A 288358-nucleotide genomic window follows, 5' to 3' on the forward strand; every position below is an offset into this window, starting at 1 on the left:
TACAACCAAGTCTCAATAATCAAATATATACTGGGTATCTCATGTATGTAAGACACTGAAGGGAAAAGAAGTGGGGGGTGAAGCTCTTGCTGTGGAGGAATTTTCAAGTCAAGTGAGAGAAATGGGGAAGGAAGGGCTGAAAGACAATGTTTTGTGTCAGAGAGAAAATTTGATTTGGCCAGAAAGCTTGAAATGGTTGCTGCAAAAATGACAAATGGCATCACTCTGAGGACACACAATAAATAAAATTGAACCGAAGAATCAATGGCAAAAATGAGATAATGAAGTGAAAAGCAGATTATGGGGGAAACAGATATATGATGCCCAAAACAAGACTAGCAATTTTAATTAGGTGCAACAGAAAGTTGGGAGCCATGACAAGTCTGATGGAATGAGAATGAACTGGCCCAAGCAGGAGGGATACTGCTGCTGTGGTCCCTTTTCCAGAGAAGCTGACAACTACTCAAAACGAGACTTGCTTTCATCTGGCATTTATCCTGCTACCTCTCTGCCTTGTCTCATGCAGTGAATGCCTGCAAAGATAGGCAGCGTTAAAGAGAACACAAAGGATGGATAAGTCCCAGTTGAACCCTAAATAAAGGAGAGCTTACTGCATATTAAAAGGTACAATGTTAGTGTCTAAAAAATTTCACTATATTTTCATAGCTGACTTTTTCTTAATAGAGAATAAGAATTTCAATCTTTTTCAAGTCCATCTGCTTTTTCCCTCCTTTCAATGAAATTGTTTTCTAAAGTAACAAACAATATTCCTAAAATATAAATATTTTCAAAAAAAAGAGCAGCAGGAACCATGCAAGTTGTTTAAAGGAATACAGCTCCTTCTATATAATATAATATTTTGGACAGCAACAAAAATAGGGAAAAATTAGTTTTCTTTTCTTTTTTTCCAAGAAGCGCTGTCTTCATAGTGTGTTCAGTTTTCTGAGAGGCATCACAGGTCATAAATTCTGGGTTGCCCTGGACAAACTACTTGGTCCCAACATGAAATATGACAATCAATTTAATATTAAAAAGGCACATGGGAACATTCAGCGGACTGAGAAATAACTATTCGTAATACGACTACAAATAGGAATGTCTTATTATTACACAAGCAGGAAGAATCACTAGTATTTTCAGAGGGTATTGGTGAGCAGTCAAAAGACTTGGCTACTGACCTAGAAGTTTTAAACATTTTAAGTGATCAAATATTCTCATCAAATACAATCCCACTCAATAAAGACCTTTGTTTTTAAATGTTTTTGCTAAAAGTATGAATTAGCATTTGCTCCCCTGTAGGTACCCCACTGTTGTTTGTACAGAAGAAGCATGTGCCTGTCTTATACACGTGCACATACAAATACACACCCACAAAGGAGGAAAACGAGTGCTAATAACCTAAACATTCTCCAGGTGACCACACTGTCAGAATGTTAATTTTCTTCTAACGGGGGGTTTTGCTTTACTTTTCAATCGTGGAGTCAGGGGGATATGAGGCAGGACACAGGAGGAAGATGATGAGTGTATGTCATGCAACACAGATACAGTAGCTATAGAACCACCCTTTGGAGGGCTGGTCTATTGGCCTGACAGTGACACACACTTTGTTGCAATGCAGGGGACACACAGTTAACACCTCCATCTTGGTTTTTTATGGCATAGATCAGAAGAGAAGTGAAGAAACACCATAGATTGTGCCTTCAAATCCAAGGAAGGGAATACATATGTTACAACCATCGCTATTTTTGCTGAAATGTGTGAACACAGTTCTCTGAGAACAAGTCTGGCTCCTTTCTGCAATGATGCTACCATGTCACTGGACCATGTTCAAAGAAGAGAAAAGGTGCTACATCTTGCACAGCAGAAGCAAATAACAGGAGGAAAAGACAGGGTTGAAAGGTTGTGTGAATAAAAGAAAAAGACATTCATCAATAAAATTACCCTAAATCTGCCCTAGCCTGTTGGCTCAATGGATAGAATGTGGGCTGGCGGACTGAAAGGTCCCAGGTTCCATTCAGGTCCAGGGCTTATGCTCAAGTTGCAGGCTCAATCCCCAGTAGGGGGCATGCAGGAGGCAGCTGATCAATGATTCTCTCATCATTGTTTCTATCTCTTTCTTCCTCTCCTTCCCTCTTTGAAATAAATAAAAATATATTTTTTAAAATTACCCTAAATCTGTTGAAGGAAGAATGTGTGAATGGCAACCCCCAAGAGTGAACACCATGATCTCCAAGAGTATCACGTCGCACAAAAGCAACACACAAATGTTTCCAACTAAATTCCTGTCTTTACTTAATTTGCTGTCCTTAACCTAGAAGTGGCAGACACATTATCCAGCTAACACCATAATTGCCAAAGTGGTTGTGAACCTCAGTTTCCTGAGGTTCGATGGAAGCCACCATTTTTCAGTGACATCTCTGTGTAACCATCAGGTTAGTGCCAGGTAATTTTCATCTTGAACCAATTTACACTGGTGACCTAGAGTCAAAAGGTCCTAGATTCTGAAAGGTGTCATTCTTGGAAGTTGCCCACTCTACTTTTGCCCCTAATTGAAGAAAAATAACAATAAAAAACTGGATTGCAATTGGGCACACAACACAGATCGTTAATACTTTTATTAATTAAATCACAAATGTTTTGAATAGATACTTAACTGTAATAACCATTTAAAAGTCAATGATTTACTTTCTCTTATAGATGAGATTCACTTTTCTTGTTTTCTTCTCTTGAACAGTGAGTGAGTCAAGGTCAGGGTCCTTACACAGCAGTGCGTTCCTTTCACATCTTACTACTCTGCAAGTCAGAGTCCATCACTTCCGTTCTTTTTATCCTGAAAATTTAAGAAATGAACATTTAGTTACTATGTGTCTATTTTCTATGCATTGATAAGTTCATGTAGCTTAAAAATTTGGAATTGTTTCAGATATATAATATCTAAAAATAAAGCATTTAATCTTAGTTTTGCAAAGGCACAGATATAATGCAGGGAGATCATTAGCCATTTTCGTGGCAGGAAGGGAAAGGGCAATGCCAAATGAGAGTAAGGATCAACCAAGTCTGATCACTTTCATTTGCTGGGTTAGCTGAGGACAAACCAAGGGATGCTGATTTTGTAAAGCAAAAGCTACTGCTCATAGAATATAGGATACTATTCCATCACATTCACTTTACATCTGTATCATTCATTTAATGCAAGTGAAACAAACATGTGATTAGGTATAAATCAAAGAGGAAACTTTCCCTAGGAGGGTCCTTTGAACCTCACTCATGGATGAGGCAGGCACACTGTGAGCATCATGCTGTTAGCTGTCAGCTCAACTATCCCACCAGACAGACATTTAAATTTAACCAACAAATTCTGAACAGCTAAATATTAGCAAAATTAAGGACATTTCAAAGGTCATTATAGATTTTATTATAGGCCCTGTGCACAAAATTTGTGCACGGGTGTGGGAGGGGTCCCTCAGCCCAGCCTGCACCCTTTTCAATCCAGGACCCCTCAGGGGATGTCTGAGTGCTGATTTAGGCCTGAGCCCGCAGGATCAGGCCTAAACTTGCAGTTGGACATCCCTCTCGCAATCCGGGACCGCTGGCTCCTAACCACTTGCCTGCATGCCTGCCTGATCGCCCCTAATCCCTCTGCTTGCCTGCATGATTGCCCCTAACCACTCTGCATGCTGCCTGATCACCCCTATCTGCTCCGTTGCTGGCCTGATTGCCCTTAATTGCCTCTTCCTCAGCCTCCACCACGTGGCTTTGTCCAGAAGGATATCTGGAATGACATCCAGGAGGTCATTTGGCTGTAGGGTCTAATTAGCATATTACACTTTTATTAGTATAGACTAGAGGCCCGGTGCACAAAAATTTGTGCAGTGGTGGGGGGGGTGGTACCTCAGCCCCACTTGTGCCCTCTCACAGTCTGGGACCCCTTGGGAGATAACCACCTGCTGGCTTAGGCCCACTCCTGGGGTGGCAGATGGCAGGCCCAATCCCTTGGTGCCTGCCCCGCCTCCCTGGGTCGTGCACACGGCAGGGCTGACCCAGGGGTTGGGGCGCCGCCCCGGGTCGGGTCACACACGGGACACCCTGGCAGGCCGGTGGATTGCTGCTGCCCCACCTGGCTGCCCCGGGTCGGGTAGCACACGGGATGCCCAGATAGAGGCCGGGCAGGTTGGCCAATCGCTGCTGCACTGCCCGGCTGCCCCGGGTTGGGTTGCACAGAGACACCCGCTGCCCCAGGTCGCAGATAGCAGCCCCGGATGGTGGCAGGGCAGGCGGGATGGCACTGTCCCACCCTGCCTGCAGTATTCAAATTAGCCGCCATCTTTGTTGGCAGTTAATTTGCATACAATGCTGATTAGCCAATGGGAGGCGTAGCGAAGGTACAGTCAATTACCATGTTTGTCTATTATTAGATAGGATGTGCTATGAACAAACAGAAACTGCTTTATCTTCCAATACAGTGGTTCAAAAAAGTTCTTCTTAAGGGAAATTAACAAAGGAAGTGGTACTCAAGGTTCTTATAACTGGTTTTCTGACCATGGGAGAAAGTGGTTTCATTACTCTAATCAACTAAAGAAGAATTACTCCACAATAGAAAAGGAAAGAACAAAAAAATTTAAAAAATAAGACACCAGAATGAAAACATGAGCAAACCATGTCACAATTTCATGTCCTTGTTCTTTGTTTAATACCATTTCGTTTATTCCTACTAACTACGATTTTTGGGGGAGGGCTGTAATTAGTATAATAAAACATGCATTTTTTTGTAATAAAGGCTATGACACACAGTTATAAAAGTATGATCATTCTGTGCCTGCTTGTTGAACACAGCCTAAACATTCTTTTAAACTTAATTCACCAACAGACATTCGGTGTGATTTTACTTTTATGCAAACATTAATTGTACTGTGGAATACAGCCTGTTGCGTTAATGCTGCACTTTTGCTAGAAAGGTGAGCAGGTAGGTCACAGACTATAAAACTGGAAAATGGAAAATGAACTATTTGCATGATCAAGTCATGACAGTAAATACTAAGTGAAGGAAGAAGTTTTAACAAGGTAAAAACACATTAAAATGTAAACAGAGCTAAATGAATACTTATAGCATTTGATATCTCTGACCTCTTTAACAAATGTGTGTGCTTGAAATATTTAATAAAATTTTAAAATTGTTAGCTCAGAGTCCCCCCCCCCCCCCCCCCCCCCCCCCCCGCCACACACACACACTCAAAAAAAAAAAAAGCAAAATATTGAGTGGCCAAACATTTTTCTTATTTATTTATTTATTTATTTATTTATGTATTTTTAAGAGAGGGCAGAGAAGAGTTGGTGTTTCGTTTTTAAATATTTTGTTGTTGTTGATTCCTAGAGAGAGAGACAGGGAGTACAGAGAGAGAGAAACATCAATGAATGAAAAACATCCACAGTTGGCTGCCTCCTTCATGCTCCCCACTGGAGATGAGGCCCACAACAGGTCTGTGTCCTGACCAGGAATTGAACCAGTGACCTCTTGGTTCCTGGTTCAAAGCTCAATCACTGAGCAACACAAGCCAGACTCTCTCTTCCTCTACCTAAGTCCTTTCCCTAAAAGTTAGAACCAAGTTCCTTTGTGGAAAAGCAGAGATATTATGCCCCCATGGCTTAAGTGCAACAAAATCACCAACACAAGCACAAAAGGAACTCTGTCAAGATTATAAAGATTTGTTCCAGATTATATGTCATATAAAAACCATTTTACTGTAACTTTCACTACATCAGAAAGGTTTTTTAAAAGACAGTAGCTTCTCTTTGCTGTGAGCAGTATGACCGGAGATCTGATGGATGACAACCTACAGATTTTATATGACTAGTGCTGCAATTTTAACAGAGTAGATTTAAGTTTTATAAATGAACATACGTAAACCTTCATGCTTTGACAGTGTCCCTTTTATTTAAAATGCCGTATTTCCAAGAACAATTTTATTTCTTTTCAATGTCCACATTTTAAGGAATCTATAATTGTATGTGCTTTTTATACTTACCATCATTCATCATTCCTTTCAATTCTTTAAATGTCAAGAATTTAGTTACAAGCCAAGCAAGTAATTAGTAAGGTTCCACAATTAAAAATCACCTATAATAATAAAAGCATAATATGATAATTAGACTGGACAGCCAAACAACCTTCCAGATGAAGCCAGGACTGCCAGGGCTGAGCCCCTTGCACGAATTTTGTGCATTGGGCCTCTAGTTTCTAAATAAACAACTAGGTAGCAATATCATGCCAACTATCCCACAGCTGTAAATACAAATTAATTTTAAGGCATCTGATTACAATGCCTTTCTGTGGATCATACCCACAGCCCCCCACAAAGGAAATAGTCAGTTGAGAATATAGATCTAGATTTAGGGAGAAAGAAAGTGAAATGTTTTGGTCTCACTCCACGATGAGAGACTATATCTTCCTAAAATGTATAAATCAGAAATTGTAATTAATTGAGGTTCTTCTATACTCGGGGCGCTATGGATTTCATCTTGGCCAATATAAGAATGCAGTAGTCCCCTTGCCCATTATCACTTGCTAATGCATGCAACTACTTGGGAGACACAGAGGAGTGCATTTTTCTCAGAGGTGAGAATATTATAGCAAAACTTTTATTTCTTGATTAATATTAAAAATAAAAAGAGAGGTCAAGGTAGAAAAAAAAAAAAGTAGATTTTCCCCAAGGCATAGAGAAAATATTCTAATTGCTTTGGGGACTAGTTGAAATTATGCTCTGTTAATGGATCAAGAAATATATACAAATTTGTCATAATCACATATCATTAAGGGGATCCTCTACAGCAGTGGTTCTCAACCTGTGGGTCGCGACCCTTTTGGGGGTTGAACGACCCTTTCACAGGGGTCGCCTAAGACCATCGGAAAACACATATATAATTACATATTGTTTTCGTGATTAATCACTATGCTTTAACTATATTCAATTTGTAACAATGAAAATACATCCTGCATACTTGATATTTACATTACGATTCATAACAGTAGCAAAATTACAGTTAAGAAGTAGCAACGAAAATAATTTTATGGTTGGTGGTCACCATAACATGAGGAACTGTATTAAAGGGTCGTGGCATTAGGAAGGTTGAGAACCACTGCTCTAGAGCTTTCTAAAAAATATTTCAAATATCCTATATAACAAAGAGCTAATATGCAAATGGTCATTATACACTCCTGCCCTCATGCCCTCGTGCCCTCACACCCTTGCGCCAGGACTGGGAAACCTGAGGCTGGGCTGGGGGGGGTTGAGGCTGCAACCCCGCCCCCCCTCCCGCCCCCCCCCACACACACACACTGGCACTGGGTCCAAGGGGCCAGAGGCCAGGCTGGGAAACCTGAGGCCGCATCACCCCACCCCAGCACTAGGCTGGGGGACCTGAGGCTGTGCCCCGCCGCCTGCGGGGCTTGACCGGGTAAAGCCAGTCATGTCTGGGTCTCGCACAATTTCGAGGCACATGTGGGTGGGTGGGGACTTGACTCTGGGTCCCACGGTGCACCCCAGAATCTGACATGAGGGAGATTTATATATACATCTTACTAATTTTCTTTCATCTCTGACACTTGTATTATAGAGAAAGGGCAAATAGCAATATTAACATATTTCCTCTAATTAATTCCCTTTAATGTGCATAAATTTCAAGCATCAGGCCACTAGTATTTATATAAAAATAGAATCTATTTCATGTCCTTCATACTAAAATTTACATACGCTAACATTTAAACTATGTAGTAAATGGTGAATCCTGTAGTCTAAAACCAAGGCAATAAAGGTTAAAAAGGAAAGCTTGCCAAGTCTCACTAATAGTTTAAGTAGTGTCTTATCCTCAACATTCTTTTTCTGTACAGAATTTGCTACCCCACCTAGTCCCTCTCAGTTCAAGAAAACCTAGCGTCTTGAAAAAATTATTAAAGTCCAAAATAAATAGCAACATAATAAATAATACAGATAAACAAGAGATAAGAGCAAAACAATCACTTGTAAGTCATGCAAATTAGGATTTCATGGCTGGATAAGCTCTGACAGAGGCACAAGAAAAGCTGCTGTGTGTTTGTGACAGTATAGCTATGGCACCAGTCTTAGAATAAACACCCATGGTAGAGCACCCCTACTCCCGCTTACCTTTCAGGCATGTCTGTTGAGGCTCATCAGAATTAGCAGCATATGCAATCCCCACTTCCTGCCACACAGGAGTCTCACCTGTGACATTCCAGGTACAGCTACCATTAAATCCTTTATGGGAAGATGTTATTTGCAAAAAGTAGCTTTTGTGCCTGTCACCATGATGAGTCTCTCTTTATAAAGTTTTTCTTTTAAGCCCCCTAATTTATTTCTCTCATTTTTTCTCCTAAATATGCTCCTTTTATTGGAATTTTCTCAGATAGCTTGATAAGATATCCAAGATATAGTGAAAACAACAGTACAGTTTAGAGGAAGAAAAGTGCTTATAAAATGAGGGAAATGAATCATAACTCAGAACAGATACTTTAATCAATATTTACATTAATTTTATAAATTATTATTTTAAATAAAATCAATTTAATATAAATTTATGCCTCATTTTAAGCCTGAAATACTGTTTTGTACATGCACATCAAATAAATACAACAGGTGAGGCTATATATTAGAATCAGCTTTCCTTCAGCAGAGATAATGACCTTTATTCTTACACATAAACTTCCCAATACGGGATATGAGAAATCTGCAGTATCACAAGGAATCACTTATTCTATCTCATTGCTACTAAATGAACAAACATAGGTTTTAAATTAGAATTGGATTCAATTATTCAAAGGCTATGAAATGACTTCAAAGTTCTCTTAATTTGATATTACACTAAATAGACACCAAACTGTTCAATATTTCAGTTATGATTCCTCAGTTGAAAACATCAAGTTCTCAGACTCAATTCATTTAAGAATTTTTAACTTACCCTAGTAGGCTGTGTAGTCTTCTGCTTAGAACCTGCAAAAATTAGAAAGTAAAAAAATAAATTTAATAAATGAAAGAAATTAAGACTATACTGGTATAGTGTTAAATTTTAAGATAAAATATTGAGAGGTGGTTTCCAAAGTGGTGGTGGTATAAGTGGAAGCTACACTAACACTCTCCAAGGACCAAACTGGAATTACAACTAAAATATAGAAAAACCATCCTGAATAATCAACTGAAGTCTAGCTGGAGAGAACACTGATAGCCAAGAATGGAAAGTGGAGACCACATGGAGACTGGTAGGAAGTACAGAGGAGCTAAAGGGTTGGTCAGGCTGCCAGCAGCTGAAGTTCTGGAGGCATATCTCAGATGTGGGGGGTTCCCACTGAGAACCCTGGGGTCTAAACCCCAAGCTGGGACCCCCAGCCCAGAGCACCAGAACTGAGAAAGGTACCCACATAACATCTGGCTGTGAGAAGCACCAGAGTTTCTGTCTGCCAGTGAGAGATGGCTGGAAATGCAGGCACCCTCTTAAAAGGCTAATGCACAAAATTTTATGTGCAGCCAATCAGCTTGGAATCCAGCAGAGGGAGGGCAGAGTGGACTAGAGCTGTGTGAAGAGAATTCAGGATTGAGTATTCTGGGGTTAGAGTTCAGAAGACAGCAACCACAGTTTCCTGTGATGAGTCATTCCCTCACACTCTAGTGACCATCTTTCTGGAGCAGACCTTTACCATCCAGGCAGTTTTTGTCTGAGGGTGGGAGCAATTGAATTGTTGGAAAACCTCTCATCCCACTTGGTGCTCAATAGCATGAGGCAAATCAAGACTGAATATCAATCACACTGCAGGCAGAGGAAGATCTCTGGAGGCTTTGAGTCTTTTCCTGTTCTCCTCCTGAGTCTGGGACTAGGAAATCAGATCCTGGTGGACATCTTGGTCATTTCCAAAGACATCCAGACCCAGCAGAGGGAGCCACAAGCTGTAGGTTACTCATAGTTTCAAAGAGGATTTTCAGGGCCAGTCACAAACAGCATCTGACATTGTCCTGCAGTAGAGATTGGGACTCATAGAAGACCTCCCTAAATCAAAGACACAAACCCAAACAGGCACCTAAACTGGGGAGACAAAAAACAAGCCCCAACTGAAAGAATAAGAGAATTCTTCAGAAAAAGAGCTAAATAAAATTGAGATAAGAAATTTATCAGATATAGAGTTCAGAATAATGATGGCAAGGATGCTCAACTGTATGAGAAAAGACATAGTAACTATGAAGAAAGACCAGTTGGAAATCAAGAATGAGATGGTGCTAATAAATAATGCAGTGGAAATAACACACAGCAGATAAGGGAAAGCCAAGGATCAGATCAGTGAAGTAGAAAACAGGATGGAAGAATTCACTTAATCAGAGAACAAAAAAGAAAAATCAATTAAAGAACAGGAGGACAGTTTAACAATATTCACATCAGAGGAGTACCAGAAAGTGAAGAAAGTGAGCAAAGGCTAGGGGAAGTGTTTGCATCAATAGTGGCATAAAACTTCCCAAACCTGGAGAAGGAAAAAGTCACACAAGTTGAAGAAGCACAGATCTACCAAGCAAGAAGAACCCAAACAGATCTACTCTCAGGCACATCATAATTAAAATGCCAAAAATTAAAGACAGAGAGACAATCTTAAAAGGCAACAAGAAAAAAAGCAATTTGTTACCTATAAAGGAGCTCCCATTAGGCTGTCAGCTGATATTTCATCAGAAACTCTACAGGACAAAAGGGAATGCCATGAAGTATCCAAGATAAGGAAAAACAAGATTCTGAAATAAAGATTACTATATCCAGCAAGACTAAAATTAAAAATAGATAATGAAATAAAGAGATTCCCCAACAAAAAAGGAATTTATCACCACCAAATCAGCACTGAAAGAAATGATAAATTGAATGCTCTAATGAGAAGAAGAAATAGAAAGAGAGAAACATAGACATAAGGAATTAAAATGGCAATAAATAGGTACCTGTCTATAATAACCTTAAATATAAATGGATTAAATGCTGCAATCAAAAGACATGGGTAGCTGAATAGATACAAAAACATGAAAACATGATCCAATTATATGCTCTCTACAAGAGACCCACCTCAGAACAAAAGACTCACACAGAATGAGAGTGAAGGTACAGAAAAATATTTTTCATTCAAATGGAAATGAGAAAAAGCCAGGGTAGTAATACTCATGTCTGACAACTAGACATCAAAATGAAGGCCATCAAAAGACACAGTAAAGGTCACTACCTAATACTAAAGGGATAAAGCCAATAAGAGGCTATTACCCTGGTAAACATATATCCACCCAATATAGGAGCACCTAAATATATAAAAACAAACTTCTGGAGTACTTTAAAGAAGAGATTGACAGTAATAAAACCATAGTAGGGGATTTTAAGACCCAGCTAACTTGACTAGATAGACCTTTCAGATGAAAAATTAACATGTGAACAGTGACTCTAAATGATACACTGATCACATAGATTTAATTGACATTTATAAAACATTTCCACAAAGCTGCAGAATATACATTCTTCTTAAGTTCTCAGGGTTCATTCTCAAAGTTATACCATATATTAAGACACAAAACAAGTCTCTACAAGTTCAAGAAGACTGAATTCATACCAAGCATCTTCTCAGATCCTTATGGAATGAAATGGCTAAATACAATGTTATTAAACAAATAGAGGCTCCATGCACAAAATTCATGCAAGAGTAGGCCCTCAAGGCCCAGGCTGGTCATTCCAGAAGGTCGTTTCAGGGACCAGTCTAATTAGCATATTAGCTTTTTATTGTATAGGATGAATGGGTTACCAATGAGATCAAGAAAGAAATAAAAAAAATTCCTAGGAACAAATGAAAATGAACTCACAACAACTCCAAATCTCTGGGACACAGCAAAAGCAGTCCTGAGAGGAAAGTTCATAGCACTACAGGCATACCTCAAAAAAACAAGAAAAACTTTTAATAAGTTATCTAACACTACAACTTAAAGAATTAGAAACAGAACAGCAGAATAAGTAGATGGAAGGAAATAATAAAGATTAGAAGAAAAATAAATGACATAGAGGCTAAAAAAAAAAAAAGCTATTCAAATGATCAATGAAACCAAGAGTTTGTTCCTTAAAAAGATACACAGGATTGATGACCCATTAACCAGACTCATTAAAAAACAAAGGGAGAAGACCCAAGTAAATAAAATCAGAAACAAAAGCACAGAAGGAGCAATGGACACCACAGAAATAAAAAGGATTGTAAGAAAATACTATTAACAACTATATGTCAACAAGTTGGACAATGTGGATAAAATGGGCAATTCCCTAGAAAAATACAATCTTCCAAAACTAAATCAGGAAGAATCAGAAAACCTCAATAGGCCACTAATAACTGAGGAAATAGAAGCAGTAATAAAAAAAACTTCCAGCAAACAAAAGGCCTGGTCCAGATGGCTTCACAGTGTAGTTTTACCAAACATTCAAAGAACTTACACCTACCCTCCTTGAACTATTCCAAAAAATCCAGGAGGAAGGAACACTTCCAACCTCTTTTTATGAAGCCAACATTACCCTAATTCCATAACCAGATAAAGACAGTACAAAGAAAGAGAATCACAGGCCAATATCTTTGATAAACATAGATGCTAAAATTCTCAATAAAATATTAGCAAATGGGATCCAGCAATATATTTAAAAAATCATACACCATGCCCAAGTGGGATGCAAAGCTGGTACAATATTCACAAATAAATGTGATATATTACATACAGACAAAAATCACATGATCATATCGAAATATGTAGAAAAAGCATTAGACAAAATCAAACACCCATTTTTTATATATATTTTTAATTTATTTCAGAGAGGAAGGGAGAGGAAGAATGAAACCTAGGTGTGTGTAATGACTGGGAATTGAAATATGACCACCTGGTTCATAGTTTGACGTTCAAACACTGAACCATGCCAAGTGGGTGTAACACTCATTTTTTATAAAAACTTTCAGCAAAGTGGAAATAGAAGGGTCATACCTCAACATAATAAAGGTCATATATGACAAACCTATACCCAACATCATACTCAATGGGCAAAAACTAAAAGCATTACCCCTAAGAACTGGAAGAAAACAGAGACACCTGCTTTCACCACTCTTATTCAACATAGCACTCTAAGCCCTACCCACAGCAATCGGACAAGAGAAAAACACATAAAAGACATCCAAATTGGAAATGAGGAAGTAAAACTGTAATTATTCACAGATGACATGATATTGTACATAGGATACCCTAAAGACTTCACAAGAAAACTACTAGATTTAATAAAGAAATTCAGCAATGTAGCAGGATGCAAAATTAACACCCAGAAATTGATGGCATTTTTATACACCATTTTATGAATCCTCAGAAGGAAAATCTAAACAAACATACCAATGGAACAAAAATGATTAGGATACTTAGAAATAAATTCAACCAAGGAGATAGAAGACTTGAACTTGGAAACTACAGGACATTGAAAAAATGGATAGAAGAAGATATAAACAAGTGGAAGAATATCCATGTATTGGTAGAATTAATATCATTAAAATGTCCATACTACCCAAAGCAATCTATAGATTCAATGCAATGCCTATTAAAATACCAATGGCATATTTCACAGATCTATAACAAATACTCTGAAGATTTATATGGAACCAAAAAAGACTCCAAATAGCTGTAGCAATCTTGAGAAAGAAGAACAAAGTTGGAGGAATCTCAATACCAGATATCATATTATGCTACAAAGCCCCTATAATCAAAACAGCCTTGAACTAGCACAAGAACAGGCATATAGATCAATGGAATAGAACAGAGATCCTAGAAATTGACCCAAGCCATTACACTCAATTAATATTTGACAAAGGAAGCAAGAGCATACAATAGAATCAAGACAGTTTCTTCAGTAAATGCTGTTGGAAAAATTGGACAGATACATGCAAAAAAAAATTACACTAAACCATCAACTTACAAAATACAGAAGAACAAGACTCAAAATGGATAAAATACTTAAATGTAAGTCATGAAATCATAAAAATCCTAGAAGAAACCAAAGGCAGAAAAATCTTAGACATCTCTCATAGCAATATGTTTGCTGATATATCGCCTAGGGCAGTGGTCGGCAAACTGCGGCTCCCAAGCCACATGCGGCTCTTTGGCCCCTTGAGTGTGACTCTTCCACAAAATACCAAGTGCGGGCATGCATGAACAGTGCTATTGAAACTTCGTGGCCCACAAAGGGATGCACCTAGAATTCCCAGCTCAGGTGACTGGGGAGGCTGAGCCATTGGGTCCTATAGAACACCTTCTACACAAGACCACTCTACCTACTCAAGAAGACATAGCAGCTATACCCAATACATAGAAACAAACACAGGGAAGCAGCCAAAATGCAGAGACAGAGACAAAGAAATAGGTCACAAATGAAAGAAATGGAAGAAAGCAAACTACTGGATATACAGTTCAAAGCCATGGCTATAAGGTTACTCAAGAATCTTCTAGAAACCTCCAAGGGACTTAGTGAGGCTTTTGAGGACGTTAGTGAGAATGCAATCTACACTAATAAAAGAGAAACATGGTAATTAGCGTACGACCGCTACCCTTCCCATTGGCTAATCAGCATATCCTTATGCAAATTAACTGTCAGCCAAGATGGCGGCCGGCAGCCATGCACTGAAGCGAACAGGGAGGCTTGCTTACTCCAGTGACTGCGGACTCCAACGTTCCCCGCCTGATTTGCAAGCCTCTCAGCTGCAACTCTAAGCAACTATGTTGCCAATATAGAAGCTAAACAAAACCCCAGAAACCAGCTTTCAGTCAGCCAGCCTTCAGCCAGCCGGACTGCAACATTGTATCAAATACAGAAGGAAAAACAAAGGTCAGAAACCGGCTTTCAGCAGCGAGGCCTCAGAGCTAAAGCTGGCCCAAAATAAAAAAAAAAGAAAAAAGAAAAAAAGGAGCGGTTGGGAGCTTCAGTCACCTGCAAATGGCCCTCAGCCCCTCAGCCAGGCTTGCCAGGCACACCAGTGGGGACCCCCACCCTGAACCAGGACACCCTTCAGGGCAAACCAGCCGGCCCCCACCCATGCACCAGGCCTCTATCCTATATAGTAAAAGGGTAATATGCCTCCCAGCACCGGGATCAGCAGAGCAGCGAGGCTCCCGGCACCGGGATCAGCGTGACAGGGAGCAGCGCCCAAACCCCCTGATCACCCTGCAGCTTTGTGAGTGACAGGGTGCGGGGCCACAACCTCCCTATCCTCCCTGCTCTGTTCATGACAGGGGAAGGCGCCCCAACCCCCTGATCAGCCCTGCTCTGTGCCTGATAGGGGGGAGCTCCCCAATCCCCTGATTGCCCTGTGGCTCTGTGTTTGACAGGGTGCGGCGCCCCAACCCCCCCCCTCCTCCATGGGCCCTGCTCTGTGTGTGACAGGGTAGAGCCATAACCTCCCCATTGGCCCTGCCCTGAGTGTGAGAGGGTGCAGCGCCCCAACCCCCTGATCCACCCTGGTCTGTGTGTGACAGGGGGCGGTGCCCCAACTCCCCTATCGGCCCTACTCTGTGACAGGGGGGAGCTACTCAACCCCCTGATCAGCCCTGCTCTGTGCATGACAGGGGGGAGCTCCCCAACCCCCTGATCGGCCCTGCTCTGTGAGTGACAGGGTACGGAGCCCCAACCCCCCTGATGGGCCCTGCTCTGTGAGTGACAGGGAGCAGCGCCCCAACCCCCTGATCGGCCATACCCTGAGCATGACTGAGGGTGGCATCGCAACCTCCCGATCCGCCCTGCTCTGTGCATGACAGGGGGCGGCGCCCCAGCTCCCCAATCGGCCCTGCTCTGAGCCTGACCAGGGGCTGCACCTAGGGATTGGGCATGCCCTCTGCCACCCGGGAGCAGGCCTAAGCCAGCAGGTCGTTATCTCCCGAGGGGTCCCAGACTGTGAGAGGGCACAGGCCGGGCTGGGGGACACCTCACTCCCCCCCCGAGTGCACAAATTTTTGTGCACTGGGCCTCTAGTACATAAATAAATAAATAAATAAATAAATGGAAAAGGACCAGTCAGAAATTAAGCATACACTGACTGAAATCAAGAATAATATACAGGGATTCAGCAGTAGACTAGAGGATCCTGCAAATCAAATGAATTACTTGAAATATGAGGAAGCAAAAAACTTCCAACCAGAAGAGCAAAAAGAAATAAGAATCCAAAAATATGAAGATAATGTAAGGAGCCTCTGGGACAACTTAAAGCATAACAAGATTCTCATTATGGGGTTGCCAGAAGAAGAGAGAGTGCAAGATATTGAAAGCCTCTTTGGAGAAATAATGACCGAAAACTTCCCCTCCCTGGTGAAATAAATAGACTTACAACTCCAGGAAGCAAAGAACCCCCCAAAAAAGGAACCCAAAGAGGACCACACCAAGACACATTATAATTAAAATGCCAAGGGCTAAAGACAAAGAGGATCTTAAAAGCAGCAAGAGAAAAGCTGTTAGTTACTTACAAGGGAGTACCCATATAACTGTTAGCTGATTTCTCAACGGAAACTATGCAGGCCAGAAGGGAGTGGCAAAAAATATTCAAAGTGATGAATAGCAAGGACCTACAATCAAGATTGCTGTACCCAACAAAGTTATCTATCTATCTATATATAAAACTCTAGCCCTAACCAGTTTTGCTCAGTGGATAGAGTGTCGGCCTGCGGACTGAAAGGTCCCAGGTTCGATTCCAGTCAAGGGCATGTACCTTGGTTGCGGGCACATCCCCAGTAGGGGGTGTGCAGGAGGCAGCTGATCTATATTTCTCTCTCATTGATTTTTCTAACTCTCTATCCCTCTCCCTTCCTCTGTAAAAAATCAATAAAATATATTTAAAAAGTAAAAAACAATAAAACTCTATTATACAAATAGACTGAACAGTGGAACAACAGAACAACCGGTCACTATGATGTGCACTGACCACAAGGGAGCACGTGTGGAACATGGCAGGCATCGGCAGCAGGTGGCAAGGTGTCGAACATGGTGGGTGTCAGCTGCAACGGAAGGTGGAGCACATGAGCAGGGGCGCCAGACCAAGGCAGGCACCAGTTGCTGTTGTTGGGGTGAGCCTCTAATGGTTACTGAAAATTCTTTGCTCCCATGAGCCAAGGTCCACCCAGCACTCACACTGCTGCTGGAGCTGGCCCCGCTAATACCCGCTGCCAGTGCCTGGTGCCAGCCCCAATCGCTCAGCACCGTCAATGGGTGCAAGCAGTGGCTGCCAGCCCCAATTGCCCTTTAGGGCTTCTCTACCTCCCCCTGCTCCTGAGGAGCCATTGGGGCAGCAGCTGCTGCTCACACCTCCTGACAGCGCCGGCCCCACTCGGCCCACACCATCATTGCATGGGAGAGGCAGTGGCAGGAACGGGGTTGCTGGCAGAGATGGGACCAGGGGCCACAGTAGGAGGGACCGGGCAGGGGCATAGAGGATGGGCCTAGACCCGCCACTATGTCCACCGCAGCCTCATGGCCCACAGTTCCTTTCAAGTGCAAGAATTCGTGCACTGGGCCCCTAGTCATTTAGAATTGAAGGTCAGATAAAGAGCTTCACCGACAAGAAAAAGCTAAAGGAATTCATCACCACCACCAGTATTACATGAAATGTTGAAGGGTATTCTTTAAGAATAGGAAGAAGAAAAAGGTTAAAATATGAACAATAAAATGGCAACAAATACATATCTATCAACAATTGAGTCTAAAAATCAAAATAATCGAACAAGAAATCTAACGAACAGAATAAAGTGGTGAATAAAATAGAATCAGAGGCATGAAAATGGAACAGACTGATGATTCCTAAAGGGAAGGGGTGGGTGGGAAGAGATTTAAAAAAGATCTTATATGCATATATGCATTACCTATGGACATAGAAATTAGGGTGGCAAAGGCCAGGGGCGGGATGGGAACCGGGTGGAGGGGGCTATAGGGGTAGGGAAGGGAAAGAAGGACATCTGTAATAATCTCAACAATAAAGGTTAAAAGAGAGAAAGAAAAAAAAATAGAACTGCCAAGTCATTCCTGTTCTATCCTAATCACATATAAAGAACAGTTTCTGAGTTCCAATTCTGAGGCACAAGTAACATCACATTTGCTGAGCCTATTCTGAAAAAAAAAAAAAAAAAAAAAAGGACATGTAAAGAACAGTGATTCAAAGGGACACAGGTCAGCTGTGGTCCCTCTAATATAATAAAACCAAACAGCACAGAAGTTAATTTTGCCTGAGTTAATCCTCTCCAATAAGCATCTGACCTATGTAACAGAAGAATGACTGTAATGTATCTGCTGCCACCACGGGCCTAAGGCAACAACAGCCACATCTACATCATTTTTAAAACCACAAAGCCTTAAGCATTCCCTATGAGCTCACTTGCAATGTTTTGATTTGTTCTTCTCTCCCTGAAACACTTGACACATGACATAAATATAATTCTAGTTTGTGAATTTTCAGAAATACTTTTTCTGTTGATACTAGATTCCCCTCTCTTCAACAATGGACAAGACAATATCACTGAAATTTTTTTTATCTCTAATTCTCATCATTCTAATATATCTGATATGTGGTCAAAATTTTTTTGACTTCTAGTAGGTTGATTTGCATCAAAACATGATTATAGTCTTTATGCATATATGCATTACCTATGGACATAGAAAATAGGGTGGCAATGACTTTAAAAAAATTAACAAGTATGTAAATATCCTATATAAATAATAAGCTTAACTTGATCGAGTTTAGTTTATTGTAATCTTCTGTATGCTCTCATGTTTTTATTGTTCTCAGCCTCTTATTTCATTTTATAAAATTTAAATGCTCCCATTAAAAATATCCAACACAGTTAAGACCAGAAAAAAAAAACAAAAGTTAAAATCTTACTCCATAAAGTAACAAGTAAGGCCACAAATTTAAACTTGGAAATAATGTAAATGATCAAGTTAAACTTCTCAGAGGAACATTAACTTAATCTTAAAAAGATAACTTAAATTTTTTTTAACTATCTGAGGATTTTATTGCATGTAAGTTGAGACACATTCATTAGGCTTTTCCAAAACAGAGCATCTGCAATGAGTAAAAGTTATTCTGGAAAAATTTACAATTTTTACTTCCTGTTTCAAATGCTCAAATTTGCAACCTTAATGTTACACATACTCAGCTTCACAGACTCTATAAGAAACACACATCCATTTTCCTAGTCTACAGCAGCATCTACAGAGCAACGTTCCTGTACCTTTGCTCTTCTTGCCCTTCAACTGAAGGCAGGGGTGCCTCTGAACTCTGGCATCAGGCAGGTTGATGTGAAAAGTTAATTTAGAATATTCTCATCATGTCAATAAAATGGGTTAAATTCTTAATTTACACATGGCATGTTTAAGTATGATAAATAACAAATAACCTAGGGAATTTTCATAATTTCTCTTTATTTTTCATGTGAGAACAGTACATTTGTAATTTTATGATTTCACAGGCTTCTTAGGGATATTGGCAATGGAGAAAGGGGGAGAGCAAGGTCAAGGGGGCTGGCAGCTAGACAATGCCCGTTTCCACTTGAGTCAGCATCTCCAGACCTATTGGCAACTGTACTGCACATCCTTCTTTGTTAGACATGAAAAGCATGGGGGGGTATGGCAATAAAAGGGAGGGCAAACCAGATAATGAAGAGAAAAAATAACAAAGATCTGACCATCAGTGAGTGATACCTAATACTACATAATGCTGTATGGGTACTGTAGCTCACATACTGTTCTCAGGCATTCACAGGGAGCAACATAATCAGAAGTTCCATTTTCCAGAACCAGACAAATGGTGATTAGAAGATCCAACAAAAATAAAATATGTATCAACACTCATAATGTGATGCTCCTGATAGCTACCAAATGAAGGCAATTCTGCTTTATAAGTCTTAGTTGTATTTTAGGAATTTATGAGGCATGAACTGAGAAAATTTTAGTGACAAAACCACCCTGATTTTATAAACACATAAACTAAAGATAGGTAAATTTTAATTAAGGACTGTTTTAATCCTATATAACAAAAGCCTAATATTCTAAGTGTCAGATCATCTGGTCCTCTGTTCAACTAATCAAAGCGCAATATGCTAATAATATACTAATGCTGTAAAACCACTTGCTATAATGTGCACTGACTACCAGGGGGCAGACAGTTGACTGGTCAACCAGTTTCAATGACTGCACTGACCACCAGGGGGCAGATGCTTTGACTGGTAAGTTAGCTTGCTGCTGGGGTCCAGCCAATCCGGACTGAGCAAGATGGGCCAGACACACCCTGGAGCCCTCCTGAGGTTCCTCCCCAGCTGGCCAACCACTGGCATCCCTCCCCAGCCCCGATCGTGCACCAATGGGTTCCCTCAGCCTGGCCTGCACCCTCTTCCAATCCGGGACTCCTCAGGGGATGTCAGAGAGCTGGTTTCAGCCCGATCCCACAGGCCAGGTGGAGGGGCCCCACTGGTACATGAATTCATGCACCAGACCTGTAGTTGTTCAGTAAGCATTAATTAAAGGGATACAAAGCATATTTAACAGAATTGAACTCCATGATCAGTCAGCAAAAGCTGAAGTTCAAATATAAAGATAAAATGTATTTGAATGTACTGTGCAAGTCATATGAAAAATTATTTGATTATTTGAATTTGTTCAATTCAAAAAGTATTAGAATTGAACAATTCAAGGCTTGTATAAATTTTTGGAAAAACAAAGTTCACCTAAAGCAATGCAGAAAGACTGATATTTTATTTGATTAACTTGTAATTTTGGATTATTTTGATGAATATTTAAGAGTTTGCTTTATTTCATAACATAAAAAAGAGTTTTTTAAGGGAGACTAATAAAAACCAGTTTGTAGGTAACATCTTTAGGCACTCACTATTCAAAGCACCTATCTCTATATTTGTATTAAAAATAACTTATACAGTCTGGCTGCTGTGGTTCAGTGGTTGAGCTTCAACCTATGAACCAGGACACAGTTTGATTCCTGGTCAGGGCACATGCCCAGGTTGCAGGCTCAACCCCCAGTGGGGGGCCCAGGAGGTAGCCTATCAATGATTCTTGCTCATCATTGATATCTCCATCTCTCTGAAATAAATAAAAATATAGTTTAAAAAAATAACATACAAAAGCCTGTCAACTTATACTTGGCAGATTAAATACAAAGTTTAGAAACAATAAGTTGATTCCACACTTAGTAACAATTGATTTTAAAAATAACAAAAGCCTAAATTTTAAAACACAGTGTTTTTATTATAGTGTAATGCTTTTCAATAAAAATGTTTCAAAGTCAAGTATCAGAGGACACTGCTCCTTAATTAGCAAAAATGACAGATTTTGAATTTTAATTCCTGTCCACTTCTGGGCATTAAGGCCTATAATCAGTCCAGTCTGCAAGAAGAGCAAGTGAGAAGTAGGTCTCTGTGAAAGACCTCTATCACACAAACAATGGCCAATTAAAAACCCTTTTCTAGACCAGTTCCAAGATGGCAAACAATGGGCGGGCAGGCTGCATGACAGTGAGTGAGACAGCGAAATGAGAGTGTGTGCACATGAGGGGAGTGTCTGTATTTGTGAGTGAGGGACAGCTATATTCCACAGGACAGTCAGGCACTGGTGGACCAGCCTCCAATGGCCAGGTAGCATCTACTACTGTTCTCAGGCATGTTTCAGCATCTACTACTGCTGAAAACTCTCCTGGAGCAACCAGCTCTGCCACAGAGATGGCACCATCTTGAAGGGAAGAGCGGCTGTGATTGGAAGTCCAGCATTACCTTCAACCAGGGAGACCTTGGATACCTTCTGGGACCCTACAACCAGAACAACCAGGAACCACATGCCTCAGCTGAAAACCCACAAACACTGAGACTCCAGGCTCCCTGGCCACAGGCACCTGAAAAGTTTGTCCAGCGGAAGACAAGGTGACGGCTGAATATGAGGTCAGGTCCTGCACCTTCTCACAGAGAAGATAGAAGAAACAACTGAATTGAATAACATCCACCCAGAATTGGAAAATTAAACATAGCTGGTGAGGTAATTGGTGCATGGAAAAGTCAGAGATCACCTGGAGAGAGTCAACGCAGGAGAAAGTGAGATACATAACCAGACACCCTGAGAGGAGTGAACATGGGGAGACAAAGAACAGCCCCCATAGAAGAGAAAAGGAGGAATCACCGAAAAAGGAAGTAAACAAAAATGGAGGCAAGTATTCAGAGAAAGAATTCAGAGAAATAATTCAGAGAAAGAATTCAGAGCAATGGTCAAAAGAATGCTGAAAGCAATGGAAGATAAATTCAATGTCTAAGAACCAAGAAGAAATGAAGAATGACCTCGCTGCAATAAAGAACGCAATAGAAAGCATCAACACTAGACTAGAAGAAGCAGAGGACCGCATCAGTGAGCTAGAAGACAAAGTAGGAAAAAATAACCAAGCAGAGCAGCGACTGGAAAAACAACTTAAAAAACAGGAGGAGAGCCTAAGGGAACTTTGGACAACACAAAACAAAACAATATCTGCATAATAGGGGTACCAGAAGGAGAGAAAACTGAGCAAGCAATAGAAAACCCATTTGAAGAAATAACAGAAAACTTCCCTGATATAGGGAAGAAAAAACTCACACAACTCCAAGAAGCTCAAAGAGTCCCAAAAAAGATGTACCCAATTAGACCAACACCAAGACACATTATAATTAAATTGGCAAACACCAATGACAAAATAAGAATCTTAAAGTCTGCCAGAGAGAGACAGTTACCTACAAAGGATCTCCCATCAGACTGTTAACTGATTTCTCAACAGAAACACATCAAGCCAGAAGGTAATGGAGTGAAATATACAAAGTCATGCAAAGCAAGGATCTAAATCCAAGAATACTGTCCCCAGCAAGGCTATCAATCAAAGTTGAGAGTGAAGTCAGTAGTTTCACAGACAAAAAAGGACTAAGGGAGTTTATTACCATCAAACCAGCAATGCAAGAAATGCTAAAGGGACTACTATAAGAAGAAGAAATAGAAAACGAAGAAAGAACGTGGGTGTAAAGAATAAAAATGGCAACAAACAAGTACCTATCGATAATAACTTTAAATGTAAATGGATTAAATGCCCCAAGCAAAAGACACAGGGTAGCTGAGTGGATAAAAAAAACATGACCCATATATCTGCTGTCTACAGGAGACCCACCTCACAACAAAGGACTCACACAGACTGATGGTGAAGGAATGGAAAAAATTTTTCAGGCTAATGAAAATGAAAAAAAAAAGCTGGCATAGCAATACTTATATTTGAGTAATTAGACCTCAAAGTGAAGGCCGTAACAGGAGATAAAGAAGGCCAATTCATAATACTAAAGGAGCAATTCAACAAGAAGAATAACTCTGGTAAATATATATGCACCCAATACAGGAGCACCCAAATACATAAAATAACTTCTAGAAGATATCAAGGAAGAGATCAACAGCAATATAGCCATAGTCTCCTACTACTAAAACCATTGGATAAATCCTCTAAACAAAAAATCAGCAAAGAAACATGAATCCTAAATGACTCATTAGATCGATGGAATTAATTGACATCTTCAGAACATTTCACCCCAAAGCCACAGAATATAAAGGATGTCCCAAAATTCACGCAAAAAGTAATTTTGATAGAAAACGCAGGTTTATAATTAAAAATTATAAATTTTTATTGATACACAAAGTATATAGTATAGGGTTATGTATGGAATAGCATATCAGGTAAATGGCTTCTCAAAATGTCCAATTCTTGACTACGGTACCCAATTGATGTCCCTTGACTCTTAGCAACACTTTCACGAACTGCTTCGATGTTTTGTGTTGAACGACTTGTTGAAGGACGGCCAGAGTGTTTAAGATCACTAATTGATCCAGTCTCCCTAAATTTTTTAATTAATCTCTGCACAGTTGATGAAGTTAAATCACTATTCCGACATATTTTGCAGGAAAATTGTGAACTGTAGCTGCCAAACCTTCATTATTTTTAAAATACTGCTCAACAATGAAAAGGCATTTTTTTGTGTGTAGCACACCATTTTTAATAACCCTGAACTGTCAGCTGTCACGCTATCTTTTTTTTTTTTTTTTGCTGGCAACACTTTACGGCACAAATGGAGTAAAATTCAAATCTTGCGTGAATTTTGAGATACCCTTTATGTTCTTCTCAAGTGCACATTGGACATTTTCAAAGATAGACCATGTATTGGTTCACAGGCAAAGTCTCTTCAAATTCAAGATGATAGAAATCATATGAAGCATCTTCTCAGATCACAATGGCATAAAATTAGAAATCAACTACAATAAAAACAATGAAAAAAAAACCCAACATTTGGAGGCTAAATAGCATGCTATTAAACAATGATTGGGTTACCAAAGAGATCAAGGAAGTAATAAAAAGCATCATGGCAACAAATGACAATGAAAACACAACAATCCAAAATCTATGGGACACAGTGAAAGCAGTCTTGAGAGGGAAGTTCATAGCTCTATAGGCCTACCTCAAAAAACAAGAAAAAATGGTAATAAATTATCTAACCCTATAACTTAAAGAGATATAAAGAGAGCAACAGGAAAAGCCCAGCCTAAGCAGAAGAAAGGAAATAATAAAGATTAGAGCAGAAATAAAAAAAAAAATGGACACCAAAAAATAAAAATAAAAAACAAACAAAACCAAGAGCTGGTTCTCAGAAAGGATAAACATAGCCAGGCTCACCAAGAAGCAAAGAGAGAGGACCCAAATAAACAAAATCAGAAATGAAAGAGGGGAAGCAACAACAGATCCCACATAAATACAAAGAATTATGAAAAAATACTATGAACAACTCTATTTCAACAAGATGGACAACCTAGATGAAATGAACATATTCTTAGAAAAATACAAGATCTCAAAACTCAATCAGGAAGAATAAAAAAACCTGAATAGGCTGATACCACCAAGGAAATTGAAGCAGTGATCAAAAATCTTCCAGCAAACAAAAGCCCTTGTCTGGATGGCTTTACAGGAGAGTTCTACCAACCATTCGAAGAACTAAAACCTATCCTCCTCAAACTATTCCAAAAAATTGAAGAGGAAGGCACACTTCCAAGTTCTATGAAGCCAGCATTATACTAATTCCAAAACCAGATAAAGACATCACAAAAAAAAGAGAACTACAGGCCAATATCCTTGATGAACATAGATGCTAAAATCCTAAACAAAATTCTAGCGAATCGGATTCAGCATTAAATTAGAAAGATCATACACCATGACCAAGTGCAAATTATTCTGGGGATGCAAGGATGGTACAATATCCACAAATCACTAAATGTGATATATCACATAAAGAAATTGAGAGACAAAAATCACATAATCATATCAATTGATGCAGAAAAAGCATTTGACAAAATCTAACACCCTTTCTTGACAAAATCTCTCAGCCAAAGATGGAATAGAGGGATCATACCTCAACATAATAAAAACCTTATATGACAAACCTACAGCCAACATCATACTCAATGGGCAAAAACTAAAGTCACTTCTCCTAAGAATGGGAAGAAGACAGGGATGCCCACATTCACAAATCCTGTTCAACATAGTACTGGAAGTGCTAGCCATAGCAATCAGACAAGAAGAAGAAATAAAAGGCATCCAAATTGGAAAAGAAGAAGTAAAACTGTCCTTATTCACAGATGACATGATATTATACATAGAAAACCCCAAAGACTCCATCAAAAAACTACTAGACCTATAAATAAATTCAGCTATGTAGCAGGATACAAAATTAATACCCAGAAATCTATGGCCTTTTTATATACCAACTAGAGGCCCGGTTCACAAAATTTGTGCATGGGGGTAGGGGGTTCCTCAGCCCCCGGCCTGCAACCTCTCACAATCTGAAACCTTTTTGGATATGTCTGACTGTCAGTTCAGGCCTAAACTGGCAGTTCAACATACCTCTCACAATCCAGGACCACTGTTGTCTCCTAACTCTCATCTGCCTGCCTGATCGCCCCTAACCACTCTGCCTGCCTACCCGATTGCCCTTAACCTCTCCCTGGGTGCAGGGCCAGCCACAGTGAGGGTCTGTGGTATTCTGGCCTCTGGTCATTCTGGTCGTCCCACCATTTCTGTTGATGGGCTTTTATTATACAGGATAATGAAATCAGAGAAAGAGAAACTAAAAAAAAAAAAAAATCCCACTTACCATTGCACCAAAAAAATTAAGATATCTAGGAATAAACTTAACTAAGGAGATGAAAGACCTGTACTTGGAAAACTATAAGACATTGAAAAAAGATAGAGGAAGACATAAACAAATGGAAGAATATACCATGTTCATGGATTGGTAGAATCAACATCATTAAAATGTCCATACTACCCAAAGCAATCTACAGATTCAATACAATCCCCATTAAAATAATAACAGTATATTTCAAAGATCTAGAACAAACTCTCCAAAAATTCATCTGGAATAAAATAACAAAACAAATAGCCACAGCAATTCTGAGAAAGAAGACCAAAGTTGAAGGGATCACAATACCAGATATCAAGCTACATCACCAAGCCATGGATCTCAAAACTGCCTGGTACTGGCACAAGAACAGACATATAGACCAATGGAACAGAACAAAGAACCCAGAAATTGACCAAAGCCATTATGCTCAATTAATATTTGACAAAGGAGGCAAGAGCATACAATGGAGTCAAGACAGTCTCTTCAATAAATGGTGCTGGGAAATTTGGTCAGATACATGCAAAAAAATGAAACTGGATCACCAACTTACACCATACACAAAACCAAACTCAAAATGGCTAAAGGACCTAAAAGTAAGACAAAATAACCATAGATATCCTACAAGACTCCATAGGCAGCAAAATAGCAGACATACGTCATAGCAATATCTTTACTGACACAGCTCCTAGGGCAATGGACTAAGGAGAAAATAAACAAATGGGACTACATCAAAATAAAAAGCTTCTGCACAGCAAAAGAAACCATCAACAAAACAACAAGAAAGCCCACTGCATGAGAGAACATATTTGCCAATGCTCTTTCAGATGACGGTTAACTCTCCAAAATTTATGGAGAACTCATACAACTTAACAAAAGGAAGATAAACAATCCAATAAAAAAATGGGCAAAGGACTTAAGTAGACACTTTATGAAAGAGGCTGAGAGACATATGAAAAAATACTCAAAATCACTAATCATCCAAGAGATGCAAATCAAAACAACAATGAGGTACCATCTCACACCTGTCAGAATGGCTATCATCATCAAATCAACAAAAGACAAGTGCTGATGAGGATGTGGAGAAAAAGGAACCCTTATGCACTGCTGGTGGGAATGTAGACTGATGCACCCACTTTGGAGAACAGTATGGAGTTTCCTCAAAAATTTAAAAATGGAACTCCCATTTGACCCAGTAATCCTACTTCTAGGACTATATCCCAAGAAACCAGAAACACCAATCAGAAAGGATATATGCTTCCCTATGTTGATAGCAGCACAATTTACAATAGCTAAGATTTGGAAAGAACCTAAGTGCCTATCAGCAGATGAGTTGATTAAAAAATGTGGTACATCTACACTATGGAATACTACACTACTATAAAAGAGAAGGAACTTTTACCATTTGCAACAGCACAGATAGAACTGGAGAGCATTATGCTAAGCAAAATAAGCCAGTTGGAGAAAAATAAATATCACATGTTCTCATTCATATGTGGGATATAATGATCAACATAATTTGATGAACAAAAATAGACCCAGAGACAAATGGCAGGGGAGGTGGCGGGTGGGTTAGAGAGCAACCAAAGGACTTGTATGCATGCATATTAGCATAACCAATGGACAGAGACACTGGGGCTGTGAGGGCTTGCCCAGGATGGGAATGGCTGGGGGGGAGGTCAATTGGGGAAAAAGGAGACATGTAAAACTTAAGATAATTATATTATTATTATCTTAAGTTTATATATATTCATGCTTACCAAGAGGGTAAGCATGAAAAAAACAATTCTTTTCTATTTATTAAAATCAATCCTCAACCAATTCTCCTTTTCCATAGCATAAAAAGGTTTATACATTCTAAAACATACAGCCATTTTCTTTTAAACTAGTCTATTTTCTAAACGTTTCAGTATTTCATTAGTTACAAATACATTTTCTTGATCCTAAGTTGTAAGAACCAACCAAAAGTCTTTCCAAATTATAATATACTAGTGGCCTGGTGCACGAAATTTGTGCACATTAAAAGGAGATTAATTAGAGGAAATATTTTAATATTGCTATTTGCCCTTTCTCTATAATGGAAGTGTCAGAGATGAAAGAAAATTAGTAAAATGTATATGAAAATCTTCCTCCTGTCAGAGTCTGGGGTGCGCCACAGGACCCAGAGTCAAGTCCCCACCCACCCACGTGTGCCTCAAAATGACGTGAGACCAAGACCCAGCCGGCACCCCCCTCATTGGGCTAGATCCAGACCCTGCCGGTCCCACCCTTGTCAAGCACCACCAGGGTGGGGGCGGGGGGCTCAGCTTCAGGTCCCCTGGCCTGGCACCAGGGCAGGGGGCGCAGCCTCAGGTTCCTCAGCTGGGGCGGGGCAGAGGGTATGGCCTGAGGTCCCCCATCAAGTCCTGCCTGGAAGGGGTTGTGGCCTGAGGTCCTCCGGCCCAGCACCAGGGTGGGGGGTGCACCTTGAGATCCCCCGTCAAGTCCCACTGGGTGGGGGGCATGGCCTCAGTTCCCGTGGTCTGATGCCAGGGCGGGGAGCATTGCCTAAAGTCCTCCAGCCTGGCACCAGGGCAGGGGGCGCAGCCTGAGTTTCTCCAGCCTGGTGATGGGGCTGGAGGAGCAGCCTGAGGTCCCCTGGCCCAGCACCGGGGCAGGGGCCACACTTTTAGGTCCCCTGTTAAGCCCCTCCAGGGCAGGGGCATGGCCTCAGTTCCTGCGGCCTGGCGCTGGGCGGGGGGGGTGGGGGGGGCACGGCCTGAGGTCCTCTGGCCTGGTACCAGGGTGGAAGGCGCAGCCTGAGGTTCCCTGTCAAGCCCCAATGTGGGGGGCGGGGGGCACTCGGCCTCAGGTCCCTGCTCATTGCTCCTTAAAGCTCATTATGGGAACTCGGCCTCAGCTGTGGGTGCAGCCATCCTTGTGGTGGGGGGATGGTTAATTTGCAAGTTTCTCTCCTATTATACAGGATTTGGAATTCTTGGCAGAGACTAACAAAAACAAAGTTGACTTACCAACAAATATATAAACTAATCCAAGTAATGCCACTAAGGCGGTAATACCCAAGCCTGAAATCAGAAGAGAACCATGCACTGGGATGCACTCTGAAAAAACATATAAAATTTTATATTAGAAAATCACATGAAATAACTGAACTTCTTAAAAGAATCAATAACGGAAATAACATTAAGTTTTAGGAAGAGTAATTATTTTTCTCATTTTCAAGAAACAAAAATTACTGCCTGGCCTGTGTAGCTCAGTGGTTGAGCATCAACCTATGAGCCAAGAAGTCATAGTTCAATTCCTGATCAGGGCAAAGCCTGGTTTGTGGGCTCGATCCCTAGTAGGCGGCATGCAAGAGGCAGCCAATCAGTGATTGTTTCTCATCATTTATACTTTTTATCTTTTCCCCTTCTCCCCTTTTCTCTGAAATCAATAAGAATATATTTTTAAAAAGAAACAAATATTACCTACATTTGTATACCCATTATTAACTCAGTGCAATGATTCCAAATTCCTTTCCCTGTACGGAAAGAAGAGCCGTTGCTTGCATAGCATGTACCTTATGAAGTCTAGACTAAAGGGAAATAGTCTGTGAAGCCTAAACCTCCACCCAAATGGTTCTTTTAAAAGCTCATCCATGAATACAGGTGTGGCAGTTTGGCCACTAAACAATCAGCCAATGTGGAAAGCACTGACCTCAGTAGGGGAAAAATGAGTGAAAAAAATGAAAAGCTCACAACACTAAATGCTGGAATGAATGTAGAGCAACAGAAATGTTCATTCATTGCTGGTGGGAATGCAAAATGGTGCAGCCACTTTGGAAGACAGTTTGGTAATTTGCTACAAAACTAGATATATTCTTAACATACAATCTAGCATTGCACTCCTTAGTGTTTGCCCAAATGAGGTTGAAAAAGTATGTCCATACAAAAACATGCACTTCTATATTGTGTGTCTAGATCTGTGATTTTATAACAAATCAATACCTTTCCCTGTGGGGAAAGCAACCAAGATGTCCCTCAATAGGTGAATGGATAAACAAAGTATCGTCCATTCACACAACTGAATGTTATTCTGTCCTAAAAAGTAAATAAGTTATCAAGCCACCCAAAGACATGGAGGAACCTTAAATGCACATTACTAAGGGAAAGTAGCCAATTTGAAAAAGCTAGATACTGTATGATTTCAAGTATAAGACACTTTGGAAAATGCAAAACTATTGAGGCAGTGAAATGATCGGTGGTTGCCAGGGTTTCAGAATAGGGAGGATGAATAGGCAGAGCACAGAGGGTTTTGGGGGCAGGTAAACTTTTCTATATGATATTCTATGACTATGGTCCATGTCATTATACAATTATCAAAGTCATAGACCATACAACACCAAGACTGAACCCTTATACAAACAATGGACTTTGGGTGACAATGTTGGGCCAATGTTGGTTCAACAGACTGTAACAAATGTCCTACTTGGTGGGAGATGTTGATAGAGGAGGAGGCTGTGAGTAGATGGGGTAGAGGGGGATTCTGTATTTTCCACTCCATTTTGCTGTGAACCTAAAATGCTCTAACAAATAAAGTCCATGTATTTAAAATAGAATAAGAAAGACAACGAAAAGGAAAAAGAAAAAGAGCTCTAAGAGAAATTACTGGTAGGAAGACTAGTTGGGTCTAGAATAGATTGTGACCCTCACCTGAGACACAGAGGCTTAGTCCGACCACAGAGATCAAAAGGCCCAGCACCTGAACGATCAATAAGATGATATTGATGGGGAGCATCCCAATAGCTGGAGCTGCAAGGAAAAAGCATGTTGTGAGTGTTTAAGAAGCAATCACTTCCACTTGTATATCATACAGTCAAGGTCAGTATCCTAGGACCGAAGACTGACTCTGGAGCTCCGTGTCAGGTGGTGGCTGCTTTCCCAGTGACCTAAGCCATCTCTCTCCACTCCAGGAATCAGCTCCACATTCACATCCTCAGCAGCCTTTCATTTCTGCAGGGAGCTGAGCTGCATTGGCAGTTTTTACCCCAAATCTTAGAACAATGCTGCTTTTACCACACGTGGGTATTTCACCATAGGAGTGGCTATTAGCAGGGCCTCACCATGTGCACACAAAATCACTCTGGTGGAGAACCACTGTGCAAGCATGCCATTGTAGACATCATACCCCCTAATTGTGATTTTAGAACAAATTATACCATCTTAATATATAGCAATCCAGAGATAGGCTCTCATACCAAGAGTTAAATGTGCTAATGGAAAAAATAGATTCTTTAATATTAAAAATAGTTAGTGATTTAACCCAAAAATGGAGTGAAAAATGTTACCAATTATAGGTTGGATGATCATAATGTATAACTTTTAAAACTCAATGTTAATATTTGAAATAACTCTTTATGATTTGCAACCCTATTTTGTATAACTAGTTTTTTAAAGAGAGTTTTCTCAAAAGAATGGGAATGTTTAATATTTACTTATAACTTCAAAATCTGAAATAAGAATATGAAGATCATCATTAAGAAATTATATAGTATGATTTTAAAAATCCATTGGCTGGCATTAAATATGTCTCTGAAAATCACTTTTTATAAAATAACTATGTTAAAAACCTAATATAAAATTAAAATTAATCCATTTTGGGGAAAATTTTCACTAAGAATATCTAGGGAGATAAACAAACCTTTATTGTATTACAAAAAAAAACATGCAAGATTTATTTCAATTAAAAAATGCTGCTTTTTAAATCAAAAAGGGCACAATCATGCTAAAACAATAAATACTTACCTATCATAAACATAGAGATCTGAAGTAATATTAATATTACTGTAGAAACTACAATTAAACCAAGTCCACTGGTCCTCTTTGTTGAATATTCACCTATTGATAAATAAAATTAATATTTAAAATATTTTCCTACATACTTCCTACTCTGTGGAAAGATAAAGTACCTAATTTATTAAATGTATTCATCTCAATACTACTCTTATAAATAGCAAAACGTTTAAAAATAAATGCTTCCTCTAAAACCTCACACAAAATAAGTGACAATATTTTTATTTAAGACCAAACTGAAGACATCTAAATGTCAACATCTAAGTCTCAACAAGTCAAAACCTTCAATTGGCTTTTCCTCCTTCTTAACTACCTTGGAGCCTCTTGCCAATCCCTTCATTTGCTGTGTTCAATCTGTCCTCAAGTCAAAATAGCTATTCTTTGTAGCTGTCTTCTTAATTCATCTCTTTCCTCCCCACACCCTCACTAACTTCAGCTGCAAAGAGAGCTGCCAAATTTCTGTTCCTAAACATTACACCCATATTTCATTCTGTTAATAAAACAAAGGCTTTCTACTGTCTACACTTTGAGTCCCAGCCTATCCCTGCTGTTCTTTCCATGTGCTGCATACCCTTATTCCCCAATCCCATTCCCATCCTCCAAAGGCAAATGCAGTTTCAGATTGATTTGTTTCCCACGTTTATTCCCCCTTCCATGTCTTGCCTGATGAAGTTTGCCTTTGCAGTGGGTTAAATAGTGGCTCCAAACATAAGCCTACCTCCTAATTCCCGGAAGCTGTGAATGTTAATTTATAGAGCCAAAGCGGACCATTACATTATATGAATTAGTTTAGGTTCTTGGAAGAAGGAATTTCTTCTAGATTAATGAGGTGGGGCCTAAATTCAATGGTAAGTGTCTTTGGAAGAGAGATGCACAGGAGTTTTAAGAGTGGAAATTGGAGTTATGCTGCCACAAGCCAAGGAGTTGCAGGTTGCCAGCAAACACGAGAAAACGGAAGAAGCAAGGAATGGATTCTCCCCTAGAGTTCCACCCCCCACAATGTTCTCAACCTTGTCAACCATGACTTCCCTCATAGTAGCTGCACATCTTACCTGGGATGAAGAAAACGGCTCCTACAATGACTAATATACTGAGAACTAGTCCAGCCACAGATATAATGATGATTTTCTCCTTCGTAATATTGGAATTATATTTAAGTACTTGAAAGAAAAAAAACACACAAAGAATTCCATGAACTCAATCTCAAGAAGTGAAGCCATTTCTGTAACTTAAAAAGTGCAGAGACAAACTGATAACTTCCTATAATTGAATAACCTTTGAGGAATAACTCAGTTGTACCATGTGCAGCCACCTCAAATCTTTTTCATAAGTCCGTCAATGACTAAATAGTGTCACGGCCGTATAAATATGGATGCTGAATTTACGGGTGATCCTTTTATTATCTTACAACTTAAAGTTGAAGTCATATACACCATGCTTTCTCAGTTGGGGCATTATTAACATTAGGGCCAGATAAATCTTTATGGTGGAAGGGGGCTGCTCTGCACATTTAGAAGGTTTAGTAGCATCCCTGCCTCCCTCCAAACTGCATGCCAGGAACAGCCCCAGTTGTATCAATTGTGAAATGTCCCCTGAGGAGTAAAACTGCCTCAGCCTTACAGCTGATATAGATAATGCTGATGGGAAATAACTGGCTAATTGGTAATACTGAGAAAAAGAGAACTTTGTTCCACCTTACATAAAATGATAAACATCTGGAAATCTAGATATTTTATTTTGAAAAACTAGAATAAAATTGGACTAATCACACCCTCTTGATATCCTGAAGGGAATGCTTAAATTGTCCAATTAAAATCTCTCTATATAAAACCCTAATATGCAAATAGACCAAATGTCAGAACAACCAAACAACTGAACAACCAAACAACTGGTCACTATGATGTGTGCTGAACACCAGGGGGCATGCGCAGAATGGTGGGGATTGGCAGCAGGTGGCAGAGTGCAGAACATGTGGGGCATTGGCCGTGGCACGATGGTGGAGCAGGTGAGCAGGGATGCCAGACCAAGGTGGGGCACTGGTCGCTGTCATTGGGCAAGCCTCTGATGGTTACTGAGAATTCTTTGCTCCCGCGCACCAAGGTCCCGCCGGGTGCTTGCACCTGCTGTCCACATAGGAGCTGCCATTCATATTCGCTGCCAACACCTGATGCTAACCACAATCACTCAGCTCCATGAGTGGGTGCAAGTGGTGGCTGCAGGCCCCGATCGCTCCTCAGGGCTTCTCTGCCTTCCCCTGCTTTTGAGGGGCGATCGGGACTGGCAGCCACCACTGCATGGACTGCCAGAGCCGGCCCCACTCGCACCTGCAGCCTGCGCCAGAACAGCTACTCACATCCGCTGCCAGGTCCCAGCGCCATTCCTGATTGCTTGGCACTGTCAGCGGGTATGAGTGGTGGCTGCTGCCCCAGTCGCCCGCTGAAGGCTCCTCCACCTCCCTCTGCTCCTGAGGGGTGATCAGGGCAGCAGCCACCGCTTGTACCCACTGACAGTGTGGAGTGATTGGGGCCAGCACTAGCAGTGGATGTGAGCGGGCCGGTGCTGTCAACCTGTGAGAGTGGGGGTGGTGGGAGCGGGGCTACCGGTAGACAAGGGACCAGGAAGGGCAAGGCAGGGGCACAGAAGATGTGCTGAGACTGCCCCTGTGCCCACCACAGCCTAGCAGCCCACAGTTTATTTCAAGGTGCACAAATTTGTGCACTAGGCCCCTAGTAATTTTATAAAAATAAACTACAAATACTCAACAGGACTCATTAGCCCTATTTTCAAGTACCTGGTACCTTATGAAAAGAATAATCTAATGGATATTTCTAAAAATATTATTTCTTTTACTATATCTTCACCTTAGGGGTTTTGTTTTGATTAATTGTAAAATTAACTTTTTACCATAAAAGTTGTTCAAAGTAACCTAAAAACAGACTTAGTAGCAGAGAGAAACAGTGCATGACTGAAATTCTATTTTGTTTTATCCAGGCCACAAATTAGTATCTTGAGAGGGCAATTTAAAAAAATGTTATATTTAGCATTAAATTTGCTTCCAATAAAATGACAAACAGATTAAATACAGTAAGAACAAAAAAATAGTCTCCTAAATGACACTGCTAACATCTATTTTAAGGTTTTATAACCAAGGGTTATATGATAACCTATGGCACCTGAAACACTACATATTCATACTTTAGATTGTAAACCTCCACTTTATTCTCATTAGGGGGGATGGAGAGGTAATCAATCATCAATCCTGAAGCTGAGTAACTGAAATCCACATTAATCAGCAAAGAGTGAAAAACAATATGGCAAGTTCCCCAAGCTTTCATTTGATCAATCCAGGCTTGGAACTTACCCCTCAGTTGCATAAGTTGTGACCATGACTCAGTCATGTCCCTGACTTAGAATAGGGCACAGATTCCCTATTTTCTAGACTCAAACACTAGTGAGGATAAAATTCAGTGTATAGGTTACAAAAGGCATAGACATAGATAGAAAAATAAACTTTCCAGTGGTTCTCAACCTTCCTAATGCCGCGACCCTTTAATACAGTTCCTCATGTTGTAGTGACCCCCAACCATAAAATTATTTTCGTTGCTACTTCATAACTGTAATTTTGCTATTGTTATGAATCGTAATGTAAATATCTGATATGCAGGATGTATTTTCAGGGGTCACGACCCACAGGTTAAGAACAGCTGCCTAGACATATGTCAAGTTTTCCATTCAATTCAATGTATATTGTTATCTAAATAGAGCTTGAAAGTTCTACAAAAGGGTTATGAAACAGAAGCTGTTTCAAATGCTCTTCACAATTAAACATTTAAAAGACACTCTCCCAGGCTTAATTGAATGCATAAAAGAATTACTAAAATCAAGCAGCAAGAATTCACCTTTAGAGTACAGTGGAAGTTCATGCAAAAAGGCTGACTTAATAAGAGTTTGAAAATTCTCTTATTAAGAGAATTCATATAAAATTCATATAAAATTCAACCTCTTCAGGCTTACCAACAGTAACAACAAAAGTAAAACACCATAAAATACTATGATTGACAGTGTTTTACTATAGAACAACCTTTTCAAAGCCTTTGCATATAAATATTGGAGGTAGTTTTCGTTTCTGTTGATGGGTTCAACTACTAAATATTTTCAAGGCTACTTCCAACTCCCATAAGTTAAGCAACTATTTCTAACAAATATATTAGTGAAATATACTTAAATAATCACAGGCAGTGAAAGAGGATATATCTCCCTCCATGTTTTCTTTAGGGAATCATTTAAAATTAGTTTCTTTTGACTCATTTCCTTTGCCACGGTGGCCACATTTTAGCGCATCCCACGGAAAGTGGGGAGAAGGTATTTTGTAGTCCAGTTGATTTTTCTTTCAGTGTAGAGAAAAGGGTTTGCAATCTGATATATATGCCATAGAACTCAGTAATCACAAGGAACCTTTTTTGGTGATCTTTATTTGTCCTTTAATAGGTATATTTATCCTTATTTGTCACATCTATAAAAATTTTAAATATAAACAAAGAAAATAAATTCAAGTAACTCCATAAACACTTGGCATTAAGATAAAGATAATTTAATGTATTCTTTCTTAAAAATATATTTTATTGATTTTCTTACAGAGAGGAAGGGAGAGGGATAGAGAGTTAGAAACATCGATAAGAGAGAAACATCGATCAGCTGCCCCCTGCACACCCGCTCCTGGGGATGTGCCTGCAACCAAGGTACATGTCCTTGACCGGAGTCGAACCTGGGACCCTTGAGTACGCAGGCTGATGCTCTATCCACTGAGCCAAACTGGTTAGGGCTTAATGTGTTCTTAATGGACTCTTATCAAACTTCTTAGTATGATTTTCAGGCTTTTTGGCAAGACTATGTAATTTTAAAAATATGTATGCTTTAAAAGATTCCCCTCAACTAAAAGTATTGAAATCAATACACAAAATAAAATATGAGAAATAGCAGGATTTACACATTTTAAATACTTTTAAAGCACTGTTTTAGATTACAACAAAATTTAGAGGTAGGTAAAGACCACCCCCCTATACTTCCTGCCCCCACACATGCATAACTCCCCCACTGTCAACATCAGCCACCAGAATGATGCAATTTTTACCAAGATGAACCTACACTGACATATCATAATTACCCAAAGCCCGTAGTTTGCCTTAGGGGTTGTACATTCTATGGGCTTGGGCAAATGCAAAATTACATCTATCCATCATCATAGTATCATACAGAGTATTTTCACTGCCGTAAAAATCCTCTGTGCTCTGCCTATGCACTCTGCCTGCACCCACTTCCAGGAATGACTGATCTTTTCATTGTTTCCACCGTTTTGCCTTTTCCAGAATGTCTTGTAGTTGGAAACATACAGAATGCAGCCTTTTCAGATTGGCTTCTTTCACTGAGTAATATGCATTCAAGGTTTCTCCGTGTCCTTTCATAGCTCGATAGCTCATTTCTTTTTGTCTGGGTGTACCACAGTGCATGTTGCCACTCACCCTGAAAACATCTTGGTTGCTTCCAAGTTTTGGCAATAATGTATATGCTGCTATGAATATCCATATGCTTAAGTTTTCAACTCCTTTTGGATAAATACCAATGAGCACAATTGCTGGATCATCATATAAAACATAATTTTGTAAGAAATTGCCAAACTGTCCTCCAGAGTGGTTGTACCATTTTGCTTTCCCACCAGCAATGGAAAAGGTTCCTGTTGCTGCACATGCTCACCAGCATGTGGTGTTGTCAGTGTTTACATTTTTTTAAATATATTTTATTGATTTTTTTACAGAGAGGAAGGAGGGATAGAGAGCCAGAAACTTTGATGAGAGAGAAACATCGATGAGCCGCCTCCTACACACCCTCTACTGGGGATGTGCCCGCAACCAAGGTACATGGCCCTGACCAGAATCGAACCTGGGATCCTTCAGTCTGCAGGCCAACGCTCTATCCACTGAACAAAACAGGTTAGGGTAGTGTTTACATTTTTAAACAAAACTTATAACCTTAGTGCTACCTGACACAGGAAAACCAAAATCATTGGGAGACAATATTAGATTTTTGTGAAAAAAATTAAAAATTCTAAAGTTTTCCTTTTTATACTATCTATAAAATAACTAAATCTAGTAGCTACATCTCAGAATGAGCTAGGTTGCTTCCTTCATTTATTCTACAAATATTTACTGTGTAGTTACAATGTACATGACCTTTTATTAGTCCATCTCAACCAAATCAAGTAGATGACTTTATTCAAGAATTGGTTGAGCACCTACTGTTTGATGATCACTATTCCAAGTGCTGCCTCAAGACCCTTAGTTCTAATGTGTGAGTGAAGTGTGTGTGTTTGGGGCAGGGGAGGAGTGACCAGAAGTGTTACTCCCAGATCTTCCACGGTTAAATAAAAGGTGCGGGGCTGCTCTAGCCTAAGAAAATCCCTTTATGTAATCTTCAAGTTCATATGATTGACGAAATGGCATGTCCCTCTAGTCACCTGAAGAAACAGCTAATGTTAGAAACAGATACTCCAGTAATAATTCTCATTTCCTCGTCACTGATATAAAGCACATAAAAGATAGAATGCAGGTTGTGGTTGATGAAATCTAGTGCAATTAGCAGGTCAATTTGAAGATCAAATGATAACTATCATCTTAGTTTACACGAAACTCTGAAAACAAAATTTGATAAGCCCCTATAAACCGACATATACCACAGTCTAGGAACAAAACCCCAAATTCCAATAATTAAATGCCTGCTCAAAGACATGACCTTTAGATGTTCCCTCACTAAGCGGTTAGTGAATTGATGATGATACAAGAAGGCTAACCAGTGAGCTATGATTCATCTCAGATTAAAAATAAATCATAGCCCTCACTGGTTTGGCTTAGTGGATAGAGCGTCGGCCTATGGACTGAAGGGTCCCGGGTTCAATTTCGGTCAAGGACACATGCCCAGGTTGCAGGCTCGATCCCCAGTATGGTGCATGCAGGGGCAGCCGATCAATGATTCTCTCTCATTATTGATGTTTCTATCTCTCTCTCCTTCTTTCTTCCTCTCTGAAATCAATAAAAATGTATTTTAAAAATAATAAATCATAAAGGGTAAGTATGTTTGATTTTATTATTTAGTGCTATTTTCTGATAACTTTCAGAAAGTTATTTTAAGATTATTTTGGTATTTATTGAGCTGAAAATCAATATTGTCTTCAATGCAGGATAAATCATAGATGATAACTTTTAGAATAAAATTACAATTTCACATTTTAATATTATTTAATTAAATTTAAAATACTATTTTTAAAATACTTAGAACACTCATAAAAAAACACAGAAGCATTTGTGAAAATGGTGCTGGAGAAAAAGGAATATTAATGCCAATGATAACCTGGTTACTTGCTAGAAGACAAGTAAAATAATATAATAAACTCCATACACTGTCCAACTTGCTTTGATGACACAATTTTGTCAAAATAAATCATAACTAGAAATTATATTCTCAGTCTACAAGACCTAGAAACAAAAGAGCCCAGGCTTTGTGCAGCAAGCACCTTGAATATAAAAGATTAAAGAGAAGGCTGTCCAATACACATTTCTTGGTTACAAATGTTCCCTGGTCTTGTGGATGATACCATAACTTCAGAGTATATGCAGCAAGTTGGGGTGTTTGAGTTTGGAAAGGAATAGCCACTAATGTCTATAAAAGAGTATATTGCTGAGCTATGGTTTCCTTCAGTTCCTTCTAAAATAAAATCAGTGTTATTTAATAGGAGAGTGTGATAATTATGTGGATGGGACCAAGAAAAAGCACTGAGAGTTCAATATTATTTAATAAAATTCAGAGTAAATTTAATAACAAAGTTCTATTAATAGGTGCCATCAACCAGAATGATTCTTTGTCATAATATTTATGATGAGGATATTTTAGCTTCTTGCCGTGAGCCGGTCCATCCTTGCTGCTTGACACAGTCGCTGCAGAGAAGAAATGTCTGCACAGCATATGTTTCAAGGGATCTGGCGTATATGGCATACTGTTCTTAATATGTTTGCTCCCTTTAGCACTATGTGTTTTAACCAAGGTCACCTCTCCGAGAAAGGTTTTCCCAGGTAGGGATTTTTCCCTGAAGTTAAGGAGGGGATAAAACCTCTTAACTAAGTGCCAGGCGGGTAGTTAATCACTTTAACTACAAACGATCACGCTTAAGCTACATAATCTTTACTCCCTGGAATGGAGATAAGAAACGCCCCAACCTTTGTAATAGAAATTGACAGGATTAAAATCGGCTGGTATAAATACGGATGTAACAAGACAATAAACATCAGATCCTCATCAGATCCTCATCAGTTCCTAACCAGTTCCTAACCAGTTCCTAACCAGAACTCCAACCAGAACTTTGGCTGGAGATCCTGGCTAGAGGTCCTGACTAGGCTGCTGATCAACTGAAGGCTGTCTTCGTGTCATTCCTTCTTCGCTGACTCCGTCCACACCTTTGGGGACCCCTCTACCCGCTGGGATTGGACTCCAGCAGCTTCTTAGATAGAAATTTCCCAGTGCCCATTAGTATATGTCCTCATCTCTTCGAAATAAGTTTTCTAACCTACAAAGACATTCCCTGTTCCACTACTTCTTTAAAATGCGCGTACATGGACCAATTATGTTCAATAGTAAGCTAGTCCTCAAGTTTGATCTCAAGGAGTTAGCAGGATCTCAAGGCTGTTGTGATAGAGAATGTTTTCCTGGAACTTCCAACAGTGATTTGTTCAGGACAGCTACCCAAACACCTCTGAGTAGTATCTAAAATCCCTGTGAAATAATTTTGTGCAAGAACTACACAATTAGGAAATGAAATGAAAGATGCCTAGATTGTACAAGTTTGAAATAAATTACAGCAGTCCTGGCTTTGCACAGCTCTGATATGCATGAATTTGAGATACCACCATTTATTTAGTTAAATAATACAAGTCCCCTAAAATCACAACTCAAATTTCAGTACCACAATATATTCATTGAGTCATTGCATAAAGTGCAAACTTTACTGCCATCTGTTTAGTTGTCCACAAATCATTACCTAAACAACAGATGTGCATCATGATCAGTAACCAATCCTGTCACTTCTTTTAAAGACTGTTGAGGATGGTCATTGCACATCTGCTATTCCCCTCATGCACAGGCAGCAAAGCATATGCTGTGCTACCTCCTGTTTCCCAGTGATAAACCACTGTGACATTTCACAACAGATCATCAAAAGAGGAAACTGGGCAATAAAAGTGAAAGTGCAAAAAAATGAAAAACAATAATGCTGAAAGTGAAATTCTAATAGAACATAAATGACATCACAGAAGAAAGAGCTAACTTGGGAATGTCAATGCTACTGCTATGCAAGAGACTCTAGACATGCAGCCAAGGAAACAGTAAATGTGAACTTATTGGCATAAATTAGGACACAGAGGAGGTTGTGACACAAAGAATAAGGATGTCCCATAAGAAGTGACTCTGGCCCTGGCCAGTGTGACTCAGTTGGTTGAGCATCATACTGTGCACTGAAAGGTCATTGGTTTGATTCTTGGTCAGGGCACATACCTGGGTTGTGAGCTCCATACCCAGTTGGGGTGTATGGGGTATATGTGGAAGGCAGCCAATCAACGCTTCTCTCTCTCTCTCTCTCTCTCTCTCTCTCTCTCTCTCTTTTAAATGGACAGAGAAAATGGGGAGGTGGAGGCTTGCCCAGGGTGGGAATGGCTGGGGGAGGGGGTCTATGGAGAAAAAGGAGACATATGTAAATCTTTAGACAATAAATAATTTTAAAAAGTGACCGGAAAAAAAAAACTTTCCATGAAAAGAAAGCTTAGAGATAGCTTATGACACCAAAAATGCAAAAACTAAAATGCCAGAAGCAGATCTGAACTTAGAAGAAGTACGACAATTCACCAAGCATAGAAAGGATGCTTGCTTTGTATTCAGAGTTATATGACAAGAAGGCAAGCATTGTTTAAATCACTCTTGATAAAACACTTTCAATGTTTGTAATGTTTTAATTTACCATGCACTACATATTCGTTTTATTATTGATTCATTTCCTAATAGAGTTATTACTGAGAGTTAAAAATTATTTTTTCAGAAAATAAAAGGAAGCATCCCATGGACCTCTTTTTGTTGTATGACTTCACAATGTAGAAAAAATGGGCTGAGAGAACCAAGATGGCGGCATAGGTAAACACCGGAGTTTGCTGCCTCGAACAACCACTTCAAAAATACAACTAAAAGACGGAAAGGGCATTATCCAGAACCACAGGAAGGCTGGCTGAGTGGAAATTCTACAACTAGAAGGAAAGAGAAAAGCATATCGAGACTCAGAGGAGGCGCAGTGTGGAAGTAAAATACTAAGGTGCAGAGTGCATGTGGAACGGGCTGGCGGCTGAGGGCACGGTTGTCGTTTTCATTCGGGAGGGAGTCTCAGGCTCTGAGCTCCAGTTCCGGGCGAGTCTCTAGGGACCCAGACTCATACAGGAGAAGCGGGACTGTCTGGCATCGGTCAGAACCCGAGGGCAGCTTTCTCTCTGAGGGGCTTGCAGCGATTCCCACAACACTGAGAAGCAGAGCCCCTGAAGGCAAGACTGAGAGCAACCATAACTGCTAGCCCTGCCTTGTTGATCCCATGCGACCTGCCCTGCCCAAGCCCTGCAGGGAGGCTTTTGCTGGATAGCCGCAGGCAAAGGCTAGATTAGCACCTCCCTAGAGATCCAGGAGCCAGGAAGCCCAGAGGTCAGAGTGGGACCATCCAGTTTGCAGCTCCGTGGAACCATAAAAGACACACTCAGGGGGCAGACTCAGTGAGCAACAAAGCCCCATTGAAGCAAGTCTTGCCCCAGAGGGGTGTCTCTAGCACAGAAGTTCTCCCACTGCAGACACAGCTGATTCTCACAGCCAATTGGCCTGGATGTCAATTCCTCCCAGTGATAACCACAACAATCAAGGCTTAATTACAACAAGACTGTGCACAAAGCCCACAAGGGGGTGCACCAAGAGTGTCTACCTCAGGTAATTGGGACACTTAGCACAGAAAGGCACTCTATCAACACAGCGAAGCATAAAAAATGCCAAGACAAAGAAACAGGACATAAATGACAGAAACGGAGGAAAGCAAACTGCTGGATATAGAGTTAAAAACCACACTTTTAAGGTCTTTAAAGAACTGTCTAGAAGCTACCGATAAATTTAGTAAGGCCCTCGAAAAGACTGGTGAGACCGCCGATAAATGTAGTGAGATCTTCAAGAAATCTAGTGAGACCCTCGATGTTGTGATAAAGAACCAACTAGAAATTAAGCATACACTGACTGAAATAAAGAATATTATACAGACTCCCAACAGCAGACCAGAGGATCGCAAGAATCAAGTCAAAGATTTGAAATACGAAGAAGCAAAAATACCCAACCGGAAAAGCAAAATGAAAAAAGAATCCAAAAATATGAAGATAGTGTAAGGAGCCTCTGGGACAGCTTCAAGCGTACCAACATCCGAATTATAGGGGTGCCAGAAGAAGAGAGAGAGCAAGATATTGAAAACCTATTTGAAGAAATAATGACAGAAAACTTCCCCTACCTGGTGAAAGAAATAGACTTCCAAGTCCAGGAAGCGCATATGAAAACCAACCAGGAACTTAACTGCCAGTGGAATGGGAAACTGAGTCAGAATAAAACAAAGTACCTGAAATGAAGCACTGTCAGAGATTTGTTACTTTGGTTAAAGCTCAGTGTTTTATTCCAGTCATCTGTGAGCTGCTTGCTAAGTATAAGACTCAACTTACAAATTGGTCAGTTAAAACTAAAGGCAAAGGTATGTAGGGACATTCCCTGTAGGATGCCTTTGTTCTTGAAAGGTGGTCTAGTACTTACCATATATGGCTTGGCTTCAGGAGTTCAGAAGTTTTCTCAGGCTTTGTCCTCAGGAGGATCAAAGGCCCCTGAGATCAGTTCAAGATACTGTTCTGGTATAAGGAAACTCTATCTCCTCCAAGTGAAAGCATAAGCTGCTGTCTTTACTAGAAATCTAGTAGTATAACATGAAAGTCATGAGGCAGAATTACTATTTATACTTTAGAGGCCATAACATACCACATTCTAAAAAGTAGATTACCTGAGTTCCAGTCAAGATGGTATATAGGTAAACACAGTACTCGCATCCTCCCACAATCACACCAAAACTACAACTAACTTTCAGAACAACCATTATTGAGAACTGCCTGAAATCTAGCTGAACAGAAGTCCTACAACTAAGGACATAAAAGTAAGAGACATATGGAGATGTTAGAAGGGTAGAGAGGAGGAATGGGCCAGTATCACACCCACACATAATCGATAAAAATCAGGAGGGATGTCTCTACTGTGCAGGTTCTTCCTGAGGTGGGGGGTGGCCTAGTCCCACCAGGTCCCCCAGTCCAGGATTCTAGCACCAGGGGAAAAGTCTCCAAAACTTCTGGCTGTGGAAACCATGAAGATTGTGGCTGAGGGAGACAAAGGGCTCCTGGAGTCCCAGGCAGTTCCTATGAAAGGGCCCATGTAATGACTTCTTGGCTCTAAACTCTAGCTCTGGGGATGAAGCTTTAAAGATATGTCAGATACATACTGGGAGAAGCTGAAGTGTCTGCCTTTAGGGGCAGGGCTGAAGAGTCAGCTTTTCCCCAGACCTAAGTGCTGGCAGCAGCCCTTGTTCCTTTGCTGAGACTTCACCCACAAAGAACCAATAGGTGAGCCCCATAAATGTGTCTCCATCAACCTAGCTCACACTGTTAGCCCCATGCTGGTGATTCTCTGAGACTCAGTGCCATCAAACTTGCAGGCTCACCCAAGCCCTTTCCAGTGGCTTTTCCATGCAAACAGCTTCTCTGGGCTCATGTGTCAAATTTTCCTAAAATCTCTCAAATGTTCACAAACCCAAAACAAGCAGCATCTGGCCTCAGTGTGCCTTGTGCCTCTTACTAAGTGGCCCCAGATGCAGCACTAGTGGTTGGCAGCCTTGACACCTCCAAGCTCAACACAAGTAACAGCAGTCTGCACATTGCTTCGTACTTCATGCCGGTTGGCCCTGGACAAGGCACAGGCAAAAGGGCCTGCACCTACTAGACCTAGCGTATTAGGTGGCCAGCTTCAGAAGCACCACCCAACAACTTCCACCAGAGACACACTCAAGGGGCAGACTCATCAGGCACCAGAGCTCTGATGAAGTGTGTCTTGCTCTGTGGAGTTGGGCCCTGCACAGCAGATCCTGTGCTGTGGTTGCTGTCAGTCCTCACAGCTGACTGTCCTGCAGTTAAATCCCTCCCAATGACATGCCAATAACAATCAAGGCTCAACTATAACAGAAGGGTGCACACAGCCCACAAGGAGACACTCCTGGAGAGCCTAGCTTGGGTGACATGGGATGCTGCGCCACTGAGCACAACAGGACACCTATTACAGAGGGCTACTTTACCAAGACTGGTAGACATAGCATGCCGGAAGCCAGTCCATCCTTGCTGCTTGACACAGTCACTGCAGGAAAGAAACATCTGCACAGCATATGTTTCAAGGGACCTGGCATATATAGCATATTGTTCTTAATATGTTTGCTCTCCTTAGCGCCATGTGTTTTAACCAAGGTCACCTCTCCGAGAAAGGTTGTTTCCCCAGGTGGGGATTTTTCCCTGAGGTTAGGGAGGGGATACAACCCCTTAACTAAGTGCCAGGCGGGTAGTTAATCACTTTAACTACAAACAATCACGCTTAAGCTACATAATCTTTACTCCCTGGAATGGAGATAAGAAACACCCTAATCTTTGGAATAGAAATTGATAGGATTAAAATCAACTGGTATAAATACAGATGTAACAAGACAACAGAAGACAGAACCTAGACACAGAACCTAGACACAGAACCTAGCAAGAGAACATGGCAAAAGATCCTGGCTAGAACTTGGACAGAACCTGGCTGGAGAACCTGGTGAGAGAACATGGCAAGAGAACCTGGCTACAGAACTTGGTTGGAGATCCTGACCAGAACTTCACTGGAGATCCTGACCAGAACCTGGCTGGAGATCCCGACCAGAACTTTGGCTAGAGATCCTGGCTAGAGATCCTGGCTAGGCTGTTGGTCAACTGAAGGCTGCCTCCGTGTCATTCCTTCTTTGCCGACTCCGTCCACACCTTTGGGGACCCCTGGACCCACTGGGGCTGGACCCCAGCAATAGCAGCTCTACCTAATACATAGAAACAAATATAGGGAGGCTACCAAAATGAGGAGAGAAGGAAACATGTCCCAAACTAAAGAATAGAACAAAACTCCAGAAAAGCACTAAACAAAACAGACAAGCAATCTATCAGCTGCAGAGTTCAAAACACTGGTTATGAGGATGCTCAAATATTTCAGTGAGAACTTCAACAAAGAGATAGGAAACATAATGGAGATAGAGAACATAAAGAACCAGTCAGAAATGAAGATTGCAATAACTGAAAGGAAGCATACGTTACAGGGAATTAACAGTAGAGTAGATGAAGCAGAGAATCAAATCAGGGATTTGAAAGATAAGGAAGCAAAAACATCCAATCAGAACAGCAAGAAGAAAAATGAATTGGAAGAAAGAAAGAAAGAAAGAAAGAAAGAAAGAAAGAAAGAAAGAAAGAAAGAAAGAAAGAAAGAGAAAGAAAGAAAGAAAGAAGAAAGGAAGAAAGGAAGAAAAGAAAGAAAAAAAGAAAAGAAAAGAAAGAGAAGAAAAGAAAAGAAAAGAAAAAAAAGAAAAGAAAAGAAAGAGAAGAAAAGAAAAGAAAAGAAGAGAAAAGAAAAGAAAGGAAAAGAGAAGAAAAGTGAGGACAGTGTAAGGAGCCTCTGAGACAACTTCAGCTTATCAATATTCCCAACATGAGGGTGCTGGAAGGAGAAGAGAGGGAGCAAGAAATGGAAAACCTATTTGAAAGAATAGTAATGAAAAACTTCCCTGACCTGGTGAAGGAAATAGCCATACAAGGCCAAGGTGGATAGTACAATGTGCCCATCACACAGCACAAGGACTCCGCAAATGTTTGGGGGGCACTTTTATAAACATCTTCAAATCTGAGCCCAGGCTGAGTGAATCAAATAAATATGTGCCTTTCACACTCACCAAAGTTATTTGTTTTAAGATGAGCCTAAATAAAATATTGTCACCAAAATAGTTATGTTCATAAGTATATTCCCTAAAACATGACCAATAGAATAAATATAAAAAAGAACATTCGCCTCACTAACACAGAAATGAAAATTAAAACAGGATGTTTTTCATCCATCAAATTAGCAAAGATTTCAGAATTATGAAGATGTCAGGACTGGGTGGAGAAAGATATTTTCATTTGCAGTAGTAATTGATGCAATGTTTCTAGAAAACACTCGGGAGTATGTATCAAAAGCCTTAAAATATCTCTGCCATTTACAGTATTACATATCTTTAGCAGCCTTACTTTCCTAAATCAAAAAAGACTGGAAACATCCTTTAATAGCCATCAAGATGAGAGTTTAGTAAATTACAGTATATCCATGAAAAGTAGAACATAGAGGCAGCTATAAGAATATTTCTGAAAACATTGGCAGTGAAGAATGAGGATATACAAGTATATAAGCTATATGAGTGCATTTATCATTTTTCATTTTTAAAGAAAAGTAACAAAAATACATAGAAAAAAAGACAGAAAAAAGGCACAAAATTTACTACACTAGATCAATAGTTTATTTCTAGGTTGTAGGATTCCAGATTATTTTTGTTTTTTTCCTCTATAAATTCTTACATTGTATAAGGTTTTCTAAAGTGATACATAATACTTTTTTAAGTCAGAAAAAAATTGTAAATCTTATTTTGTCAAAACATAGTTAACAGGAACAGACTCATTCCTGGTTAAATCCACTGAAAATAATGTTATTAATGAGAATGCCACGATCAGCAAGCTGCAGTCAATCCAACTGCAACAAATCACACTCTGAAATGATTTTATAATCTTAAAAAGGCAAGTCTCTATCCAAAAATATATGACAGAGGTCTTATTGCCTGGCTTTGCCACTAGGGTTCAAGGCTTTCCCTAAATCAGGGAAGACTGATGAGGTTTTGATACTATATCAGCCTTTTCTTTGACATAAAAGGCCTTTCAAAATTGTAAAAAAAAATTTCCACAGGAAATTTAGACACCATTTTGAAAGTGAGAGTTGTGACATGTCTTGCCAGTTATCACTGTTAGCTAAAAGCTTTCCCTTTTTTGCTTTTGAAATCACAAATTATTTGCAGAGTGCCATCTATTGAGGAGGGCCCTTAAATATATACCCTGTCATGCCCCTCTCCATTTTTATATAATCACTAGTGGCCAAGTGCATGGATTTGTGCACTGGTTGGGTCCCTCAGCCTGGGCTGTTCCCTCTCACAATTCAGAACCCCTCAGGAGATGTTGGAATCCTGGTGCACAGATTTGGCCGGATCCCTGCAGGCCAGGCTGAGGGACCACACCGGTGCACAAATCTATATAACGGGCCTCTAGTATGCATATAAGATCTTTGGTTAATCTCTTCCTGCCCTCCCTCTTCCCTTTGCCCTCTGAGATTCATCAGTCTGTCCCATTCTTTCATGCCTGTGCATTGAATGTCTCACCCTTGGTGGTCAGTGCACGTCACAGCTACTAGTCAAATGGTTGAATGGTCACTTAGGCTTTAATATATATATATATATATATATATATATATATATTTTAGATATACATGCCTTAAACTTCTGAGTAAAAGTAAAAATCATGAAATTTACAACAGGCCAATCTGCTATAATATTTTACTACTTTTCACTGGTTTTAAAGGTTGCGGAATGAAATAAATAAACAAAATCAGCATTTTTTACTCCTTGCCTTTTGAAAATGTTTAGTGGCCTTCAATGATTGACTATTTCAGTGCACTATTGGGAGACAGGGAATAAATCTTACAGGTTAAGAGTTTAAAAGTTTTAGAATGTCACCTCAAAACTTCACTAATTTAGCAAATTTCCTTTACTAAACTGATGTGGAAATACAGTTGACCCTTGAATAACACAGGGGTTAGAAGATCTGACAACCCCACCTTGTGCAGTAAAAAATCCACATATGACTTTAAGCTCCCCCAAAATTAACAACTAATACCTTATTGTTGACCAGAATCTTTATGGATAAAATTAACAGTTGATTATCACATATTTTGTATGATATATGTATTTTATACTATATTTTTACAGTAAAGAAAGCTAGAGAACAGAAAATGTCATTAAGAAAATCATAAGGAAGAGAAAATACATTTACAGTATTTCCTGAAAAAAAATCCAAATATAAGTAGACCCACATAATCTAACCCCATGTTGTTTGAGGGTCAATTGTACCTGGTTGAGCATAATCATCAACCAGGATGCCACCTTTCTACTTAGCAGTGACAATTCTACATTGTTCATGCTACATTTGATGCCGCACCAAGATATGCCCTGAGGAGTTTAGACACATGGCTATTCCAGCAAAACATGATCAAAGAACACACCCTCCTGGGGCTACTTCCTTAGGGGCTGCAGAATTGTACAGTAAGGATGACAACATGGTTCAAACTGGGCTTTTCCAAAGATGCACACATGTATACAGAGAAGTTCAAACTGGGAAAATGAAGAGAGGGAAGTCTTAATGCTCAGAAGTGCAAAATCCTATCTTAACATTGTAATGTAAGCTGTAACCATCTCCTCACCAATAATGGGTGTGTAAATGCTCTGTATACATTAAAATCAGCATGAGTTTTAGGTATGTTATTATTATTAGGATCCCCACTATTCATTCTTTAAAAATAACTTCTTAGGATCTGCAGCAAATTATGAGGGACAAAATATACTTCAAGGAGAATCTTAATATTAAAACTGTATATTCTTTTTAAAAAATCTTTATTGTGGAAGTATTACATATGTCCCCTTTTTCCCCATCAACCCCCTCCAGCTCACCACCACCCCCCACCCCAGGCCCTCACCATCCCACTGTCTGAGTCCATGGGTTATGCATATATTCATACAAGATCCTTGGTTGGTAACCTCCCACCCACCCCAACTCTCCTCCGACTCTCCAAGATTCTGCATTATGTTCAATGTTTCCATGTCTCTGGATCCACTCCATTCATCAGTTTATTTTGTTAATTAGATTCCACATATGAGTGTGATCATGTGATACTTGTCTTTCTCTGATGACTTATTTCACTTAGCATGGTATGCTCCAGGTCCCTCCATGCTGTCTTAAAGGTTAAGAGATTCTTCTTTTTTACAGTTGCATAGAATTTCATGGTATAAATGTACCACAGCTATATATATATATATATATATATATATATATATATATATATATATATATATTATTGATTTTTTACAGAGAGGAAGGGAGAGAGATAGAGAGTTAGAAACATCGATGAGAGAGAAACATCGATCAGCTGCCTCCTACACATCTCCTCCTGAGGATGTGCCGGCAACCCAGGTACATGCCCTTGACCAGAATCAAACCTGGGACCTTTCAGTCCGCAGGCCGATGCTCTATCCATTGAGCCAAACTGGTTTCAGCATACCACAGCTTTTTTATCCACTCATCTACTGATGGGCACTTGGGTTGTTTCCAGATCTTAGCTATTGTGAATAGTGCTGCTATGAATATAGAGGTACATACATTCTTTCTGATTGATGTTTTGGGTTTCTTAAGGTACATTCCTAGAAGTGGGATCACTGGGTCAAAGGGTGAAATGACCAGAACGTGCCAGAAGACATGGCAAAGTAATTTTGCTTCATAATACCATAGACTCCAAAACCAGTTCAAGACACATTAAAAGGTCTTCCCTGGGAAGTATTAACCCACCCGCTGTATTCACAGACCTTACTCCTTCAGATTACCACTTGTTCCCATTGATGGCACACGCACTTTCTGAGCAGCACTTCAAAACGTATGAAGAAGTGAAAAATTTGAGGAATGGTTTGCCTCAAAACAAGAAAAGTTCTATTGGGACAGTATCCACAAATTACCTGAAGGATGGGGAAAATGTGTAGCTAGCGACGGACATTATTTTGAATAAGGCACTTTTGATGTTTCTCTTGAAATTATCGTGTTTTCTTTGATTATAAAATTCGCATTATTAACCAGTAATGGCTTGGGTCAAATTTTGGGATCTCTGTTCTGTTCCATTGATCTCTATGCCTGTTCTTATGCCGATTCCAGACTTTTTTTTTATTACAGTAGCTTTGTAGTATAAATTGATAAGTGGTATTTTGATTCCTCCAACTTTGTTCTTCTTTCTCAAGATTGCTGCAGCTATTTGGCGTCTTTTTTGGTTCTATATAAATTTTTGGAGTGTTTGCTCTAAATATGTAAAATATGCTGTTGGTATTTCAATAGGGATTGCATTTAATCTGTAGATTTCCTTGGGTAGTATGGACATCTTAATGATGTTAATTCTACCAATACATGAACACAGAATATTCTTCCACTTTTTTATATCTTCTTTATCTCTTTTTTCAATGGCCTGTATTTTCTTAAGTACAAGTGCTTTACCTCATTGGTTAACTGTATTCCTAAGTATCTAAATTTTTTTGTTGCACTGGTAAATGGGATTTTTTTTTAGTTCCTCTTTCTGAGAATTCTTTGATGTTGTATAAAAAAGCCATCAATTTTTGGCTGTTGTTTTTGTATCCTGCCAAATTCATTTATTAAATCTAGTAGTTTTTTGATGGAGTCATTAGGGTTTTCTATGTACAATATCATGTCATCTGAAAATAATAAGAGTTTTACTTCCTCCTTTCCAATTTGGATGCCTTTTATTTCTTGTTCTCATCTGATCGCTGTGGCTAGGACTTTCAGTACTATGATGAATAAGAGTGGTAAAAGCAGACATCCCTGTCCTGTTTTTGTTCGTAGGGGAAATGGTTTTAGTTTTTGCACATTGAATATGATGTTTGCAGTAGGTTTGTCATGTATGGCCTTTAACATACAGAGATATGTTCCCTCTATTTCTACTTTGCTGAGAGTTTTTATCAAAAATAGGTGTTGGGCCCTAGCTGGTTTGGCTCAGTATACAGAGTATTGGCCTAAGGAATAAAGGGTACCAGGTTCAATTCTGGTCAAGGGCATGCATGTACCTTAGTTGCAGGCTGCTCCCTGGCCCTGGCCCTGGCCCTGGTTGTGGCATGTGTGGAAGGCAGCTAATTGATGTGTTTCTCTCACATCGATGTTTCGCTCTGTCTTTCATTCTCTCTTCCACTCTCTAAAAATCAAAGAATATATATCCTCAGGTGAGGATTAAAAAATCCTGTATATTAAAAGAGTAATATGCAAATTGACCCTAACAGCCTAAAGACCCAGAAACGACAGATCACTATGAAGCATAATGACCACCAGGGGGCAGATGCTCAATGCAGGAGCTGCCCCCTGGTGGTCAGTGCGCTCCCACAGAGGGAGCTCTGCTCAGCCAGAGCCTGGCTGACGACTATGAGCACAGCAGTGGTAGCAGGAGCCTCTTCCGCCTCCTCAGCAGCAATAAGGATGTCCAACTGCGTCTTAGGTCTGCTCCCCGCATTGAGCAGACCGAAGTCGCAGTCAGACATCCCCCAAGGGCTCCAAGGCTGCCAGAGGGATGTCGGAGTGCTAGCTTAGGCCCAATTCCCCATGGAGTGGGCCTAAGCCAGCAGGTAGACATCTGCTGAGGAGTCCAGGACTGTGAAAGGGCACCCTCCCCCGCCAAGTGCATGAGTTTTCGTGCACTGGGCCTTTAGTAATAATAATAAAATAAAATTTTAAAAAATGTGTGTTGAATTTTGTTGAATACTTTTTCTGCATTTATTGATACGATTATGTGATCTTTATCTTTTAATTTGCTGATGTGATGTATCACTTTTATTGATTTGTGAATTTTGTACCAGCCTTGCAACCTGAGAATAAATCCCACTTGATCATGGTATATGATCTTTTTAATATATTGCTGGATGCAATTTGCTAATATTTTGTTGAGGATTTTAGCCTCTATGTTCATCAGGGATATTGTCCTATAATTCTCTTTCTTTGTAATGTCTTTCTCTGGTTTTGGAATTAGGATAATGCTGGCCTCATAAAAAGAGCATGGAAGTGTTTCTTCCTTTTGGATTTTTTTTTATCATTTGAGGAGGATAGGTGTTTATTCTTCTTTGAATGTTTGGTAAAACACCCCTGTGAAGCCATCTGATCTGGACTTTAGTTTGCTGGAATTTTTTTATTAGTGCTTTTATTTCATCAATTATTATTGGCCTATTCTGATTTTCTGATTCTTCCTGATTCAGTTTTGGAAGATTATATTTTTTTTGGAATTTATCCATTTCATCCACATTGTCCAACTTGTTGGTATATAATTGTTCATAATATTTTCTTACACTTCTTTGTATTTCTGTGGTGTCAGTGATTACATCAACACTTTCATCTCTGATTTTATTTATTTGCATTCTCTCTTTGTTTCTTGATGAGTCTGGCTAATGGTTCCTCAATGTTGTTTATTCTTTCAAAGAACCAGCTCTTGGTTTCATTGATTTTTTTTTTTTTTTTTTTAGTCTCTGTGTCATTTATTTCTGCTCTAATCTTTATTTCCTTATGTCTACTTACTAGGGATTTTCTTGTTTTCTTTCTAATTCTTTAAATTGTAGGGTTGGATAACTTATTAAAAGTTTTTCTTATTTTCTGAGGTAGGCCTGTAGTGCTATGAACTTCCCTCTCAGTACTGCTTTTACTGTGTCTCAGAGATTTGGGGTTGTTGTGAGTTCATTTTTACTTGTTTTCAGTATGTTTTTTATTTCTTTCCTGATCTCATTGGTAACCTATTCATTGTTTAATAACATGCTACTTAGCCTCCATGTGTTCGAATTTTTTGGGTTGTTTTTACTATAGTTGATTTCTAATTTCATTCCACTGTGATCTGAGAAGATGCTTGATATGATTTCATCTTCATTAATTTGTACTAGTGGAGACTTGTTTCATGTCCTAACATGTAGTCTATCTTTGTGAATGATAATTGTGTACTTGAGAAGAATGTATATTCTGCAGCTTTGCAGTGAAATCCTATATAGTAAAGAGGTGATATAAAAATTGACCATCACGGCCTCACACAAGATGGCCACTCCCATGTGGTCACAAGATGGCCGCCATAAGAGGGCTGGCAGGGGAGGGCAGTTGGGAAAACCAGGGCTGCAGGGGAGGGCAGTTGGGTGCGACTGGGCAAGCAGGAAAGGGCAGTTGGGGGGGGGGACAAGGCCTGCAGGAGAGGGTAGTTGGTGTTGACCAGGCCAGCAGGGGAGCAGTTAGGCATTGATCAGGCTGGCAGGGGAGTGGTTAGGGAGTGATCAGGCTGGTAGGCAGAAGCAGTTAATGGGCAATCAGGCAGTCAGGCAGGCAAGAGGTTGAAGCCAGCAGTCCCAGATTGTGAGAGGGATGTCCAACTGCTGGATCAGGCCTAAACTGGCAGTCAGACATCCCCTGAGGGGTCTCAGATTAAAGAGTGTGAAGGCTGGGCTGAGGGACATCCCCCCCCCCCCTCCAGTGCACGAATTTCGTGCACCGGGCCTCTTGTGTTCTATAAATGTCAATTAAATCCATCTGATCCAATGTGTCCTTTAGAGTCACTTATTTCTTGTTAATTTTTGTCTGGGAGATCTATCCAGTAAGTCAGCAGGGTGTTAATCTCCCCTACTATGACTATGTTGTTGTCAATCTCTCTCTTAAAGTCCTCTAGAAGTATTTTTTATATATTTAGGTATTCCTATATTAGGTGCATATATGTTTACGAGAATTATATTCTCTTGTTGGATCAATGCCTTTAGTATTATATAGTAACCTTTGTTGTCTCTTGTGATGGCCTTCTTTTGATGTCTATTTTGTCAGACATTAGTATTGCTACCCAAGCTTTTTTTTTTTCTTTTCCATTTACATGGAAATTTTTTTCATAACTTCACTCTCATCCTGTGTGACTATTTTGTTCTGAGGTTGGTCTCTTGTAGATAGCACATAGTTGGGTCATATTTTTGTATCCATTCAGCTACCCTATGTCTTTTGATTGGAGCATTTAATTGACTTACATTAAGGTTATTATTGGTAGTGACTTTTTTATTGCCATTTTAATTCTTTGTCTATTTCTTCTTCTTGTTACAACAGTCCATTGAGCATTTCTTGTAATGCTGGGTTGGTGGTGATATACTGCCTTAGCTATTTTTTTTCTTTAATGGGAATCTCTTTATTTCACCATCTATTTTGAATGATAGCCTTGCTGGATATACTAATCTTGGTTTCAGATCCTTGCTTTTCATTACTTCACACCATTCCTTTCACACCATTCCCTTCTGACATGTGAAGTTTCTTATGTGAAATAAGATGTCAGCCTTATGGGAACACCTTTGTAGGTAACAGTTTGCTTTTCTCTTGCTGACTTTAAGATTCTCTCTTTGCCTTTAATTTTTGGCATTTCAATTATGATTTTTCTGGGCATAGGCCTGTTTGCATTCTTCTTGCTTGGGGTTCTCTGTACCTGCTGTACTTGTGTAACATTTCCCTTTACCAGGTTAGGAAATTTTTTGGCCATTATTTCTTCAAACAAGTTCTCTATCCCTTTCTCCATTTTTGCCTCTTCTGGAACACCTGCTATTTTAATATTGTTTTGTTTCACATTGTCCCACAGCTCTCTTAAGCTGTCCTCCTGTTTTTTAATTTTTTTTTTTTCTTTCTGGTCCTCTGATTGAGTGATTTTTTTTCAATCCTGTCTTCTAATTCACTGATTTGGTTGTCAGCTTCCCCTAATTTGCTGTTTATTCCTTCCAATGTGTTCTTTATTTGTGCTGTGTCATTCTTTATTTCTGTTTTCATAGTTACCATGCTGTTGAGCATCTTTACCTTCATTATTCTGAACTCTATATCAGATAAATTTTTATCTCCATTTCATTTATCTCTTCTGGAGAATTTTGTTGTTCCGTTGAAGGTCGTTTCTTTTTCTCCTCATATTGGCTTCCTATTTGGGTTTGTGAGTATGTATTAGGTAGATCTTCTATACCATTCAATCTCTATTGCAGGTGTCTCAAACACTGTTTCTGACTATTAGATCAGGAAAAGACTCAAGGGCTCCAGAGACTGCCTCTGGCTACAGACTGATAGGATTGCCTCTTGAATAGCCCTCAGGCAATCATCCATGGGTCTGGTGAGGTTTTTTTTCAACAGGGTGGGGCAATTGCTTCTACCAGAAGGATAATTATGATTCTCTTAAATGGCCTCAGAAACTCTGCACCATGGGGCAAGGTGTTTTCAAATAGGGTGGGTCACCTATCTTCCCCACAGCTGCCTGTATAGAAAATGTCTGCATGAGAAATATGACTTCTGCAACATGAGGGAATGACTCAGCTCCAGAAACTGAGGGGGTCTGCCTCCTGAGTTCTAACTCCAGAGCTCCTGATCCTCACTTTTGCTTACACAGCTCCCATCCACTCTGTCCTCCCTCTGCCGGACCACAAGGTAAGTTGCTACACAGAGAATTTTGTGCATTGGCCCTTAAGTAGGGTACCTGCATTTCCAGCCATTTCTCCCTGGCAGACAGCAACCCTGCTGCTTTTCGCAGCCTTCTGTTATGTGGATAGCCTTCTCAGTTCTGGTGCTCTCTCCTGGAGTGCCGAGCTTGGGGATTAGACCCCAGAGTTCTCAGTTGCAAACTCCACAGTTGAGATATCTCTCCATAACTTCAGTTGCTGTGTGTGGGAGCCCAGCCAGTCCTTTCATGACTCCGCCCCTCCTACCAGTCTCTATGCGGTCTCCACTTTCCATCCTCATTTATCTGGATTCTCTCCAGTGAGTCTTCTGCTGATTATTCAGGAAGTTATTCTGTATTTTATTTGTAGTTCCAGTTTAGTCCTGGGAGTTTGCCCCTGCAGCATCCAATTACTACACTGCCATTTTTTCTGTATATTCTGATTTATAACCTTAACACATTTCTTTATACAACTTAAATAGAATATTTCACCAATATTGCCTCCATAAAATGACAATTTCATCAGTAAAACATAAATGAAAATAGAAACAAGTACTTACTCACAGTAATATCACTTCCCCAGAACAGAAGCACAGCCAACATTGAGAAAATAATAATAAGGGTATGGTCATTTGCAGAAAACCATAAATCTGGGAAGAAAAAAAACACAAAAATCATGACTAATATTTATTATCATAAATTTATGTCCAGCCAATTAATGATCAACAGTGTGTTTTTTTAAATATATATTTTATTGATTTTTTTTTTACAGAGAGGAAGGGAGAGGGATAGAGAGTTAGAAACATCAATGAGAGAGAAACATTGATCAGCTGCCTCCTGCACACTCCCTACTGGGGATGTGCCCGCAACCAAGGTACATGCCCTTGACTGGAATCAAACCTGGGACCTTTCAGTCCACAGGCTGACACTATCCATTGAGCCAAACCAGTTAGAACTCAACAGTGTTTTTTTATTATGGAGATGGAAAATTAAAATAATAAGTTAAAACTGTGGTCTTATATAGATACATAAATAATTACAGATATATTTAATTAAATACCAAATATTAATGAAACAAAAAAATAGTTATTTAAGTACTTTCCACCACACTTTCCCTAAGCTGTGATTCATGGAAAGATGTAGTATACCCCAGGAGCTGAGAAAAGGGCTCTAGAGCCACAGTGCCTGAGTTTGAAACACAATTGTAACTTACAATCTGTGTGATCTTGGACAGCCTAACGCCTTTCTGTTTTTCAGTTGCTACATGGGTACAATAAGTAATGGCACCTTGAAGGACTGTAGTTAACTGTTAACAAAATTAAGATATGAAAAGGGCTAAAAACAAAGCTTGACCCCTCAAAGTGCTCAGTGAACATTAACTACAGTTATTATTATGGGCAACTGTAGTGATTGCCTGTATGTGTAATGTGCCAAGAATTTACCTTAAAGCAAGAGTTATCTTCCTGTAAAGACTGACTCAGGGGACAGGAGTGAGGGAGTAGTACAACTGGGTACCCTACCCTTGGTATTACTGTGACCTAAGAGTAAGACAGATGTGAGCCTGAGCTTTTCTGAAACTTACTCTGGAACAGAGGATGAATTCATAGTGTTAGGTAATTCATTTGTTTATTTTCTCTTTAGTTTCCATTGCCCTAGGAGCATTATCAGAGAAGAAATTCCTTCGGCCTATGTTTCCGATTTCGCTGCCTGTGGATTCCTCTAGTATTTTTATGGTTTCCCGTCTTACATTTAAGTCTTTTATCCATTTTGAGTTTATTTTTGTGTATGGTGTGAGTTGGTGGTCTAGTTTCATCTTTTTGCATGTATCTGTCCAATTTTCCCAACACCATTTATTGAAGAGACTGTCTTGACTCCATTGTATGCTCTTGCCTCCTTTGTCGAATATTAATTGGGCATAGTGGTTTGGGTCGATTTCTGGTTTCTCTATTCTATTCCATTGATCTATATGTCTGTTCTTGTGCCAGTAGCAAGCTGTTTTAAAAACAGTGGCTTTGTAATACAGTTTGATATCTGGTATTGAGATCCCACCAACTTTGTTCTTCTTTCTCAGGATTACTGCAGCTATTCAAGGTCTTTTTTTATTCCAGATGAATTTTTGGAATGTTCGTTCTAGATCTGTGAAATATGCTGTTGGTAATTTAATGGGGATTGCATTGAATCTATAGATTGCTTTGGATAGTATGGACATTTTGATGATGTTGATTCTACCAATGCATGAACACGGTATGTTCTTCCATCTGTTTATGTCTTCCTCTATCTCTTTTTTCAGTGTCCTGTAGTTTTTCACATATAAGTCTTTTATCTCCTTAGTTAAGTTTATTCCTAGGTATCTTAATTTTTTGGTGCGATGGTAAATGGGATTGCTTTTTTAGTCTCACTTTCTGTAAGTTCACTATTGATGTAAAGAAATGCCATGGATTTCTTGGCATTAATTTTGTATCCTGCTACATTGCCGAATTCATTTATTAAGACTAATAATTTTTTGATGGAGTCTTTAGGGTTCTCTATGTACAGTATCATGTCTTCTCAAATAAGGACAGTTTTACTTATTCTTTTCCAATTTGGATGCCTTTTATTTCTTCTTCTTGTCTGATCGCAATGGCTAGTACTTCCAGTGCTATGTTGAACAGGAGTGGTGAGAGGGGGCATCCCTGTCTTGTTCCTTTTTTTAGGGGGAATGGTTTTAGTTTTTGCCCAATGATTATGATGTTGGCTGTGGGTTTGTCATATATGGTTTTTATTATGTTGAGGTATGATCCCTCTATTCCTACCTTGCTGAGAGTTTTTATCAAGAAAGGGTGTTGAATTTTGTCAAAAGCTTTTTCTGCATCAATTGATATGATTATGTGGTTTTTTCTCTAAATTTGTTTATGTGATGTATTACGTTTATTGATTTGAGGATAACCATCCTTGCATCCCTGGAATAAATCCTACTTGGTCATGGTGTATGATCTTTCTGATGTACTGCTGGATCTGATTTGCTAGGATTTTGTTGAGGATTTTGGCATCTATGTTCAGGAGGGATATTGGCCTGTAATTCTCTTTCATTATGTTGTCTTTATCTGGTTTTGGTATTAGGGTGATGCTGGCTTCATAGAATGAGCTTGGAAGTGTTCCTTCTTCTGGAAATTTTTGGAATAGTCTGAGGAGGATAGGTTTTTGTTCTTCCTTGAATGTTTGGTAAAACTCCCCTGTGAAGCCGTCTGGTCCCAGGCTTTTGTTTGCTGGAAGCTTTTTGATGACTGCTTCAATTTCCTCCATAGTTATTGGCCTATTGAGATTTTTAGCTTCTTCCTGATTAAGTTTTGGAAGGTTGTATTTTTCTAGGAATATGTCCATTTCCTCCAGGTTGTCTAGTTTGTTGGAGTAGAGTTGTTCATAGTATTTTCTAACAATCCTTTGTATTTCTGTGGTGTCTGTTGTTATTTCTCCTCTTTCATTTCTGATTTTGTTTATTTGGGTCCTCTCTCTTTGTTTCTTGGTGAGCCTGGCTAGAGGTTCATCAATCTTTTTATCTTTTTAAAGAACCAGCTCTTGGTTTTGTTGATCTTTTGTATTGGTTTTTTTTTTTTTTTTTTTTTTGGTCTCTTTGTTGTTTATCTCCACTCTGATCTTTATTATTTCCTTCCTTCTGCTTACTCTGGGCTTTTCTTGTTGCTCTCTTTCTAACTCTTTGAGTTGTAGTGTTAGGTAATTTTTTCTCATTGTTTCTTGTTTTTTGCAGTAGGCTTGTAGAACTATGAACTCCCCTCTCAAGACTGCTTTCACTGTGTCCCATAGGTTTTGGATTGTTGGGTTTTCATTGTTGTTTGTTGCCATGTTGTTTTTTATTTCTTCTTTGATCTCTCTGGTAACCCAGTCATTGTTTAATAGCGTGCTATTTAGTCCCCATGTGTTTTATTTTTTTGGATTGTTTTTATTGTAGTTGATTTCCAGTTTTATGCCATTGTGGTCTGAGAAGATGCTTGATATGATTTCAATCTTCTTGAATTTGAAGAGACTTTGCCTGTGACCCAATATATGGTCTATCTTTGAAAATGATCCATGTGCACTTGAGAAGAATGTATATTCTGTGGCTTTGGGGTGAAATGTTCTGAAGCTGTCAATTAATTCCATCTGATCTAGTGTGTCATTTAGGATTGATGTTTCTTTGCTGATTTTTTGTTTAGAGGATTTATCCAATGGTTATAATGGGGTGTTAAAGTCCCCTACTATGATTGTGTTGCTGTCAATCTCTCCCTTGATTTCCTCCAGAAGATTTCTTATGTATTTGGGTGCTCCTATATTGGGTGCATATATGTTTACCAGAGTTATTTCTTCTTGTTGGATTGCTCCCTTTAGTATTATGAAGTGGCCTTCCTTATCTCTTTTTATGTCCTTCACTTTGAGATCTAATTTGTCAGATATAAGAATTGCTACCCCGGCTTTTTTTCCGCTTCCATTTGCCTGAAAAACCTTTCTCCATCCCTTCACCATCAGACTGTGTGCATCTTTTTTTCTGAGGTGGGTTTCCTGTAGACAGCAGATATATGTGTTATGTTTTCTTATCCACTCAGTTACCCTATGTCTTTTGATTGAGGCATTTAATCCATTTATATTTAAAGTTATTATTGATAGATACTTGTTTGTTGCCATTTTTATTCTTTACCCCTGTGTTCCTTCTTCGTTTCTTATTTTTTCTTTTTACAGCAGACCCTTTAGCATTTCTTGCATTGCTGGTTTGGTGGTAATAAACTCCCGTAGTCCTTTTTTGTCTGTGAAGCTCCTGATTTGACCCTCAATTTTGATTGATAGCCTTGCTGGGTACAGTATTCTTGGATTCAGACCCTTCATTTGCATGACTTTGTATATTTTATTCCATTCCTTTCTTGCCTGATGTGTTTCTATCGAGAAATCTGTTTCTAGTCTGATGGGGGATCCTTTGTAGGTAAGTTTCTGTCTCTCTCTGGCTGCTTTTAAGATTCTTGCTTTGTCATTGGTGTTTGCCAATTTAATTATAATGTGCCTTGGCGTCGGTCTTTTGGGGTTCATTTTCTTTGGGACTCTGTGAGCTTCTTGGATTTGTGTGAGTTTTTTCTTCCCTATATCAGGGAAGTTTTCTGTTATTATTTTTTCAAACAGGTTTTCTAATCCTTGCTCAGTTTCCTCTCCCTCTGGTACCCCTATTATGTGGATGTTGTTTCGTTTAGTGTTGTCGCAGAGTTCTCTTAGGCTCTCTTCCTGCTTTTTAATTTTTTTTTTAGAAGCTGCTCTGCTTGGGTATTTTTTTCTACCTTGTCTTCTAGCTCACTGGTGCGGTCCTCTGCTTCTTCTAGTCTACTGTTGATGCTTTCTATTGAGTTCTTTATAGCAGTGATGTCATTTGTCATTTCTTCTTGGTTTTTATTCATTTCTTCTTGGTTCTTACACATATTGTTGAATTTGTCTTCCATTCTTTTCATCCACCTTATGGCCATTTTTCTGAATTCTTTCTCTGACAGGTTGCTTGCCTCCATTGCCTCCATTTTGTTTACTTCCTTTTATGGAGATGCCTGTTTTTCTTTCATATGTGGGCTGGTTCTTTGTATTACCATGATCTCTCTTCTCCAGATGTTTGGTTATGTAGTTCTCTCTCTGCTGTGTTGATTTAAAGGCACAAAATATAACACAACAAGGCACAACGTACAAGGCACTGAACACAAATGTATTCATGATATTAATAACCCCAAATAAAGGTAACCACCCGAGCAAAGAGAATTAGGGGATAAGGAAGAAAGAAGAGAAAAAGAGAAAAGAGAAAAGGGTAAAAAAAGGAGTGCAAAAATGAAATTGGAAAAAGGGAGAAAAAAAGTAAGAGAGAAAAGAGAGAGAATGAAATAGAAGAGGGTATGAGAATATTTATATGGGGAGGAAACTCCAATAGAACCACCACTAATCCCAACCAATTCCAGCAACAGATCCCTGGAGATGAATGCAAACTAAAAACAACCACTAATATCAAGCGAGGCGAGGGAAAACAGAAGCACAAAAATAACCGGAGGGAAAAACAACCAACAGGAAAATAAAAAGAAAAAGCAAAACAATCTCACAAACAAGCATAAAAAAACCCCAATATACTCAACAATCAAGCAAACATAACAAAACTACAGAGAGAAGAAAAAAATTTGGATAGTGAAGAATGATAAGAGAAAAGTGTATATGGATTTAGAGCAGGGGATTGGAAATTAGATATATAAGTAGGGTGAAGTTTAGACAGGGGGTAAAAAGAAGGAATAGGGAAAATCTAAAGCAGGAATAGGGTAAGAGAAACAGGACAACAAAAGGGGAAAAGTGAGGAAAAGTGTTTTGGCATAAAGGTAAAGTTGAGGTAGAGAAAAATGATGCTAAAGGAACGGTGAAAATAGAATGTAGAACACTAATCCCAAAATAAAATAAAGAGAAAATAAAATGACACTTTAAAAAATGGTAAAATGGTAGTAGTAGTAATAATAATGGTTAAAAATAAAAATGTAGTAATTAAAAAGGTAAAATCAGGTGATGAAAAAAGAAAAAAAATGGTTTCTTAATCAAAAGGTGAAAAAAGAATTAAAAATAAAAATGTACAGTAGTGAAGGTGCTTCTGGTCCTCTACTCTTCTTTCTGGGACGCCTTAGTCCTGCCAGGTATTCAGGAGAGTGTTGAATTTCCCTGAGATACACTGTTCCTCCATGTTGTAAACCACAATCCTGATTTTAAGGCCGTATTTGTTTCCCAGACTGCTTTTATTTGTGTTTACAGAAGAGTCAGTTCATGGATCAGCCCCTGGGTGGCAGTGTTTCTGGATTGACCTCCAAGGCTATAAGTCCTCTCTATCCAGCAGTTAGGGTTTATTTTCCCTATCGCACTTAAAACTGGTTTGGGAGAGTCGACTGTCCTAGAACCTGTTCTTTAATTGTTACTCCCTCTCTGTCTCCCAGGTTCCACAAAAACAACTTTTGCCTGCAGTCTCTGCGAGTGACCCCAACTGGGCAATCCCATGTACTGGGTTTAATAATCAAACACAAAGATTTAAGGGGAAGAGAGAGAACAAGAGCCTGAGAAATTGCGTGAATTCACAACCCCCCACCTTTCAGCTCTGTGCGCAGTCCCTTCCATGCAACCTCTCTTCCCCAGTGCTAAGCAGCCGGCACACTGGCAAAATCCAAGGCTGCTTTTTTGCACCCAGTCCAAGTATGGGCTTATTTTTAGCGTTCCCTTCTGCCAGCAGCCCTGTGGGAGCCCTCCCACACTCGAGGATCATGCTGTCCCCAATGGCCACGGACTTTGTGGGGCTCAGATTTCCCCCGTGCACGTGCGCGCACGTTCCTCTCTCCAATCTGAATTGCAAACCACACCTTTAGGGGAAATCTGACCTTTCCGTGGGGAGAAGCAGGGTTCCTCTAAGTTCATGTAGTTGCGCTGCTTGGGGTCCATTGTTTCCGGGTTAGTAGCCGATCTCTGGATGCCGTGGATGCCAGGTCTTTGGATGTATATGCTTCCCTTCCAATAACCGCCACTCAAGATGGCACGTTCTCCGAGGCTGAGCTGGCGCTCTGGGAGAGATTTCAGCTGCAGTCTCCAACCGTCCCCTTTCTCTGGGAGTCCTCTGTCTTTCCTGGCTGCAAACTGTCTCCCAGCTGAATATCTTCTGCTTATTAGGGCTGTATGTTACCCGTTTCAGCTGCTCACCATCATCTGCTCCAAGACAAGGCACGGGACATGTCCGTCTATACCTCTGCCATTTTCTTCTCTCCCAACATGATCTTTTTTAAAATAAAACTTTATTGTTCAGATTATTACAGTTGTTCCTCTTTTTCCCCCCATAGCTCCCCTCCACCCGGTTCCCTCCCCCCCTTACCCCCCCACCACTATCCTCTTCCATAGGTATACAATTTTTGTCCAGTCTCTTCCCGCACCCCCCACACCCCCTTTCCCCTGAGAATTGTCAGTCCACTCCTTTTCTATGCCCCTGATTCTATTTTATTCACCAGTTTATTCTGTTCATCAGATTTTTTTATTCACTTGATTTTTAGATTCACTTGTTGATAGATATGTATTTGTTGTCACTTTGTTGATCATAATTTTTATCTTTACTTTTTCTTCTTCTTCCTCTTCTTAAAGAATACCCTTCAGAAGCATTTCTTATAATACTGGTTTGGCAGTGATGAACTCCTTTAACTTTTTCTTATCTGTGAAGCTCTTTATCTGACCTTCAATTCTAAATGATAGCTTTGCTGGGTAAAGTAATCTTGGTTGTAGGTTCTTGCTATTCATCACTTTGAATATTTCTTGCCACTCCCTTCTGGCCTGCATAGTTTCTGTTGAGAAATTAGCTGACAGTCATATGGGCACTCCTTTGTAGGTAACTGTTTTTCTCTTGCTGCTTTTAATATTCTCTCTTTGTCTTTTGCCCTTGGCATTTTAATTATGATGTGTCTTGGTGTGGTCCTCTTTGGACTCCTTTTGTTTGGGGTTCTCTGCATTTCCTGAACTTGTAAGTCTATTTCTTTCACCAGGTAGGGGAAGTTTTCTGTCATTATTTCTTCAAATAGATTTTCAATATCTTGCTCTCTCTCTTCTGGTATGCTTGAAGTTGTCACAGGGGCTCCTTGCACTATCTTCATATTTTTGTATTCTTTTTTCCTTTTGCTTTTCTGGTTGGGTATTTTTTGCTTCTTTGTATTTCAAATCTTTGACTTGATTCTTGTGATCCTCTAGTCTGCTGTTGGATCTCTGTATATTATTCTTTATTTCAGTCAGTGTGTGCTTAATTTCTAATTGGTCCTTTTTCATATCCTTGAGGGTCTCACTATATTTCTCAGAGGTTTCTAGAAGATTCTTGAGTAGCCTTATAACCATGGTTGTGAATTCTATATCCAGTAGTTTGCTTTCCTCTATTTCTTTCATTTGTGAACTGTTTCTTTGTCTCTAAATTTTGGCTGCTTGATAGAGTGGCTTTGTGTGCTAGGTGTCCTATAGGGTCCAGTGGCTCAGCCTCCCTAATTACCTGAGGTAGACACTCTTGGTGCACCCCTTTGTGGGCTGTGTGCACAGTCTTATTGTAGTTAAGCCTTGATTGCTGTTGGTATCACTGGGAGGAATTGACCACCAGGCCAATTGGCCGTGAGGACCAGGTGTGTCTACAATGGGAGAATTTCTGTACTGGAGACACCCTTATGGGGCACGACTTGCTTCAGTGGGGTTTTGGCGCTCACTGAGTCTGCCCCCTGAGTGTGTCCCTTATGGATGTGAAGAGTTGTAATCTGCGTGGTCTCACTCTGACCACTGGGTAGATGGGCTCTTGGATTTCCAAGGGGGTGAAAAGTCTGCCACTGCCTGAGGCCACCCAGCAGGAGCTAGAGAGAAATCTGCAGATTTCTCCTCTTTGTTTGGGGTTTGGGGGTGCCCAGATGTGGCAGAGTTATGAAGCAATGCAGGCTGCTAATGAGCCTAAGGCCTTCTTTTGGAAGCTCTGGGGTTCTCTGACCCAGCTGAAGTTTGACAGATTTATAGGTGGAGAAACACCAGGCCATTCATATGCAAAAGCCTCTGCATACAGCTTGGGTGGCATTGTAAATTGGGTGGGGTGGGGTCTCAGGGAATCACCAGGGCAGAGCAAACAGCAATGGCTGCCAGTCAGCCCTGCCCCAAAGAGGCCCCTGGGTCTCTGTGTCCCGTGGCCCCATGCAGAAACAATGACCGCTGCAAGCACCTCAGAGAAAGCCACCCTTGTGTTCCGGCCCAATACCAGACAGTCCAGTTTCTTTAGGTATGAGTCTGGGTCACCAGATTCTCACATGAACTGGAGTACAGAGCAGTCGGGAGCTTGTATCTGCTTTCTGATTAAAAAAGACAACAGCATACCCAACTGCCAGCCCCTTTCACATGAGCCTCCATATCTCCATACTTCCACAACTCCACACCTCCTACCAGACTCAATGAGCTTTTCTCTTTCCTTCTATTGTAGAATTTCCACTCAGCCAGCCTTCCTGTGGATCTGGATGATACTCATTTTGTCTTTTAGTTGTAGTTTTAATGTGGTTGGGGGCAGCAGCAAGTTCAGGTGTTTACCTATGCCGCCATCTTGGTTGTCCTCAAATAAAATCTTGATATCCCTCCCACCACACCCCAAATGGGAACAAAGTGGGCCACCATTAATACACATTTTACTAGGTAGAATTCTCTAGTAAACAGTTTCTAGTTCTCATTATGTCTATATTTGAAAAAAAAAAAAAAAAAGCACAACATAGTAAAAATAGATTCCACTGCCTAAATCCCCAGGATTCACATGATGAGTAAATTCATCAAAATGAATTTGGAAGAACACTACTTCAATTAACCGTTTTGGGTGGAGGAGTTTCCTTATTTTCTCTTAAAAAATGGTGCAAAACAATGACACCACCAGATGCTGGCAAGGATGTGGGGGAACTACATCACACATATGTTGCTGATGGGAATGTACAATGGAACAATCACTCTGGAATACAGTTTGGCAGTTTCTTCAAAAACTAAGCTTATACATACATATAATCCAGTAGTTGTACTATGCATTTTTCCAGAGAAATTAAGACTATGTCCACAAAAAAACTGTACATGGCCCTAACTGGTTTGGCTCAATGGATAGAGAGTCAGCATGTGGACTGAAGGGTACCAGGTTCGATTCTAGTCAAGGGCATGTACCTTGGTTGCAGGCACATCCCCAGTAGGAGGTGTACAGAAGGCAGCTGATCAATGTTTCTCTCTCATTGATGTTTCTAACTCTCTATTCCTCTCCCTTTCTCTCTCTGTAAAAAATCAATAAAATATATTTTAAAAACTGTACATGATTGTTTATAGAAATGTCATGAGCTGAAAACAACCAAGATGTGCTATAGTAGGTAGATGGTTCAACAAGGTGTGATATAGCAATAACATGGAATATGAGAGAGAAAGAGAAAGAGAGAGAGATTGCTACATGATACTGTTGCATGAATAGATCTCAAGGGCATTGTGCTGATGGGAAAAAAAAGCCAGTCTCAAAAGATTACATACTTTTATACAACATTTTGTAAATGAGCAAAGTATTGATATAGAGAAAAAAATATGCTTAACAGGTTAGGGATAGTAAGGGAGCAGGTGACTATAAAGGACATGCATGAGGCAGATATACATATATTAATGGGATAGTTCTACATTCTGATTGTGGTGGTCATTTCAGAAATGTACACATGTGATAAAAAGAAAAAGAAATATATACACATTGTACCATTGTGAACTGGGTGATTTTGACATTTAACTACTGTTACATAAAATATAACCACTGGGTGAAGCTGTATAAGAGTACACAGCACCTCTCTGTTCAATCTTTGAAACTTCATGTGATTCTATAATGATTTCAAAAAATAAAAATGGGTACAAGCCAAATGTCTGAGACCTCAGGTAGAATCTTCTACATTCTCTACAACAAAACACCACTTTCACATTTTAACGGCCCCAACAGTAAGCAGAGTTCATATTTTATCCAGGGACTCTGAAAACAAAGATGAAACAATCACACGGAAAATTACTCTTTGTCTTTATCCAAGAGATAGGCATTCCTTTCCCATCCACCTTCATCCCATCTCGTGGCCTTTAAGTTTTGACTTTACAATTCTCCTCTCAGTGACCTACACTCTGATCCAAAATCACCCTCCCCCACTGTGAGTTAATGAGATTTTCGATGGAAGGGAGATTTTTGAGCAGAAAAGCCTTCCAAATTCTGCTCTTAGCCATCTCCTGCCCATGCTGCACCACACAGACACCCCTCTCATGACACCCCAGCTTCAACACCTCAGTACCTCACTTCATAAAAAAAATGTCCCAGGAAGACAGCTAACATTTGCAAAGTACTTTGGTTTACAAAGGACTGGTCCACAAGGGATTTCATGATGCTTGTTAGACTGGAGAATACATAAAGTAGGAATCTCTTTTCATCCCCATTGTAGAGATGAGGTAACTTGGACCCAGTGAAGTAACTTCTCAAGTTCAATAGAGGCAAATGGTTAAGTTGAAGAATCAGATGGAATGTCAAAATATTCCATCAGAATTAAAACCCCATTCCCAATCTGGTAATAGACATTTGATAACAGGAAACGCTGACAGTGGTCGGAAAACTGCGGCTTGAGAGCCACATGCGGCTCTTCGGCCCCTTGAGTGTGGCTCTTCCACAAAATACCACATGTGGGCACGAATGTACAGTGCGATTGAAACTTTGTGGCCCATGAGCAGAATTTGGTATTTTGTGGAAGAGCCATACTCAAAGGGCCAAAAGCCGCATGTGGCTCACGAGCCGCAGTTTGCTGACCACTGCATAGAAGGCAAATAGTTGATTCAACTGAATGGTCTGATCCCATCTAAAGCAGAGGTTCTCAAAGGCTTGTCTAATCCTGAGAGCAGTAATATGACTAGTGGTTCTAAATAGAGCTTTCAAAGTAGAAAGTCAGTATGCACCTGTATGTGGTTAAAGTAATCAGCTGGCATGGCATGGCAAGGACTAGAAAGAAAGCAGATTGTTTACTTCAGCTAGCTTTACTGCTTTATGCAACTCACCAGCCCAAGTCTGTGAAGAAGGGCACAATCATGGTGCTATAACCAAGGCTGAATTCAAATTAATTCTATTGGATCCCTAACCCTCCCACATCTTGGCCAAGAAAAAGATCATCATAGCAGGAAACATCATTATGACCTGATTTTTAATTTTGTGATCCTAACCCTTTCCAGCTGGAGCACGGCTGGGATTTGTCAGCCCTTGACCAAAGTACCGGTAATAATAATTTTAAAAAAGCTACATAATTGGAAAAATCATGGAAAATTAGTCACATGAAAGATACTACTTTTGATAGCAGCCAACAGAAATTCAGATCAAATGACTCCAGGATCCTTACACCAGCAGAATAGTTCTCAGAACAAAAGTTTGAGAACCTGACAATACACAAATAACACAGCAAAGTACTTTTATTATGAAAAGTAGAAGAGCAAGTAAAACTCATGATCTTAAAGCTGCTAAACATTACATAAACATTTGTTAGTCATAATCTACTTTTTCATTCAAAGGAGTTCCTCCCCCCATTGTGCCCCATTTCTCATAGGATTAGGCTACTGCAGGAAAAATAAAAGGGTAGATTATGAAATTCTTACCAGCAATATATCTTAGTTCTACAGTGGTTTTGCCTTCTCCAGTTAATTCTGTTACTTCACAAGTGTAGTTTCCTGGGACAGCATCGCTCTTGTCCATCATCAAAGAAGCATTGCCTGTTAGCAGTGCGTCTGGTACGATGTATGCACTCGAAAATTCCCTCTCCGGTCTGGATTTATTTTTATCTCCATCATAGAAGAAAATGTGTTTATTTCTGAATTTCCACTCTACAAACATTTCTTTAAGGCTCTTTGCCCCCACATTGGTGACTAAGCATGGGATGATGAGAAGAGTTTCATTGCAAATGGTGTATTCTACAGATTCAATTGTAGTAAATAGTAGCTGTGTTTTAACTGGAAAAGAAAAAGAAAATAGTTTCAATTCATTATAGGTTTCTATAGGGTAAGGTCTTAGGATGTTACAAATCCTTAAGATAATAGAGCAATGCTTTAATTGTCCCCGTAAGTAAGCAGTGCAGCTACAGAGAGAAGGCAGGCCAGGTGAAAAAGTGAAACAAGTTATTAACATGCACATGAAGCATAGTATGTTCCATCTTGTATAAAAACTGCTGTTTGAAATTCTCTGCTATTGTTAGGTAGTTCCTTGTGCTGCAAACTCTGTCATTTTTAGACAGTCTCATATTCTGTAGAATAACTGTTTTAGTTTGAATAATAGAAAAAGATAAAAACTTAACTGTCTGACCTTGCAAGCTAGACCTCTAATGTAATGGACTAATACTGATAATAATGCCCATATTCTTATGCCAAATGTTTGTTATTTATGTATCCAAGATTACAAACTGTCTGTAACAATAACTCACACAGAGCCCTTTGTAAAATCTTCAAAGAGCCCAAAAGGTATATATACAGGAAACTTCCTCTGTGTCTTTGCTCAGAGATTTGGAAGAAACACCTCCCTCTGGGCCGAGCTCAATAAACAACTCCCAATTATTTGGCTCATTAAGGCATCTTGTATCTCACTCGCTGATTTATGACACAACACACAGATGGCAGACACCATTGTAACTATTCCTTATTCATTCTCAGTTAATACAAAGTATACATTACAAAGAGTATTGGGACTAAATTCAGCAACGTGTATTGGAACATGCAGTTGTATATTTGGCTTCAGAAGCTTTGAAGTAATCATTGTTGCTCACTGAGGTATGTAGAAAAATATTGTCCTTACCATGGAAAATTTTTGAACAGAAAATCGAACCAAATATTGTATTCAGTCTCAACTTCTATGTACTGCCTCCAAACAGAACTTGCTAAACCCATATGAAGTTTATCTCTATATTTATGTTGCATTTCCAAGCAATGTGGTGAGCTATCCTGTACTTTAATATAAAAAGGAAATCGGATGAATCACATTGTATCTTTCCTCTAAGATGGGAAGCCTTGGGATGCTAAGGAGAAAAAAAATTCTCTGGCTATATCCCAGAGCAAAATACAGACAGCAATGGACATTTGATATGCAAATACTTATAAAGAGTTATATATAATTGAAGGGCTTTTTCTAACTTCCACAATTCATTGAAACTACAGAACAACAATTACCAAATGCATATTACAGGTATTCCTTCCTCCTAAAACCATAAACCACTCAACATAAAGCTAAGAAACAGTTGAAATCAAGAACAGATATTGCTAATAAGTAGGTATATTCTACTAAACACTTCTCAATATGATAAACTACCAGTTGTCTTATGAAACAGGGGTTGGGAAGGTAACTGCAATCACTCATCCTTCACCTAAAATGTGCAAGATTATGGAAAAATTGCATTTCTCTTCCATATATTCCAGCCATTTATGTAACTCTTCTAAGTAGTTAATTAAATTTTCCCTGAAAAAACACAGCACTAACAAATATCAATATCAGCTTTATTAGTTCATCCTTACAATTCTTTCCTTCTATACAAATTGGGAATAAAACCCAGGGTTATAACATGTTATTATTCTAGGAACACAGTATGTGGTAAATGCCCATTGATTTGAATGCTAGGATACATAGTGAAATGTATCTGGACAATGTTCAGAAAGACTGAGTATAAATTCTACCTGTCACTTGTCAGTATGTAACTGTAAGCAATTCTCATAACTTTTCTAGGCCTTGGTTTACTCTTTGCAAGTTAGAGGATCATGAATGAACACCAGACTGCTTCAGAGAATTGTGGCGAGTATCAAAGGAGCAAATACATGGACAAGTGCCCTCTCACAAATGCTGTGCTGTGCATATGCAGGTAATACTCTAAAAACAGGACATAACAGCATTTTTATTTATTTTTAAATTCTTTATTGTTTAAAGTATTTCATGAGTCTCCTTTTTCCCCTCATTGACGTCTTCCCCACCACCCGCTTCTCCAAGCACAAGCCCTCCTCCTCCCGCCCCCCTTTCTCTCCCCACCTACTGTCTTTGGCCATTGGCTTTGCTCATAAAACAACATTTTTATACAATGATCTAAACCTTCTCTGACTGGGAGGTGTAAATTGTTATGTTTCTGGGAATTTGCAGTATGAACCAAGCTTGTGGTTCACAAGCTCACTTCTGCCCAGTTCTCTACACTTCTAGCCATCCCTGTACTAGGAAGCCTCAGGCAAAACCTGGACTTTTAATTGTGTTTTTCAAAATCATGGGGTTCTAAATTATTTCCCCTGAGATAGAAGCATTGAGGGGGAAGCTACAGTGCACAACAGGGAGAGAAGAAAGTGGTTGTGATGTTGGAATTAGAAAAGAAGGAAAGTGTCAGAAAAATGGTACACAATTTCGAAATAGACAAAAGGGTTAGTGGGGATCTGGGCATCGACTGACAGATCCTTTGGGAATATCTGATTTTGTAGGGGCCTGTGCCTTTCACTATTTTGATTTTAAGTTGTAGAACTCTGATAATAATGCAAATTACTCCTGTCCATAGAGGGAGAAATAAACTTTGTTCTGATTTCCACCTGGTGGAAGAGACGGTTGAAAAATTACATTTTATTTCACTAAGGAAGTTGACCAATTGCATATATTCATTAATTCATTTCAGCATTACTGATTGCCTATATGTGTCTCTTTTCTCCCCATGTTCTTTAAAAGCAAACATGGCCTTACCATGTTGCTATCTTGCTTATTCAACAATTTCATAACTTATGCTTAGAGAATGAATTTCCTGCAGAATACAGGAAGTGCTAATTGCACTGCATTATTTGTTGTAATATACACAAATTTAAAGCTGAAGCCATTTAAATAGAATTAGTGCTCTTAATAAATTCACCTCCATAAGCCATAACTTGAATAACCCTTGGACTATCTACACTAATAAAAGAGAAACATGCAAATTAACCATCACTCCTCCACTCAGCTACACCCACAAGCCATGCCGACCAGCCAATCAGGAGCGAGTATACAAATTAACCCAACTAAGATGGTGGTGGCCACGGAGCTGGTGCCAGCAGGAGGCTTGGGTTGTCCTTGGCAATGGAGGAAGCCAAGTTTCCCACCTGCCCTGGCTGGCCCTGGGCTCTGCTCAAGGCTACAATGTTTCAATTATAGAAGAAAAATAAATCCCAGAAACCTGCTTCTAGCCCGCTCTGGCCTCCACTCAAGGAGGCACTGAAAAAAAAAGAAAAAGAAAAAAAAGAGAGGCTGGGAGCTTGGGTCACTGGGGTGCATGGCCAGCCTGAAAAAGGCCCTCAGCCCCTCACCCAGGCTGGCCATACCCCAATGGGGTGAGGGTTCCCACTGGGGGGCTTGGCCATCCTGAAAATAGCCATCAGCCCCTCACCCAGGCTGGCCAGGACCCCAGTGGGGAGCCCCACCCTGATCCGGGACATCTTTCAGGGCAAAGCAGCCAGACCTCACTCGTGCACCAGGCCTCTATCCTATATAATAAAAGGGTAATATGCAAATTGACCCTAATAGCAGAACGACTGGGAATCACTGATCACTATGACACTGACCACCAGGGGACAGACGCTCAATGTAGGAGCTGCCCCCTAGTGGTCAGTGTGCTCCCACAGGGGGACCTCTGCTCAGCCACAAGCCAGGCTGACAGTTGCCAGCACAGTGGTGGTGGCGGAAGCCTCTCCCGCCTCCTCAGCAGAGTTAAGGATGTCCGACTGCAGCTTAGGCCTGCTCCCTGCTGGCAAGTGAACATCCCCTGAGTGCTCCCAGGCTGCCAGAGGTATGTCTGACTGCAAGCTTAGGCCCACTCCCCTGGGCCTAAGCCAGCTGGCAGACATTCCCCAAGGGGTCCCAGACTGCGAGAGGGCACAAGACGGGCTGAAGGATTCCCCCCATCACGATTGCACAAATTTTTGTGCACCAGGCCTCTAGTAATAAATAAAAAAGTGTAGTCCAAAAATGTACTGTACCAGCTGCTGACCACATCTTCATTTTTAAAAACACTTATTTAAACATTACAATTATAAAATATCTGATTTGTGTTTTCTCTCTTTTGCCTACTGCCTTCTGATGGAACAACAAAGTGCAGAAAAATTTGAAAAGAGAACAAATAAAGGAACACAAATAATTAACATGAGTAAGAAAATTCTGAAAAATGATGTGCTTACAGCCCTCTAACTCAGATAGAACGGTATTAATACAACCATCAGTGATGCCATCCTTACAAATAAATTAAAAGTAAAATGTAATATTATTTTATATTAAATGCCAAAAATATTGGATTCTACAATCTCTGTGAATACCAATCACCAACCTAACCATCTCCTTCCACAGTCTTGAAGACGGCCAGCATGTGGGTGCAGAGAAGGCTCAATATATGGCACTGAATTATTGAAAATTGCAGCAAATATTTATTGAAAATTATCTGATCTGCAACATTGTGATAGGATGTGTGGATACAATGACGGGGGGGATTATTTTCAAACTTCCAATTCTCATTTGGGGGATTGATACTTTTTATAACACAGGATTACATAAGTGCCTTCCTTCCTGTATGAGCAAAGTGCTCTGGAAGGGCAGGAGGGGACAGGAATCAGCCTTACAGTTTTCTAAGAAAATGTGTGTTGCTACCTGGGGAACAACAGAAAAGTCTCATAATCCCAGCCACTTGGGTGGTCTTCAGTCTTTTAACACATGTTCCTTGTAAAGTTTCTCTCCCCTGTAACAGCTCTTAAATCAGCATCCTTCTGCAGGAGCTTATTTCATAATCTCCGAAGCAGCCCTCTCTTCATATTTCTTAATTCATATTGAGTCCATCAGTGATGCCAGATGAGAAGCCAGAAGCTTCTAATAATCCCCACCTTAAAATTGACCTGCAACCCCAGCAATCCACACTTCCCTCTCCTCTCACCCCCATTTCTCCTCTTCAGAAATGAATCCCTTTATCTTGGAGGTAGTTTCTATTTTTGCCTCCCCACCCATCAATCTCCTCAAGGACTTTCCTAGTTGATTATCAGGCTCCCACATGCCCCTATTCCATTTACATAGGTTTTGCTTTTTTTTGTTTTAAACACTTAAAAACATGTCAAATATTCACGAACTTTAGGAAAATCCTCATAGCTCTCTATCTTGTCCCTAGCAACATCTTGTCTAATAATAGACAAACATGGTAATTGATGTACCTTTGCTATGCCTCCCATTGGCTAATCAGCATGATATGCAAATTGACTGCCAACAAAGATGGTGGCTAATTTTCATACTGCAGGCAGGGAGGGACAGCACGAGCCACCAGCGCACCACCATCCAGGGCAGGCCCGGCACCACCTTGCCACTGGGGACCCGATCAGCGGGTCCTGGGCGACTAGGCAGCCCCGCCCAGAAGCCCCAGGACCTGGCCCCGCCTTGCTGCCCAAGATCCAATCAGGTCCCCAGTGGCAAGGCAGGTGGGACACAGAAGCCCCAGAAGCCAAGACAGATTATGAGAGTGAATCAAAAACAAAACCCACTTTAAATATAAAGACACATATAGATTAAAAGTAAATGATTTAAGCTGAAGCCTGTTTTGCTCAGTGGATAGAGCATTAGCCTGTGGACTGAAGGGCCCCAGGTTTGATTCCAGTCAAGGGCATGTACCTCAGTTGCTGGCTTGATCCCTAGTCCCTATCAAAGCATGTGCAGGAGGCAACCAATCAATGTGTCTCGCCCTTTCCTTCACTCTCTCTAAAATTCAATGGAAAAATATCCTTGGGTGAAGATTAACAAAAACAAAATAAATGGATTAAATAACATTAAAGAGATTATAAGAAAAATATATTCCAAATATTCATAGTTGTATAATGATTATGTTTAAATTATTAACATCTAAGAAATTGGGTGAAGGGTACATATAATATGCTGTAGTATTTTATAGTTTTTTTTTTTACAGGTATGAGATTATTTCAAATTAAAATATTGACACATTGTTTTTGGGTAGTTTTATCGCGTGCCATTTGTGTCCCACACTCTACTACTTACAGCCAATGTAAAATGTATAAATACATTTCCCGCATACAATGTGTTAAAAAATTAAAAATTAAAAAAATATTAATTGAAATGTATCTGCAGTACATGAAAAATCTCCTAACTGCTTCTAGCATAATTTATTAAATTGTGCTAAAATTTACAAGGGTTCAATTAAAAAATATCTTTATTCTAAATGATATAATAGAAAATATATAATAGTGCAGTTATAAGCACTTATCTGAAAATAAAAATTTAAAGAAGTGAATTTAAAGAAGGGATTAGCCAAAGAAAATATATGCACAACCCATGGACACAGACAATAGTATGGTGATGGCCAGAGAGAAGTGGGGGGCAAGAGCTGGGTAGAGGGGGCAAAAAGGGGGGAAATAGGGACATCCTATATAATAATAATAATAATAAAAGGCTAATATGCACATTGACTGAACGCAGAATGACCGGTTGCTATGATGCGCACTGGCCACCAGGGGGCAGATGCTCAATGCAGGATCTGCTCCCTGGTGGTCAGTGCACTTCCATATGGGGAGTGCCACTCAGCCAGAAGCTGGCTCATGGCTGGCCAGCACAGTGATGGTGGCAGGAGCTTCTCCCACCTCCGTGGCAGCACTAAGAATGTCCAACTAACGGTTTAGACCAGATCCCTTGGGGGCCTAAGCCTTTAGTCATACATCCCCCGAGGGCTCCCTGGCTGCCAGAAGGATGTCTGACTGCAAGCTTAGGCCTGATACCCCAGGGAGTGGGCCTAAGTCGACAGGTGGACATCCCCCAAGGGGTCCTGGACTGTGAATGGGTGCAGGCCGGGCTGAGGGACCCCCCCACCCCAATGCACAAATTTTTGTGCATCAGGTCTCTAGTAAAATAATAAAGTATTTCTTTACTTTGTTTCATTTGTTACGTCTCTGCCACCTGGCTGCCATCTCTCCATTCAGCTTTACTACAACAGCTCTTTCAAAGCCACCAACAATCCCTTGTGAAAACTCGCATCTGTATGGTTCACTTTCTATCTCAACTTCTCTACAGTTCTTGAGCCAGTGGGCAGCTCCTTCCTTGTGCCTGTCCCTTGGCCTCTAAATCTCTGGATTCTGAATTTCCTTCTACTGTTTGTTCACCCATCCCAGCTTCCTTTCCTTATTGAAACCTATTCCGGAATTCATAATAAATATTAGTGTTCCTAAAGGCTTCATAGTCAGCACTGCCTCCCCCTCCCCAGTATTTACACATATTCATGGTTCTAACTACCTACACACTTTTATTTATCCAGGTCCCACCTTTCTCCTCAAGACCTGGGAAAGCCAATTGTGTGCTGAGCATTTCTATTTGGACCTACAGCATGGTTACAGCAAAGTTAACATGTCCATTTTCCCTCTTCCTACCCTTCCCACAAATCCTTACTTACCTAAAGTATTTTCTCTTATCTACCAGTCAATCAGACTGGGCATAAGAATCATGCTGGATTCTTCCCTCATTTTATCCATAGAGAATTTTTGTAGACTCAGCCTATTTAATAGTTCCTAAATGCAATGTCTGTTGTATGAATGAATTAGACATTACTCATTTCTCTCTTGAACCACTGCTATTTAACTAGCTCTCTGACTCCAGCCTCCACATTTCCCCATCCCAGCCCCAGTGTACTTTACACATTTCCAGAAATAATTGTTCTAAATGCAAATGTGCACTCTTTTGCTCACTATACTTTAACAGCCCCCCTCCCTCTCTTCAGGCTAAATTGTAAGTGTATTAGCATGGAATGCAAACTAGCTCCTTCAAGGCTCTTTCCAACCCCAAATCCTGTCCTTCCTCATTTCCAAACTAAGGTCCAATTATAATGACCTTCTTGAAATCCCATGAATATGCATATATACTCTCCTGTCCATGCCTTTGCATTTGTTCCCTCAGCCTAGAGGCCCTGACACTTCTCTGGGTGTATAGGTCAGAACACATATTTTGGAGTCAGACTTTGGCTCAAGCCTTAGCACCTTCTAGAGATATAACTTTAGGCAAATTATTTAACCTCTATACCGCAGCTTCCTCATCTGTATAATTATATACCTCCTGGAGATTTTGTTAAGATTTAATAAGATAAGGAGCACAAAGTTCTTATCTCAATGTCTTTCACATACTTAGCAAATTTTCATTAAGTGGCAGCCAGAGGTGACTAACTTTGGCTCTTCCTGCTAAAGCACAGTGCAGATGTTTAATCCTGTTCCCTTTCCCTACACTACTCAACCATAATCATCTTCTCCTTATTGCTCCCATGGCTCTCTCTCAAGTGCTACTACTACACTGAATACTGACTCCTGTAATTAATACTTGATTTAACTGGTCTCCCCATTAGGCTCAAAGGTAGAAACACAAGGACAATGTCTTCATTTGGTAGCCTATGGGGTAAACCCAGGGTAAAGCATGTATGCCTCATTACATTACTTATGAGTGTAAAAAAGTTAAAGTATGAATCCCAAGAAATGAATACCCAGAAATTCGTATCAGAGAGGATTCATGCTTCTTCCATATTTCAAGAGATCCCTCCACTTCTTATTTCTATAGACCTGATTATGGAATCATGAAGCTACATATTTCAGTGGAAAATTTCAACTAAGTCAGTTGCAGGTGAGATGGAAGAGTTTCTTAAGTTTTGCAGGAAAAGCCAAAGTTAGTCAATTGTAGCTGCCATTTATTGAGAATTTGCTAAGTATGTGAAAACTACAAAGATCAAGAATACAGCTGATAATTGAAATCATGAGCATAAACCAGATTTCCCAGAGAGTCCTTTCAAAGCAACAGAGTACGCATTAATGAATTAAATGTTGGAGAATACGAATGATTATAGAGCAAATAGTCAAAAAAGGACAAACTAAGAAAGTGAGAAGTAGTGTGAGAAGTAGCTGAGTCAGCACCTCCACTATAGATATCAAGAAAGTTTCTTGATATGAACAACATAGATGTTAAGTGAGATAAGTACAAATAAGCCCCTAGATTAAAACTGACATCACTGGGTACTTTATCTGGAAAATGTCAACAGACGAGTGGGATGAGAAGTCATACTGCATTGGGAATAAATGGGAGGGAAGAAAGGAGAGGCAATTATTATTTCATTAAATTTGACAGTCAAAGAGAACAGAGAGAGAAGGTGATACTGGAAGGACTGTGGAGACAGGAAGAGGGCAAGATTTTTTGGTTCTTCTTGTTTGTTTGTATTTATTTATTTATTTGTTTATTTATTTATCATACTGGAGGCCCCGTGCACAAAAATTTGTGCACTTGGGGGTGGGGGGTGCCTCAGCCCGGCCTGAGCCCTCTCTTAGTCTGGGATGCCTGGAGGGATGACCTCCTGCTGGCTTAGGCCTGCTCCCCAGGGGATTGGGCCTAAGATGGCAATCAGACATCCCTCTGGCAGCTCGGCAGCCCTCAGGGGATGTCCACTTGCCAGCGGGGGGCAGACCTAAGCTGCAATTGGACATCCTTAGCGCTGCTGAGGAGGCAGGAGAGGCTCCCACCACCACAGCTGTACTGGCAGCCATCAGCCTTGCTTGTGGCTGAGCAGAGCTCCCCCATGTGGTAACGCACTGACCACCAGAGGCAGCTCCTGCATTGAGTGTCTGCCTCCTGGTGGTCAGTGTGTGTCATAGTGACCAGTCATTCCCAGTCTTTCTGCTATTAGGGTCAGTTTGCATATTACCTTTTTACTATATAGGATAGAGGCCTGGTGCATGGGTGGGGGCCGGCTGGTTTGCCCTGAAGTGTGTCCTGGATCAGGGTGGAGGTCCCACTTGGATGCCTGGCCAGCCTGGGTGAGGGGCTGATGGCTGTTTGCAGCTGGTCACACCCCCTTCAAGGTGGGGGGTCTCCACTGGGAGTGCCTGGCCAGTCTGGGTGATGGGCTGAGGGCCGTTTTCAGGCTGGCCGGCGACTGAAGCTCCCAGCCTCTCCTTTTTTTCTTAATTCTGGGATTTATTTACCTTCTATAATTGAAACTTTGTTGCTGTCACTGGAGCTAAGAGCCGCTCCTCTCACTCCAGCTCTGTGGCCATGGCCTGCTGAAAGCAGGTATCGGGGGTTTGTTTAGCTTCTATAATTGAAACTTTGTTGCTTTCAGAGCTCAGAGCCGGGCCACGGCAGTTGGGGAACCTTGGCTTCCTCCATCACTGGAGCAAGTTAGCCTCCTGCTCGCTTCAGCTGCATGGCTGCTGGCCGCCATCTTAGTTGGCAGTTAATTTGCATATTGCCCTGATTAGCCAATGGGAAACGTAGTGAAGGTATGGTCAATTACCCTTTTTGTCTTTTATTAGATAGGATTGTTTTTAATTTGGTTAAAACTTAAGCATGTCTGCAAGCTATGGTGAAAGAACCAACGGAGAAGGAAAGATCTAAGATACAAGACTGAAAATTAAATTGATTAGGTAGGTCTCCAATGTGGTCGAAATGAAAGAGGTGTAGACAGGTGATCTTTTGCTTATCTACAGGTGTAGATAGGTAAACTTCTGAAACTGGGAGAGAAGGGAGAAAGTGATGAAGGTGACCTAAGCTATTATAGGTAAGTTTAGAAATGGTAGGAGGGTAGTTGGAAGAGTCTACACCAGTGATTGGCAAACTGTGGCTCTCGAGCCACATGCGGCTCTTTGGCCCCTTGAGTGTGGCTCTTCCACAAAATACCACATGCGGGCATGTACTTACTGTGTTATTGAAACTTCATGGCCCATGCGCAGAAGTCGGTCTTTTGTGGAAGAGCCACACTCAAGGGGCCAAAGAGTCGCATGTAGCTCCTGAACAGCAGTTTGCCAACCACTGGACACCATACATCAATACTATTTTTTTGTAGCAGAGTAGGATGTTAATTACCTGTTTGGAATGGCTGTTTAGGAATGGGGTAAGAAGTCACAGCAGTCATGAAGGTAAATGAAGCAAAGCTCATGAGTAAAGATACCTGCTAGAAATGAATCCTTTTTGCCAGAGACCTTGACCCTGGAATGAAAAACTGGAGCTTCAAAGAGAATGGGGTTAGAATTAGGGTCAAAAAAGAGGATTTAGTCAGATCCCTCCTCAATAGAGTTCAAACAAGGACTGGGGTAAAGTGTGGGTGTCCACAATGCATTTAGTTCTGACTCAAAGTAATTGCCTCTAGATTGTAAAGTAGCCTTACAAGAACTAAAGTGGTTGGGCTAGAATTACAGGGGGAAGAGCAGCAACATGCAGAATTAAGGCCTTCTCAAGCATCTAATACATATTCAGTACCACTGAAGGATAAAAACAACAAAATCCCTGCTACCAGGTAACCACACTTTATGTTAAGAGGCCTAGTGTCTGAAATTTGTCTCTATGTCCAGGAAGGCCTGGCTAAGTGCTTGGAGTATAGCCATGGGGCTCATATGTGGCTTGAAACAGAAAAAAACATTTTGATAGACCTTGCACTTGCCCAATTCCCTGCCTTGTCTTTTAGCCCATCAGTGTGACACATATTGAAATATGCATAAATATTCTCAGTCCCTGGGTTGACCAGCTATGGAGTCATATACAATTGCTCCATGGGTATGGAAAGTAGTAGAGGAGGGTGTAGCTTCTAATTCCTGTTTCACCTCCACATAACCACACAGAGGGGAAATCCAGGTTCTATTGATTCAGTCTAGGTCTGTCAGAATCAAAATTCCTGGGTGCTCTGTATATTTCAGTTTAGTATTACAATGAGTTCAGCAAAATTGACTCTGCACTATTATTCTTTTTCTTTTATCACAGAAAATATATCTGTACAAGTGAAAGTAGCTTCATGACCACCTGAGTGCATTGTATTAGGCACAAGATATAAAAATATGGAATTTTTAAATCTTGAATAAAAATTTATGAATGCAAACCTAAAAGTTATGTAAATGGCTTTATAAAAATTGTGTCACAAAAATAACATTAATATATGAAAAGCAATGCCTATACTAGCCATAGTTGAATCGACATTAAGGAATACCAACAGTTTTAATAATATAAGTGATAATTTTGGATTCAGAATGTTTATCAATTAAAAAACACGTATTTTTCATCTTTAGAAAGTAGCCTTTCAAATCTCCATTAACATCTAAGTGGCAAAGATAAAACATCAGCCAAAGTACAGATGACAGCATGAGCAAATGTCCTAATAGTAGGCATCCCAAGGATAATATGCAAATTGTCCCCTCCACCAGGAGTTCTACCCTAGTTTGACCAGGGGGCATGGGGCCTGCTAACAGCCCATGGCTCCTCCCTCTGGCCAGCTCCAGTCCCGATTGGGCCCCCCACACCCAGATCACAAGCAAGGGCGCGGACCCCACCCATGCACAAATTATTGCACTGACCATCTAGTTTATTATAATGCTTTAACACACTGCCTCTAACACACTGCTGGGGAAGCTCCATAAATAAGGTCTTTTAAATAGGCAATTACTTCCTTAAATAGAATCATGTGTTTAAAAGTAATATATTTTTAGGAGAAAAGAAAACATCTTATTTAAAGCAAGCCAGATTAGTACTATAATTTGACAATAAACTTGTTTTTTAATCATGTGTACTCTTGGTTTTAAAAACTCACTTTGAACAATCATTCAACTACTGACAGTTCATATACTTACTCATTATTTGAGTAAGGTTTTATTTACCAGTTTTTGAATTCCACTGAAAATGTTGATGTGCTTTTAATCAAAGTATAAGTTGACATATGGGACATGGAGGAGGGAAGGAGCATAATAATTCATCCTGCATCTTGTAAACCAATACAGGGGGTTAGAGTTTGCCTGTAATTAGATGGAATGGGCATTCTAGATAACTTGCATCCAGGGGAGAAATGGGCAGCTGCAGCTCATCCTGGGCTCACCCCCAGAACCTGTCTCCAAGGCCCCTTTCCTCTGACTTCCCATGAGCTACAGCAGTCCTGCCATTGGCTGCTCTCACCATTTTGTCTCCCACATTCTGTTGACTGACTGGCGCCTCATGTGGAATGTATTTTCAATAAACCCTATTTTGCTTTACTTTTATTTTCCGTTGACCTTAAACTCTTTTCTGCATCGGCGAAAAGAACCAAGGTCCCAGGCAGTAACCCCCACTGGTAACAAAAACAAAATCAAAGTCTGTGTACAAATGATCATACAAGACCATGGACTGTTTTCCTCCTTCTATAGTCTAAACTCAGTCTCTCAAAATACCTTGCTTTACAACTTCTTGTGCTCTAAGGCTGTTAGCATCTCTTCACAGGTGCCATTTTATAACTAAATATTAAACACACACAGAAATCCATTGGTTTTTATACAACAATTAACACAGTTCTAGTGCATAAGGCCTGTATTCTGTTTTTCTTTTTTAGGTTATTAGCTAAGTACACTAAAACACCATAAATTCTGAATTCTGACTCTGTTGGGACTTGATCACATTAATATTATATGTAAATGAGTGCTAATAACACAGGATCCTAACTATTACTAACAGAATTCCTATCCCCAATAGTACCATTCTAGCAATTCTTTCTAATCTACTTGAAAACAGTACATGATTTATCATTTTTTTCTTCAGAATAGCTTTTGAAGCCTACAGTCTGATTTAGTGTTATTACATCATAATTTATAATCTGATTCAATATGATTTCTGATCCGAAAACGGGTTTCTGAAGGCAGTATTGTTTTGGTTATTTTGATAGTAACAGCCATGAGCCATTAATGATAATGACAGGAAACACTACTTTATCCAACATCAACCCTTCAGTTAACAGACATAGTGATTATAAACAGCTCCAATGTCCCAGGATTTTCGAAGAATGGGGAAAGTGGTAACAGGGTCTTAACAGCATCTTGAAAATAGCCGGAGTCACAGGCTTTATGAACGGCACAGGGAGGCTAATAATCAGTTTAAATGTAATTAAGTCTAAATTCTAAAATTAAATATAACAATTGCTTGTTACTATTACTCAAACTCAATTTGAATCTTAGAAAAAGTTAACAAAGTGGTCTTTGCATGTGATATGTGACAGGCATAACGTATAGAGACACACACACACACAAAAATCACATGCTTTCCTCAGTTTTTATGGAGCACACGTTTCTAAAAATTAATAGTTTCCAAAGGCTTGGGACCTAAATGCCTTTGGTGTAGAAAAACACCAAATTCCACTTGACTGCAAATTGTCTTCCTATTTCTAGCGACATCCATTGTAGCTAAACTGGTCCCCAAATACAGGGGGAAACTTGAATGTGCTCTTTGGACTGTTTTAAAGTGGTTGGTGGGGCGGGAGGTTGAGAGAGTTTCCAGGAAGTCTATTTCTAGGGTTTAATAAACTAAATAAGGGGGGCGGGGAGACAAATTCTTCTGATTAAATGGTGTGTTGGAAATAAAACTTAACTGTATCAGGTATGTCTCCTTTACTTCCTATCTTGATGTGGGAGGGCAAACAGGGAAAAACAAACAAACAAAACACAAAAACAAAACATCTTTCAGACTTTGCCAAAATGCACACTTCCATCTCAAGAAGCCAGGGTCTCCCACTGTCCCCCCTTCATTCCCAGTGCATTTAAGCCCCTAGGAGGTAAGAGGGGTGCGAAAGAGGGGGCCCCTAACAGCTGCCACCCACTGGCCTTTGATCACGCCCTTTCTCTCAAGTTAATTACCATGCCAGGTGCTCGGTGTGGAGTCTTCCAGGTGTAACTGAAGGGGAGAGTGCAGGACAGAGATGAGCCCTCTGTCACCCTGGGAAGATGAAGAGGAGGGAGAGGGCGAGGGAAGGGAGAAGGGAAGGGAAAGAAGCCCCTGAGTACCAGTGGGCTCCAACTTTCGCGCCCAGGCATGCAGGGCCCAGGCGTCCTGCACCAGCCACCCTCCAGGGAGCTGCAGGGCCAGCATGGCACAAGGCAAACCCCCTGGTGGCAGGGAGGAGGCGGAGACTCCATCCACAGAGCCACTCACCTAGGCTCGCCCAGTCCAGCAGCAGCAGCACCAACAGGGACCACATTGCGCTCCCTAAAGGGCAGCCACTGACGCGCCCTCACCGCCAGGGCAGCATCTGGAACAGCCACCAGCCTCACAGTCAGAACCCTGCCTTGCTGCCTGTCACAAGCAGGACCCAGGGCCCAGGCTGCTGGCCGAGTTCTGGAGCTCTGGACACTGATACCTGCTCCCAGTCCCCCCAATGTTGCTGCCAGATTCAGGGACTCCTCCTCATTCCCAGAGGCTCCTGGGAGACCCACCACCACCATCCTCACACTAGGGTTGGCCCACCTCTCCATGAGAGGCTTGGAGTGTGTTCCTTCTCTCACTGAGTCTTCACTGTCCCCGCCCCTCTCCAAGGTTCCTGTCCTCCTTCTTGCTTCATCCTGGGCCCCAGGATCCTCCCTCCACTGTCCTCTCCTGTTTGAAAAAAAATGGATTCAAATGTGGCTACAAGCCACAGTATAAAGAAGGCCGTATTTAAATAAAAAGAAAGAAATGGAATTTATTGGAGTAAAATTGGTTCCCAAAACTATACAGATTTCAAGTGTACAACTCAATGAAATATCATCTACACTCTGCATCCTTCTGTCCCCATTCCCTAGTCCCTCTGACAACCTCCACCTCCACTCTACCCACGCCCCTTTAGCTCTGGCTATCACCACACAGTGGTCTGTGTTATGCTTATAGAGCTTTTGATTAATCCTTTCACTTCCTCACTGAATGACACAGGCACAACATTCAAACTGAAGCAAAAGACCTTGTAAAACTGCCAGTAACATTTATCCTAAGTGATGAACTCTCTTGTCAAAGTCAGTCTCTGGTGGCTACTCTAATAGGCTGCATAGCCTGTCTGCTCCTTTGGTTGTTTTTCTCTTACCTGCCGGAGAAGAAAGCAATTTCCCACCACAATACCCCACTTCTCCAAATCCTCTACCCATGGCATCTCCTCCATCGACTCCATCCTCATAGCAATAAAACCCAGGAAATAACATTTCCACTCTCAGTGCATTATATACTATGTAACTTTTCATGGTTTCCTTGTGTAAACCTCTTTCCCTCAACATTATCATTTCTTTGAAATCAGAGTATTTTAAGTATTCCCTCCTCTAAGATTTCTCATTCAACAAGGTAAAGAGAAGGGGTTTAATAAATGTGTTGATGTGACTAGAGGCAAGCATTGCTCCAGTGAAATTTGAATTTTATTTTTTAATGATTAACAAAAGAAAGGAAAAGAGATATCTCACTAACACAATGGTTCATAATTATGGTGGTCATGATGTGAATGGCCACTTAAGACACCCTGAGGCTACCAAAGGGACTGTTGGATTCTCCTCCAACTGCTGCTTATGTGGATACTAGTAGCCCGGTGCATGAAATTCGTGCACATTATAGGGAATTAATTGCCCTAACCAGTTTGGCTCAGTGGATAGAGCATCGGCCTGCAGACTCAAGGGTCCTGGGTTTGATTCTAGTCAAGGGCATGTACCTTGGTTGCGGGCACATCCCCAGTGGGGAGTGTGCAGGAGGCAGCTGATCGATGTTTCTCTCTCATCGATGTTTTTAACTCTCTATTCTGTCACCAACAATGGCTTCTTTTGGCTTCAGAGGTACTTTGTCCCAATAGTTGGTCTTTAAACATATTCTCTCCTTCCTGCTGTCAGGGGCAAGGGTGCAGGTGAATAGGATTGCTAGCTGGCAGGCCCCGGACAGCAAACTGGTCACCTGTCGATTCCATGAGGAAAGGGGCTCCCTCCTCCCTCCTGTTAGGGTGCGGGGTGCAGGAGAATGGGGCTCCTGGCTGACAGGCCACAGACAGCAAGCTATCCAACAGCAGATTCTGTGAGGAATGGGGCTCTCTCCTTTCTACTGTCAGGGTATGGTTTGACGGTCGACCATGCCCCCTGTTGGGCCAGACCCAGAGTTCTACCATGCTGTGGCCTCCACCTCAGCAACCCAGGACTGACTGCTGCTGGGCACTCCTGGTGCTCTGAGGGTGGGTTCTTCCCTCAGGCGACATAGGAAACAGCTGGGGAGGGTGCAGCTCTTGGCAAAGCGACCCAGGATTCAATGGGTCCACTCTCCAAGGGCGGGTTCTTGCCTCAAACCCCGCCCTACCGGAAAAACTCCAGGAAACAGCTCGGGGGAGGGCGCAGCCGTTGCCAAGACAACCCCGGCAGGACTGACTTCCTTCTGCTTGGTCCTGGAGGTTCAGCTCATGATGAACACCACCCATGGTTTTTATATAAGTAGAGGAAAGAATCACCCACCAGACTTACATCACTGGGGACATTGTATACCACAGGGCAGCTGGTTGGCTAAATAAGGCTGTCAGCTGTCCCTGAGACCAAAGGAACCCCCTAGAGTTGAAGAGTAACCAGGAAGGACTGTCCACAACCTTCACACTTAGAGTTGGAATGATGCTCTGTTTTATACTGGGAGCTGCTAAGGCTGAGTACCTAATGTAGTTTTGTGCAGAAAATGGAGTAATCTTGGGAGAACCAAGATGGCGGTGTAGGGAGCGGACCTGTGTGTGCTGCTCTCTCACAGCATCATTGAAACTATCAACTATGAAGTAAACAACCGCCACTCAGAACCATGGGGAAGTTGGCCCAGTGGGAGCTCTACAACTGGAGGAGAAGAAAGAAGCGCAGTGAGACTGAGTGGGAGCTACGGAGGCACCAAAACCAGAGGTACGCAGTCACACGCCACGCGGGCTGCAAATGGATTCTCGGTTTTTTACGAACCCTCGAATCCTCTGGGCTTGCTCGGGGCGGGTCTCTGAGGCCCCAGATCCCACAGGGAGAGGCGGCCACGGCCTTGCAGTGGTCGGAGAGCAAGGGAAGCTCTGACATGCGGCTGCTCCCCGGCACCGAGGGACAAGAAGTCCTGGTGTCCCGGGGAGGCGAGGGGCGAGGAGACGCCGCCATCGCTATTTCCTCCACGCTGGCGACTCCCTGTGACCCCGCCCTACCCTCAGGGCTGTGCCAGAGGCACAAGAGGGAATGACTGTGCTTTTACAAACTCTCAAATCCACTGAGCTGGTTCGGGCGGGTCTCTGAGGCCCCAGGCCCCAAGGCAAGAGACGGCATGGCCTTCCAGCGGTCAGAAAGCGAGGGAGGCTCTGGCGCTCGGCTGCTCGCCGGCACTGGGGGACACAAAGTCCTGGAGTCCTGGATAGGCAAGGGGCCGCTGAGTCTCCGCCCCGGCGACTCCCTGTGACCCCGCCCTACGCAATTTACATTCCCATCTGGGCTGTGCCAGACTCACAAGTAGAAACGCCTTTGCTTCTGCAAACTTTCAAATCCACTGAGCTGGTTCAGGCGGGATCATGAGGCACCAGACCCTACGGGGAGAGGCAGCACGGCCTTGCAGCCATCAGAAAGCGAGGGAGACTCTGTTGCACAGCTGCTCGCCGGCACTGGGGGACACAAAACCCTGGCAGAGAGTCAAGGGGCCTCGGAGACTCAGCCAGTGCTATTTGCTCCGCCATGGCGACTCCCTGAGTCTCAGCCCTAATCAATTTACATCCCCATCCAAGCTGTGCCAGGTGCACAAAAAGACCCACCTGCGCTTTTGCAGCCTATCCCAACAAATTGCAGACTTCAACTGCTCGCAGCCATGAGAGACACACTCAAGAAGCAGACCCAGGAGAACCAGGATGGCGGCATAAGGAAGAGACCTGTGCGTGCTACCTCACACAACAACATCGAAACTACCAAATATCAGACAAACACCTATCATACAGAACCATGGGAAAGTTGGCCCAGTGGAAGCTCTACAACTGGAAGGAGAGAAAGAACATTGAGACTGAGTAGGATGTGACACCAAGTACAGAGCCCAACCCAACAAACTGCAGATTTCAACTCCTCGCATAGAAAGAAGCGCATTGAGACTGAGTAGGATGTGCAGAGGCACCAAGTACAGAGCCCATCCCAGCAGGCTGCAGATTTCAGCTCCTTGCATCTGGGAGGGACGCAATCGGGGGGCAGAGTTGGGTCCGGGGCCGGCCAGGGCTGGGCCTGACTCGGCCGGCACTGTGGAACTGCTGCACCAGCAAGCGCACAAACATGCCCACTGGTCCCAGTCTCTTGTGGGGCGCTGGGGGACAGCAGACAGGCAGTCTGTGCACTTGGTGGAGGGCAGGAGTTCTGGATGTTCAACCACCAGGAACGCCTGGAGATTTTGTCTAGTGGGGAGCCGCCGGCAGGGGACAGAGGGCCAAACTTCCTGTTTCCCCGGTAAGGCTGGGATGGCCCCGGTGAGGTCGGGATGGCCCCGGTGAGGTTGAAACGGTCCCGGTGTGGTAGGGACGACCCCGGTCAGGTCGAAACGGCCCCGGTGTGGTAGGGACGACCCCAGTGAGGTTGAAACAGCCCCCGTGAGGTAGGGACGACCCCGGTGAGGTTGAAACGGCCCCTGTGAGGTAGGGACGACCCCAGTCAGGTCGAAACGGCCCCGGTGTGGTAGGGACAACCCCGGTCAGGTTGAAACAGCCCCGGTGTGGTAGGGACAACCCCGGTGAGGTTGAAACGGCCCCCGTGAGGTAGGGACGACCCCAGTCAGGTCGAAACGGCCCCGGTGTGGTAGGGACGACCCCGGTGAGGTTGAAACAGCCCCCGTGAGGTAGGGACGACCCTGGTCAGGTCGAAACAGCCCCGGTGTGGTAGGGACGACCCCGGTGAGGTTGAAACAGCCCCCGTGAGGTAGGGACGACCCCAGTCAGGTCGAAACGGCCCCGGTGTGGTAGGGACAACCCCGGTCAGGTTGAAACAGCCCCGGTGTGGTAGGGACAACCCCGGTGAGGTTGAAACGGCCCCCGTGAGGTAGGGACGACCCCCGTGAGGTTGAAACGGCCCCCGTGAGGTAGGGACGACCCTGGTCAGGTCGAAACGGCCCCGGTGTGGTAGGGACGACCCCGGTCAGGTTGAAACGGCCCCGGTGTGGTAGGGACGACCCCGGTGAGGTTGAAACGGCCCCCGTGAGGTAGGGACGACCCCGGTGAGGTTGAAACGGCCCCCGTGAGGTAGGGACGGCCCCGGTGAGGTTGAAACGGCCCTGGTGAGGCTCAGACGGCCCTGGTGAGGTTGAGACTACTCCAGTGAGTTTGGGACAAATAAAGGGGACCAGTATGGACTGATGAACAGGGGTAGATACAGAAGCAGAGCAACATTGAACAGAATGTTAAACTACAGTGGGAAGCCTGGGGAGGGTTGGGGGGGGGGGATTAAGAGACCAACTGAAGGACTTATATGCATGCATATAAGATTAACCAATGGACACAAGACACCAGGCCGGGGGGGCGGGGGGTAGGGGCCGGGGGAATGTCAAGGGGGGGAAAAAAGGAGACATATGTAATACTCTTTGTAATACTTTAAGAAATAAAAATTATTAAAAAAAAAAAAAAAAAGAAAAGAAAATGGAGTAATCTTGCTTTGACAGGAGTCTCCAAATGGTTAGAGCATCTGTTTGAGCAGGGAAGGGTCCTTGGTTTGATTCCCAAAGACATGTACCTGGATTGCAGGTTTGATCCCCGCCCCTTCAGGGCAAGTGCTAGCTGTGTCTCTGTCACATGCCAGCACATTCTCTCTCTTTCTCTCTCTCTCCTCTCTCTCTCCCTCCCTTTATCCCTCACTCCCTTCCACCTTTACACATTCCATTCTCTTAAAAAAAAAAAAAGCAATGAACTGGAGTGGCCTGATAGACTTTTAGGAAGTAACAGTCTCATCATGCCAAGCATGTAGGTAAAAAGTTTGAATAACCAATAACCTGGGGTGTGATAAAAGCAATTCCTGAATTAGATGGGAAAATAACCTAGATGACTCTAAGCCTCTGTGCAGAAATAAGTGTGAGAGATATTTCAATGACAGAAAAAGGTGGGATTACAGAACACAAAATATGGTCTAAGTCAGCGGTTCTCAACCCTTTGGGAGTCGACCGAGCCTTTCACAGGGGTTGCCTAAGACCATCGGAAAACACATATATAATTACATATTGTTTTTGTGATTAACCACTATGCTTTAATTAAGTTCAATTTGTAACAATGAAAATATATCCTGCATATCAGATATTTACATTACGATTCATAACAGCAGCAAAATTACAGTTATGAAGTAACAACAAAAATAATTTTATGGTTGGGGGTCACCACAACATGAGGAACTGTATTAAAGGGTCGGTCGCGGCATTAGGAAAATTGAGAACCACTGGTCTAAGTGATTCTTAAATGAAGCCTATCAGAATCACCAGAGGTTTATTCAAACTTCACACACTCCTCAGTCTCAGATTCCACCCCAAGATTTTAATACAGTGGGGCCTTGACTTATGAGTATCCCGACTAACGAGTTTTTTGAGATAGCAGCTGTCTCTCGGCTGATTTTTTGCTTTGAGTTGACAGAGTAATTTGAGTTAACGAGCTCGATCTCGGAACGAATTAAACTCATAAGTCAAGGCCCCACTGTATATTCCCCTTGGTAAGTGTATGTGTATGTTTCTGTGTTTGGGGTGATAGGGGAGCAGGTGGGCGGTGTTGCCCATGATGCTCTCAGTTTAAAATCACTGCTACAAATCTCTGCTGTAATTTACATGAATGTGTTAGTGTCTCTAATTTGTTAAGGTGAGAAGAGTTGGAGGATTACTGACTCTGAGGTTCAAAAAACTAATGAGATTACACAAGAAACACAAGATTTATCTACGGGGGAAGAAACACAAGATTTATTTTTGAAACCACTTATATTCACATTAAACTATTGAGTTGGTGTGGTAGTACTGTCAGATGGCTTTTACTTTTGTTCCCCAATGGGAGAAGGAGGCAAGATAGTTCTCTAAGGTCTCCTTGAGCTCTAAATTTAAATGGCAATAAATAAATAAATAAATAAATAAATAAATAAAGCCTAAAAAGGACAAACAACAATATCAGATAGTATTCCACCTCAGGATTAAGAAAAATAGACCAAGGGTATCCATGCTGTCATTCCACTCACTCTATCACTAACTCTATAGCTGTGCCCATTACTCTCTCCCAATTCGTGGTCATGTAGAGTGGCTCCCAGGAAGACGAACTTCGTTATTTTTTATTATATTTTATTTTCAAAAAGGCATCATTCATTCCACTTTATCAAACAGATTACATAATTATGACATTTTTTAAAAAAAATGTTAATGAAGAAATCTCACTTTAATCAGCAAGTCAGACCATGCAGACAAGGTTACAGGAATATAAATGTTATTAAGTCTACCAGATCTTGAAAATTATTCACCAGCACAGGTACACACACAAAAAAAATGGCAAAACTTTGTCCTCCTGAAAAGGGGTCTCTCTCTTTAGGAAACTGATAGAGCTTCTCAAAGTCTTGACATTTGTGAGGATGCTAACAGCCTTTACAAATGAACATTACATGATCTGTGCCAGGTCAGCTAGGATTCAACAGGCTTGATGTCAGCAGATAGAACATCCCCGTGGACCTGTTGCTATGATGACATCTTCCCACTGCATTCTTACAATACACATATACATAAAGGTATTCCCACTGATAGTACTCAAAATAAGCACACGATACTGTAAATCACTTGTAGCAAAGAATGTTCAAATATTTAGTCTTGAACTGAGTGACAAAGCGAAAATATGTCATCACTCTAATGAAAAGGGGAGGGGAATTGTTTTAACACACCATTAATTGACGTGTTTAAGTTGTTTTTAGGGAAAGACAGCAAAGCCCATACAAAATTTAGGAAAAGAAGAAAATTCAGATTCAGCCACTGGTACCTCTCTAAAGGCAGACCTGGTGCCGCTATGCCCTGCCACCTGGAAAGCTTACCTCCTACTCTGCCAGACACCTTCGAGTTGAGAATATAACACTCATTCCAATCACTCTGCATTTAGAATCTCATTGCCCCCAACAGCCCACATCTGGAACACTCATCATGCCTACATGGCAACACAGGGGCCATAAAAGGAGGGGATGAAAGCATCCCCTGTGAGAGAGATTGGAGAAAAGAACCCCTCTGCTCCAACCCCCGCCCCGCCCCCCAGCCCCTGCCCAAAAGCACTGATCATACTGGTAACTACATCCAAGGAATAAGCAAGGAAATAACTGACAATTGCAGAGAATCTAGTCAAGCTATTACTGCAGCCAGCAGAGGAAGCAGCATGGAACTAACCGAGCTAACATGGCACGTGCTTCACTCCTAAGCTTCTTCCCTCAGAGGGGCCTTCTCTGCAAGTAGGACTGGTTTTCCAGTTCTCTCTCTCTCATCCAAGCTAGTTTTGTTCTTTCCCAACAGGATTCAGTAAGAAAATAGAAAGCTTTTGTGGCAAAGGAAATAAGGACTACACAGGAGCAGGGAGTTAGGAGAATCTCTCCTGGTATTGATTTAGATAAGAAGTCTCCAGAATGCTGTGAGCAGCGGAGTCACCAGCAGACCGATGGTCCCTGTTATGCTCATCCCACTGTTTCTCTTTCTGTTACACAGGTCCTTCTGGCAGCATTCGTACTCTATAGTCTTCTCTCCTATGTTATTTGAGAGGTAGTTGTAGTTGCAGTTTTCAAACATCCAACACTGGTAGTGTGTTCGTTTTTCGGCTTTGACGTAGAGACATGCATCAGAATCAACTGTGCAGTTGTTGATGACAGTGCACGAACCAACTGGGTCGACACAGGTGTAGCACTGCAGGCTATGACCTGAATCACAGAGGACAGAAAGGATGATCAGGACCCCGAGCAGGGTGAACGCTCCTTTGCTTCCCATTGTCTACAGAATCTTATCGCGCACCCAGGGTCCCGCTTCCAGCGCCACCAAGATAACATTCTTCAGTGAAAAGGCAAGGAAATGTTATTAAGAGATTGTTTAAATTTTGTTGCCAAGCTGAAGTATTATAAGAAACCCAACACTTCATTTCTCTTATCACTGTGTACAAAATGGGATAACCAAAAAAAAAAAAAATGAATAAATCACTCCAATCAATTTAGTGGGCTTCTTCAAATATATACAGGCATACCTCATTTTATTGTGCTTTGCTTATTGTGCTTCATTGATGTTGCCTTTTTACTAATTGAAGGACAAACCCTCCACCAGCAAAAAGATTGCAGCTTGCTCTATCGCATTACTCATTTTATTGTTGTGGTCTAGAACTGAACCTGCAGCATATCTGAGGTATGCCTGTGCATGGTAAACCTTCACAAACACAGAAGAACATCAGTTTCCACAAAAGAAGGTCACATTAAAAGTTAAACTAAAATTCAAGCCAAATTATAACTTGACATTTTAGGATTGTGACGGCTTTTCTGAGGCACTGAATTGGCGATAGCCTCAGTTATTTCATCAAACCCAGAATCCCTGCAATCAGCCTTTTATAATTTCTTTCTCTTCAGTACAGGTGGGACTGTGAATAGGATGGATTTCATCCCCAGGATTGTTGTGTCACATGACCAAAGGGATTTTGCTTGGTGTGATTAATGTCCTCAGTCAGTTGACTTTAAGAAAAATAGATTGTCCTTGGAGAGGGCTGACCTACTCAAGTGAGCCCTAAAGAGGATCTGTGCTCTTCCTGGCATAAGAAATACAACAGGTCAGAAGGGTTCAATGAGAGGATGGTGTTCCTTTGCTGGCTTGAAATGTGGAAAAGGCTGTATGACAAGGAATGGGACAACCTCTAGGATCTGAGAAAAGCCCACAGCGGACATCCAGCATAGAAACAGGGACCTCAGTCCTGCAACCACCAGGAACTGAATTCTGCCACAATCATGTGAGCTTGGAACAGGACCCATATGAGAATACAGCCTGGACAACGCCTTTCTTTTAGACCCCAGCCACACCGTGACCAGAACTGTGACCTACAAATCTGTGAGCTAATAAATGGGAGCTGTTTTAAGCTGCTACATTGTGGTTATTTGTTATACATCACTAGAAAACTAATATAAGGATCTTGCAGTGCCTTCATGTCTACATTGTGAACATAATGTATATCATGTTGACAATGATTGAAGCGGAATCTCTGCTGAACTTGAACTGGCCTTAAACATAAACATTAGTAGCTTACTTGGAAAAATGCAAAATCTTAAGCTTCCAAGTTATTGTATTATGATAATATAAATATAGACATTAATGACAGATTTTATAACTATTATTTACATTTAGTATTTGATTGTGTACAAGGTGTTTTAACAGGAACTGAACTGGCTTAAATGACATTTCCTCACAGTTCTGGAGATTGGGAGTCCCAGATCAAGGTGCCAGCAGATTCGATTCTTGGTGAAGGCCCTTTTCCTGGCTTGCAGGTGGCAGACTTCTCATTGTGTCCTCGCATGGTGCAGAGAGGAAGCTGGAATGTCTCTTCCTCTTCTTCGAAGGGCATTAATCCCATCAGGGTGACCCCACCCTCTGGACTTCATAGAAATCTATCACCTCCCAAAGCCCCAGCTCCACATGGGTTTCAATGAATGAGTCTTAAAGGACACAAACATTCGGTACATAACAGCATCAGACCCAAAGTTTTTTAATTAGGTCCTATACTATACGCAGAGATTCCCATTTGTATCTAATCTAATTTTTAATATTTTATAGTTGTTTGATATTTAAGAAGATGCTTTCAATTTCCTTATTAAAAAAAAATTACAAACTTTTTCTTTATCCCAAACATTGGTATTCCTTTCCCGTCCATCTTCATCCTATCTTCTGGCCTTTAAATCTTGAGTTTCCAATTTTCCTCTCAGTGACCTACACTCTAATCCAAAATCACTTTCCCCCATTGTGAGTTAATGAAATTTCCAATGGAGGAGAGATTTTTGAGCAGAAAAGCCTTCCAAATTCTGCTCTTAGCCATCTCCTGTCCATGCTGCACCACACAGACACCCCTCTCATGACACCCCAGCTTCAACACCTCAGTACCTCACTTCCTAAAATAAATGTCCCAGGAAGACGACTAATATTTGAAAAGTACTTTGGTTTACAAAGGACTGGTCAACAAGGGATCTCATGATGCTTGTTCGACTGGAGAATACATGAAAGCAGGAATCTCTTTTCATCCCCATTGTAGGGATGAGGTAACTTAAATCCAGTGAAATAACTCCTCAAGTTCAATAGAGGCAAATAGTTAAGTTGCAGAATCAGATGTCCTGATTCCTAATCCTTAGCAATGTCAAAATATTCCATGGGAATAAACACCCTATTCCCAACCTGGTAATAGAAATTTCATAACAGGAAACACTAGAAGAATAGAAGGTAAATAGTTGATTGAGCTGAATGGTCTGATCCTATCTAAAGCTGAGGTTCTCAAAGCCTTGTCTAATCTGAGAGCTATCAAAATAGAAAGTCAGTATGCACCTGTATGTGGTTAAAGTAATCAGTTGGCATGGCAAGGACTAGAAAAGAAAGCACAGTGTTTACTTCAGCTAGCTTTACTGCTTTATGCAACTCACCAGCCCAAGTCTGTGTAGAAAGACACAATCATGGTGCTATAACCAAGGCTGAATTCAAATTAATTCTGTTATCCCTAGCTCTCCCACATCTTTACCAAGGAAAAAAAAACAAACACCATAGCAGGAAACCTCAAGGAAACATTATTATGATCTGAGTTTTGATTTCACGATTCTCCTTCTAATCTATTCTTTCCAGCTGGAGCATGGCTGGGATTTGTCAGCCCTTGACCAACGTATGGGTAATAAAAAAGGTACATAATTGGAAATATCATGGAAAGTTAATCACATGAAAGATAGCACTTTTGAGAGCAGCAAACAGAAATGCAGTTTAAATGACACCACGACTCCTACACTAGCAGAATAGTTCTCAGAACAAAAGTTTGAGAACCTGACAATACACAAATAACAAACAGCAAAGGAGTTTTATTATGAAAAGTAGAAGATGAAGTAAAACTCATGATCTTAAAGCTACTAAACATAATCATTTGTTAGTCATAAAGTACTTTTTGATTAAAAAGAGGTCCTAGCCCTATTGTGCTCCATTTCTAATAGGATTAGGCTACTGCGGGACAAATAAAAGGGAAGGTTATAAAATTCTTACCTAACTATATTTTAGTTCTATGGTGGTTTTGCCTTCTCTACTTAATTCTTTTACTTCACAAGTATACTAGTATTTTTCTGGGACGGCATGGCTTTTGTCCATCAAAGATTCATTGCCTGTTAGTAGTGTGTCTGGTACGATGTATGCACTCGAAAAGTCACTGTTGGGATGGGAGTCATTTTTCTCTCCATCATAGAAGAAAATGTATTTATCTCTGAATTTCCACTTTACAAACATTTCTCTAAGGCTCTTTGCCCGCCCCCCCATTAGTGACTAAGCATGGGATGAGAGAAGTTTTCTTGTCATTGGTGTATTCTACAGATTCAATTGTATTAAATAATAGCTGAGTTTTAACTGAAAAAGAAAAAGAAAATAATTTCGTTTTACTATAGAATTCAATAGGGTAAGGTCTAAGGGATGTTACAAATCTTTAAGATAATGGAGCAATGCTTCCATTGTTCCTTAAGTAAGCAGTGCAGCTACAGAGAGAAGGTAGACCAGGTGAAGAAGAGAAACCAGTCATTTTAATATTAACATGCACAGATGGTAGACATCATTGTAACTTTTCCTTATTCATTCTCAGAAATACCCCGTATTCATCACCAAGAGTATTGGGAATAAATTCAACAGCCTGTATTGGAACACGCAGGTGTGGTATTTGGCTTCAGAAGCTTTGATGTAGTCATTGTTGCTCTGATGTATGTAGAAAATATTGTCCTTACCATGGAAAAATTTTGAACAGAAAATCAAACCAAATATTATATTCAGTCTAAACTTCTATGTACTGCCTCCAAACAGAACTTGCTAAACCAATATGAAGTTTATCGATATCTTTAGGTGGCATTTTGAAGCAAGCTATACTGTACATTAATATAAAAAGTAAATCTGATGAATCACATCTTTACTCTAAGATGGAAAATCTTAGAATGCTAAGGAGAAAAAATATTCTCTGGCTATTTCCCATTGCAAAATACAGACAGCAATGGACATTTAGTATGCAAATACTATAAAGAACTATAGACAATTGCAAGGCATTTTCTCACTCCCATATTTCATTGAAAGTATAGAACAACAATTTTTAAATATATATTATAGGTATTCCTTTCTCCTAAAAACCATAAACCACTCAAATTAAAGCTAAGAAACAGTTGAAATTAAGAAATGATATTGCTACTAAGTAGGTATATTCTATTAAACACTTCTAATAGGATAAACTACCAGTTATCTTACAAAAAAGGGATTGAGAATGTAATTTCAATCACTCATGTTTCACCTAAAATGTGCAAGATTGTGGAGAAATTGTAGTTCTCTTTATATTTTTCAGCATGTATTAACTCTTCTAAGTTGTAAGTTGGATTTTCCCTGGAAAAATAAAGCACTAACATATATATAGTTTATCCTTAATAGTTCATCCTTACAATTTCTTCCTTCTATACAAATTGGGAATAAAACTTACAGCCATAGCACACTATTACTCTAGGAACATATCCTATATAATAAAAGGCTAATATGCAAATAGTCCCCTCAGGAGTTTGACCAACTGGGAGTTCAACTGCTTGCTATGACTTGTGCCACCAACCAGGGGCAGAGTGGAATGAAGGAAGGTCCCAGCAAGTAGCCAGCAGTGGGAGGAAGAAAGGCCCCAGCTGGCAGCCAGGAGCAGAGGGAGGGAAGGCCCTGGATGGTAGCCAGAAGGCCCCAATTGGCCCAGACCAATGGCTAGGCCTGGGGACCCTACCTGTGCACAAATTTTGTGCCCTGGGCCACGAGTTATTTGATAAATGCCCATTGAATTAAATTCTAGGATGCATAGTGAAATATGAACTGGACAATGTTCAGAAAGTCTGGGTATAGATTCTACCTGTCACTTGTCAGTATGTGACCTTAAGCAAATCACTTAACTTTTCTAGGCCTTGGTTTACTCCCTGCAAGTAAGAGGATCAGAAATGAACACCGGGCAGCTTCACAGAATTGTGGGAAGTATCAAAGGAGCAAATATATGGACAAGTGCCCTCTCAACAATGCTGTGCTGTACATATGCAGGTAATACTCTAAAAACATTTTTATTTTTTATTTTGTTTATTTATTTATTTATTTTTATTTTATTTATTAATTTATAAATTCTTTATTGTTTAAAGTATTTCATGAGTCTCCTTTTTTCCCTCATTGACATCTTCCCCACCACCCCTTTCCCCAAGCACAAGCCCTCCTCCTCCCGCCCCCCTTTCTCTCCCCACCAACTGTCTGTGGCCATTGGTTTTGCTCATAAAACAGCATTTTTATACAATGATCTAAACCTTCTCTGACTGGGAGGTGCAAATTGTTATGTTTCTGGGAATTTGCAGTCTGAACCAAGCTTGTGATTCACAAGCTCACTTCTGCCCAGTTTTCTACACTTCTAGCCATCCCTGTATTAGGATCCCCAGGCAAAACCTGGGTTTCCAATTGTGTTTTTCAAAATCATGGGGTTCTGAATTATTTCCCCTGAGATAGAAGCATTGAGGGGGAGGCTACAGCGCACAACAAAGAGAGAAGAAAGTGGCTGTGATGTTGGAATTAGAAAAGAAGGTAAGTGTCAGAAAATATGGTGCACAATTTTGAAATGGACAAAAAGATTAGATAGTGTTCTTTTAGTGGGGATCTGGGCATTGACTGACAGATCCCTTGGGAATACCTGATTTTGTAGGGGCCTGTGCCTTTCACTGTGTTTTTAACTTGTAGAACTCAGACAGTAATGCAAATTACTCCAGTTCATAAAGACATAAATAACATTTTTTTCTGCAATGGATTTCTGCCTGGTGGAAGAGAGTTTTGAAGAATTACATTTTATTTCCTTAAGGATGTTGACGGATTGCATATATTCAGTAATTCATTTCAGTATTTCTGATTGCCTATATGTATGTCTTTTCTCCCAATGTTCTTTAAAAGCCAAGATGGCTTTACCATGTCGCTAGCTTCCTTATTCAACAATTTCATAACTTATGCTTAGAGAATGGATTTCCTACAAATTATAGGAAGTACTAATTGAACTACATTCTTTGTTGTAATATACACAAATTTAAAGCTGAAGCCATTTATATAGAATTAGTGCTGTTAATAAAATTCACTTGGATAATCCATAACTTGAATAATCCTTGCACTATAATTAAGCAACTCAGAAAAAAGGAAGATAAACAATCCAATCAAATAATGGGCAACAGACCTAAATAGATACTATTTGAAAGAGGACATAAGGAAGGCCAAGAGACATATGAAAACTTGCTCAAAGTCCCTAATCCGAGAGATACAAAGCAAAACGACAATGAAGTACCATCTCACACCTGTCAGAATGGCTATCATCAACAAATCAACAAACGACAAGTGCTGGAGAGGATTCGGAGAAAAAGAAAACCTGGTGCACTGCTGGTGGGAATGCAGACTGGTGCAGCCACTGTGCAGAACAGTATGGAGTTTCCTCAAAAAATTAAAATGGAACAACCATTTGACCCAGTGATCCCACTTCTAGGAATATATCCCAAGAAACTAGAAACACAAATCGGAAAGGATATATCCACCCCTATGTTCATAGCAGCACAATTTACCATAGCTAAGATTTGGAAACAGCCTAAATGCCCTTTAATGATAGTGAACTAAAAAACTGTGGTATATCTACACTATGGAATATTACACTGTTATAAAAACTAAGAAATTCTTGCCATTTGCTACAGCATGGATAAAACTGGAGAGCATTTTGCTAAGCGAAATAAGCCAGTCAGAGAAAAATAAATACCGCATGATCTCAATCATTTGTTAAATATAACGAACAACATAAAGTGATGAGCAAAAAACAGATACAGAGGCAGAGAAGCATTGATCAGACTGTCAAACCTCAGAGGGAAGGCAGGGGAGGGTGGGATTAAGAGGAAGAGATCAACCAAAGGAATTGTATGCATGCGTATAAGACTAACAAATGGACACAGACACAAGGGGGGTGAGGGCATGAATGGGGGGATGGGAGGTAATGGGGGGATAAGGACACATGTGCAATACCTTAATTAATCAATCAATCAATCAATCAATCAATAAGGGTAGTCCAAAAGTGTCACTCTACCAACTGTTGATCACAACTTCATCTTCTATAAACACTTATTTAAACACTATAAGTAATGTCTTTACAGTTATCTAATTTGGGTTTTCTCTCTTTTGCCTACTGCCATCGGATGGAACAGCAAAGTGAAGAAATGGTTTGAAACAGAAAAAATAAAGAAACAAAAATAACTAACGTGAGTAAGAAAATTCTGAAAAATCAAGATATGCTTACAGCAGTCTAAATCAGATAGAAAGGTATTAATACAACCATCAGTTGGTATTAATACAACCATCTCTGTGAATACCAATCACCAACATAACCTTCTCCGTCTGCAGTCCTGAAGATAGCCAACATGTGGATGCAGAGAAGACACAATATATAGCTCAGAATTTTTTTAAAAAGCAGCAAACATTTACTGAGAATAACCTGATCTGAAACATTGTGATAGGATGTATGGATACAATGATGGGGGGGGGGCGGGGGTATGGATTATCTTTTCAAAGCCTACAATTCTCACTTGGCAGAATTATATGCACTTTTTTTTTTAAACACAGAATTACTTAAGTGTGATCCTTCCTGTGTGAGCAAAGTGCTCTGGAAGGGCAGGAGGGGACAGGAATCAGCCTTACAGGTTTCTAAGAAAATGTGTGTTGCTACCTGGGGAACAACAGAAAAGTGTCATAGTCTCCGCCCACTTGAGTGGCCTTCAATCTTTTTATACATGTTCCATTTAAAGTTTCTCTCCTCTGGATCAGCTCTTAAATCACCCTCCTTCTGCAGGAGCTTACTGCATACTCTCCAAAGCAGCCCTCTCTTCTTATTTCTTAATTCAGATTGAGTCCATCAGTGATGCCAGATGAGAAGCCAGAGCTTCTAATAATCCTCACCTTAAAATTGACCTGCAGCCCCAGCAATCCACACTTCTCTCCTCTCTCACCCCCATTTCTCCTCTTCAGAAATGTACCCCCTTCTCTGGGAGGTAGTTTCTATTTTTGCCTCCCCACCCATCAATCTCCTCAAGGACTTTCCTAGTTGATTATCAGCCTCCCACATGCCCCTATTTAATCTACATAGGTTTTGCTTTTGTTTGTTCTTAAACATTTAAAAAACACATAAAATATTCACAAACTTTAGGAAATCCCTCATCTCTGTCTCTCTTTTGCCTAGTAACATAAAAAAAAATAACGTAGAAGCGTTTCTTCACATCGTTTCATTTCTTAAATCTCTGCCTCCTAGCTGCCATCTCTGCACTTCAGCTTCACTACCACAGCTCTTGACAAAACCAACAACAATCCCTTGTGAAAACTCGCATCTGTATGGTTCACTTTCTATCTCAGCTTCTCTAGAGCACTTGAGCCAGTGGGCAGCTCCTTCCTTGTGCCTGTCCCTTGGCCGCTATATCTCTGGATTCTAAATTTCCTTCTACTGCTCTGTTCATCCATCCCAGCTTCCTTTCCTTATTGAAACTTATTCCGTGATTCATAATAAATATTAGTGTTCCTAAAGGCTTCATAGTCAGTACTGCCTCCCCCTCCCCAGTATTTACACATATTCATGGTTCTAACTACCTACACACTTTTATTTATCCAGGTCCCACCTTTCTCCTCAAGACCTGGGAAAGCCAACTGTGTGCTGAGCATTTCTACTTGGACCTACAGCATGGTTACAGCAAAGTCAACATGTCCATTTTCCCTCTTCCTACCCTTCCAGCAAATCCTTACCTACCTAAAGTATTTTCTCTTATCTACCAGTCAACCAGATTAGGCCTAAGAATCATAGTGGATTCTTCCCTCTTTTTAGCCATAGAGAATTTTTGTAGACTCAGCCTATTTAATAGTTCCTAAATGCAATGTCTGTTGTATGAATGAATTAGACATTCATCATTTCTCCCTTGAACCACTGCTATTTAAGTAGCTCTCTGACTCCAGCCTCCACATTTCCCCATCCTAGCCCCAGTGTATTTTACACATTTCCAGAAATAATTGTTCTAAGTGCAAATGTGCACTTTTGCTCACTATAATTTAACAGCCCCCCTCCCTCTCTTCAGGCTAAATTGTAAGTGTATTAGCATGGAATGCAAACTAGGTCCTTCAAGGCTCTTTCCAACCCCAACTCCTGTCCTTCCTCATTTCCAAACTAAGGTCCAATTATAATGACCTTCTTGAAATCCCATGAATATGCATATATACTCTCCTGTCCATGCCTTTGCATTTGTTCCCTCAGCCTAGAGGCCCTGACACTTCTCTGGGTGTATAGGTCAGAACACATATTTTGGAGTCAGACATTGGCTCAAGCCTTAGCCCCTTCTAGAGATATAACCTTAGGCAAATTATTTAACCTCTGTACCTCAACTTCCTCATCTATATAAAGTATAGTAATAGTTTATACCTCCTAGAGATTTTGTTAAGATTTAATGAGATAAGGAACACAAAGTTCTTATCTCAACATCTTTCATATACTTAGCAAATGTTCAATAAATAGCAGCTAGAGGTGACTAACTGTGGCTCTTCCTACTAAAGCACAGTGCAGATGTTTAATCTTGTTCCCTTTCCCTACACTACTCAACTGTATTCATCCTCTTCTTATTGCTCCCATCACTCCCTCTCAAGTGCTGTCACTACCCTCAATACTGAATCTTGTAATTAAAATACTTGATTTAACTGGTCTCCCCATTAGTCTCAAAAGGTAGAAAAGCAAGGACAATGTCTTCATTTGGTATCCTATGGGTTAAACCCAGGGTAAAGCAAGTAGGTCTCATTACATTCCTTATCAATGTGAAAAATTTGAAGTATAAATTCCAAGAAAGGAATAGCCAAAAATTTGTATCAAAGAGGATTCATGATTCTTCCATATTTCAAGAGAATCCTCCACTTCTTATTTCTATAGACCTGATTATGGAATCATGAAGCTACATGTTTCAGTGCAAAATTTCAACTAAGTTGCAGGTGAGATGGAGGAGTTTCTTAATTTTGCAGGAAGAGCCAAAGTTAGTCAACTGTAGCTGCCATTTATTGAGCATTTGCTAAGTATGTGAAAACTACAAAGACCAAGATAACTGAAATTGTGAGCATAAATATGATTTCCCAGAGAGTCCTTTCTAAGCAACAGAGCAGTTATCAGAGAATTAAATTTTCGAGAATACCAATGATTATGGAGCAAATAGTTAAAAGGGAACAAACTAAGAAAGTGAGAAGTAGTGTGAGAAGTACTGTGGGGCCTTGACTTACGAGTTTAATTCGTTCCATGACAGAGCTCCTAACTCAAATTACTCATATGTCAAATCACTGTGATGTTCGCCGCACCAACTAGCAGTGGGGTATCTGAAGCTGGCTCGTAACCCGAATTTTAGCTCACAACTCAACTCAAAGCAAAAAATCGGCCGATAGACGGCTCATGTTTTGAAAAACTCGTTAGTCGGGACACTCATAAGTCAAGGTCCCACTGTAGGTGATTCAGAAAAACCTCCGCTATAGAAAGTTTCCATGAACAACATAGGTGTCAAGTGCAATAAGTACAAAGAGCCCTTAGGTTAAAAATTACATCACTGGGTAGTTTATGTGGAAAATTGCAACAGACAAGTGGGATTAGAAGTCATACTGCATTGGGAATAAATGGGAGGGGAGAAAGAAGAGGCAATTATTGTTTCATTAAATTTGACAGTAGAAGAAAACAGAGAGAGAAGGGGATACTGGAAGGACTGTGAAGACAGGAACAGGGCAAGATTTTTTATTTATTTATTTAATTGTTTTTAATATAGGGTAAAAGTTAAGCATGCCTGCAAGGTATGGTGGAAGAACCAAAAGAGGAGGAAAGATCTAAGATATAAGATTGAAAATTAAACTGATTAGGTAGGTCTCCAAGGTGGTGGAAGTGAAAGAGCTGTTGACAGGTGATCTTTTCCTTTAAAAGGTGAATAGGTAGTGTTCTCTCTCCCAGGAGCACCCCTTTGCCTTTCCCTTGCCTTTTCCCCTCCCTGCCCCTCCCCCCCTCCCCCACAAAAAAAAAGGTGAATAGGTATACTTCTGAAACTGGGTGAGAAGGGAGAAAGTGAAGAAGGTTACCTGATATTATAGGTAAGTTTAGAAGTGGTAGGATTGAAGTTGAGAGAGTCTACAGTGTAGACTCTACACCATACATCAATCCTTTTTTTGCAACTGAGTAGTATATTAATTATCTGCCTGGAATGGCTGTTTAGGAATGGGGTAAGAAGTCCCAGCAGTCACTAAGGTAAATGACGCAAAACGATACCTGCCAGAAATGAATCCATTTTGCCAGAGACCTTGACCCTGGAAAGAAAAACTGGAGCTTCAAGCAGAATGGGGTTAGAATTAGGGTCATAAAAGAGGATTTAGTCAGATCCCTCCTCAATAGAGTTCAAACAAGGACTGGGGTAAAGTGTGGGTGTCCACAATGCATTTAGTTCTGGCTCACAGTAATTGCCTTTAGATTGTAAAGTGGCCTTACAAGAACTAAAGTGGTTGGGCTAGAATTATAGGGGGAAGGGCAACAACATTCAGAATTAAAAGATTATCAAGCATCTAAAACATTTTCAGTACCAATTAAGGATAAAAACAATAAAATCCCTGCTACCATTTAACCGCACTTTATGTTATTAAGAGGCCTAGAGTCTGAAATTTGTCTCTGTGTCCAGGAAGGCCTTGCAAAATACTTGGAGCTTAGCGAGGGGGCACATAGTTGGCTTGAAACAGAAAAAAAAAAAATGATAGACCTTGCACTTGCCCTATTTCCTGCCTTGTCTTTTAACCCATAAATGTGATATACATTGAAACATGCATAAATATTCTCAATCCCTGGGTTGACGAGATGTGGAGTCATATACAACTGCTCCAAGGGTATGGAAGGAAGTAGAGGAGAGTGTCGTTTCTAACTCCTATCTCACCTCCACATAACCACACAGAGAGGAAATCCAGGTTCTATTGATTCAGTCTAGGTCTGTCAGAATCAAATTTCCTTGGTGCTCTGTATTTTTTAGTTTAGTATTACAATGACTTCGGCAAAATGACTCTATACAATTATTCTTGTTTTTTTATCATAGAAAAAATATCTATGCAAGTGAAAGTAGCTTCATGACAGCCTGAGTGTATTGTATTAGACATAAGATATAAAAATATAGAATTTTTAAATCTTGTATAAAAAGTTATGAATGCAAAACCTAAAACCTGGGTAAATGGCTTTATAAAAATCATGGTACAAAAATAACATTAATATATTAAAGGCAATGCCTATACTAGCCACAGTTGAATCGACATTAAGGAATACCAACAGTTTTAATAGTGTGAGTGAAATTTTGGATTCAAAATATTTATTAATTTTGGGAAAAACACCTATATTTCATCTTTAGAACCTAGCCTTTCAAATCTCACTTAATAACTCAGTGGCAAAGATTAAACATCTCCCAAAATACAGATGACAGCATGAGCAAATGTCTTAATAGTATGCACCTATCTATATTATAAAAAACTAGTGGCCATAATGCCAGAACGACCAAACGACTTGGCACCAGGAAGTGCATTGATGGGACCCATGGCGGCAGAGGCCGGGACTCTGGGTTTCATGCAATTTCGAGTGCTGGTCCTCTAGTCTACACTAATAAAAGACAAAGATGCTAATTGACTGTACCTTCGCTATGCCCTAAGCCATGCCCACCAGCCAATCAGAGCAACTATATGCAAATTAACCCAACCAAGATGGTGGCCGGCAGCCACGAAGCTGGAGCAAGCAGGAGGCTTGGTTGCCCGGGTGATGGAGGAAGCCAAGCTTCCGGCCTGCCTGAGCTCGCTGTGGCTTCCGCTCATGGCAACAAAGTTTCAATTATAGAAGACAAATAAATCCTAGATACCTGCTTCCAGCCAGCCTCCACTGGGAGCTTGGGAGGCTGGGGGCCGTGGCCAGCCTGAAAACAGCCATCAGCCCCTCACCCAGGCTGGCCACATCCTTATGGGGTGAGGGTCCCCACTGGGGACTTAGCCAGCCTGAAAACAGTCCTCATCCCCTTACCCAGACTGGCCAGGCACCCCAGCAGGACACCCCAACCCCGAAGGGACTGTGGCCATCCTGCAAACAGCCATCAGCCACTCACCCAGGCTGGCCAGGCACCCCAGGGGGGACCCCCACCCTGAAGGGGGTGTGGCCAGCCTGCAAACAGCCATCAGCCCCTCACCCAGGTTGGCCAGACACTCCTATATAATAAAAGGGTAATATGCAAATTGACCCTAACAGCAGAATGACTGAGAATGACTGGTCACTATGACACACACTGACCACCAGGGGGCAGATGCTCAATGCAGGAGCTGCCCCCTGGTGGTCAGTGCGCTCCCACGGGGAAGCTCTGCTCAGCCACAAGCCAGGCTGACAGCTGCCAGTACAGGGGTGGATGTGGGAGCCTCTCCCACCTCCTTAGCAGCACTAAGGATGTCTGACTGCAGCTTAGGCCTGCTCCCCACTGGCAAGTGACCATCCCCCCAATGTTCCTAGGCTGCCAGAGGGATGTCTGACTGCCAGCTTAGGCCCAATCCCCAAGGGGGCGGGCCTAAGCCAGCTGGAGGTCATCCCCCAAGGGTTCCCAGACTGCAAGAGGGCCCAGGCCGGGCTGAGGGACGCCCCCCTCCCCTGAGTGCACAAATTTTTGTGCACCAGGCCTCTAGTATATATATAAAACCATAATATGAAAATAGACCGAACAGAGGAACAACCAATCAACCAGTCACTATGACATGTGCTGACCACTAGAGAGTACATGCAGAACATGGTGGGCATCAACTGTGGCATGTGGTGGAGCAGGTGAGCGTGAGTGTCAGACCAATGAAGGGTGCTGGTCGGTGTCATTGGGGAAAGCCTCTGGTGTTTACTGAAAATTATTTTCTCCCACATACTGTGGTCCTGGTAGGAGCTCACACATGCTGGCATCACTGGCCCTGCTCACAGCCTCAGTTGGATCTGGAGCTGCTGCTCGCACCTATTGCGGGTGCTTGGTGCCAGACCCAATCGCTTGGCACTTTCAGCAGGTACAAGCAGCGTTTGCCAGCCCTGATCACCCCTGAGGGCTTTTCCATCTCCCCTGCTTTGGAGGGACGATGGGGGTAGCAGCCGCTGCTCGCACCCACTGACGGTGCCAGCCCCAGCCCTGCTCCCACCTGCTGCTGGCTCTGGCCCCAGTCCTGCTGCACTGTCAGTGGGTGCTAGCGGGGCCAGCACCTTCAGCACATGGGAGAAACAGCAGCAGGAGCTAAGCTGCCAGCAGAGTGGGGATCAGGGCCTGCAGTGGGAGAGGCCAGGCCAGGGCGTGGAGGATGGCCTGAGACCCACCCCTGTGCCAACTGAAGCCTCGCCGCCCACAGTTCCTTTCAAGGTGTAGAAATTCGTGCACTGGGCCCCTAGTTAGTAGAATGCTTTAACACACTGCCTCTAAACTGCTGGGGTGGAGCCATAAATAAAGACTTTTATATAGGCAGTTAATTCCCTAAAATAGGAACTTGTGTTAAAAAGTAATATGTTTTTAGGAGAAAAGAAAACATCTTGTTTAAAGCAAGCCAAATTAGTACTATGCATAGACAATAACCTTGTTTTTTAACCATATGTACCCTTGATTTTAAAAACTCACTTTGAAAAATCATTCAACTTCTGGCAGTTTATATACTTACTCATTGAGTAAGGTTTTATTTACCGGTTGTTGAATTCCACTGAAAATGTTGATGTGCTTTTAAACAAAGTATAACTTGACATATGGGGCATGGTGGAGGGAAGGAGCATAATAATTCATTCTGCATCTTGTAAACCAATACAGGGGGTTAGAGTTTGGCTGTAATTAGATGGAATGGACATTCTAGATAACTTATTTTACTGCAAAGGTCAACTGAAACTGTAGTTGCTACCAGTACATGGCATTTGATTACCAGTCATTTGTAAATGAATCTGAAAGTGTTGTGTAGGAAATTAAATGAGAGGCTGGGGCGGGGCCTGCCCTGGGGTCCTGGGTTAGACCAAATTTCTCTTCAGACCTCCTCTCTAAGGGCAGCACAGACTGACAGTTGGCAGGTTTGGACCTGCCTGTATTGGGCCCAAGCTCAGAGGAAAAGGACATGACCTCAATGCCAATGTGACCTTCCTGGAACTCTGGACGAATTATAATATTTGCATTTTAGTTGTGACCCCACCCCCTGTGGGTTTTCTGTATACATATGGGTAAGGGCATGCCCAGAAGAAAGATAGTTTCAGTCAATCATCCCTGAATGCAAATGAAAGGCTCCATACATACAATCCCTCTTTAGAACCCAGGAGTTGTGGGCCATGCTCTCTCTAGCATACACTCCACCTCCAGGGAGCAAAACCCTGCCATTCCCTTCCCCTTGCTTTCCCCACAGGCACATATCCCCTAACCTCTAAAGGACCCCATGACACTTGCATCCAGGGGAGAAATGGGCAGCTGCAGCTCATCCTGGGCTCACCCCCAGAACCTGTCTCCAAGGCCCCTTTCCTCTGACTTCCCTGTGAGCTACAGCAGCCCTGCCATTGGCTGCTCTCACCATTTTGTCTCCCACACTCTGTTGACTGACTGGCACCTCATGTGGAATGTATTTTCAATAAACCCTATTTTGCTTTACTTTTATTTTCTGTTGACCTTAAACTCTTTTCTGCATTGATGAAAAGAACCAAGTTCCCAGGCAGTAACCCAACTGGCAACAAAATCAAAATCAAAGTCTGAGTACAAATGAACGTAAAGACCATGGACTGTCTTCCTCCTTCTATAGTCTAAATTCAGGCTTTCAAATACCTTGATTTATAACTACTTGTGCTCTAAGGCTGTTAGCATCTCTTCATATGTGACATTTTATAACTAAACTAGAGGCCCAGTCAATGAAATTCAACCACAGGGGGTTGGGGGTCCTTCAGCTCGGCCTGCACCCTCTAACAATCAGGGACCCCTAGGGGGATGCCCAATGCCAGTTTAGACCTGATCCCACAGGGATCTTTGAGGATCGGGCCTAAACTGGCAGTCAGACATCCCTCTCGCAGTCCGGGACCACTGAATCCTAACTGCTCACCTGCCTGTCTGGGCACCCCAAACCACTCCGCCTGCCTGCCTAATCACCCCTAACCACCTCTGCTTACCCACCTGTTTACCCCTAACCACTCGCCTGCCTGCCTGATCACCCCTAAACACCTCTGCCTGCCTGCTTGATTGCCCCTAACCACTCACTGGAGACTAGCTGGCTGGCGTAAGGACCGTGGTCATTCTGGTCTCTGGTCATTCTGCCATTTTGGTAGCTGGGCTTTTATTATGTGACATACTAAACACACAGAAATCCTTTGGTTTTTATTCAACAATTAACTCAGCTCAAGTGCATAAGTCCTCTATTCTGTTTTTCTTTTTTAGGTTATTAACTTAATACACTAAAACACCATAAATTCTGAATTCCATGACTTTATAGGGACTTGAGCACATTAATATTATATCTAAATGAGTGCTTATTGTACATGATCTTAACTACTACTAACAGAAATCCTATCCCCAAAAGTAACATTTTAGTAGTTCTATCTAATCTACTTGAAGACAAGACCTTTGTTTTTAAAACAATATATGATTTCTCATTTTAATTCTTTTGTTTTTTACTGTTTAAAGTTTTACATATGTCACCTTTTCTATGATTGACCACCCCCCTGCCATTTCCACTCTGGAGGGCAATCTCCCACAGCCCCAGTGTCTATGTGTCCATTGGTTATGCTAATATGCAAGCATACATGTCCTTTGGTTGCTCTTTAACACACCCCCCGCCCCTCTCCCCACCCCGCCCCCCCCACCCCCCGCCCTGCTTTCATGCCATTTGTCTCTGGATCTATTCTTGCTCATCAAATTATGTTGATCATTATATCTCACACATGAGTGAGATCATGTGAAATTTATCATTATCCGACTGGCTTATTTCACTTAGCATAATGCTCTCCAGTTCCATCCATGCTGTTGCTAATGGTAAAAGTCCTTCTTTTTTATAGTGGCATAGTATTCCACTGTGTAGATGTACCACAGTTTTTTAATCCACTCATCTGCTTATGGGCACTTAGGTTGTTTCCAAATATTAGCTATTGTAAATTCTGCTGCTATCAACATAGGGGTGCATATATCCTTTCTGACTGGTGTTTCTACTTTCTTGGTATATATTCCTAGAAGTGGGATTACTGAGTCAAATGGGAGTTCCATTTTTAACTTTTTGAGGAAACTCCATACTGACTTCCATAGAGGCTGCACCAGTCTGCATTCCCACCAGCAGTGCATGAGAGTTCCTTTTTCTCTACATCCTCATCAGCACTTGTTTTTTGTTGATTTATTATGATAGCCATTCTGACAGGTGTGAGATGGTAGCGCATTGTTGTTTTGATTTGCATCTCTTGGATGACTAGTGACTTTGAGCATGTTTTCATATGTCTCTCAGCCTTTTGTATGTCCTCTTTTGAAAAGTGTCTATTTAGGTCCTTTGTCCATTTTTTGATTGGATTGTTTATCTTCCTTTTGTTAAGTTGTATGAGTTCTCTGTAAATTTTGGAGAGTAAACCCTTATCTGAAATAGCATTGGCAAATATGTTCTCCCATGCAGTGGGCTTTCTTGTTGTTTTTGTTAATGCTTTCTTTTGCTGTGCAGAAAATTTTTATTTTGATATAGTCCCATTTGTTTATTTTTCTCCTTAGTCTCTATTACCCTAGGAGGTGTATTGGTAAAGATATTGCTACGACATATGTCTGCTATTTTGCTGCCTATGGAAACTTGTAGAATTTTTATGGTTTCCCATCTTATATTTAAGTTCTTTTGCCATTTTGAGTTTGTTTTTGTGTGTGATATAAGTTGGTGATCTAGTTTCTTTTTTTTTGGCTGGGGCGGGGGGGGGGGGGGGTGTGCATCTGACCAAATTTCCCAGCAGCATTTATTGAAGAGACTGTCTTGACTCCATTGTATGCTCTTGCTTCCTTTGTCAGATATTAATTGAGCATAATGGCTTGGGTCAATTTCTAGGTGTTCTCTTCTGTTCCATTTGTCTATATATCTGTTCTTCAGCCAGTACCAGGGAGTTTTGAGAATCGTGGCTTGGTATTTTGATCCCTCTGACTTTGTTCTTTTTTTTTCCAGGATTGCTGTAGCTGTTCGGGGTCTTATTTTATTCCAGATGAATTTTTGGAGAGTATGTTCTAGGTCCTTGAAATATGCCATCGGTATTTTAATGGGGATTGCATTGAATCTGTAGATTGCTTTGGGTAGTGTGGACATTTTAATGATGTTGATTCTACAAATCCATGAACATGGTATATTCTTCCATTTATTTGTCTTCCTCTATCTCTTTTTTTAATGCCCTGTAGTTTTCTGAGTACAGATCTTTTACCTCCTTAGTTAAGTTTATTCATAGGTATCTTAATGTTTTTTGTGCAAGGGTAAATAGGATTTTTTTTTAGTTTATTCTACTATGAGTTCATTATTGGTGTATAAAAAGACCATAGATTTCTAGTGTTAATTTTGTATCCTGCTACATTGATGAATTCATTTATGAAGTCTAGTGTTTTTTATGGATTATTTGGGACTTCCTATGTACAGTATCATGTCATCTGTGAATAAGGACAGTTTTACTTCTTATTTTCCTATTTGGATGCCTTTCATTTCTTCTTGTCTGATTGCTATGGCTAGCACTTCCAGTATTTTATTGAACAGGAGTGCTGAATGTGGGCATCCCTATCTTGTTCCTGTTCTTAGGCAAAATGTTTTTAGTTTTTGCCCATTGAGTATGATGCTGGCTTTAGATTTGTCATATAAGGCTTTTATTATGTTGAGGTATGATCCCTCTATTCCATCTTTGGCTGAGAGTTTTTATCAAGAAAAGGTGTTGGATTTTGTCAAATGCTCTTTCTGCATGGATTGATGTGATTATGTGATTTTTGTGTCTCAATTTGTTTATGTGATGTATAACATTTATTGATTTGCAGATATTTTACCATCCTTGCATCCCTGAAATAAATCCTACTTGGTCACAGTAAATGATCTTTTTAATGTAATGCTGAATCCAATTTAATAGAATTTTGTTGAGGATTTTAGCATCTATGTTCATCAAAGATATTGGCTTGCAGCTCTCTTTTTTGTGGTGTGTTTTTCTGGTTTTGGAATTAAGGTAATGCTGGCTTCATAAAAAGAGCTTGGATCTATGCCTTCTTCTTGAATTTTTTGGAATAGTCTGAGAAGGATAGGTTTTAGGTCTTCTTTGAATGCTTGGTGGAACTCCCCTGTAAAGCCTTCCTGACCAGGGCTTTTGTTTGCAGGAAGATTTTTTATCACTGCTTCAATTTCTTAGGTTATTATCAGCCTATTCAGGTTTTTTTCATTCTTCCTGATTGAGTTTTGGGAGCTTGTGTTTTTCTAAGAATATATCCATTTCGCCTAGGTTGTCCACTTTGTTGGAATAGAGTTGCTCAAAGTATTTTTTTCATAATCCCTTCTATTTCTGTGGGTTCAGTTGTTACTTCACCTCTTTCATTTATGATTTTGTTTATTGGGGTCCTCTCTCTTTGCTTCTTGGTGAGCCTGGTTAGAGCTTCATCAATCTTGTTTATCCTTTCAAAGAACCAGCTCTTGGTTTTGTTGATCTTTTGTATTTTTTTTTTGTCTCTATGATGTTTATCTCCACTCTGATCTTTATTATTTCCTTCTCCTTACACTGGCTTTTCATGTTGCTCTCTTTCTAACTCTTTGAGTTGTAGGGTTAGATAATTTATTACCATTTTTCTTGTGTTTTTGAGGTAGACCTGTAGAGCTATGAACTTCCCTCTCAAGACTGCTTTCATTGCATTTCATAAATTTTTGATTTTTGTGTATTCATTGTCACTTTTTACCAGGATGCTTTTTAGTTTTTCCTTGATCTCTTTGGTAACCCAATCATTGTTTAATAGCATGCTATTTAGCCTCCAAGTATATGATTTTTTTTCATTGTTTTTATTGTAATTGATTTCTAATTTTACACCATTGTGATCTGAGAAGATGCTTGATGTGATTTTCATCTTCTTGAATTTGAAGAGACTTTGCCTATGTCCCAATATGTGGTTTATCTTTTAAAATGATCCATGTGCACTTGAAAAGGATGTATATTCTGTGGCTTTGAGGTGAAATGTTCTGAAGATGTCAATTAACTCCATCTGTTCTAGTGAGTCATTTAGGATTGATATTTCTTTGCTGATTTTTTGTTTGCAGGATTTGTCTAGTGGTGTTAGTGGGGTATTAAAGTTTCCTACTATGACTATTGCTGTCAATCTCTCCTTTGATATCCTCCAGAAGGTTTTTTTTATGTATTTGGGTTCTTCTTATTGGGTGCATATATGTTTACAGAGTTATATCTTCTTGTTGAATTGCTCCCTTTAGTATTATGTAGTGGCCTTCCTATGTCTTGTTATGGCCTTCACTTTGAAGTTAATTTGTCAGATATAAGTATTGGTGCCCCAGCTTTTTTTTCATTTCAACTTGCCTGAAAAATCTTTTTCCATCCCTTCACCATCAGTCTGTGTGAGTCCTTTGTTCTGAGGTGGATCTCCTGTAGACAGCAGATATATGGATCATGTTTTCTTATCCATTCAGCTACCCTATGTCTTTTGATTGGAGCATTTTATTCATTTACATTTAAAGTTATTATTGATAGGTACTTGTTTATCACCATTTTTATTCTTTATGCCTGTGTTCCTTCTTCTCTTCTTTTTTTTTAAAAATATATTTTATTGATTTTTTACAGAGAAGAAGGGAGAGAGATAGAGAGTTAGAAACATCGATGAGAGAGAAACATCGACCAGCTGCCTCCTGCACATCTCCTAATGGGGATGTGCCCGCAACCCAGATACATGCCCTTGACCGGAATCGAACCTGGGACCTTTCAGTCCCCAGGCCAACGCTCTATCCACTGAGCCAAACTGGTTTCGGCTCTTTCTTCCCTTCTTATTATTCTTTTTACAACAGTCCCTTTAGCATTTCTGCGTTGCTGGTTTGGTGGTAATAAACTCCCTTAGTCCTTTTTTTGTCTGTGAAGCTCCTGATTTCACCTTCAATTTTGAATGATAGCCTTGCTAGTTATAGTATTCTTGGATTCAGAACTTTGTTTTGCATGACTTTGTATATTTCATTCCATTCCCATTTTGCCTGATGTGTTTCTGTTGAGAAATCAGTTGACATTCTGATGGGAGATCCCTTATAGGTAACTTTCTGTCTCTCTCTGGCAGCCTTTAAGATTCTTACTTTGTCATTGGTATTTGCCTATTTAATTATATTGTGTCTTGGTGTTGGTCTTTTTGGCTTCATCTTGTTTGGGACTCTTTGAGCTTCCTTGAGTTGTGTGATTTTTTTTCTTCCCAACATCAGGGAAGATTTCTGTCATTATTTCTTCAAACAGGTTTTCTATTCCTTGCTCAGTTTCCTCTCCTTCTGGTACCCCTATTATGTGGATATTGTTTTTTTGTGTGTGTTGTCCCAGAGCTCACTTAGGCTCTCCTCTTGTTTTTAAAGGGCTGTTGTTTTTTTTCCAAGACCTTGTAAAACTGCCAGTAACATTTATCCTAAATGATGAACTCTCTTGTCACAAAGTCAGTCTCTGGTGGCTATTCTAATGGGCTGCATAGCCTGTCTGCTCCTCTGGTGGTTTTTCTCTTACCTGCTGGAGAAGAAAGCAATTTCCCACCACAATACCCCACTTCTCCAAATCCTCTACCCATGGCATCTCCTCCATCAACCCCATGCTCATAGTAATAAAACCCAGGAAATAAAATTTCCACTTTCAGTGCATTATATACTATGTAACCTTTCATGGTTTCCTTGTGTAAAGCTCTTTCCCTCATCATTATCATTGCATTAAAATCAGAGAGTTTTTTAAGTATCCCCTCCTCTAAGACTTCCCATTCAACCCTGCAAACAGAAGGAGTTTAATAAATGTGTTGATGTGACTGGAGACAAACTTTCCAGTCCTAAGAAATTTGATAGTCTTATTTTTTTAAAAAAGATTTTAAAAAGAAAGGAAAAGAGACACCTCACTAACACCATGGTTCATAATTATGGTGGTCATGATGTAAATGGCTGCTTAGACACCCTGAGGCTACCAAAGGGACTGTTGGATTCTCCTCCAACTGCTGCTTATGTGGATATGAAAGAATCACCCACCAGACTTAGAGCATTGGGGACACTGTGTACCACAGGGCAGCTGGTTGTCTCAATAAGGCTGTCAGCTGTCCCTGAGACCAAAGGACCCCCTAAAGCTGAAGAGTGACCAGGAAGAACTGTCCACAACCTTCACACTTAGACTTGGAATGATGCTCTGTTTTATACTGAGGGCTGCTGAGGCTGAGTACCTAATGTAGTTTTGTGCAGAAAATGGAGTAATCTTGCCCTGGCAGGAGTCGCTAAGTGGTTAGGGCATCTGTTTGAGCAGGGAAGGGTCCTTGGTTTGATTCCCAGACAAAGACATGAACCCAGATTGCAGGTTTGATCCCTGCCCCCTTCAGGGCTTGTGCTGGATGTGTGTCTATGCACCAGCACATTCTATCTCTTTCTCTCCCTCCCTCTCTCTTTCTCTCCCTTTATCCCTCTCTCCCTTCTGCCTTTCCACCTTCCAGTCTCAAAACAAACAAACAAACAAAACAATGGGAAAAATATAATCTAGTGAGGATTAACAAAAATAGAAAATGCAGTACTCTTAAATCACGTGAATAAGAGGCCACCTGGGTGACAACCTCAGCTCTTGGGAAACTAGCTGGGATGGTTTTTGATGGTGCGGGAGGGGTGTTTTTTCTTAGAGAAGAATAAACTTTGGAGAGAAACACTATAGCCCTCCTAGTAAGTGGGAACTTGCAGGATTGCAAACTTTAGCTTGACGTACAGAACTGGAACAGCCTGATAAGAGACTTTTAGGAAGTAACAGTCTCATCATGTGAAGCATGTAAGTAAAAGGTTTGAATGACCAATAACCTGGGGTGTGATAGAAGCAATTCCTGAATTAGATGGCAAAATAGCCTAGATGACTCTAAGCCTCTGTGCAGAAATAAGTGTGAGAGATATTTCAATGACAGAAGAGGGTGGGATTACAGAACACAAAATATGGTCTAAGTGATTCTTAAATGCAGCCAGCAGAATCGCCATGGGTTTATTCAAACTTCAGACACTCCTTCAGTCTCGAATCCCACCCCAAGATTTTAATATATTCCCCATGGTAAGTATATGTGTGTATTTGCGTGTTTGAGGAGAATGGGGGGAGTGGTGGGCGGTGTTGCCCATGATGATCTCAGTTTAAAGTGACTGCTACAAATCTTTGCTGTAATTTACATGAATGTGTTACTGTCTCTAATTTGTTAAGGTGAGGAGAGTTGGAAGATTGTTGGCTCTGATGTTCAAGAACCAAATGAGATTATGGGGAGAAACCCAACCTTTTTCTATGAAGCCACTTATATTCCCATTAAGCTATTGAATTGGTGTGGTATTACTATCAGATGACTTTTACTCTTATTCCCTAAAGGGAGAAGATGACAAGATAGTTCTTTCTCTAAGGTCCCCTTGAGCTATCTAAATTTCAATGGCACTAAAACAATAAATAAATAAAGCTTTAAAAAGGTGTAAGAACAATATCAGATAGTATTCCACCTCGGGATTAAGTAAAATAAACCAAGGGATTCCATGCTACTATTCTACTCACTGTATGGCTCACAACTGTGCCCATTACTCTCTCCCAATTCCTGGTCAGGTAAACTGGATCACAGGAAGATAAACCCTTCAGTGAAAAGGCAAGGAAATGTTATTAAGAGATTGTTTAAATTTTGTTGCCAAGCTGAAATATTATAAAAACCCACCACTTCATTTCTCTTATCACTGTATACAAAATGGGATAACCAAAAAAAGTAAATAGATCACTCCAATCAATATAGTGGGCTTCTTTAAATATCTACAGGCATACCGCATTTTATTGTGCTTTGCTTATTGTGCTTCATTTATGTTGCCTTTTTTACTAATTGAAGGACAAACCCTCCACCAGCAAAAAGATTGCAGCTTGCTTTATTGCATTACTCATTTTATTGTTGTGGTCTAGAACCGAACCTGCAGCATATCTGAGGTATGCCTGTTCATGGTAAACCTTCACAAACACAGAGAACATCAGTTTCCACAAAAGAAGGTCACAATAAAAGTTACACTAAAATTCAAGCCAAATTTTAACTTGACGTTTTAGGATTGTGATGGCTTTTCTGAGGCACTGAATTGGCTATAGCCTCAGTTATTTCGTCAAACCCAGAATCCCTGCAATCAGCCTTTTAGAATTTCTTTCCCTTGGAGATAAGGAGGGACTGTGAATAGGATGGATTTCATTCCCAGGATTGTTGTGTCACATGACCAAAGGGATTTTGCTTGGTGTGATTAAGGTCCTCAGTCAGTTGACTTTAAGAAAAATAGATTGTCCTTGGAGAGGGCTGACCTACTCAAGTGAGCCCTAAAGAGGATCTGTGCTCTTCCTGGCATAAGAAATACAACAGGTCAGAAGGGTTCAATGAGAGGATGGTGTTCCTTTGCTGGCTTGAAGTGTGGAAGAGGCTGTATGACAAGGAATGAGAAACCTCTAGGATCTGAGAAAAGCCCACAGCAGACATCCAGCATAGAAACAGGGACCTCAGTCCTGCAATCACCAGGAACTAAATTTTGACACAATCATGTGAGCTTGGAACAGGACCCATATTAGAATACAACCTGGACAACGCCTTTCTTTTAGAACCCAGCCACACCGTGACCAGAACTGTGACCTGAAAATCTGTGAGAAAATAAACAGAGCTGTTTTAAGCTAGTGTATTTGTGGTTATTTGTTATACAGCACTAGAAAACTAATATAAGGATCTTGCAGTGCCTTCATGTCTCTATTATGAACATAATGTATATCATGTTGACAATGAAGGAAACAGAAACTCTGCTGAACTTGAACAGGCCTTAAACATAAACACTAGTAGCTTACTTGGAAAAACGCAAAATCTTAAGCTTCCAAGTTATTGTATTACTGATAATACAAATATAGACATTAATGACAGATTTTATAATTATTATTTACATTTAGTATTTGATTGTGTACACGGTGTTTTAACAGAAAGTATCCATCATAGGATATAAAGCAATACTGGGTTTTGAAGACAGATCTAGGTTAATATTCTAGTTATGTCTCTGATTTTGAACAAGTACCCTAAATCTCTCTGCTGTTGAATGGTAAGACCTATATCAATCTTCCAGAGTTCCTGGGGTCATGGAACCTAATATAAAATATCTGGCATGTGCTCAAATGAATGTTCTGTCATTGTACTCCTCTTATTTTTACTGTTATCACTTCATTGAAATCAGGGATCCTGTCTTAATCATCATTAAATCCAAAAGGACTAGTACAGCGGTTTTCAACCTGTGGGTCGCCAACCTGTAGGTCGAGACCCCTTTGCGGGCTGAACGACCCTTTCACAGGTGTCGCCTAGACCATCGGAAACCACATATATAATTACATATTGTTGTGATTAATCACTATGCTTTAATTATGTTCAATTTGTAACAATGAAAACACATCCTGCATATCATTTACATTACGATTCATAACAGTAGCAAAATTACAGTTATAAAGTAGCAACGAAAATAATTTTATCATTGGGGGGCACCACAACATGAGGAACTATATTAAAGGGTGGCAGCATTAGGAAGGTTGAGAACCACTGGTCTAGTACAATGCCTGTCACATAGTAAGCACTCAATAAATAATTTTAAAGTAAGAGGGAGATAAACATATTTACATCTCAAAGAGTCTTGTGATGAAGATAGTATCCTCATTTTACAGATAAAAACTAAGGGCCAGAAAGGTTCTTACCTAAGTTTTCTTAAATTAAAAAATGTTGAAGTACAGAAAAAAGCTTTCTAAATTTAAGTTCTATGCTTCTTCCATTGTACTATAGACTACACAGGTACCAGAGTGATATAAAACTATATCTCAATGAGAATATTTTCACATAATTAGTCCTTGTGCTCCCCCAAAAGGGACAAAGATTGGCCACCACTAATCCACATTCCACTAGGTAGAATTCTCTATTAAGCAATTTCTAGTTTTCATTTATATCTATATTTGCAAAATAAAGCACAACATAGTAAAAATGTATTCCACTGCCTAAATCCCTAGGATTCACATGATGAGTAAATTCATCAAAATAACTGTGCAGGAACCTGCTTCAATTAACCATTTTGGGCAGAGGAGGTTCTTTTTTTTCCCTTAAAAAATGGTGCAAATCTATGACAACACCAAATGCTGACAAGGATGTGGGGTAACTAGATAACTCATATGATGGGAATGAACAATGGAACAACCACTCTGAAATACAGTTTGGCAGTTTCTTCAAAAGCTAAGCCTATACTTACATATGACCAGTAGTTGTAGTTCTATGCATTTATCCAGAGAAATGAAGACTATGTCCACATAAAAGGCTGTACATGATGGTTCATAGAAATGTTATGAGAAATAGCCCAAAGCAACTGAAAACATCCAAGACGTGCTATAGTAGGTACATGGTTCGAAAAGGTGTGATATACCCATAGCATGGAATATTACTGAGGGGGAAGGGGTGGTGGTGTATGGCTACATGATGTTATTTCATGAATAGATCTCAAGGGCATTGTGCTTCATTAAAAAAAAAAGCCAGTCTCAAAATATTACATTCTTTTATATAACACTAGAGGCCCAGTGCACAAATTCATGCAGGGTGGGGTCCAGCAGGCCCTCCTTGATGGAGGCCAATAGGACAGGGCCAGTGGGAGGTGGAGCCACAGGCAGTTGGCAGGAAACCCCATCCCCTATCAAGATGTTGGGGATGATTGGGGCCTGGCCAGCTGGGGGAGGAGGGGAGGAGGGCTGATTGGGGCCCAGATTGGTTTGGTTAGCCTCCCAGGGCATGTCATAGCCACCAGTCATTCTGGTAATTCCAGTAGTTCCACCAGTCTGGTCGCTGGGCTTTTATATCTACACTAATAAAAGAGAAACATGCAAATTGGTGTTACTCCTCTACGCTCACCAGCCAATCAGATGAGTATGCAAATTAACCCAACAAAGAAGGCGATTAATTTGCATATGCAGGCATGGAGTGAAGACTGAAGACAACGTAGAAGGAAGCCAAGCGCTGTAGAAGGGAGCGAAGCCGTGGAGAAGCAAGTGGGGCTGTGGAGGTGGGAGTGAAGCCCGCCCTGACAGGATTCACTCCCTTCTCTGCTTTGCTCCAGCTGCAGGAAGCCCTATTCTTGCAGGAATCTTCCTGCAATGGGCCTCTAGCTTGTATAGATTTATGAAATGACTAAAGTATTGATATGGAGAATAAATGGTGCTTGCCAGGTTAGGGATAGTAAGGGAGCAGGTGACTGTAAAAGGGTTGCACAAGGCAGATATTTGTATTAATGTGATAGTTCTATATATTGATTTTGGTCGTCATTACAGAAATGTACATCTGTGATAAAAAGAAAAAGAAATACATACACATTGTACCATTGTGAACTAGGTGGTTCTGACATTTAACTACTGTTACATAAAATATAACCACTGGGGGAAGCTAGATAAGACTACACAGCACCTCTCTGTTCAATCTTTGAAACTTCATGTGATCCTATAAATATTTCAAAAATAAAGATGGGTGCGCAGCCAAATGTCTGAGACCTCTGGTAGAATCTTCTACATTCTCTAGAACACCACTTTCACATTTTAATGGCCCCAACAGTAAGCATAGTTCATATTTTTCCAGGGGACTTTGAAAACAAAAATGAAACAATCACACAGAAAATTACAAACTTTGTCTTTATTCCAGAGATTGGCATCCCTTTCCCATCCACCTTCATCCGATCTCATGGCCTTTAAGTCTCGAGTTTACAATCCTCCTCTCAGTGACCTACACTCTACTCCATAATCACCCTCCCCACTGTGAGTTAATGACATTTCCAATGGAGGAGAGATTTTTGAGCAGAAAAGCCTTCCAAATTCTGCTCAAAGCCATCTCCTGCCCATGTTGCACCACACAGACACCCCTCTCATGACACCCCAGCTTCAACACCTCAGTACCTCACTTCATAAAATAAATGTCCCAGGAAGTCAACTAACATTTGAAAAGTACTTTGGTTTACAAAGGACTGGTCAACAAGGGATCTCATGATGCTTGTTCGACTGGCAAATATATAAAAGCAGGAATCTCTTTTCATCCCCATTGTAGAGATGAGGTAACTTGGACCCAGTGAAGTAACTCCTCAAGTTCAATAGAGGCAAAAGGTTAAGTTGAAGAATCAGATGTCCTGATTCCTAATCCTAAGCAATCTCAAAATATTCCGTCGGAATAAACACCCCATTCCCAACCTGGTAATAGAAATTTCAAAACAGGAAACACTAGAAGAATAGAAGGCAAATAGTTGATTCAACTGAATGGTCTGATCCCATCTAAAGCAGAGGTTCTCAAAGGCTTGTCTAATCATGAGAGCAGTAATATGACTAGTAGTTCTAAACAGAGCTTTCAAAATAGAAAGTTGGTATGCACCTGTATGTAGTTAAAGTAATCAGCTGGCATGGCAAGTACTAGAAAGAAAGCAGATTTTTTACTTCAGCTAGCTTTACTGCTTTATGCAACTCACCTGCCCATGTCTATGAAGAAAGGGCACAATTGTGGAGCTAAAGGGTGTCCCAAAATTCACGCAAGAAATAATTTTGATAGAAAACACAGGTTTATAATTAAAAATCATACATTTTTATTGATTCCTAAAGTATACAGTATAGGGTTATGTATGGAATAGCACATGGGGTAAATGGCCTCCACGGTTTTGCTGGCACATACACACTCTTTTGTTGAAATTTTCCATGACCGTTTTGCATAAATGTGGCTAAATTTCGTTGATACAGTGTTCAATTTCCTCCTTCAAGGCATGGTTGATCATGGGCTTGTTGGCATAAACCTTAGACTTCAAAAAACTCCAAAGAAAAAAGTACAGCAGCGTTAAATAGCATGATCTGGGCGGCCAATTCTGATCACCAAAACAGGAAATTACAGGACCAGGAAATGACTCATGCAGTAATTGAATTGTTTCTCAGGCTGTATGGCATGTGGCACCATCTTGTTGAAACCACATGTCGTCCACATCCATATCTTGCAATTTAGGCACAAAAAACTGAATTATCATGTCGAGATAGCAAGCACCATTATCTGTTATTGCCTGAGCAGATGCATTTTCAAAGAAGAATGTTCCGATGATGCCTCCAGCCCAAATCCATACCAAACAGTGACACGTTGTGGATGCATTTGTTTCTCAACAATCACTCATGGATTTTCTTAACCACAAATGCGACAATTTTGTCGATTAACCAAGCCATAAAGATGAAAATGAACCTCATCACGAAGATGATTTTGTTGGAAAAATCAGCATCCACTTGTTGTTGTTCCATAATCCATTTGTGTATGTGCCAGCAAAGCTGTGGAGGCCATTTACCCAATATCCTATTCCATATATAACCCTATACTGTATACTTTATGAATCAATAAAAAATTTACAATTCTTAATTATAAACCTGTGTTTTCTATCAACATTACTTCTTGCGTGAATTTTGGGACACCCTTTATAACCAAGGCTGAATTCAAATTAATTCTATTGGATCCCTAGCTCTCCCTCATCTTGACCAAGAAAAAGAACAAACACCATAGCAGGAAACCTCAAGGAAACATCATTATGACCTGATTTTGATTTTGTGATTCTCCTAATCTACTCTTTCCAGCTGTAGTATGGCTGGGATTTGTCAGTCCTTGACCAAAGTGCAGGTGATAAAAAAAAAAAGCTACATATTTAGAAAGATCATGGAAAATTAATCACATGAAAGATAGTACTTTTGATAGCAGCAAACAGAAATACAGATTAAATGATGCCAGGACCCCCACACCAGTAGAACAGTTAGAACAAACGTTGAGAACCAGAAAATACACAAATTAGAAACAGCTAAGGAGTTTTATTATGAAAAGTAGAAGAGAAAGTAAAACTCATGATCTTAAAGCTGCTAAATATTATGTAACTATTTATTAGTCATAAACTACTTTTTGATTCAAAGGAGTTCCTAGCCCCATTGTGCCCCATTTCTAATAGGATTAGGCTACTGCAGGACAAATAAAAGGGAAGGTAATAAAATTCTTACCAACATATTTTAGTTCTACGATGGTTTCGCCTTCTCTAGTTAATTCTGTTACTTCGCAAGTGTAGTTTCCTGGGACAGCATCCCTCTTGTCCATCATCAAAGAGGCATTGCCTATTAGTAGTGCATCTGGTATGATGTATGCACTCGGAAAGTTACTGTTGGGGCTGGATTCATTTTTATCTCCATCATAGAAGAAAATGTATTTGTTTCCGAATTTCCACTTTACAAACAATTCTCTAAGGCTCTGTGCCCCCCCATTAGTGACTAAGCATGGGATGAGAATAGTTTTATTGTCTTTGGTGTATTCTACAGATTTGATTGTGGTAAATAATAGCTGAGCTGAACCTGGAAAAAAAAGAAAATAGTTTCATTTCACTATGGAATCCTATAGGGTAAGGTCTTAGGTATGTTTCAAATCCTTAAGATAAAAAGAGCAACACTTCCATTGTCCCCTTAAGTAAGCAGTACAGCTACAGAGAAAAGGCAGGCCAGGTGAAAAAGTGAAACAACTTATTTTAATATTAACCTGCACAGATGGTAGACACCATTGTAACTTTTCCTTGTTCATTCTCAGTAATACACAGTGTACATTACCAAGAGTATTGGGAATAAATTCAGCAACCTGTGTTGGAACATGCAGGTGTAGTATTTGGCTTCAGAAAGTTTGAAGTAATCATTGTTGCTCACTGATGTATGTAGAAAATATTGTTCTTACCATGGAAAATTTGTGAACAGAATATCAAACCAAATATTATATTATGTCTCAACTTCTAAGTTCTGCCTCCAAACAGAACTTGGTAAACCCATATGAAATTTATCTATATATTTATGTTGCATTTCAAAGGAATGTGTTGAGCTATACTGTACATTAATATAAAAAGTAAATCAATGGATCACATTGTATCTTTTCTCTAAGATGGAAAGTCTTAGAATGCTAAGGAACATATTCTCTGGCTATATCGCATTGCAAAACACAGACAGCAATGGACATTTGGTATGCAAATACTATAAATAGATACATACAATTGAAAGGGACTTTCTCACTCCGACATTTCATTGAAACTATAGAACAACAATTTCCATGTGTATATTACAGGTATTCCTTCATCCTAAAAACCATAAACCACTCAAAATAAATCAAGGAAACAGTCAAAATCAAGAACAAATATTGCTAATAAGTAGTAATAGTCTATTAAACACTTCTCAATAGGATAAACTACCAGTTGTCTTACAAAATAGGGATTGGGAAGGTAATTGCATCTTTGACCTAAAATGTGCAAGATTGTGGAAAAATTGTTCTCTTCCATATTTTCAGTCATTTATTAACTCTTCTAAGTAGTTAGTTGAATTTTCCCTGAAAAAAACAAAAACAAAGCACTAACAAATATAAATATCAGCTTTAATAGTTCATCCTAATAATTTTGTCCTTCTATATAAATTGGGAATAAAACTCAGGTTCATAACACATTTTTGTTCTAGGAACATAGTATTCGATAAATGCCCATTGAATTACATGCTAGGATGCATTTGAAATATGAACTGAACAAGGTTCAGAAAGCCTGAGTACAAATTCTACCTGTCGCTTGTCGGTATGTGACCTTAAGCAATTCACGTAACTTTTCTAGGCCTTGGTTTACTCCCTGCAAGTAAGAGGATCAGAAATGAACACCGGGCAGCTTCACAGAATTGTGGGAAGTATCAAAGGAGCAAATATATGGACAAGTGCCCTCTCAACAATGCTGTGCTGTACATATGCAGGTAATACTCTAAAAACTGGCAAAACAGCATTTTTATTTTTTATTTTATTTATTTATTTATTTATTAATTTTTATTTTATTTATTTATTTATAAATTCTTTATTGTTTAAAGTATTTCATGAGTCTCCTTTTTCCCCTCATTGACGTCTTCCCCACCACCCCCTTCCCCAAGCACAAGCCCTCCTCCTCCCGCCCCCCTTTCTCTCCCCACCAACTGTCTGTGGCCATTGGTTTTGCTCATAAAACAGCATTTTTGTATAATGATCTAAACCTTCTCTGACTGGGAGGTGCAAATTGTTATGTTTCTGGGAATTTGCAGTCTGAACCAAGCTTGTGGTTCACAAGCTGACTTCTTCCCAGTTTTCTACACTTCTAGCCATCCCTGTACTAGGAAGCCCCAGGCAAAACCTGGACTTTTAATTGTGTTTTTCAAAATCATGGGGTTTTGAGTTATTTCCCCTGACAATGAAGCATTGAGGGAGCGGCTATAGTGTACAACAAGGAGAGGAGAAAGTGGTTTTGGTGTTGGAATTAGAAAAGAAGGAAAATGTCAGAAAATATGGTGCACAATTTTGAAATGGACAAAAGGACTAGATAGTGTTTTTTTCCTGGGGATCTGGGAATTGTCTGACAGATCCCTTGGGAATATTTGATTTTGTAGAGGCCTGTGCCTTTCACTGTGTTTTGTAAGTTGTAGAACTCAGACAGTAATGCAAATTACTCCTGTCCATAGAGAGAGAAATAAACTTTGTTCTGCAACTGATTTCCGCCGGGTAGAAAGGAGGGTTGAAAAATTACATTTTATTTCCCTAAGGATGTTGACCAATTGCATATATTCACTAATTCATTTCAGCATTACTGATTACCTATATATGTGTCTTTTCTCTCAATGTTCTTTAAAAGCCAAGATGGTCTGACCATCTTGCTAGCTTGCTATTCAACAATTTCATAACTTATGCTTAAGGAATGGATTTCCTGCAGAATACAGGAAGTGCTAATTGCACTACATTATTTCTTTTATAATATACAAAAATCTAAAAGCTGAAGCCATCTAAATAGACTTAGTGCTCTTAGTAAAATTCAAATAAAATTCACCTCCATAAGCCATAACTTGAATAACCATTGCACTATAATTAATAAATAAGAGTAGCCCAAAAATATCACTCTACCAGCTATTAACCACAAATTCATCTTCTATAAAGACTTATATAAATATTATAAGTAATAAAATTATCTGATTTGGGTTTTCTCTCTTTTGCCTACTGCCTTCTGATGAAACAGCAACGTGAAGAAAACATTTAAAACAGAACAAATAAAGAAACACAAATAACTAACATGAGTAAGAAAATTCTGAAAAATCAAGATGTGCTTATAGCAGTCTAAATCAGATATAAAGGTATTAATACAACCATCAGTGATGCCAGAGTTACAAATAAATTAAAAATAAAATTGAAAATTATTTTAAATTAAAAGCCAAATATATTAGAATCTACAATCTCTTTGAATACCAACAACCAACCTTACCATCTCCTTCCGCAGTCCTGAAAACGACCAACATGTGCTTGCAGAGAAGGCTCAATATATGGCTCATAATTTTTAAAAATGTAGCAAACATTTATTGAGAATTACCTGATCTGAAACATAGTGATAGGGTATGTGGATTCAGTGTTTGGAGAGGAAGGAGGTGTGTGAATTATTTTTCAAAGCTTCCAATTCTGACTTGGGGGGATGATATGCACTTTTTATAGCACAGGATTATGTAAGTGTGATCCTTCCTTTGTGAGCAACGTGCTCTGGAAGGGAAGGAGAGGACGTGAATCAGTCTTACAGGTTTCTAAGAAAATGTGTGTTGTGTTGCTATCTGGGAAAAGTGTCATAGTCCCTGCTCACATGGGTGGTCTTCAATCTTTTTAAACATGTTCCATGTAAAGTTTCTCTCCTCTGTAACAGCTCTTAAATCACCCTCTTTCTGCAGCAGCTTACTCCTTACTCTCCAAAGCTGCTCTCTCTTCTTATTTCTTAATTCAGATTGAGTCCATCAGTGATGCCACATGAGAAGCCAGAGCTTCTAATAATCCTCACCTTAAAATTGACCTGCAGCCCCAACAATCCACACTTCTCTCCCCTCACCCCCATTTCTCCTCTTCAGAAATGAATCCCTTTACCTGGGAGGTAGTTTCTATTTTTGCCTCCCCACCCATCAATCTCCTCAAAGACTGTCCTACTTGAATATTAACCTCCCACATACCCCTATTCCATTTACATAGGTTTTTCTTTTCTTTGTTTTTAAACATTTAAAAACATGTCAAATATTCACCAGCTTGAGGAAATCCCTCATCTTTGTCTCTCTTGTCCCTAGCAACATAAAATAATAACTTAGAAGCATTTCTTCACTTTGTTTCATTTCTTAAGTCTCTGCCATCTGGCTGCCATCTCTGCACTTCAGCTTCACTACAACAGCTCTTTCCAAAGCCACCAACAATCCCTTGTGAAAAATCACATCTGTATGGTTCACTTTCTATCTCAGCTTCTCTACAGTTCTTGAGCCAGTGGGCAGCTCCTTCCTTGTGCCTGTCCCTTGGCTTCCAGATCTCTGGATTCTGAATTTCCTTCTACTATTTGTTCACCCGTCCCAGCTTCCTTTCCTTATTGAAACCTATTCTGTGATTGACAATAAATATTAGTGTTCCTAAAGGCTTCATAGTCAGAACTACCTCCTCCTCCTCAATATTTACCCATATTCATGGTTCTAACTACTTACACACTTTTATTTATCCAGGTCCCACCTTTCTCCTCAAGACCTGGGAAAGCCTACTGTGTGCTGAGCTTTCTACTTGGACCTAGTACTGTTACATCAAAGTCAACATGTCAATTTTCCCTCTTCCTATCCTCTCCACAAATCCTCACCTCCTTAAGGTATTTTCTATTATCTATCAGTCAACCAGACCTGGGACTAAGAATCATGCTGGATTCTTCCCTCTTTTTAGCCGTGGATATTTCTGGTGGACTCAGCCTATATAATAGTTACTAAATGCAAAGCAAGTTGTATGAATGAGACATTCCTTTTTTTTCTCCCTTGAACTACTGCCAGTGAATTAGCTCTCTGACTCCAGCCTCAACACTTCCCAATCCCAGCCCCAGTGTATTTTACACAGTTCTGGAAACAAATGTTCTAAATGCAAATGGGCACTCTTTTGATCACTACACTTTAACAACCCCCTTCCCTCTTGTCAGGCTAAATTGTTAAGTGTATTAGCCTAGAATACAAACTAGGTCCTTCAAGGCCCTGTACAGCCCCACCTCCTGTCCTTCCTCATTTCCAAACTAAGGTCCAATTATAATGACCTTCTTGAAATCCCATGAATATGCATATGTAGAGGCCATGATCCTTCTCTTGGTGAATATGTCAGAACACATATTTTAGAGTCAGACATTGGCTCAAGCCTTAGCCCCTTCTAGAGATATAAGCTTAGGCATATTATTTAACCTCTGCCACCTCAGCTTCCTCATCTATATAATGTGAAGTGATAGTATATACCTCCTGGGGAGTTTCTTAAGATTTAATGAAATAAGGAACACAAAGTTGTTATCTCAATGTCTTTCACATATTTAGCAAATGATCAATAAATGGCAGCTAGAAATGACTAACTTTGGCTCTTCCAGCTAATGCACAGTTCACATGATAATCCTATTCCCCTTCCTTACACTACTCAATAATATTTATCTTGTCCTTATTGCTCCCATCACTCCCTCTTAAGTTCTGTCACTACCCTTATTACTGAATCTCATAATTAATACTTGATTTAATTGGTCTCCCCATTAGGAGAAAGGATATAAAAGCTAGGACAATGTCTTCATTTGGTAGCCAGTAGATTAAACCCAGGGTCCAGCAAGTATGCCTCATTACATGCCTTATGAATGTAAAAAAGTTAAAGTCTGAATCCCAAGAAATGAGTACCCAAAAAACTTGTATCAGAGAAGATTCATTCTTTTCCATATTTCAAGAGATCCCTTCACTTCTTACTTCTATAGACCTGATTATGGAATCATGATACTACATATTTCGGTGCAAAATTTCAACTAAGTCAGTTGCAGGTGAGATGGAAGAGTTCCTTACATTTGGCAGGAAGAGCCAAAGTTAGTCAACTCTAGATGCCATTTATTGAGCATTTGCTAAGTATGTGAAAGCTTCAGAGACCAAGAATATAGCTGATAATTGAAATCGTGAGCATAAATATGATTGTCCAGAGAGACCTTTCAAAGCTACAGAGCAGGTATCAGAGAATTGAATTTTGGAGAATGCCAGTGATTATGGGGCAAATAGTTAAAAAGGAACAAACTAAGAAAGTGAGAAGTAGTGTGAGAAGTAAGTGACTCCACAAAGACCTCCACTATAGACATCAAGAAAATTTCTTGACATGAACAACATGGATGTCAAGTGCAATAAGTACAAAGAGCCCCTAGATTAAAAATCACATTACTGGTTACTTGATCTGTAAATTTGCACAGACTAGTGGGATGAGAAGTCATACTGCATTGGGAAAAAATGGAAGGGAGAAAGGAGAGGCAATTATTGTTTCATTAAATTTGATAGTCAAAGAGAACAGAGAGAGAAGGGGATACTGGAAGGACTGTGGAGACAGGAACTGGGTAAGATTTTTTTGGTTCTTCTTGTATTTATTTATTTATTTATTTATTTATTTATTTATTTATTTAATTGTTTTTAATTTGGGGTAAAACAAGCATGCCTGCAAGCTATTGTGAAAGCACCAATGGAGAAGGAAAGATCTAAGATGCAAGGCTGAAGAATTAAATTGATTAGGTAGGTCTCCAAGGTGGTGGAAGTGAAAGAGCTGCAGACAGGTGATCTTTTCCTTAAAAGGGTGAATAGGTATATTTCTGAAACTGGGTGAGAAAGGAGAAAGTGATGAAGGTTACCTAAGCTATTATCGGTAAGTTTAGAAATTGTAGAAAAGATGTTAAGAGAGTCTACACCACACCTCACTACTTTTTTTGCAGCTGAGTAGGATGTTGACTATCTGTGTGGAATGGCTGTTTAGGAATTGGGTAAGAAGTCCCAGCAGTCACTAAGGTACATGAAGCAAAAAGATACCTGCTAGAAATGAATCTGTGTTGCCATAGACATTGACCATGGAATGAAAAACTGAAGCTTCAAACTTAATTGGGTTAGAATTAGGGTCAGAAAGGAGGGTTTAGTTAGATCTCTCCTCAATAAAGATCAAACAAGGTTTGGGGTAAAGTGGGGTATCTCCAGAGTGTCTAGTATTGACTCAAATTAATAGCCTCTAAATTGTAAAGTGGCCTTGGAAGTAGTGCAGTGGTTGAGCTAGAATTATAGGGGAAAGGGCAGTTTAAATTGAGTAACATCCAGCATTAAGGCCTTCTTAAGCTACCTAATAACTGCATTTTATGTTATTAAGGGGCATAGAGTGTGAAATTTGTCTCTAGGTCCAGCAAGGCCTTGCAAAGTGCTTGGAGCATAGCAAGCAGGCTCATATTTGGCTTGAAAACAGGTAAAAACATTTTGATAGACCTTGCGCTTGCCCAATTCCCTGCCTTGTCTTTTAGCCCATCAGTGTGACACGTATTGAAATATGCATAAATATGCTCAATCCCTGGGTTGACCAGATATGGAGTCATATACAACTGTTCCAGGGGTATGGAAGGAAGTAGAGGAGAGTGTCGCCTCTAATTCCTGTCTCACCTCCACATAACCACACAGAGGGGAAATGCAGGTTCTAATGTGTTAGTCTAGGTCTGTCAGAATCAAAATTCCTGGGTGCTTTGTATTTTTTACTGTAGTATTACAAGTTCAGCAAAATGGATCCTACACTATTCTTCTTCTTCTTTTATCATAGAAAATATATCTGTACAAGTGAAAGTAGCTTCATGACAACCAGAGTGCACTGTATTGGGCACTAGATATAAAAATATAGAATTTTAAAATCTTGTATAAAAATATATGAATGAAAAACCTAAAAGTTGGTTAAATGGATTTATAAAAATTGTGTCACAAAAATATTATAATGTACTAAAGGCAATGCCTATACTAGCCATAATTGAATCAACATTAAGGAATGCACACAGTTTTAATAATATGAGTGATAATTTTGGATTCAAAGTATTTATCAATTTTGGGAAAAAACAGCTACTTTTCATCTTTAGAACCTAGCCTTTCAAATCTCCATTGACATTTCAGTGGCAAAGATAAAACATCTGCCAAAATACAGACGACGGCATGAGCAAATGTCCTAATAGTAGACATTTCATTTAATGCTTTAACACACTGCCTTTAAACCGCTGGGGTGGCCCCATAAATAAGGACTTTTAAATAGGCAGTTACTTCCTCAAAATAGAAACATGTGTTTTAAAGTAATATATTTTTAGGAGAAAAGAAAACATCATATTGAAAGCAACCCAAATTATTACTGTGCATAGACAATAAACTTGTTTTTTAACCATGTATACCCTTGATTTTAAAAACTCACTTTGAAAAATCATTCAACTACTGACCATTCATATACATACTCATTATTTGAGTAAGGTTTTATTTACTACTTTCTGCATACTACTGAAAATGTTGATGTGCTTTTAATCAAAGTATAATTGGATATATGGGGTATAGTGGAGGGAAGGAACATAATAATTCATTCTGCATCTTGTAAACCAATACAGGGGTTAGAGTTTGCCTGTAATTAGATGGAATGGACATTCTAGATAACTTATTTTACTGCAAAGGTCAACTAAAACTGTAGTGGCTACCAGTAAATGGCATTTGACTACCAGTCATTTGTAAATGATTCTGAAAGTGTTGTGTAGGAAATTAGATGAGTGGCTGGGGCAGGGCCTGCCCTGGGGTCGTGAACAAGTGTTGGACCAACTTTCCCTTCAGACCTCCTCTCTAAGGGCAGCACAGACTGACAGTTGGCAGGTTTGGACCTGCCTGTATTGGGCCCAAGCTCAGAGGAAAAGGACATGACCTCAATGCCAATGTGACCTTCCTGGAACTCTGGACGAATTATAATAATATTTGCATTTTAGTTGTGACCCCACCCCCTGTGGGTTTTCTCTATACATTATGGGTACGGGCATGCCCAGAAGAAAGATAGTTTCAGTCAATCATCCCTGAATGCAAATGAAAGGCTCCACACATACAATCCCTCTTTAGAACCCAGGAGTTGTGGGCCATGCTCTCTCTAGCATACACTCCACCTCAAGGGAGCAATCCCCTGCCATTCCCTTCCCCTGCTTTCCCCACAGGCACATAGCCCCTAACCTCTAAAGGACCCCATGACACTTGCATCCAGGGGAGAAATGGGCAGCTGCAGCTCATCCTGGTCTCACCCCCAGAACCTGTCTCCAAGGCCCCTTTTCTCTGACTTCCCTGTGAGCTACAGCAGTCCTGCCATTGGCTGCTCTCACCATTTTGTCTCCCATACTCTGTTGACTGACTGGTGCCTCATGTGGAATGTATTTTCAATAAACCCCACTTTGCTTTACTTTTATTTTTTTTTACCTTAAACTCTTTTCTGCATCGACAAATAGAACCAAAGTCCTAGGCAATAACCCCAACTGGTAACAAAATCAAAATCAAAGTCTGAGTACAAATGAAAGAAAAATACCATGGACTGTCTTCCTCTTTCTATAATCTAAACTTAGTCTCTCAAATACCTTGCTTTATAACTTCTTGTGCTCTAAGGCTGTTAGCATCTCTTCACAGGTGCCCTTTTATAACTAAATATTAAATACACAGAAATTCATTGGTTTTTATACAACAACTAGAGGCCTGGTGCATGAATTCATGCACCAGTGGGGTCCCTCCCCTGGCCTTTGGGATTAGGCCTTACCAGATCTCTGACATTCCCTGAGGGGTCCTAGAATTCGAGAGTGCGCAGGCCTGGTTGAGGGTCCCCACCAATGCAAGATCAGGGCCCAGGGAGGAACATGGGAGGTTGGCCAGATGGAGAGGGACAATGGGAAGACTCTAGGGCAGCCGTGGGCAAACTACGGCCTGCGGGCCGGATCCAGCCCATTTGAAATGAATAAAACAAACAACAAAAAAAAAGACCGTACCCTTTTATGTAATGACTAGAGGCCCGGTGCACAAAAATTTGTGCACTTAGGACGGGGGGGGGGGGGGGGGGTCCCTCAGCCCGGCCTGTGCCCTCTCGCAGTCTGGGACCCCTCGGGATATAACGACCTGCTGGCTTAGGCCTGCTCCTGGGTGGCAGAGGGCAGGCCCAATCCCTAGGTGCAGCCCCTGGTTGGGCTCAGAGCAGGGCTGATTGGGGAGTTGGGGCGCCGCCCCCTGTCATGCACAGAGCAGGGCGGATCGGGAGGTTGTGATGCCACCCTCAGTCACGCTCAGGGTAGGGCTGATTGGGGGGTTGGGGCACCGCCCCCTATCATACTCAAGGCAGGGTCAATGGGAAGGTTGCGGCACCACCCCCTGTCACGCATAGAGCAGGGCCAATCAGGGGGTTGGGGCACTGCCCCTCTCATGCACAGAGCAGGGCCCATTCAGGGGGTTGGGGAGCTCCCCAGTCACGCACAGAGTAGGGCCGATAGGGGAGTTAGGGCACCACCCCCTGTCACATACAGAGCAGGGCGGATCAGGGGGTTGGGACACCGCCACTGTCACACTCAGAGCAGGGCCGATGGGGAGGTTATGGCTCTACCCCGTCACAGACAGAGCAGGGCCCGTGGGGGGGGGGGAGGTTGGGGCGCCACCCCCTGTCACACACAGAGCCGCAGGGCAATCAGGGGGTTTGGGCGCTGCACCCTGTCACGCTGATCCAGTGCCAGGAGACCTCTCGGCTCCACTGATCCCGGTGCTGGGAGGCATATTACCCTTTTACTATATAGGATAGAGGCCTGGGGGCCGGCTGGTTTGCCCTGAAGGGTGTCCTGTATCAGGGTGGGGGTCCCCACTGGGGTGCCTGGCCAGCCTGGATGAGGGGATGATGGCTGTTTGCAGCTGGTCACACACCCTTCAGGGTGGGGGTCCCCACTGGGGTGCCTGGCCAGTCTGGGTGAGGGGCTGAGGGCTGCTTTCAGGCTGGCGGTTTTGACTGAGGCTCCCAACCACTCTTTTTTTTCCTTTTTTTTTTTTCTTCTGGGCCAGCTTTAGCTCTGGCTCTAGCTCTGAGGCTTCCGCTGCTGGTTTATTTGCCGTTCTATAATCGAAACAATGTATAACTTCAGCTCTGAGATCCCAGCGGGCTATATTTGTTACAAAGTTTCAAACTGCCAGCTCAGAGGCCTGCAGCGCAGGCGGGGAACGTTGCAGTCTGCAGTCCCTGGAGCAAGCAAGCCTCATGTTCGCTTCCAGCTGCCTGGCTGCCGGCCGCCATCTTGGCTGACAGTTAATTTGCATAAGGATACGCTGATTAGCCAATGAAAAGGGTAGCGGTCGTACGCTAATTACCATGTTTCTCTTTTATTAGTGTAGATGTTTACTTTGAATTTATATTAGTTCACACAAACACTCCATCCATGCTTTTGTTCCAGCCCTCTGGTCCAGTTTAAGAACCCATTGTGGCCCTCCAGTCAAAAAGTTTGCCCACCCCTGCTCTAGGGTGTGTCTGGCCTGTCTCATACAGTCTAGATCTGCTGGACCTACTGGTCAGAGCACACGGTCCCCTGTTAGTCAGTGCATATCAAGTGACTAATCAACCCATTGACTGTCAGCCCCCTGACCCACTGGTGGTCAGTGCATTTCATAGTGAGCAGTTGGGCGGCCTTAGCATATCATTAGCATATTATGCTTTGATTGGTTGAATGGACAACCAGACGACAAGACACTTAGCATATTACACTTTTGTTACATACTAGAGGCCCAGTGCATGAAATTCATTCACTGTGTGGGGGGCTTGGTGGGGGGCGTGGATCAAGCCTAAAGCAGCAGTCGGCCATCCCTCTCACAATCTGGGTCTTCTGGCTGCCAACCTCTCACCTGCCTGCCTGCCTAATTGCCCCTAACTGCTTCTGCCTATCAGCCTGATTGTCCCCTAACCACTCCTCTGCCAGCTTGATTGATGCCTAACTGCTCCCCTGCCAGCCTGATTGCCCCCAACTGCCCTCCCCTGCTAGCCTAGTCATCCCCAACTGCCCTCCCCTGCAGGCCTGGTCTCCCCCCAACTTCCCTCCTTCCCCTGCAGACCCAGTTGCCCCCAGCTGCCCTCCCCGGCTGGCCTGATCACCCCCAACTGCCCTCCCCTGCCGGCCATCTTGTGGCTTTCAGTGCCGCCATCTTTGTGGGCATGACAGTCAATTAGCATATCCTCTCCTTATTGACTGTGGGTGCCTCCACCTTTGTGATAGTGTGAGGGTCAATTAGCATATTCTCTCTTTATTAGATAGGACTAGAGGCCTGGTGCATGACATTCGAGCACAGTGGCGGGGGCGAGGGGGATTGTTTCCCTCAGCCTGGCCTGCACCATCTCCAATCTGGGACCCCTTGGGGGATGTCCAACTTCCAGTTTAGGCCCAATCCCTGCTGGCTCCTAACTGCCTCTGCCTGCCTGCCTGATTGTCCCTAACCACTCCTGCCTGCTTGCCTGATTGTCCCTGTCTGCTGGCCCATCGCCACCTAACTGCTCCCCTGTCTGCCTGATTGCCACTAACTGCTTGCTCCCCTGCTGACCTGATCGACCCTAACCACTTCTGCTTTGGCCCCAGCAACCGTGGCTTTGTTCAGAAGAAAGTTGGACATCTGGAATAAGTCCGGTCAACCTGGTCTAATTAGCATATTACTCTTTTTTTAGTATAGACAGAGGCTCAATGCACAAAATCCATGCAAGGGCTAGGCCCTCATAGCTACAGCTTCATCCGGAAGGTTGTCTGGTCTAATTAGCATATTATAATTTTATTATTAGAGAATTAAGACAGCTCAAGTGTGTAAGGCCTCTATTTTGTTTTTCTTTTTTAGGTTATTAACTTAGTACACTAAAACACCATAAATTCTGATTTCTATGACTCTATAGTGACTTGAGCACATTGATATTATATGTAAACTAAAGGCCCAATGCACAAGTAGGCCTTTCTTTCCCTGGCTGCTGGCACTGGCTTCCTCTGGCACCCGGGACCTGGGCTTTCCTCGGGCACCCGGGACTTAGGCTTCTCTCGCAGCCTCAACTTATCTAGAAGGTCTTCTGGAAGGAAGTCTGGAAGGATGTTCGCTCTAATTAGCATATTATGCTTTTATTACACTTTTATTATTATAGATGAGTGCTTATTATACATGATTTTAACTATTACTAACAGAAATGCTATACCCAAAATAAACACTCAAACAGTTCTTTCTAATCTACATGAAAACATGACCCTTGTTTTTAAAACAATGTATGATTTATCATTTTTATTCTTCAGAATAGCTTTTGATGCCTACAGTCTGATTTAGTAATATCACCAATTTATAATCTGGTTCAATATGCATTCTGATCAGAAAAACGGGTTTCTGAAAGCAGTATTGTTTTAGTTATTTTGATAGTAATAGCAACAAGTCATTAATGATAATGACAGGGAACACTACTTTATCTAATATCAACCCTTCAGATAACAGACATAGTGATTATAAACAGCTCCAACGTCCCAGGATTTTCGGAGAATGGGGAGAGTGGTAATAGGGTCTTAAGAGCATCTTGAAAATAGCCGAAGTCACAGGCTTTATGAACGGCACAGGGAGGCTAATAAAGAGTTTAAATGTAATTAAGTCCACATTCTAGAATTAAATATAACAGCTGTTTGTTACTGTTACTCAAACTGAATTTGCATCTTAGAAAAAGTTTAACAAAGTGGTCTTTGCATGTGAAATGTGACAGGTATAGCCTATAGACACACACACACACACACACACACACATCACATCACATACTTTCTTCAGTTTTTATGGAGCACACGTTTTTAAAAATAATAGCCTCCAAAAGCTTGTGGTCAAAATGCCTTTGGCTTACAAAAGCACCAAATTCCACTTGACTGCAAATTGTCTTCCTATTTCAAGCGAAATCCATTGCAGTTAAACTGTTCCCCAAATACAGGGGGAAACTTGAATGTGCTCTTTGGACTGTTTTAAAACACATTGTATTCGGGAAACGTATTTATACCTTTTACTTATTTATACGTTCTACCAGTGTAGTAGAGCGCGGGACACGTATTAATACGTTTGTTATAGACTAGCGGTAGAATGTGGGTAACGTATAAATACGTAAACTAAAGTTATCGTAATTTTACTGAAAGTTGCCATTTGCGCAAAAAATTAGCAAAAATGTTGAGAGAGTTTCCAGGAAGTCTATTTCTGGGGTTTAATAAATTTTAAAAGGGGCGGGGGGGGGGGGAGAGATTCTTCTGATTAAATGGTGTGTTGGAAATAAAACTTAACTGTATCAGGTATGTCTCCCTTACCTGCTATGTTCATGTGAGAGGGCAAACACGGAAAATAAAACCATCTTGCAGACTTCGCCAAAATGCGCACTTCAATCCCTAGAAGACCAGGCTCTCCCACTGTCCCGCCTGCATCCCCAGTGCATTTAAGCGCCTAGGAGGGAAGAGGGGTGCCAAAGACGGAGACCCTAACAGCTACCACTACGCGCCAAGGAAGGCGCCCTTTCTCTCTAGTTATTTTCCTCGCGAGGTGAGCGGTGTTGAGTCTTCCTCCGTGTGTGTGTCTGGAGGTGGAGAGCAGGGGAAGGAGATGAGCCCGCTGTCACCCGGGGAAGATGAGGAGGAGGGAGAGGAAACAAGGAAGGAAGGGGGCGCCTGAGTACCCGCGGGGCCTCCCACTTTCGCGCCAGGCATGCAGTGAACAGCGTGTCCCGCGATGGCTACCCTCTCCAGGGAGCTGCGAGGCCAGCCCGGCACAGGGCACAGCCCGCGGGGCGCAGCGGAGGCGGGAGACGCGATCTGCAGAGCTAAGATCAGGGCCACTCACCGCAGCTTGCCAAGCCCAGCAGCAGCAGCACCAACAGGGGCCACATCTCGCCAGCGAAGGGGGAAGGGGCAGAGGCTGCTGCCATCACCACCAAGGCAGCATCTAGCAACCACTGACGTCACAGTCAGAACCCTCCCTTGCTGTGCATCACAAACAGGAACCAATGCCCAGGCTGCTGGCATCGCTGGCTGGGGCGCTCTGGCCATTGCATATCTGCTCCTTGCCCAGCCAAAGTTGCTGCTGACTGCAGTCCCTCGGATTCCTGGACTCCTTCATATTCCCTGACCCCCCGCGGAGACTCTGAGCCCCCTCCAGGGAGGTGGCCAATGCTGGGCTTCAAGGGCAAAACTTTCCTTGCCAACCACCCACCATCCCTGCCCAGGGTCCTGCCAACCACCATCCAAGCCCAGAGAGGCTTGGAGTGTGTGCCCTGGCTCACTGGGTCTTCACTGTCCCCGCCCCTTTCCAAGGTTCCTGTCCTCCTTGCACCATCCTGGGCCCCAGGATCCTCCCTCCACTGTCCACTCTTGTTTGAAAAAAAAAAAAAAAAAAAGGATTAAAAATGTTGCTACAAGCCACAGTATAAACAAGGCCTTCCTTTAAAAAAAAAAAAAAATTATCACAGTGACATTGGTTCGCAAAAACATACAGGTTTCAAGTGTACAACTCAATGAAATATCATCTACACTCTGCATCCTTCTGTTCCTATTCCCTCTTCCCTCTGACAACCTCCACCTACACTCCACTCCCCCTTTACCTCAGGCTATCACCACAGTGGTCTGTGTTATGCATATAGAGCTCCTGTGTCTCACTGAATGACACAGGCACAACATTCAAACTGAAGCAAAAGACCTTGTAAAAATGCCAGTAACATTTATCCTAAGTGATGAACTCTCTTGTCACAAAGTCAGTCTCTGGTGGCTACTCTAATGGGCTGCATAGCCTGTCTGCTCCTTTGGCTGTTTTTCTCTTACCTGCTGGAAAAGAAAGCAATTTCCCACCACAATACCCCACTTCTCCAAATCCTCTACCCATGGCATCTCCTCCATGGACTCCATCCTCATAGCAATAAAACCCAGCAAATAAGATTCCCACTCTCAGAGCATTATATACTACGTAACTTTTCATGGTTTCCTTGTGTAAACCTCTTTCCCTCAACATTATCATTTCTTTAAAATCGGAGAGTTTTTTAAGTATTCCCTCCTCTAAGACTCCCCATCCAACCCGGCAGACAGAATGAGTTTAATAAATGTGTTGCTGTGACTGGAGGCAAGCATTGCTCCAGTGAAATTTGATAGTCATATTGTTTTAATGATTAAAAAAAGAAAGGAAAAGAGACATCTCACTAACACAATGGTTGATAATTATGGGGTCATGATGTGAATGGCCGCTTAGACACCCTGAGGCTACCAAAGGGACTGTTGGATTCTCCTCCAACTGCTGCTTATGTGGATATGAAAGAATCACCCACCAGACTTAGAGCATTGGGGACACTGTGTACCACAGGGCAGCTGGTTGGCTCAATAAGGCTGTCAGCTGTCCCTGAGACCAAAGGACCCCCTAAAGCTGAAGAGTGACCAGGAAGGACTGTCCACAACCTTCACACTTAGAGTTGGAATGATGCTCTGTTTTATACTGGGAGCTGCTGAGGCTAAGTACCTAATGTAGTTTTGTGCAGAAAATGGAGCAATCTTGCCCTGGCAGGAGTCGCTAAGAGGTTAGAGTATCAGTTTGAGCAGGGAAAGGTCCTTGGTTTGATTTCCAGACAAAGACATGAACCTGGATTGCAGGTTTGATGCTCCGCCCCCATCAGGGCAAGTGTTGGATGTGTCTCTGTCACATGGATGATTCTCCCTCTTTCTCCCTCCCTCTATCTTTATCTCTCTCTCCCTTCCACTGTTTCACCTTCCATTCTCTAAAAAAAAAGAAAAAAAGCAGTGAAAAAATATAATCTGTGAGGATTAACAAAAAAGAGAAAATGGAGTAAATCAGGTGAATATGAGGCCTTCTGGGTGACCACCTCAGCTCTTGGGAATCAGCTGGGAGGTGTTTTGATGGTGGGGCAAGAGGAGGCCTATTCTAGGAGACAGAATCCAAAGCAAGTTTCCTAGGTTTGATTAGCTTCTCCCTGAGATAACTTTCTCCATTATCTAACTACCTTATATTTCTGTTTCCCTGTTAACGTTTCCAAGCATTTTTATTTAGATTTTGAGCTCTTATCTTTACTTAAAGGTTCTTTTTTGGGGGGTGAGGGGGTTGGAAATTGAGAGTAATGTATAGTAGAATATTTTGAACAGAGGTAATTCACATTCCATTTATTACCAAAATTAGTCTTCATAACAGCCATGGAGCGGGTATTATGATCTCCATTTTAGTGATGAGGACACAAAGGCAATGGGGAATAATGGGCACTTGGCCCATGACTGTATGTGATACTTTTCTCTCTCTGTCTCTCTTGTTGATGTCTATCTTCCTAAGTTTTTTCTCCCACTTTTTCTTTTCACCCTATAACATCTAATTGCCTCTTCCATTGCACTTTGGTTATGCTGCTAATAGAATGCATCTATATATTAATTTGGACATATCTGTCTCCTATTCTACCATGTTTGCTTGGAGAAAATGAAATTTTTTCCAGGGTATATTTGTATTTCCAGGTTCTGTCACAGTGCTTGGTCAAGACATAAAAGCTCTGTGTGTGTTGAATCAAGCAAGAAAATCCATGTGATGTGTAGTATTACAGAAACACTTTAGCCCAGGTTTGAGTTTATATCTCCAGCCACGCACTATGGTTAACCTTGGACAAGTTACTTAACACGTCTGAGCCTCCTTTCCTCATTTGTGAAGGTATGTGATGAAAATAATAGAAATTATTCCTTAAATTGACTTGAGAATTTACTGTTAGCACTTTTACAGCTACATAGAGCAGTGCCTGGTGCACAATATGCACACAATCAATATTACTTCCTATTATTAGAGTCTCCTTATAGTGAGATGAGTCTCTGAGAAGGACAGGGAAAATTATTGTCTAAAAGATCACCAATTGCTGGTCTGAAACCCTGAAGAGGCACTGGGATTGGGCCAAGTGTACAGTTTTGATTCAAGCCAGGGGCACAAGTCTGTGCACAGCGGATAGCCCTTAGTCCACGTGTTCTCCTATACACTTTGTTGTTGATGATTCAACGCTGAGGGACCCACATCCTTGATACCTGGCACAAGGCCCAGTGTCCTAGGGTGTTATTTAAACTTGACCCACTCAGAAAAGTGCAGTTGCCCCAGTCATCAAATAACGCAGTGTAGCAAAAGAGTGTCTGTGCTCAATAGGCCAGGACTGGGTTTAGATGGTTAGGCAGCTGGAAGATATTGACATGTGGTTAGAGATGGATTTGGCTTAGGGAAACAGAAGGAAGGCTCCAGTAGCAGGAAATGATCTTCCTGGCCTGTGCTTCCATGAGGGAAAAATATTAGAAACAGAAACCCCAAATAGTAGGAGGCAGGACTGAGGGTTTGGGGTAAGGGATATTCTACCGGAGGGATGACGGTGCCTTTCCATGGGGAAGTCCTTGTGCCCAGGCTTGATGTGCCCAAGTCAGGCACAAGCACAGCTCTTCCCAGTTCCCCTGCTGCTGTAGCTGGAGGCTGCTCAGGTAGGGGGCCCACACTCACCACAGCTGGAAAGCACTAGAGAGAGCCAGCTTCTCGGTTAGTTGTAAAACCTCAGCACCTGCATTTCTGTGAGAGCACATCATCATTGGGGTCCTGGGAAGGCCTCTCTGTACCTTGCCTAACTGTCCCCTTTGGAGACACATAACATGCATGTAGAGGGTGCTTACTATGCACCAGGACCTCATCATGCTGTAGTATTTACTGTCTGTTGCTGCCAGAAGGAATTGCTACAAATTTGGGGGCTTAATATGATACCCATTCGTTATGTGACAGTTGTGCAGGTCAGAAGGGCAATGGTTTCTCTGCTTCTGGTCTCCCATGGCCAAAATCAAGGTGTTGCCTGGGCTGCGGTCCCTTCAGAAGGCTCGAGGGGAGAATCCATCTTCAGGTTCATTCAGGTGTTTGGCAGAATTCAGAGTCTGGCTGCCATCTTGGAGGGGGTCAGCATCGACAGGCTGGCTTTGAGTAACTGTGTGTAGCGCCAATGATGCATTAAAGCCTTCTCCGGTTGTCCTGCCTCCTCCTCTGCCACATTTCAATGACTGACTCTTCTTCCTCCCCGTCGACCTTACATACTCAAGTGATTAGATTGGGTGCCTCCGGGCATCCAGCATAACCTCCCCATGTTTAGGTTTCTAACCTTAATCACATCCACAAGCCTCTGGTGCTACATAAAGCAACATATTTCAAGATCCCCAGGGATTAGGGCTTGGAAATATGTGGGAGGAATTACTCTACCTACCACAGTTTTGTCCTAGGGCCTTAAACAGCCCAATAAGGAAAGCATTGTTATAGCCATTATGCATGTGAAGAAACTGAGAGTTCATATCTCAGGTAATAGATGGTGGAGCTGAAGTATGTCTTGCTTCTGAGCTCAGGCTCCTTCCTCTGCCTGAATGAAGGAATGGCGGAAGCAAAGCAATTGTGTGGTGGTCGGTCCCTCTCCATGAAGTTCCCTCTGTGCTTCATTAGTGCCGCTTCTCAACTCAGTGAGGTGGTCCCCACTGTGGCCACCAAGTTTCCAGCTCTCCTCCTAATAGCACGATACGTGTATCCATTGATTCTCAGCAGAAAATAGATGGCATGCCCAAATGAAGATGCTGAGAGGAGCTTAATAAAGGAACTGTTTACGAGGGTGTGGGCAGGGTTAAGGGAAAGTGACAAGAAAAGGAGAAGTGTTAGCTAACAGCAGTTGCTGTCCCCTCATCTCTAGTTCTGGAGGTGCAAGGAGAGGAGTGGTTAGGAGAACCCTGAGAGAAGGGAGAATCTAAGGAGGGCTGCGTGGATGGAGCTGGGGCCTTCCGTAGAGGAACAGCCACTAGCAGCCTGGCAGAGGAAGGTGGCCAAGGATATACCATGACTCCATTCGCCTTTCACCTTCCAAACTCCTGCTCTGGGCAAATCTCAACCAGAAGCTAGATGGAAAGAAGTCTGTTTATGCAGTTCTTGAAGTTTGGCTTTGCGGGGCCAGATTATGGAAGGGGAGAGCATGCATCTGAGGGAGACTACAGCATAATGGGACTGTCTCTCGCACCCTCTTGGAATTGTGTGGGATAATATGACTTGCTTTGCCAAATTGTGTTAGTTTCATAGGGCTCTGAGAAATTACCATAAACAAGGAGGCTTAAAATAAGAGAAATTTATTTGCTCATAGTTCTGGAAGCCTGACGTCTGACATTAACATATCAACAGAGCCATATTCCAGCTTCTGAAAGATCTTGGCAATCCTTGTGAGGCAGGACACTAAGAAGCTAGGGAAAGTCCTTGGCAAGTGGAATAAGGGAAACAGACAAAATCATTAAACAAGGCCAAATAATCTGAGCAATTTACAGCCTCCTAATGAATAACCAGGTTTTATCTTCTCTAACTAATTAGACTTAAGAGCAAATGTTTACACCGTCCTGGGCAGAAGGGCCTCAGTCCAAGTCTTGGAGATTAAAGCAAGCCAGAAAATAACTCGATCCCTCTCTATGTACATTCTGATAAATCAACATATTGACTGACACACCTGGAAAGCTATGAATATTACCTTAAGCCCCTGCCCTGAGACCTCCCCTGATTCCCACCAGCTAAAGAAAGATAAGGAGCCTCAAGACAAAGGAACCACCAAGCACTCTCCCTAGAGCATGCCCATGCTTTGTCTCTACTTTCTCCTAAACTCTAAGGGTCCCCACAAGATTTGCAAATAGGGGAGCAGTGGGCAACAGGAGATCATCCTGGGCTTACCCTCTGAACCTGTCTCTAAGGCCCCCTTTTTCTCTGACTTTCCACTAAGCTAACAGCAACCCCACCTTGGCTCACTGCTATTGCTGTGACTTTTACTTTGCAGTGAGTTCATGCAGCTCAGCATGGCCCACACATTCCCTGTAACATTTCTCAAAAGCCAAAGGAGCCCTGCCTAGACTCTCTCTTATTGCTTCTTCTATCCTAAGTTCTTTCTTTGTTTCAATATCCCAAGTTTTAAGAAATATAAGCTCAAAAATCACCTACATTTGTGTTACAAAATCTTTCCTGCAGGAAGTCAAGAACCCACACACTACCAACTGGCTGAGGCAGACCTGCTCTGGGCCTAGTCCCTGTCCTGTATCACTTGAGTTTCTCAGCTTAAGCTGCAACACTCCGAAGTTTGTCTCCATCTTCACATGGCTGCTTTCTCTATTTCTATGTCCTCTCTTTTTCTTATGAGGTCACAAGTCATTGGATGCAGGGTCCACCCTAAATCCAGTATAATATTATTTCCAGATCCTTAGCTAAATCGATATGCAAAGTTCCTATTTCCAAATAAGGTCACATTTTGAGATTCTGGGAGTAGATATTAATTTTGGGAGGATACCATTCAACCCACTATAGCCAGTAAATGTGTTATTTCTGGGCAAAAGCATCAAGACCAAGCATGCAATTTGCCACTCCCTCCCTCTCCCCACCCCCCTTGGAAATCTGCAATGCTCCAGACAGTGGGTACTACCTCAGCCTCAGTCCTGGGGTGAGGATGTGGCAAAGCAGGACCCAAACTGACCTACAAAAGAAACAAAACAAGTATAGAAATTCATGTGTTACCTCTCTGACAAACATCATTGACAGTATTCAATAACCACAGTCCAGCCCTTCAGAGCTTATCCCAGCAGCTAAGGCAGCTCCCCACTCCCTTACATATGAAAACACCCTTGAATACTGCACTAGCCAAAACCAGTTTGCAGGCTCCCCATTCCTTTTAGTCCCAATTCCATTGGCAATATTTCATTGCATTATATTCCCTCTTTGTGGGCTAAGTATAGACAGAAATTGATGTTAAAGACAGTCTTTTGTATCCTTAGAGGGGCAAGTTTTCTAGGAAAAAATAATAACTGCCAGAACACATGGGTGTTCTTTGAAATTAACTACAGAGTAGCTGCGTTTCTGGCTGACAGTCTCATCTCTGGTTCCCGAAGAGTTCCCCGCCTGCAGCAGCCAGGAATGTCTGCTGAAAAACCTTCCTTCTCTGGCCTGAACCCGGGCTCTCTAGGTGTGTTCCCCCTGCCCTGCCATGGCCACCTGTGCCGAAGTTCTGGAGATGGCGCGCCCCATGAAGCTTGTTTATTAATGCTACAATGAGTCCTCTGGGCACATCTGCAGATCTACTTGTCTCCAATACTGGTCCAATTGCAATGGGTGTGGGCCAGCGCACTCCAGCTATCATCAGATGGTCTTCAACAGTGAAGTGAATAAAGAGGATCAAACCGCCAGACCAGATTGACGTGCATCTTTGGAATCATGAAAAGGGTTCCTGAGTCCATGTCCCTTTAACTTCACTTGCCTGTCTTGAAGGGAAGCCTGGATTGAGGGCCCCTACATGCCCTCAATGTGGGGCTGCTGCAACCCCTACGGCTTAATTACCCAAACAGAGTCCCTGAACCACGACAGTGGGAAGGAAGAAAAAAGGTAGAGAGACACTGTGCTTACAGGGCTGGTTCTCAAAGTGTGGTACCTGGACATGCGGCACCTGCAGCACATGGGAACTTATTAGAAATGCACATTCCTGGCCCTACCTCACACCTCTTAAACCAGACACTCTGGAGTGGCGCCTGGTCATCTGTGGGTGGGGAGTCTTCCAGGTGACTCTGGTGCACACTGGACTTTGAGAGCCATCCGTGTAAGGCCAGGTGGCCTGTGAGGAGGTGATCCATCTTGGTAAAAATATTATCAGCAACCCTGTCGCTTTGATCTGGTGGGAAAGGCCCACCTGAGTACACGGAGGGTCCCTGGGAAGCCTGGCTGTCTCCTGGACCACTGGGCAGTTTGTATAGACCATGGTCATCACAGCTCCTTGGGTGGGGGAGGAGGGGTGTACAGTGAGGGCAGCACCCATGACAGAGTCCTGTGGCTCCATGTTAAGGCTCTCACATGGAGCAGGGATTCTGTACCATTTCAAGTGAAGGGGCACATATCTTACCTCTGTCCTGATAGAAACCAATGTGTCCTTCTGATTGGCTTGAGGATCTCTTTAGTTTGATGTGTAGTGGTTTTAGAAGTGGTTTAAGGACCTGGTTGCCCTGTAGTTTACAAACTATGTTTCTGTATGTCCATCAAGGTACTTAGTATCTGCGATCTCTGCTAATCTCTTGTGAGTTTCCACTTACAAGAGGCCATTTTAATAAAATGTATAAATCTTTCATATTTCTAAATGACTGTGTCTCTTTGTCTAGGGAATGAAGTAAAGAAAGTGGAATCTTTCCTGCAGGAATGAGAGATCAATACACATTTTACCAGATGACGAATTCAGAGGCACCTCTGTTGGCAGTACGTGAAGTAGGGGAGAATCGACTTATCCTCTATCATAATTCAAAATAAAATGATTCATTCCTTTAAGACAGCCATATGGACTAGTCTGCCTGGAGCTGGTTCTGGTAAATTCAGGGAAAGGCCTCATCTTAATCTGCTCTGTCCTGGAACGAGGCATCCTTGTCCATGGGAAGAGTATGAGTGCTTTTTCAAAGATGTAAGAACAGCTCCTGATACAGAAATCAGTCAGATGGGCTGATGGATATATTCCTCTTCTGCAGCAGTTCAGGTGATTCTCTTAATTTTGTCTAGCATTACTGGATTGCCTGAGACAGTCTACTGCATTCCTTGCACAGCACAGAATCTTATAAACCAGGATTTTTTTTTCAGGGTGGGGTGTTCTTTTTTGGAGGAAAGGTTGCACTTCTTAATCTTTTCTTCCTCAGAGGGGGAATAACCAAGATGGCGGCATAGGTAAACACCGGAGACTGCTGCCGCAAACAACCACTTCAAAAATACAACTAAAAGACGAACAGACATCACCCAGAACCACAGGAAAGCTGGCTGAGGAGAGACTCTTCAACTAGAAGGAAAGAGAATAGCATACTGAGGCCCAGAGGAGGCGCAGTGGGGCAAATATAAAGGTACTGAGGTGCGCGCGCAAAGTGGGCTGGTGGCTGAGGGCGCGGTTGTCATTTTCAATCAGGAGGGAGTCTCAGACTCTGGGCTCCAGATCCGGGCGAGTCTCTAGGGACTCAGACTCAGACGGGAGAAGTGGGATTGTCTGGCATCAGTTGGAATCTGAGGGCAGCCTTCTCTCCGAGGTTTGCAGTGGCGGCCGGGGTTCTGAGAAGCAGAGCCTCTAGAACCGAGACTGAGAGCAGCCATAACTGCTCCCTCCACCCTCCCTGTTGATCCCGCCCCGCCCAAGCCCTGCACAGAGCCATTTGCTGGATAGCCTCAGGCAAAGGCTAGATTAGCACCTCCCCTGAGGACAGAAGTTTTCCACACAGCTAATTCTCACAGCCAGTCAGCCTGGTGGTCAAATCCCTCTAGTATTAACTACAACAATCAAGGCTCAACTAGAACAAGACTGCGCACAAAGACCACAAGGGGGTGCACCAAGAAAGCATAAAAAATGCGGAGACAAAGAAACAGGACAAAACTATCAAGGGAGGATATTGAGTTCAGAACCACACTTTTGAGGTCTCTCAAGAGGCTTCTAGAGTCTGTCGATAAACTTGATGAGATGTACAGGAAATCTAATGAGACCCTCGATGGTGTGATAAAGGACCATCTAGAAAGTAAGCATACACTGACTGAAATAAAGAATATTATACAGACTCCCAACAGCAGACCAGAGGAGGGCAAGAATCAAGTCAAAGATTTGAAATGCGAAGAAGCGAGAAACACCCAACCAGAAAAGCAAAATGAAAAAAGAATCCAAAAATACGAAGATAGTGTAAGGAGCCTCTGGGACAGCTTCAAACGTACCAACATCAGAATTATAGGGGTACCAGAAGATGAGAGAGAGCAAGATATTGAAAACCTATTTGAAGAAATAATGACAGAAAACTTCCCCCACCTGGTGAAAGAAATAGACTTACAGGTCCAGGAAGCGCAGAGAACCCCAAACAAAAGGAATCCAAAGAGGACCACACCAAGACACATCATCATTAAAATGCCAAGAGCAAAAGACAAAGAGAGAATCTTAAAAGCAGCAAGAGAAAGAAACTCAGTTACCTACAAGGGAATACCCATACAACTGTCAGCTGATTTCTCAACAGAAACTTTGCAGGCCAGAAGGAAGTGGCAAGAAATATTCAAAGTGATGAATAGCAAGAACCTACAACCAAGATTACTTTATCCAGCAAAGCTATCATTCAGAATTGAAGGTCAGATAAAGAGCTTCACAGATAAGGAAAAGCTAAAGGAGTTCATCACCACTAAACCAGTATTATATGAAATGCTGAAAGGTATCCTTTAAGAAGAGAAATAGAAAAAGGTAAAGATACAAATAGTGAACAACAAACATGCATCTATCAACAAGTGAATCTAAGAATCAAGTGAATAAATAATCTGATGTACAGAATGAACTGGTGATTATAATGAATCAGGGACATAGAAAGGGAATGGACATACTATTCTTGGGGGGGAAAGGGGAATGGGAGATGCAGGAAGAGACTGGACAAAAATCGTGCACCTATGGATGAGGACATTGGGTGGGGAGTGAGGGTGGAAGGTGGGGCGGGAACTAGGAGGAGGGGAGTTATGGGGGGGAAAAAGAGGAATAAATGTAATCTGAACAATAAAGATTTAAAAAATAAATAAATAAATAAATAAATAAATTGTAAAAAAAAAAAATCTTTTCTTCCTCAGAATCCTCCCTGCATTTGGAGCGTGGGAAGTGTGGCCCCAGAGGCCAATGGAACATGCTTGTGCCTTTATTTGCTCCCATAGTCACCCCCCTCCCCCGTTTCCCTTTGTTGCCTCCTTGGAGGCTGAGTTCTATTCCTATCCAGCTGCCTTTTCCTTCCCAAGAAGTAGCTTTGTGCTAGTGGACCTGTAAGCCACATGAAAAGCTATCAAAGCATGAAGGGAAGGAATCAATAATAATACATATAAACGTGTACATGTATCATAAGTGACAGGCTCATTTCCATGCCAGTTAAGATGTTCCCAGTGCCTCAAATTGACACTGTGCACGTCTGTGTGCTCCAACACTGAATGAAATATTCATGGCTGGACCCGCCCTGTAGAGGCACAGTGGGCCACTGCCAATGGGCTGAGGTTTGATTTTGTTGCCGGGACCTCTCCATGGCTACTCCAGCTGGCCCAGGCCTTTTTCCCTCTGGGAATTCCCACATCCCTAGCCTCTTTGGATTCAGGCACTGAAAGTTGTTTAAATGCAAATTATTTTCTAGGAGGTGGAGTCATTATTATTCATTAGTATTTGGACTTTAATGGGTCTATTAGCTTAGAAGGGAATGGGCCAGAGTCTTTTGGTAATAGAAGCCGGGGAGATATCCTATATAATAAAGAAGTCATATGCAAATTGACCATCATGCCCTCCCACAAGATGGCTGCCCTCATGTGGTCACAAGATGGCCACCACAAGATGGCCAAGAAGGGAGGGCATTTGTGGGTGATCAGGCCCACAGTGGAGGGCAATTAGGGGTGACCAGGCTGGCAGGGGAGGGCAGTTAGAGGTGATCATGCCAGCAGGGGAGGGCAATTAGGGGTGACTGGGCCTGCAGGGAAGGGCAGTTTTTGGGGACCAGGCCTGCAGGAGAGGGCATTTGGGGGTGACAAGGCCTGCAGGGGAGGGCAGTTAGGGTCGACCAGGCCTTCAGGGGAGGGCAGTTAGGGGCAACCAAGTTTACGGGGGAGGAAATTTGGGGAGCAGTTAGGTGTTGATCAGGCTGATAGTGGAGTGGTTAGGGGGTAATCAGTCTGGCAGGCAGAAGTGGTTAGGGGCAATCAGGCAGACAGGCCAGCGAGAGGTTGGGAGCCAGCAGTCCCGTATTGTGAGAGAGATGTCCGATGCCATTTTAGGCCCACAGGGATCAGGCCTAAACTGGCAGTTGGCCATCCCTTGAGGAGTCTCAGATTGGAAAGTGTGCAGGCTGGGCTGAGGGACAACCCCCCCCCCCCCCCCCCCCAGTGCACAAATTTCATGCACCAGGGCTCTAGGCACAAAATTTAATAATGTTGGGTGGAAAAGGAGGAGTGAGATCTGAAATGCTACAAAAACTATAGCCACAAACTCAAAGAATAGCACAAGGACACTAGTTATATGGTAAGAAATAAGATGGAAAAAGGGAAAATGGGAAATAAAGTGCCTCCCCAAATCCACAGGTCATTTGTGCCTGGAGCTCCTGGTGATTCTTCCCTAAGCAGATGTGTTTGTAGAATTTGTTGCTGAGTGACTGATACATTGTACACTACTTTCAAAAACTTATTTATTTATTGAAAAAGTTATTGATCCTACTGGGGATCCAGCCCACAACCCAGACATGTGCCCTGACTGGGAATCTAACCTGACTTCCTGCTTCATAGGTACATGCTCAACCATTGAGCCACGTTGGCCTGGCAAGAATGCTAGCCTATATAATAAAAGCCTAATATACTAAGTGTCCGGTCATCTGGTGACCGGTCGACTGTTCAACCAATCAAAGCATAATATGCTAATGATATGCTAAGGCTGCTCAACTGCTCACTATGACATGCACTGACTGACCACCAGGGGGCATACAGTCAACCGGTCAACCAGTCACTATGATGTGCACTGACCATCCGAGGGCAGATGCTCTGACCACTAGGTTAGCTTGCTGCTGGGGTCCAGCTGATCGGGACTGAGCAAGATGGGCCAGACACTCCCTGGAGCCCTTCTGCATCCCTCCCCAGCCAGCCGGCCCCAATCGGGACTGGGCGAGATGGGGCAGGACTGGCCTGTAGCCCTTCCATGGTCCCTCGTGGCCCTGATCATGCACCGGTGGGGTCTTTCAGCCTGGCCTTGCCTTCTTGCAATCCAGGATCCCTCAGGGGATGTTGGAAAGCCAGTTTGGGCCAGATCCCTCAGGACACCCCCCTCAAAAGGGCGCCAGATGCAGAGCTCATGGCTGGTGGTATGAGCCTCACCAGATCAGAACTGATTGGGCGTGAGCCCGCAGCAGGTGCAGTGGGGCTGGGATGAGCAGGAGTGGCAGGTAGGAGCTGTAGGCGTCATTGGACTCTGGGTTTCAGCCCAATCCCTGCAGACCACCCCGAGGGACCCCACCCATGCACAAATTCATGCACTGGGCCTCTAGTTTATAATAATAAAAGCATACTATGCAAATCAACTGAATGACTGAACAGCAGAATGACCATCCGGATGATCTTCTGGACAACCACGCTATGACACACACTGGAGACAGGTGAGTCAAGGCCGGTGCAATGCGATTGTCGGGGGCCCCTCCATCATCCCACAATCACCCCACAGAGGGAGGCCCATGCCACTGGACAGCGGGGTGATCAATGGAGGTGGAGGAGACTTCGCGATTGCCTCAAAGAGGGAGGCCCAGGGCCCAGGGCACCCTCTCAATCAATTGTGGAATCCCGGCCAGGTGGGCTGGGCCTCCCTCTGCTGAGCTATCCATCATTGAGCCCCATGATCGATGGCCCCGCAGAGGGAGGCCCAGGTGAGCCAAGTAATCACACCCCAGGTCTGTCACCCACAGATGGAGGTGACTGGTGGTGGTGAAGGGGGGCAGTGGTGTACAGATGAGAAGTAGTAGCAGTGGTGGGGGCAGGGCCAACTGCTGGCAGCTGGGGGGTAGGAAAGCCCTGATAGGCCCTGATCACTGGCCAGGCCTAGGGACTCTACCTGAGGGGTCCCAGATTGCTAAAGAGCACAGGCCAGGCTGAGGGACATCCCCCGCCCCCATGCATGGTTTTTGTGCACTGGGCCCCTAGTTTAAATAAGGGGCTTAGAAAAGCATCACTAGATAGTGACATTTCAGTAAAAAGTGAATGGAGACTAAGCAATCTGGGCAGATGTCAATGTGGAGATCGTCTGCATCAGAGGGGACAGTAAACACAGGGTCCTGTATCAGGAGCATGTCTGGCTTGTCTGAGGAAGAGCAGGGATGGGTGGAGGTAGAGGGACCTGGGAGGTGGGGTAGAGAGTGAGGACTGATGAGCATGAGCAGGCAGGAGAACAGTAGGGAATCAGGTCAGAAGATCATGGGGTGGTCCAGTTCACACAGAACCTTAAAGAATTTAGCTTAGACTCTTAGTAGAGGGTTTTGAGGAGGGAAGTGATATTATTCAACTTGCAATTTAATAGTCTATTGAAGAGGTTGGTAAGAGACGGTAAATCTTTTTTGAAGGCCATGAGGTCTCTGTTGTAACTCCTTGATGCTGCTGTTGTAGTATAAGGTGAACTCATGAGTACGGCTGTGTTCCAATAAAGCTAGATTAACAAAAGCAGGTGGCGGGCCAGATTTGGCCCATGCTGATCCTTGGGCTGTTATAATCCAGAGGAGAGATGAGGGTGGCTAGGCTGAGGGTGCTAGCTATGGAGGTGGCCAGAAGGGTAAGATACTGGCTATATTTTGAAGATAGAGCCTGCGGGATTAATGGTCGGAGAAGATGTGGGCTGTGAGAGAAACCAAGGATGACTCCAAGGTTTTTATCCCGAGCAACTGGAGAAATGGAGTGACTGGAGTGAAGTGGCAAAAAAATGAGAGACAAGGTTTGATGGGGAAGTAGGAGAAGGGGTATCAGGAGTCAGTTGGAGACATGCAAATTTAAGATGTCTTTAGGGTAAAGGAATTGGATTAGATGTTCCCTAACTCCCCTTCTGGCTTTCATATTCTATGTCTCCATGACTCTGAGAAAATAAACATGTACCCTGCTGGCTTCTGCTGTGATCATGATCTTCAGGGAGACCTTGCACTCCGTATTCCTTCATCTTTCCTTAATGCAATTGGAGCTTGTGCTGGCTAGAGACCAGTTGCTGGAAGGAAGAAACACTGGAAGGAAGGCAACTGCCAGCTGAAACTAGCAGGGGGACTTGGAAGAGCTGCTTAAACGGTGCATGTGCCCGAGGAGGCTTTGTGGGCTGGAGGCCATTCCCGGGAAACTTTGTTACCTGGAGGTTAGTCATAACAGAGGGCTGTCAACCAACCAGGCCAACAACATCCAACATTCCATTCATTTTCTGAGAAAAAGCAGAGCAACTTCTTCCACTTCACCTCCACTCTGCTCTTAGAGTAGCCACACTGCAGACCCGCCAGCCCGGCCCTCTGTGTTGATAGCCCAGAGCCCTGAGTTCATCCTGATGGCCCCTGGAGACCCCCAGGGTGTTTGGCATCAGCTTCTCTGGGCTAGTTCCTCCCTCTCCTCTCTCATCTCTCCTCGCTGGGAGATATGTCTTCTCTCTGCCCAAATTCTTTCCACCCAAGAAGGGGCTCTGTGCCAGTGGGGCTGTTTGCTGTGTGGAGAGCTGGCAAGCCCCTTTGGGAGTGAGCTGATAGGAATATATTTAAAATGTGAGCATTTATCAGAAGCAGCAGATGGAGGCAGCAGAGTGGAGCTCCCAGCACCGAGGGCAGGGAGTATTTCATTCAAGTGTGAAGCGGGCACCATCTATACCCAGCTGACACCAGCTCCTGAAGCCAGTGAAGAGGAGGAGGAAAACAAAAGGGGCCACCTTTGTGCCAGGTTTGGGAGGTCACAGTTTTCCTGGACTGAGAGTCTTCAATGCCTCAAAGACCGCATTCACTCTCAGGTGGAAGGAAACACGTCCATAGTCCCTTTCTTGAACATTTTTCACTTCTTTAAAGCTTAGTAAGTTTAATAAAATTCTGAAGTTCAGAACAAATGGAAATATAGGCCATTTCATGGATGTTAGGCATGCATTAATTCATGTGACAAATAGTTGTGTGCCTCAGACATGCCAGGAATAATATAATACTCTGGTCAGAGGAGAACCAGGCAAAATATATATATATTTTTATATATATATTATATATATAAATATATATATATATATATATATATATATATATATATGCCTAAGCGACAGCATAATCACCTGGTAGCTATGATGTGCAATGACCACTAGGGTGCAGTCGCTCCAACCAGTAGAGGAGGGAGCTCAATTCCTTGTGGAATAGCGGGGGTTAGGTTGCTGCTGTGGCATTGTTGCCCCGAATCTGCTTCACTTACACCCCGGACCCAGAGAGGAGGGAGCCCAATTCCATGGTGCATCACCCAAGAACTGCCCTCTTGCAATCCGGGACCCCTTGGGTGAAGTCGAAGAGCCAGTTTTGGCCCAATCCCCGCAGGCCAGGTGGAGGGACCCCACCAGTGCATGAATCCATGCACCGGGCCTCTAGTATATATTATAATTCTTAAATGTTAGTTAGAGCTGTCAAAGTATTTTTTGGTTTAGGTGTTTTACCTCCATCCCCACAACTCACCCCAAGTAGTAAATTCAAGACCTAGTGTATTTACTATTTGTACTAAAGAAGTATATTTATTAGTGGTAAATTTCCTCAGAGCAAAAGCACCAAACTCAATATATCAGTGCGGAAAAACCACTGACATTAATTTCACGTTGCCTATTTGACAAGAAGACTATGATTATGTGATCCCATTGAGAAGGACAGTTTTAACAGTTGCCCTAAGACCTGTAGAAGAACCCCAAGTCATGTAGCAAAGGGGAAATAATTTACCCACCCATACCAAAAACCTTAGGGGAAATGCTCGCCTTCTGTTTTTTTGTTTTGTTATATTTTTTAATATATTTTTACTGATTTCAAAGAAAAAGGGAGAAGGAGAGAGATAGAAACATCAATGATGAAAGAGAATCATTGATTGGCTGCCTCCTGCATGACCCCTACTGGGGATTGAGCCAGAAACCCAGACCTGTAATTGAACCCTAACCTCATTCCTGGTTAAGAAGTTGCCACTCAACCACTGAGCTACACCAGCCGGGCCTTTAAAAATTTTTCCTTTTGTTGATTTCAAAGAGGAAGGAAGGGGGAGAGAGATAGAAACATAGATGATGAGAGAGAATCATTGATAGTTCTTTTTTTTTAAGAGAGATTTTTGAAAGTGCTTTCAATAAATAAATCACATATTTCTTCATACTGACTTTATATGAGAGTCCCAATATGTCATTCTTTGCTCTATTTTATGTAGAAGATGTCATTTCAAATCCCCTGGTCAGAACTAATCACTCCTTCCCTTGGTGTCAGGAGGGAGACTTAACATCAGATTTAAATATACCAAGTTATGCACTTTGCTCTTTGTCCTGGCGCACTGTGAATTCTTCAAATGCCTGGTGCACAAAAATATTGGCACTGAATGCACCAAATGAAAGAATAAGGACTATGCAGAAATGCTTGCTGTCATAACGAAGAAAAAAGAAAGATTTCCAAATGTGGTTCATATTTATCATGTTATCTTCCTATGCAAAGTAGATATATTACAAAACATTCAGTTATTATGGATAACAATATCACTAATCTACAAGCTCTCCAAATTGTTTTATTTTTAAATTATTATTATTTTAAGTCATTTGTGCAACAACCTTTGTTGAAAATGTACTCAGTTTCAGTGCATACCCTGATACCCTGCAAAGTAGGAAGGTAATTAAGAGACAGTCCTTCCCTACAAACCTGCCCTCCTGCAGTACAAGGGACAGGGCCAGAACTAGGTTCAGGGGAAGTAAGAGGGCACCGTGGAAGGAAAATCCAGGGAAGCACTGGGGTAGAGAGGGGAGCTGTGTAAATTGCGGCATGAAGGAAGACTTAAGTGGGTCAGGCAGGCCAGCAGGAAAGGTATTGCCCCTTCTGGGAGTTTGGAAATCCTAGGGGGCATTCCTGGTGGTGGATGGGAGGACAGCTCTGGCATTTACTGGATGGAGGCCCAAAGTGCTAGAAGTCCTGCTATGCATGGCTTAGCCTATACACCAAAGAGCCTCCTGCATCCAACCTGACATCTGGGTGTCCCTCCAGACATGTATGAAGGTGAAAACCTGGGTATTAGAATAATCTCAGCCCCATCCCAACTGCTGTCACATATAAACACAACGCATGCTTTGCAGAGTGTTAATAAATTCTGCATTTTGCAGGAATATGACTCCCTATGAGCCAAAGGAAGACTGTGTTTTTCTCTCTCTGGAACTTTGCCGAGAGTCATTCACCATCTTGAAAAGTGTTATCACTGGCTGTGTCATTGCTTAAGATATTTTTGTCACCAACACAATACCCCTGAACTGATCTTCATTTATATCTGTCAGTGCCCAGTGATTCTAGGTAAACATTTCATTACTTTATGATGTCTTTGAAACCAGTTGTCTCTAAGCACTTCATACAACTATACAGTACATATTTTAGTCATATTACTTGCCTTTTTATTATTACTGTTAGAATATTATATTGGACTAGAGGCCCAGTGCACGAAATTCGTGCACGGGGTGGGGTGTCCCTCAGCCAAGTCTGCACCCACTCCAATCTGAGACCCCTCGGGGGATGACCAACTGCTGGTTTATGCCTGATCTCTCTGGGATCGCCTGCCTGCCTGATTGCCCCTAACCCTTTCTGCCTGCCAGCCTGATCATTGCCTAACCACTCCCTTGCCAGCCTGATTGCCCCCAACTGACCTCCCCTGCTGGCCCTGTTGCTTCCAACTGCCCTCCCATGCTGGCCTGGTCACCCCCAACTGCCCTCCCCTGCAGGCCTGGTTACCTCTAACTGCCCCACCCCTGCTGGCCCAGTCACCCTAACTGCCCTCCCTTGTAGGCCATCTTGTGACCACATGGAGGTGGCCATCATTGACCACATGGGGGCGGCCTTCTTGTGCAAGGGTGTGACAGTCAATTTGCATACTGCCTCTTTATTATACAGGATTTTTAAAGTTATGAGTGTAGATATGTTATCTTTGACATTTATTTCAACATAGTAAAGGACAGGTTACATTTTGAAAATATATATGAAGGGAGCCTTGAGTCTCTAAGGCTGGACCGAGTGATGTAGGCAAAGTAGGTGGAAAGAGCATGTAGGTCCTCGAATTACAGGGTTTCATGATAACATCAATGAGATGCAGTACAGACTTGGCTCTCATATCAATTAGCCTATGGTAACATTGGTTCTGCTATACGTGAGTTTGCTTAAAGTCTCAGAACCTATGAATGACGTTAAGTGAGGATTTACTGTACTCTAACATTTTAATGTGTGCAGGAGTCACCAGAGGGTTTTGTTAAAATGTGGATTTTGACTTATTAGGCCTGGGGTGAGGCCTGAGAGCCTACATTTCTAACGAGCTGCCAGGTGAGCTGATGTTGCTGGTCCATGCACAGACCACACTTTGAGTAGTGAAGTCCTCACAAAGGGAATTACCTGGGTGAAGGTACAGAGGCCTGAAGACTTTTTCTGGGAAATAACTAGTGGTATAATCAGAGTATAACATGCAAGGTATTGTGTGGTGAGAGATGAGGTTAGAGCAGGGGGCAGGATCAGAGCAGGCCAGACCTAGTTCACCCTGTTTGAACTTCATTTTGTAGAGAAAAGAGAGCTTTGAAAGGATTTAAAGTAGAGTGTGAGGTATTAGGTCTCTGTCACCATGTGGGACAGCTCTGCCGGGCACAGGGAACAGGAGTTCCTTGAGAAGACTTTTCCAATTATGTTGCTTAAACATAGAAATAATGAAGAGGAACTGAGGAAGCCACAATAGAGTCAAGGGAAGAAGACAGTCTTGGTGTTTTGGAGATAGATTTCCTGGGACTTGGTAATTGATTGAGTGTGAGTGGTGAAGGCAAGGGAGGATCAGGGATGACTTGTAAGTTTCTGGGAAGAGTGCTGTTGAATAGTGATGCCATTGGCCAGCATAGGGAGCAGAGAAGGAGATGCAAGCTGGAAAATTGGATTTTAGGTAAATGAACTCAAGGAACCTCTTCTATCAAAACACAGAAAGTCATCCAATTGGACTTCGGTGTGAGGACTTTTATTAACAGTGCACTGTGTTGTGGAGAAAAGGGAATCCTGTACACTGTTGGGAGGAATATAAATTTGTGTAGCCATTATGGAAAACAGCTTGGAAGTTCCTCAAAATGTTAAAAATAGAATGCCATATGGTCCAGCAGATCCACTTCTGGGTATATGCTCAAAGGAATAAAGATCAGAATCTCAAAGTGATATCTGTACTCCCAAATTCATTTCAGCATTATTCCCAGAAGCAACTCATATGTTTAGGGACAGGTGAATGAATAAAGAATATGTGGTATATACATACAAAATATTTTTTCAACCTTAAAGAGAAGGAAATCCTGCCATTTTCAACAACATGGGTGAACCTGGAGGACATTATCTATATATCTATATCTATATCTATCTATCTATCTATCTCTATCTTATCTATCTATCTATCTATCTAACTATCTATCTATATATATATCTATATATATATGTATCTATAGATAGATAGATTAGATAGATAGATAGATAGATAGATAGATAATGCCGGAGGCCATTGCAACCAAATGGACAACTGAATGGACGACCAAACAGGCTGAGTGGGGCAGCCAGGCTGGCAGAAGGGTTAGTAAGGGACAACCAAATGCCTGAGCAGGAGACTGCATGGGGTGACCAGGCCAGCAGGGGAGGGGGGAGGTTAGTGAGGGATGACCAAACAACTGAACAAGCAGGCTGTATGAGGCGACCAGGCTGGCAGGGAGGTTAGTGAGGGCTGACCAAATGACTGAGCAGCAGGTTGCATGGGGTGACCAGGCCAGCAGAGAGGAGAATTGAGGGACGACCAAATGACTGAACAGCAGGCTATGTGGGGTGACCAGGCCAGCAGAGGGGGACAGTAAGGGGTAACCAGGCTTGCAGAGGTGGGCATTTGGGGGTGACCAGGCCAGCAGAGGGGGCCTTGAGGGGAGACCAAGCCAGCAGGGGGGGGGGGGTAGTTGAGGGCAGCCAGGATGGCAGAGGGGGGCAGCGGGGCAACCAGGCCGGCAGATGGGGGCAGTGAGTGGTGACCAGGCTGGCAAGGTGGCAGTTGGCGGTGACTAGGTTGGCGGCGGGGGCGGGGGGGGGGGACAGTTGGGGGCAACTAGGCCTGCAGGGAAGGCAGTAAGGGGTGACCAGGCTGGTGGGGAGCAGTTAGGGGTGACCATGCCAGCAGAGGGGGGCTGTTGGGGGCAACCAGGCCAGCAGGGGAGCTGTTAGGGGCAACCAGTCTGGCAGAGGGGTGGGCAGTTGAGGGTGACCAGGCCGGTGGGGGGGCAGTAAGGGGCGACCAGGCTGGTGGGGGGGCAGTAAGGGGCAACCAGGCAGGCATTGGGGGGCAGTTAGGGGCAATTAGGCCAGCAGGCAGAGGCAGTTAGGGGTAATCAGGCAGGCAGGCAGGTGAACAGTTAGGAGCCAGCGGTCCAGATCGTGAGAGGGATGTCCAACTGCCAGTTTGAGCTTAAACCGTCAGTCAGACATCCCCCAAGGGGCCCAAAATTGGAGAGGGTGCAGGCTGGACTGAGGGGGACCCTTCCCTCTCCTGTGCACGAATTTTGTGCACCGGGCCTCTAGTACCTCAATAAAGTGGTTTTAAAAAACATGTATTGGCCCGGCTGGTGTGGTTCAGTGGTTGAGTGGTCAACCTATGAACCAGGAGGTCACAGTTGGATTCTAGGTCAGGTTGGATTCTGGGTTGTGGGCTTGATTCCCAGTAGGGGGCATGCAGGAGACATCTGATCAATGATTCCCATCATTGATGTTTCTATCTCTCCCTCTCCCTTCCTCTCTGAAAACAATAAAAAAAATTTAAAAACCAAAAATGTGTATTGTAACAGGAATCAATCGATACAGGGGTGTCCACTTGCCATACTCCAGTGGATTTCTGAGGGTGTGGAGGAGGAATAAGCTCTATAGTTATCCAGGCTGGGTGATGTCCTAACATACTTATTTTATTATTGAAAGGGGATTAAATATTATAATCAAAGACATAGGTGGGATGAATTTCCTACCTTCTAGGTCCTGCTCCTTTTCTTTCTCACACACATACACCACACACATTTATATCTCCCTGAAACCACTGTATTTGCTGAAATCTATAGGAAACAGTCACTCAGCTAACCTCAAGTAATGTAAGTTTATCGTAAGACCATGTTTCTCAAATGTAGGCCATATCTCAGAGAATTACATCAGTCAGGAGTTATGAGAAACAACTGGGGGGAAATGTGGCATAGCTTCCTCAGTTGTTCACTTTAATCAAAGGATTAAACATTAATTTTATACAAAAAATTAGTACAGATCTCTTAATGAGGACAGTGCAATTTTCTCATGCAATTTAAAAGATAAAACTGACATGAGACTGTAAAGAAATGCTGAACTTGTGATAAGCTGCTGGGCCAAGTCCAAGACTGCTAGTGGTACACAACCATTTCTTTTCTTTGGTTAAGAGGAAAAGTCAGAGTACTGTATAGGACTCACTTAGAAACCAAGACAGTAAGTAGCAAGAGCCCCACAACAGTTACTGTTAAAGATTGGAGTATTGTTCCAGAGAACAGTTAGCTAAAGCGCCCAAGATGGCTCTGGCAAATGAATGATCTTGCCATGACCTCAGCAGCTGTTTCATCCTCTGCCATTAAGGTAACTCTGGCAAGGGTGCATGTGCTTCAACATGCTTACTCCCACCTGCCAACCACCCTACCACTGCTCTATAGCTGTTGTTTTCCACTTTGATATAGCGTTTGCTACTAATAATCTCAGGACACCCAGTGGTCTTCTGTAGCCTCTACAGCCTACTTTCTTTCTGGGTATCTTTTGCTTCTGCTCCCTTTTTCAAAAGCCCAAACCAATTCGTGTATTAAATGCAAAACTTTCACATCATCCAAATCTATGTCATACCCCACACAATGTTTCTAATAAACATGCCTGAGATATTATTATGGATTTAAAACAAATAAGTAGAAACATAAATAAATACGTAGAGAGCTTCCCTGGAAGACATACAGGGTGATTTGAACAAATACACTTAAACTTGGCAAACAATCCATTTGTTGGGAAGGCTACCAGCTTACATGTTGTCAGTTTAACATTGAGGAATTTCACAGGCAACTCACAGAAAATTAGAAAGCGAATTGGTAGTTGTCTTTTTTTGGGGGGGGATTCAGGTTGTCTTTTTATGATGAAACAGGATTATTTTCAGAAGAGGATCCAGAGCTAGTGCCTGGGATGGTGCTGCAAGATCTGTAGAGAACAGCAGCCAGTCTGTCTGCACATCGCCAACCAGCCTCGGGACTGCACCAGACTGCAGTGTGCACACGGGCCAATCATTTCTCTCCCAGTTGGACTCCTTACCAAGCATTTTTATTATACAAATTGGGAAAAGACACCCGTTCTTCCCCAACTGCCTATTTTCAGAGCTGAGAAGCTGCTGCCTCCTAGTCCAATGGCAAATAAACAAGAGACTTTAAGTAGAGTTCTGATGATTAGATCCACTGACTCCTATGCAGTCTGCAGTGCTGTCTTCAACATTATCCTCGCCCGATTATCCGTAACTCAGGGTTAAAAACTTCATTTCCCTCTGATGTGATGGATGAGTGCTTGAGCATGAAGCGAACATGTGCAAAATAAACACGGGGAGGAGTTCCGGCACAGCCTCCTCCTCACACCAAATGCTGCCAGTCCTGCTTCACTCTCTGAGCTCCTGGAAATCATGTCTCACATGGGTGGTGTTACCCTAATCCATTATTTTCAGAAGGTGTCAAGCTGGAGGCCTTCAGCTGGAAGGTGCCGCACAGAAATGAAATCCATTGCACCTGGATGCCTGCACCCCTGGGAGCTCTCAGCAGGCAGAGGAAGGTCCTTGCTACCCAGAACAGCTTTCCGTGCAGGAGGTGGGCCATTAAGTGCTTTCTGAGCTCCATTAGTTACTCCTGCTGAGGCTGAAAAAGGCCTCATAAATGCGCAAAAATTAAATCGCCTACGAAGTAAGGAATGAGATAGTCCTTTGCTGCTAAATATTATTTTCTGTTCAAATGCTCTAGAACCACACATGTGACACAGAATCACAGTCCACACCTGCAAGGAATGCAGCACTAAGAAAGCCTTTATGAATTGATAAAAGAGCTAAATCACTATTTATTTTTCAAATAAATACATAAATAGTCCAGCCAGCATGGAGTTCTATGCCCCACAAAATCCAATAACAGCTCATTATCTGGTAAAGATCCTCTGATCTGCCTTCAAGTTAACTTCACCTCACCGCCAGCACCACTCCAGGCGGAACCCTCACTTCCATTCCAGAGATCCTCAGGCCTCGGGTGGGCTCAATCAGAGCATCAGATGCCTGGGTTCCCTGACTTAGTGAGAGCCGCACAGGACCCAGGCAGAGCACGAGGTGCCATCTGGGGCGGATGGGACTCCTGGGAAAGGGAGATTCACTCCATTGGCTCCCCTCTCCTCTCCCTGAACTTAGGAGAAGGTGGGTCTGAGACTGCAGTCAGCCCTCTGCCCTCTTAGGCAACCTGGGCAGGAAAGCAACCGGGAGGAAAGGAAAGCTGAAAGCTGGCGAGACATTGGATCCTCCTGATACTATTTTGGGCCCAGAATCCAGTTGTACATTGAATTTTCAATCATGCTAGCCAATAAGCCCCCTTTTTCTTAGATTTAGGATTCCTTTCACGTCCAATCAAAATAATCCTAATTGATAACCAACCAAATGGAGGTTTGAATTTACCATTCAATTTTGGAAGAGGATTATCTCATTCTACACAGGAGGGGGGGCACTGAGGTGCAGGGAGGCAGCTCCTCTTACCTACCAAGCTCCTCTGATGGTTAGCAGCACAGCCAGGACTAGAGTCTCTAGCTTCTCATGTGCTGTTGTCACTGTACTGTGGGAGAAATCAACATGTAGGATTTGTTTAAAACTATCTTTTCATTTTGTCAATCCTCATTGGAGGATATTATTTCCATTAATTTTTTGAGGAGAGTGGAAGGGACGGAGGGAGGGGGAGAGAGAAAATGGACATAAAAGAGACACCTTGGTTGGTTGCCTCCCACATGGGCCCAAAATGAGAGGGGAGTGACCTGCAACACAGGTATTTGCTCTTGGTCAGTAACGCCCCCCACCACGGAGCCACACTGATCTAGGCTGATCAAAACTTTTGCTCCAACTAAAAGTTTCCTTAATGTATATCATACTTTAAAAATGAATGTATAAATTAACATTTTAAGTGATCCTTTTCATTGTTGACTTGAAAAAAACATTCATAAACAAAATTTCTCAGAAATGTGCTATGGTCTGCTGTAGTAACAATAGAAATAGCCCAACAAAATAGCTTAAAATGTTTTATTAAGTATATGTAATATTACAGGGTAATATTTACAAAGTTATGTTTTTTTAAATAAAAAAGTACCTTGGCAAAGATTGCAGATATTCAAAGCTTCAACAGTGATAATTGATTTAATACATATAAAAAAAAAAACCTTTAAGGTAACACAGCTGTAAAACAACTTTGGTCTTTAAATCACTTCGGAAAATGGCTACTGACAAAGAGCACACCTTTAATTGCTATGGAAAAAGCCCCCAAGAGAGTATCTTGCTCATAGCAACACTGGAGTTTTCTTTATTTAGATTGTTGATGGACATTCATCTGGTGTGGGATTTAATTCTCAGCGATGGCTTCTGTAAATAATGCTCCATTTAATAAAAACAGAAATGTCTTCCTTTCTCACCAACCCTAAAAACAACACATCTAAGATTCCACTGACGTTGCCTTACAGAGAAGCTTATTACAAATGCTTTCTTTTTTTTCTAAAAGCTAAATTTATGGGAAAGCTGGACTTAAATGATAAGTAAGAGCTGTCAAATACCAAAGGCAGGAGACTGCCCATTCACTGCTCATCTCTTGAAAGGTACCTGGATTATCCCTTTTAGCCATGGAAACTCACAAAGGACCCCAGTGGGAGATGGCAGTTAGTGATATTGAAAATACAACATGTAAAACTTTCTGATCATACTCACCATCAAACAAAATATCATAAAAAGATAAAGGGTTGCCCAACAATCATTTCTCTAATTTCCAAGGACAGGTAGATAAAGGTGATGTATTTCCATACATAACATGACAGATGTCCATTTTTGAATACTCACTTTGGGACAAGAGAAATCTAGAAGTGGAATAGAGCTTAATTCTTATTGAGATGAAGGAGTAAACTCATCAGTTTTGAGCTTTATTCACTCAAACCACAATTTGTTTGGTCACTTACTATAGTGACTACAGCATCCTGGAAAGATCAATACTTCTGATTATGGGCTAGCCTCATTATTTTATTCTGACATTCTCAGAAATTTTAAACAGAATGAACCTGGAGTTTCCAGGTGAAAAATTACCACCTCTGAAGGTTTCCAGATTATGTGAAATTTGTCCTAAAAAGAAAACTCTTGCTCACTCTATTAAAAATAGTGGGACATCTACATACAACCAAGTCTCAACCATCAAATATATACTGGGTATCTCATGTATGTAAGACACTGAAGGGGAAAAAAAGGGGGGGGTGAAGCTCTGGCTATGCAGGAATTTTCAAATCAAGTGAGAGAAATGGGGAAGGAAGGGCGGAAAGACAATGTTTTGGGGCAGAGGGAAAATTTGATTTGGCCAGAAAGGTTGAAATGGTTGCTGCAAAAATGACAAATGGCATCACTCTGAGGACACACAATAAATAAAATTGGACAGAAGAATCAATGAAAAAAATGAGATCATGAAGTAAAAAGCAGATTATGGGGGAAACAGATATATGATGCCCAAAACATTGCTGGCAATTTTAATTAGGTGCAACAGGAAGTTGGGAGCCATGACAAGTCTGATGGAATGAGAATGAACTGGCCCAATGATGCCCAAGCAAGAGGGATGCCACTGCTGTGGTCCCTTTTCCAGAGAAGCTGACAATGACTCAAAACGAGACTTGCTTTCATCTGGCATTTATCCTGCTACCTCTCTGCCTTGTCTCATGCAGTGAATGCCTCCAAAGATAGGCAGCGTTAAAAACCACAAAGAATGGATAAGTCCCAGTTGAACCCTAAATAAAGGAGAGCTGACTGCATACTAAAAGGTACAATGTTAGTGTATTAAAAATTTCACTATAAAGATTTTCATAGCTGACTTTTTCTTAATAGAGAATAAGAATTTCAATCTTTTTCAAGTCCATCTGCTTTTTCCCTCCTTTCAATGAAATTGTTTTCTAAAGTAACAAACAATATTCCTAAAATATAAATATTTTCAGAAAAAAATGAGCAGCAGGAGCCATGCAAGTTGTATAAAGGAATACAGCTCCCTCTACATAATATAATATTTTGGACAGCAACACAAATAGGGAAAAATTAGTTTTCTTTTCTTTTTTTTCCAAGAAGCGCTGTCTTCATAGTGTGAGTGGTTTTCTGAGAGGCATCACAGGTCATAAATTCTGGGTTGCCCTGGGCAAACCACTTGGTCCCAACATGAAATATGACAATCAATTTGACATTAAAGAGGCACATGGGAACATTCAGTGGACTGAGAAATAACTATTCGTAATACGACTACAAATAGGAATGTCTTATTATTACACAAGCAGGAAGAATCACTAGTATTTTTAGAGGGTATTGGTGAGCAGTCAAAAGACTTGGCAATTGACCTAGAAGTTTTAAAAGTTTTAAGTGATCAAATATTCTCATCAAATACAATCATACTCAATAAAGATCTTTGTTTTTAAATGTTTTTGCTAAAAGCATGAATTAGCATTTGCTCTCCTGTAGGTACCCCACTGTTGTTTGTACAGAAGAAGCATGTGCCTGTCTTATACACGTGCACATACAAATACACACCCACAAAGGAGGAAAACGAGTGCTAATAACCTAAACATTCTCCAGGTGACCACACTGTCAGGACGTTAATTTTCTTCTAACGGAGTAGAAAACGGGGGGTTTTGCTTTACTTTTCAATCGTGGAGTCAGGGAGATATGAGGCAGGACACAGAAGGAAGATGATGAGTGTATATCATGCAACACAGATACAGTAGCTATAGAACCACCCTTTGGAGGGCTGGTCTATTGGCCTGACAGTGACACACACTTTGTTGCCATGCAGGGGACACATAGTTCAAACCTCAATCTTGGTTTTTCATGCCCCAGATCAGAAGAGAAGTGAAAAAACACCATAGATTGTGCCTTCAAATCCAAGAAGGGAATACATATGTTACAACCATCATTATTTTTGCTGAAATGTGTGAACACAGTTCTCTGAGAACAAGTCTGGCTCCTTTCTGCAATGATGCTACCATGTCACTGGACCATGTTCAAAGAGGAGAAAAGGTGCTACATCTTGCACAGCAGAAGCAAACAACAGGAGGACAAGACAGGGTTGAAAGGTTGTGTGAATAAAAGAAAAAGACAATCATCAGTAAAATTACCCTAAATCTATCGAAGGAAGAATGTGTGAATGGCAACCCCCAAGAGTGAACACCATGATCTCCAAGAGTATCACGTCGCACAAAAGCAACACACAAATGTTTCCAACTAAATTCCTGTCTGTACGTAATTTGCTATGCCCTTGACCTAGAAGTGGCAGACCCATATCCGGCTAACACCATAACTGCCAAAGTGGCTGTGAACCTCAGTTTCCTGAGCTTCGAAGGAAACCACCATTTTTCAGTGACATCTCTGGGTAACAACCAGTTTAGTCCCAGGTAATTCTCACGTTGAACCAATTTACACTGGTGACCGAAAGTCAAGAGGTCCTAGGATCTGACAGGCATCATTCTTGGAAGTTGCCCACTTTACTTTTGCCCCTAATCGAAGAAAATTAACAATAAAAAACTGGATTGCAATTGGGCACACAACACAGATTATAATTCTTTTATTAACTAAATCACAAATGCTTTGAATAAAAACTTAACTGTAATAACCATTTAAAAGTCAATGATTTACTTTCTCTTATAGATGAGAGTCACTTTTCTTGTTTTCTTCTCTTGAACAGTGAGTGAGTCAAGGTCAGGGTCCTTAAACAGAAGTGCATTCCTTTCACATCTTACTACTCTGCAAGTCAGAGTCCATCACTTCAATTCAGTTACTCTGAAAAATTGAGAAATGAACATTTAATGTGTCTATTTTCTATGCATTAACAAGTTGATTTATCTTAAAAATTTGGAATTTTTTCAAGTATACAATATCTGAAAATAAAGTATTCAATCTTAAGTTCGCAAAGGTCACAGATATAAGGCAGGCAGATCATTAATCATTTTCGTGGCAGGAAGGGAAAGGGCAATGCCAAATGAGAGTAAAGATCAACCAAGTCTGATCACTTTCATTTGCTGGGTTAGCTGAGGACAAACCAAGGGATGCTGATTTTGTAAAGCAAAAGATACTGCTCATAGAATACTATTCCATCACATTCACTTTACATCTGTATCATTTAATTTAATGCAAGTGAAACAAAGATGTGATTAGGTATAAATCAAAGAGGAAATCTTCCCTAGGAGGGTCCTTTGAACCTCACTCATGGATGAGGCAGACACACTGTGAGCATCATGCTGTTAGCTGTCAGCTCAACGATCCCACCAGACAGACATTTAAAATTAACCGACAAATTCTGAACAGCTAAATATTAGCAAATTAAGGACATTTCAAAGGTCATTATTGATTTTATGTGTTATTAACAAATAAAAACTGCTATATCTCCCCATACAGTGGTTCAAAAAAAGTCACATCTTAAAGGAAATTAACAATGGAAATGGTACTCAAGGTTTTATACTGGCTTTCTGACCATGGGGAAAGGGGTTTCATTACTCTAATCAACTAAAGAAGAATTACTCCACAATAGAAAAGGAAAGAACAAAAAATTTTAAAAAAATAGGACACCAGAATGAAAACATAAGCAAACCATGCCACAATTCCACGCACCAGTTCTTTGTTTAATACCATTTCGTTTATTCCTACTAACTATGATTTTTTTTGGATGGCCTTAGTTAGTATAATAAAACATGCATTTTTGTAATAAAGGCTGTGACACACAGCTACAAAAGTGGGATCATTCTGTGCCTCCTTGTTAAACACAGCCTAAACATTGTTTTAAACTTAATCCACCAACACACAATTGTGTGATTTTACTCTTAGGCAAACATTAATTGTATTCGAGAATATAGACTCTTGAGATAAATGCTGCACTTTTGCAAGAGAGGTGAGCAGGTAGGTCACAGACTTTAAAACAGTGAAATGGAAAGTGAGCTATTTCAAATGATCAAGACATGACAGCAAATACTAAACATATGAAGAAGTTTTTGACAAGGTAAAAACACATTAAAATGCAAACAGAACTAAATGAATACTTATAGCATTCAATATCTCTGACTCCTTTACAAATGTGTTTGAAATATTTAATAAAAATTTTAAATTGTTAGACCAGAGTCCGCCCCACCCCCCCAAAAAAGAAAAAACTGGAGTGACCAAAATTTTTCTCTCTCTCTTTTTATTTATTTCTAGAGGCCTGGTGCACAAATTTGTACACAGGTGTGTCCCTTGGCCTGACTGGCGATTGGGGCCCCCTCATCCAGTCCCAATCAGGGCTGATTGGGCTGGCAGGCCAGGGGGAGGGACCACGGTTGGTTGGCTGTGGGAGCACACTGACCACCCAGCCGGCTGCGGGGAGGGACCTCAGGAGGTTGGCTGGCCGTGGGAGGTTGGCTGTGGAGTGCACTGACCACCAGGTGGCAGCTCCTGCATTAAGCGCCTGCCCCCTGGTGGTCAGTGCACGTGATAGGGACTGGTCGACCGGTTGTTCGGTCAACTGGTGGTAACAGTCGCTTAGGCATATATATATGGAGAGAGAGAGAAAGAGAGAGATTTTTAAGGGAGGGCAGGGAAGAGTTGGTATTTGTTTGTTTTTTAACTTTTTTTTGTTGATCCCTAGAGAGAGAGAGAGGGAGAGAGATAGAGAGATGAAACATCAATGAAAGAGAAACATCATGGATCAGCTGCCTCCTGCACTGGGGATCAAGCCTACAACTTGAGCATATGTGGAACCAATGATCTCTTGGTTCCTAGGTGGATACTCAACTGCTGAGCCACACCCACTGTGCTCTCTCTCTCCTTTTAAATCCTCTCCCTAAAGGTTAGAAGCAAGTTCCTTTATGAAAAAGCAGAGATATTAAGCCCCCATGGGTTAAATGCAACAAAATCACCAACACAAGCACAAAAGGAACTCTGTCAAGATTATAAAGATTTGTGCCAGATTATCTACATGTCATATAAAAACCATTTACAGTAACTGTCACTGCATCTGAAAGGTGTTTTTTTAAAAAGCAGTAGTTTCTCTTTGCTGTGAGCAGTACAACTGGAGATCTGATGAGTGACACCCTACAGCTTTTATATGACTAGTGGTGCAATTTTAATATAGTAGATTTAAGTTTTGTAAATCAAGACATGTAAACCTTTATGCTTTGACAGTGTCCCTTTTATTTAAAATGCCATATTTCTAAGAAGCAATTTTATTTCTTTTCAATGTCCGTATTTTAACCAATCTATAATTGTATGTGCTTTTTATACTTACCATCATTCATCATTCCTTTCGATTCTTTAAATGCTAAGAATTAGTAACAAGCCAAGCAAGCGATTAGTAAGGTTCCACAATTAAAAATCATTTCTAAATAAACAACTAGGTAGTAATATCATGCCAACCATTCCACAGCTGTCAATACAAATTAATTTTAAGGCATCTGATTACAATGCCTTTCTGTGGATCATACCCACAGCCCCCCACAAATAAAATAATCAGTTGAGAATATAGATCTAGATTTAGGGAGAAAGAAAGTGAAATGTTTTGGTCTCACTCCATGGTGAGAGACTATATCTTCCTAAAATTTATAAATCAGAAATTATAATTGAGATTCTTCTATACTGGGGGTGCTGCTACAGACTTCATCTTGGCCAGTATAAGAAAGCAGTAGTCCCCTTGCCCAATATCACTTGCTAATGCATGCAACTACTTGGGAGACACAGAGCAGTGCATTTTTCTCAGAGGTGAGAACATTACAAAACAATACTCTTAATTCTTGATTAATAATCAAAAAAAAGAGGTCAAGGAAGAAAAAAAAAACAACACTGGATTTTTCCCAAGGCATAGACAAAACTGCTTGGGGGCCAGTTAAAATTATGATCTGGTAATAGATCAAGAAAAATATACAAGTTTGTAATAATCACATACCATTAAGGGGTTCCTCTACAGCTTTCTGAAAAATATGTAAAACACATTTATATAAAAATAGAATCTATTTCATGTCCTTCATATTGAAATTTGTATATGCTAACATTTAAACTATGTAGTAGACAGTGAATCCTATGGTCTAAAGGAAGGCAATAAAGGTTAAAAAGCAAAGCTTGCCAAGTCTCACTAATACAGCAGTTCTCAACCTGTGGGTCGCGACCCCTTTGGGGGTCAAACGACCCTTTCACAGGGGTTGCCTAAGACCATTGGAAAACTCATATATAATTACATATTGTTTTTGTGATTAATCACTATGCTTTAATTATATTCAATTTGTAACAATGAAATTGGGGGTCACCACAACATGAGGAACTGTATTAAAGGGTCGTGACATTAGGAAGGTTGAGAACCACTGCACTGATAGTTTAAGAAGTGTCTTATTTTCAACATTCTTTTTCTGTGCAGAATTTCCCACCCCACCTAGTCTCTGTCTATTCAAGAAATCCTAACTTTTTGAAAAAATTATTGAAGTCCAAAATACATAGCAACATAATAAATAGGACAGTTAAACAAGAGATAAGAGCAAAACAATCATTTGTAAGTCATGCAAAAAAAATGTGTTAGGATTTAATGGCTGGATAATCTCTAACAGAGGCACAAGAAAAGCTGCTGTGTGTTTGTGACAGTGTAGCTATGGCACCAGTCTTAGAATAAACACCCATGGTAGAGCACCACTACTCCCGCTTGCCTTTCAGGCATGTCTGTTGAGGCTCATCAGAATTAGCAGCATATGCAATCCCCACTTCCTGCCACACAGGAGTCTCACCTGTGGCATTCCAGGTACAGCTACCATTAAATCCTTTATGGGAAGATGAGTACAATATAGTCCTTTCCAATGTTATTTGCAAAATGTAGCTTTTGTGCAAATAAGCTACTTTGTGCAAATGACGAATCTCTATTTATAAAGGTTTTCTTTTAACCCATCTCATTTATTTCTCTCAGTTTATCTCCTAAATTTACTCCTTTTCTTGGAATTTACTCAGAAAGCTTAATAAGATATCCAAAGATATAGTGAAAATGACAATACAGTGTGGAGGAAGGAAAATGCTTATAAAATGAGGGAAATGAATCATAATTCGAAACAGATACTTTAAAGCAACATTTACATTTATTTTAATTATAGATTATTATTTTAAGTAAAATAATGTAATTTAATATAAATTTATCCCTCATTTTAAGCCTGAAATACTGTTTTGTATATGCACATCAAATAAATATAACAGGTAAGGCGATGTATTGGAGTCAGCTTTCCTCAGCAGAGACAATGACCATTATTCTTACACATAAACTGTTCAGTACTGGGTATAAGAAGTCTGCATTATCATAAGAAATCATTTATATGTCATTGCTGCTAAATGACCAAACATAGGTTTTAAAATAGAATTGGATCTATTCATGCAAAGGTTATGAAATGACTTCATTGTTCTCTTAATTTGATGTTACACTAAACAGATAGCAAAAGAGTTCAATATCTCAGTTACCATTCCTCAGTCGAAACTACCAAGTGATCAGACCCAATTCATTTAAGAAATTTTAACTTACCCTAGGAGGCTGTATAGCCCTCTGATTGGAAGCTGATAAAATTAAAACACAAGAAAATGATTAATAAATAAAGAAATTAAGCCAGTCCACTGTTTAGTTTTAAAATAAAATGTTTAGGGCTAAAATTAGAGGTGCCAAAAAGTCCCATCGAGTTTCAGTTTTGATAGTCTATTTAGAAATTACAGAATCTTCACCTAGCTGGTGTGGCTCAGTGGTTGAGCATCGACCCATAAATCAGGAGGTCATGGTTCCATTCCTGGTAAGGACGCACGCCAGGGTTTCAAGCTCAATCCCATGTCGGGGGCTTGCAGGAGGCAGCCGATAGAGGATTCTCTCTCATCATTGATGTTTCTCTCTCTCTCTCCTTCTTCCTTCGTGTCTAATATCAATACAAATATATTTTAAAAAATAAAGAACGCTCTGAATTATATGAATTGATAGATTAAAATGGTGCAAATAATCCATCTGCATCAAATAATAAACATACCCATCTGCTCACTTGCATATACCATATCTCCCCCACTTTGTGGTGGAAAAACTCTGTCATCCGCCCATCCCACAGTGGACTCAACATCCTCCCTACTAAGTGGGCAGAATGTGACAGTGACCAATCTCTGCCTTTGCTCCATTGCCCACGCTTAGCTCACTGCTCTTGTTCCTTGTAGCCTAGTTTTTTTCTTTTCTTTCATCTTTCCAGTTTTCAAACCTCCAAGTAGGTAACAAATGAAAGAAAATATTCAGATCCCTTTGAGTTTAAAGAATTACTATAGTTAGTTTCAGCTACAGCCAAGTCCTTCTCTATGTGTTCCTTCTTAGCTTACCCTTCACTGCTTCTGAATGGATTGGTTAATGAAGATGAAGGAATATAGGGCATGAAGAATGTGACAAAGGAAAAAGAACTGCTCTAGGTGCATAAAGAAGAAGAGAGAACTTCCTTACAAAATCCAAGCGAGGAGTACCCAGAGCAGCTAAAACCAGTCCCAAATACAGAATCAGGGTCCTGCAGATAGAAAAGCCTCAACCAACAACATCCTGTGAATGACTCTGGAGGAGGAGGATGCTACCAGTTACAGTAGTCAACCACACTGCTCTGAACTGGATGACAGCACTGGGTTTGCTTATTAGTAGGTTGACACAGGCCTCAGAACTGCTCTAGTTTTCTATGCTATTTATTTACCACCTTTTCTCCAGACCCACTTTATGAAGCTCCCAAAGCTGATGGGAAATGTGGGTAAGTGAGACCCGACTCAAGGGCAGCCACTCTCTAGGTGGGCCAGAAGCTGATAAGGCTCTGGAACAGGGAAAATGACTGCTGACTGGCCTGGAAAGTTTCTTCTCCCCCTGACATCTGAAGGGAGAGTATCAGATGAAGACTAGAAGTTGGCGATGGTAAAGGAAGATGACAAGGAAAGTAAGCAAGAAGCTCAAAGCTTACAGCTCTAGGTAAGAAAAGCTATCAGTGAGAAGACATAACTAAGATGAAGAATAAGAACGTAAAAAGGAGAGGATGAGCTAGTTGGCTATCAGGGAAAGAACCACCGAGAGAGGAACCAAGTAACCATACCTGGCAGAAGGGCTAACTGACTCTTGTTCCTGAGAGGGCAGCATGATGACTCAGTCCTTGGAAACATACTGGATCCTTCCACTTCCTAAACTACCTACTGTTCCACTCTCTGTGAGGCCCACTTACGTACCAGCTCTCATGAGATTCCCTTCACTTTACTGTCGTTTTAAATAAAGCTCCCTCACTGGAGGTACACAGAAAGTGGTTTGGTCCTTGCAACCAAACAAGAAGAACACCCATTTTTATAGTACTATGGAGAGAAATGGGTTTGGCAATATCAGTGGATTCACATTTAGCAGTTTTCCAAATGAACCAGGCAGAATTACAGAACTTTATTAGGCCCATCATGACTGTCACATGTATATAACTCACTTCAACTAAGCCATGCCCTCTATCTATGTTCCATCCAAGAAAAGCGAACTAACCAGCTATGAAAATTACTGAGTGCTAAAGTGAAGGGTCGGAGGTCAGATTTTAGAGTTATATTTTTGAGCTCAGAAATTTATTCATCAGAATTAGTAATAAGAACTGCCAAGTTGCTCCTTTTCTATCCTAATCACATATAAAGAATAGTTTATGAGCTCCAATTCTCAGGCACAAGGAACATCAGATTTGCTGAGCCTATTCTGAAAAAAAAAAAAAAAAAAAAAAGGATCTACAAAGAACAGTGATTCAAAGGGACACAGGTCAGCTGTGGTCCCTCTAATATAATAAAACCAAACAGCGCAGAAGTTAATTTTGCCTGAGTTAATCCTCTCCAATGGGCATCTGACCTATGTAACAGAAGAATGACTGTAATGTATCTGCTGCCACCACGGGCCTAAGGCAACAACAGCCACATCTACATCATTTTTAAAACCACAAAGCCTTAAGCATTCCCTATGAGCTCACTTGCAATGTTTTGACTTACTCTTTTCTCCCTGAAACACTTGCCACATGTCATAAATATAATTCTAGTTTGTGCATTTTCAGAAATACTTTTTTTATTGATACCAGAATTCACCTTACCTCCACATTGGACAAGACAATATCACTGAAATTTTTATATATCTCTCTCTATTCCATGTCATTCTAATATATCTGAGGTGTGGTCAATATGGTTTCTGACTACTACAAGGTTGATTTGTATCAAAACATGATTATAGTCCTTATACTAGTAATAGCTCTAAAAAATTAACAAGTATATAAACACCCTATATAAATAACAAGCCTAACTTGACCGAGATACTTTTAATCTCCTATACATTCTCATATTATCATTGTTTCCAGTGCCTAGTTTCATTTTATAAAATTTAAATCCTTCTATGAAAAAGAATCCAACACAGTTAAAGAAGAAGACCAGAGAAAATGAAAGTTAAAATCTTACTCCTTAAAGTAACAGGTAAGGGTACAAATTTAAACTCGGAAATAATACAAATGATCAAAGTTAAACATCTCATAGGAACATTAACTTAATCTTAAAAAGATAGCTTGGATTTTTTTTTTTCTTTTTTGTAACTATATGAGGATTTTATTGCATTTAAGTTGAGACACATTCAATTAGGCATTTCCAAAACAGAGCATCTGCAATGAGTAAAAGTTATTTTGGAAACATTTACAATTTTTACTTCCTGTTTCAAATGCTCAAATTTGCAACCTTAATGTTACACATACTCAGCTTCACAGACTCTATAAGAAACACACATCCATTTTCCTAGTCTACAGCAGCATCTACAGAGCAACGTTCCTGTACCTTTGCTCTTCTTGCCCTTCAACTGAAGGCAGGGGTGCCTCTGAACTCTGGCATCAGGCAGGTTGATGTGAAAAGTTAATTTAGAATATTATCACCATGTCAATAAAATGGGTTAAAGTCTTAATTTACACATGGCATATTTAAGTATAAGAAAGAAAAAAATAACCTGGTAAATTTTCATAATTTCCCTTTGCTTTTAATGTGAGAATAGTACGTTTGTAATGTTATGGCTTCTTAGGGATGTTGGCAATGGAGAAGAGGGGAGAGCAAGGTCAAGGGGGTGGCAGCTAGACAATGCCTGTTTCCATTTGAGTCAGCATCTCCAGACCTATTGGCAACTGTACTGCACATCCTTCTTTGTTAGACATGAAAGGCATGGGGGGTATGGCAATAAAAGGGAGGGCAAACCAGATAATGAAGGAAAAAATAACAAAGATCTGACCATCAGTGAGTGACACCTAATACTACATAATGCTGTATGGGTACTGTAGCTCACATACTGTTCTCAGGCATTCACAGGGAGTAACATAATCAGCAGTGTCATCTTCCAGAACCAGACCAATGGTGATTAGAAGGAAGATTCAACAAAAATAGAATATGTATCAAAATTCATAATGTGATGCTCCTGATAGCTACCAAATGAAGGCAATTCTGCTTTATAAGTCTTAATTGTATTTTAAGAATTTATGAGGCATGAACTGAAAAAATTTCAGTGACAAAATCACCCTAACTTTATGAACACATAAACTAAAGATAGGTAAATTTTATTTAATTGTACTGTGTTTTAATTATTTAATAAACATTAATTAAAGGGAGACAAAGAATATATAACAGAATTGAACTCCATGCATGACCAGTCAGCAAAAGCTGAAGTTCAAAAATAAAGATAAAATTTCTTTGAAAGTACTGTGCAAGTCATATGGAAAATTATTTGACTATTTGAATTTGTTAAATTAAAAAATTATTTGAATTGAATAATTCAAGGTTTATATGAATTTTTTAAAATATATTTTATTGATTTTTTTACAGAGAGGAAGGGAGAGAGATAGAGAGTTAGAAACATCGATCAGCTGCCTCCTGCACACTCCCCACTGGGGATGTGCCCGCAACCAAGGTACATGCCCTTGACCAGAATCGAAACTGGGACCCTTGAGTCCGCAGGCTGATGCTCTATCTACCCGCTGAGCCAAACCGGTCAGGGCTATATGAATTTTTATAAACACATAAGTAATGCCAAAAGCACAAACACTGATTTTTTTACTTCATTAGTTTGTAACTTTTGATTATTCTGATAAATGTTTAAGAGTTGACTTTACTTCATAAATTTAGAGTGATTTAAGGAACACTAAGAAAAAACAGATTGTAGAGAACATCTTTAGGCACTCACTATTAAAAGCACCTATCTCATTATTTATGTATTAAAAATAACTTATACAGTCCAGCTGGTGTGGCTCAGTGGTTGAGCTTCAACCTATGAACTAGGAGGTCATGGTTCGATTCTGGGTCAGAGCACATGCCTGGGTTGCTGGCTTAACTCCCAATGGGGGGCGTGCAGGACTTAGCCAATCAATGATTCTGTCTCATCATTGATGTCTCTGTCTCTCTCTCCCTGTCCCTTCCTCTCTGAAATCAATAAAAATATACTTTAAAAAATAACATATACAAAAATCTGTAAACTAAAAATTGGCAGATTGAGTACAAAGTTTAGACACAATAAGTTGATTCCACACTTAATAACAATTGATTTTAAAAATAACAAAAGCCTAAATTTTAAAACACAATGTTTTTATTATAGTGTAATGCTTTTCACTAAAAATATTTCAAAGTCAATTATCAGAGGACACTGCTCTTAATTAGCAAAAATGACAGATTTTGAATTTCAATTCCTGTCCACTTCTGGGCGTCAAGGCCTATAAACAGTCCAGTCTGCAAGAAGAGCAAGTGAGAAGTAGGTCTCTGTGAAAGACCTCTATCACACAAACAATGGCCAATTAAAAACCCTTTTCTATTTATTAAAATCAATCCTCAACCAGTTCTCCTTTTCCATAGCATTAAAAGGTTTATGCATTCGAAAACATACAGCCATTTTCTTTTAAACGAGGCTATAATCTAAACTTTTCAATATCTCATGATTTCTACTTTTTTCATTAGTTTCCAATACATTTCTTTGATCCTAAGCCGTACGAACCAACCAAAAGCATTTTCCAAATCACAGTATATTTGAAATTCTTGGCATAGACTAACAAAAATGAAAGTTGACTTACCAACAAATTTCATATAAACTAATCCAAGTAATTCCGCTAAAGCTATAATACCCAATCCTGAAATCAGAAGAGGACCATGCATTGGGGTGCACTCTGCAAAAACAAATAAAATTTTTATATTAGAAATTCACATTAAATAACTGAAGTTCTTAAAAGCAACAATAACAGTAATAAAATTAAGTTTTAGGGAGAGTAATTATTTTTCTCATTATCAAGAAACAAAAATTACCTACATATGTACCTGCATTATTAACTCAGTCAATGAAATGACTCCAAATTATTAAAATAGAAAAGCTTTGTTGGCATAGCATGTACCTTATCACATCAAGACTAATTGGAAATAGTTTGTGAAGCCTAAGCCTCCACCCAATGTTTACTTTAAAAGCTCGTTCACAAATACAGGCAGCCCATAAGCTATATTCAGCCAATAGGAAAGCACTAATCTCAGGGGGGACAAAATGATAGTGAAAAATGAAAGAACCTCATAACACTGAATGCTGGCAAGAATGTAGAGCAACAGAAATGTGCATTCATTGCTGGTGGGAACACAAAATGGTAATTTACTACAAAACTAAATATATTCTTAACATGCAATCTAAGCAATTGCACTCCTTAGTATTTTCCCAAATGAAGTTGAAAAGACATGTCGACACAAAAACATGCACTTCTATATTGTGTGTCTAGTTCTGTGATTTTATAACAAATCATTACCTTTCCCAGGTACTGAAAGCAACCAAGATGTCCCTCAATAGGTGAATGGATAAACAGACTATCATCCATTCAAACAATGGAATATTATTCAGTGATAAAAAGGAATGACTTATCAAACCAAACAAAGTCATGGAGGAAACTTAAATGCCAATTTGAGAAAGCTAGATAGTATATGATTCCAAGCTTAAGACATTTTGGAAAATGCAAAACTATGGAGGCAGTAAAAAGATTGGTGGTTGCCAGGGGTTTCTGAATAGGGAAGATGAATGGGAAGAGCACAGAGGATTTTCAGGGCAAGTAAACTTTTCTATATGATATTCTATGACTATGATCCATGTCATTATCTCTATATATATAAAAGCCTAAGCAACCCTTCCAACTGAACAACAGGAATGATGAACATTGACCCAGACCTTGCTGCAGGGCCCCTGACAACCACTATCTGGTTCACCCACACCCCAACCCCAGTCAGGAGGGATGAGGGAGCCCAATTCCTCATGGAATCAGCCAGGCCTTAGCTTGCAGGTGGGGCCCTGATAGCCCCAAATCTGGTTCAACTGCACCCAGGACCCAGACAGGAAGGAGGAGGGAGCCCAATTCCTTGGGGAATCAACTGTTGGTTAGCTTGCTGCTGGGGCCAACCTCCTGCAGTCCCTTCCCCCAGCCAGCTGGCTCCCCCTATCGGCTCCGATCACTACCAGGCCAAGGGACCCCACTCATGCACAAATTCGTGCATCGGGCGTCTATTACATTTATAAAAATCATAGAATGTACAACACCAAGATAAACCCTAATATGAACTATACGCTTTTAGGCGATAATGCTGTGTCAATGTTAGTTCAACAGACTGTAACAAATGTACTACTTGGTGGGAGATGTTGATAGTGGAGGAAGCTGTGAGCAGATGGAGAGTAGAGGGGAACTCTATTTTCCACTCAGTTTTTCTGTGAACCTACAATTCTCTAAAAAATAAAGTCTATATATTTAAAACAGAATAATAAAGACAAAAAAAGGAAAGAAAAAAAGAGCTCTAAGAACAATTACTGGTAAGAAGAGAAATTGTTTAGAGAAGATTGTGACCCTTACCTGAGACACAGAGGCTTAGTCCGACCACAGAGAGAACAAAGCCCAGCACCTGAAGGATCAATATGGTGATGCTGAAGGAGGACATCCCAATAGCTGGAGCTGCAAGGAAAAAGCATGTTGCAAGTGTTTAAGAAGCAATCACTTCCACTTGCATTTCATACAGTCAAGGTCAGTATCCTAGGACCGAAGACTGACTCTGGAGCTCCGTGTCAGGTGGTGGCTGCTTTCCCAGTGACCTAAGCCATCTCTCTCCACTCCAGCAGTCAGCTCCACATTCACATCCTTTCATTTCTGCAGGGAGCTGAGCTGCATTGGCAGTTTTTACCCCAAATCTTAGAACAATGCTGCTTTTACCACACGTGGCTATTTCACCACAGGAGTGGCTATTAGCAGGGCCTCACCACGTGCACACCACGTGCACTCTGGTGGAGAACCACTGTGCAAGCATGCCACTGTAGACATCATAACCTCTAATTGTGATTTTAGAACAAATTATACCATCTTAATATATAACAACCCAGAGACAGGCTCTCATACCAAGTGTTAAATGTGCAAATGGAAAAAAATAGATTCTTTAATAATAATAAAAATATTTAGTGATTTAACCCAAAAATGGAGTGAAAAATGTTACCAATTATAGGTTAGATAGCTCTATCATCTTTTAAAACTACAATGTTAAGATTTGCAATAACTCTTTATGATTTATAACCGTATTTTGTATAACTAGTTCTTTAAAGAGAGTTTTAGCAAAAGAAGAGAATGAGAATGTTAATATCTACTTATAACTTCAAAAACTGAAATAAGAATATGAAGATAATCATTAAGAAATTATGTAGCATAATTTTAAAAATCCACTATTGGCATTAAATATATCTCTGAAAATCACTTTTTTTATAAAATTAATACCTTGATAACCTAATATAACATTAAAATTAATCCATATAGGGAAAATTTCACTAAGAATAGCTTTTATCTTATCTAATAAAAGAATAATATGCAAATTGACCATCACTCCAACACACAAGATGGCTGCCCCATGTGGACACAAGATGGCCAGCAGGGGAGGGCAGTTGGGAGGGACCAGGCCTGACAGGAAGGGCAGTTGGGGACGACCAGGCCTGCAGGGGCGGGCAGTTAGGGGTGACCACACCTGCATGGGAAGGCAGTTGGGGGCGATCGGGCCGGCAGGGGAGCAGTTAGGCGTTAATCAGGCTGGCAGGGGAGTGGTTAGGAGCAATCAAGCAGGCCGGCAGGCGAGCGGTTAGGAAATAGCAGTCCTGGATTGTGAGAGGGACGTCTGACAGCCCGTTTAGGCCCGATCCCACCTGGCCTAAATGGGCAGTTGGACATCCCTCGAGGGGTCCCAGATTGGAGAAGGTGCAGGGTGGGCTGAGGGACACATACACTCCCTCCCTGCACAAATTTCATGCACCGGGCCTCTATTTGTATTGTAAAAACCTAACTCTTATTATATTATATAAAACCATACAAAAATATTTTAATCAAAAATGCTGCTTTTTAAATGAAAAAGGGCACAATCATGCTAAAACAACAAATACTTACCTATCATAAAAACAGAGTACTGAAGTAATATTAATATCACTGTAGGTACTACAATTAAACCAAGTCCACTGGCTCTCTTTGTTGAATATTCACCTGTTGATAAATAAAATTAACATTTAAAATATTTTCCTACTTACTTCCTACTCTATTGAAAGTTAAAGTACTCAATTTATTAAATGTATTCATCTCAATACTACTCTTATCAATTGCAAAACATTTAAAAATAAACTCTTCCCCAAAACCTCACACAAAATAAGTGACTTTTTAAAAAAAATATATATTTTATTTATTTTTTACAGAGAGAAAGGGAGAGAGATAGAGAGTTAGAAACATCGATGAGAGAGAAACATCGTATCAGGTGCCTCCTCCACACCCCTACTGGGAATATGCCCGCAACCAAGGTACATGCCCTTGACCGGAATTGAACCTGGGACCCTTGAGTCCGCAGGCCAATGCTCTATCCACTGAGCCAAACCGGTTAGGGAAAGTGACTTTTTTTTAAAGACCAAACTGAAGACATCTAAACGTAAACATCTAAATCTCAACATGTGGAAACATTCAATTGGCTTTTCCTCCTTCTTAACTACCCTGGAGCCTCTTACCAATCCCTTCATTTGCTATATTCAATCTGTCCTAAACTCAAAATAGCTATTCTTTGTAGCTGTCTTCTTAATTCATCCTTTTCTCCCCACACCCTCACTAACTCCAGCTGCAAAGAGAGCTGCCAAATTTCTGTTCCTAAACATTACACCCATATTTTATTCTGTTAATAAAACGAAGGCTTTCTACTGTCTACACTTTGAGTCCCAGCCTATCCCTGCCGTTCTTTCCATGTGCTGCATACCCTTATTCCCCAATTCCATTCTCATCCTCCAAAGGCAAATGTAGTTTCAGATTGATTTGCTTCCCATGTTCATTCCCACTTCCATGTCTTGCCTAATGAAGTTTGCCTTTGCAGTGGGTTGAATGGTGGCCCCAAACATCTGCCTACCTCATAATTCCTGGAATCTGTGAATTAGGGTGAGCATTACATTATATGGCAAAACATATGAAAAAAATCTAGGATCTTGAAAGAAGGAAATTATCCTAGATTAACGAAGTGGGGCCTAAATTCAATAATAAGTGTCTTTGGAAGAGAGAGGCAGAAGGAGTTTTGACACAGTGGAAATTGGAGTTACGCTGCCAGAAGCCAAGGAATTGAAACGATTGCTAGCAAACACCAGAAAATAGAAGAGGCAAGGAATGGATTCTCCCCAAGAGTCTTGGGAGGGAGTATAGTCATGATGACATCTTTACTCCAGACATAAGGTTTTCAGAACTGATAGAATTGCTATTGTTTTGTAACACCCAGTTTGTGGTAACTGGTTCCAGCAGCTCCACCCCCAATAATGTTCTCAACCTTATCAGCCCTGATTTCCTTTATAGTAACTGCAGATCTTACCTGGGACGAAGAGAATGGCTCCAACAATGACAAATGTAGTGAGCACTAGTCCAGCCACAAATAAAAGAATGGTTTTCTCCTTCGTAACACTGGCATTATATTTAAGTGCTTGAAAGAAAAAACAAAAAAAAAATTCCATGAACTCAGTTTCAAGAAGTGAAGCCATTTCTGTAACTTAAAAAGTGCAGAAACAAACTGATAACTTCCTATAATCTAATAACCTTTGAGGAATAACTCCATTATATCATGTCAAGCTACCTGAAATATTTTTCATAAGTCAGTCAATGACTAAACAGTGTCATAGCAGTATAAATATGGATGCTGAATTTATGGGTGATACTTTTATTCCCCTATACTTTAAAGATGAAGTCGTATACACCATGCTTTCTCAATTGGGGCATTATTAACATTTAGGGCCAGGTAAGTCTTTGTGGTGGAAGGGGGCTGATCTGTACATTTAGAAGGTTTAGTAGCATCCCTGCCTCCCTCCAAACTGCATGCCAGTAACAGCCCCAGTTGTATCAATCAATGTCTCTAGACATTGGGAAATGTCCCAAGGAGTAAAACTGCCTCAGACTTACAACTGATATTGATAATACTGATGGGAAATAATTGGTAATGCTGAGAAAAAGAGAACTTTGTTCCACCTTATATAAAATTAGTAAAGCATCTGGAAATCTAGATATTTTGTTTTGAAAAAGTAGAATAAAATTGGACAAATCACACCCTCTTGATATCAGGAGGGAAGGGAATGCTTAAATTATTCAAGTAAAATCTATATATACTAGAGGTCTGGTGCACGAAATTCATGCACAGGTAGGGTCCCTAGGCCTAGCTGGTGATCAGAGCCGATCTGCGGGGTGACTGGTCAGGTGATTGGAGGGTCCCTGCTGGCACCCGCCTTTGTTGGCCTGGAGCTGCCCACTAACTGGCCCCACCTCCCACTGCTGCCAGTCTGGGCCTGAGGGCTGGGGGCAGCTCCTGTGTTGAGCATCTGCCCCCTGGTAGTCAGTGTGCATCATAGCGACTGATAATTCCGCCTTTCTGTTGATTTGCATATTAGGCTTTTATTATCTATACTAATAAAAGGGTAATATGCTAATTAAACCAGGTCGACCGGACATTTTCCGGAAGTCTGACTTCCTTTCAGACAGGTAGGGGGTGACCAGGCTGGCAGGGGGGCAGTTAGGGGACGACCAGGCTGGCAGGGGACCAGGTAGGGGGCAATTATGCTGGCAGAGGCAGTTAGGGGCAATCAGGCAGGCAGATGGGTGGTTAGGGGTGATGAGAAAGGCAGGCGAGCAGTTAGGAGCCAGTGGTCCTGGATTGCATCCCACAGGGCCTAAAGTGGCAGTCAGACATCCCCTGAGGGATCCCGGATTGGAGAGGGTGCAGGCCGGGCTGAGGGACCACCCCCCTGTGCACGAATTTTGTGCGCCAGGCCTCTATTATAAAAAACCCTTGGCCGTGACGCTGTCATGCTGGAACAACCAAAGACTGGTCACCAGGAGGCTGCGTGTGCAGCGAGGTGCGTGCACGTGGGCGGGGACTTGACTCTGGGTCTCGCAGTGTGGTAGGAGTTAGTCTGGGTCCCACGTCCCGCCCAGCGCGGCGGGAGTCAGTCTGGATCCCGCCCGTGCGGCAGGTCTGGGTCTCACATGATATCACGCACTGGGCCTCTAGTCTATATTAATAATAGAGTAATATGCAAATTGGTCAGGACGCCATCACAGTAATGACCAATCAGCAGGCTGCATGCGCATCAGGCATGGGTGAGCAGGAACTTGCAGCGTCAGGGACGGGGGCAGGGCCACGGAGGAGAGGCCCCTCCACCGTGGGCCCGGCTGGGGGTCTGCAGGCCTCCCCTGGCTCCAGCCTACCTCTTTGGGGCAATCCATCGAGGAGCCCCAGATAGGTGGGTGAGGCCTACCTCTTTGGGGCGATGGACTGTGGGGCTCCCTCACTGTAACAGGGCACAGGCCAGGCTGGGGAACCCCCCTAACCTCCCCCCGTCCCAAGTGCACGAATTTCGTGCACCGGGCCACTAGTATAGGATAAAAGGCTAAGCGACCATCCCACCATCCAGTAGCTATGACGCGCACTGACCACCAGGGGGCAGATGCTCAACGTAGGAGCTGCTGAGCTGTGGTCACTTGGCAGCAGTGGTTCTCAGGTGACACACCCCAGAACCAGAGAGGAGGGAGCCTGATTCCTCACAATTCCTCTCGCACTCCAGGACACCTTGGGGGATGTCGGAGAACCGGGTTTGGCCCAATCCCCACAGGCCAGGCTGAGGGACCTCACCTGCCGGAGGGACCCTGCTCACTCCGCAGATGCCCTTCAAGCCGCAGTGCTGGCCCAGGTGTGGCCAGCGGGGAGGGACTGTGGAAGGTTGGCTCCAGGGCATGTCCGACCCATCTTGCCCAGTCCCACCCCGCCACCCACCACCTGGGACTGCCTGCATTAGGCCTTGCACCGAAGGGACTAATTAATTTCCTTTCAATGTGAATGAATCCATGCACTGGGACACTAGTAATTTCATAAAAATAAACTACAAATATTCAACAGGACTCATAAGCTCTACTGTCAAGTACCTGGTAGGAAGGAATAATGTAATGGATAAGCCTAAAAATATTATTTCTTTTACTATATCTTCACCTTAGGGGTTTGTTTTGGTTAATATTAAAATTAACTTAGTACCAAAAAAGTTGTTACAAGTAATCTAAAAGCAGACTGAGTAGCAGAGAGAAACAGTGCATGACTGAAATTCTGTTGTTTCATCTAGGCCATTAATCAATGTCCTGAGGGGGTAATTTTAAAAAATGTTATATTTAGCATTAAATTTACTTCCACTAAAATGAAAAACAGATTAAATACAGAAAGAACAACAAGAACCCCTAAATGACCATGCTAAAATCTATTTTTAAGGTATTATAATATAGGGTTATATGATAAGCTTTGGTTAACGTATTTCAGGTATAACAGAAGACTTAAAAATCACTACCTACTCATACCATAGATTGTAAACCTCAACCTTATTCTCAGTAGCGGGGGGGGGGGAAGGGAGTAATCAATCATGACTCCTGAAGCTGAGTAACTGAAATCCACATTAATCAGCAAAGAGTGAAAAACAATATGGCAAGTTCCCAAAGCTTTCATTTGATCCATCCAGGCTTGGAACTTACTCCTCAGTTACCTAAGTCTTGACTCAGCATGGCCCTGCCTTCATATAGGGCATAGATTCTCAGATTCCCTATTTTCTAGAAGCAAGCACTGGTGAGTCTAAAATCCAGTGTATAGCTTATATAAGGCACAGATACAGATAGAAAAACAAACTTCCCCTAGACATATGTCAAGTTTTCCATTTAATTCAATGCATATTGTTATCTAAATAAAGCTTGAAAGTTCTACAAAAGGGTTATGAAACAGAAGCTGTTTCAAATACACTTCACGATTAATCAAACATTCAAAAGACACTCTTCCAGGCTTAACTGAATTCATAAAAGAACTACTAAGATCAAGCAGCAAGAATTCACCTTTAGAGTACAGAAGTTCATGCAAAAAGGCTGACTTAATAAGAGTTTGATTCTCATATAAAATTCAACCTCTTTAAGCTTTGAAGAGTTTTAGGAGAAAAATAATACCAACAATAGCAACAAAAATAAAACACCATAAAATACTATGATTGACAGTATTTTACTATAGAACAACCTTTTCAAGACCTTTGCATATAAATATTGGAGGTAGCTTTATTTTCTGTTGATTAGTTTAACTACTATTTATTACCTCCAATCCTCCCTTAAATTAAGCAACTACTTTTTGTTTTGTTGCTAATCCTCACCCAAGGATATTTCCCCATTGATTTTTAGAGCATGTGGAAGGGAGGGTAACAGACACAGAGAGAGAAACAGGGAATAAGACACATGGATTGGCTGCCTCCCGCATGTACCCCACCACAGCCAGGGATAAAGCCTGCAACCAAGGTATGTGCCCTTGACCAGCATAGAACCCAATACCCTTCAGTCTGTGGGCTGATGCTCTATCCACTGAGCCAAACTGGTTATGGCTAAGCAACTATTTCTAACAAATATGTTAGTGAAGTCTACTTAAGTAATCACAGGTAATGAAAGGGATCTATCTTCCATGTTTTGTTCATGGAAACTTTTAAAAAGAGTTTCTTTTGACTCATTTTCTTTGCCACAGTGGTCACATTTTAGCACATCCCACAGAAAGTGGAAAGAAGGTATTTCGTAGTCGAGTTGTCAATTTTTTCAGTGTAGCCAAAGAGTTTGTAATCTGATATAGATGCTATAGAACTCAGTAATCACAAGTATCCTTTTTTGGTGATCTTTATTTGTTCTTTAATAGGTAAATTTATTTTTATCAAATCAATAAAAAATTTTAAATGCAAACAAAGAAATTAAATTCAAATAACTCCACAAACACTTAGCACTAAGATAAAGCTAATTGAATGTGTCCTTACTGGGCTCTTATCAAACTTCCCGGTATGACTTTCAGGCTTTTTGGCAAGACAATCTATGTAATTTTAAAAATGTGTATGCTTTAAAAGATTCCCCTCAACTAAAATCACTGAAATCAATATACAAAATAAAATGAGAAATAACAGTATTTATGCTTTTTAAATACTTTTCAAGCACTGTCTTCGATTTACAATAAAATTTAGAGGGAGGTATAGGGTACCCCCCTAAACTCCCTGCCCCACACATGCACATCTCCCCCATTATCAATATCACCCACCAGAATGATGCAATTTTTATCAACGAGAACCTCCATTGACACATCATAATTACCCAAAGTCCATAGGTTGCCTTAGGGGTTGTACATTCTATGGGCTTGAACAAATGCAAATTGACATCATTTTAGTATCATACAGAGTATTTTCACTGCAGTAAATGTCCTCTGGCTCTGCCTATTCATCTCTGCCTGCACCCACTTCTAGGAATGACTGATTTTTTTCAATGTTTCCACAGTTTTGCCTTTTCCAGAATGTCTTGTAGTTGGAGACATACAGTGTATAGCCTTTTCAGATTGGCTTCTTTCACTGAGTAATAGCTCATTTCTTTTTATCTGGATGTAATCACAGTGCATGTTGCCACTCACCTACTGAAAATCATCTCAGTTGCTTCTAGGTTGTGCAATCATGTATAAGCTGCTATAACTATCCATGTGCAGGTTTCTATGCAGACATAAGTTTTCAACTCCTTTAGGGTAAATACCAATGAGCACAATTGCTGGAACATCATGTAAAAGATAATTTTTAAGAAATTGCCAAACTGTCTTCCAGAGTGGTTTTATCATATTGCATTCCCACCAGCAATGTAAAAGGTTTCTGTTGCTCCACATGTTGTCAGTGTTTACATTTTTTTAAACAAAACTTATAACCTTAGTGCTACCTGACACAGGAAAACCAAAATCATTGGGAGACAAAATTAGATTTTTGTGAAAAAAATAAGAATTCTAAAGTTTTCCCTCTTATACTATCTATAAAATAACTAAATCTAGCCAGCTACATCTCAGAATGAGCTAGGTTGCTTCCTTCATTTATTCTACAAATACTTACTGTGTAGTTACAATGTACCATGACCTTTCATTAGTCCATCTCAACCAAATCAAGATACAAGTAGATTACTTTATTCAAGAATTGATTTAACACCTATGTGACGATCACTATTCCAAGTGCAGCCTCAAGACCCTTAGTTCTAATGTGAGATTAAGTGTGTGTGTTTGGGGCAGGGGAGGAGTGAGTAACCGAAAGTGTTACTCCTAGATCTTCCACAGTTAAATAAAAGGTATGCAGCTGCTCTAGCCTAAGAAAGTCCCGTTATATAATCTTTCAAATTCATATGATTGAAGAAGTGGCATGTCCCTCTAGTCACCTGAAGAAACAGCTAATGTTAGAAACAGATACTCCAGTAATAATTCTAGTTTCCTTGTCACTGATATAAAGCACATAAAAGATAGAGTGCAGGTTGTGGTTGATGAAATCTAGTGCAATTAGCAGGTCAATTTGAAGATCAAATGATAACTATGATCTTAATTTTCATAAAACTCTTAATTTTCATAAAATAGTGTTTCATAAAACACTGTTTTAAAAGTACTTAGAACAGTCATACAAACATACACAAAAAAACAGAAGGCAAGTGTAATAATATCATAAATGCCATACACTGTCCAACTTGCTTTGATGACACAATTTTGTCAAAATAAATCATAACTAGAAATTATATTCTCAGTCTACAAGACCCAGAAACAAAAGAGCCCAGGCTTTGTGCAGCAAGCACCTTGAATATAAAAGGTTAAAGAGGAGGCTGTCCAACACACTAACTTCCTTTTCTTGGTTCCAAACCTTCCCTGGTCTTATGATGATACTATAACTTTAGAGTATATGCAGCAAGGTAGGGCGTTTGAGTTTGGAAAGGGTCAAAGGAATAGCAACTAATATCTATAAAAGAGTATACTGCTGAGCTATAGTTTTGCTCAGTTCCTCCTACAATAAAGTCAGTGCATGAAACATTATTTAACAGCAGAATGTGATAATTATGTGGAAGGGACCAAGGAAAAGCACTGGGAGTTCAATATTATTTAATAGAATTCAGAGTTAACTTAATAACATAATTCTATTAATAGGGGCATCAACTAGTTCACAGAATGATTCTTTGTCATAGTATTTATGATGATGATATTTTACCTTCTTGGATAGAAATTTCCCAGTGCACATTAGTATATGTCCTCATTTCTTCAAAATAAATTTTCTAATCTACAAAGACATTCCCTGTTCCACTACTTCTTTAAAATGTGTTTTCATGGCCCAATTACTTTCAATAGTAAGCTAGTCCTCAAGAGTGAACTCAAGAACTTAACAGGATCTCAAGGCTGTTGTGATAGAGAATGTTTCTCTTGAACTCCCAACAATGATTTCTTCAGGGACAGCTACCCAAATACCTCTGAATAGTAATCCAAAATCCTTGTGAAATAATTTTGTGCAAGAACTACAAACTTAGGAAATGAAATGAAAGATGCCTAGATTGTAAAAGTTTGAAATAAATGACAGCAGTCCTGGCTTTGCACAATTCTTATATTCATGAACTTGAGATACCATGATTTATTTAGTTAAATAATACAAGTCCCCTAAAATGACAGTTCAAATTTCATTACCACAATATATTCATTGAGTGATTGCATAAAGTGTAAACTTCACTGCCATCTGTTCAGTTGTCCACAAATCACTATCTAAATAACAGATGTGCATCATGATTAGTGACCAATCCTGTCACTTCTTTCAAAGACTGTTGGGAATGGTCACTGCACATCTGCTATTCCCCTCACGCACAGACAGCAAAGCATATGCTGTGCTACCTCCTGTTTCCCAGTGATAAACCACTGTGACATTTTACAATGGATAATCAAAAGAAGAAACTGGGCAATAAAAGTGAAAGTGCAAAGAAATGAAAAGTGATAATGCTGAAAGTGAAATTCGAATAGAACATACATGACATCATAGAAGGAAGAGCTAACTTGGGAATGTCAACACTAGTGCTATTCAAGAGACTAAATATGCAGCCAGGGAAACTTGGAAATGTGAACTTATTGGCATAAATTAGGACACAGAGGAGGTGTGACACAAAGAATAAAGATGTCCCATAAAATGTGACTCTGGTGCTGGGCGATGTGGCTCAGTTAGGTGAGGATCATCCCATGCACTGACAGGTCACTGGTTGATTCTTTGTCAGAGCACATACCCAGGTTGTGCTCAAGATAAGTAGTCAGGTGCGTGTGGGAGGCAGCCAATCAATGTTTCTCTTTTTCTCTCTCTCCCTCTTCCGTCCTCTCTCTCCAAAATCAATTTTCTTAAAAAAATGAAGTGACTCTGGCAAAAACAAACAAACAAACAAAAAAAACCCCATAAAACAAAAACCTTCACATGAAAGGAACTCTTAGAGATCATTCATGACACTGAAAATGCAAAGGGTAAAATACTGGAAGCTGATCTGAACTTAGAAGAAGTATGACAATTCACCAAGCATAAAGATGATGCTTGCTCTGTATTCAAAGTTATATGACAAGCATTGTTTAAACCAATCTTGATAAAATGCTTTCATTTTCAATGTTCATAATGTTTTAATTTACCATGTACTAAATATTGGTTTTAGAATTGTTTCATTTCCTAATACAGTCATTACTGAGAGTTTAAAAAAGTTTTTTTCAGCTACATTTGGCATACGCTATTATTTTAGCTTTAGGTGTACATTTAGAGAGTTTTTAATGTTTTAACAAAAAATTTAGGGATCATGGAGCAATAGTAATTTCTCATGCTCATTATTAAATTGCTTTACAGAGTTTTGCCTTACGTGGTCATGCTTATAGTCTCCCAGGTCTGTGTAAAGCAAAGACTCCTTGTAAACAACAAAAATTCAGTGAAGGGAAAGGTAAGCCTAGATACACCTATCTCAAAGAATTTCAAAATGTTAGCCAGTTCTTGAGGTGGAGTTGAACCTTAATCTTGCAGGAACAAGAGGTCTTGATAAGCAGTGCTTGAAATCATTTATTAAACATCTCAGTGATGGAAAGTACCTGTTATATTATCAAAGAATGAGGAAGAAGAACCATGAAAACCAACCAGAAACTAACTGCCAGTGGAATGGAAACTGTGAGTCAGAACAAAACAAAGTACCTGAAATGCAGCACTGCCAGAGATTTGTTACTTTGGTTAAAGCTCAGTGTTAGATTCCAGTCATCTATGAGCTGCTTGCTAAGTATAAGACTCAACTTACAAATTGGTAAGTTAAAACTAAAGGCAAAGGTATTTAGGGACACTTCCCTGTAGGATACCTTTATCTCTGAAAGATGGTCTAGGTCTCACTGTATGTGAGAGCTCTTGGCTTGGCTTCAGGAGTTCAGAAGTCTTCTCAGGCTTTGTCTCGGGAGGATCAATGGCCTCTTGAGATCAATTCAAGATAATGCTCTGGGATAAGGAAACTCTGTCTCCTCAAAGTGAAAAAACAAGCTGCTGCCTTTATGAATGTTTGACCTATAGAAGTTTCAGGTTTTGTCTTAAACCACCAAAAGACCGACATGCAAGCTAGAAAAACCACTGAGAGAAATCCCCTGTGGTCAAATACAGACCTTACAGGGTCATCGAAGAAGTTAAGGAGTTACTATTTATAGTTTAAGAGTTATAAGATACCACACTCTAAAAAGTATATAACCCAAGTTTAGGTCAATATGGCAGATAGGTAAACACAGTACTTGCATCCTCCCACAACTACATAAAAACCACAACTAACCTACAGAACAATCGTGATTGAGAACTGCCTGAAATCTAGCTGAATGGAAGTCCTACAACTAAGGATATGAAAGAAAAAGCCACATGGAGACTGGCATAAGGGGTAGAGAGGAAAAACAGGCTGATCCACAACACATGGTGGATAAAAACTGGAAGGGATATCTCCACTGTGGAGGTCCTTCCTGAGGAGGGAGGTGGCCCAGCCCCACCAGGTCCCCCAGTCCAGGATTCCAGCACCAGGAAAAAAGTCCCCAAAACTTCTGACTATAAAAAACAGTGGGAATTGTGGCTGAGGGAGACAAAGAGCTCCTGAAGTCCCTCCCAGGCAATTCCTTGGAAAAGGCCCAAACAAGGACTTCTTGGACTCATTGGCTCTGAACTCTAGCCTCAGGGCTGAAACTTCAAAGATGTGTCAGGGACATACCTGGAGAAGCTGAATTGTCTGGCTTTAGGGGCAGGGCTGGAGAGTCAGCTTTTTCCCAAACCTAAGTGCTGGCAGCAGCCCTTGTTCCTTTGCTGAGACTTCTCCCCAAAAAGCCAGCAGGTGAGCCCTCATATCTGTGTCTCCATCAACCTAGCTCACACTGTTAGCCCCTCCCTAGTGATTCCCTGAGACTCAGTCCCATCCAACTTGCAGGCTCATCCAAGTCCTTTCCAGTGGCTTTTCCATACAAACAGCCTGTCTAGACTCATGCTCCAAATTTTCCTAAAATCTCTCAAATGTTCACAAGCCCAAAACAAGCAGCATCTGACCTCAGTGTGCCTTGTGCCTCTTACTAAGTGGCCCCAGGTGCAGCACTAGTGGTAGCCAGCCTTGACACCTCCAAGCCCAGCACAAGTAACAGCCATCTGCAGATTGCTTTGTACCTCATGCCAGATGGCGTTGGGCAAGGTACAGGCAAAAGGTGATCTTGGGCCTGCACCTACTAGACCTAGCATAATTGGTGGCTAGCTTCAGAAGCATCACCCAACCACTTATACCAGAGAGACACACATCAGGCACCAGAGCTCTGATGAAGTGAGTCTTGCTCTGTGGAGTTGGGCCCTGAACAGCAGATCCTGTGCTGTGGTTGCTGCCAGTCCTTACAGCTGATTGTCCTGGGAGTAAAACCCTCCCAATGACATGACAACAATAATCAAGGCTCAACTATAACAGAAGGGTGCACACAGCCCACAAGGGGGCACACCTGGAGAGCCTAGCTTGGGTGACAGGGGATGCTGCACCACTATGCCCTACAGGACACCTACTATAGAGGGCTACTCTACCAAGACTGGTAAACATACCAGCTCTACCTAATACATAGAAACAAATATAGGGAGGCTACCAAAATGAGGAGAGAAGGAAACATATCCCAAACTAAAGAATAGAACAAAACTCCAGAAAAGCACTAAATAAAACAGACAAGCAATCTACCAGCTGCAGAGTTCAAAACACTGGTTATGAGGATACTCAAATATTTCAGTGAGAACTTCAACAAAGAGATAGGAAACATAATGGAGATAGACAACACAAAGAACCAGTCAGAAATGAAGAATGCAATAACTGAAAGGAAGAATACATTACAGAGAATTAACAGTAGAGTAGATGAAGCAGAGAATCAAATCAGGGATTTGAAAGATAAGGAAGCAAAAAACATCCAATCAGAATAGCAAAGAGAAAAATGAATCCTACCCCTCCTCCCCTCCACCCCCCCCCCCCCCAAAAAAAAAGTCAGGACAGTGTAAGGATCCTCTGGGACAACTTCAGCTTAAATTCCTTGATTCAGCTTATCAATATTCCCAACATGAGGGTACAGAAGGAGAAGAGAGAAAGCAAGAAATTGAAAACATATTTGAAAAAATAATGATGAAAACTTCCTTGACCTGGTAAAGGAAATAGACATACAAGTCCAAGGTGGACAGTGCTTTACAATGAGCCCATCTCACAGCACAAGGACTCCAGAAATGTTTAGGGGATATTTTTATACACACCTTCAAATCTGAGTCCAGGCTGAGTGAATCAAATATATTATGTGCCTTACACACACACACACACACACACACACACACTCACACCACAGTTATTTGTTCTAAGATGAGCCTAAATAAAATATTGTCACCAAAATATTTAGGTTCATAAGTATATTCCTTAAAACATGACCAGTAGAATAAATATAAAAAAGAATATTCACCTCACTAAAATGAAAATTAAAACAGGATGTTTTTTTCATCCATCAAATCAGCAAAGATTTTAGAATTATAAAAATGTCAGGTCTGGGTGGAGAAAGTCAGGTATTCTCATCTGTAGTAGTAACTGATGCAATGTTTCTAGAAAACACTTGGGAGTACGTATCAAAAGCCTTAAAATATCTCTGCCATTTACAGTTTTACATATCCTTAGCAGCCCTCCTTCCCTAGTATAAAAAAAAAAAGAAAAACTGGAAACATCCTTAATATTAATCAAGATGAGAATTGAATAAATTACATGCATCTGTGAAAATAGAGCAGCGGCAGCTATAACAAGATTTCTGAAAACATAGGTGGGGGAATCATTATGTACAAGTATATAAGCTATACGACCCCATTTTGGTTTTTCTTTTTTTAAGAAAGGTAACAAAAATATATAGAAAAAAGACAGAAAAGAAAGCAGAAAATTCGCTACACTAGACCAAGAGTTTATTTCTAGGTTGTGGGATTCTAGATTATTTTTGTTTATTCTCTATAACTTCATATATATATATATATATATATATATATATATATATGCCTAAGCGACCGGCTGACCAGCCGACCATTTGACCAGACAGTAGCTATGACGCACACTGACAACCAGGGGGCACGCTAAATGCAGAAGCAGAAACCACAGGCATGGAAACATGGAACAAACTGATGAATCTCAGAGGGAAGGGAGGAGGGAGGGAGGGCAGGAAAAAATTAACCAAAGATCTTATATGCACACTAGAGGCCTGGTGCACGGATTTGTGCACTGGTGGGGTCCCTCTGCCTGGCCTGTGGGAATTGAGCTGAAACAGACTCTCTGACATCCCCCAAAGGGTCCCAGATTGCAAGAGGCTGCAGGCCAGGCCAAGGCTCCCCACCGGTGCACAAATCTGTGCACTGGGCCTCTAGTATTGTATAAGGTATTCTAAAGTGATATGTATTACATTTTTAGTCAGAAAACAAATTTATAAATCTTATTTTGTCAAAACATTGCTGACAGCAACACTCATTCCTGGTTCAGTCCTCTGAAAATAATGTTACTAATGAGAATGCCATGACCAACGAACTGAAGTCAATCCAAATGCAACAAATCACACCCTGAAATGACATTATGTTCTTAAAGAAAGACAAGTCCCTACCTTAATTATATGACAAAGGTCTTAATGCTGGGGTTTGCCACCAGGGTTCAAGGCCTTCCCTAATATCAGGGACAACTGATGAGGTCTTGATGCCATACAAGTCTTTTGCTTGATATAAAACACCTTTTGAAATTGTATGAAAATTTCCACAGGAATTCTAGACACCGTTTTGAAAGTGAGAGTTGTGACATGTCTTGACAGTTGTCACTGTTAGCCTTTTACTTCCCCTTTTTTTGCCTTTGAAATCACAAACCATTTGCAGAGTGCCATTCATTGAGGAGGGCCCTTAAAATATACTCAGTCAACCCCCTCTCCATTTTTATATAATCATTTTAGATATACATTCCTTAAACTTCCAAGTAAAAGTAAAATTCATGAAATTTACAATAGGTCAATCCACTACAATATTTTACTAGTTTACACTGTTTTAAAGTTTGCAGAATGAAATAAATACAAATAATCAGCATTATTCCTTGCCTTGCATAAATGTTCACTGGCCTTCAATGACTGACTATTTCAGTGGACTATTGGAAGACAAGGAATATTATCTTACAGATTTAAAGTTTAAAAGTTTAGAATGTCACCTCAAAACTTCACTAATTTAGTAAATTTCCTTTACCAAACTTGTGTGGAAATCAAACTGGTGTGGAAATATAGTTGACCCTGAATAACACAGGGATTAGGAGAGCTGACGCCCGCACATCGTGCAGTCAAAAATTCACATATGGTCCAGCTGGCATGGTTCAGTGGTTGACCATGAACCTATAAACCAGCAGATCATGGTTCAATTCCCAGTTAGGGCACATAGCCAGGTTGTGGGCTGTGGGCTTGATCCCCAGTGTGGGGTGTGCAGGAGGAAGCCAATCAATGACTCTCTCTCATCACTGATGTTTCTGTCTCTCTCTCTCCTTCTCCCTTCCTCTCTGAAATCAATAAAAATATATATATTTTTAAAATCCACATATGACTTTAAACTCCCCAAAAATTTAACTACTAATACCCTACTGTTGACCAGAAGAATCCTTACAGATAAAATTAACAGTTGATTAACACATATTTTGTATGTTATATGTATCAAATACTGTATTCTTATAATGAAGTAACTTAGAAAATAGAAAATGTTATTAAGAAAATCATAAGGAAGAGAAAATACATACACAGTATTTCCTTAAAAAAATCCAAATATAAGTAGACCCACATAATCTAACCCCATGTTGTTTGAGGGCCAACTGTACCTGGTTGAGCATAATCATCAACCAGAATGGCACCTTTCTACTTAGCAGTGACAATTCTACATTGTTCATGCTACATCTGATGCAGCACCAAGATCTGCCCTGAGGAGTTTAGACACATGGCTATTCCAGCAAAACATGATCAAAGAACACACCCTCCTGGGGCTACTTCCTTAGGGGCTGCAGAATTGTACAGTAAGGATGACAACATGGTTCAAACTGGGCTTTTCCAAAGATGCACACATGTATACAGAGAAGTTCAAACTACATTTTGCATTAAGAGGGAAGTCTTAATGCAAAATCCTATCTTAACCCTACCAGACCGCTGTACCGATTTTTCGGTAATTTCCACACAAAGGTAGAATATTGGCCCTAGATGAAAGGTAGATGAAAGGTAGACCTATTTTCTACAATGTCTCCAAGTTCCATCTTATTCTAACCACTTGTTTGCATGTAACTAACATTTTTCTATATCATGTTGGTTTTTTCTCTTTAATGCTCAGGAGTCCAGGTATAGGGGACAGTTAGGTTCAGGGCCTCAGGTCTGGTAGGATTAACACTGTAATGTAAGCTGTGACCATCTCCTCACCAATAATGTGTGTGTAAATGCTCTGTAAACATTAAAACCAGCATCAGTTTTAGGTATGTTATTATTAGGATTCCCACTATTTATTCTTTAAGAAAAAAAAAAAAACTTCTTAGAAACTGCAGCAAATTATGAGGGACAATATATACTTCAAGGAGAATATTAAGACTGTATATTCTTATTTATAACATTATCACACTTCCTAAGATAATTTAAATATAATATTTCACCAATATTGCCTCCTAGAAGTGACAATTTCATCACTAAAACATAAATGAAAATAGAAACAAGTACTTACTCACAATACCAAACTGTCCCCAGAATAGAAGTACAGCCAACATTGGAAAAATAACAATAAGGATATTTTCATTTGGAGAAAACCATGAAACTGGGGAAAAAGAAAACAGAAATCATGATTAATATTTACTATCACAACTTTAAGTCAAGCTAATAGATAGTCAAAAAACTAATTGCTTAAGTGTTTTCCACCACATTTCCCCTAAGCTGTGATTTATGGAAGGAGGTAGTATACCCCAACTGAGAACAGGGCTCCACAGCCCCACTGCCTGAGTGTGAAACCCAATTCTAACTTACAATCTGTGTGACCTTAGACAGTCTAACAACTCTCTGTTCCTCAGTTGCTACACCAGTACAACAATTAATGACACCCTGAACAACTATTGTTTATTATTAACAAAGTTAAGATATGAAAAGAGCTAAAAACAAAGCTTGACCCCTCAAAGGGCTCAGTGAACATTAACTACAGTTATTATGTCCTTCTACAGTGATTGCCTGTATGTGTAATGTGCCAAGAATTTACCTTAAAGCAAGAGTTGTCTTCCTGTAAAGACTGACTCAGGGGACAGAAGTGAGGAAGTAGTACAACTGAGTACCCTACCGTTGGCCTTACTGTGACCTAAGAGTAAGACAGATGTGAGCCTAAGCTCTTCTGAAACTTACTCTGGAACAGAGGATGAATTCGTAAATAATTAGTCTTAAAATGACTGCTGACAAAAAGTAACATGAGGAGCTTTAGGTAGTAAGGAAGCTTCTATCAAGTGAAACATGTGTTATCCAAACAGTGAAAATGCAGCTACCCATCCTATAGAAAGGATATTGTGATATTAAGACTTCTAATGAAATTTGCTGAGAACTTTTAAAAATTACATTTAATTGCATCTGATCAATGCTTAAGGCTATATTTTTATTGATGAAATTTCTCTTGTAACACTAAAGCCAGATATGTGCACTGAAAGCATTTCAGAGTTGGCCTAGACTGGAGGACTTGCTGGGTGAGGAAAACTTCTGAATAGTGCACAAGGCAAGCACTGGCGTTGCTCTGAAATGATCCTTTTCAAATCCTCCACTGCATTCCTGTGTGAGGAACCTTATGGGCTTTCACACCACAATGCTACTCACACATTTCTTGTGTTAAGCTTATAATGCTAAACTCTGGTAAAGGTTCATAATCATCCCCAGAATATAACAACACTATCAATTCTTATCTTCGAGATAGTAGCTTTCCAGATTCCAACATTTTGCCTGTACATGGCAGAGACTCAGTAGGTTTACTATTGATGGTTGAAATAGTCATAGGACAGTTTAGTGAGTGAATAGAAGACAGGCTTTTGTGATGCTCCCATGGTTGCAGATCCACCAAGAGACTGATGTTTTCAGGTACCCTGAATCAATGCCACTTTAATTTCCAACTGAATTACTGAATCTCTTTCTATACCAAAGAAAGCCCATTTCCATTCAGCCTAAAATCCTACAGGAAAAACCTTTCTGAGTTATGCTTAGGTTTCCACATGCCTGAAGGATCTGGTAAAAACTCCATGATTTAATGACTATTAGTCAACTTCTTTTCCTCTACCACTTTATTATTTTGTTTTGAGTTAGAAACATTAACTTATCAAATCCTTACAATTATTATGTGATGAATTATGAACCCCTCCTTACCACTGAGAAAACTGAGGTTGAATTAAGGATTTTAAGTGTGCATATCCCAAACTGACTCTTGATACCCCTCTACCTACCCCCACCATACCTCCCCCTGTTGGTTTATGCCATCTCAGTAGTGGTAACTCCATTTCTCCAGTTGTTCAGGCCAAATATCATGGAGTCATCCTTGACTACTTGGTTTCTCTCACACCCAACATCTGGTTCCACAGTCAATTCTCTGGGCTCTACCTTCAAATACAGTCAGTATCTGCTCTATTGTTCAAGATCAGCTGACAATGAAATGTTCTTTCACTGGCCTCTCTTCCTCTACAAGGAAACAATCTTCAACCACCTCAGGATCTATTATTGAAAATAAGAGAACTATTTGACCCTGGTCTGGCCACTCATTTTGCACTTATTACACAAACATTTATTGAAAGCCCACCATGGCTAGGATACTCTTCTGGGTATTTGAGGTCCAGCAGTGAACAAGGCAGATAGGCCGATGAGCTTGAGGAATGGGAATGGGTGATGAACAGACCCTTGTGTGTAGTAAGGAAAGGCCTCTGGGGAGAGGAACTGGATCCAAGCCTTGGATGAGAAGGAGCCTGGTATGAGAAGACAGAGAAGAAGAGACTCCAAAGGAAGAGCAATCAATTGTGGCTAAATTTAGTGATACAAAATGAGTGATGAGAGATGGGAAGAGTTTGCTGGGGCAAGCTCATGTTAGGTCTTAAGAGCATGTTAAGAGAGTTTGTATTTTACTCTAAGAGCAATGACAAGTGATTGGAAAGGCTCAAGAAGGGAAAAAAAAATGACCTGATTTATTAAAGATCTTCTTTGGCAGCCATGTGGACATTGAATCCAAGAGAAGCGGGACCTATCAGAAAGTTACTGTAGCCATTGCGTAGAGGCAGGAGCTAGGACATGGCCCACAAATGCAGTTCTGATTCAGTCTTACTCATCACATTTTTTTTCTTTATTGATTAAGGTATTACATATGTGTCCTTATCTCCCCATTAACCCTCCACCCCCACCCCACTCATGCCCTCACGCCCCTGGTTGATAAACAGGGAATTATTCCAAAGGAAGATGACTGGAATGGGGAATTCTGAAAACAAGAGCAAGAGTTGAAAGAACTGGGTATTCTTACCTTAGAGAAGAATAAACTTGGGAGAGAAACACTATAGCCCTCCTATTAAGTGAGAACTTGCAGGGTTGAAAACTTTAGCTTGACGTACAGAACTGGAACAGCCTGATAAGAGACTTTTAGGAAGTAATAGTCTCATCATGCCAAGCATGTAGGTAAAAGGTTTGAATGACCAATTACCTGGGGTGTGATTGAAGCAATTCCTGAATTAGATGGCAAAATAGCCTAGATGACTCCAAGCCTCTGTGCAGAAGTAAGTGTGAGAGATATTTCACACTTACTTCACAGAAGGGGGTGGGATTACAGAACACAAAAAAATATGGTCTAAGTCATTCTTAAATGAAGCCTATCAGAATCACCAAGGGTTTATTACTCTCAAGTCTCAGATTCCACCCCAAGATTTTAATATATTCCCCATGGTAAGTGTATGTGTATGCTTGTGTGTTTGGGGGGAGGGGGAGTGGGTGGGCGGTGTTGCCTATGATTCTCTCAGTTTAAAATCACTGCTACAAATCTCTGCTGTAATTCACATGAATGTGTTACTGTCTCTAATTTGTTAGGGTTAGAAGAGTTGGAGGATCATTCAATCGGATGTTCAAAAACCAAATGAGGTTGAGAAAACCAACGTTTTCTATAAAACCACTTATATTCCCATAAAGCTATTGAGTTGGTGTGGTAATACTGTCAGATGACAATTACTCTTGTTCCCCAATGGGAGAAGAAGGCAAGATAGTTCTGTAAGGTTCCCTTGAGCTTTAAATTTCAATGGCACTAAAAAGAATAAATAAAGCTTAAAAAGGACTAAGAACAATATCAGATAGTATTCCACCTCAGGATTAAGAAAAATAAACCAAGGGCATCTACGCTGCCATTCCACTCACTGTATGGCTGACAACTGTGCCCATTACCCTCTCCCAGTTCCTGGTGAGGTAGAGTGGCTCCCTGGAATATAAACTCCTTTAGTGAAAAGGCAAAGAAATGTTATTAAGAGATCGATTAAATTTTGTTGCCAAGCTGAAGTATTATAAAAAACCCACCACTTCATTTCTCTTACCACTCTGTGCAAAATGGGATAACCAAAAAAAGTAAATAGATCAATCCAATAAATTTAGTGGGCCTCTCTTTCAAATATATACAGGCATACCTTACTTTATTGTGCTTTGCTTATTATGCTTCATTGATGTTTACTAATTGAAGGCCAAACCTTCCATCAGCAAAAAGATTACAGCTTGTGCCCTGACCAGTTTGGCTCAGTGGCTAGAGCGTCGGCCTGTGGACTGAAGAGTCCCAGGTTCGATTCCGGTCAAGGGCATGTACGTTGTTTGTGGGCACATCCCCAGTAGGGGGTGTGCAGGAGGCAGCTGATGGATGTTTCTCTCTCATGGATGTTTCTAACTCTCTATCCCTCTCCCTTCCTCTCTGTAAAAAATCAATAAAATATATTTTTTTAAAAAAAAGATTACAGCTTGCTCTATCGAATTACTCATTTTGTTGTGGTCTAGAAGTGAACTTGCAGCATATCTGAGGTACGTCTTTACATGGTAAACCTTCACAAACACAGAGAGCATCAGTTTCAACAAAATGTCACATTAAAAGTTACACTAAAATTCAAGCCAAATTTTAACTTGACGTTTTAGGATTGTGATGGCTTTTCTGAGGCACTGAATTGGCTATAGCCTCAGTTATTTCATCAAACCCAGAATCCCTGCAATCAGCCTTTTATAATTTCTTTCCCTTGGAGATAAGGAGGGACTATGAATAGGATGGATTTCATTCCCAGGATTGTTGTGTCACATGACCAAAGGGATTTTGCTTGGTGTGATTAAGGTCCTCCATCAGTTGACTTTAAGAAAAAGAGATTGTCGCCAAAACCGGTTTGGCTCAGTGGATAGAGCATCGGCCTGCGGACTGAAAGGTCCCAGGTTCGATTCCGGTCAAGGGCATGTACCTTGGTTGCGGGCACATCCCCGGTGGGGAGTGTGCAGGAGGCAGCTGATCAATGTTTCTCTCTCATTGATGTTTCTAACTCTCTGTCTCTCTCCCTTCCTCTCTGTGAAAAATCAATAAATTATATTAAAAAAAAAAAGAAAAAGAGATTGTCCTTGGAGAGGGCTGACCTAGTCAAGTGACCCCTGAAGAGAATCTGTGCTCGTCCTGGCATAAGAAATACAACATGTCACAAGGCTTCAATGAGAGGATGGTGTTCCTTTGCTGGCTTGAAGTGTGGAAGAGGCTGTATGACAAGGAATGGGACAACCTCTAGGATCTGAGAAAAGCCCACAGCAAACATCCAGCATAGAAACGGGGACCTCACCAGGGGATTGTCAAGGGCGGGGGGGAAAAAAGGAGAAATATGTAATACTCTTTGTAATAATTTAATCAATAAAAAAAATATACTAAAAAAAAAAAAAAAAGAAACAGGGACCTCAGTCCTACAACCACCAGGAACTAAATTCTGCTACAATCATGTGAGCTTGGAACACGACCCATATGAGAATACAGCCTGGACAACGCCTTTCTTTTAGACCCCAGCCACACCATGACCAGAACCGTGACCTACAAATCTGTGAGCTAATAAATGGGAGCTGTTTTAAGCTGGTGCATTTGTGGTTATTTGTTATATAGCACTAGAAAACTAATATAAGGATCTTGCAGTGCCTTCATGTCAACATCATGAACATAATGTATATCATGTTGACAATGATGGAAGCAGAAACTCTGCCTTAAAGACAAAACAAAACACTGAAGCTTATTTGTAAATATGTAAAATTTTAAGCTTCCAAGTTTTTGTATCATTAATAGTATAAATATAAACACTATTAACAGATTTTATAACTATTATTTACATTCAGTATTTGGTTGTGTACAAGGTGTTTTAACAGAAACTATACACCATGGGGATAAAAAGCAATACTGGGTTTTGAAGACAGATCTAGGTTAATATTCTAGCTATGACTCTGACTTTAAACAAGTACCCTAAATCTCTCTGCTGTTAAACGGTAAGTCCTATATCCATCTTTCAGAGTTCTTGGGATCATAGGACACAATATAAAACATCTGGTATGTGCTCAAATAAATGTTATGTCACTGTACTGTTCTTTTTTTAAAATATACATTTATTGATTTTTTTACAGAGAGGAAGGGAGAGGGATAGAGAGTTAGAAACATTGATGGGGATGTGCCCACAACGAAGGTACATGCCCTTGACCGGAATCGAACCTGGGAGCCTTCAGTCCACAGGCCAACGCTCTATCCACTGAGCCAAATTGGTTAGGGCTGTACTGTTCTTATTTGTGCTGTAATTGCATCACTGAAATCAGGGATCATGTCTTAGTCACCACTAAATTCAAAGGGCCTAGTACAGTGCTTGTCACAAAATAGGCATGCAATAAATCTTTTTTAAGAGAGAGAATAACATATCTCAAAACAATCCTGTGATTAAGATAGTATTCCCACTTTACAGATAAAAACTGAGGGTCAGATAGTCTGAATTTCTTACCTAAGTTTTCTCAAAATAGAAAAAGGTACAACATGATCTCACTCACAGGTAGAATGTAATGAACAAAATGAACTGGTGAACAAAATAGATCCAGACACAGAAGAATGGAACAGACTGTCCAATCTCAGATGGAAGGCAGGGGTGGGTGGTAAGAGATCAACCAAAGAAATTGTATGGATATATGCATGACCCATGGGCACAGGCAATAGTGTGGTGAAGGACTATCACAAAGGGCCAGGGTGGGGTAGAAGGAGTCAATGAGGAAAAAAGAGGACATATGTAATACTTTCAAGAGTAAAGATTTCTTTTTTTTTAACACATTTTTATTGATTTTTTACAGAGAGGAAGGGAGAGAGACAGAGAGCCAGAAACATCGATGAGAGAGAAACACCAATCAGCTGCCTCCTGCACATCTCCCACTGGGGATGTGCCCCGCAACCAAGGTACATGTCCTTGACCGGAATAGAACCTGGGACCCTCCAGTCCGCAGGCCGATGCACCATCCACTGAGCCAAACCGGCTTCGGCGAGTAAAGATTTTTTTTTTTTGAAATATATTTTATTGATTTTTTACAGAGAGGAAGGGAGAGAGACAGAGAGCCAGAAACATCCATGAGAGAGAAACATCGATCAGCTGCCTCCTGCACATCTCCCACTGGGGATGTGCCCGCAACCCAGGGACATGCCCTTGACCGGAATCGAACCTGGAACCCTCCAGTCCGCAGGCCGACGCACCATCCACTGAGCCAAACCGGCTTCGGCGAGTAAAGATTTCTTCTTTTTTTTTTTTTTTAGTATATTTTATTGATTTTTTACAGAGAGGAAGGGAGAGAGATAGAGAGTTAGAAACATCTATGAGAGAGAAACATCGATCAGCTGCCTCCTGCACATCTCCCACTGGGGATGTGCCCGCAACCCAGGTACATGCCCTTGACCGGAATCGAACCTGGGACCTTTCAGTCCGCAAGCCGACACTCTATCCACTGAGCCAAACCGGTTTCGGCGAGTAAAGATTTCTTTAAAAAAATAAAATAAAATAAGAAAATGGTGAAGTACAGAAAAAAGCTTTCTAAATTCAAAGTTCTGTGCCCTCTCCATGGGACTATAGTCTACACAGGCAAAACTATATTTCAATTATATTTTCACATATTTACTCCTTGTGCTCCCCAAAAGGGAACAAAGACTGGCCACCATTAATCCACATTCTACTAAGTGGAATTCTCTATTAAGCAATTTCAATTCTCCTTTATGCCTATATTAAAAAAAAAAAAAAAAAAAAAAAGCACAACAGTAAAAATGGCTTCCACTGCCTAAATCCCCAGGGTTCACAAGATGGGTAAGTAAATTTATCACAATAAATTTGCAAGAACCTGTTTCAATTAACCTTTTTGGGAGAAGAGTTTCTTTTTTTTTCTTTTTCCTTAAAAAAAAAATGGTATAAACAGTGACACCAGATGCTGACAATGATGTGGGGGAACTAGATAACTCATAGGTTGCTGGGAATGTACAATGGAACAACCACTCTGTAATACAGTTTGGCAGTTTTTTCAAAAACTAAGCCTATACGTACATATGACCCAGTAGTTGTACTTCTATGCATTTATCCAGAGAAATGCAGATTATGTGCACATAAAAACCTGTACATGATTGTTTAAAGCAATAGCCAAAAACAACTGAAAACAACCAAGATATCCTATAGTAGGCAGATGGTTAAACAAGGTGTGATATACCCATAGCATTATGCCTGAGAGAGAGAGGTATTGCTATATGATGCTATGCATTAATAGATCTCAAAGGCATTGTGCTGAGTGAAGAAAAAAAGAAAGCCATTCTGAAAAGGTTACATACTTTCATATAACATTTTTGAAATGACAAAGGCATTGATATGGAGCACAAATTGTGCTTGCCAGGTTAGGGATAGTAACAGGCTGGTGACTATAAAGGAGCTGCATGACGGAGATATTCATGTTAATGAAATATTGTATATTCTGATTGTGGTGGTCATTACAGAAATGTACACATGTGATAAAAAGAAAAAAATATATATACACATTGTACCATTGTGAACTGGATGGTTTTGGCATTTAACTTCTGTTACATAAAATGTAACCACTGGGGGAAGCTGGGTAAGAGTACACAGCACCTCTCTGATCTATCTTTGAAACTTCATGTGATTCCGTAACTATTTCAAAAAAACAAAAATGGGTGCAAGCCAAACGTCTGAGACCTCAGGTAGAATCTTCTACATTCTCTACAACAAAACACCACTTTCACATTTTAACGGCCCCAACAGTAACCATAGTTCTTATTTTTTTAGGGGACTTGGAATACAAAGATGAAACAATCACACAGAAAATTACAAACTTTGTCTTTATCCCAGAGATTGGTATCCCTTTCCCATCCACCTTCATCCCATCTCATGGCCTTTAAGTCTCGAGTTTACAATCCTCCTCTCAGTGACCTACACTCTAATCCAAAATCACCCTCCCCACTGTGAGTTAATGAGATTTTCAATATGGAGAGATTTTTGAGCAGAAAAGCCGTCCAAATTCTGCTCTTAGCCATCTCCTGCCCATGCTGCACCACACAGACACCCCTCTCATGACACCCCAGGTTCTACACCTCAGAACCTCACTTCATAAAATAAACATCCTAGGAACACAACTAACATTTGCAAAGTACTTTGGTTTACAAAGGACTGGTACACAAGGGATCTCATGATGCTTGTTAGACTGTAGAATGCATAAAGCAGGAATCTCTTCTCATCCCCATTTTTTTATTTTTATCATTTAGTATATTTTTACTGATTTCAGAGAGGAAGGGAGAGGAAGAGAGAGATAGAAACATCAATGATGAAAGAGTATCATTGATCTCATTGATCGGCTGCCTCCTGCACGCCTCCTACTGGGGGTCGAGCCTGCAACCTGAGCATGTGCCCTTGACAGGAATCGAACCTGGGACCTTCCAGTCCATAGTCCAATGGTCTATCCACTGAGCAAAACCAGCTAGGGCTTCACCCTCATTTTAGAGATGAGGTAACTTGGACCCAGTGAAGTAACTCCTCAATTTCAATAGAGACCAATAGTTACGTCGCAGAATAGGGTATGTAATCAAATCTCCTGATTCTTAATCCTAAGCAATGTCAAAATATTCCATCAGAATAAACATCCCATTTCCAATCTGGTAATAGACATTTCATATCAGGAAATTCTAGAAAAATAAAAGGCAAATAGTTGGTTCAACTGAATGATCTTATCCCATCTAAAGCAGAGGTTCTCAAAGGCTTGTCTAATCCTGAGAGCAGTAATATGACTAGTGGTTCTAAATAGAGCTTTCAAAATAGAAAGTCAGTATGCACCTGTATGTGGTTAAAGTAATCAGCTGGCATGGCAAGGACTAGAAAGAAAGCAGATTGTTTACTTCAGCTAGCTTTACTGCTTTATGCAACTCACCAGCCCAAGTCTGTGAAGAAAGGGCACAATCATGGTGCTATAACCAAGGCTGAATTCAAATTAATTCTATTGGATCCCTAGCCCTCCCACATCTTGGCTAAGAAAAAGAACACCATAGCAAGGCTGAGCAGAGGAAAGCTCAAGAAAACATCATTGTAACCTCATTTTTAATCTCTCAATTCTCCTTCTAATCTATTCTTTCCAGCTGGAGCATGGCTGGGACTTTTCAGTCCTTGACCAAAGTTCAGGCAATAAGAAATAAAGGTACATAATTGGAAAGATCATGGAAAATTAATCACATGAAAGACAGTACTTTTGAGAGCAGCAAACAAAAAATGCATATTAAATGATGCTAGGACCCCTCACCCCAACAGAATAGTTTTCAGGCCAAAAGTTTGAGAACCTGACAATAAACAAACAACAAACAGCAAAGGAGTTTTATTATGAAAAGTAGAAGAACAAGTAAAACTCATGATCTTAAAGCTGCTGAACATTACGTAATCATTTATTAGTCATAACCTACTTTTTGATTCAAAGGAGTTCCTCTCCCCATTGTGCCCCATTTCTAATAGGATCAGGTTACTGCAGGACAAATAAAAGGAAAGATTATAAAATTCTTACCAACACGATATTTTAGTTCTATGGTGGTTTCGCCTTCTCTAGTTAATTCTGTCACTTCGCAAGTGTAGTTTCCTGGGACAGCATCACTCTTGGCCATCTTCAAAGAGGCAATGCCACTTAGTAGTGCTTCTGGAACGATGAATGCACTCGAAAAGTTACTGTTGGGGCTGGATTCATTTTTATCTCCATCATAGAAGAAAATGTATTTATCTCTGAATTTCCACTTTACAAACATTTCTTTAAGGCTTTGTGCCCCCACATTATTAACGAGGCATGGAATTACAACAGTTTTATTGCAAGTGGTGTATTCTGCAAATTTGGTTATATTAAATATTAGCTGAGCTGAACCTGGAAAAGAAAAAGAAAAGAGTTTCATATCATTATAGAATTCTATAGCATAAGATCTTAGGTATGTTACAAATCCTTAAGATAAAAAAGCAATGCTTCAATTGTCCCCTTAAGTATGCAGTGCAGCTACAGAGAGAAGGCAGGCCCGGTGAAGAAGAGAAACCAGTTATTTTAATATTAACGTGCACAGATGGTAGACACCATTGTAACTTTTCCTTGTTCATTCTCAGTAATACACAGCATACATTACCAAGAGTATTGGTAATAAATTCAGCAACCTGTGTTGGAACATGCAGGTGTATATTTGGCTTCAGAAGCTTTGAAGTAATCATTGTTACTCACTGATGTAGGTAGAAAAATACTGTCCTTACCATGGGAAAATTTTGAACAGAAAATCAAACCAAATATTATATTTAGTCTCAACTTCTATATACTGCCTCCAAACATAACTTTCAAAACCCATACGAAGTTCATCTCTATCTTTAGGTTGCATTTCCAAGCAAGGTGGTGAGCTATACTGGACTTTAATATAAAAAGTAAATCAGATGAACCACATCACATCTTTCCTCTAAGATGGGAAATCTTAGAATGCTAAGGAACAAACATATTCTCTGGCTATATCGCATTGCAAAATACTGACAGCAATGGACATTTGGTATGCAAATACTATAAAGAGATATATACAATTGAAAGGGACTTTCTCACTCCCACAATTCATTGAAACTAGAGAACAACAATTTCCAAATGCATATTACAGGTATTCCTTCCTCCTAAAAACCATAAACCACTCAAAATAAAGCTAAGAAACAAGTTGAAGACAATAGATACTGCTAATAAATACAATATATTCTATTAAACACTTATCAATAGGATAAACTACCAGTTGTCATACAAAATAGGGATTGGGAAGGAAAATGCAATCACTCATCTTTCATCTAATATGTTTAAGATTGTGGAGAAATTATAGTTCTTCCCATATTTTTTAGCCATTTATCAACTATTTTATCTAGGTAGTTAGTTGGACTTTCCCAAAAAACAAAACAAAACAAAAAAACACCACAAAGCACTAACAAATATAAATATCAGCTTTAATAGTTCATCCTTATAGTTCTTCCTTGTAAATAAATTGGGAATAAAACTCAGGGGCTTAAGATGTTATTATTCTAGAACCATAGTATTCGATAAATGCCCACTGAGTTGAATGCTAGGATGCATAGTGAAATATGAACTGAACAAGGTTCAGAAAGCCTGAGTACAAATTCTACCTGTCACTTATCGGTATGTGACCTTAAGCGATTCACATAACTTTTCTAGGCCTTGGTTTACTCCCTGCAAGTAAGAGGATCAGAAATGAACACCGGACTGCTTCACAGAATTGTGGCGAGTATCAAAGGAGCATATACATGGACAAGTGCCCTCTCAACAATGCTGTGCTGTACATATGCAGGTAATACTCTAAAAACTGGGCAAAACAGCATTCTTATGCAATGATCTAGACCCAACATGTCAAACTCATGGCCCACAATGAATATTTTTGAAGCCCAGCCAATATAACAGTATATAAGAAATGTTTTAATAAAAATTCCATAACTTAGTTTTTACAATATTGTTTTATACATAATCCTATATAATAAAGATGTAATATACAAATGGTCGTTACACCATGAAGTGTAACAACTGACTGCGTAAAGACCGGATCACGGATCAGCAGGAGCTACTGCTGGGGCAATGAGCTACAAGCCGGCAGCGGAGAGCTAAGGAGGGGGAAGGGCAGCAAGCTAGGAGGGGGGGAGTGTGGGGAGAGGGGGGAGGGGGAAGCTACAGGAGGGCAAGGCAGTGGGCAGAAATCTACTGGAGGGGGGCAGCGAGCTACTGGCAAGCTACTGGTGCATGGATTCGTGTGCAGGGCTACTAGTTCTTAATAACGAACTGCAATGTTCGCTAATGACTGGTTACTATAATGGTGTTGCATTCATTTCCCTTAAGCGCCTTATGCGCAGGTGCACCATTTCTTTCCACTAATACTAGCAGTGAATATTTTAGCAGCCAGTTGCCACATCATTAGTCTAGTACTGACTTGTTTGGTGTGCAGAACAGGAAATATTTCACTTTCAAAGAACAAGAAAAATAGGTTTATTTGCAGTACGCTTATTAATTTGTTCGGTTATTCAATATCTGGTTAAGTTAATGATCAAGAAAAAATATTAATTTTTATTAAAATGCTCTATTATTTTGTCAACAATTACTCATTTATTTCAGCCCTTTGTATTCAGCATGTCTCTATCGAAATAAGTAAACCTAAATTTCTATGAAAATTGCAGCTTTTGTTATTTTGCAGCCCACATAAACTTAAACCTTGTTTATTTGGCCCATGTTAGCTTTTGAGTTTAACTTGCTTGATCTAGACCTTCTCTGACTGGGAGGTACAAATTGTTATGTTTCTGGCAATTTGCAGTCTGAACCAAGCTTGTGGTTCACCAGCTCACTTCTGCCCAGTTCTCTACACTTCTAGCCATCCCTGTATTAGGAAGCCCCAGGCAAAACCTGGACTTCCAATTGCTTTTTTCAAAACCTTGGGGTTCTGAATTATTTCCCCTGAGATAGAAGCTTTGGTGGGGAGGCTATAGTGCACAACAAGGAGAGAAGAAACTGGTTGTGATGTTGGAATTAGAAAAGAAGGAAAGTGTCAGAAAATATGGTGCACAATTTTGAAATGGACAAAAGGATTAGATAGTGTCCTTTCAGTGGGGATCTGGGCATTGTCTGAGAGATCCCTTGGGAATATCTGAATCTATAAGGACTGTGCCTTTCACTGTGTTTGACGGAGCTATTTTACAATTTTATAAGTTGTAGAAAACTGAGAGTAATGCAAATGATTCATGTCCATAGAGAGAGAAATAAGCGTTGTTGCATAATTAATATCCACCTGATAAAAGAGAGGATTTTAAGGGTTTTTTTAAATTTGTTTTCTTTTTTAATTTGCATACTTTATTTTTTTTAAATCTTTATTGTTGAAAGTATTACATAAGGCCCCCTTTCTCCACCATTGACCCATTCTAGCCAACTCCCGCCCAAGCCTTCACCACCCTGTTATCTGTGTCCAGAGGTTATGGATATATGCATAGGAGTACCTTGGTTGATCTGGAAGAGAGGATTTTTTAAAATTACATTTTATTGTCCTAAGGATGTTGACCAATTGTATATATTCACTAATTCATTACAGCTTTCCTGGTTGCCTATACATGTATCTTTTCTTCCAACTTTACTTAAAAGCCAAGATGGTTTTACCATCCTGCTAATTTGCTTATTAATGCGTGAATTAAATCTTTGACACATGGTCGTTTTATATTTGTTTGAGTCAAGATATTACTTTCTAAAAATTATCCTTCAATAAAAGATACAAGTAAACGCATTTAGAATGCTCTCTGTAAGTAAAAAGTTGTTGGCAAACACTCGACAATTTTATAACTTATGCTTAGAGAATGGATTTCCAACAGAATACAGGAAGTACTAATTGCATTGCATTATTTGTTGTAATATGCAAGATCTTATAGCTGAAGGCATTTAAATACTAGTAGAATTAGTGCTGGTAATAAAATTAAACTAAAATTGACCTGGATAAACCATAATTTGAATAACCCTTGCACTATCTATATATATAAAAGGCTAATATGCAAAGTGTCCCATTGTGAGTTCCACCAGGAGACTGGGAGTTCGATTGCTTGCTACAATGTGTGCTGACAACCAGGGGACTGTGTGGAACAAAGAAAGGCCTTGGCCGGGAGCTGGAAGGCCCCAATCGGCCCTGATGGCTGGCCCTGATGGTAGGGACCCTACCCGTGCATGAATTTCGTGCAGCAGGCCTCTAGTAATTAATAAATAAGGGTAGTCCAAAAATGTCACTCTACCAACTGTTAACCACAACTACATCTTCTATAAATACTTATTTAAACACTAAAAGTAATAAAAGTATCTGATTTGGGTTTTCTCTCTTTTGCCTACTGCCTTCTGATGGAAAAGCAAAGTGAAGAAAAGATTTGAAACAGAAAAAATAAAGAAACACAAATAACTAACATGAGTAAGAAAATTCTGAATAATTAAGATATGCCGATAGCAGTCTGAATCAGATAGAAAGGTATTAATATAACCATCGGTGATGTCAGGGTTTACAATAAATCAAAAATGAAATGGAAAATTATTTTATGTTGAGTGGCAAAAATACTGAACTCTACAATCTCTGTGAATACCAATCACCAACCTAACCAACTCCTTTTGCAGTCCTGAAGACGGCCAACACGTGGTTGCAGAGAAGGTTCAATATATGGCTCAGAATTTTAAAAAATGAAGCAAACATTTATTGAGAATTACTTGATATGAAACATTGTGATAGGATGTGTGAATACAATGATGGGGGGGTGGGGAGAGTATGAATTATCTTTTCAAAGCTTCCAATTCTCACTTGGGGGAATGATATGCACTTTTTATAACACAGGATTATGTAAGTGTGATCCTTCCTGTATGAGCAAAGTGCGCTGGAAGGGCAGTACAGGGCAGGAATCAGTCTTACAGGTTTCTAAGAAAATGTGTGTTGCTATCAGGGAAACACCAGAAAAGTGTCATAGTCCCTGCCCATTTGGGTGGTCTTCAATCTTTTTAAACAAGTTTCTCTCCTTTGGATCAGCTCTTAATTCACTCTCCTACAAGAGCTTATTCCATACTCTCCAAAGCAGCCCTCTCTTCTTATTTATTTCTTAACTAGAGGCCCGGTGCACGAAATTCATGCATGGGTACGGTCCCTAGGCCTGGCCAACAATCAAAGCACAAGTGTCTGGCATGGAAGGGCAGGTCCCAGCTGACCTCCAGGCCCTGGGCAACACCTGGGCCCCCAGGTTCCTGCACATCCCCTTCTGCCTGAATCATGGCTCCCAAGTCCCCACAGGGAGATGCAGTGAGTGCGGCCAGATGCTGCTGGCCTGGGTTCATTGTGGACCCCTAGGCCACCTAGCGGCACTGCATGGTAGCCAGGTGGGCAGCGCACTCTCTCCCAGCTGGCCTTGCAGACTGGCTCCTGCACGAACCCACAAAGAGCCTGACTGGCTCCTGCAGTCCTGGCAGCTGTGGCCTAGCTCACCCAGAAGAGGCTGCATGGGTGCAGGGAGAGAGCCTTACGGGCGCCCAGCACCTCAGCTCGGGGGCTTCACTGGCACACAAACCCTGACATCCTAGGGGAGGTTAGCAGAGGGAATGAGAGTGAGTTCAGGGAACACCCAGCATTCTCACCGCACCTCCATCCCTGTCACCCCTGCCCCTAGGTAGCTGGCGAGAGGTCTCAGCACTTCGCAGACACCCACCATGTTTCATGCTGCCCCCTGGTGGTAGCTCACATCATAGTGAGCAGTCAAACTTCCAATCTCCTGGACAAACTCCAGGTCAAACTCCCAGTCGAGGGGACAATTTGGATATTAGGCTTTTATTATATAGGATTCAAGTTGAGTCCATTAGCAATGCCAGATGAGAAGCCAGAAGCTTCAAATACTCTCCACCTATAAATTTACCTGTAAATCCAACAATCCACATTTCTCTCCCACATATCCCCACTGTTCATCTTTAGAAATGAACCTCTTTACTTGAAACCTAATTTCCATTTTGCCTCCCCACCCATGAATATCTTCAAGGACTTTCCTAGTTGATTATCAGCCTCCCACATGCCCCTATTCCACTTACATAGGTTTTGGTTTTGTTTGTTTTAAACATTTAAAAACATACTCAAATATTCACCAACTTTAGATAATCCCTCATATTTGTCTCTCTCTTCCCAATCATCTATATATATCCTATCTAATAAAGAGGGGATATGCTAATTGACCCTCACACTATCACAAAGATGGCAGCACCCACAGCCACAAGATGGCAGTGCCCAGTCCCCTCAGCCCTGCCGTGCCTGCCTCTGGAGTCTCCCAGTTCCCTCAGCCCCCCAGCCGCCCAGGGCCAGCCCGAGGCACAGGCAAGCCTCGGAGGGCGGCTTCCCAACCGCCCAAGGCCGCCTGAGGCTCAGATAACCAGGGCCGGCCAAGGCTTGTGCTGTCGGCAGTGGCAGTAGCAGAGGTGTGATGGGGCATCACTTTCCCCAGATCACCGGGTTGCCTCCCACCCCTAAGGGTTCCCGGATTGTGAGAGGGGGCAGGCCGGGCTGAGGGACCCCCCCTCCAGTGCATGAATTTTCATGCATCGGGCCTCTAGTATATATATATATATATATATATATATATATATATATATATATATATATATATATAAAAAGAGCCAGGGTCTGTAACGTCCAAAACAACAGAAGGGACTACCGAAGGCCAGGCTGCACACGCAGCAGGCTGGGGTGAGCAGGTACTGGCCAGCAGGCTGAATTGCTGACCTCTCTCTCTCTCCAGGCCTCGCCAGCAGCCGATCCTCTCTCTCTCCCCGAGAGGTCAACAGTTCAGCCCGCTCGCTCGCCAGCAGCCTGGGGCAGCTGCTGATCAGCCCTGCCTCTCTGATCAGGCCCAGAGATAGGCCCAGAGATGCTGACTGGCATAGAAACTGACCAATCAAAAGCAAATCTGGGTGAACTACAAGGAGCCAATGGCATCCTAGGAGGTGGAGCTTTTGACGCTGACTGGCATAGAAACCGGCCAATCAGAATCAAATGGGGGTGAAGTGCGAGGAGCCAATGGCTGCCTAGGAGGTGGGGCTTTTGATGCTGACTGGCATAGAAACCAAGCAATCAGAACTTAATCTGGGTGAACTGCGAAGACAGAACCTAAGGTGGGCGCTGAGGACGGGTTTTAAAGGCAACAGTGGTTTGGTGTAAGATATAAGAAAGTAGTTCAATTTTTTAATGACCAGTTTGGCAGTATAGTGCATATAGGTGGCTATCAGTCCAGATACAGGGATTATGTATTTTTGTCTGCCAAGAGCATTTCCTCCTCCTGAAAAAGGCTCTCCCCCCCTCCATTTAAGTAATCCTATCCTATATAATCTATCTATACTAATAAAAGGGTAATATGCTAATTAGACCAGGTTAACCGGCCATCTTCCGGGCATCCAACTTCCTTCCAAAGCCATGGTGGTGGGGGCCGAGGTAGAGGCAGTTAGGGGTGATCAGGCTGGCAGGGGAGGGCAGTTGGGGGCAAGATCAAGCCAGCAGGGGGTTAGGGGCAATCAGGTTGGCAGGGGAGAGGGCAACTGGGAATGCAATCAGGCCAGCAGGAGAGGGCAGTTAGGGGCAATCAGTCAGGTAGAGGCAGTTAGGGGTGATCAGGCCGGCAGGGAAGATCAGTTAGGGGCGAGATCAGGCCAACAGTGGAGGGCAGTTGGGGGCAAGATCAGGCCTGCAGGGGAGGGCAGTTAGGGGCAATCAGGCAAGCAGGTAGAGGATTAGGGGCGATCAGGCAGGCAGGCAGAGGCAGTTAGGGGCTATAGGGCAGGCAGGCAGGTGAGTGGTTGGGAGCCAGTGGTCCCAGCTTGTGAAAGGGATGTCTGACTACCAGTTTAGGCCCGATCCCACAGGGGTCCCCGACTGCAGAGGGTGCAGGCTAGACTGAGGGAACCCCAGCCCCCCATGCATGAATTTCATGCACAGGGCCACTAGTCCTAAAATAATAACTTAAAAGCATTTCTTCACTTCCATTTCATTTCCTAAATCTCTGCCACCTGGCTGCCATCTCTCCACCTCAGCTTCACTACAACAGCTCTTGCCAAAGTCACCAACAATTCCTTGTGAAAAATCACATCTGTATGGTTCACTTTCTATCTCAACTTCTCTACAGTTCTTGAGCCAGTGGGCAGCTCCTTCCTTGTGCCTGTCCCTTGGCCTCTATATCTACTAATTCTGAATTTCCTTCTACTGCTTTGTTCAGCCATCCAAGCTTCCTTTCCTTATTGAAACCTATTCCGTGATTCATAATAAATATTAGTGTTCCTAAAGGCTTCATAGTCAGCACTGCCTACCCCTCCGCAGAATTTACCCATATTCATGGTTCTAACTACCTACACACTTTTATTTATCCAGGAAACACCTTTCTCCTTTAGACCTGGGAAAGCCAACTGTGTGCTGAGCATTTCTACTTGGACCTAGTACTGTTACATCAAAGTCAACATGTCAATTTTCCCTCTTCCTATCCTCTCCACAAATCCTCACCTCCCTAAGGTATTTTCTATTATCTACCAGTCAACCAGACCTGGGCCTAAGAATCATGCTGGATTCTTCCCTCTTTTTAGCCATGGGTATTTCTGGTGGACTCAGCCTATTTAATAGTTCCTAAATGCAATGCCAGTTGTATGAATGAATTAGACATTCCTCATTTCTCCCTTGAACTACTGCCATTTAAGTAGCTCCATGACTCCAGCCTCCACATTTCCCCTTCCCAGCCCCAGTGTACTTTCCACAGTTCCAGAAACAAATGTTCTAAATGCAAATGTGCACTCTCTTGCTCACTATACTTTAACAGCACCCTTCTCGCTTTTCAGACTAAATTGTAAGTGTATTAACATGGGATACAAACTAGATCCTTCAAGCCCTGTACAGCCCCACCTCCTGTCCTTCCTCTTTTCCAAACTAAGGTTCAATTTTAATGACCTTCTTGATATCCCATGAATATGCATATGTACTCTCATGTCCATGCCTTTGCACATGTTCCCCAGCCTAGAGGCCCATACCCGTCACTCTGAAAGAGTCAGAGAACACATATTTTGGAGTCAGACATTGACTGGAGACTTAGCCCCCTTCTAGAGATATAACCTTAGGCAAAGTATTTAACCTCTGCATCTCAGCTTCCTCATCTATATGGTGGGAAGCTATAGTATATACCTCCTGGAGATTTTGTTAAAATTTAATGAGATAAGGAACACAAAGTTCTTATCTCAATGTCTTTCATATTCTTAGCAAATGCTCAATAAATGGCAGCTAGAGATAACTATTTTTGGCTCTTCCTGCTAAAGCACAGTTGGGATGTTTAATCCTGTTCCCCTTCCCTACCATTACTCAACAGTATTCATCCTCTCTGTATTGCTCCCATCATTCCCTCTCAAGTGCTGTCACTACCCTTATTACTGAATCTTGTAATTAATACTTGATTTAACTGGTCTCCCCATTAGGAGAAAAGGTAGTAAAGCAAGGATAATGTATTCATTTGGTAGCCTATGGATTCAACCCAGGGTCCAGCAAGTATGACTCACTACATTCCTTATGAATGTAAAAAATTTAAAGTATGAATTCCAAGAATATCCAAAAATGGTATCAGAGAAGATTCATTCTTCTTCCATATTTGAAGAGAACCCTCTACTTCTTACTTCTATAGACTTGATTATGGAATTATGAAGCTATATATTTCAATGAGAAATCTCAATTAAATGAGTTGAAGGTGAGATGGAAGAATTCCTTAAAAATTACATGAATGTACCTAACAATGACCTTCCTAGAGGGTAATGTATAAACTGGATCTTGAAGGAAGTGTAGGAATGTTATGGAAAAGTAAGCACTATCCAGGCAGAGTAGTAACATGTATAGAGGAATGAATAAAATTAATAACTGGAAGCAAGAAATTATTCAGGTGATATCTAGAAAATGGAACTTGAAAAAATGGTTAAGAAATATGGAAATGCTTCCTTAAATATAATTCTGAGGAGTTTGGATTGGATAAAATAAGCAATAGCAGACCACTCAGATTTACCTGCATTAAAAAAAATAATAAAGCAATATGAAGGGTGAATTGAGGGGAGGGAGAGAGACAAGAATCGGAGGCCCATTAAGAGATCACTACAATAGTCCAGGTAAATGACAACAGGAGAGAAGGCCAAAAATTAAAGTAAAAAACAAAGAAGTAAAATCAACATAAGTCAGATGTGGGAAGTGTGAGGAAAGAAGAGGGAAGAATGAAAGTTGTTAACCAAAATAGCATGCATAACTAGTTAGATCATGGATTAATTATTGAGTACACAGATTTAGGAGACTTAAAGGGAATATCCTTTTAACAGGCTGGGTATTAAAATACCTGTGGTACAATGAAATGAAGATGTCCAGCAGATCCAAGGATATATGGACCCAGATTTTAAAAAGGTTGAAGCTACAAAGACTTGGGAATCACCAAGAATTTAGCTGATAACTGAAATCATGAGCATAAACAAGATTGCCCAGAGAGTCCTTGCAAAGCAACAGAGCATGTATCAGGGAATTAAATGTTGTGGAATACTAATGTTTATGGAGCAAATAGCTAAAAAGGAACTAATTAAGAAAGTGAGAAGTAGGTGAGGCAGCAAAGAACTCCTGTAGACACAAAGAAAGCGTCTTGATAGGGACAGAATAGATGTTGAGTGGGATAAGTACAAATAGCCTCTAGATTAAAAATTAGACCACTAACTTCTCTATCTGCAGCATTGCCAACAGACTAGTGGAATGAGGAGTCATATTGCATTTTGGAGATAAATGGGAGGAGAGAAAGGAGAGGCAATTATTCTTTCAATAAATTTGGCAGTCTAAAAGAGCAGAGAGAGAAGGTGATAACGAAAGGAGTATGAAGACAGGAACAGGGCAAGATTTTTTGGTTCTTCTTGTTTGTTTGTTTTAATTTTATTTACTGTTTGACTGTTTTTAATATGGGGTAAAACTTAAGCATGTCTGCAAGCTATGGTGAAAGAACCAATGGGGAAGGAAAGATCTAAAATACATGACTGAAGAATTAAATTGATGAGGTAGGTCTCCATGGTGATGGAAGTGAAAGAGCTGTAGACAGGTGATCTTTTCCTCAAAAGGGTGAACAAGTAAACTTCTGAAACTGGGTGAGAAGGGAGAAAGTGGTGAAGGTGACCTAAGATATTATCGGTAAGTTTAGAAATGGCAGGAGGGAAGTTGGGAGAGTCTACACCTTACATCAATACTATTATTTTTGCAGCAGAGTAGGCTTAATTGTCTGCTTGGAATGGATGTTCAGAATGGGGTAAGAAATCCCAGGAATCACTAAGGTAAATGAAGCAAAAAGATACCTGGTAGAAATGAATCCTTTTTGCCATAGACCTTGACCCTGGAATGAAAAACTGGAGCCTCAAACTGAATTGGGTTAGAATTAGGGTCAAAAAGGAGGATGTAGTCAGATCCCTCCTCAATAGAGAACAGACAATGACTGGGGTAAAATGGGGGTGTCCACAGTGTATTTTGTTCTGACTCAAAGTAATTGCCTCTAGATTGTAAAGTGGCCTTACAAGAACTGAAGTGGTTGAGCTAGAATTACAGGGGGAAGGGCAGCAACATGCAGAAGTAAGGCCTTATCAAGCATCTAAAATATATTAAGTACCACTGAAGGATAAAAACAACAAAATCCCTATTTCCAAGTAACTGCATTTTATGTTATTAAGAGGCATGGAGTCTGAAATGTGTCTCTATGTCCAGCACTATTTTCTCCATACAAAGTGCTTGGAGCATAGCAAGGGGGCTCATACATGGCTTGAAACAGAAAAAAAAACAAAGAAACATTTTGACAGACCTTACACTTGCCAAATTCCCTGCCTTGTCTTTTAGCCCATCAGTGTGACACGTATTGAAACATGCATAAATATTCTCAATCCCTGGGCTGACCAGATGTGGAGTCATATACAACTGCTCCATGGGTATGGAAGGAAGTAGAGGAGGGTGTGGCTTCTAATTCCTGTCTCACCTCCACATAACCACAAGAGGGGAAATCCAGGTTCTATTGATTCAGTCTAGGTCTGTCAGAATCAAATTTCCTGGGTGCTCTGTATTTTTCAGTTTAGTATTACAATGAGTTCAGCAAAATTAATTCTACTCTATTCTTCTTCTTTTATCACAGAAAATATATCTGTACAAGTGAAAGTAGCTTCATGACAGCCCAAGTGCACTGTATTAGGCACAAGATATAAAAATATAGAATTTTAAAATCTTGTATAAAAATGTATGAATGCAAACCCTAAAAGTTGGGTAAATGGCTTTATAAAAACTGTGTCACAAAAATAACATTAATGTATTAAAAGCAAGGCCTATAATAGCCATAGATGAATCAACATTAAGGAATACACACAGTTTTAATAATATGGGTGATAATTTTGGATTCAGAATATTTATCAATTTTTGGAAAAACACCTATTTTTCATCTTTAGAACCTAGCCTTTCAAATCTCCATTAACAACTCAGTGGCAAAGATAAAACATCTGCCAAAATACAGACGACAGCATGAGCAAAAGTCCTAATAGTAGACATTTCGTTTAATGCTTTAACACACTGCCTCTAAACTGCCGAGGCGGGGCCATAAATAAGGACTTTTACATAGGCAGTTACTTCCTCAAAATGGCAACTTGTGTTTTAAAGTAATATATATTTTTAGGAGAAAACAAAACATTTTCTTTAAAGCAAGCCAAATTACTATAATACTTGAGACAATAAACATGTTTTTTAATAATGTGTATCCTTGATTTTAAAAACTCTGAAAAATCATTCAACTACTGACAGTTCATATACTGTCATTATTTGAGTAAGGTTTTATTTACCAGTTTTTGAATTCCACTGAAAATGGTGATGTGCTTTTAATCAAAATATAAGTTGACATATGGGGCATGGGGGAAGGTAGGAGCATAATAATTCATTCTGCATCTTGTAAACCAATACAGGGGGTTACAGTTTGCCTGTAATTAGATGGAAGGGGTATTTTAGATAACTTCTTTTACTACAAAGGTCAACTGAAACTGTAGTGGCTACCAGTAAATGGGATTTGATTACCAGTCATTTGTAAATAAATCTGAAAGCAAAATGAAAGTCTGAGTAAACAATGAGCATAAAAGTCCATGGACTTCCTTCATTCTAGGTTCTAAATTCTGTCTCTTAAATACCCTGGTTTATAACTACTTGTGTTCTAAGGCTGTTAGCATCTCTTCACACATGCCCTTTAAAAACTAAATATTAAACACAAATAAAAATCCATTGCTTTATATTCAACACTTAACACAACTCAAATGCATAATGCCTCTATTCTGTTTATCTTTTTTAGGTTATTAGCTTAAGTACACTAAAACACCATAAATTCTGAATTCTATGACTCTATAGGGACTTGATCACATTAATATTATATGTAAATTAGTACTTAGTATATATGATCTTCACTATTACTAACAGAATTCCTACTCCCAAAAGTAACATTATAGCAGTTCTTTCTAATCTACTTGAAAACAGGACCCATGTTTGTAAAAGAATACATAATTTATAGTTTTTATTCTTCAGAATAACTTTTGATGCCTACAGTCTGAATTAGTGACATTTTACCACAAATTTATAATCTGGTTCAACATGCATTCTGATCAGAAAACAGGTTTCTGAAAGCAGTATTATTTTAGTTATTTTGATATAACAGCAATGAGCCATTAATGATAATGACAGGGAACACTACTTTATCTAATATCAACCCTTCAGATAACAGACATAGTGATTATAAACAGCTCCAAGGTGCCAGGATTTTTGGAGAATGGGGAAAGTGGTAACAGGTCTTAAGAGCATCTTGAAAATAGCCGAAGTCACAAGGCTTTATGAACGGCACAGAGAGGATAATAATCAGTTAAATGTAATTAAGTTCACATTCTAGAATTAAATATAACAATTGCATGTTTACTGTTACTCAAATTCAATTTGAATCTTAGAAAAAATTCACAAAAAGGCTTTATACATGTGAATTGTGACAGGCACAGCCCATATAGCCACACAGAAAAAAAATTACATTCTTCCCCCAGTTTTTATAAAGCACACATTTTTAAAAAATAGTTTTCAAAAGCTTGGGACCAAAACGCCTTTAACGTGGAAAAACACCAAATTCCAGTTGGCTGCAAATATGTTTTGACACTAGGGGTTACTGTCTTCTTATTTCAAGCGAAATCTATTGCTGTTAAAAGGTTCCCCCAATACAGGGGGAAACTTGAATATGCTCTTTGGACTGTATTAAAGTGGTTGGTGGGGTGGGGAGGTTGAGAGGGTTTCCAGGAAGTCTATTTTTAAGGTTTAATAAATTTAAAAAAAAAGGAGAGAGGGGAGACGAAAGATGCTTCTGATTAAATGGTGTGTTGGAAATAAAACTTAATCGTATCAAGTATGCCCCCCTTACCTCCTATGTTCATGTGGGAGGGCAAACACGAAAAATAAATAAATAAATAAGCATCTTGCAGACTTCACCAAAATGCGCACTTCATCGCAAGATGCCTGGCTCTCCCACTCTCCCCCCTTCACCCCCAGTGCATTTAAGCGCCTCGGAGGGAAGAGGGGTGCCAGAGAGGGGGACCCTAACAGCTGCCACCCACTCGCCAAGGAAGGCACCCTTTCTAGTTATTTTCCGCGCGAGGTGCGCGGTGTGGAGTCTTCCTCCGTGTGTGCGTCTGGAGGCGGAGAGCGGGGGAAGGAGATGAGCCCGCTGTCACCCGGGGAAGATGAAGAGGAGGGAGAGGAAGCAAGGAAGGAAGGAAGGGGGCGCCTGAGTCCCCGCAGGGCCTCCCACGTTCGCGCCCAGGCGTCCAGGGCCCGCGCGTCCCGCACTGGCCACCCTCTCCAGGGAGCTGCGGGGCCAGCGGGGCGCAGCGCACAGCCCGCGGGGCGCCGCGGAGGCGGGAGACGCGATCCGCAGAGCCAGGTTCGGGGCCACTCACCGCGGCTCGCTGAGCCCAGCAGCAGCAGCACCAACAGGGGCCACATCGCGCCCGCGAAGGGGCCGCCTCCGCTGCCGCCGCCCGCCTCTGGAGCAGCCACCGCGGCTACAGTCCGGACCCCGCGCCGCCGCCCGTCACGAACAGAACCCCCCGCCCAGACCGCCGGCCTCGCGCCCGCGAGTCCCAGCCGCTGCACAGCCGCTCGCAGCCGCCGGAGCCGCGCACGCGCGCTCGGCCCCGCCCCGCCCCGCCGCGGAGGCTGCTGACGCGGGTGCGCCTGATTCGTGGACTAGTCAACGTTCCCCGAGGCTCCGCCAAGACCCCCGAGCCGCTCCCGGGAGGTGGCGGAGGCTGCGCTTTGGGGGCAAGCCTCGCCGCGCCCCCTCCATCCCCGCGCCGGGGTCCGGATCCCCTCGCCAAGAGGCTGGGCATGTGTTCCTTCGCTCACTGCGTCTTCACTGTCCCCGCCTCTCTCCTCCTTCCTTTCTGCTTCTCGCACCGCCCTGGGCCCAGGGATCCTGCCCCCACTCTGCTCTCCTGCTTGAAATGTATTCAAAATGTGGCTCCAAGCCACAGTATAAAGAAGGCGTTTTTTTAAAAAAAAAAAAAAATTGAATTTATCGGGGGTAACATAGGTTCGCCAAACCGTGCAGTTTTCAAGTGCACAACTCAATAAAAATCATCTACACACTGCATCCTGTGCCCATTGGTCCAAGCAATGCCTCTTTCTGTCCCCACTGGCCCCCACCCTTTGACCATCACCACCTACCTGCCACCCCTCCTTTAGCTCTGGCTATCACCACACAGTGGTCTGTGCTATGCATATATGGTTTTTGATTAATCCCTTCACTTCTTTCAATATCTCACTGAATTACACAGGCCACATCATTCAAAATGAAGCAAAAGACCTTTTAAAACTGCCAGTAACATTTATCCTAAGTGATGAACTCTCTTGTCACAAAGTCAGTCTCTGGTGGCTACTCTAATGGGCTGCATAGCCTGTCTGCTCCTTTGGTGGTTTTTCTCTTACCTGCCGGAGAAGAAAGCAATTTCCCACCACAATACCCCACTTCTCCAAATCCTCTACCCATGGCATCTCCTCCATTGACTCCATCCTCATAGCAATAAAACCCAGGAAATAACATTTCCACTCTCAGTGCATTATATACTATGTAACTTTTCATGGTTTCCTTGTGTAAACCTCTTTCCCTCAACATTATCATTTCTTTAAAATCGGAGAGTTTTTTAAGTATTCCCTCCTCTAAGACTTCCCATTCAACAGGGCAAACAGAAGGAGTTTAATAAATGTGTTGATGTGACTGGAGGCAAACATTGTTCCAGTGAAATTTGATAGTTTTATTTTTTTAACCATTAAAAAAAGAAAGGAAAAGACAAGCTTCACTAACACCATGGTTCATAATTATGGTGGTCATGATGTGAATGGCCGCTTAGACACCCTGAGGCTACCAAACGGACTGTTGGATTCTCCTCCAACTGCTGCTTATGTGGATATGAAAGAATCACCCACCAGACTTAGAGCATTGGGGACACTGTGTACCACAGGGCAGCTGGTTGGCTCAATAAGGCTGTCAGCTGTCCCTGAGACCAAAGGACCCCCTAAAGCTGAAGAGTGACCAGGAAGGACTGTCCACAACCTTCACACTTAGAGTTGGAATGATGCTCTGTTTTATACTGGGAGCTGCTGAGGCTAAGTACCTAATGTAGTTTTGTGCAGAAAATGGAGCAATCTTGCCCTAGCGGATGTGCTCAGTGGTTAGATTGTTGGCCTGAGCACAGAAGGGTTGTGGGTTCAATCCCCGGTCAAGGGCGCCTACCTGGGTTACAGCTTCATTCCCCAATCCTGGCTCAGCCCCATAGGAGAAGGTGCCTCTCTCACATGGATATTCCTCTCTGTCTTCCTTTTCCTCCCTCTTCCCCTCCCTCCCTCCTTTCCATTCTCTCTTTGAAAAAAAAAAAATCAATGGAAAAATATCCTCTGCTGACAATTAACAAAAAAGAGAAAATTGATTTCTCTTGTCAGGTGAATAATAGGCCACCTGGGTGACCACCTCAGCTCTTGGGAATCAGCTGGGAGGTGTTTTGATGGTGGGGCAAGTGGAGGCCTATTCTAGAAGACAGAATCCAAAGGAAGCTTCCTAGGTTTGATTAGCTTCTCCCTGAGATAACTTTTTCCAGTATCTAACTACCTTGTATTTTTGTTTCCCTTTTAACATTTCCAAGCATTTTTATTTGGATTTTGAGCTCTTCTTATCTTTACATAAGGGGTTTCTTGGGTGGAAGGTGAGAGAATAATGTATATTAGAATATTTGAACAAAGGTAATTCACATTCAGTTTATTACTAAAATTAATCTTCATAACAGCCTTGGAGTGCGTATTATGATCTCCATTTTAGTGATGAGGAAACAAAGGGAAAGAGGAATAATGAGCATTTTGCCCATGATTATATGTGATAATTTCCTCTCTCTGTCTCTCTTGTTTATATCTATCTTCCTGAGCTCTTTTTCCAATTTTTTTCTTTTCACCCTAAAACATCTAATTATCTCTTCCATTGCACTTAGTTTATGCTGCTAATGAAATGCATTAATATATTTCTTTGTACACATCTGTCTACCTTTCTATCATGTTAGCTAGGAGAAAATGAAATGTTTCCAGGATATATTTGTGTTTCCAGGGTCTGTCACAGTGCTTGGTCAAGACATAAAAGCTCTGTGTGTGTTGAATGAAGCAAGAAAATCCATGTGATGTGTAGTATTACAGAAACACTTTAGCCCAGGTTTGAGTTTACATCTCCAGCCACGCACTACGGTTAACCTTGGACAAGTTACTTAACACGTCTGAGCCTCCTTTCCTCATTTGTGAAGGTATGTGATGAAAATAATAGAAATTATTCCTTAAATTGCCTTGAGAATTTACTGTTAACACTTTTATAGCTACATAGAGCAGTGCTTGTTGTACAGTAAGCACACAATCAATATTACTTCCTATTATTAGAGTCTCCTTATAGTGAAATGAGTCTCTGAGAAGGACAGGGAAAATTATTGTCTAAAGGATCACCAATTGCTGGTCTGAAACCCTGAAGAGGCACTGGGATTGGGCCAAGTGTGTACAATTTTGATTCAAGCCAGAGGCACAAGTCTGTGCACAGCGGATAGCCCTTAGTCCACGTGTTCTCCTATACACTTTGTTGGTGATTCAACGCTGAGGGACCCACATCCTTGATACCTGGCTCAGGGCCCAGTGTCCTAGGGTGTTATTTAAACTTGACCCACTCAGAAAAGCACAGTTGCCCCAGTCATCAAATAACGCAGTGTAGCAAAGCGTGTCTGTGCTCAATATGCCAGGACTGGGTTTAGGTGATTAGGCAGCTGGAAGATATTGACATGTGGTTAGAGAGATGGATTTGGCTTAGGGAAACAGAAGGAAGGCTCCAGTAGCAGGAAATGATCTTCCTGGCCTGTGCTTCCATGAGGGAAAAATATTAGAAACAGAAACCCCAAATAGTAGGAGGCAGGACTGAGGGTTTGGGGTAAGGGATATTCTACCGGAGGGATAAGGGTGCATTTCCATGGGGAAGTCCTTGTGCCCAGGCTTGATGTGCCCAAGTCAGGCATAAGCACAGCTCTTCCCACTCCCCCTGCTGCTGTAGCTGGAGGCTGCTCAGGTAGGGGGCCCACACTCACCACAGCTGGAAAGCACTAGAGAGAGCCAGCTTCTCGGTTAGTTGTAAAACCTCAGCACCTGCATTTCTGTGAGAGCACATCATCTTTGGGGTCCTGGGAAGGCCTCTCTGTACCTTGCCTAACTGTCCCCTTTGGAGACACATAACATGCATGTAGAGGGTGCTTACTATGCACCGGGACCTCATCATGCTGTAGTATTTACTGTCTGTTGCTGCCAGAAGGAATTGCTACAAATTTGGGGGCTTAAAATGATACCCATTCATTATGCGACAGTTGTGCAGGTCAAAGGGCAATGGTTTCTCTGTTTCTGGTCTCCCATGGCCAAAATCAAGGTGTTGCCTGGGCTGCGGTCCCTTCAGAAGGCTCTAGGGGCAAATCCATCTTCAGGTTCATTCAGGCGTTAGGCAGAATTCAGAGTCTGGCTGCCATCTTGGAGTGGGTCAGCATCGACAGGCTGGCTTTGGGTAACTGTGTGTAGCGCCAATGATGCATTAAAGCCTTCTCCGGTTGTCCTGCCTCCTCTTTAGCCACATTTTGATGACTGACTCTTCTTCCTCCCCGTCTACCTTAAATACTCAAGTGATTAGATTGGGTGCCTCTGGGAATCCAGGATAATCTTCCCATGTTTAGGTCTCTAACCTTAATCACATCCACAAGTGTATTTTGCTATATAAAGTAACACATTTGAAGATCCCCAGGGATTAGAGCTTGGAAATTTTGGGAGGCATTATTCTGCCTACCACACTTAGGTCCTTTTTATATTTGTCTCCCTGGATCCTTAAATGACCCATAAGGAAAGTGTTGTTATATTCAAAGCACTGTTTTTTTTTTTGTTGTTGTTGTTTTTTTAATTTTAATTAAAATTTTATTGTTCAGATTACATTTGTTCCTCTTCCCCGCCCCCCATAACTCCCCTCCTTCCAGTTCCCCGCCCCACCCTCCGCCCTCACTCCCCACCCACTGTCCTCATCCATAGGTGCACGATTTTTGTCCAGTCTCTTCCCGAATCTCCCATTCCCCTTTCCCCCCCAAGAATAGTCAGTCCATTCCCTTTCTATGTCCCTGATTCATTATAATCACCAGTTCATTCTGTACATCAGATTATTTATTCACTTGATTCTTAGATTCACTTGTTGATAGATGCATGTTTGTTGTTCACAGTTTGTATCTTTACCTTTTTCTTCTTCCTCTTCTTAAAGGATACCTTTCAGTATTTCGTGTAATACTGGTTTAGTGGTGATGAACTCCTTTAGCTTTTCCTTATCTGTGAAACTCTTTATCTGACCTTCAATTCTGAATGATAGCTTTGCTGGATAAAGTAATCTTGGTTGTAGGTTCTTGGTATTCAGCACTTTGAATATTTCTTGCCATTCCCTTCTGGCCTGCAAAGTTTCTGTTGAGAAATCAGCTGACAGTCGTATGGGTATTCCCTTGTAGGTAATTGAGTCTCTTTCTCTTGCTGCTTTTAAGATTCTCTCTTTGTCTTTTGCTCTTGGCATTTTAATTAGGATGTGTCTTGGTGTGGTCCTCTTTGGATTCCTTTTGTTTGGGGTTCTCTGCGCTTCTTGGACCTGTAAGTCCATTTCTTTCACCAGGTGGGGGAAGTTTTCTGCCATTATTTCTTCAAATAGGTTTTCAATATCTTGCTGTCTCTCATCTTCTGGCACTCCTATAATTCTGATATTAGTCCGCTTGAAGCTGTCCCAGAGGCTCCTTACACTATCTTCACACTTTCGGATTCTTTTTTCATTTTGCTTTTCCAGTTGGGTGTTTTTTGCTTCTTCGAATTTCAAATCTTTGGTTTGATTCTTGTGCTCCTCTGGTCTGCTATTGGGTATAATATTCTTTATTTCAGTCCGTGTATGCTTACTTTCTAATTTCTTTATCGTAGCATCGAGGGTCTCATTAGTTTTCGTGAGGCTCTGCTCAAGTTTATTGCAAGCCCTCAAAATTGCGATTTTTAGCTCCATATCCTCCATTTCTGTCATGTTTTTTTGTCTCCGCATCTTTTATGCTTTCTTGGTGCACCCCCTTGTGGTCTTTGTGCGCAGTCTTGTTCTAGTTAAGCTTTAATTGTTGTAGTTAATACTAGAGGGATTTGACCACCAGGCCGACTGGCTGTGGGAATCAGCTATGTGGAAAACTTCAGTCCTCTGGGGAGGTGCTAATCTAGCCTTTGCCTGAGGCAATGGGCAAATGGCTCTGCGCAGGGCTTGGGCGGGGCGGGATCAACAGGGCGGGGGGAGGGAGCAGCTATGGCTGCTCTCAGTCCGTCCCCAGGGGCTCTGCCTCTCTGTCCCAGCAACCGCTGCAAACCTCGGAGGGACCGTAGCCAGACAGTCCCGCTTCTCCCGTTTGAGACTCGCCCGGATCTGTAGCCCAGAGTCTGAGACTCCCTCCTGATTGAAAACGACAACTGCACCCTCAGCCACCAGCCTGCTTTGCGCGCGCACCACCACACCACCGTACCTTTAAATTTTCCACACTGCGCCTCCTCTGAGCCTCGTAATGCTGTTGTTTTTCCTTCTAGTTGAAGAGTCTCTCCTCAGCCAGCCTTCCTGTGGTTCTGGTTGATGTCCGTTCCGTCTTTTAGTTGTATTTTTGAAGTGGTTGTTTGCGGCCACAGTCTCTGGTGTTTACCTATGCCGCCATCTTCGATTCTCTCAAAGCACTGTTATACCCAACGTGCATATGAAGAAACTGAGATCCAGAGAGGTTCATATCTCAGGTAATAAATAGTGGAGCTGAATTACGTCTTGCTTTTGAGTTCAGGCTCCTTCCTCTGCCTGAATGAAGGAATGGCAGAAGCAAAGCAATTGTGTGGTGGTCGGTCCCTCTCCTTGAAGTTCCCTCTGTTGCTTCATTAGTGCCGCTTCTCAACTCAGTGAGGTGGTCCCCACTGTGGCCACCAAGTTTGCAGCTCTCCTCCTAATAGCACGATATGTGTATCCACTGATTCTCAGCAGAAAACAGATGGCATGCCCAAATGAAGATGCTGAGAGGAGATTAATAAAGGCACTGTTTACGAGGGTGTGGGCAGGGTTAAGGGAAAGTGACAAAGAAAGGAGAAGTGTTAGCTGACAGCAGCTGTTGTCCCCTCATCTCTAGTTCTGGAGGTACAAGGAGAGGGGTGGTTAGGAGAACCCTGAGAGAAGGGAGAATCTAAGGAGGACTGTGGGGCAGGAGCTGGGGCCTTTGGTAGAGGAACAGCCACTAACAGCCTGGCAGAGAGGAAGGTAGCCAAAGAGCCAAGGAAATACCATGACTCAACTCACCACCCACCTTTCAAACTTCTGCTCTGGACAAATCTCAAGCAGAAGTTAGGTGGAAAGAAATATGTTTATGTAGTTCTTAGAGTTTGGCTTTGCGGGGTCAGAGTATGGAAAGGATATTTTCTGTGATAATGTGACTTGCTTTGCCCAGTGTGCTAGTTTCATAGAAATTTATTTTCTCACTAGAGGCCCAATGCATGAAATTTGTGCAAGCGTCTCCGCCCTGGCAGCCCTGGCTTCGTCTGGAAGGACAACCAAAAGGTCATGTGGCTGTTCGGTCTAATTAGTATATTATGCTTTTATTATTATAGACTAGAGGCCAGGTGCACGAATTCATGCACCAGTGGGGTCCCTCGGCCTCTCCTGCAGGATGGGGTGGAAACTGGCTCTCTGACATCCCCTGAGGGGTCCCTGATTGCAAGAGGGCATGGTCAGGCCAAGGGGAGATGTGGGAGGTTGGCCAGCCAGGGAGGGATGGCAGGAGGGCTCCAGGGCATGTCCGACCTGTCTCATCTAGTCCCAATGGCTGGACCACAGCAGTAAGCTAACCTAACAGTTGGAGCATCTGCCTGCTGCTGGTTAGTGCACATCATAGCAATTGGTCAACTGATCACCTGTCTGTTCCCTGGTGGTCTGTGCACATCATAGCAAGTGGTTTAGCGACCTTAGCATATCATTGCCATATTATGCTTTGATTGGTTGAACGGTCTACCTGTCGACCATACACTTTTATTATATAGGATAGTTCTGGAAGCTAGATGTCTGAGGTTAAGATGTCAACAGAGCCATATTCTGGTTTCTGGAAGATCTTGGCAATACTTGTGAGGAAGGACACTAAGAAGCTGGGAAAAGTCCTTGACAAGTGGAATAAGGGAAATGAAACAAAATAATTAAACAAGGCCTGCCGAGTCCATTCATTGTCTTCACTAGCTGAGTTTAGACAGAGACCCCCTAAAGCTAGTAACCTTTGAAGTCCTAGCAAAGGTCAGTACTGCACCACCCAGTTAATCTAGGAACCACCCAGTTAATTTAGGTAATAATAGCTGAAGCATCCCCACCTTAGTTCCCTTAATTCCTTAGATACTTATGTAGATCCTTGTTGATTATTGTTAATCAGATACTCCCAGAAATCTATTGATGGCCGAGGGTCAGGACCAGGAGTACCGCTGCGTCCAGCCCTCCGTATAGGTCCTTCCGTGGGACGTCCCAATTCCTGTTTAATGACTGGTCCCTTACCTCTTTCGAGAGTCCAGGTGGCTCGGTTTCCGAATTGAAAGTGTTGGGTGGACTGGAGGCCTCCTTGGTAGTCGTTCTCCACAGGTGTGGGGTATCTCGCTGAGTGCCCAGCGACATGTGGGGGAGAGCCTCCTGCCCTAAATAAGGGGTCCCTCTCCTCCCTGCCGGGTATCTCGCTGCGGGCCTCCAAATGTTATGGGTTAGCTCAACGAGATAGACTACCGATTCAGAATTTAAATTTAATAGCCTTTATTAAGCTGGCCAGCTGACCACAGCCTGTACCTTCCCCCTCTGGGAAGCCTCGCGGCATGTGGCCAAGAGCAAGTGTGCATTATGATTTTTATAGCAAAACAGTGTTACCTTAGAAGTTCACAGAAAGTTCATAAGCACAAAAGGGGGGGTAAACAGAGTCACACCTGACTGGTCTAAGACAATCTAGCAATTTTTCTTCCATGGTTCCTAACCCTAATACAATCCTTCTCCATATCCTGACACAATCCCTCTCCATATCTCAGTCCCCCCTCCCAGCACATTCAATTTCTCATGTCTCATTTCCTCCCCTTAGCACATTCTGTAACATTCTGTAACCCTTCCATGGCGCAGTCCCTCACCCTAGCACACTTTGTTTAATATTTCTTAAAATACAGCAGTGAAATTTTAAGGTGTAATTTGAAATAACAAAGGCTCCTCACTACTGCATTTTAAATTAGGCTGGAAGTGGTGCAGCATTTACCCCTAGTAAATCAAAAGTTTACTAAATACTAAATTTACTTGCTTCGCTTTGCCTTTTAAAAAAATACTTAAATTACTAATCTTTGTAAGCAATTGAATCCTAGTAAATTCTTCTATAAAGGTTACTGAAGGCTTCCCATGATTCCTCTATATATGCAAATAAGCCAAAGGGTATACTCTTTAAAAATATAATTGCTAACATTTACAGATTGTTGTTAAAATACTAAATCTGACAATGATTAGTCACCATAAATGAAAAATCACTTGAAATATATGGCTTTGCGGCAGTATTTGTTAAAATCTCAAAAGGCAACCATGTTTCTTACATTTGTTGCTTGTGTGAGAAAGAAGTGTCTGGAAGGAAATAAAAAGAGGTTTCCTTCAGATGTCTAACTAAAATTAAAAATCAATATATTGGGCCTCAAAAGCTAAATTAAATAATTTGTGTTTTGCCTCCTTAAACAAAGTTTATGTAAATTTACCCGAAGACTAATACCAGAAATTTAATTAATGTCATTTACTGTCCATAACTTAGGACAAGTAAAAGTTAAAAGAATAAATGTTATTTCAAACTGATTTAAATTGGCAAATTGGGTTAAGTGGATATTCAGGGGAACTTAGCTGTCACTTATTAAAAGATAAACTTTTACAATTTTTATATAAGACCTCCATCATTATACCAAAAAATACTACGCAGGAACCAATTCCTGGAGCTTTAATTGTTTTTACTGATGGGTCATCAAATGGGAAAGCTGCCTATCATACTATAAATTCTGACCGAGTCATATTGACCAGTCATACTTCTGTGCAAAGAATTGAATTAAAAGCTATTAAGGCTGCGTTGCAAGATTTCCAACAGCCTATTAATATAATTTCTGATTCCTCTTATGCTTTGGGCCTAGTAAGTAGAATTGAAACTGCCCGGCTGAAATGGTTTAGTGACCAAAGTTTATTCTTACTATTTAAGCAGGTTCAGCTGATTGTGCAGCAGAGAAAATACCCTTTTTATATCACTCACACCAGGGCTCACAGCGTATTACCTGGCCCATTAACTAAGGGAAATGCACATGCTGATCAATTGGTTGCTTTATTAAAAGAGGCTTCAGAGTCTCATCAGCTTTTACATCAGCCTGCTAAAATGTTGTCCAAACAATTCTCAATCTCTCGACAGAAAGCAAAACAGATTATCAAGGAATGTCCCAGTTGCATGTTACATCTACCTCAAGGACCTAACACAGGAGTCAACCCTAGAGGTTTACTAAGGGACCATATCTGGCAAATGGATGTAACACATTATACTCCTTTTGGACGTCTTGGGACATTACATGTCTCTGTAGATACTTTTTCAAAGGTCCTATGGGCCACTGTATCTGCAGGAGAGATGGCAAAACAGGTTATTAATCATTGCCTAGCTGCTTTTGCCGTCATGGGAATTCCAAAGATTATTAAAACTGATAATGGACCTGCTTATACAAGCTGTCAATTCCAGGGATTTTGTAAAAAGTGGAAAATTCAGCACATTACGGGAATACCATATAATTCCCAAGGACAGGCCATTATTGAACGTCAACACCAAAGACTGAAATCTCAATTAGAAAAACAAAAAGGGGGGATGATGGAGAAATCACCTTCGGGTAGGCTGCATCAAGCCTTAATTACTCTAAATTTTTTCACTTGTGATGCTGATGGAAAGACACCTATGAAGCTACATTGGTGTTAGAATAAAACAAAAGAAAATGGTCTAGTTAAATGGAAGGATCCTGAATTTGGTTTATGGAAGGGACCTGACCCATTATTAACTTTTGGCAGAGAGTACGCTTGTATATTCCCAGAGAATTTTTCCAAACCTGTATGGATTCCTGCTAGAAATATTAAACTGCACCAGGAATCTAGCCAGACTGAAGATCTTGCGCCTGGAGCCATAACATGTAGCTGTAAACAATCAACTACCTCAGCCACAGAGAGCAGCGACTCCAAGCAGTCCACTGAAGATGAGGAGCAGAAGGAAGACAAACCAGACAACCAACAGCCCAGAGACCACCTGGCGCACGATAAAGTGAAGTATGGTAACAATTATTTCAGGTTAAAACTGTAAGTTTCATTATGGTCTTAGAAGGCACATTTTTCCTTTACCTGGGAAGGACAGCACAGCTGTCCCAAGGTGTTCTGGAGACCCAGAACTGTAATTTAGATAACATGCCTAAGTTTAACCAGGTCACCCAAGAGTTCTAGACCCAACACTGTAATTTAGATAACATGCCTATGTTTAACCTAGGTCACCAAGAACTCTAGATAATGTGTTCATCCAAACTGTAATTTAGATAGCATACTGTCTTTGCTTCTGTAAATTTCTCCCTTTTTTTTTGAAAACTAGGTTCCTCATTCCAAACCTTGCATTTAAAATTAAGTTGTCATGACCTAGAGCAAAGAATATTCTTACATGGTATTATTCTACAAGTTTCATTAATAATTTTTGATGCTTTACAACAGTATATTGTGCATTTATCCCAAACAAATTTACAAATGAATTTGAATGTTTTAAGAAAGGATTTATTCCCTCCTGGGAAGGCACTTGAGCATTCTGTATTGACCTCTCTTGACCTTTTTTTTTTTGCCAAAAGGATTCTGCTGGGAGCCGGTCCATCCTTGCTGCTTGACACAGTCGCTGCAGAGAAGAAACGTCTGCACAGCATATGTTTCAAGGGACCTGGCGTATATAGCATACTGTTCTTAATATGTTTTCTCCCCTTAGTGCTATGTGTTTTAACCAAGGTCACCTCTCCGAGAAAGGTTGTTTTCCCAGGTAGGGATTTTCCCCTGAAGTTAGGGAGGAGATAAAACCCCTTAACTAAGTGCCAGGTGGGTAGTTAATCACTTTAACTACAAACAATCACGCTTAAGCTACATAATCTTTACTCCCTGGAATGGAGATAAGAAACACCCTAACCTTTGGAATAGAAGTTGATAGGATTAAAATCAACTGGTATAAATACAGATGTAACAAGACAACAGGAGACAGAACCTAGAGACAGGACTTGGCTGGAGATCCTAGACAGAACCTAGAGACAGGACTTGGCTGGAGATCCTAGACAGAACCAAGAGACAGGACTTGGCTGGAGATCCTAGACAGAACCTAGAGACAGAACCTAGAGACAGAACCTAGGGAGAGAACCTGGCTGAAGAACCTAGACACAGAACCCAGACACAGAACCTAGAGACAGAACCTAGGGAGAGAACATGGCAAAAGATCCTGGACAGAACTTTGCAACAGAACTTGGCTGGAGAACCTAGACAGAACCAGGCTGGAGAACCTGGCTAGAGAACCTGGCGACCGAACCTGGCTGGAGATCCTAGACAGAACTTGGCTGGAGATCCTGGCTAGGCTGCTGATCAACTGAACGCTGACTCTGTGTCATTTCTTCTTCGCCGACTCCGTCCACACCTTTGGGGACCCCTGGACCTGCTGGGGTTGGACCCCAGCAGGATTCCAATTGTCTACAGCTGTTATCTGAGCTCTCCGTTCAAGCTGAGATCATGAAAAGCTGGTACCATGGATCTGTCTCTGGCCCAATGGCGTAAGCTGGGCCCTCTCTGGAGAAGAAACCTGGGTTCCCTATGATCAATGCCGGGGCCCCGCCAGCAGGCGAGAGGATCCAAAGGCAGTTGCTGGGCATGGAGGCCAGAGGGACATAGGCTACCAAGGAGACAGAACTGAACCTCACATCACCCTACTTGGCCCAGAGATGGCTGGTAGTCAACGATGGGTAAGACCCCACAGGGTGGGGTGACCTAAGGCAGGCACAGTCGAGGGCCAGTAGGAGAAAACTTGGGGTGCAACAAAGGTGGGGCACAGATCCTCACCCCCCCCAATGGTGCAGGGGCTTGAACACTTGCCCCTTCCGAGGAAGGTCTCCTGTCCCCATGGCTGCTTCTTGCTTCCCATGCCCAGCCCAAATCAGGAACCATAAGAAAGAAGAGACTTTGTCCAGCTGAAATCAGAATGCAGATAAACGGAGGCTTGGCTAACAGACCCTATGTCTAAATCTAGCCTAACAATAGGAATGCTCAGAGCCTTCACAAGGATGTAAAGTGATCCTTTTTCATTAATATTTACAGTGTAAATTAAGATTATTGTTAAAATATTAAATTTGATAGCAAAATAGTTTTCAAATTAATTAAAGTCAAGTTTTCAAATTAATTAAATTTGGCTAATTTGAAATAAGTAATTGTTCAAAAGGTATTAACAAAAATTTTCATTTCGTCGTAAACATGCTATGAACCTAAAGCATGTTCACGTTCATTTTTTTTGTGCAAAAATTAATATTTAAAGCTATCTAGACTGCATTATAAAATTTCCAAAAGCCTTCTAATTAAATCAAAAAAAGGGGGATAGTGGAAAAATATAGTGGAAAAATGCCATGTAAGGAAATAGATCCTGTAACTAAATTACACTTAGAGAAAAAAATTTTTTTTTTTTAGTTTATAATGCTAATAGGGAGACACCCAGGAAAAACACACATGATGCCAGGGTAAGCCCGGGAAGATCATTTTAAAGAAAAGACCCCAAGTAAGGTTTTTCCTTTAACCTTTGGTTGAGAATATGTTTGTATACTTTCAGAGAATAGCTACAAGACCATGTGGATTCCTGTAACAACGGATCCCAGAAAGCCGGCCACAAAGACAGTTCAGAGATGGAGATGGTGAAGACGCCTTGCCATGCTAGCAGTCAGCAGCTGTGCGTCACTGCAGCGTGCCCAGGACCAGACCAGAAAGGACCGGACCGGCATTTTCCACCATCCAGAACCAACACTTCATTGCTGGCATGGACACATGAACTGTCGGACATTGAAACTTGGACTCAGAACTTTTGGACATTGAAATTGGGACTTGATTATTTTTTAAAGAAAAAATAAGGGGGAGATGCCGGAGTCCATTCATTGTCTTCACTAGCTGAGTTTAGACAGAGACCCCCAAAAGCTAGTAACCTTTGAAGTCCTAGCAAAGGTCAGAACTGCACCACCCAGTTAATCTAGGAACGACCCAGTTAATTTAGGTAATAATAGCTGAAGCATCCCCACTTTAGTTCCCTTAATTCCTTAGATACTTATGTAGATCCTTGTTGATTATAGTTAATCAGATACTCCCAGAAATCTATTGATGAGTTAATCAGATACTTTTGTCTACTCCTGGAAATTGTCTGCTGATCTGTGTGTCATTTAACCTCCTTACCCTAAGGGCTACTCCAGATCAATAAAAGATTGGAGCAGCCTGAGCATGGGTGGAAGTCCTTTGGGACTTGCCCGCCTGGTCCCCCAATATTGCAAAATTATCTTGTGTCTTTTTCTCTCATTTGTTGTGCGGCTCCACTTTCAGATACCGAACCCTACTCCACACAGAACGTGGAGGGAGTGTTATTCGACAAAGGCCAAATAATCTGAGCAATTTACAGCCTCCTAATGAATAACCAGGTTTTTATCTTCCCTAACCAAGGACACTTATGAGCAAATTATTGACGGTCAAACTGGCCTCAGACCCAGTCACTCTTCTATGAAATCATTTGAAAATAAAAGTAACCAAGAAATAACTCTATGAACACATTTTGATGAATCAGCATATTATTGAAGGACATACCTAGTTAAAGAATATTCTGTTAAGACCTTCCCAGGAGGCCTCCCCTAGGATTCCCACCAGCTAAAGAGAGATGGAAAGCCTTAAGACAAAGGACCCTAGGATACTCTCCAGAAAGCAGTCCACTCCTTGTATCTCTGCTCTCTTTCTCTTAAACTGCAATGGTCCCCACCAGACATGAAAGCAGGGGAGGACTGGGAGGCTGCAGCACATCCTGGGCTTACTCCCTGAAGCTGTCACCAAGGCCCCCTTTTTTCCTGACTTTCCTATAAGAGACAGTGGCTCTGCCTTGGCTCACTGCTGTCACTGTGACTTTTACTTCCCAGTGAGTTCATGCAGCCCAGTGTGGCCCACGTCATTCCTATAACATTTCTAAGCAGCCAAAGAGCCCCGTTTTAGACTCTCACCTGCACTTGTGATATGAAATCTTTCCTGCAGGAAGTCAAGAACCCACACACTACCAACTGGCTAAGGCAGGGCGCAGTCCCTGTCTTGTAACACCTGGAGTTCCGCAGCTGGAGATCCAACACTCCGATGTCTGTCTCCACCTTCACATGGCTGCCTTCTCCATTTCTATGTCCTCTCTTTTTCTTACAAGGACACAAGTCATTAGATGTAGGGCCCACCCTAAATCCAGTACAATATCATTTCCAGATTCTTAACTAAATCCATCTGCAAAGATCCTATTTCCAAATAAGGTCACATTTTGAGATTCTGGGAGTAGATATTAATTTTGGGAGGATACCATTCAAGCCACTATAACTATTAAATGTGTTATTTCTGGGCAAAAGCATCAAGACCCAGCATGCAATTTGCCACTTCCTCTTTCTCCGCCCCCCCCCCCCCCCGCCCCCCATGGAAATCTGCAATGCTTCAGACAGTGGTTGCTCCCTCAGCCTCAGTACTGGGGTGAGGATGAGCCAAGCAGAACCCCAACTGACCTACAAAGGAAACACAACAAGTATAGAAATTCATGTATTACCTCCCTGACAAACATCATTGACAGTATTCAATAACCACAGTCCAGCCCTTCAGAGATATTCCCAGCAGCTAAGGCAGCTCCCCACTGTCTTACATATGAAAACACCCTTGAATACTGCACTAGCCAAAACCAGTTTGCAGGCTCCCCATTCCTTTTAGTCCCAATTCCATTGGCAATATTTCACTGCATTATATTCCCTCTTTGTGGCCTAAGTATAGAAAGAAATTGATATTAAAGACAGTCTTTTGTATCCTTAGAGGGGCAAGTTTTCTAGGAAAAAAATAATAACTGCCAGAGCACATGGGTGTTCTTTGAAATTAACTACAGAGTAGCTGCGTTTCAGGCTGACAGTCTCATCTCTGGTTCCCGAAGAGTTCCCCGCCTGCAGCAGCCAGGAATGTCTGCTGAAAAACCTTCCTTCTCTGGCCTGAACCCGGGCTCTCTAGGTGTGTTCCCCCTGCCCTGCCATGGCCACCTGTGCCAAAGTGCTGGAGACACCGGGCCCCATGAAGCTTGTTTATTAGTGCTACAATGAGTCCTCTGGGCACATCTGTAGATCTACTTGTCTCCAATACTGGTCTAATTGCAATGGGTGTGGGCCAGCGCACTCCAGCTATCATCAGATGATTTTCAACAGTGAAGTGAATAACTAGGATCAAACTGCCAGACCAGATAGACATGCATCTTTGGAATCATGAAAAAGGGTTCCTGAGTCCATGTCCCTTTCATTTTACTTGCCTGTCTGTCTTGAATGGCAGCCTGGACTGAGGGCCCCCACATACCAGGTGCTGCAGCTCTCACCATCTATTCTCCAAACACAGAGTGGGAGGGAAGGAAAAGGTAGAGAGACAAACTTTGGGGATGGTTCTCAAAGTATGCTACCTAGACATGCAGCACATGGGAACTTATTAGAAATGCACATTCCTGGCCCTACCTCACACCTCTTAAACCAGACACTCTGGAGTGGCGCCTGGCCATCTATGGGTGGGGAGTCTTCCAGGTGACTCTGGTGCACACTGGACCTTGAGAGCCACCCGTGTAAGGCCAGGTGGCCTGCAAGGAGGTGATCCATCTTGGTAAAAATATTATCAGCAACCCTGTCGCTTTGATCTGGTGGGAAAGGCCCACCTGAGTACACGGAGGGTCCCTGGGAAGCCTGGCTGTCTCCTGGACCACTGGGCAGTTTGTATAGACCATGGTCATCACAGCTCCTTGGGTGGGGGAGGAGGGGTGTACAGTGAGGGCAGCACCCATGACAGAGTCCTGTGGCTCCATGGGAAGGCTCTCACATGGAGCAGGGATTCTGTACCATCTCACGTGAAGGGGCACATATCCTACCTCTGTCCTGATAGAAACCAATGTGTCCTTCTGATTGGCTTGAGGATATCTTTAGTTTGATATGAAGTGGTTTTAGAAGTGGTTTAAGGACCCGGTTGCCCTGTAGTTTAAAAACTATGTTTTTGTATGTCCATCAGGGTACTTAGTATCTGCGATCTCTGCTAATCTCTTGTGAGTTTCCACTTATAAGAGGCCATTTTGATAAAATGTACAAATCTTTCATACTTTTAAATAATTGTGTCTCTTTGTCTATGGAACAAAGTAAAGAAAGTGGAATATTTCCTGCAGGGATGAGAGATCAATACACATTTTACCAGATGACGAATTCAGAGGCACCTTTGTTGGCAGTTTGTGAAGTAGGGGAGAAACGACTTATCCTCTATCATAATTCAAAATAAAATGATTCATTCTTTTAAGACAGCCATATGGACTAGTCTGCCTGAGATAGTTCTGGTAAATTCAGGGAAAGGCCTCATCTCAATCTGCTCTCTCCTGGAACGAGGCATCCTTTTCCATGGAAAGAGCATGAGTGCTTTTTCAAAGACATAAGAACAGCTCCTGATACAGAAATCAGTCAGATGGGCTGATGGATATATTCCTCTTCTGCAGCAGTTCAGGTGATTCTCTTAATTTTGTCTAGCCATACTGGATTGCCTGAGAAAGTCTACTGTGTTCCTTGCACAGAACAGGATCTTGTAAACCAGGATATTTTTTCAGGGTGGGGTGTTCTTTTTTGGAGGAAAGGTTTACTTCTCCATCTTTTCTTCCTCAGAACCCTCCCTGCATTTGGAGCATGGGAAGTATGGCCAGAGAGGCCAATGGAACATGCTTGTGCCTTTATGTGCTCCCATAGTCACTCCCCGTTTCCCTCTCTCACCTCTTTGGAGGCTGAGTCCTATTCCTACCCAGCTGCCTTTTCCTTCCCAAGAAGTAGCTTTGTGCTAGTGGACCTGTAAGCCACATGAAATGCTATCAAAGCACGAAGGGAAGGAATCAATAGTAATACATGTAAGCGTGTACATGTATCATAAGTGACAGGCTCATTTCCATGCCAGTTAAGATGTTCCCAGTGCCTCAAATTGACACTGTGCACGTCTGTGTGCTCCAACACTGAATGAAATATTCATGGCTGGACCCGCCCTGTAGAGGCACAGTGGGCAGCTGCCAATGGGCTGAGGTTTGATTTTGTTGCCGGGACCTCTCCATGGCTACTCCAGCTGGCCCAGGCCTTTTTCCCTCTGGGAATTCCCACATCCCTGGCCTCTTTGGATTCAGGCACTGAAAGTTGTTTAAATGCAAATTATTTTCTAGGAGGTGGAGTCATTATTATTCATTAGTATTTGGACTTTAATGAATCTACTAGCTTAGAAGGGAATGGGCCAGAATCTTTTGGTAATAAAAGCCTGGGAGATATCCTACATAATAAAGAAGTAATATTCAAATTGACCATCACACCCTCACACAAGATGGCCACCCCCATGTGGCCACAAGGTGGCTGCCCCCATGTGGTCACAAGATGGTTGCCACAAAATAGCAGGCAGGGAGGGCAGTTGTAGGTGATCAGGCCCACAGTGGAGGGCAGTTAGTGTCAACCAGGCCAGTAGGGGAGGGCAGTTAGGGGTTACCAGGCCTGCAGGGGAGGGCAGGTAGGGGTGACCAGGCTTGCATGGGAGGGAGGGCAGTTGGGGGGGACCAAGCCTGCAGGGGAGAGCTATTGTGGGCAATCAGGCCAGCAGGGGAGGACAGTGGGGGCCATAGGGCTGGCAGGGGAGGACAATTGGGGGCCATTGGGACAGCAGGGGAGCTGTTAGGTGTCAGTCAGGCTTGCAGGGGAGTGGTTAGGGGTGGTCAGGCTAGTAGGCAAAAGCATTTAGGAACAATCAGTTAGGCAGGCAGGTGAGAGGTTGGAAGCCAGCAGTCTCGGATTGTGAGAGGGATGTCCGACTGCCGATTTAGGCCCAACTCCTGCAGGATCAGTCCTAAACTGGCAGTTGCACTTCCCCTGAGGGGTCCCAGATTGGAGAGGGTGCAGGTTGGGCTGAGGGACACCTTCCCTTCCCACCAGTGCACAAATTTCGTGCACCGGGCCTCTGGTGTTTTAGTAATGATGGGTGGAAAAGGAAGAGTGAGATCTGAAATGCTACAGAAACTATAGCCACATACTCAAAGAATAGTACAAGGATACCAGTTATATGGTAAGAAATAACATGGAAAAAGGAGAAATGGGAAATAAAGTGCCTCCTCAAATCTACATGTCATTTGTTCCTGGAGTTCCTGGCAATTCTTCCCTAAGCAGTTATGTTTGTACTAATTCTTGCTGAGTCATTGATATATTGCACATTTGCTGTATAAACACTTACTTATTTATTCAGAAAGTTATTGAACACCTAATACATGGCTAGGCACAGACAAAACCCCTGCCCTCATTTTAGATAGGAGGTGGGGAGAGAGGACAGACACAATAAATAAAAGAAATATGGTACATTTATTAAGTGGTTGTAGAGGCCATGGAGAAAAAATAGAGCAATGCAGGGGGATGGGAAGAGAATGCCATTTTAAATAAGGATCACTAGACAGTGACATTTCAGTAAAAAGTGAATGGAGACTAAGCAAGCCGAGTAGATGTCAATGTGGAGATCGTCTGCAGCAGAGGGGACAGTGAACACAGGGTCCTGTACCAGGAGCATGCCTGGCTTGTCTGAGGAAGAGCAGGGGCAGGTGGAGATAGAGCGACCTGGAAGGGGGAGGGTGGACAGTGTGGCCTGATGATCATGAGATGCGGGAGAACAATGGGGGATCAGGTCAGAAGATCATGGGGTGGTCCAGTTCACACAGAACCTTAAAGAATTTAACTTAGACTCTGAGTGAGAGGGTTTTGAGGAAGGAAGTGATATTATTTGACTTGCAATTGAACAGTCTATTAAAGAGGTTGGTTAGAGACGGTAAATATTTTTTGAAGGCCATGAGGTCTCTGTTGTAACTCCTTGATGCTGTTGTTGTAGCATAAGGTGAAATCATGAATACGGCTGTGTTCCAATAAAACTAGATTAACAAAAGCAGGTGGCAGGCCAGATTTGGCCCATGCTGATCCTTGGGCTGTTATAATCCAGAGGAGAGATGAGGGTGGCTAGGCTGAGGGTGCTAGCTATGGAGGTGGCCAGAAGGGTAAGATACTGGCTATATTTTGAAGATAGAGCCTGCGGGATTAATGGTCGGAGAAGATGTGGGCTATGAGAGAAACCAAGGATGACTCCAAGGTTTTTATCTTGAGAAACTGGAGAAATGGAGTGACTGGTGTGAAGTGGCATAAAACTGAGAGATAAGGTTTGATGGGGAAGTAGGAGGAAGGGTAACAGGAGTCAGTTGGAGACATGCAAATTTAAGATGTCTTTAGGGTAAAAGAATTGGATTAGATGTTCACCAACTCCCCTTCTGGCTTTCATATTCTATGTCTCCATGACTCTGAGAAAATAAACATGTACCCTGCTGGCTTCTGTTGTGATCATGATCTTCAGGGAGACCTTGCACTCCGTATTCCTTCATCTTTCCTTAATGCAATTGGAGCTTGTGCTGGCTAGAGATCAGTTGCTGGAAGGAAGAAACACTGGAAGGAAGGCAACTGCCAGCTGAAACTAGCAGGGGGACTTGGAAGAGCTGCTTAAACGGTGCATGTGCCCGAGGAGGCTTTGTGGGCTGGAGGCCATTCCCGGGAACCTTTGTTACCTGGAGGTTAGTCATAACAGAGGGCTGTCAACCAACCAGGCCAACAACATCCAACATTCCATTCATTTTCTGAGAAAAAGCAGAGCAACTTCTTCCACTTCACCTCCACTCTGCTCTTAGAGTGGCCACACTGCAGACCCGCCAGCCCGGCCCTCTGTGTTGATAGCCCAGAGCCCTGAGTTCATCCTGATGGCCCCTGGAGACCCCCAGGGTGTTTGGCATCAGCTTCTCTGGGCTATTTCCTCCCTCTCCTCTCTCATCTCTCCTCGCTGGGAGATATGTCTTCTCTCTGCCCAAATTCTTTCCACCCAAGAAGGGGCTCTGTGCCAGTAGGGGTGTTTGCTGTGTGGAGAGCTGGCAAGCCCCTTTGGGAGTGAGCTGATAGGAATATATTTAAAATGTGAGCATTTATCAGAAGCAGCAGATGGAGGCAGCAGAGTGGAGCTCCCAGCACCGAGGGCAGGGAGTATTTCATTCAAGTGTGAAGCGGGCACCATCTACACCCAGCTGACACCAGCTCCTGAAGCCAGTGAAGAGGAGGAGGGAAACAAAAGGGGCAACCTTTGTGCCAGGTTTGGGAGGTCACAGCATTCCTGGACTGAGAGTCTTCAATGCCTCAAAGACCGCATTCACTCTCAGGTGGAAGGAAACATGTCCATAGTCCCTTTCTGGAACATTTTTTACTTCTTTAAAGCTTAGTAAGTTTAATAAAAATTTTGAAGTTCAGAACAAATGGAAATACAAACCATTTTATGGATGTAGAGGGGCATTACTTCATTCAACAAATATTTGTTGTGTGCCTCAGACATGCCAGGAATTTCCTGTGTTAAGCATCTTTCCCCTGGTGGTCAGTGCACTTCATAGATACTGGTCAACCAGTCATTTGGTCATTTTGTCTTTCATTCACTTAGGCTTTTTTATATATAGATAATTCTTAAATGTTAGAACTGTCAAAACAATTTTTTATTGCCATCCCCACAACCTCCACCCCGTCCCCCCGCCGCCAAAGTACAAATATATTTAAGACCTATTCTATTTGCTATTTGTACTAAAGAAGTATATTTTTAGTAGCAAATTTTCTCAGAGCACAAATACCAAACTCAATATATCAGTGGGGGAAAAACCAATGACCTTAATTTCAAGTTGCCTGTTTGATAAGAGAACTATGATCATGCCATCCAATTGAGAAGGCCAGTTTTAACAGTTGACCTAAGGTCTTTAGAAGGACCCCTGGTCATGTAGCAAAGGGGAAATAGTTACCCATCCATACCAAAAACCTTCAGGAAAATACTCACCTTCTGAGTGTTTTTTCTTTTTCCTTTAGAGAGAGATTTTTTTAAGTGCCCTCAATGAATAAATCACATATTTCTTCATATTACCTCAATATGAGAGTCAATATGTGATCCTTTGCGCTATTTTCTGTAGAAAATGTGATTCCAAATCCTCTGGTCAGAATTAATTACTATTCCCTTAGTGCCAAGAGGGAGACTTAACATCAGATTTAAATACACAAGTTATGCACTTTGCTCTTTGTCTTGATGCACGTGAATTCTTCAAAGACACATGATGCTTGGTGCAAGAAACAATTGGCATTGAATGCACCAAATGAAAGAATAAGGACTGTGCAGAAATGCTTGCTGTTATAACAAAGAAAAAAAATTTTCCAAATTTATTACGTTATTTTCAGGGTAATGTAGATATATTGGAAAACATTCAGTTATTATAGATGACAATATTACTAATCTACAAGCTCTTAGAGTTTTTTATTATTTTTTTTTCAAGGGGGTGGAGACATAGGCTCCACCTCTTTATTTTTTTATTTTATTTTTTTAATTAAATCTTTATTGTTCAGATTATTACAGTTGTTCCTTTTTTCCCCCCATAGCTCCCCTCCACCCAGTTCCCACCCCACCCTCCGCCCTCACCCCCTCCAATGTCCTCATCCATAGGTGTACAATTATTGTCCAGTCTCTTCCCGCATCCCCCACACTCCTTCCCCCCCCCCCCCCCCGCAAGAATAGTCAGTCCACTCCCTTTCTATGTCCTTGATTCTATTATGATCACCAGTTTATTCTGTTCATCAGATTATTTATTCACTTGATTTTTAGATTCACTTGTTGATAGATGTGTATTTGTTGTTCATAATTTGTATCTTTACCTTTTTCTTCTCCTTCCTCTTCTTAAAGGATACCTTTCAGCATTTCATATAATACTGGTTTAGTGGTGATGAACTCCTTTAGCTTTTCCTTATCTGTGAAGCTCTTTATCTGACCTTCAATTCTGAATGATAGCTTTGCTGGATAAAGTAATCTTGGTTGTAGGTTCTTGCTATTCATCACTTTGAATATTTCTTGCCACTCCCTTCTGGCCTGCAAAGTTTCTGTTGAGAAATCAGCTGACAGTCGTATGGGTACTCCCTTGTAGGTAATTGAGTCTCTTTCTCTTGCTGCTTTTAAGATTCTCTCCTTGTCTTTTGCTCTTGGCATTTTATGATGTGTCTTGGTGTGGTCCTCTTTGGATTCCTTTTTTTGGGGGTTCTCTGTGCTTCCTGGACTTGTAAGTCTATTTCTTTCACCAGGTAGGGGAAGTTTTCTGTCATTATTTCTTCAAATAGGTTTTCAATATCTTGCTCTCTTTCTTCTTCTGGCACCCCTATAATTCGGATGTTGGTACACTTGAAGCTGTCCCAGAGGCTCCTTACACTGTCTTCATATTTTTGGATTCTTTTTTCATTTTGCTTTTCCGGTTGGGTGTTTTTTGCTTCATCGTATTTCAAATCTTTGACTTGATTCTTGCAATCCTCTGGTCTGCTGTTGGGAGTCTGTATAATATTCTTTATTTCAGTCAGTGTATGCTTAATTTCTAGTTGGTCCTTTTTCATAACCTCGAGGGTCTCACTAGATTTCTTGAGGGTCTTACTACATTTATCGGCAGTCTCACCAGACTTTTTGAGGGTCTTACTAAACTTATCGGCGGTTTCTAGAAAGTTCTTGAAAAACCTTTTAACCGTGGTTTTGAACTCTATATCCAGTATTTTGCTTTCCTCCATTTCTGTCATTTGTGTCCTTTTTCTTTGTCTCCGCATTTTTTATGCTTCCCTGTGTTGATAGAGTGGCTTTCTGTGCTAGGTGTCCTATAGGGTCCAGTGGCTCAGCCTCCCCAATTACCTGAGGTGGACACTCTTGGTGCATCCCTTTTTGGGCTTTGTGCACAGTCTTGTTGTAGTTAAGCCTTGATTGTTGTAGGTATCACTGGGAGGAATTGACGTCCAGGCCAATTGGCTGTGAGAATCAGCTGTGTCTACAGTGGGAGAACTTCTGTGCTGAAGACACCCTAATGGGGCAAGACTTGCTTCAGTGGGGCTTTGGTGCTCACTGAGTCTGCCCCCTGAGTGTGTCCCTTATGGATCTGAGGAGTTGTAATCTGGCTCTTGAATCTAAGGAGGTGCTAATTTAGCCTCTTCCTGAGGCTACCCAGCAGGAGCTATGAAGAGATCTGTAGATTCCCCTTCCTTGTTTGGGGTTTGGAGGTGCCCAGATGAGGCCCAGCTGTGAAACAATGCAAGCTGCTGTGAGGCCTTGGGCCTTCTCTTGGAGGTTCTGGGTCTGTCTGGCCCAGCTGCAGTTTGTTAGGTAATTTTCAGATTGCAAAGGGCCAGGGCATTCATTTGCAAAAGATTCTGCCGCAGCTTGGGTGGGGCGGGGTCTCAGGGGATCGACAGGGCGGAGCAAACAGCTATGGCTGATCCTCAGCCCTGTCCTAAGAGGCCCCACATCTCAGTGTCCTGGTAATCGCTGCAAGCACCTCTGAGAGGAAGCCGCCCGCAAGTTCTGAGTTCTGCCCTCTGCCACACAGTCCAGTTTCTCCCTATATGAGTCTGGGTCCCCAGAGATTTCCCGGAACTGGAGTTCAGAACAGTCAGGAGCTTGAGACTCCCTCCCGATTCAAAAAGACAGTCTCGTCCTCAGTTGCCAGCCCTTTCCACATGCGCCTCCGTACCTCTGCACTTTACTTCCACACTTCCTCTGAGTCTCAGTGCTTTTCTCTTTCCTTCTAGTTGAATTTTGACTCAGACAGCCTTCCTGTGGTTCTGGATGATGTCCGCTTTGTCTTTTAGTTGTATTTTTGAAGTTGTTGTGGGAGGCAGCAGTTTCTGGTGTTTACCTATGCCGCCATCTTGGTTTTCTCCTTTTTTTATTATTTTTATTTTAAGTCATTTGTGCACCATTGTTGAAGATGTACTCAGCTTCAGACTGTGTGATACCCTGCAAGGTAGGAAGGTAATTAAGAGATGGTCCTTCCCTACAAACCTGCCCTCCTGCAGTACAAGGGACAGGGCCAGAACTAGGTTCAGGGGAAGTAAGAGGGCACCATGGAAGGAAAATCCAGGGAAGCACTGGGGATGGAGAGGGGAGCTGTGTAAATTGCGGCATGAAGGAAGACTTAAGTGGGTCAGGCAGGCCAGCAGGAGAGGTATTGCCCCTTCTGGGAGTTTGGAAATCCTAGGGGGCATTCCTGGTGGTGGATGGGAGGACAGCTCTGGCATTTACTAGATGGAGGCCCAAGATACTAGATGTCCTGCTATGCATGGCATAGCCTATACAACAAAGAGCCTCCTGCATCTAACCTGATATCTGGGTGTTCCTCCAGACATGTATGTAGGTGAAAATCTGGGTATTAGAATGATCTCAGCCCCAAACCAACTGCTGTCACATATAAGCACAAAGCATGCTTTGCAGAGTGTTAATAAAACCTGCATTTTGCAGGAATATGACTCCCTATGAGCCAAAGGAAGACTGTGTTTTGCTCTCTCTGGAACTTTGCTGAGAGTCATTCACCATCTTGAAAAGTGTTATCACTGGCTGTGTCATTGCTTAAGGTATTTGTGTCACCAACACAATACTCCTGAATCGATCTTCATTTATATCTGTCAATGCCCAGTGATTCTAGGTAAACATTACATTACTTTGTGATGTCTTTGAGAGCAGTTGTCTGTAAGCATTTTCATACAGAAATACAGTGCACATTTTATTCATATTACTTGCCTTTATTATTACTACAGTTAGGATACTATATTGGATTTTTAAACTTATGAGTGTAGATATGTTATCCTTGACCTTTATTTCAACATAGTAAAGGACAGGTTACATTTTTTAATATATACAAAGGGTGCATTGAGTCTCTAAGGCTGGACCCAGTGAGATGGGCAAAGTAGGTGGAAAGAGCATTGTAGGTCCTCGAATAACAGGGTTTCATGATAACATCAATGAGATACAGTACAGACTTGGCTCTTATATCAATTAGCCTATGGTAACATTGGTTCTGTTATACGTGATTTTGCTTAAAGTCTCAGAACCTATCGAAGACATTAAGTGAGGACTTACTATACTCTAAAATTTTAATGTGTGCAGGAATCACCTGGGGACTTTGTTAAAATGTGGATTTTGATTTATTAGGCCTGGGGTGAGACCTGAAAGCCTACAATTCTAATGAACTGACAGGTGATGCTGATGTTTCTGGTTCATGGACCACACTTCGAATAACAAAGTTATAGACCAAGGAAATTGCATGGGGGAAGGTACAGAAACCTGAAGAGTTTTTCTGGGAAACAACCAGCCAATTGCTATAATCTGAGCACAATGTGCAAGGTGCTGTGTGTTGAGAGATGAGATTGGAGAAGGGGGCAGAGTCAGAGCAGGCAGCACCTAGTCCACCCTGTTTGAACTTCATTATGTAGAGAACAGAGAGATTTGAAAAGATTTAAAGTAGAGTGTGAGATGTTAGGTTTCTGGCACTGTGTGGGACAGCTATGCCGGGCACAGAGAACAGGGAGTTTCGTGAGAAGACTTTTTCAATTATGTTGCTTAAACATAGAAATAAAGAAGAGGAACTGAGCAAGCCAAAACAGAATGAAGGGAAGAAGACAGGCTTGGTGTTTGGAGTTAGGTTTCCTGGGACTTTGTAATTGACTGAGTGTGAGTGGTGAAGGCAAGGGAGGATCAGGGATGACTTGTAAGTTTCTGGTAAGAGTGCTATTGAATAGTGATGCCATTGGCCAGCATAGGGAGCAGAGAAGGAGATGCAAGCTGGAAAATTGGATTTTAGGTAAGTGAACTCAAGGAACCTCTTCTATCAATACACAGAGAGACATCCAATTGGACTTTGATGTGTCAGCTTTTATTGAAAGTGTGCTGTGTTGTGGAGAAAAGGGAATCCTTGTACACTGTTAGTGGGAATGTAAATGTGTGCAGCCATTATGGGAAACAGCTTGGAGGTTCCTCAAAAAATTAAAAATAAAATACCATATGATTTAGCAGTTTCACTTCTGGGTATATTCTCTAAGAGATACCTGCACTCCCATGTTCATTTCAGAATTATTCCCAATAGCCAATATATGGAAGCAACTCAAATGTCCACAGACAGATGGATGAATAAAGAAAATGTGGTATATACATACAATGAATATTTTTCAGCCTTAAAAAAGAAGGAAATTCTGCGATTTTTCAACAACATGGGTGAACCTGAGGGACATTATGCTGAATAAAATAAGCCAGACACAGAAGGACAAATGATACATGATACCACTCATATGAGAAATCTGAATGAGTCAATTTCATAGAGGCAGAGACTAGAATGGTGGTGGCTGGGATTGGGGGAAAGGTATTAGTCAAAGGGTGCAAAGTTTTGGTTATACAAAATGAGTAAGTCCTAGAAATATGCTGAAAAACAAAGTGCTTGTAGTTAACAATGCTGTATTGTATACTTAAGAATTTGCTAAGAGGGCAGATCTGAGGTTAACAGCTCTTATTACAAAAGCAATAAAAAACAAGAGGGCGGAAGGAAACTTTCAGAGGAGATAGCTATGTTTATGGCAGTGGATATGGTTTCATAAATGTATACTTTTCTCTAAACTCATCAAGTCATATACATTAACTATGTAAAACTTTGTATGCTAATCTTACCTCAATAAAGTGGTTTTAAAAAATGTGTATTGTATTTCACTGTAGCAGGACTCATTCAATACAGGTGTTTTCCCTTGCCATTCTCCAGTGGATTTCCCAGGGTGTGGAGGAGGAACATGTGCCATATCTACAAGCTCCATGGTTATCCAGGCTGGGTGATATACTCACATACTTATGTTATTATAGAAAGGGGATTAGTATTATAATCATCTGGGTGTCAGTCAAAGACACAGTTGGAATGAATTTCCTGCTTGCGATGGTCTCTCTCTCTCTCTCTCTCTCTCTTTCTCTCTCTCTCTTTCTCTCTCTGTCATTCTCTGAGGTATGGCCTACATATGAGAAACATGGTCTTATAATAAACTTACATTAAGTCTATTAGTTTCTCCCATGGTATCTGTGTGTGTGTGTGTGTGTGTGTGTGTGTGAGAGAGAGAGAGAGAGAGAGAGAGAGAGAGAGAAGAGTTAGTTCTGTCTTTGCTCTGCCCCCAGTTTACAGCTGTTGGCATGGCAGTGAATTCAAAGTGGTCCTCTGAGGTCATGGGCCTGGAGTCCCATTCCTGTGTTTAATTGTGTCAAACTCCATGAATAGCATGAACAGCTAGTCTTCCTTGTCCATAATATTATGCTGCTTTATCTCATTCAATCTTCACAGTAACTCTAAGAATAAAATTTTTAAATAAGGAAACTAAAGCATATAGAGCTCAGGTAATTTGCCTACAGTCACACTGATGAAATGATAAATCTAGCCTGGACCTCATTTCTTTTCTCCCTCATGCCACAATTCATTTCCTCTAACCTCTCCCAGTCACACTGAAATAACAGCTGTCCCTCTAAACCGCCTATGCTGCTTCACACTCTGCACATACTGAATACTTAATACTTCTGCCTGGAATTCTCCTCTTTGATATTCAACTTCAAAGTCCTACTTCGTATTCCATCAAAATCTTACCAGGGATCTCCTGACTTGATGGCCTTTGCACATTTCCAGTTTTGCATGCATCATGCTACACTGTAATTGTATTTACATGCCCCTCCCCACCCCTGCTCCAGGCTGTGGGCCCCTGAAGGGCAGGGCCATATCTTAGTGATCTTCCCTCACTATGTCAGGTATAGATTACTGTGCAGAAAAAAATTTGAACTGGTATGTACAGTCATTCATTGGTTCTCAGTAAATTTCACTGGATGTAATAGTGCCTGGAAAATATGTCAGTCTCTAAAGAAAATACATTCTAGCAATGAGCAAAAAGAAGAAGAGGATTGGAAAATCCTTAGTTTTTAGAACTCATTATTTGTAGATAAAATTTTTTTGTTGAGAACCAAGATGGCGGCGTAGGGAGTGGACCTGTGCATGCTGCCCTCTCACAGCATCATTGAAACTACCAACTATGAGGCAAACAACCACCACTCAGAACCATGGGGAAGTTGGCCCAGTGGGAGATCTACAACTGGAAGAAAAGAAAGAAGCGCAGTGAGACTGAGCGGGAGCTACGGAGGCACCAAAACCAGAGGTACGCAGTCACACGCCAGGCGGGCTGCAAATGGAATCACAGTTTTTTTTTTCAATCAGAAACAGTTAGGAACCCTTGAATCCTCTGGGCTTGCTCGGGGCGGGTCTCTGAGGCCCCAGATCCCACAGGGAGAGGCAGCCACGGCCTTGCAGTGGTCGGAGAGCGAGGGAAGCTCTGAGCGCGGCTGCTCGGCCAGCACTGAGGGACAAGAAGTCCTGGTGTCCCGGGGAGGCGAGGGGCGCGGAGACGCCGCCATCTCTATTTCCTCCGTGCTGGCGACTCCCTGAGACCCCGCCCTATCATCCGGGCTGTGCCAGAGGCACAAGTGGGAAACGCCTTTGTTTTTGCAAACTTTCAAATCCACTGAGCTGCTTTCGGCCGGATCATGGGGCACCAGACCCTACGGGGAGAGGCAGCACGGCCTTGCAGCCATCAGAAAGCGAGGGAAGCTCTGTCGCACAGCTGCTCGCTGGCACTCGGGGACACAAAGCCCCGGTGGAGAGGCAAGGGACCGCAGAGACTCAGCCAGTGCTATTTGCTCCGCCATGGCGACTCCCTGAGACCCAATCCTAATCAATTTACATCCCCATCCAAGCTGTGCCAGGTGCACAAAAAGACCCACCTGTGCTTTTGCAGCCTAACCCAACAAATTGCAGACTTCAACTGCTCGCAGCCATGGGAGACACACTCAAGAAGCAGACCCAGGAGAACCAGGATGGCGGTGTAAGGAAGAGACCTGTGCGTGCTACCTCACACAACAACATCGAAACTACCAACTATTGGACAGACAGCTATCATACAGAACCATGGGAAAGCTGGCCCAGTGGAAGCTCTACAACTGGAAAGAGAGAAAGAACATTGAGACTGAGTAGGATGTGCAGAGACACCAAGTACAGAGCCCAACCCAACAAACTGCAGATTTCAACTCCTCGCATAGAAAGAAGAGCATTGAGACTGAGTAGGATGTGCAGAGGCACCAAGTACAGAGCCCAACCCAGCAGGCTGCAGATTTCAGCTCCTTGCATCTGGGAGGGACGCAATCGGGGGGGGGGGCGGAGTTGGGTTCGAGGCAGGCCGGGGCTGGGCCCGGCTGGGCCGGCGCTGTGGAACCGCTGTACCAGCAGGCGCACAAACATGCCCACCGGTTCCAGTCTCCCGTGGGGCGCTGGGGGACGGCAGACAGGCAGTCTGTGCACTTGATGGAGGCCATGATCCGAGCAGGAGTGCTGGATGTTCAGCCACCAGGAGCGCCTGGAGATTTTGTCTGGTGGGGAGCCGCCGGCAGGGGATAGAGAGCCAAACTTCCTGTATCCCCGGTAAGGCTGGGATAGCCCCGGTGAGGTCGGGACAGCCCCGGTGAGAACGATACGGCCCCGGTGAGGTTGAAACAGTCCTGGTGAGGTCGGGACGGCCCCGGTGAGGTTGAAACAGTCCTGGTGAGGTCTGGACGGCCTCAGTGAGGTTGAAACGGCCCCGGTGAGGTCAGGACAGCCCCGGTGAGGTTGAAATGGCCCCCATGAGGTAGGGACGGCCCCGGTGAGGTTGAAACTGCCCCCGTGAGGTAGGGATGGCCCCGGTGAGGTAGAAACGGCCCCGGTGAGGTCAGGACGGCCCTGGTGAGGCTGTAATGGCCCTGGTGAGGCTCAGACGGCCCTGGTGAGGTTGAGACTACTCCAGTGAGGTTGGGACAGATAATGGAGACCAGTATAAACTGATGAACAGGGGTAGATACAGAGGCAGAGCAACATTGAACAGACTGTCAAACTACAGTGGGAAACCTGGGGAGGGTTTGGGGGGATTAAGAGATCAACTGAAGGACTTATATGCATGCATATAAGATTAACCAATGGACACAAGACACGGGGGGGGGGGGGCGGTGGGTAGGGGCCAGGGGAATGTCAAGGGGGGGAAAAAAGGAGACATATGTAATACTCTTTGTAATACTTTAAGAAATAAAAATTATTTTAAAAAAATGAAAAAAAATTTTTTTGTTAAAAGTTTCACAATGGATTCCTCTTCTATAATCCTTCACCATTAATATTAGGCTTAATTATTTAAGTTTAGTTTATTGGGAGTCAATATTTAATTTAAAAATCTAATTCTTTTTAGGATTTTAATAAATAATAACATTTAATAACTACCATGACATCTCAGCATATAAAAAGTTAGTTCTTAACATAATTTTTAAATAAAACATAATGAGAACAATTACATGCAACTTGACCAATTTTTAATTCTTATTCTCACCCTGTTTTCCTTATTGCGCATATCTGTGGCTTTCACTTTTTTCCTATCATTTCTCTATTGAAGTTTCAGTGAAAGAAGATGGATCACAGCAAAGTGGGGGAAATTAATAGACTTAAGGAAAACAAACAACATATACTTACTTTTAATATACAGGAAGATATTAGAATGTAACAAGCACCTTTGAGTTTGAACATTAAATTCCATGTTTCTTTAGCATGTGTTTAATTTTATTATGGTTTACCAAGTATTTAAAACATCTAGAATGCTGTCTATTCTGGCTTTCATGTTTCAGAAGAGGTTCTGGAATACGCACACACACACGAGCACACGCACACATTTATATCTCCCTAAAACCACTGTGTTTGTTGGAATCTTCAGGAAACAGTCACTCGGCTAACCTCAAGTAATGTAAGTTTATTGTAAGACCGTGTTTCTCAAATATAGGCCATACCTCAGAGAATCACATCAGTCGGGAGTTATCGGAAGCAACTGGAAAAAAAAGTGGTTATCTCCCTAAGTTGTTCATTTTAATCAAAGGATTAAACATTCATTTTTATACAAAAAAATTAGTACAGATCTCTTAACGAGGAAAATGCAAAATTTCTCATGCAATTTTAAAGATAAAAATAACACGAGACTGCAAAGAAATGCTGAACTTGTGATAAGCTGCTGGGCCAAGTCCCAGACTGCTAGTGGTACACAACCATTTCTTTTCTTTGGTTAAGAGGAAAAGTCAGAGAAGTACTATATAGTACTCATGTAGAAATCAAGACAATAAATAGCAAGAGTGCACAACAGTTATTGTTAGAGATTGGAGTATTGTTCAGAGAACAGTTAGCTAAAGCACCCAAGATGGCTCTGGCAAATGAATGATCTTGCCATCACCTCAGCAGCAGCTGTTTCATCCTCTGCCCTTAAGATAACTCTGGCAAGGGTGCCTGTGCTTCAACATGCTTACTCCCACCTGCCAGCCACCCTACCACTGCTCTATAGCTATTGTTTTCTACTTTGTTATAGCATTTGCGTACTAATAATTTCAGGACACCCAGTGGTCTTTCATAGCCTCTACAGCCTACTTTCTTTCTGGGTATCTTTTGCTTCTGCTCCATCTTTCTAAAGCCCAAGCCAATTTGTGTATTAAATGCAAAACTTTCCAAAGGAGGGAATATAATTCCTTCATTAGTCACCTGTATCCCTATTTTGAGATTGGTGCCAAGCTGCCTCATAGAACACCTATCAGTCCATGTCTTGTTTGCCTTCCAGTTCAGTTCCCACTTCTGGTGAGGTTGGCTGTTGTGGTGTCAGTGGATTAAAATTTAAGGGTTAAAATTGTGTCCGTTTAAGGATTCCTCATGGTCGGGCATCCTCTGCTGTGGGAAGAGCTCAGGAGATTTATCTCAGTGCTGCGGCAGATGCAATGGCGTGAGCACACTCCGCCTATACAGGCTTCCTCGGCACACCAGGAAGTGGCATCGCCCGCCTGAGAAGACCCCCTGGAGCCCCCACATAGTACCCTGGTCTTTCCTACTATTGGTTGCCCTATGGATGTTGTAAACTTCTGATTGGTCTGGAATGTTATATATACTGCTGCACTCACACAATAAAGTTGGATTTGCGTCACTGAACCGTCCCCGGAGTCGGGCATGCTTCGTTAGGACTCCGTTCGGCCTCACCCCCGCGGACCCCCCTGTATCACCTGGCGCCCGAACAGGGACTCCCGGATCAAAAGGAAAGTCGGCAGGCAAGCCTAAGGTCGGGTGAGTGCACCTCTGTAACAATGGGTAACCTTCCCCCCTCAGTCCGAGCCCCTCAGGCTCGGGCACTCCATGCGCTGTTACAGAGTAGACGAGTAAAAGTTACGGAAAAAGAATTACAGAAATTATGGGAAATTCTTTTAGAATTTAACCCCTGGCTCTCCGCCACCGGCGGTGCGGGTGGGGGAACAGAAGACCCTTTACCTCCCTATTCCCCTCCAGAGCCCTCTGCCCCCACAGATTCCTGGGCTGTTTTCCATAAGACAAAAGAAGTTTCTCAAAGCTCAAGGAAGGCTGAAACTGAGAGAGAAAAAACCTCTAGCGAGGTGAAAGCAGGGAAGTCTCACCAGGAGGCTTCCTGCCGGAGACACTCCCTCGCTCCCCTAGCAAAGCGAACAAAAAGTTTAACTGCCCATCGACCCCCAAGTAAAAAAAAAAAAAAAAAAAAAAAAAAAAAAAAAAAAAGGGGGGGGGGCCGTTGCCATGGAGGTTGCCATGGAGAGCAGGGAGAGAGAGTTCTTTGTTGATTTTTGCTTATCTAAGGTATGCTAAGGTATGCGAGGACCCTAGCTGCTGGCAGACAAACTTATCTCTGTCCAGTTTTCTTCTCTTTAACCCTTCCAATACTAAATTAGACTAATACAATATACTTAAGATTACACAAGAACAGAAGCACCTACTTTTATTAATCTAAAGAAATGCTGAATGTTTAACTTGCCAGCTAAAAGTTTAAAGTTCTAGTTAAATTAAATTGGGAACAGGCTGTGCGACCTGCTTCCTCCCTCCCCTGCATTTTCTCCAACCTCATATAACTATACATAATTTTCCAAAATGAAGCATTGCTGGGTTAAATGATAAACATCTAAGTATTTTAAAATAGCATACAATACTGAAACATTGATTGCTAGATGTGTTTTAATTCACCAGCTCTTAGTATATATACTTTCTTGAAAGTAAGAGAAATACTTAATGGAAAGTCTGAGGCATGGTTATGCATTTTTGAAGGACATAGAAAGAAGGTTTGAAGGCTAATTTGAAAGTGTAAAATTTGTGAAGGTTATGTATGTGATGAGAAGGAAAAGAGAAATGTTGAAAGAAAGTGAAGTTTCAGTCTCCAAGCCTGGCAGGACAGGGTAGCTGGACACTTCTTAAGCTAAACCAGAATATTCAGAAAAACAGCAAGAATTAAGGTTCAATACAAATAAGAAGTTAAGCCAGCACAGTGTCTTATTTCTTATCCAACCATCCAGGTCCCCGGCTTCCACTGCTCCTTTATAACAGTGCATTCTAACATTTCCTCCCATTTTCAAACATTGGGGAGGTCTCAGGGACGTACCAACACCTCTCCCCTTGGTCCGATGGAGAGATCCACTAACCGGAGCCTGGAAGGGCCCCGATCCACTCTTAACCCAAGGGAGAGGGTTTGCTTGTGTTTTTCCAGAAGGTGAGAAAAATCCCGCATGGATTCCTGCCCGTAACATCAAACCCTGCACCACCAGCGATGAGCCGTAGACCATCACCACCACCACCATCACCCCCGGTAGAGGAAATGGAGGACCTGACCATAGAGGACAACCAGCCCCAGCGGCGGAGACGACCAAGACACCGATGAGCCCACAACATTACCTGGGGAGACATCAAGAACCTACAGGATCAAGCTGCACGCATGGCACCAGAAGGCAATCCGTCAGAAGAGACACTATTCCTATTAATGTGTGCCTTCATAACAGTGAACTCTCAGGCACAAGCACAACATGTATGGGCGGCCATACCTCATCCAAGGGTGCTCATGCCTGTCAGCGCCAACAGCCTACAATTCCCCGCTGTCCAAGTGTCTGACTGCTTTGTGGACTTACCCTGTGATAGAGCGGAACTGGTCTCATTGCCATAGAACGGGACGGTATGGGCTGATAGCAGTAGCCCTAACCTCCTTAAGTGGACTCTAGATAATGGGACTGCCCCGGGATAAGGGTGGATATACCTAGCACCTCATGCAGTAATACCCAAGTGAAACACATTGAGTTTAGTTTCTTAAGTGATGCCCTCAGCCGTCTAACCTCCTGGTTAAACCCAGCCAACCTCCTCATCTGGGGAGTCATGATAGTAGAATTTGCCATAGGAATAGTATTATTTCGCTGTTTATACAACATGTTCAATAAGCTAAGTGCTCAGCAAGCCATGATCATACACGTCCAGCAGGCGCTAATAAGAAAAGAAGGGGGAGATGTGGGAAGAGCTCAGGAGATTTATCTCAGTGCTGCGGCAGATGCAATGGCGTGAGCACACTCCGCCTATACAGGCTTCCTCGGCACACCAGGAAGTGGCATCGCCCGCCTGAGAAGACCCCCTGGAGCCCCCACATAGTACCCTGGTCTTTCCTACTATTGGTTGCCCTATGGATGTTGTAAACTTCTGATTGGTCTGGAATGTTATATATACTGCTGCACTCACACAATAAAGTTGGATTTGCGTCACTGAACCGTCCCCGGAGTCGGGCATGCTTCGTTAGGACTCCGTTTGGCCTCACCCCCGCGGACCCCCCTGTATCACTCTGCAGAAAAGTGTGCCATGGGCAGTCTGACTTTTGTCTTCTCCTATAAAAGATGCCAGGAATGAATTCCTTTGGAAGGATATATAACAGATACGACCAGATAAACCTGAGAATTTTATTGAAACTGAAATTCTGGGTAAGTTTATATAGAAATTATATCTAAAGAATGGATCTTTGTTTGAAGGGACCACCTATGTAATGCAGGTTTCCTCTATTATTTGTTTTTTTCTTTTCCTTTAAAAACAAAGTTGTGTGTTTCAGTTACAGAGGGTCGAGTTAAACACACTCCTTAGCTCTTAGCCCACTATCAGTATAGGTCCCAAAGCCTCCCTTGATTGATTTATTGCTTAATTTAAATCCTCTCCTCAATATCTCTTTTTTTAAAAATGTATTTTTATTGATTTCAGAGAGGAAGGGAGAGGGAGAGAGAGATAGAAACATCAATGATGAGAATCATTGATTGGCTGCCTCCTGCACACCCCCTAATGGGGACCAAGCCCACAACTCTGGCATGTGCCCTTGATCAGAATCGAACCTGGGACCTTTCAGTCCGCAGGCTGACGTTCTATCCACTGATCCAAACCAGCTAGGGCTCCTCAATATCTCTGATGGATGTTTTAACCTACTTCAGAAGCTATCTCTAAAGGGAACAGCCTGTACCATATAGAACCCACTAATTCTTAGATAATTCTTTCTTACATTAAGCCAAAAATAACTTTCCTATAACTTTGCCCCAATGTTCTCAGGTATTTCCTGTGGAACCAGCTTGATAGCCTTTCAATCCCATGTGAACCTTCACTTTTCTACGTAACAGATAATGCTATTCCTGAATTAATTCTTCACATGATGTGGGCTTAAGACACTTTACTCCCTGGTCACCTTCCCTTGGACACACTCTAGTTTGACAATGTCTTCTTTTTTTGTTGTTGTTGTTGTTTTTTTTACTTTTTTTTGTTTGTTTGTTTTTTTAATTAAATCTTTATTGTTCTGATTACATTTGTTCCTCTTTTTTTCCCATAACTCCCCTTCTCCCAGTTCCCGCCCCACCCTCCGCCGTCACTCCCCACGCACTGTCCTCATCCATAGGTGCACGATTTTTGTCCATTCTCTTCCCGCATCTCCCATTCCCCTTTCCCCCCCCGCCCAAGAATAGTCAGTCCATTCCCCTTCTATGTCCCTGATTCATTGTAATCACCAGTTCATTCTGTACATCAGATTATTTATTCACTTGATTCTTAGATTCACTTGTTGATAGATGCATGTTTGTTGTTTACAATTTGTATCTTTACCTTTTTCTTCTTCCTCTTCTTAAAGGAAACCTTTCAGCATTTCGTATAATACTGGTTTAGTGGTGATGAAGTCCTTTAGCTTTTCCTTATCTGTGAAGCTCTTTATCTGACCTTCAATTCTGAATGATAGCTTTGCTGGATAAAGTAATCTTGGTTGTAGGTTCTTGGTATTCAGCACTTTGAATATTTCTTGCCATTCCCTTCTGGCCTGCAAAGTTTCTGTTGAGAAATCAGCTGACAGTCGTATGGGTATTCCCTTGTAGGTAATTGAGCCTCTTTCTCTTGCTGCTTTTAAGATTTTCTCTTTGTCTTTTGCTCTTGGCATTTTAATGATGATGTGTCTTGGTGTGGTCCTCTTTGGATTCCTTTTGTTTGGGGTTCTCTGCACTTCCTGGACTTGGAAGTCCATTTCTTTCACCAGGTGGGGGAAGTTTTCTGCCATTATTTCTTGAAATAGGTTTTCAATATCTTGCTGTCTCTCATCTTCTGGCACCCCTATTATTCTGATATTAGTCCGCTTGAAGCTGTCCCAGAGGCTCCTTACACTATCTTCACACTTTTGGATTCTTTTTTCATTTTGCTTTTCCAGTTGGGTGTTTTTTGTCGAATCTTTGGTTTGATTCTTGTGCTCCTCTGGTCTGCTATTGGGTATAATATTCTTTATTTCAGTCCGTGTATGCTTACTTTCTAATTTCTTTATCGTAGCATCGAGGGTCTCATTAGTTTTCGTGAGGCTCTGCTCAAGTTTATAGCAAGCCCTCAAAATTGCGATTCTTAGCTCCATATCCTCCATTTCTGTCATGTTTTTTTGTCTCCGCATCTTTTATGCTTTCTTGGTGCACCCCCTTGTGGTCTTTGTGCACAGTCTTGTTCTAGCCAAGCCTTAATTGTTGTAGTTAACACTAGAGGGATTTGACCACCAGGCCGACTGGCTGTAGGAATCAGCTGTGTGGAAAACGTCTGCCTTCTGGGGAGGCGCTAATCCAGCCTTTGCCTGAGGCGATCGGCAAATGGCTCTGTGCAGGGTTTGGGCGGGGCGGGCTCAACAGGGCGGGCGGAGGGAGCAGTTATGGCCGCTCTCAGTCCCGTTCCTAGAGGCTCTGCTTCTCAGAACCCCGGCAGCCGCTGCAAACCTCGGAGAGAAAGCTGCCCTCAGGTTCCAACTGATGCCGGACAATCCCGCTTCTCCCGTTTGAGTCTGGGTCCCTAGAGACTCGCCCGGATCTGGAGCCCAGAGTCTGAGACTCACTCCTGACCAAAAACAACAACCGCTCCCTCAGCCACCAGCCCGCTTTCGCGTGCACCTCGGTACCTTTGTATTTTCCACACTGCGCCTCCTCTGAGCCTTGGTTTGCTGTTCTCTTTCCTTCTAGTTGTAGAGTCTCTCCTCAGCCAGCCTTCCTGTGGTTCTGGGTGATGTCCGTTCCGTCTTTTAGTTGTATTTTTGAAATGGTTGTTTGCGGCAGCGGTCTCCGGTGTTTACCTATGCCACCATCTTGGTCTCTCCGACAATGTCTTTTTAAAAAAATGTGACTTATGTGTCTAAGTTATGTATCACATTTTTAAAAAAAGACATTGTCAAACTAGAGTGTGTCCAAGGGAAGGTGACCAGGGAGTAAAGTGTCTTAAGCCCACAGCATGTACATCTTGGCTATGAAACTTGGAAGCTGGCTCACTCTAAGAGTGTCCCACTTACATGCCATGGCCTGAGCCGTGTGCCATGTCTCACTTGGGTCTTATTTTAAAAAAATTTATTTGTCCACATGGGAAGCCAACCTTAGAGTTTCTCTTTGGAAGAAAAACCAACATTTCTGGGAAAACATGTTCAAGGTTAAACTGAAAAATGGACCTAATTTGTTTTATAATGAAAAAGAAATCTGCATTTGAACTATTCTTTCATTCTTCCTCCCCCAAACCCCCAAACTAGGTTACAGATTCTTAACTACAAAATTCAGATTTCTTAGGCACCATTTTCCAGTTTTTTTTATAGGGTCTGTCAGTTGTCTGGAAGTTAGAATATTCTCTTCCAAGAATTAAAAAAGAAGTTTTTAGATTATGAAATGTTATAATAAAAAGCTATACTTCTGAAAAAAAATGTGACTTAAATATTTCAAAATAGATTTGCTCTGCCAATGCAAAATATGATGGGTGTAACCTCACCCCTTCCATCCTTAATTTCAGTTTCTATTAATTCTTCATAAAATTTGTATTGGTTTTTAAAAAATAATACCACATTTTTGACTCTCAATGAACTTTAAATCTTTTTTGAGTGAACTGCTGTCAGTCCAGAGCTCTCCTACCTTGTATTTAAGTAGTTGATTCTTTGAACTTAGATGCGGAACTTAACATTTAACCCTATTATGTTGTATATTATTAATTTCCTTCTATCCTTCTCCTTTGTCAAGGTCTTTTTCAAGTTTGATTATTTAATATGATTTATCAGCTTTTCCTCCAACTTTCAGTCATCTACAAATTTGATAGACGGAATTTATATTGGGATTCACTGAATTCACTGATTCTTATGTTTATGATTTCAGGATAGAGAACAGAGAACTTCAACATGATTCTCAAACTTTAATGTACAATAGAATTATCTGGGACATTTGTTAAACATGCAGATTTCTAGCTCTCGTTTCAAAAAGTTTTGATTCAGTAAGTGTGGGCTGGGACTCCAGGGATGTGTTTTTCTAACAAGCACATATGATTCTGATGCTTTGGTCCTCAGTCACACTTTAGAAACATCTTTAGAAATGTCCTTTCAGTCTAAGTTGATAGTCATGTGTTCATTCATTCTAACACGATGATTGTCTAGCACAGTGCTGGACACATAATACTGAATGAATGACTGAAAGATAAAGAAATGAAGGATGGGAAGGAAAGCTCAGCCAGTAACCTAGCTTATATTTCTCCATTTTAATCACATAGTCAATGTGATCATTTTTTAAAATACTTTGTTGTAAGTAAACTATGCTGTATCTATAACGTTCCCTACTGGGAAAGGTGTAGTTTGCATGGGCATCTGTGGTCTCTTGGTGGTCATCACTTTCCTTTCTAAGTGCTCCCAGACTGTGTTTAATTACTGTCTAGAATTCCATTGAGAATTAAAGGATGTTTTATATTAAAACCCAGAGACCTCCCTCTACCAACTCCTGCTTGATTTATAAAAAATTAGGTTGTAATTTAAGTTTGACTTATTTGCTTCTCGCCAGGCCACATTGTTGTCTTTCCTGCTTTAACATGTTTGCAGATAAATAAGAACCCAAGTGCTAGACACTTCAACCAGAGAAAATGCTTACTTTTCCCCGGTATTTATATTTTTGAAAACATGCAAAATCCATAGAAAGACTCAAAGAATAAATCAGTGTTCTTTACCCATTCAGCAATTGTTAGCATTTTGCCATATTTGTTTTTGTATCTTGCTGTAGCTACATAGACCCTCCCTCCAACTGCCACCTTCCTCTCCCTCTCCCCCGCCCCCAACCAATTGGCCTCCATGTTTCTTTAGTCTCTTTTGGTCCTAGAATAATTCCTCTCCCTGTTTTCTGCATTTCAGGCATCTGAATTTTCTGAATGTATGTCTTGGTTGGTTGGTTTGTTTAGTATTTTTGGTTTTGGCTTTTGATCACAAAGTTTTACATATTCAAAACATAAAATAAAATTACAGAGAACTAAAAAATACCAAACTTTTGAAATTTGTTACTAAAGGGGTTTGGGGCAGAACATCGCAGTGTTCACTACAAATGTTAAGGAATCAGATACTAAATAGAGGAGAGGACAGAAGGCTGGGTGAGGTCATCCTAGAATGCTGTGAAATCTAAGGAATTTTCAACAGGGCCTTCGGGGATTTCTCCAGACCCAGACGTATCTGCTATGAGATTAGTTCCATCTGCTATCAGATTAGTTCCCTGACTCCAGGAAAGGACGTACTTAAATACCTCTGCAAGCGAGTGATAGATTTCAGATCCCAGCCCCTACGACTACTGGAGGAGTCCTGAGAGGTTGCCTCACACCCTCTCCAATTGATTGCAGAGGTATGCACCCCTGATCTGCCACACGTGGCCCTTCTCTGTGACACAGAGATTCCTCTTAGCACACATGGCATCCTAGTGCTAGCATATCTATCGTATCTTCAAGATGCTTCCCTATGCAAAGATGTAGAAAAACTTCCTGGAGATTGAGCATGGGAGGGGAATTGTTGTGATTGTGTAAGAAAGACAGGTAAGAGCAATTGTAACTTGAATCCTTGTTCTTCCCTTGGGCTTTAGCTTTCAACAGGGAGTTCACTTCACCCTCTAAGCTGATTCCCAGGTGCAGTTTTCCTCTGGTGACACAAGACACTTGCCACTCCCACTTTTGTGAAAGGAAAGAATAAGCACGAAACACACACACACACACACACACACACACACACACACACACTCTTACAACAAAAGGAGAGATAAAAGGGCTTCTTTTCCCTAAGAAAAGAGCTAGTCCTTATTCCTGACCTATTTGAGTGTACATGCAGAGCTTGTACAATGTACCTTAACCGGCCTATTTGGCATTTATGCAACCTGCTCCCCTCTCAACAAGCTCTTCAAGATCTGACTTATTTAAGCATCTTCAGAAATTTGCACGGTCAAAATAGCCGCTTCTACAGGGAGACTGAAGGGACCTTCGAGACTACTGGTGCAATTTACAGTTGGGAAATCACTACATTCCTATGAGTGGTCATCCAAATGGTAGGATGACAACTGTCATGGTTTTCCTGAGGTTGAGAGGGTTCCAGACTGTGACACCCCCGTTGCTGAAACTGGGAGAGTGCCAGGAAAACGGGGAGAGTTGATCACTCTATAATGACATTGTGTGACCCAGCATGTTTCTGTGGCAGGAAGCACCTGCCCCTCTATTGTAGATACTTTCTATTATCTCAAAAAATATTTCTATCTTATCATTACCCCAAAGTAGAAACAATGGAAGGAGATAAAGGAGAAACAAAAAACCACACATGAATTCATAATGCAGAGATCTCTAATTAAGCCTTCTGATGCCTTCCATGAGCATTTCTGTTTGCATGTATGTACATGTAGTTTACAACTAAAATTGTGCCGTACAGACAATTCTGTATCCTGATTTTCACGTAGCATGAGCCTTCTCCCATTTCAATAAATTCTTTTTGAAAACAGCATTGCTAACGGTTGCATAATTTTCATGGAGGATACTTTACTTAACCATTCCCATGTTGTTCTGCATTTAGGCTAATTTTCATTGTTAAGGATGATGTTGCTGTGAACATCTTTGGTTTCTAATTATTTCTTTTGGAAAGCTTTCCAGGACTTTATTGGGGGAAAAGTTATGGGCTTCTGGAATAAGTTGTGTATCAGCAGTGTTTATGCCTGCTCCACTGAAATCCTGTTGGCGCCGAGTATTTTTTCAATCTTCACCAATGGTATAGGTTTAAAAAAAAAGTGTAGTTTCTGTTAAAAAATCCTAAATAATCTGCAGTTCTTTGTTTACTTATGAAGTTTAAACCTCTTTCCTATCTTTCTCATTTGAATTCTCCTGTAAATTTTGTTCATACATTTTCCCAGATTTCATATTTCATTTTAATATCTTCTCAATTTATATGCACTCTTCACAAACTATAATAATTTTTTATGTCAAACTTTGTTTCAAAATAAGTTTTCTTATCTTCAAATACTTTTTGTGATATATTGTTGGATACAGGTTTTAAAAATACTGACTCTTAAAAATCTTAGATATTTATCATCTTTATACAGTATGTTATACTCTGAGCACACACACACACACACAAACACACACACCTCCTGGTGGAGGTCTATACTTACCTTTAAAAGTCTTTTTTTTTGTCATAGCTTGACAGACTTAAAATTATTCTGTTGTATTTGAAAAGAATATGTATACCATCTAATCTAATAAAAGAGAAACATGGTAATTAGCGTATGACCGCTACCCTTCCCATTGGCTAATCAGGGTGATATGCAAATTAACTGCCAGCCAAGATGGCGGCCAGCAGCCAGGCAGCTGGAAGCGAACATGAGGCTTGCTTGCTTCAGTGACAGAGGACTCCAACGTTCCCCGCCTCCTTGCCGGCTTCTGAGCTTGCAGTTTGAAACATTGTAACAAATACAGAAGCTAAACAAAACCCCAGAAACCAGCTTTCAGCCGGCCGGGATCTCAGAGCTGGAGTTATACATTGTTTCGATTATAGAACGCAAATGAACCAGATACCTGCTTTCAGCAGCAGAAGCCTCAGAGCTAGAGCCAGAGCTAAAGCTGGACCAGAATAAAAAAAGAAAAAGAAAAAAAGGAGCGGTTGGGAACTTCAGTCAACCACCAGCCTGAAATCAGCCCTCAGCCCCTCACCCAGACTGGCCAGGCACCCCAGTGGGGACCCCCACCCTGAAGGGTGTGTGACCAGCTGCAAACAGCCATCATCCCCTCATCCAGGCTGGCCAGGCACCCAGGTGGGGACCCCCACCCTGAAGGGTGTGTAACCAGCTGAAAACAGCCATCATCCCCTCATCCAGGCTGGCCAGGCACCCCAGTGGGGATCCCCACCCTGATCCAGGACACCCTTCAGGGCAAAGCAGCTGGCCCCCAGGCCTCTATCCTATATAGTAAAAGGGTAATATGCCTCCCAGCACCGGGATCAGCGGAGCCGTGAGGCCTCCCGGCACCGGTATCAGCATGACAGGGGGCAGCGCCCCAACCCCCTGATCAGCCCTGCTCTGTGCCTGATAGGGGGGAGCTCCCCAACCCCCTGATCGCCCTGCTGCTGTGTGTGACAGGGTGCGGTGTCCCAACCCCCTGATCTGCCCTGCTCTGTGTGTGACAGGGGGCAGTGCCCTAACTCCCCTATTGGCCCTACTCTGTGAGTGACAGGGGGGAGCTCCCCAACCCCCTGATGGGCCCTGCTCTGTGAGTGACAGGGGGCAGCCCCCCAACTGCCTGATTGGCCCTGCTCTGTGTGTGACAGGGGGTGGCGCCGCAACCTCCCCATCGACCCTGCCTTGAGTGTGACAGAGGGCGGTGCCCCAACCCACCAATCAGCCCTACCCTGAGCGTGACTGAGGGTGCCATCACAATCTCCCTATCCACCCTGCTCTGTGCATGTCGGGGCGGCGCCCCAACTCCCCAATCGGCCCTGCTCTGAGCCCGACCAGGGGCTGCACTTAGGGATTGGGCCTGCCCTCTGCCACCCAGGAGCAGGCCTAAGCCAGCAGGTTGTTATCTCTCGAGGGGTTCCAGACTGCGAGAGAGCACAGGCCAGACTGAGGGACCCCCTCTCCCCCCCCCCCCCCCCCGAGTGCACAAATTTTTGTGCACCGGGCCTCTAGTCCTATCTAATAAAAGAGAAACATGGTAATTAGCCATAAATCCGCTACCCTTCCCATTGGCTAATCAGGGTGATATGCAAATTAATTGCCAGCCAAGATGGCGGCCGGCAGCCAGGCAGCTAGAAGCGAACAGGGAGACTTGCTTGCTCCAGTGACTGCGGAATCCAACATTCCCCGCCTGACTTGCCGGCCTCTCAGCTGCAACTCTCAGCAACTATGTTGCAAATATAGAAGCTAAACAAAACCCCAGAAACCTGCTTTAGTCAGCCGGGCTTCAGTCAGCTGGACCGCAACATTGTATTAAATACAGAAGGTAAACAAAGGCCAGAAACCTACTTTCAGCAGCCGAGGCCTCAGAGCTAAAGCTGGCCCAGAATAAAAAGAAAAAAAGGAGCGGTTGGGAGCTTCAGTCACCCGCCAGCCTGAAAACGGCCCTCAGCCCCTCACCCAGACTGGCCAGGCACCCCAGTGGGGATCCCCACCCTGATCCAGGACACCCTTCAGGGCAAACCAGCCAGCCCCCACCCATGCACCAGGCCTCTATTCTATATAGTAAAAGGGTAAAATGCCTCCCGGCACCGGGATCAGCATGACAGGGGGCAGCTCTCAAACCCCCTGATGGCCCTGCGGCTCTGTGTGTGACAGGGGGCAGGGCCACAACCTCCCTATTCGCCCTGCTCTGTTCGTAACAGGGGAAGGGGCCCCAACCCCCTGATCAGCTCTGCTCTGTGCCTGATAGGGGGGAGCTCCCCAACCCCTTGATTGCCCTGTGGCTCTGTGTGTGACAGGTTGCAGCGCCTCAATCCCTTGATCGGCCCTGCTCTGTGGGTGATAGAGGGCGGCGCCCCAACCCTCCCACCCCCCACAGGCCCTGCTCTGTGTGTGACGGGGTAGAGCCATAACCTCCCCTTCAGCCCTGCCCTGAGTGTGACAGGGTGCGGTGCCCCAACTCCCCTATTGGCCCTACTCTGTGAGTGACAGGGGGGAGCTCCTCAACCCCGTGATCAGCCCTGCTCTGTGTGTGACAGGGTATGGAGCCCCAACCCCCCTGATTGGCCCTGCTCTGTGAGTGACAGGGGGCAGCCCCCCAACCCCCTGATCGGCCCTGCTCTGTGTGTGACAGGGGGTGGCGCCGCAACTTCTCTATCGACCCTGCCTTGAGTGTGAGAGGGGGCGGTGCCCCAACCCGCCAGTCGGCTGTACCCCGAGCGTGACTAGGGGTGGCATCGCAACCTCCTGATCCGCCCTGCTCTGTGCATGACAGGGGGCAGTGCCCCAACTCCCCAATCAGCCCTGCTCTGAGCCCGACCAGGGGCTGAACCTAGGGTTTGGGCCTGCCCTCTGCCACCCAGGAGCAGGCCTAAGCCAGCAGGTCATTATCTCCTGAGGGGTCCCAGACTGCGAGAGGGCACAGGATGGGCTGAGGGACCCCCTCTCCTCCCCCGAGTGCACAAATTTTTGTGTACCAGGCCTCTAGTCTATGTAATAAAAAATAAAAAAAAAGATAAAACAAAATCCCCACCAACCCAAGAACTAAAACATACCAAGTCCGCCGAAACCGGTTGGGCTCAGTGGATAGAGCGTCGGCCTGCGGACTGAAAGGTCCCGGGTTCGATTCCGGTCAAGGGCATGTACGTTGGTTGAGGGCACACTCCCAGTAGGAGATGTGCAGGAGGCAGCTGGTCGATGTTTCTCTCTCATCGATGTTTCTAACTCTATCCCTCTCCCTTCCTCTCTGTAAAAAATCAATAAAATATATTAAAAAAAAAACAAAAACATACCAAGTCCTCTGTGTACCTCCCTGTGATGGCTAATTTTGTATGCCACCCTGGGGCCCAAAGTAAACAATATCTCTGAGTGTGTCTGTGAAGGTGTTTCTGGATGAGATTAGCATTTGAATTGGTGGACTCATGAAAGTATACTGCCCTCCTCACTGTGGATGGGCATCATCCAATGTGCTGAAGGGCCGAATACAATACAAAGGCAGAAGGAGAAAAAATCCATCCCTTTTACTTCCTGCCTGCCTACTTGAGCTGGGACATTGGTCTTCTCCTGCCCTGGGACTGGGGTTTATGCCATCGGCACCCTGGTTTTAGGACTGAATTACACTACTGGCTCTTCTGGTTCTGCAGCTTGCAGATGGCAGGTCACAGGACTTCTCAGCCTCCACAATCGCATGAGCCAGTTCCTTCCAATAAATCTCTTCCTACACATACGCCATTGGTTTTGTTTCTCTGCAGAACCCTGACTGATGCATCCCCAGCCTCAGATCCCTGCCTTCTCAAGATATAGCTACCATCCTGCTTTTGCCATTATCATTCCCTTGCTTTTTTAAAAAACAGTGTTATCATGTATATGTTTGTGCCTCTGAACATATGTTTCATTTTTTTATATTTTTGAGCTTTACAAAAATAGATTCATCTTTTATCTCATCTTCTCAGCCTTGCTTTTTTTTCATTAAGTACAATATATAAGATCTAGCCATGTTTTATGTGAAGATATAACTCATTCATTTTCACCCCAGATACTATTTCATTTAATGAATATATACCAGAGGCCTGGTGCATGAATTCATGCACTGGTGGGGTCCCTCAGCCTGGCCTGTGCCCTCTCACAATCTGGGACCCTCAGGGGATGTCAGACTGTGGGTTTCCTGAGGGATGCAGTAGTGCTCAAAGCAGTAGGCAGCCAGGGAAGAGCCCAAGCCCAGGACAGCACAGTGCCACTCCCACTCCTCCCACCCCACTGGGCCTCCTGCTGCAGCTCAGTAAGCGTACTGAGCAACGCTCTCACTGTGGGAACCCACTGACCACCAGGGGGCATCTCCTGTATTGAGTGTCTGCCCCCAGTGGTCAGTGCACATCATAGTGACCAGTCGAAGGGTTGACTGGTCACTTAGGGCTTTATATACTAGGGCAGCAGTGCATGAATTCGTGAACCTTAAAAGGAACCGTGGGCTGCGGGCATGCCTCCATGCCCCTGCCCTGCTCCTCCTGCTACAGCTCCCAATCCCCTATCTGCTGGCAGCTTCGCTCTTGCTACCACCATTCCCATGTGCTGACGGTGCCAGCCCTACTCACACCTGCTGATGGTGTAGAGCAACTGAGGCGGGCTCCAGCAGAGGGTGCGAGCGGGGCTGGCGCTGGCTGTGGGTGCGAGTGGGACCGTCGCTGGCAGCAGGTTCGAGAAGTGGCTGCAGGCCCCAATCATCCCTCAGGAGCAGAGGGGGGTGGAGAAGCCCTGAGGGGTGATGGGGGCCGGAAGGCACTGCTCACACCTGCTCATGGTGCTGAACGGTCAGGGCCAGTGCTTGGCACTGGTAGCGGGTGTGAGTGGAGGCTCTGGCACCAGCAGCGGGTGTGAGCGGGGCTGGTGCCAGCGGCAGGTGCAAACACCTGGCAGGACTGTGACACACAGGAGCAAAGAATTTTCAGTAACCACCAGAGGCTCGCCCCCATGACAGTGACCAGTGCCCCGCCTTAGTCTGGCGCCCCCACTCACCTGCTCCACCATCCCACTGTGGCTAATGCCTGCCATGTTTCATGCTCTGCCGCCTGCTGCCGACACCTGCCATGTTCTGCGTGCACCTGCTGGTGGTCAGCATGCATCATAGTGATGGGTTGTTCAGTTGTTCCACTGTTTGTTCTATTTGCATATTAGGGTTTTATATATATAGATGTAAATATTTACATACATAAAATACGTGGGAATAGAATTACTGGGTTGAACTACTTGTGCATGTTCAATTTTACAAGCTATTGCTAAATTGTTTTCCTGAGTGGTTGTACTAATTACATCCCCAATTGCAGAGCATAAGAGTTTTGTTGTTAGCCTTCCTTGCCAATACTTTGATATTCTCAAGTTTTGAAATCCGGTAGTCGTTTTTCATTTAGAAGATTCACACTAACTTTTGAAGCTTATTTGTCCAAGTTCTCAGAGACTGAAAAGCAGTTCTCAAAAACAAATCGAACCTGTTTTGTTTTGGGCTTGCAGTTTCTCCTTGAAGTCAGTCACCCTGGCATGGTGGCTTTCCAGTAAAACACTTAACAAGCTATGCATAGTGTGTCCTGCTGAGCCTAACGCTCAGCCCTTCAAAGAAGAGGCCACAGTAGCCCGGACAAGTGAGCAGCAGACTGCATTAGGAAGTAGGGAGCTTGGGCAACACCCTGGTTCTGCAGCTTTGCAGGGCATGCATATAAGTCACGTCACCTCCCGGCATCCCATCTGCTCACTAGGCGTAATGGAGCTGGCCTTCCCCGCTGCCCTGCCATGAGGATGGAATCCTGTTGTGGAGCACTTTGAAATCTTTGGATGAAAAGCACGGCAGAAGCGCCAAGTGTGATTGTTACCCGTGCCAGCAACACTAGAAGACAGCATAAAAATAGGAAGCAAAGAAAATTTCATTTTACAAAAGCTTCAGTGAGAAAATTGGCTGGTCAGAATGTCATTCCCTGTTTTTGGTTCACATAGATGTCGGCTTTTATAAAATTAAAAAAAAAAAAGGACACATTTTTGTCTTTGCCAGACAGAAAGCCTTTGATCATCACTATCCCTGTGACATTAGGTGAGCCACTGATGCAGAAGGAAGATTAATATCTTAGGAGACTCTATGAAATCAGTTCTTTGCAGTTACCACCCACTCTTATTTCTCATGACAAGGCACCAAAACCATAAAGTCTGGGTGGTGGGGGGGGGGGATATTACAGGTTGAGGTGTGGGGAGGGTCTAAGCCTCGATATTTTCACATCATAAAATCCTAAAAGAGAGACCTGGCTTCACTCAGATGCCCTCCGATGCCCATCCTGCCTTTACTATGGGAACACAAGGAATGCAGATATAAAATCTCCTGGGGGCCTTTGCAACAACCGTTGATATATTAGGAACCTCAAAATAAACTGAGTCATGTCGATTAATGTGAAGGTTCATCTAAAAATGACTTAGCCATCATTTGGGAAGCCTATGCCCATTTTGGTATAATGCTGTAAGTGATTGTGATGAGCTGTAATCACCTTTACTTATGAACTGAATGGGCTGTGGAGACAGTTCCAAACCCAGAAAAGATGTTTCAAACCTGAACTTGACACCTGATATGACACTCTAAGAGTTCAGAATAGGAACTTTTGATTCTTTTGCCACGTCTTTACCACCTGAGTTTTTTACACTGGAGTTTTAAAAAGTCAACCCTCTGCAGGGTGGTTTGGCTGTTGCGCCCCACGGAGAGGTTGAGAAAGTAAAAGGTAAGGAGGTGTAGCCATGGGAGCAAAGGGGGATGTGAGTGACAGCAGTCCACCCACAGCAACTGTTCCATGAAGTTATGAATCATATTATAATCGACTCCCAATTTCCACCCAGGAAGGCGAAACTTCTGAGCACTACTGAAATGTTTTGTGCTGAAATTTGAGGGAGTCCTCACAGTGTTTTGTGGAATAATTTGTATTCTAATTGGCATAATTAAAATATTGCTATAGAATGGGCACAGTGTGAATCCAGTAGAAATATTCTCTATCAGGAAATACTCTTTAGGAAAAAGAAAATGTCCATGGTAGCACCCAGCCATGTGGCAATCTCTATTTAGTCTAGCGAGTGACCTCATGGGAAGGGTCATTCACCCTGAAATTTCTATTGCTTCACTGAAGAAAGAAGTTGAAAAGTGGAAATCCAACCTGCTGACAGTTTTTTTAGCTATCCATACCTAATGACTGGCTTGATTGATTTTGTAATTTAAATTGACAGATTATTTATGTGAATTGCAATGCTAAGGTCTTTGTTCCTTTTTAAAAAAATGGAAGTTGGAATTTTCCATAGTCAGGCTAAAATTTTGTTCCCACCTTCAAAATTCTCATTTGTATAATACAAATTTTAACAATGCTAGGATAGTGGATTACTCTGTAGTTCTAAAATATCCTGTTAAGACAACAAAGCACACTAGGGAAGTAATGGCATGTTAAGTGAAAAGGAATATCAAGTTATATCTACACCATGGTTTTAGTATATAAATCATTCATATGAGAACAGATCAGAAATGGAATGTGGAAAATGGAAACAGAAGGTTGGTTAAAATGATGGGATTATGAGAATCCTCCCCATTTTTTTTCAGTTTTCCATGAACACTCTTACAATATTGTTGTGTAATAAGCATAGTTGTAAAGTATGTAATGAGGATCAGGAGAAGATACCCTATGGAAGCACTAACAGGTGAGCTGCAGGTCCCTCCCTTGCACCGGCCCTGTGCGTGCCTGATAGCTCAGAACTGTAGATCATTCCAGGTGGACAGAGGAACCCAGTTATAATCGGAAACATTTCTATGTCAGCATTTCTAGTAAATCACTTGAAGCAATCTCAGAAGAAAGGGACTAATTCTCCAGCACTCCTCTAACTTGTCATGATCTATTTTCTCGTTCTAAGTAAATATCCACAGTCATGCCTAGTTTTATATTTGTAAATCTGCATTCTTTTTCTTAAAAAGGACTCACCTAATTGTGTACACTTCATACCTCACAAAGTCTGAACACCAACTGAGTAATGTGAAGGGTGAAACCTATCACTGAATCCCAGTCCTGATTTTTCCAGGAACCGTTGCGTGTTACACAAACTGCTGTTCTTCTAGAGGTTTACTCACTCCTTGTTTCACCTCTGTCTCCTAATAAGCTACTCTCAGTTCTTAATCATGAGAAAAGCAGCTGGAAATACTAGTTCAGAAGCTCAGGGTTGTCAGGGACCCACCTTAGGGTGATGGCCAGCCACTCCTCTTCTGCTTGGCTCTCCTCCTCAAGGCATCTGGGCCTGGGCTCCAGCTGTTGCCGGAGGCCACCCAATGGAAAGGACTTTCCTTGTGTGGAGTAAAAACCTGCCACCATTGGCTTGTTCTGTGCTAAGGGCTCAATACAAGCCTAACCTTTCATATGATAGCTGCAGAGGCAAGTGAAAAAGAACCTGAGCTGTGCCTCCACTTTTTTACTGGGGACGCTGAGGGATTTTAATCCAGTGTTTAATTTAATCTCACAGTAAAATCCCTCAGGTACTAGGTGCTATTATTATTATTATCTAGAGTCACCAGATATAGCAAATAAATGCCCAGTTAAATTTAAATTTCACATAAAACAAGTAATTTTAATATAAATGTGTTCCCCCCAAATGTGAAATTACCCTGTCCTGGAGAAGAGCTGCTCCCTGGCAGCCCTGGATTACGCCCATCTGGGCGCTGAGGGAACCAATGCTCAGAGCCTGGCAAGGAGCAGCGCTGGAATCCACGCCCAGGTCTGTGATTTAAACCTCAGTCTTCTCCTTCACCATATAATGCAGTTTTATAATATCTCCCTCTGGTCTAGACCAAGCCAAACGTGGAGCTAATTTGTTCCTAGGGAATAACTACCAAAGTTATAAAACAAACAAAAACACAAATAAATAAAGATAACCCAAACATACTCTCAGCTAAAGGAAACTTCTGGTCCATTTGTTTAACACTGTAAGCAGAATTCCTGGTGAGAATGAAGCCTGGAGTGCACGCACCCTGGAGGTGGGAGGTGACCCTGAGAAAGAACCTCGCACAGTGGGCTGAAAGCCCCTTCCCTTAAGCAAGCTGTTCTCAAAGGCCGCCTTGGTCGGGGCAGTGACGGGAAAGGGGGCTGGGACCCTGATGCCGGCCTTGCCACCCGCGCGTCACTGGAACCTGATGTCCTAATCATATTTCCCTGTCACCTCTCAGCACTGATTTACTTTCTTCTCCCATTCCACATGCTGCAGACCTAATTGCCTGCCTAATTGCCAAAACTAATTGCTATGACATTCATTGTTCATTTGCTCTCTTCTCTGGCTGGAGCGAAGGCAGGTGGCTCCTCTGAAGGCAAGGATGGAATTATTCCTGGGTTGCCGGGGGGACAGGGTGTTTCAGAGTGATGGCCAGCAATTGTTTCTCCTGTGGAGGTGGACCAAGGCACCAGCTTCCCCGCTCCAGAGACGACAGGAACTCTTGGCAGATGTTCACCTTCTCCTGGCTTGAGGTGGGGTTTCTTGGACGGGTTTGGGGTCCCTTAAGTTGTGCTCCTCAAAGGTCACTCTCTCCCATTTAGGGGTTAGAATTAGATTTGCTGATTAAAAAATTGGGACCCAGAGAAATGCTCCTGCTTCTCGCTGGCTGCAGAACTCGTTAGTGGCAGAGCTGGATCTGGTGCTCTTTTTCCCAAATCACAGAGGATGATTTCCACTGCACTGAATGGCATTGGCTGCAGTTGCACTAATTCCCCTTACATTTCTTTATAGATTTTTAAAAATATATTTTTATTGTTGATAGTATTAGAGATATCTCCCATATCCCCCACTTTCCCCCCTCCTCTCAGCCCCCAGGTCTTTACTACCCTATTGCCCATGTCCATGGGCTATACATATCTAATCTAATAAAAGAGAAACATGGTAATTAGCGTACGACCGCTACCCTTTTCATTGGCTAATCAGGGCGATATGCAAATTAACTGCCAACTAAGATGGCGGTTAATTGGCATATGTAGGCACAATGCAGGGAGGCGAAAGGGAAAGCAGGAAGAAGCCCCCTGCCACTGACAGTGATCAGAAACCCAGGGGGGAGCTAAAAGCCGGGGGGCATGATCGGAGAATCGGGTGCCTTTGCACACCCTGGCCAGTGATAGTGGGAAGTAGGGGTGAAGCCAGCGATGGGAGCTGGGCACAGGTGAAGTTGGCAGTCCCAGGAGCTAGGGGTCCCTTGCCTGGGCCTAAAGCAGAGCCCGCAATCGCAGGGCCGCAGCTGAGGGTCCCTGCTGCCCAGGCCGGACGCCTCGGCCAGTGGCATTAAGCCTGGGCAGGGGCAGAGTGGGAGATCACGGGGAGCTGGGGGTCTCCTGCCCAGGACTAATGCCTCCACCAGAGGCCTTAGGTCTTGGCAGGGGCGGTGCCAGAGATCGTGGGTAGCAGGGGTGGAGCCATGAATGGTGGGAGCTGGGGGTCCCCTGCCCAGGCCTGACACCTCTGCTGGAGGCCTCAGGCCTGGGCAAGGGGCCAATCTGGTGATCGGCAATTGGAGGGTGATGAGGGTCAACTCCTCTGGCTGAGGCATCAGGCCTGGGTGGGGGGCGGAGCCAGCAATTGGAGGGGGCTGGGGATCCCCTGCCTAGGCATGATTCCTGGGCCAGAGGCATCAGGCCTGGGCGGGGGTCAGAGCCAGTGATCGGGGGGAGATGGGGGTCCCCTGTCCAAGCTTGACACCTCTGGCGGAGGCGTCAGGCCTGGGCAAGGGGCTGATCAGGCCATCGGAGGGTGATGGGGGTCTACGCCTCTGGCCGAGGCATCAGGCCTGGGTAAGGGGCCGATCCTGTGATTGGAGGGTGATGGGGGTCAACGCCTGAGGGCTCCCAGTATGTGAGAGGGGGCAGGCTGGGCTGAGGGACACCCCCCCCCACCACCCAGTGCATGAATTTCGTGCACCGGGCCCCTAGTAAGTATATAAGTTCTTTGGTTTATCTTTACTCATCCCCCCAACCCCACACCAAGGTATGTCAGTCTGTTCCATGCCTCCATGCTTCGGGTCTTATTTTGTTAAAACAATGCCAAGCTGCCAAGCAGTATTTCCTTATTGGTAGCTAGAAAAGCAATCCTATATAATAAAAGCCTAATATGCAAATTGTTCCTTCGACTGGGAGTTCGACTGCTCACTATGACATGCGCTGACCACCAGGGGGCTGTGCGGAACATGGCGGGTGAAGGCGACATGCTGCGACCTCTCGCTGGCTACCTGGGGGCAGGGGTGATGGGAACGGAGGTGCAGTGAGAATGCAGGGTGTCCGCTGAGCTCGCTCTCACTCCTCCTGTTACCCTCTTCCAGGACGCCAGGGCGTATGTACCCGGGTAGCCCCTGAGCTCAGGTTCTGGGTGCCCCCGAGGAGCCGGCCTTGCACCTGCGTGGCCTCTTCTGGGTGAGCCAGGCTGCGGCCACCAGGACCACAAGGGCTGGTTGGGCTCCCTGTGGGTTCCCATAGGAGCTGGTCTTCAAGGCCAGCTGGGAGAGAGTGTGCTGCCCGCCCCACTTCTGTGTGGAGCCTCTGGGTGTCCCTGAGGCCCACCCTGCGCCCCAGCCCTTGACGTCCAGCCAGGCTCACTGCATCTCCCTGTGGGGACTTGAGTGCCGTGACTCAGGCAGAGGGAGGCACATGGGGGCCTGAGGGCCCAGGTGCTGCCCAGGGCCCAGAGGTCAGCTGGGACCTGCCCTTCCACGCCAGATGCTTGCACTTCAATCACTGGCCAGACCTAGGGACCACATCCATGCACAAATTTCGTGCACTGGGCCTCTAGTCTTTAATATTTATTGAGTTATTACAACTGTCAAGCCCTTTCCATACATCACCTCATTTAATCCTCAACAACGGTAGTGTGAGCAGATGCTATCAGTATCCTTATTTTACATATGGGGAAACTGAGGAGAGGGTAGGTAATAACTTGTCCAGGTTTGAAGTTAAAGCCCTTCTTGTGGCCAATGCAAGGTCATGTACAGACAGCTTCTGAATTCTGATACATGAAAGAACTTCTGAAAATAGACTGGAAGTTGGCATTGGAGCAACTTGAAACTAATCAACAAGGTTAAGAAATTATTATTATTTTAAAATATGTTATTATTTATTTTAGAGAAAGAGGAAGAGAGATGGGATAGAGAGATAGAAACATCAGTCAGCCGCCTCCTGTCCACCCCCTGCTGGGGATCAAGCCTGCAACCAGGGCATGTGCCCTGTCCAGAATGGAACCAATGACCTTTTGGTTCATTGGTAGATGGTCAACCACTAAGCCACACTGGTTGGACGAGGCAAATTATTATGCAAATTCATGTTGTTGAGCAAGGAGTCACTACATTCCCCTTCCTCCATACTGCTGTGATTAACACAGATGGACTGCAATCCTCATGGAATTCAGAAGGAGTTCCCGGCACATACCAGGCAGTGGAAAAGACAGCAAGTGCGCTGGGAGCCAGAGGCCTGTGGCTGGGTTCTGGATCTGCCACTCGCTAGCCCTGTGGCCGAGGCTGCCTCAGGTTCTTCTGTGAAATGCAGGGATTAGACATTGTGCTCTTGAAGATAGCTGCCAGCCTCTGCATCTCAGATGACATGTCCAAGATGAACACACACAATGGCAGAGGCCTGTGGTGATCTTCAGGACTGCTCTGCAGTGACTGCAAATAAAAGTCTTATTGTCTAGTTCTTGATCTTTCCCCCCTCAGTGACAGGAAGAATAATAAAAGCAATGGCACTATTGTGTGAAAGAAGAGTTTTTTCATCCAGAAGAAAACTATGACATACACAATAGCAAGCCATTTGGAAGCGGAGAAAATAATTAATGGTAAAATTATTAAACAGGATAAAAGTGAATTATGATAAGGGAGAAGCACTAAGGGTTTGTTTGTGGGGTTTTTTTGTGTATGTGTGTTTTAACCCTCACGGGAGGATTTTTTTCCCCATGGATTTACAGAGTGGAAGGGAGAGAAAGAGACACACACAGAGAGAAACATCGATTGGTTGCCTCCTTCATACGCCTAGGGATGGAGCCTGCAACTGAGGTACAGACCCTTAACTGGAATCGAACCCTGGACCCTTCAGTCTGTGGGCTGATGCTCTCACCACTGAGCAAAACCAGCCAGGGCAGAACTAAGGGTTTTAAAATGAAGATTAAAAAAAGTTTTGAACTTTTATTTGCTAAAAAAGGGAGCACTGTAAGGTAATTAATGTACAAAAAAAAAGAACTATTTCAAATTATTTTAAAAAGGCCCAGACATAATTCAAAGAACATGAGGGCTGGTGGGAGAAAAATTAATTTTAGCTGAGGAATAAAAGTTATCTTCATGAAAAAAAGAGAGTGTGAAATACTATCATTAAATCCTTTTTAATTCTTCTAGGTAATTTTATGATGCCTTTGTGAACTTTCAACTTCTAAATGCTTGTTTGGGGGAAGGGTGGTAAAGCATGAATAAAAAAAGTTAATTTTCACGGTGTGGACTTTATAGTGGAAATCTTCTTAGCAGGATGCACCTTGGAAGCCTCTGAACTTGGGCCCCAATCTGCTCCTTCCTGTCAGGTGGCCTTGGGCAAGTCCCATCCCCTCTCAGGGCCCCAGGGTCCTCCTCTCTGCATGAAGTCAGTGGATTGAATACTTGTGATGCCCTATTCTATATGTTTGCATTTCTAATTGTAGAGCATGGTAAAAAAGAATAATTATGGTCACTAGTCTATTAGGGTAAAACCCAGAAAATCTATTTTTGAAATTATGAGTGTTGCATTTAGTGAAAATGTTCATTAGAATCATTCAGACTTGTTTTCATGTCAGAAATTTGTCAGAACAAAGAAGTGAATGCAGGCTCTTCATCCTCCTTCGTTTCCTATTTTGTTTTTGTTCATGGGCGTGTGCATGTTTCTATGAAAAACCGCAGTAGCAAGCCAGTGGAAAAAGCACTTGCATAATTCAGTGTGGCAGTCACTACATGCTTTTCCCAGAGCCCCTGCCCTGTGCTCCTGCTCTGTGTTGGGGACACAGTGTGTTTGGCGCGGTCACCCTGAACCAAGTTAGGGCTTCAGCTGCAGCTGGGAGTGACACAGAGCAACTGGCTTGTGCTGAGATGCAAGCCTCTGCCTATCAAAAGGAGACACTTGTCAGGGAAGTTTCACTGAAGCAGGAAAATAAAGGTTGAGGGCTCTGGGCTGTTTCACCACCAGCCTCCACCATTATTCTAGGGCTATTGGATGACAATGCCAGGAAGCAAACCAAGAAAGCCACAACTGTGAACACTGGCCCATGGAGATAATGAGCCATTGAGATCATTCTGAGGCAGAAGCCAGGGGGGCTAGGGAGCAGCAGTAATCAGGGCACTGGGGGGATAGGAGAGGCTGGGCCCAGTGGTCTGGTGCCCCCTTTCATTTCAAATATCTGACCTATGATCTGCATGTGTGTGGGAGGATGAGGTAGAAGGGTGGGGTGGCTGGGTGGGTGTGACCGGAAGGGAAAGCATGGAGAAAGGGAAGGGAAAGAGAGCAATAAACCGTGACAGGATAATAAGCATCTGAAATATTTAATTACTACAAAATGTGCTGAGGCTTTGTCTATGGCCACATTTTCCAAACTACAGGTTGTGGCTCAGCAGTTGGCTGTGAAATCAATGTGGTCATGCAGGGTTCTTAACCTGGGGTCCATGTACACGCCTCCTCTCCCCTCAGAGGCCCAGGGGTAGGGCTGTATTTCAATATAATCCTATGAGTTTTGTTTTATGCATTTAAAAACATAGAACTGTAATCCTGTGAATTTTTTTAAAAATTTTGTTTTATTCATTTAAAAACATCACGCCAAGAGAGGATCCATGAGATTCACCGCATTGAATAGAAATGGCACATACATACACAAGGGTAATGCTGGTCATGACCTAGGATAACAAACCCCAGGTCATGACCAGCAGTTAAGAAAAGTTATTATAGATAAGATTAAAAAGAAACATTAAAAAATTGAGCTCCACATGTATTTTGTGAACTTTGTTTCAGACATACAAATATGTGTGTGCAGGTACATATATATATATATATATATATATATATATATATGTGTGTGTGTGTGTGTGTGTGTGTGTATATATAATTTGTATATGTATATATATTTATACATGCACATATTTATTTCTAACAGTAGATCCCTCGATAGTCTTCTATACATTAAGGTAATAAATAAGAAAAGCCATTAAAATTATGGGTGTAGAATATGGTGAAATATTTATCTTTTGGACTGCACCAGAGGGTTCTGCTTTTATGCCATTGGGCACTCCACAGAGCCGATTCCGGCCAGCCTCGCGGAGCATGCTGACCAGCTGGCCCTGATCACAGCGGTAATGATGGCTCATCCCTCTCTGCCTGGTGGAGGCCTGAGTCAATTTAAAGTGAAGAAACCTCTGAGAGACACATGCTGATGCCTATGGCCACAAGGCCCCAGGAAGTGTGAGAAGCAACGGTCTTGTTTCCTGAGAGGTGTGTCTTCCTGTTATCTCTGCCAGGAAGTGTGTTCTTTTCTGCCAGACAGCAAGGCTAGGGAAGAATCAGAGAGAGCCTCTCCCATTGAGGGTGACAGCGAAAGGGGACACGCAAAAGTGACAAAAAAAGAAATGGAGCAGAGAGGTCGAGAGATAGGAAATGTTTAGGAAGAGGGGGTAGGTTCAGAAAGGAGAGAAAAGCAAAGAGAAAAATAGCAAGTGTATAAGGCAAGTGGCTGGGCCAGCTGAGCCGTGGGTGGAGGGAGAAGCTATCACTCTAGTCTATTAGTCCCCTGCCGGATTCACAGCATCATGATGGTGAAACGAAAAGAAAGGCAGTTCCGCAGGAAAGGTCAACAAAAGGCAAACCCTGGGACAAGACCAAACTGCTATTAGAGTTGAAGGAGCCAGAGAAATGGCCTCCCCTGTGAGCGAAGTGCTGCTAACTGAATGTTTTAAAGGTGAAGCTCATTCACTTAGTTAATTTAGAAGCTGTAAGCTTCACTAGAGCAGGGACTTTGCCCACCTCCTTTCCTAGGTCAGCACCCGTATCCCGGTAAGGGGGTGATAGAGATTTATAAAAGGAAGTTAATTGATCAGCGGGTACTTGGTATTTAATGTTACTTGGAATAATAATAGTGACACTTAAAACTTACACAGTGCTTAATAGTTTAGAAATCAATTTTGTGGCTGTTATTTCATTTAATCCGCACACGGTCCCATCAAGTATCACCATTAGCACCTTCTTTCAACATGAGGGCACTAGTTCAATGGCACTCGATGGTAAGTGCCTGGGATTTTAATCCATGTTCTCTGATGCCCAAGCCAATATGGCACTTTGCCTCTTTTGAAATGCTGTACATATAGGGTGAATGCTTTGTAAGTATAGGCAGCCATATCTGAAACCGGAGCTCAGCGAGTCCAGTGCTGGTGCTACCCAGCCTAAAAGCAGAAACAGAGATTGGATTATAAGTGTGGGTTTAACATCAGATGCTGGAAATCTGGGAAGGTGATGGTCAAAACCCTAACATCCACCTTCCTCTTAAGCTTGTTAGGACACAGCTTATTTAGGAGAATCAGGGAAAAGGAATGTGGGTAGGGAGTGCAAGAGGGGGATTCAGCTGATTTGGAGTCCTTCCTGGAGTTTGAGTCCCTGTGGGGGTCTTGGGTCTTGATGAATGTCTTCATTGCTGGTGCTGGGAACGGATGGTCAGTGTTCTGAAACCTGTCAAGTAGTGATCTGGTGTGTGTCGTGCCAGTGTTTCTGAGACCGAATCGATCAGCCTCCACATTTCTGGTGGCCGGGCTGTAAGCTCAGGCTGGGTTAAAAGTCTCTTTGTCCTTGTCTGGTCACCGGGAAACCACAACAAAATCTTAGCCAGAACATAAGGTTAAACATACACAGTGATGAATCCATTACTTACACATTCTGTTGGTAAAGGGGAGGGAAAGAAAAAGGAAGATAAGAGAAAGGGAAATAAAAATAATATTTTTATTCTATCTTTGTACTGTATCATGATGGGTGGCAGTTTGGGTCCCACAGGAAGCGGACACTCGGATGGAGTGAGGAGCATGTGAAGAGAAGAAGTACCACCTGTGAAACATTAAGGGAGAGGGAGCAGGTTGGGGCAGGGATGCTGACCTGGCATTTGTGAAAGGACAGGTGGAAAAGCAGAATCCAGCTGGGAGTGCCTCGGACCACGATGCAGATCTGATGAGGTTGTAACCAATGCAGCAATGGGAGTCCCAGGGCGAAGATCGCCTATAGCGGAGCCCTGCCCTGGATGGAAGGGGCCAGGCTGTGACTCCCCACCGTGCTCAGTCAGTGTCTGGGGCTGCTTAGCAAGCACCTGGCTTTGGCTTGAGAGTTGAGTTGAGTTCTGCAGGCACAGCAGCTGGACGCTGTCAGCTAACGGCTCTTCTTGCAGCTGAATGGCGAACGCTTTCCTGAAGGGAGAGGCAAGCGGTGCACCCCATGGCTAGCACAGCATAGATTAAATCTTTCTCAGACACACTCTTTTCTCTACAATTCCAACCTCAGTACCCTAGCTGGATGTTGTTTTATTCAGCATACCCCGACTTTCTAGTTAGTCTCCTGTAGCCAGTATAAAGAGTTAATATCCCGATCTGAAGATACGAAATTCCTACCAACATGGTTGAGAGAAGAGAAGGGATGGCAGGCAGTTGAGTAATTAAAGTCTGATACACTGGAAAAGGTCACAAAACACAGGTGCTGCCACTACCGTTTTTCACATTCAGGGCGAACGTGGCCGACTGATCACAACACTCTTCCTCACCAGTTGTGTTGCCTGCCTCAGAATTATTCTCAGCATGGCGATCCAGACAGCCACTGCCAATCTGTCAATGTTGGCGCCTGAGATGAAACCCATTTATCATGCCAGCACTAGGTAATAGGGGCAAATATAGGTCTCTGAGCAGGTGTGTGTGCACAAATGTACGTGTAGTGCTAGCAAAAGCATGGAGTTGAGAGAGTTTGAACAAAAATGAACACTTAAACTTGTTTAGCACGTAGGGGGTTATGTTTCACTTTTTTTAAAAAAAATTTATAAGTCTGTTTAAACCTGGAATACTCCCCACCCCGCACAATGTTATAAATAAGAACTACACATAAAAGTCAGTGCCTAAATCCTTACTTTCCCATACATTAGTATTAGTGAAAATGCTTTCTTATTTCTTTATTTTTTAAATATTCTCTTTTATTGATTTTTAGAGAGAGAGGAAAGGAGAGGGAGAGAGAGAGAAACATTGATGTGAGAGTTAAACATTGATAGGCCGCCTCCTGCACACCGCCTACTGGGGCTTGAGCCCACAACTCAGGCATGTGCCCTGACTGGGAATCCAACTGGCAACCTTTCAGTGCACGGGACAGCGCCCAACCAACTGAGCCATACTGGCCAGGGTGAAGATGCTTTTTTAAAAAATTTCTTTCGTTTATTTATTTTTGGTAATTTTATTGCATTTATTGGGGTGTCATTGGTTAATAAAATTATATAGGTTTCGGGTGCACAGTTCTATAATACATCATTTGTATATCGTATTGTGTGTTCACCACCCGAAGTGAAAATGCTTTTGGATCCTAACAAAAAACTCAACCCTCAGTGACCTCATCAAATCGGGGTTCATTTTTTTCTCCCGTAATAAGAAGTTTGTGGACAGGCAACTGTCAGCAGAGGTTCAGGGTTTTAACAATGCATCCCGTGATCCTCTGCTACTTTCCTCCCAGTCATAGAATGGCTGTTGTTCCTGGCACTGCCTTCAATGTCAGAAGAATTTGGAAGTGGGAGTGCCCCCATTTATCAGAAAAGAACAAGCTCTTCAAGTAATCTCTCCAGAAGACTTCCCTTTACTTCTCACAGTACCCACAGGATCACATTTGTCTCTGGCTTCAAAAAAAATGGGGAAAGCAGGTATTTTGCTTCCAGCCTCTATAGTGGGAGGCAGCAAGGGAGAAAGGACTGGGGGCAGGTCTTAGCTAACCCGTTGTGAATGGCACTCACACATAAAGGATGGTAGTAATCGTATTCTAGAGGTTAAAGCGACTCTCAGATGTTTTTGAGCATAGGTGGAAAACACTCCGTTCACTCTTCTCATTCCTACTTTTCAATTAAAAAGTTACTTGATAAAAAAAAAATAAGTGTCTCACCTTGGCCAGTGTGGCTCAGTTGGTTGGAGCATTGTCTGATGCACCTAAAGGTGGCAGGTTCAATTTCCTGTTGGGGTGAGTATGGAGGCAACCAATTTATGTTTTTCTCTCACTCTCTCACATTGATGTCTCTCTCTCTCTCTCTCTTTCTCTCTCTCTCTCTCTCTCTCTCTCTCTCTTCTTTTCTCCCTCTCTAAAATCAATTTTTTTTTTAAAGAAGTGTCTCTGTATAAGTACCTTTGCTGAGTGAAGGTGGATTCTACATGTATGTGCTTTGGCAAAATAAATGCTTAGTTTAAGCTTCAAAGGACCTATGTCTTAAAATATAGTCATCAGATAATTTTGAGCCAAAATACTGTTGATACCTGGTATATTACTATTCACTATAGGATTAACCCAGCAACTCACCACAAACTAAAGTGAGAATGAAAAAATTAAATTAAAAATGAATTATAATTAAAGATAAGAGTGGCATAAGTGGAAATCTTCAGCCCACTCATGATAATGATCAAATTTTACAGCCTATTTACTAAAATTTACACAAGTTCCAAACTGTCTCCATGTCTTTAAGTAGGTCACATGCCAAAGTTGATCATCTTTTGGTGTTTTTCCATCTGCTTAGCAGAATATAGAATTAGATCCTTGGTAAACTCTAATTAAGTGTTAATTTTAGATGATGATACCGTGTTTAGTAATACTTAGTAAAATACTGTGTAGGCTACTAGAAAATAACCCTCATCCTGTGTAAAAAAGAAAATCTAAGGCAACTAATGTCATTTGCTTCCAAGAACTGAAAGGAGAAAATGTGGGGGATCTGTTTTTGGTCAATTTTTGGATAAGTTAGACCACATTTTAAAGAATTGTGATGTAGTAGAAGAGAGCACTGATTTGAAGTCAACAGCTGAATTTAAATTTTTATTCCACCTCTGACTACTTGGGACATACCTCTTAACCTCTCCAAAGCTTACTTTTCTCATCAGTGGACTAAAAATAGTAATAAAGAAACTACTTACAATCAAGTTGTGAGTGAATCTATTTGTCGGAAAATCCAGAATGACTAAGCTTGCAGTCCCAAATGCTTTTCCAGGAATAGGAGCATGAATCAGCTTCTCAAACTTTTTACTAAGAACTGGTGTTCTTGCTCATACATGTTCTACACCAGGCATGCCTAGCTGAGAGAACAGTGTTGGGCACCTAGGAGGCATTAAATATATATATTTTTTGAACAAGTGAGTAACCCCTTGTCCCCAGATCACCCTTGTTTGTGTCTACTGGAAGTCTGAGGAGGCAGATAACTGCCTTTCTTGGGGATGTCCTGGGCTGTCCTTTAGCAAATCATCTCCATTTTCAGCACCCCGCCTCTGTGTGGATGAAAGCCAGATTGAAAGAGACTTTCTCTTTGTCAAGAGACTAGAGCAGGGGTGGGCAACCTCTGGCACACGTGCCAAACATGGCACACCAGTAACTTTTGCTGGCAAGCGAAACCCTCTCTTATAATCTTCCATTTACAATTTTTTTCTTAATATCAACTTTTTTATTTTTCAGATAAATTCAGTGTAGGTGCATCTTAGATAAATAAATAATTTTACATAACAAGTTATCTTAAAGACAATAGACATGGATTGACGAGAGAGGGGAAGAGCAATTTCTATGCCTCTGCCTTAACTCTCCCTGCCTTCCTAGATCCGGCCAGTGTTTTGGTTTCATCCACATACGCTTGTGAATCTTTTTTCTCAGTGATAAATTTTGTTAAGTTTCGTAACAGGAGTAGCCTGGCGGATGAAAGTAGTAGCTCGTGCATATCTCTGAAGGTCACGAAATATAAACCTGATGTAAAATCTCTGTCATCAGTGATGCAGCAGCAAAAGTCCCACTGATAATATCAAACGAAGTCATAAAGTTTTCTGTCAGACTATCAGTGTACATGTATACATTAAAAAATAAATGTATTGCCAAAACCGGTTTGGCTCAGTGGATAGAGCGTCGGCTTGCGGACTGAAAGGTCCCAGGTTCGATTCCGGTCAAGGGCATGTACCTGGGTTGTGGGCACATCCCCACTAGGAGATGTGCAGGAGGCAGCTGATCGATGTTCCTCTCTCATCGATGTTTCTAACTCTCTGTCTCTCTCCCTTCCTCTCTGTGGAAAATCAATAAAATATATTTTAAAAAAAATTAAAAAAAAATAAATAAATGTATTTTTCATCATCATATACTGTGTTTTTGTTGCTCGAATGAATTTTATTATTTCTTCAAGGTTCTTCACATACGTACACCTTAAGAGATATCAAGTAGGCGTAAGAGGTTCTCAAAAAATTAGGGTTAGCACGCAGAAGAATTTTGAGTCAGAGATTTTGCTGGTTTTGGCACACACTCACAAAAAGGTTGCCCACCCCTGGACTGGAGTTTCAGAAGCAGGGCCCCTCTGCTAATCGTTAAACATTTCTAATGCCTAGAATTAACATGAGGCTCCTACCTACCAACTGTCCAGCTGCACACTTAAAAATTGTTCTGGTGTGTGTCTCTTCCTTTTTGTTGTTGGTGCAGGCACAACACTTTGTATGTTATATGATTTGCTTTTTGTTTTTCAAAATTATTTCTACTCCTGAAAAATTAACTCTATATTCCATGAAATGTCCTCTTTTTATCACATCTTTAAAGTTTTAAAAATATTTTCTGTTTCCATGGTAATTGCATATGTTGACAAGGACTTTTAACACTCTCTGTGCTTTGGGATTTATTGGACCCAGTGTGGTTAATAATGCTTGAAAAACATCTTAAAATAAGCACAAAGCAAAATGCACTGACGATAAACAGCACAGTTTTAAAGTACAAAGGGCAGCAGCATATGTTCTATCATCATCTGCTGGACCATGTAGAATATTCTCATGGGGGAGCCTGTTTTCCTCTGTGAACACCCACAGGTTGAAAGTCAGTAAGCAGAAGAGTGACTGTAACTTACCCACCTTCTTCTGCATTGTTGGGATAAAGTGAAAGTGAAACTGTAACATGATATTCAAA

The 288358-nt window shown here is 41.9% G+C and overlaps 2 protein-coding genes across 9 annotated transcripts; both read right to left on the minus strand.

Moving 5' to 3' along the window:
- Positions 1 to 2689: 2689 nt before the first annotated feature.
- Positions 2690 to 139213, minus strand: LOC139002128 (leukocyte surface antigen CD47-like). 6 transcript variants are annotated; one of them, XM_070403531.1, is made up of 11 exons: positions 139171 to 139213; positions 124465 to 124809; positions 69833 to 70183; positions 57220 to 57309; positions 33166 to 33273; positions 32066 to 32158; positions 30974 to 31072; positions 29294 to 29383; positions 8971 to 9002; positions 6024 to 6115; positions 2690 to 2830 (listed from the first exon to the last, which is right to left on the minus strand). In XM_070403531.1, exons 2-10 carry the CDS (start codon positions 124559 to 124561, stop codon positions 6065 to 6067), a joined length of 1011 nt encoding a protein of 336 aa, XP_070259632.1. In that variant the 5' UTR covers positions 124562 to 124809; positions 139171 to 139213; the 3' UTR covers positions 2690 to 2830; positions 6024 to 6064. The 6 variants fall into 6 exon arrangements, with proteins under 6 accessions (XP_070259632.1, XP_070259635.1, XP_070259633.1 ...); XM_070403534.1 differs by lacking the exon at positions 6024 to 6115; XM_070403532.1 differs by lacking the exon at positions 2690 to 2830 and having other exon boundaries at positions 6023 to 6115.
- A 25209-nt stretch (positions 139214 to 164422) lies between these two features.
- On the minus strand, positions 164423 to 223613 carry LOC139003820 (leukocyte surface antigen CD47-like). Of its 3 annotated transcripts, XM_070406142.1 has the most exons (11): positions 223417 to 223613; positions 208408 to 208755; positions 198044 to 198133; positions 183286 to 183393; positions 181845 to 181937; positions 180282 to 180380; positions 178485 to 178577; positions 172925 to 172956; positions 171323 to 171347; positions 170669 to 170701; positions 164423 to 168195 (listed from the first exon to the last, which is right to left on the minus strand). In XM_070406142.1, the coding sequence occupies exons 1-11, from the start codon at positions 223460 to 223462 to the stop codon at positions 168191 to 168193; spliced, it is 972 nt and encodes a 323-aa protein (XP_070262243.1). In that variant the 5' UTR covers positions 223463 to 223613; the 3' UTR covers positions 164423 to 168190. The 3 variants fall into 3 exon arrangements, with proteins under 3 accessions (XP_070262243.1, XP_070262244.1, XP_070262245.1); XM_070406143.1 differs by lacking the exon at positions 170669 to 170701; XM_070406144.1 differs by lacking the exons at positions 170669 to 170701; positions 171323 to 171347.
- Between the last annotated feature and the right edge of the window lie 64745 nt (positions 223614 to 288358).

Source organism: Myotis yumanensis, unplaced genomic scaffold, assembly GCF_028538775.1.
Source record: "Myotis yumanensis isolate MYYU_CA2020_CCGP unplaced genomic scaffold, mMyoYum1.0.hap1 SCAF_2, whole genome shotgun sequence".
NCBI lineage: Eukaryota > Metazoa > Chordata > Mammalia > Chiroptera > Vespertilionidae > Myotis > Myotis yumanensis.

Bases quoted from the DNA above. Each gene is read 5' to 3' on its own strand.
- LOC139002128 (XM_070403529.1), bottom strand. From the start codon at position 124,561: ATGATGGACAAGAGGGATGCTGTCCCAGGAAACTACACTTGCGAAGTA. The intron at 32,159-33,165 runs GTAAGATGTGCA...ATTTATCAATAG, and splicing joins AGCCGTTTTCTTCATCCCAG to GTGAATATTCAACAAAGAGG. The intron at 31,073-32,065 runs GTAAGTATTTAT...TTTTCCTTGCAG, and splicing joins GATCTCTATGTTTATGATAG to CTCCAGCTATTGGGATGCTC.
- LOC139003820 (XM_070406142.1), bottom strand. From the start codon at position 223,462: ATGTGGCCCCTGTTGGTGCTGCTGCTGCTGGGCTCAGCGAGCCGCG. The intron at 183,394-198,043 runs GTAAGTACTTGT...TTTTCTTTCAAG, and splicing joins GGGACAGTTTGGTATTGTGA to CACTTAAATATAATGCCAGT. The intron at 172,957-178,484 runs GTAAGTCAACTT...TAATTTTATCAG, and splicing joins AGTTTATATGAAATTTGTTG to CTTCCAATCAGAGGGCTATA.